Below are 250456 nucleotides of genomic sequence, written 5' to 3'. Positions count from 1 at the left end.
TGTCATAAGTGAAAGGAGCAGAATGAGGCCATTCGGCCTATCAAGTCTACTGCGCCATTCAATCATGGCTGATCTATCTCTCCCTCTTAACCCCTTTCTCCTGCCTTCTCCCCATAACCCCTGACACCCGTACTAATTAAGAATTTATCTATGCCTTAAAAATATCCACTGACTTGGCCTCCCCAGCCTTCTGTGGTAAATAATTCCACAGTTTCATCATCCTCTGACTAAAGAAATTCCTCCTTATCTCCTTCTTAAAGGAACGCCCATTAATTCTGAGGCCATGACCTCTGGTCCTGGACTCTCCCACTAGTGGAATTATCCTTTCCACATTCACTATCCAAGTCTTTCAATGGCTCTATCACCTAACCCCATTCTCCTTACTTCTCCCCAAAACCCTTGGCACCCATACTAATTAAGTATGTACCAATCTTTGCCTTGAAAATATCCATTGATTGGCCTCCGCAGCCGTCTGTGGCAATAAATTCCACTCTGTGGGGCTGAAGGGCCCGTTTCCACGTGTATCTTTAAACTAAAACTATGTCAACATCCTAGTATGGAAACGACTCCTATAAACACATCGCAATTGCAATTAAAGTCGCCTGCCAGCGAGGCATTGTGGTGGGTCTGCAAATAGAATGTATAGGTTAAGTATGATTATTGATTAGGTTTGAACAGTCTGAAGAAGGGTCCTGACACAATCACCTATCCATTCCCACCCACAGATGCTGCCTGACCTGCTGAGTTCCTCCAGCAGTTTGTGTTTGCTACAGATATTTATCCCTGAGAATCACCAAGTCTTTCACTAAGGAAGATACAAACAATCTCCCAGATGTACTGGAGGACAGAGGATCTAAGGGGGTAGAGGAACTGAAAGACATTTTCATTAGGCGAGAAATAGTATTGGGTAGGCTAATGGGGAGATGGCAGGCACGGGTTATTGATAGGGGACAATCAGCCATGATCACAATGAATGGTGGTGCTGGCTCGAAGGGCCGAATAGCCTTCTCCTGCACCTATTTTATATGTTTCTAGCCCATTATCATTGTGTTTTTTGGAGAGAACTTCCTGTATTTTATTTGATGCTAAGTTTTAGGAATTCCTGATAGGCAAGGATTGGAGGGTAATAGATGCAAGGAGAGGGGGGAGAATCGTGGATTGCTTTCCCTGAATACAGGCTGATAGAAGTATATAAAATTATGGGAGATAGGGGTAGTCTGTCAGAACCTTTTTCTTCGCTTGGAAATGTTGAAGACGAGAGAGCATAACTTTAAGATGAGAGGGACAACGTTTAAAAGAAGATGCAAAGTGCTGGAGTAATTCAGCAAGCTTAGTTTAGAGATAGTGCGTGGAAACAGGCCTTTGTCCCACTAACCGTAATCACCCATACACTAGTACTATCCTACACACTAGGGTCAATTTACAGATCCAAATTAACCTACAAATCCCTACGTCTTTGGAGTGTGGAAGGAAACCGGAACACCCGGAGAAAACCCACGCGGTCACAGCGAGAATGTACAAACTCCGTACAGATAACACCGATAGTCGGGATCAGACCCGCGTGTCTCTGGGGCTGTAAGGCTGCAACACTACCGCTGCGCTACTGTGCCATCCCAGAGATGCTACCTGACCCACTGAGATACCCCAGCTCTTTGTATCTGTTTTTGTAAAGCAGCATCTGCAGTTCCTTGTGTCTACAAATTTGAAAGATGTGGGTGCAAGTTTTTCATACAGAGGGTGGTGGGTGTCTGGAACATGTTGCCAGGGGTGGTGGTGGAGTCAGTTATGGTAGTGGTGTTTGTGAGGCTTTTAGATAGGAACATGGTTAAGGAGGAGTCGGAGGGCTTTGGATCACGTGAAGGCAGATGTGATTAGTTTATCGTGGCATCATGTTCGACACAGACATTGAGGGCCAAGGGGTCTGTTCCTGTGCTGCCTGTCCTGTGCTGCGTTCTAAGGTGTTTTTAACTTCTTTGGCCACACTGCGTGTTTGTGTGTGTGTGTGTGTTTGTTTGTGTGTGTGTTTGTGTGTGTGTGCGCGCGTGTGTGTGTGTGTGTGTGTGTGTGTGTGTATTTGTTCGTGTTTGTGTGTGTGTGTGTGTGTTAGTGTGCGCGTTTGTGTGTATATGTGTGTGCTCGTTTGGGAAGAGACAAACGTCGTATTTATTTCCTAATTTCATTCAGACTGGCATGTTTTTCCGATTGGAAGGCAATTCCAACAATTTAAGTGCGGTCACAAAAAGGCCAGCATTTGGTTACTTGAATTGAAATAGCTGAGCTGTCATTGTGGGATTTGATCTTGCCTTCGGGCTGAGTTATTGACAACAGAACCACAGTGATGCTGCAGCTCGAGTGGGTGGTTGGGAGGAGCACTGTTTACTAGGAGCACTAGTTCAGTTTAGTTTATTGTCACGTGTACCAAGGTACAGTGAAAAGCTTTGGTTGCGTGCTAAACAGTCAGCGGAAAGACAATACATACGTTGGTGAGGTGACATTGTCACAAATTCCGCCCCATCTGTGCCTTAGAGTCATACGGCATAGAAACAGACGCTTCGGTCCATCTCTGCTGCGGCTTATTAAAACAGCAGGGGCGAGCTCCAACAAGATTCAACTCCAGTCTCCCATCTGGTGACTTCTGCTGGGAAATGAATGTATGTGTCTTCTTGTGCTGGAGTAACGCAGCGTAACTCAACGGGTCGGGCAGCATCTCTGCAGCGAAGGGATGGGTGATGTTTTTGGTCTTCCTTTTTAGATTGCAGTAGGGGTGGTGGGGAGAAGAAAGCTACAACAAAGGGTGGGGGTGGGTGGGGGGAGGAACAAAGCCTTCCAAGTGATAGGTGGATGTAGGTGAAGGGTTTGAGTGGGAGATGGGTGGATCAAAGCCAGAGAGGAAAGGAAGACAAAAAGGTGTCAGATAAGGAGTGATGAGAGTTGAAATGTCGAGCCCCAGGGATGGATATAGGCGGAAGGGGACAGTTGTAAGGGGAAAGGGAGGCAGGATAGTGGGAGAAATGGATGTGCCCCAGAGTTGGAGCACAGGGAAGAGAAGGGGTTTTAAAAAAAAAAAGTGATGGTATCAAAAATTGGAGAATTCAAAGTTTATACTGTTGGGATGTAAGCTACCCAAGCGGGATATAAGGTGCTGTTACTCCAGTTAGCGTGTGGCCTCACTCTGGCAATGGAAGATGCCCTGGACAGAATGTATTTTCCCAGTAGGTCAGGCAGCTTCTGTGGAAGTATCCGAAAAACAGTCAATGCTTTGGTCTAACGCCCTTTCTTTAGTTTAGTTTAGAGATTTATTTAGAGATACTACACGGAAACAGGCCCGTTGGCCATCGAGTCCACACCGACCAGCCATCTCCAGACACTAACGCTATCCTACACACTAGGGACAATTTACAGAAGCCAATTAACCTACAAGCCTGTACGTCTTTAGAATGTGGGAGGAAACTGGAGCATCCGGAGAAAACCCACACAGTCACAGGGAGAATGTATGAGCTCCACAAAGACAGCACCCGTAGTCAGGATCAATAGAAGTTTGCAAATAATTAATAAGTAAACCCCCAAAGCACTGGTTAAAACATGTTGTTTCGGTTGAACCGAAGATCTGAAAGGGCAGACCGCAAAATAAATTCTTGAGTGTTTAGACGTTTAGACTCAGGGATACAGTGTGGAAGCAGGCCTTTCCGCCCACCAAGTCCACGCCGACCTGCGATCACCCCATACACTAACTTACACACACTAGGGGAACATTTTACAACTTACCGAAGGCAATTAAGGTACAAACCTGTAAGTCTTTAGGGTGTGGGAGGAAAATGCTGCACCCGGAGAAAACCCACGCCGTCACAGGGAGAATGTACAAACTGCGTACAGACAGCACCCGTAGTGAGAAATAGAACCCGGGTTTCTGGCGCTGTGAGGCAGCAAACTGTACTGTTGCTCCACTGTGCCGCTGTAAGATTTGTTCTACAGGCTTGTGGGTTAGAACATAGAGCATACAGTGCAGGAACAGGCCCTTTAGCCCACGATGTGCCTGCTGAACATGATGCCAAACTAAACTGATAAAGATAATGAGTCAGACACAAGGAAAATTATGCTATTTACAGCAAAAATATTATATTTTCTGATATAAAATACAATCACTTTCATGTACAGATATGTACATATCCATAATTTTCCATTCCCAGTGTCTACATTCAAAGATCTACATTATCAACAGTAATGTCTGTTTTATTAAGGTGTCTTCCTGTACACATTGACACAGTGCCAAGGGCAACTTGAGTCACAATAAACACAGACAAAAACCCACACACGACAGCGTGAGAGAGCAATGTTGAGCTGGAGAGACCAGCAGAAGTGTGCCGAGGCCATCAATGTGATTCAGATAGGAAGAGAACAAGGAAGCTAGCAATCACATTCCACGCAGCCCTACATTTAACACCAGCTGGTACTGACATGTCACTGAATCCCCAGTTTATTTTAGCCCAGGGTTCAATTTGATCTGCTATTTTGAATATTTCTGCAGGGACTCATTTAACCCTGCAAGTTTCAGGTCAACTGTTACAACTTGAGGAGGTTTCAGGCTTGGTAGCAGATAAAGACTGATAAAGATAAAGGCATTTTTTAGTGGCGTTTCCAGCAGTTTGCCTCTCCCTATTGCAGTCAACAGCATTCACCAGACCTGTGCACCTCCTGTGAGGGAGGGTCAACGTACATGTCGTTTCAAGGTGGCAATGCATGGGAATAGGGAGGGTGGAGAACTGGACTGAGTTGTTAATGTGACTCTCTTCCCCCATTTGCAGCTTCACTTTACACCCTGACGTGTATATATTTCCATTAAAATCACAATTACTGCAAAGTATCGCTGGAACTCTGCTTGTTAAACACGCACACTGAAACTACAACCTCCCACCAAGCACGGACAGGGTATAAATATTACCCCGGGCAACCTGAAGATCCAATTACAAATGGATACAGGAATTTAGAAGGGGGGGGGGTGGGGGCAGAAAACGATGGAAAATATAGGCATGGAAAAGGTTTTTTGTTTCCCAATATGAAGAGCAATAGCCTTTAATGTCTTCACAAGGTTTGTGCTCAGATTAGAAATTACTATTCATCTCCTGAAGTCCGTTTCACCTTTCTTGTCATGACTAACCTCTATATATATATATATATACATATAATATAACTTCTCCATCCACCTCTCATTTCTCCATCTTGGTCATTTTACTCAATGAAAATCCACATTTGGAAGATCTTTAGGGTTCCCCCATTCCCCAGGTTCCTTACGCGATGAATGAGTTACAGATTTCACTCAATGTTCAATCATTCTGTCATTTCAATGAATTCCATTCGTGTAACAAGTCTTTTGAAGAAACATCTTTGCAATTGCCAATATTGTATAAATAAAGATAGGATGCTCACTGCAGAATAATGGGGTCATCAGGTGAGAAGGGAATTTGGAAGAATTTAGAAGCTTTCTTCCCAAGGACATTCTTAAAGGTTTAGTGTATATAGATACATGATCAAAGAATAACTAAACGTTATCCCCTTATCATGTAACTACACTGTAAATGGCTCGATTGTAATCATGCATTGTCTTTCTGCTGACTGGATAGCACGCAACAAAAAGCTTTTCACTGTACCGAGGCACACGTGACAATAAACTAAACTGATGTAGGAGGAAACCTGAGAAGCACAGTAGCATATTGTTTCAACTATTCTTGCCCACCCCCCTACACAGACGTACACATCAGGAAGCCATGTCAATAATTCAGCCAAAATCATCCACAATGTTAACCGTGTCGCTCTGTCAGTTAATGGTTATAAATGTCTGATTGCATTGATCCCCTTCAGGGACAGGAATATAGTCATAGAATTGTAGAGCATGAAAACAGGCCCTTTGGCCTGCCTTGTTCACACTGACCAAGTTGGAATACTGGGCTAGTCCTATTTGCCGCCATTGACCTATATTGCTCTAAGTCCTGTTAATATATTTGACACAGTCAAGAAAATCTACTGATACCTGACACTGTCTATTTCTCACCATTACGGATACCAGACCGTTTATGTTTCCTTCAAGGACCGCTAGCTAGCTGACACTGGCCCCGTCTCTCTGACAAGGTCAACAATATACAGAAGGGACCACTGGGGGTTGAATGCATTCTTGTCAGATAGTTCTATAATAGTTTATCGTTTGTCGTGTATTATGGTGGTGGGTTCTGTTTTATTTTTTACTATACTGTATATATTATTTTAATATCTGAATAAATATTTTTGATTAAAAAAACAACATACAGAAAGCTGACCGTCTGTGGCTCTCCATCAAGGACTGCAACAGATAGCTGACACTATTCATGTCTCTCTGTCAGGGATCGCTATAGCTACCCGACATTGTGCAGGCCCCGCTGGGGTAACCCGACACCATCCATGTCCCACCACTATAGCTACCTGACATTGTGCATGTCCCACCACCAGCGCTCCCTGACAATGTGCATGTCCCACCACTGTGGAAACCTGACATTGTGCATGTCCCACCACTGTGGAAACCTGACACCATCCATGTCCCACCACTACAGAAACCTGACATTGTGCATGTCCCACCACTACAGCTACCTGACAATGTGCATGTCCCACCACTGTGGAAACCTGACAATGTGCATGTCCCACCACTGTGGAAACCTGACATTGTGCATGTCCCACCACCAGCGCTCCCCGACACTGTCCATGTCCCACCACTACAGATACCTGACATTGTGCATGTCCCACCACCAGCGCTCCCTGACACTGTCCATGTCCCACCACTACAGATACCTGACATTGTGCATGTCCCACCACTAAGGAAACCTGACACTGTCCATGTCTCACCATTATAGCTACCTGACATTGTGCATGTCCCACCACCAGCGCTCCCCGACACTGTCCATGTCCCACCACTACAGATACCTGACATTGTGCATGTCCCACCACCAGCGCTCCCTGCCATTGTGCATGTCCCACCACTGTGGAAATCTGACTCTGTCCATGTCCCACCACTACAGATGCCTGACATTGTCCATGTCTCACCACTATACCCAACATTGCCAATGTCTCTCAGTCACTGCCCGCGTCTCTGTTGGAATTGTCGGATGTGCCAAATGCCCTTCAGTCAGGGAAACAAATGGATATGTAATTGTGCCTAGCTAGTGGGGGATGATGGGTGGGATTGTGTACCGTTGCCCACACCCACTCGCAGTCAAACTTTCCACCTGGCATACACACCAGACAGCTGTTCTGGTATCCAGTTGCAGCATACAGATGCTCTCTCAATAGGTCCCCCTGGCTTTGTGCTGTCTTGGTCTGGAGGTAACCTCCCGCAAAGTTCTACTGACCAGAGAGATTATAATCCTGTAACTGTAAGTGAATTAGATTGTATCCATTTAATTCCGCAAAACCTGTCCAAGATTAGCAGCAGGAGAGAAATGATGCTACTCTGTAGAAATGTAATCTCCCCAAATACAAATTGCAGATATCTGATGTGCATCAGTTCATTGACATTTATCCATGCAGTATCCAGGTGTTTTCCTTGCCCTTTAATTCAATGGCGATCTGGCTCTTTTATCAATGACTGTCCATTGTGAGCTGTGACCGAAAGCTCAGTGGACCTGCCCAGAATGGGGCCAGCTGTAATAATGGTTGACCATGGTCTTATAGTCTCACAATGTTAGGCTTTTTCAGAATGTAGTGATAAACCTGCGGGTGCAAGTAACAGGAATGTTGAATTGGCAGCGTTGACCATATAGCATCTGCACACGTTCCATACTCTGCTACCGCTTCTATCATCAAACCCTTTCTATATCTGTTAAATCTGAAACGTGTTTATACTGAGCACACAAATTCCTTTTAGAGTTGTACAGCACAGAAACAGGCCCTTCAGCCCAACTTGTCCATACTGACCCCATCTAAGCTAGACACATTTGCCCACAATTGGCCCACATCCCACTGAACGTTTCCTACCCATATACTTGTCCAAATGTCTTTAGGAGTCTGAAGAAGGGTCTTGATCCAAAACGTCTTACTCTCCAGAGATGCTGCCCGTCCGGCTGAGTTACTCCAGCTTTATGTGTCTATCAAATGCCTTTAAACATTGTTATTGTTATGCCTCCCAACAGCTTATTCCATATACCCACCGGCCACTGAGTGAAAAGGTTGCTCCGCAGGTTCCTTTTACATCTTTCCCCTTGCACCTTAAACCGATGCACACTGATTATTGATTCCCCTATCCTGGGCAAAAGACTCTGTGCATTCACCTTATCTATTCCCCTTATGATTTTATAGACCTCTATAAGATCACCCCTTAGCCTCCTGCGCTCCAAGGAATGGTCCGACAGTCCTCTTTCTACCAATTCAATAAAGACGCAGATGGATTTTTCCACGGGTAAGCAAAACCAGAAAGAGAAACTTCATCCAGATGTGCCAGAGATTTTTGCACAATTTATTACTTTTAGGGATTTGTTAGATTGTAACCCCAGCCCTGTGTTGACACTGTCTGAACCATCCCAGCTCATCACACAAAGCTACAATATCAATAGGTCGAAAGCAGCAGGCATTTTTGGATGTAACTGGGCTTCCGATGAGGAATTAGATGGCGTTCAATGAGGACAAGGCCAAGTGGAGTCAGAGGATGAGGTTAAAAGGATCTGCAGGTACAATCTCTCTGACTGCAGCACTTTCATTATGTTAGTAACGTCTTAGTAAACCTGGGATAATGAGTATTAATGTGTGTTCATGTGTAAGCTCATAAGTCAGAGGAGCAGAATTAGGCTGTTCAGTTTAGTTTAGTTTTGTTTATTGTCACGTGTACCGAGGTACAGTGAAAAGCTTTTGTTGCGATTGGCCCATCGTGTCTACTCTGCCATGGCTGATCCATCTTTCCCTCTCAACCGCATTCTCCTGCCTTCTCCCTGTAACCTATGATGCCATTACTAACCAAGAAGCTGTCAGTCTCCACCCAATGACTTGACCGCCACAGCCACATCTGTGGCGATGAATTCCAAGGAATCTCCACTCTCTGGCTGAAGAAATTCTTCCTCATCTCCCTTCTGAAGGTACATTGTAAAAGCAACAACTTTCAGTTACATGACACAACTAACATCTGAAAACCTGCTAAGATGTTTACGCACAAACGTATATTGTGATCACCGCTTGAATGGGTAGGTTAATGTGTGATTGGGTGGAGTGGGGTGTGACACAATGTCAATTATATGGGGATTTATTAACATTTAGGATCAAGGGCATTGCTGCTGCATCTTGGTCCTTTTGGCAAGGAAAGGCTGAGCTGACCCCTTTCCTCAATCCCTGTGAACAGAGTACTGATTCAACACATTAGTGTTTGAACATGCAACAATGCAGTAGAGGAACATAATGTTTGTACCGAATACGATGCCAAGATAAACTAATCTCTTCTTCCTGTACATGATCCATATCCCTCCATTTCCTGCATATCCACGTGCCCATCTAAAAGCCTCTTAAATGTTACTATCGAATCTGCCTCCAATACCAACACCAACCCCGACAGCACATTCTAGGCACCCACAACCCTTGTGCACAAACCTAGCCCAAATATCTCCTTTCCTTTGCCCATCTTACCTTAAAGCTATGACCTCCAGTCTTTGACATTTCTGCCCTGGGGAAAAGATTTGGTTTCACTCACCTTCCTACAACTACCCTGTTAAACTTTATATTCTCAGGCTGGGGCTTCCTGGTATTCTCCTTGGTCTTTCCATCTGCCCAGGTTGGTTGCTAGTGTCCTGGGATGGAAGTCAATATCGTCTATTATCCTTGGCAAAAGCCAAAGTGACTAAGTGTGGCACTCTGCGCCTCCAATTCAGTGATCACGATCAAATCCCTACCTCCTCGTGTAGTGGATGTGACGTTACAAACACAGAATGTATACATTACAAAAAGCAGAATCACTGGAGACGATGGATACAGGTCACCTAAATGATACTGTTCACCAAGAACCATGCTCTCCTTCACTCTTCACCCTCGAAAAAGTAAATAGTCAGCTCTTGTTAGGCAATGTTATGCAACATTAGCTGCCCTCTTTGCAAAGCTGTGGTTACTGATAAGTGTGGAAGGTGGACAGCTTCCAGCGGTAACATAGGGAGGAGGCGAGGCACCTCGTGGTTAGAAAGGCTGATGTTCATGAGACATGGACATGTCTTTACCTATCCTTTGGAAGGATTAGTGTGTTAGTAAAATATCACCCAGAGCTGTGGCTATGGTCTCAAAAATTAGTTTTGCCCCAAACCAAGCATATTTAGACAGAAACTCCAATAATGCTGAGAAAAATGTTATACTTTCAGATGAATCAGCAATGAGGTGGATTTTCCACTGTGCAGGTAAAGGGTTATAAAGCTAGATCACACAATTATTCCTGCTTTCGCCAGCAAACTGCAGCTAAAAGGTGGGCTGATAACATAAAGCCCTCGACCTTCAAAATGTATCATTCTCTTGAAAATCTGCATCTCCTGTCTCCACCCAAACCCTGGCGTTTCGTTCTAATAATTCGACAAGTTTACAAGATCAGTCGGCATCTAAAGAGCACGCAACTCTGCTGCCGTTTTCTTCTAACAATAAAAAGTCGCACACACAAATCGAGACGCGGTCTACTATTCATTCCATCGATTGTCTTTTTGGTAAGTATTATTAAAACATCCCGCAGAGCAAGAAAAAAAAAGTCCCCGTTTAATGGAGATGTTTTTAAATGCTGCCGATAAATTCGGTACAATAATAATCTCTTGAGAGTCGTTCAGTTCCTGCAGTTGCATGTAATTCTTTCATGCTTTTAAAGTTGGGTTGTGACCCAGCCTCCTGGGTTCCTGTGTCAGGCTTCACCCAGGCCACGCCCAATCCGAGTGGCCAACCGGATGACCTTTCTTGACCTCCAAGCGCAGGCACAGTCCACAGTGATCAGGTGGAGGTCGGAATTCATTCTGGGATCACAGAGTTGCAATGGAGAAGGCAATCACTGGTTGGGGAGGGTGGGGGGGGAGGGATTGTCTTTTTTTCCTTCACCCCCCCCTCGCCATCTCTTCCCCACCATCACTCCAAGAGGGATGAAGTTGAGATGGGTTCCTTCAGAAAAAAAAGCCCTCCTTCGAAGCACAGGTGGTGGTTGTGTGGCAGTTCCTCCTGTGTGGCTATCTTGCCGTCTCTGGTCATCTGCCTCTGGAGAAACCCAGGGAGAATCCAGCACATCACCTCCTCATCCCGGTAGGACCTTCCGCTAAGTGATGACAGAGGCAATGAAGAATTGCCCTGGTGTCCTTGCACGTTCATATGACCTTTGAGGGGTCTTGCTTGCTGATGAGCACCTCCAGTAGCCTCAGTTTGGCCTTGACGTGCTTGTATTCACCATATTCCTCGGCCATGGGGGTTCGATCCTCCTTCTGCACACTTCTACCCAAAACAAAAGAGTATTGTCAGCGCACAGGTATTGAATTTTACATTTTGTAATTCTAGCTATCCCCATCTCTTCCATTTTCATGCTAAAGGCAAAAAAATATGTACATTTGTACATTGCCCTTCACACTCGCACTCACGGGGACTTTGTGGCCATTGTTCTGAAAGCAAATTAGTCATGGTATGTGTAACAGGCCATTCAGCCCGCCATGTCCACACTAACCCATCTGTATTAATCCTATCCTCCAGTCATTGTTTAGTAGCCTTCTATGGCTAATGTTTTAGACTTTAGTCTTTTTGTTAGACTCTAGAGATACAGTGAGCAAACATGCTCTTCGGCTCACTGAGTCGCACCAACTTGTGATCATCCCCTACACTATCCTATCCTATACACTAGGGACAGTTTTAAAATGTCATCCTATACACCAGGGACAGTTTTACAATTTTTACCGAAACCAATTAACCTACAAACTGGTGCGTCTTTGGAACGTGGGAGGAAACCGCAGCACCCGGAGAAAACCCACGCGGTCACAGGGAGAACGTACAAACTTTGTGCAGACAGCACCCGTGGTCAGGATCGTACCCAGGTTTCTGGCGCTGTAAGGCAGTAACTCTATCACTGCACCACCATGTGAATCGATTCAAATGTAGATCTAGACATTTCCTAAATGGCGTTGGTGTCTCCACTTCCACCATTCGCAGGCAGTGCATTCCACATACCATTCACCGCTAAAAAAAGCCCCCTTCACATCGTCCCTAAATCTCTTTATTCTGAATCTATATCCTCTCGTTTCAACTAGTTTTGATAGGGAAATGTTCCTGCAGTCTATCTTCCCGATGCCGCTCATAATTTTATATCACTCAATCATGTTCCTTCTCAACCTACTCCAGGAAAATCACACCCAACCTCTCCAGTCTCGACACAAAAAGTGTTTAAAAAAAAAAAGATACAGCGTGGAAACAGGTCCTACGGCCCACCAGGTCCCGCCAACCAGCAATCACCCGTACACTAATTCTATCCCACACTAGGCGTAATTTACAGAGGACAATTAACCGACAAATCTGCACGTTTTTGGAATGTGGGAGGAAACTGGAGCACCCGGAGCAAACCCACGCGGTCACAGGGAGAACGTACAAACTCTGTACAGACAGCACCCGTAGTCAAGATCAAACCCGGGTCTCTGGCGCTGTAAGGCAGCAGCTCTACCACTGCGTCACTGTACCGCCTGCAGCTAATTCAAACAAAACAAACTCACACCAGCAGCACTGAGGTGGGTTGGAGTTGATCAGGCAAGTGCAATACTGGGTGATCTCATACACCCCTGCCATTACATGCCACACTTGCATCTGACAACATCTAAGATGCCCCAGAGACCTAATACATTTATTGTTTCTGTTGCACCAAATCTGGAGAACTCCCACGTACTCATTAAGCATTCTGTTCAATGAACATAAATTCATCCACATTGTTTTGGTCTTAGTCTATTTCTGAAACACAGAAATGAATGGCGCCTAAAATTCATATCTGAACATTTAGTTGTGGTCTGATCCGAGAAAAAAAGATTTGAACCATCTTTAACCGGGCTCGTCTTGCAATAAACTTTGCACCGTTTAACCTTTATCTGTAATCTGTGGGTGGCTCGATTGCAATCATGTATTATCTTTTCTTTGACTGAACAAAAGCAACAAAAGCTTTTCACTGAACCTTGTGACAATAATAAACTAAACTAAACTGAAAGGTTAAAGGTAGATAAAAATGCTGGAAAGACAGTGCAGCAGCATCTATGGAGCGAAGGAATAGGTGACGTTTCGGGTCGAGACCCTTCTTCAGACTCAAGTTTACCAGAATGCTGACTGGATTAGATGGTTTCAGCTACAGGGAGAGAGTAGAAAGTCTCGGATTGTTTTCTCTGGAACGTCGGAGGCTCAGGGGAGACGAGAGAAGTGTATAAAATTAGGAGAGGCATAGAGAGGGTGGTCAGATCCTTTTTCCCCACCAAGGTGGAAATGTTCAAAACGAGAGGGCATATCTGTAAGGGGAAGGTGAGAGGGGAAAGTTTAATGGACATGTGCAAGGCAAGTATTTTGCACAGAGAGTGGTGGGGACCTGGAACACATTGCCAGGGATGGTGGTGAAGGCAGGTACAATAGTGGTGTTTAAGAGGCTTTTGGGCAGGCACGCAAAAGTGCAGGGAATTGAGGGATATGGATCATGAACAGGCAGATAAGATCAGTTTAACTTGGCATCATGTTCGGCACAAAAAACATTGTGGGCGGAAGGGGCCTTCCTGTGCTATGATGTATGTTTTAACAATCAACTGCTATCCAGTAAATTTCATTCGCCTAAAGGTTTCGAGTGAAAAGTTAGCCAACCTTCCGTTTTCCTGAAAGAAAGTGTCTTCGAAGTCCCTCAGGGTTTTGCGAAGCCGCTTTTTGTCAGCTCTCGCCTCTTGCAACTGCTCCAGGAGTTCAGGCCTGAAAAAAAAAAAACAGGTTGAAATGTCAGTCCAGAAACGCTGCGTTTGCGTTGAAAGGGCTGCAACTTTACCACAGGGAGACGCAATTGGAAAATCAGCTGAGAATTTTGTGCTCAAATCTCTGGAGGGCTCTCCGACTTGGGGTAAACAATGTCAAAGAGAGTTCAGAAAGTAGAGAACAGGTGCGGGAGCTTGAGTCGTGTGCTCGACTCAGAGTGCAACCAAAGCCCCGCAGTCAGTGCTATCTCAGCGGAAGATAAGGGTGGATTTGACAAGAAATGGCAGCTGGAATAATGATCGCAAAGCCACTGACTATCCATTGATGGCGTTTAGTTTGCCATCATTCAATGGCGTTTTAAAAATATCTCAGAGAATACCTCGGAAAGCTTTAGCAATTAAAGTTCTCCCGGAAAGAAGCTCCACGTTTTCTCTTTTTTGTTTAATTAGGGAATACTTCCAGCATGAACAGAACGGGTGGTGGGTGTATGGAACAAGCTGCCGGAGGAGGTAGTTGACGCAGGTACCATAATAACCATATAACAATTGCAGCACGGAAACAGGCCATCTCGGCCCTACAAGTCCGTGCCGAACAAATGTTTTTCCCCTTAGTCCCACCTGCCTGCACTCATACCATAACCCTCCATTCCCTTCTCATCCATATGCCTATCCAATTTATTTTTAAATGATACCAATGAACCTGCCTCCACCACTTCCACTGGGAGCTCATTCCACACCGCTACCACTCTCTGCGTAAAGAAGATCCCCCTCATATTACCCCTAAACTTCTGTCCCTTAATTCTGAAGTCATGTCCTCTTGTTTGAATCTTCCCTATTCTCAAAGTGAAAAGCTTGTCTATTCTCAAAGGGAAAAGGTACCATCATTACATTTAAAAAACATTTGGACAGGTCCATGGATAGGGTGGGGTTTGAGGGATATGTGCCGAATGTGTGCGTGTGGGGCTAGTGCAGATGGGGCACGTTGGTCAGCGTGGGCAGGTTGGGCCGAGAAGCCTGTTTCCATGCTGTCTGACTATGATTCCTCTGCAAGCACGTGGTCCGTACCCCCCCCACTATCTGCATGGTCATGTGTCTATCTAAAAGCCTCTTAAATGCCACTACCATATTTGCCTCCATCAGCCCCCCACTTGTGTAAAATCTTGTAGAGGGTACTGGTTGCCTGGAACGTGCTGCCAAGGGTAGTGGTAGAAGCAGAGACGAATGTGGCGATTAGGAGACTTTTAGATCGGAACATGGGTTGGCACATCTCCTCTAAACTCTGTCCCTCTCACATTAGAGTCATACAGTGTGGAAACAGGCCCTTTGGCCCACTTGCCCACACCGACCAGCATGCCACATCTACACTAGTCCTACCTGCCTGTATTTGGCCCATATCCCTCTAAACCTAGCCTATCCATGTACCTGTCTAAATATTTCTTAAACATTGTGATAGTATATGCCTCCACAACCTCCTCTGGCAGCTCGTTCCATACATCCAGCACCCGCTTTGTGCGAAAAGGTTACCCCTGAGGTTCCCATTACATCCCCCTCCCCTGCCCCCCGACCTTAAACCTATGTCCACTGGTTCTCAATTCCCCAGCTCTGGGTGAAAGACTCTCATGATTTTGTACACCTCTATAACATCACCCCACATCCTCCTGCGCTCGAAGGAATAAAGCCCTGGCCTGCTCAATCTCTCTCTTATAGCTCTGGACCGCGAATCCTGGCAACATCTTGGTACATCCTCCCCGAACCCTTTCCAGCTTGACAACATCTTTCCTATAACATGGTGCCGAACACTGAACACAATATTTTAAATGTAGCCTCACCAATGTCTTGTACAACTCCCAACTTCTATACACCCAACCTCTATACTTGCCTCAAAGCAATGCCCCCTAGTCTTTGACATTTCCACCATGGGGAAAAAGGTTCTGACTGTCTACCCTATCGATGCTGCGGAGGCCAGAACCAGGGGCCACAGTTTAAGAATAAGAGGTAAGCCATTTAGAACGGAGTTGAGGAAACACTTTTTCACACAGAGAGTTGTGAGTCTGTGGAATTCTCTGCCTCAGAGGGCGGTGGAGGCAGGTTCTCTGGATACTTTCAAGAGAGAGCTAGATAGGGCTTCAAGATTGCGTAGTCAGGCGATATGGGGAAAAGGCAGGAACGGGGTACTGATTGTGGATGATCAGCCATGATCACATTGAATGGCGGTGCTGGCTCGAAAGGCCCAAAGGCCTACTCCTGCACCCATTGTCTATTGTCTATAACTTTATGTACGTCTATCGGGTCTCCCCTCAGCCTCTGGCGTTCCAGAGAAAATGATCCAACACTCCGTGTAGGTCACCCACCCCCCCGATCCATGTTGTTGTACTCACATGGAGGCAGAGTGCAGGTTTGAGAGCCGTAGGTCGAGGCTGCATCGAGTCGGTGCCTTCTCGTCCACCGGTGACGTGAAGCCATCCGCGCTGTCGTCCAGCTGGTCCAGGAAGCTGCGGATGGTGAAGCCCGGCTTTGCCGTCACCGTGAAGTCCATTTTGGGGTTGCTGTCGCCTTCGGTGCCGTCTTCCTCCTCCTGAATGGCAGAAGCACATCGCCGCAAGGTTAGCACAGCAAGGAAGCGCGCCCCACCGGGGTCCGTGGGACATTGCGTCTTTAGCAAAACCGCGAGCTCCCCTACAGACCTTCACTGCTGTATGTCACCCACGCTCCTGGGCAGTGAGTGCCAGCTGGGCTCAAGGGACCGAGACCAAAGGCAGAAACTGGGCCCAAGTGAATGCAGAGAAGATGGCTGGATAATTGCACATACCTTACCATCCTATCTACCTGTGACATCCTGGGATATTAAGCTGCCAGTCCTATCCCTCTCTTAGCCAGGTTTCTGTAATGGCTAAAGCATCAATATCGCACATACCTATCCATGCTAGGGTGGTCAAAAACACTTTCAGTACATTGGCCTTTATCAGTCAGTGTATTGAGCATAGGAGTTGGGATGTCACGTTACAGTTGCACGAGACATTGGTCACAGTACAACAGTACCCTTGCTAGAGGTAGAAAAAAATGCTGGAGTAACTCAGCGGGTGAGGCAGCATCTATGGAGCGAAGGAAATAGGCAACGTTTCGGGTAAAGGAAAGGATGTCATAAAAAGTGCAGAGATTTATGAGGATCTTGCTGGGACTCGAGGGCTTAAGCTACAGGGAGAGTCGGGCAATCTGGGACTTTATTCCTTGGAGTGCAGGAGGCTAAGGAGTGATCTTATAGAGATGTATAATATCATGAGGGGAATTAATAAGATGAATGCACAGACTCATTTACCCAGGGTAGGGGAATCAAGAACCAGTCAACATAGGATTACGGTGAGAAGGGAAAGATTTAATAGGAACCAGAGGGGCAACTTTTTCACTCGGAGAGTGGTGGGTATTTGGAGCGCACTGTCAAAGGAGGTAGTAGAGGCAGGTACAATAACAATGTTTAAAAGACAGTTGAATAGGTAAATGGATAGGAAAGGTTTAGAGGATAAGGCCTATATGCGGGCAAATAGAACTACTCAGGTGGGGAATCTTGGAATAGGCGAGTTGGGCTAAAGGGCCTGGCACCATGACAAAGGTCTTCCATGACCCACGACAGTGACAGGGACAAGGCCAGTGAGGTGAAGAGTGCTCTGAAAGAGAAACCCCGTGAAGCAGAAGAATACAACACAAAAAAACCCCACCAGGGGAAGGGGGTTAATGCTATGTGGGATGACTGGCAGGATCGGTGAGGTTACAATGGTACTCTTGCCTGAGATGAGCAGAAGTCAATCAACCCCTCAAACCTCAACAACACGGCTATTCCCGTGCCGATCCACTTTCCCACTGGGTTCCCACATTCCCCCGATTTGTTCAGCGTTCAAAAATGTTCAATCCACCTGTCTCCAAACCTCCAATCCTCTTTGAGATATTCCAAACACTCACAATGTAAGGACAATTCTTTACGTCTTGGCTCCAACAGACTCAAAGCAACAAAGTACACATTGACAACCTTGCCATGGGACACGCCAAGAGTGTCGGCACCCACTGTAATGCTCACTCTATTTAACTTGGTTACATTTTGTTCAAGCATTGTCCAAGGGTAGACTCGGCGACCGGTTCACCGAACACGTGTGCTCGGCCTAACTTGCGAACACTAATGCCCCTGTCCCACTTAGGAAACCTGAACGGAAATCTCTGGCGACGTTGCGCCCCACCCAAGGTTTCCGTGCGGTTCCTGGAGGTTTTTGTCAATCTCCCTGCCTGCTTCCACCGACAACCTCCGACACCTGCAACCTCCGGCAACCACCTGCAACTTCCGGGAACCGCACGAAAACCTTGGGTGGGGTGCAAAGTCTCCAGAGGTTTCCGTTCAGGTTTCCTAAGTGGGACAGGGGCATAAGGCTTACAGGATCTCCCAGTCGTTAACCATTTTAATTCCCATTCCCATACGGGCCTGTCTCCTCCATTGCCAGAATGAGGCCACCGCAAATTGGAGGAAGAGCACCTCATAGTCCGCTTGGGTAGCTTACAACCCACTGGTGTGACCATTGAACTCTCCAATTTTAGGTAACTTCCCTCCTCAATCCCCGCCCCCTCCTTTCTCCCCTCTCCCCAGTGCCGCACATGGACTCACACCTAGTTGCCAGTTTTGGGTTGAGATCCGGAAAGAGACAGAGATCAGGACAGAGCGTGCCAGGTAATAGGTGAACACAGGTGATGGGTGGGGGGGGGGGGGGGGGGGGGAAATCGCTATTCTGTCCCGAAACACCACCTATGCATGTTCTCCAGAGAGATTAGTACGGGTATCAGGGTTTGTGGGGAAAAGGCAGGAGAATGGAGTTGAGAGGGAAAGATACATCAACCACGATTGAATTGAGGAGTAGATTTGATGGGCCAAATGGTCTAATTCTGTTCCTAGAACTTATGAACTAGATGCTGCCTGAGCCGCAGAGTTACTCCAGCACTTTGTGTCTTTTGACAGTGCTCCACGTGCGGCCTCGCCAACGTTAAGAACTAACATGGGGCTAGAGCAGTGATCTCCAGACAGTTGTTGTGATGCCCGCAGATCAGCTTTGTAGACTGTCGATAACCACGGCAAACGTTCCCTGGCCAATTGCACACCATGCAGGTGTTATCACTGCATGCACAGAGTCATGCAACCAACACTCGTGCACAGGTGACTCAAACATTAATGATATACCCCACCCCCCCCACCAAAAATTACTAATTGATTAGGCTCTTGGAATATGAACAATCTCCAATATCAAGGTTGGAATAATGCCGCAAAATCAAAAATTAACAATCAGTGCAGTTCTTACACAGCGACAAAAATCAGAAGCTAACAAGGCCACTTTACACCTACCTGTGTGCAAATTGGTTGAATTGTCAGATGCCACAGACTTCTCCACTGCATTTCATTTGTAACATCTATTAATGCATGGTAAAACCAGCCAGAAGTCGGGCGATAATCGCGCCCCAAGTTTCCACCAAAGCAAACATGGTTCAGATCCCTACTACAGTATATGGAGCCGGTGGTGGATTAAGGGGGATTTCTATGGGTCTGCATCACCTTGTGTGACATTGGGATTTGGGTCATGATCTTCTACGGCCCAACATCAGCTGAACATAGAACAGAGCATAGAACAGTTTAGCACAAGAACAGGCTCTTGGGCCTACAATGACGATGCCAAGACTGTTTCCTATCTACCTAACTGGAGTCCATGGCTCTCTGCACTGTCTGCTTAGAGTTCAAGGCTTAATAGTGATTATCCCATAAATATTTCCTTTGGTTAGATTAAAATGTTGATATATGTTATGGCTTTGAATGGGCTCTTATCACTCTGAACATCAGACACACCGAGACATCTTAGCACAGCCCGGATGGCGCCAAATCTGGCAACTCAGAAAATAATTTCACCGTGCTTTGCACACATGACAATAAAGCACCATGGAACCATGACTCGCGAGTGGAAGCATCTTCTGACTGGGAAGAAGGGTAAATACTGGCTGCACAAATATAGCAATAGATCGGGTGGATCATTCAGGACCTTTTTTCCTCAGGGTGCAAATGTCAAGGACTAGAGGGCATAGGTTAAGGTCAGAGGGGGTAAGTTTAAAGGAGATGTTTGGGGTGAGGTTTTTTTTTTTTTACAGAGAGTGGCGGGTTACTGGAATGCAATGCCTAGGTTTAATGACCCACGGTTTCTCCATTTGTTCTCCAAAGGCTCTGATGTTTAATCAATGTGTTGAATTATTCTTCTCCAAGTAAGAAAAATTTTGTGCTATGAAATAAAAAATCTTTTGAAATATGCTGTGGAGCGCTAGAGAATGGCGGCACAGTGGTGCAGTTGGTCCAGCTGCCCCTTCACAGCGCCAGAGACCCGGGTTCAATCCTGACCTCGGCTGCTGCCTGTGTGGAGTTTGCACATTGTCCCTGTGACTGTGTTGGGGGTTTCCTCCGGGTGCTCTGGCTTCCACCCGCATCGCAAGGGCATGCATTTTAGTAGGTTAATTGACTTCTGTAAAATTGTCACTAATGTGTAGCGAGTGGATGGGAAAGTGGGATAACCATAGAACTTGTGTGAAAAGGTGATCGATGGTCGGCGTGGACACTGGTGTGCCATGCTGTATGACTAAGGTAGTGATGTGTGGCCAAACATGAGAATCAACGATGCTCCATTTCATGAAATGTATGTCACTGGTGCATTGAAATGCCCTATTAGTCCTGTAGTGCCTGGATGATCTCACCTTAGGACTGGTCTCCTGTTTTGGCCAACAGCACTTGTAGCCAGGTCACTGTCCATGAGCAAGTATTGATATTAATTGAAAGAACCAAAGGTTTAGACATATGCCAGCAATACCAGCTTGACATCATTCAGGCTAGTATTATGAATCGTGCCAATTATTATGAAAACATAAATGCCTAGAAATTTATTGGCAGTCCTCGAGCCAAATATGCTTCAATGGAACCAATATCTCAAGCAGAATATACTGCTGTAATGACGTGCGTTTAGCATGACCACCAGAGATAAGTTTCTAGGCATAAGGATGGCGAGGGAATTGGCGCTTGTTGGAGCTAACAACCTTTTCCGTCTAATTTTAGTCGAAACCATCCTTTAACGAAACGCCAAATCAACATGATTTCATGCCTGCACTTTGATTAGGGTGTCATTAAGAAGCCATCACAAAATCAGATCAGGTTAGAGCCTGCTTGTTGCTATTAATGATTCTCGGGATTTACTGGCAGGCAGGACACACAATCATTCAGCGTGGTAACAATCAAGGAAATCAACAGGATTGCAACTGCACAAATCAGTGATTAGTCAGCAATCCGGGGCGGGTTGGGAGGGAGGGTTTCACCTTCAAATCCTCGAAGAAAGAAGCTGTTTCGCCCTCGATTATTGGCTGCAGCAAAGGGCTTCGCCGCTTGCTCGAAGGGGAACCCTGTGGTGGGTGTTAACAGGCAAGTTATATTTGTTCAGGCCAACAGCAGACCCCCTAGCGTCCCGTCCCCCACTGCAGCTTGCTTATCACAGGGTGACCGGCTGAATGCACGGTGTGTAGTGCGGACGGGGCAGTCTCGGGAGAGACGGGAAGCTTCTACCTCTGAGACCTCACCGGGACTGCCTCATGGTAGAGAGGAGGAAAGTGGCACAGACGGAGGATGAAGGAGTGAATAGTGATGCAGCTGCAGTCCCACAGCTCCGGTGACTGACCCTGGATTAATCCTGACCCCCGGTGCTGCATGTGGGGAGTTTGCACGTTCTCCATGCGATGGTGTGGTTCTCCCCCTGGGTGCTCCAGTCTCCTATCGCAACCCAAAGCTGTCTGGGGTTGGCAGATTAATTGACAACTAGTGTAATGGTGAGTGGCAAGATCAGGAGAGAGTTACACAAAGTTGATGAGAATGTGGGCAGAATAAACTATTCAGACAGAAAAGGTAGTAGGGCCATGGGATTGTGAGCCAGTATAAGCTCGATGGGCCGAGTGGTTCCCTTCTATATCATAAAGAAACAAGGCAATATGGAAATAACTAAAGCAAACATCAGGGACACCACGGAAGGGTAGGGAATAAATGTATCTTTAGCCACATGGTGGCTCAGCGGTAGAGTTGTTGCCTCACAGCATCAGAGACCTGGGTTCAATCCTGACTACGAGTGCTGTCTGTGCAGAGTTTGTACATTCTCCCCGTGACTGCATGGGATTTTTTCCGGGTGCTCCGGTTTCCTCCCACACTCCAAAGACATACAGGCTTGTAGGTTAATTGGTTTTGGTAATAATTGTAAATTGGTCCACGTGTGTAGGATGGTGTCGGTGTACGGGGATCACTGGTCGGCACGGACTCCTTGGGTCCAAGGGCCTATTTCTGTGCTGCATCTCTAACCTAAACACTACACATGTTTGAGAGTATTGTCTGCCTCTACACATTCAATTCACTTGGCATCTGAACGTTTAACGTTGGCAATAAAGGCCAATGTTGTCCCTTAAATGGCAGAAGAGACAATGGTATAGGGCACCAGGGAGAGTAACCGCAGAGTAAAGCAACAGACAGCAGATCTGGGGAAGAGTGCAGGGAGGCAGCAATACCACAATTGTGCGCAGGCTGTGTATTGGGTTTTAAACTATTCCGTCTCCAACATCATCCAGTTCTGCTGCAAGCTTATCAACCAGTTTTTCTCTCCACAGAAGCTGCCCGGCATCCTGTACATTTTGCCAGCATTTTATGTTTTGTTTCAGAGTTCCAGTGCTTGGCAGGGAGGTAGTACAGCAGTAGAGTTGCTGCCTTACAGCGACAGCGAGCCAAGTTCAATTCTGACTATGTGTGCTGTCTATGGAATGTGTACGCTCTCCCTGTGATCTAGTGGAATTTCTACGGGTGCTCCGGGATTTCTTCGGTGCTCCAAAGGCGTACAGGTTTGCAGGCTAATTGGCTTTGGTCAAAAAGAAAAAAGTGAATTATCCCTTGTGTGTAGGATAATACTAGCGTACAGGGTGGCCACTGGTCAGCGTGGACTTGGTGGGCCGAAGGGCCTGTTTCCGCGCTGTATCTCTGAAGTCTAAATCAAAACATCTGCCTCAGAATACGTTACACCCAAAACACAGTGACTGTGTCAAAACTAATTGGTAAAACCTGTTAGATCATCAAACTACAGTCTTGAGTTTATTTCGTAGTTGCAGTTTCAATTAAAATAAAAACACAAACAGGCTCCTAAACACATTGTGTAGGAAGGAACTGCTGATTTGTACCGAAGATGGACAAAATGCTGAAGTAACTCAGCGGGTCAGGCAGCATCTCTGGAGAAAAGGAATATGTGACATTTCAGATCGGAACCTTTCTTCAGACTGAAAGATAGAGGTGGAGGTGGGGTCAAAACTGGAGGCGAGAAAAGGCCAGAACAAATCAGGGCCAGCAACAAGGTGACCTCAGGATAACCTTTTCTTCAGAGTTGCTGCCTGACCCGCTGTGTTACTCCAGCATTTTCTGTCTACTCCTAGACTCATTGGCATGGACAAGGACTCCACTGTAGTCAACTCCTGAGGCCAGGCCCCACACCTGCTGTCCCTTCCCCTCGCCCAGCAAGATGCCGGGGGCTTTAGCCTCAAGGTTAGGCCCCCATCCACTGGTCCGGGACCAATCTCCGTACCCGCCACCCGTGCCAAGTCCCGCTACACTCACGCGCTTACTTACAATCACGGGGATGGTGCTTGCCCGCGACAGAATCTGCTTCACCAGTCGGTATCGGTCGTAAAGCGGCATCATTATCTGTCTCTCCGCCTTTGTCACCTGCAAATAAATTGGGATGTCAGCTTTCTGCTCCAAGAGCACCGCCACTCCTCAAGGCCCACATCTTAAATCTGGGCTCGACATCCGGGGCTTAACAACCTCCACGGATGCACCGTAGAAAGCTTCCCCTCGGGTTGCTTCGCAGCATGGTTTGCCAGCAGGTCTGCCCAAGGCAGCAAGGGTTTGCAGGGAGTTCTGCATGTTGCTTAGTCTATCACACAAACCAGCCTCCCCACCCCCATTAAACCACAACTCAGGAAAGCAGCCAGGATAGAGCAGACCATGCACACCCTGGTCATTCCCTCTCCTCCCCTCTCCTTCAAGGCAGACAATACAAAAGCCTGACAGCACGAACCACTAGATTCAGGAACAGCATCGTCCCAGCTGTAATCAGACCACTGAACGGTGCTCTCATAAGCTAAGGGTGTATTCCCGACTTCCCAACCTACTTCATTGTGATCCTTGCACTTTTTTTTAATCTGCACTTTTTCTGCAAATGTAACAGCATGGTGGTGCAGCGGTAGAGTTGCTACCTTACAGCGCCAGAGATCCGGGTTTGATCCTAACTACGGGTGCCATCTGTATGGAGTTTGTACCTTCTCCCAGTGACCGCATGTGCTTTCTCCGGGTGCTCCGGTTTTCTCCCACACTCCAAAGATCTACAAGTTTGTATGTTAATTGGCTTTGGTAAAAATTGTAAATGGTCCCTGGCGTGTAGGATAGTGCTAGTGTACAGGGATTGCTGGCCGGCCTGACTCGGTGGGCCGAAGGGCCAGTTTCCACATTGTATCTCTAAACTATAATGCTGTGACACTATATTCTGGCATTTTTCTCTTTGCACTACCAGTTGTACTTGTGTATGCCTTGATTGTATTCTTGTATGGGATGATTTGACTACATAGTACGCAAACAAGATTATTCACTATATTTTGGTACATGTTATAATAATAAATCAATACTATCTCGTGACCTTATCACCTAATTAACCACAGTTTGCCTGCAAAAGATTAAAATCAACATGCTTTTGCAACTTCCAGAATTCCAGCAAATCGGCACATCGCAATCAGAGGGGCAGCTTTTTCACACAGCAGGTGGTGGGCATATGGAATGAGCTCTGCCAGAGGAGGTAGTTGGGGCAGGAACTACAGCAACATTTAAAAGACATTTGGACAGGTACGTGGATAGAAAAGGTTTAGAGGGATATGGGTCAAACATGGGCAAGTGGGACTGGTGTTGACAGCGCACCTTGGTTGGCATAGACAAGCTGGGCCGAAGGGCCTGGTTCCATGCTATATGACTCGATTACTCTAACAATGTCAGGAAATAGTTCCAAGAAAAGACCTGGAAGGAAACGCTGAGGCCATAAGCATGGGAGTTGATTAATTGGGCCACATGGTCTATTTCCGTGCTATAAGTAACGCTTGGAAAACACTTACCGGCCTCCCGTGGATGCTCTCGTAGTACAGAAGCCCCTTCTGGAGAGCGACCTTCTCGTTACCTATCTCGTCTCGTGTCATGTCCTGTTCAGGGAGAGACGGACACCTTGGTAAATACACGGCAGCAATGCTTTACAACTACTGGTCAGCCGTTTCTATGGGAGAATGGCAGCGATGAAGACATAGGCAATTGCAGGAAGGATATGGAGGCTTTGGAGAAGGTGCAGAAGTGGTTTACCAGAATGCCGCCTGGTTTACAGGGTCTGGAGCATCGAGGCTGAGGGAAAATCCAAAAGAAGTTTACAAAGTGAAGACAGGCATGGGGGGGGGACAGTTGGGTGGGGGGGGGGGGGGGGGGGGGGGGGGGGGGGGGGGGGGGGGGGGGGGGTCAAAGACTGGAGGCATAGCTTTAAGGTGAGAGGAAGAAAGTTTAAAGGAAATTTGTGGGACAAGCTTTTTTCCCCCACGGAGACTGGTGGGTGCCTGGAAGATGTTGCCAGGTGCGGTGGTGGAGGCAGATGCGATCGTGGCATTTAAGAGGTTCTGGATAGGCACATGGATATGCAGGGAAAGGAGCGATATAAATCACCCGAAAGCAGAGATTAGTTTAACGTGGCATCATGTTTAGAATGGACATTGTTGGCTGACGGGATTGTTCCTGTGCTGTACCATTCTATGTTCTTGTATAGAAGTTGGGAGATAAGGTTACAGTTGTACAAGACATTAGTGAGGCCGCATTTGGAGTATTGTGTTCAGTTTTGGTCAACTTGTTAGAGGAAAGAGGTTCTTAATCTGGAAAGGGTGCAGAGAAGATTTACGAGGATGTTGTCAGGACTTGAGGGCTTGAGCTATAGGGAGAGGTTGAGCAGGCTAGGACTCTATTCATTAGGAGGATGTACCTTATGGTGGTGTACAAAATAGTGAGGGGAATAGATAGGGTAAATTAAGTATTTTACCCAGAGTAAGAGAATCAGTGCAGTCTTTGTGCTGTACGGTGCTACATTCTATTTAACTGGTAGACTGCCACATATTGGTGACGGGATAATGTGGGCAGCGCCAATCACGTCGCAGCGGCCTCTGCAGTCCGTCTGTCTTTTTATTATTTTTTTTGTCTCGTTTGAATGTAATTTTTATTATTATTTTTTTTTGTTTGTGTGTGGGTATGTGTGTGGGGGGGGGGGGGCGTGGGGGAAACTTTTAAAATCTATCCCCTGCACGGAGAACCCGAACCTTTTCTCAGTCGGGTCTCCGTTGTCGTTGGGGCCGAGCACCGTGGAGCGGCCTCCAGCAGGAACGACCTGGGGCTCCAGCCGCGGAGCCTGCGGACCTATTCACCATCGTAGAGCTGGCTGAGTTCGGAGCGGGTGGAACTGTGGTGGCGCGCTGCTGCGACCCGACCCCGGAGATTCAGAGGCTTACCGTGGGTCTGGTGGACAGTGACACCGGGAGCCCGCGGGTCCCTGCTGGGGCTTTCGGGGCTTCCGCAACGGCGACTTCACCCGCCCGAGTTGTGGGGTTGAAGAGTACCTGGAGCGGGGCCTTACATCACCGCCCGGCGCGGCTTGGAATGGCTGTGGGACTTTGCTAGCGCCCGCCGGGGGCTCCAACAACAAGACCCGAAGCGCGGCCTTGCATCACCCGGTGCGGCGTAAATGGCCGCGGGACAATTACCATCACCTGCCGGGAGCTTTGACTCTGACATCGGGAGGGGAATGGGGAGTGCAGGGGAGAGATAAGTCTTTGCCTTCCATCACAGCGAGGAGGAGATGCACTGTGATGGATGTTTGTGTAAATTGTGTTGTGTCTTGGTTCTTTCTTGTGTGTATGGCTGCAGAAACAACATCTTGTTTCAACCTCAATGGGGTTCAAATGACAAATAAATTGTATTGTATTGTATAAGTATTGGACAGGGTGAGGGGGATGAATTCTTAATTGATGCAGAGCTGTGGATGTTTTACGACCACCCAAGAGAGAAGTTTAATGTGTTATCTGAAGGAAAGCACCTTCCTTGGGCTGTTTTACAGGCAAGTCCGTGGAGGGAGACAGTGAACTGCAGCCTTACACTCGGAGACTGGGGCGGAGTGGAGCTGGTTACCACACAATGGTTACCTTAATATCTTCCGGCCGATTCACCTCGGCCCGCTTCTCCTGCAGCTTTTTCAGGATGGTGTCGAGCGTCGTCTCCATCGAGGGCTTCTGCACTTTCTCCGTCGCTTCCGGCTTCTTGTCCTGCTCCTTCTCGGGACCCCTCTCCAGCTGCGACCCAAAGCTCTTGGGCAAGGTGTTGCTGCGCTGTCTCGTCTGGGGGATGACGTCTTCCTCGGACACCTTCAGCTTCGTGTCTGCCACAGACGCACAATGCAAGAGAAAGAAGCAAATTGAGCAGCAAGCACAGTGGATGGCACGGTGGCACAGCTGGGAGAGCTGCAGCCTCAGTGGGTGGCACAGCTGGGAGAGCTGCTGCCTCACAGTGAGTGGCATTGCCTCGGTGGCGTGGCACAGCTGGTAGAGCTGCTGCCTCAGTGAGTGGCACAGCTGGTAGAGCTGTTGCCTCACAGTGAGTGGCATCGTTGCACAGCTGGTAGAGCTGCAGCCTCAGTGAGTGGCACAGCTGGTAGAGAGCTGCAGCTGCAGCCTCAGTGAGTGGCACAGCTGGGAGAGCTGCTGCCTCACATCGCCTCAGCCCTGGGGGGTTGATCTTGACCTCAGCTGCTGTTTATGTGGCGTTTGAACCTGTGATCAAGTGGGTTTCCTCTGGGCTCTCAGGTTTCCTTCCACATCCTAAAGACGTGCGGGTTAGTAGGTTGATTAGAACATAGAATTAATGTGAACGAGTGATTAATGGTTGACGTGGACTCGGTGACCCGAGCTGTATCTCTAAATTAACCTAAACCAATGACATGGAGAAATTAGGACAACTTTGGTCTTGGGAGAAATAATCAGCTGATTTATCTCTGTTGTAGCTCAGGGGGAGGGAAAAGGAGGGATCTCACTCAATCAAATAACACTACATGTTGGAGTCAGCATGGATTGGGAGGCCAATCATCCCATTGAGTCGATACTTGCTCAGGCAAGAGCGATCTCACCAGTCCCATTCCTTGCTATTTCCAGAGGGAAAGAGAGACGAGAGAAGTACAATCGCAATGTTTTTGCAGGTACTTCACAACGTTTAAGAAACATGTAGACAGGTACAGGTTTAGAGAGATAGGGGCCAATTGCAGGCAGGTGGAACGAGTGGAGATGGGGCATGTTGGTCGGCGTGGGCAAGTTGGGCTGAAGGGCGTTTCCATGCTGTGTGACTCCATGAGAGAGGTTGAGGGAGAGAGTTTTGGAAGTCCACATTACCTTTCAGTTGCTTGCGGAGTTTGGCGAGTTCGTTCATCCATTTCAGTACTTCGGGGTTTGAGGCTTTGTCACTGTGCGAAGGCTGTGGAGTTAATGGAGAAACAAAATCCTGCTTTAGAGATAGACTGGTGGGAACATCGGGATCAGAGAGATATCACCATACTGTTAGCTAGATCTCCATCAGTGCTGGGTTCGAATGGGAAACGGCAGCAAAACACAAAGCCAGGGGATTGGCTTGGTAAGAAAAGACCCACAAAGTGCTGGAGTAACCCAGCGGGCCAGGCATCATCTCGAGAGACCATGGAGAGGTGACGTTTTGGTTTGCGACTCATCTTCAGATTTCTGCTTCAGCTTATCAAGCCCTGTGTACTCACCAGGCCCGACATCTCACACTGAACCTGCTGATCTTGGATGAAGCACCAAGGACTGAAGAAAACAAAATATTGCAGGTGCTGGAAATGTTAAATAACAACAGAAGATGCTGGAAAATGCAGGGGGCCCCATCTACAAATTTGCACTTTATCAGTTTATTTATTCATGTGTGTATATATATTTATATTATGGTATATGGACACACTGATCTGTTTTGTAGTAAATGCCTACTATGTTCTGTGTGCTGAAGCAAAGCAAGAATGTCATTGTCCTATCAGGGACACATGACAATAAACTCACTTGAACTTGGGAAGGCAAAAGGAGTTTGTATTTTTTGTATTTTTCAGCCTTTCCTGTCTTTTATTTCCCTCCTGATCCCGAACATCTTTCTGCCAACTACAAGGTTAGTGTGGAGCATGATGTAATGCCCTTTACCTGGTAGATCTGATGCTACTCATTCAAAGGCTCAACACAGAAGCCAATTGTTGGTCAATCCTGTCTACCTCTTCTACTATTATTCCCTCTACACTGTGGCTGCAGGGTGAAGCATTTATGAAGTGCACTGCAGTAACTGACCAAGGATAATACCTCCAAACCTGTGAATCTTCATCACCTCAAACAGCAAGGGCAGCAGACAAAATGTAAAGTGAGGAACTGCATATGCTGGATTATCAAAGCAAGACACAAAATGCTGGAGTAACTCAGTGAGTCAGGCAGCATCTCTGGAGAACATGGATAGGTGTAATTTTTGGTTGGGATCGTTCTTCAGACACAAGAAACTGCAGATACCAAAGAAAGGCACAAAGTGCTGGAGTAACTCAGTGGGTTAGGGCAGCATTGCTGGAAAACATGGAGAGGTGACGTTTTTCCAGACGGGACCCTTATTCAGACTGATTGCAGTGGAGGTGGAAAGGAAGCTGGAAGAGAGAAGGGCAGGACAAGGTGCGGTGTTGGTAAGTGAACATCGGCAAGGGGTTTTCTACAGAGGCAGATTGTTGGACAAAGGCCAGAGATGGAAACAAAACAGGCGTGTGCCAAAAAGATAAAGAGTTGTGAATTGTGAAGTTCTAGGATAGAAAAGTTGCGAATAAGGGCGGCTGACATATGTGAACACCACCCCTGTGTGGGTTGACCTCCAAGTCGCACACCGTCCTGACTTGGAGATATGTTGTTCCTGTGTATCACTGAGTCTAAATCCTGAAACTCCCTGAGCAACAGCACCTTCACCAGCGGTTCAACCTCTTTCTCAAGGGACGGACAATAGATGCCGACTGCATTTTGTAAACGAATAAACAATCTCAGGTGTGGGTTATCACATTTGCTAAAATATAGGGCAAGAGGTGAAGCAATGTTATATTAGTGTCAACAGTGCATTGATTACATGTGTTGCACATCAACAGGATCTAAGGAGTGTAGGCCTTGGAAGGTGACAGACCAACAGCTGGAGAACAAGATTAGTATAGAGAACACTCTATGGTTGGCATGGACACGATGGGCTGAAGGGCCTGGTTCTGTGCTGCATGGCTCTAAAGTTAATGCTGGAGTAACTCAGTGAGTTACTCCAACATGGAAACGGGCCCTTTGGCCCACTGATCACCCGTCCACACTAGTTCTATGTGATCTCACTTTCACACTGGGGATAATTTCACAAAGGCCAATTAACCTACAAACTCACACATCTTTGGGATGTGGGAGGAAAATGGAGGAAACCCACGAGGTCACAGGTGCAAACTCCACACAGACCGCACCCGAGGTCAGGATCAAACTGGGTCGCTGGTGCTGAGAGGACGCAGCTCTAACAGCTGCACTACTCTGCCACCCTTTTGACATGACTTAGTTTAGAGATACAGCATGGAAACGGGCCCTTCGGCCCACCGGGTCCATACCGACCATCGATCTTCCGTTCACACTAGTTTTATATTCATCCACTCCCCTGCATACTTGGGGCAATTTTACAGAGGTCAATTAACCCACCGATCCACACATTGTTGCAATGTGAGAGGAAACCTGAGCACCCAGAGGAAACCCACACGGTCACGAGGACAACATACAAACTCCACACAATCATGAGCCGAGGTCAGGATCAAACCCGGGTCTCTGGCGCCGTGAGGCAGACTTACTCGATATCTCCTCTCTTCCTCGAATCTCTGCTCAAACCTCCTGATTTTCTTCTTCATATTCTGGATCCTCCGGGTCATCTGTGCTGGGGTCAGTTCCTCCCGCTCGTCGTCATAGGAACCGAGGGATGAGCTGCGAGGCCTGTCAATAATATAGCAAGAGATCCAGTTGCACGGCATTGGCTCTTTGCATTTAAACTATTCACCAAATAAAGGCTATTGCCACAAATTTAATTATTGGTATTGGCTTATCATTGTCCCGTGTACCAGCATACAGAGAAAATAGAGGAATCAAGTCGTCAAGTCACATTTATTTATATAGCACATTTAAAAAACAACCCTCGTTGGCCAAAGTGCTTCACATTTGTTATAAAAATAGTATAAATAAACATAAACTGCATACATATATACATATAGCCCTTGCTCAGTGGACGTCAGGAAAGGCTTGGGAGTGTAGATAAGTTTTTTCTCTTGACTTAAAGTAGTCGATGGAGGGGGCAGTTCAGATGGGAAGGGAGATGCTGTTCCACAGTCTAGGAGCTGCAACTGCAAAGGCGCGGTCGCCCCTAAGCTTATGCCTAGACCGTGGGATATTCAGCTGCCCCAAGTCGGCCGATCTGAGGGACCTGGAGGTGGAGTGGTGGGTGAGAAGACTTTTAATATAGGAGGGGGCAAGCCCATTTAGATCGGGTAGACGCCCAGAGTAGATCGGGTAGATGCCCAGAGTACGGGAATCAAGAACCAGAGGATATAGGTTTAAGGTGAGGGGGGAAAGATTCAATGGGAACCCGAGGGGTAACATTTTGTACACAAAGGATGGTGGGCGTATGGAAAAAGCTGCCGGAGGAGGTCGTTGAGAAAGGTAGTATCGCACTGTTTAAGAAACATTTGGACAGGTACGTGGATAGGATAGGTTTAGAGGGATATAAGCCTAAAGCTAGTGTAGATGGGACATCTTGGTCAGTGTGGGCACAGGGCATTTAAGATCATCAAAATTTGCCATGTTAATAACAGATATCTGCACATCTTGTCTTTGGTTTATTCACTGATCATCGTAAGATAGCTTGTTTGTTGCACTTTGGTAAAAATAGCTGCGCAGTGGAATGTCTATCTATGATCTATGATCTGGAACAGTTCCTAGGCAGCCCTGGGTCAGCACAATTGCTCCCTCTCCAAGCAAGGGTAAGGGGGTAGGTCTGTTTGAAATTATATAAGGGACATGGAGAGGCTAGGGCTCTCACTGAAGCAGAAAAGGTCACGAGGAAGAGATTCGAAAAACAGGACAAGGTTCCCCTTTGGCTGGAGGGTCAGTAATCAGAGAACCAAGTTTAGAGTGGCACAGCGGTAGAGTTGCTGCATTACAGCGCCAGTGACCCGGGTTCGATCCTCACTATGGGTACTGTTTGTACAGAGGTTGTGCGTTCTCCCTGCGATTGCATGGGTTTTACTCCGGGTGTTCTGGTTTCCTCCCACATTCCAAAAACATGCGGGTTTGTAGGTTAATTGGCTTCTGTAAATTGTCCCTAGTTTATAGGATAGAACTAGTGTATGTGTGGGTGGGCAGATGCATGGCAGATGAAGTTTAAAGCGGATAAATGTGAGGTTATCCACTTTGGTAGCAAAAACAGGAAGACAGATTACTATCTAAATAGCGTCAAGTTGGGAAAAGGGATCTGGGGATCCTTGTTCATCAGTCTATGAAAGTAAGCATGCAGGTACAGCAGGCAGAGAAGAAAGCGAATGGCACGTTGGCCTTTATAACAAGAGGAGTCGAGTATAGGAGCAAAAAGGTCCTTCTGCAGTTGTACAGCGCCCTAGTGAGACCACACCTGGTATTGTGTGCAGTTTTGGTCCCCTAATTTGAGGAAGGACATTCGTGCTATTGAGGGAGTGCAGCGTAGGTTTACAAGGCTAATTCCCGGGATGGTGGGACTGTCATATGCTGAGAGAATGGAGCGGCTGGGCTTGTACACTCTGGAGTTTAGAAGGATCAGAGGGGTTCTTATTGAAACATATAAGATTGTTAAGGGTTTGGACACGCTAGAGGCAGGAAACATGTTCCCGATGTTGGGGGAGTCCAGAACCAGGGGCCACAGTTTAAGAATAAGGGGTAAGCCATTCAGAACGGAGACGAGGAAACACTTTTTCTCACAGAGAGTTGTGAGTCTGTGGAATTCTCTGCCTCAGAGGGCAGTGGAGGCCAGTTCTCTGGATACTTTCAAGAGAGAGCTAGATAGGGCTCTTAAAGATAGCAGTCAGGGTATATGGGGAGAAGGCAGGAATGGGGTACTGATTGGGGATGATCAGCCATGATCACATTGAATGGCGGTGCTGGCTCGAAGGGCCGAATGGCCTGCTCCTGCACCTATTGTCTATTGTATGGGTGGGTGATCATTGGATGGCATGAACCCGGTGGGCCGAAGGGCCAGCTTCCATGCCAAATCTCTAAATTAACAGAGAGGTTAACTTGGAGTCCTGGACAATATCTATCAACAGGTAGTCAGCAGCACACAGTTATTTATTAAAGTTTGCTGTGCACAAACTCTTATCGTGACCACAGATCTAAAGCACCTCACCAGTTACCAAGTGATCTAAGATCTCTTGTATTAGATGCTATATAAAGCCAGTTCTTTACCAATTAATGTCCAGAAGCAAAAATGTCAATGATTTGGAGATGTTGACACTAGGGAAGTGCATCAGAGGTTAGTTTATTTTCTTGTCACATGTACTGAGGTACAGTGAAAAGCATTTCTGTTGCGTGCTAACCAGTCAGCAGAAGGACCATACATGGTTACAATTGAGCCATCCAGTGTACAGATACATAAGGGAATAACATTTAGTGCAAGGTAAAGCCAGTAAAGTCTGGTCAAAAATAGTCCAAGAGTCTTTCTACATCCCTCCCTCCCTCCGTCCACACTCACCTCATGAAGGAATGTGAATTTGGGGGTGAGGGGGGCACTTCTGTGTCATTGAGGAACTGCTGGCTCTGACTGTAGGCGTAGAAACGGGGAGACAACATGGGGTCAGAGTCTTCTTCCAGCAGCTGACGGATCAGTCTCCCGGCCTGCGGCGACAGGCGAGCTTCCTCAGACTCTGCTTCTGGGCTCTTCCACATCGGCGACGTTGAGACAGGCTCTGCAACAGTAACAACCCATCTTAGGACTAAAGGTTCTGCTGTTGTGGGAGAACGCACATGACCCACTGCTGGTCATCTTGTAAACCGTGGCCTACAGACATCTCTTTCATCCAGGGTCAACACAGTGGGGGGTGGAGGGGAGAGGGAGTGTGAGAGGGTTGGGGGAGGGGAAGAGAGAGACAGAGCAGGGGGGGGGGGAGAGAGAGAGAAAGGGAGTGGAGTGAAAGAGACAGAGAGAAGAAGGGAGAGAGGGAGAGGAAGAAATGGATGGGGTGAAAGAGAGTAGGGCAGAGGGGGAAAGAGAGAAAGGGGGAGGAGGGAGAATGTGAGTTTAGTGCGAGAGAGGGGAGAGAGCGAGGAGTGGGGAATGGGGGGAGGGAGGGGGGTGAGAAATAGTTAGAGAGTGGGCTGTGTCTACAAGAGAGGGAGTGGAGGGGGGGAGGGGAGAGAGGAGGGGGAGAGAATGAAAGAGGAGGCAAGAGAGATGTAGAGAGAGGAAAACGCGTGGATAGACAGATGGAGAAAAGCTAGATGAAGGGATATGAATGAGAGTGAGAGAAGGATGAGGGGAGTGGAGAGAGAACAGAGGGAGTAGTGAGAGTGAAGGGATTGGGAGAGAGAAGCAATAACAAAGGAAGAGAGAGTAGTGAAAGGAGCAGAAGAGTGAGAGGTTAATGAGAGAGAGAGGGGAGAGGATAGTGAGAGAGAGAGGGGGGGTGAAAGGGGTGGATAGTGAGATAGGGGGAGAGGGTGGTGAGAGAGGGGGTGCGGAGCAAGAGGGAGAGTGACAGGGGGAGAGGACAAGGAATAGTGAGAGGGGGAGAGGTTAGTGAGAGAGGAAGTGAGAGAGAGGGAGGGAAAGAGCAAGGTCAGAGGAGACAGGAAGAGGGCAGGAGAGAGCGCGGGATTGGCTTAGTTGTGTTTTTGTGTGTGTGTGGTTGTGTGCGTGGGTTTACCAGCGAGCTTGTATTGATTGTTTGTGTACGTGATCGATTGCATGTATCACATTGAGTGTATGCAGCTTCACCTCTGCATGCTCACTTCACGTTTATCTGTATGTGCATTCAGTGTATTAGTGTGTTTTGTGAATTTGATAATATGTGTCGATTTTAGTGTGATCATTCTGTAGGTCTGCCCGTGTATGTACAGTTCTCTGTCTGCCTCTATTGCCCGTGTTTCTGTACTGTGTTTTTCTGGTTGCCCTGCATCTAGTTATGTACAATCACTTAAATTTCACTCCATCAGAGCTTAGGGACTCATTGAAATAAAGCACATGTGCAGTGTACAGAATTCCTGAAGGCACACACTGCATTGATAACCCAATCCAACTCTACAGGCGAGTAAATCCGAAATATCCATCCATTTCACTCAAAAATGGTTTATAAAAACAGTAAGTTACTAAATTTGTCTGAAGAAGGGTCTCGACGCAAAACGTCACCTATTCCTTTTCTCCAGAGATGCTGCCCGACCCGCTGAGTTACTCCAGCATTTTGTGTCAATCTGCAGTTCTTCCCGACACAGTAAGTTACTGTACTCCCGGAATGCCATTCCATAATTCCAGCCAATTATTTTTAAGCAAACCTTTCAATTAGCTACACAATTATAAAAGCAAGCCCTCCGACAACTCACGAGATGCAGAGAAATGAACAGCAGCCCGAGGGTTCAGCTGGGTTTAAGACACAAGATAAATCGCGCCCCCCTGGATTATTACTGGAGTTTCTGCTACTTCCAGAAAGCAGTTGAGCGAGCGATTTTACAGACTCCCCTGTTGAGGAAGCATCTGCCTATGGCTTGCAGCCGCACTCTAAAAGGTTACCTCCCATCTCCTTCTCGTCCGACAAGCCGGTCAGATCCAGGCGTGGGATGTCCAGCGGGGCGCTCCCTTCTGCTGTGGCTGGCTCGGGGGTCCTGGGCAGTCTGGCCACATCGCTTTGACTCGGGGGCTCCTGGATCTTCATGGTTGAATTCTGCAATAGCCCCCGGCAGAAGGGAAGGAAAAAAAAAAAAATCAAATCATCTACAAAAACCGGATGAATCCGGCGATGAACGCTGCAGAGAGAGCAGAAACTCCTCTTGGCTGTCTCAAAACAAAACAAGCCGGAAAAAAATGTGCTTCCCCTAATCCACTGCTCTTTGACCCTCCCATTGTAATTAACTGGTGGGCTGCAATATTTGAAGGCGGACCATCTGCCTCGCTGATGATCGTACTGTCGGCGTGACAGGGAGTATTTCCCCGCCAACCCTCCGTCTTGTTTACCAATCCCAGCGCTGTGCACGGTTCTGGTCTGACTGTGCAGGGCGCGGTTTCTCTGGTGAGGCAGTTTTTTTTTACAGTTAGGCAACAGCTGGATGGGAAGCAGCAAAAATAAAAGGAGATCGCGAGAGCCTGCAAGGAAGCAGGCAGGATACACACTTACACAGGGCGATTAAAGCTTTGCACTCCGGGCAACTTCCTGCGCTAGTACTGGCAGAGTGAGAGCCGGAGGAGGGTTTTGACGGAGCGGAGGGGAGGGGTGTGGGGGAGGAGGGGGGCAGTTGGAGAGTGGGGGGGGGGGGGGGGGGGGGGGGGGTTTAAATGGTTGGGGGGAGGGCAGGCAACACTATTAATGGAGCAGTGGGAGGGCCTTCCTGCACAAGCTCACGTTCAGAGCACAGGCATTACGTGACTCGCAGGCATCTTCAAACAAAAGAACACTCTGCAACTCTGGGACTGTGTGTGCTGGCAGCCAGCCAGTTCAAGCCTGAAGCAGACGGCTGGTGTTGGCAGTAGGCGGCCTCCTCCAAATGCTGCTGATTATTTATTTATTTTTCAGGGCAGTGAGTCATGTTGCCTTGCTCTCTCTCAGCTGGCAGTATTTCACAGAGAGAATACGGCGACCCGATAAATTTGACGTACCACGGGCAATAAATAAATTAGTGGAAAACCATAGTTACATTTGTCGTTTGAGATATTCAACAACAGCATTAGGCCATTTGGCCCATCAACTCTACTCTGCCATTCAACCATGGGTGATCTATATTTACCTCCAAACCCCATTCTCCTGCCTTACCCCCCATAACCCCTGGCACCCGTACTAATCAAGAATCTATCAATCTCCACCTTTAAAGATATCCATTAACTTGGCCCCCACAAGTTTAATGAATTCCAGATTCACCTCTTTCTGACTAAATAAATTTCTCCTCATCTCCTTGAACTATTTTTTTTTTAACCAAGAGGCAATACTAGGGTAAAACTGTGAATTAGGAAGGCAAATCGTATGCTCACCTTTATTCAAAGTGGGACACAAAGTGCTGGAGTAACTCAGCGGGTCAGGCAGCATCCCTGGACAAAACCCTGGACAGGTGGTTTCAAGTCTGAACCCTCCTTTCGTCCCTTCTTCAGAAGGGTCCCGGCCCTAAACATCACCTATCCGTGTTCTCCAGGGGTGCAGCCTGCCCCACTGAATTACTTTAGAATTTTGTGTCTGTCTTTGGTTTAAAGCAACATCTGCTGTTCCTTGTTATCACATTTTATTCAAAGGGGTTTAGGAATATTGGAATCAGAAAATATAACTGTACTTAGGGCGACAACATGTCTGAAGATTTACGCTAACAAAAAGACACAAAGTGCTGGAGTAATTCAGGCAGGTAGCACCTCTGCAGAACACGGAAAGGACATTTTTCATCATGCTAGAAAAAAAGCCCGAACCTACTTGATGCCACAAGTACCTACGACTAGCATCACGGCCTGCTACGACCTACCTACGACCTCCTACGACCATGCTGCGAGTATGAGTCAAGGGCAAACTCGGCAGAGGCCGTGAATTAGGTCGTGAAAGTGGGACAGGCCCTTCAAGAAACCACTCATTTAACTCGTTGGTTAAATGTGACAGGGAATTTTTAATAAGGGCAACTTCTTCACGTGGAGGGTGTTGACTATATGGAACGAGCTGCCAGAGAAAGCTGTAGAGACAGGTACATTTAAAACAGTTGGATAAGTACATGGATAGGAAAGGTTTGGAGGGATCCGAGCCAACAGGCAAATGGGACTAGCGCAGAGAGTCGATATAACAGTTAAAAGTGCTTAAATGTCATGTGTATCAGCAACGGAACAATGAGATCCTTACTTGCTGCTGTTTTACAGTCTCATTAATGCAATAACATAATCAGCATGGATGAGTTGGGACAGAGGGCTCCATGACTATAAACAATTTGCAGATAGCAAGCTGCCAGGCTAATCTGATTTAGTGATGCTGATTTGAGTGATTAATAGGGGCCAGGGAGTTAGGGTGAACTTCTCCATTCTTCTTTGAAGTTGAGCAACACCTTCTTTTACGTCCAAAATGATAATAACCGCAAATTCTGGAAACCTGACCCCACAACATATCGTAAATGCACAGCAGCTCAGATAGCAAGTGTGGAAAGAGATAGAGAAATAACGTCTCATGTCAAGACCAGATACTACTCTCCGATCTGCGATCAGAATGACTCCAGTGTTTTCTGCCTATGCTTATTTTACATGAACTGAGCCAACTGGTTTAATTTCTGAAGAAGGTCTGAATAATGTTCTGAAGAAGGGTCTCGATGCGAAACGTCACCTATTCCTTCTCTCCAGAGATGCGGCCTATCCCGCTGAGTTATTCCAGCATTTTGTGTCTACCTTCGATTTAAACCAGCATCCGCATTTCTTTCCTACATAACTAGTTTAATGTTACATCCTGACGATGGCGTCTTAAACAGATTAGCAATCCCTCAGGACATCATTGCAGTCACGAGTTTGTGCTTCTGCTTGGGATGGTACTCGCACCCACCACACGTAGGAAGAATAAGGGGCGTCTTAAACAGCTTAGCAATATCTCAGGACTACATTGGCGTGTCTGCCCACAAGTTTGTGCTTGCGTCTGGGGTGGGACTCAAACCCACATGTACGAAGAATAAGGAGCGGCTATTTATAGCCTAAAGATACACAGAGACTCAGCAATGTGTACAGACAAACTTTTGAAGATGGCAGTACGGGTTGAAAAAAACGGGATCTTGGGCTTCACAGCGGAAGTATAAAGTACACAAACAAGGAAGATATAACGCATAAACCCGCACACTACAGCTGGGGTACGGTGTCCACTCCAGAACATAAAGGCTTGGACGTAGTGCAGAGTTTGTCATCAGGGAAGCTCCTGGATTTCATATTTCAAGTTTCCTTACGGCAAAATAGGTGACCATTCAGCCCATCGAGTCAATGTCAGCTCACAAGGCAATCCCAAATACTTGCAATCTCTTCTCCCACATCACTCAACCGCCCCCCCCCCCCATCTCCGAATATATTCTAACTTTGTCCTGCCCCCTCCCCTGACATCAGTCTAAAGAAGGATCTCAACCCAAAACGTCACCCAAACATCTCTCCATAGATGCTGCCTCACCCCTGCTGAGTTACTCCAGCATTTTGTGTCTACCAAAGCTTTTCCCAAGAAGCCAGGAGTTATGATCTGGTAAATACGGCTGTAAGAGGATAACTGATTCAATTGTGCGAGACACAAAATGCTGGAGTAACTCAGCGGGTCCGGCAGCATCTCTGGAGAAAAGGAACAGGTGACATTTCAAGTCGAGACCCTTCTTCAAACTGAGAGTCAGGGGAGACGGAAATTAGAGAAATGAAAAAGTACAAAGAGCAAATGAATGAAAGGTATGCAAAAGAACAAATCAAAGCCGGCAACGATGATTAAGGAAAGGTGGAGCCCACAATGGTCCATTGTTGGCTGTGGAAAAGGAGTAACGAGTGGATCCAAACATTGAAACTAAGCAGGACGACAGTGAAACTACTAGGATGACTAAGGTGGGGGGAGGGACAGAGAGAGAGAGGCAATACAACTTGAGTTAATTGAAGTTAGAGACGTCAATATTCACACCGCTGGGGTGTAAGCTGCCCAAGCAAAATATGACATGTTGTTCCTCCAATTTGCATGTGGCCTCACTCTGACAGTGGAGGAGGCCCAGGATAGAAAGGTCAGTGTGGGAATGGGACGATGATTCAATTGTGGCTTGGAGAATGGAGATGATGTTAAAAACATTGCAGTACCGAGGCCAAACAGTCCACAAATAGGGCAAGCTGGATTGTGGTTATAAAAAGCCACCGCAGTCAAATGAGCTGATGCCCTCCCACACTGTGCTGTAATGATCCTATTGTTATAATCTGACTCAGGGAGGCGAGTGTAAACAGACCATAATGGATGGATCCTGGAATGCACTACAAGACCCTGAGGGGTGTTGCTGAAAGCGAAGGGGGGGACACGGCGGGGAGTTGGCGGCTGCCACGTGTGGCGGCAGACCTGGTTCACCGTTGCAAACAGAAGATATGGCTGTTCAATGAGCTTTTCGTAATTGTGTCGGCAAAGGAAACGTGGAGACTCTTGTGCACTGCCTAGGTGAGGTCTGCTGTGTGACTTTGTCTGCTAAAAACAAAGCATTTCACTGTACATGTACACGGGCACATACGACAATAAAGTATCTTTGAATCGTTGCATCCGCGCTTAACTCTCAGAGTAAAATTGAAGGAACTGACAGACTAAGTGAGGGAGGAGCAGAAGTCAACAGCGCTGTTGCATAACTTGTGGTCAGCAACTGAATTAATGTTGCTAACTGAAATCCAATTATGACAACTTGGTCCAATAACAAACCAAGGGAGATTCAGCAGCTCGGGTACAGAAATCGGAATTCCTGCATGTGTTTTTCATCTTCTGAGAGAGGTTTTCTTTGTGCAACGATCCTTAATTGCGTCGTTCCATTTATTCTGTGGCAGATACTTTCAGTTTACAGCAAAGATTGGCATGGCCTGACCTGTAACATGATTCATAGTTTGGTGCTACTAACCTACAAGCCCTCGGTCAGAAGCTAGAGGTCATGGATAAGGCTACAAGGTGCCACCATGCAAACTCGTTCACAGTTACGTGATGAAATGGATGCTTAAAGGCCATGCATAACACTTCTGAAGAAGGGTCCAGACTCAAAATGTCACCTATCCATGTTCTCCAGAGATGTTGTCAGATCCGCTGAGTTACTCCAGCACTTTGTGCCTTTTTTTTAAAAGTTTAATTTGTCGGACGTGCTGTCACCATAAGTACATTTAGATTTTCTTATTCCAATATACCTAAATACGGGATGACAAAGAAATGCAGGATCTCGACCCGAGACGTCACCCACTCCTTCTCTCCAGATATGCTGCCTGTTACTCCAGCACTCTACGTCTATCTAAGGAGATGCAGATGCTGGTTTATATTAAAGATGCTGGAGTAACTCAGAAAAGTCATGCAGCATCCCTGGAGAATATAGATAGGTGATGTTTCAGGGTCAGGACCCTTCTTCAGACCGTCACGTCAGAAATTAATTGATTGATTGAAGGACACAGCATGGAAACAGGTCTATCAGCCCACTGAGTCCAGGCAGACCATTGATCACCCGCTCACACTCGTTCTATATTATCCCACTTTCGCATTCCCTCCATTCACACCGGGGGCAACTTATAGCGGCCAATTAACCTGCATGTCTTTAGGGTGTGTGAGGAAACCTCAGCACCCAGAGGAAACCCACGCTGTAACAGGGAGAACATGCAAACTCCGCACAGAAACCACCCGAGATCCAAATCGAACCTGTTCTTCTGGTGTTGTGGGGCAGCAGCTCTGTCAACTGCACCACTGTGCTGCCTCAAATGTCATGGCCATTTTAGATGCAACAGGATCCCATTATTATTGGTAGACTAATTAAGATTGCCCCTGGTGTGTCGGTGAATGGTCATATCTGGGAACGTGGATGAATGAGGATTAGTGTGGGATAGGTATAAAGGGAGGCTGCCGGTCGGTGCAGCCTCAGTGGGCTGAAAGGTCTACATCGATGTATCAATGACTATGAATCAATGACTCTATAACAAGAACAAATGCACGGTCAAGAATCTGCCTCAGTGATGTTGATTGGGTAAGTCCTGGCCAGGATATCAGGCAGTATCGTTCATCTTCAAATAGTGTTGTCATCAGGATTCTGAATGATCCTTCCACAAAGTAGAGTTCTGTCTAATTCATCTCTACCCAATTGAGGATATCAGAGTTTGTCTATGGAACTACAATGCTGAGAACTACATTCTTCACACATATCTTCCCCTTTGCTCTACCGATTGTACTTGAGTTTGACAATCGTATTCATGTATGGTATATCTGATCTGTTTGGAGGGCAAGCAAACCAAAACTTTTCACTATACCTCGTTTCACATGACACTAATAGACCCAAACCAGCACGTTCTTCTGGAGGGGTATTAAACCGAGGAGTTATTTCTGATCTGGGCGGATGAGTTGTGAAAGCTGTTATATAATTCAAGTCTTCTTTCCCATGCAACAATTATAAACAACAGACATTTACTGAAATATAAGAACATCTTGAATCTTAAATAGAATATTTACATTCCAGAGTCCACATTTCGTGACTGGGGATTACCGCAGTTGGCTTTCCTTTTAACAACCAACCTCTGGTTTGCTTCCAATCACAATCTAATGGCACAGATAGAAGTCATTCAGCCACTGACTAAGTGCTGCCCCATTGACAGAGCCATCCAATAAGCACCTCTCTCCTGGTCATTCCTTGTGTCTGTTGTTTACTTTCTCTTATTTTAAAGTTTAAGTCCAGTTCCCTTCTGAACATCTTTTTAAGCAGATTGTACTCAGAAGGTAACAATTCCTTTCACAGTTGAAAGCAGTTTATCTTGGGTACCTGAATAAGAATACTTCCAAATATTGGGGACATTGATTGCCAAGGGGTAACAACTGCATGTAACCCATCACTGGTAATCCATTCTATTAATCTACTGCGACCCATCCTCGTAACCCTCTGTATCCTTACCAACACATTACTGTCCTTCCTTCAGTGTAGTGCTCTGAATTAGTCAAAAACCTGAAGTGAGATGTAGCCACCAAATGATACTTTAGTTTAGTTTATTATTGTCACATGTATCGAGGTACAGTGAAAAGCGTTTGTTTGCGTGCTATCCAGTAAGTAAAAAGACTCTATATGAAAACAATCAGGCCGTCCACAATGCAATTAATGATAGTTCAAAGGTCTCCAATGAGGTAGACAGGGGAGGTCAGGACTGCACATTAGCTGATGAAAGGACTGGTAAGTTGCCTGGTAACACCTGGGAAGAAACTGTTCCTGAATATGGAGGTGTGTTCTTTCAAACTCCTGTACCTCTTGCCTGTTGGGAGAGGAGAGTGGCCGGGGTGAGACTGGTCCTTGATTATGCTGCTGGCCTTGCCGAGGCAGCGTGAGGTGTAGGTGGAGTCAATGCTGTTCATCGATTACAGCTCAGCATTCAACACCATTATACCATCAAAACTGATCACCAAACTCGGTAACCTGGGCATCGACCCCTCCCTCTGCAACTGGATACTGGACTTTCTAACCAACAGACCCCAGTCTGTGAGGTTAGACAAGCACACCTCTTCAACCCTCACCCTGAACACCGGCGTTCCACAGGGCTGTGTGCTGAGCCCCCTCCTCTACTCCCTCCTCACCTATGAATGCACACCTGTACATGGTACTAACACCATCATCAAGTATGCAGATGATACAACGGTGATTGGCCTCATCAGCAACAACGATGAGCTGGCCTACAGGGAGGAGGTCCAGCACTTAGCAGCATGGTGCGCTGACAACAACCTGGCCCTTAACTCCAAGAAGACCAAGGAGCTCATTGTAGACTTCAGGAAGTCCAGAGGCGGCACGCACACCCCCATCCACATTAACGGGACGGAGGTGGAACGTGTTTCTAGCTTCAGGTTCCTGGGAGTCAACATCTCCGATGACCTCTCTTGGACCCACAATACCTCTACTCTGATCAAGAAGGCTCATCAGCGTCTCTTCTTCCTGAGGAGACTGAAGAAGGTCCATCTGTCTCCTCAGATCCTGGTGAACTTCTACCGCTGCACCATCGAGAGCATCCTTACCAACTGCATCACAGTATGGTATGGCAACTGCTCTGTCTCCGACCGGAAGGCATTGCAGAGGGTGGTGAAAATTGCCCAACGCATCACCGGTTCCTCGCTCTCCTCCATTGAGTCCGTCCAAAGCAAGCGCTGTCTGCGGAGGGCGCTCAGCATCGCCAAGGACTGCTCTCACCCCAACCATGGACTGTTTACCCTCCTACCATCCGGGAGGCGCTACAGGTCTCTCCATTGCCGAACCAGCTGGTCGAGGAACAGCTTCTTTCCGGCGGCTGTCACTCTACTCAACAACGTACCTCGGTGACTGCCAATCACCACCCCCCCCCGGACACTTATTATTATTTATTCAAATCATTTGCTATGTCGCTCTTCCAGGGAGATGCTAAATGCATTTCGTTGTCTTTGTACTGTACACTGACAATGACAATTAAAATTGAATCTGAATCTGAATCTGAATCGGAAGGGAGTTTGGTTTGTGTGATGGTCTAGGCTAAGTTTACAATGCTCTGCAGCTTCTTGCAGTCCTAGATGGAGCTGTTCCCAAACCAGGCTGTGATGCATCCCGATTTCCTGATTAGTACTGGTGTTTCTTGATTAGTACAGATGTCAAGGTTATGGAGAGAAGGCAGGAGAGTGGGGTGAGGAGGGAGGGATATATCACCCATGCTTGAATGGCAGAGTAGACTTGATGAGCCTAATGGCCTAATTCTGCTCCTATCACTTATGAACTTATAAGATGCTTTCTATATTATAAATGTTTGCACAACTCATTTGCTATCATATCAAAGAGAAATACTAGTAAGAATCCAAAATAAAAACTAAAAATGCTTGCAAGTACTCAGGCCAAATTTGTGGAGCTGGAAGCAGAGCCTGTATTTTATCAGAATATTTGAGTTTTGTTCACGTCTCCACAGAGCAGAATTTCAGTGACACAATTAGCATAGTCTTGGGTTACTGCTGAATTATTCAATACTCTGTGTTCAGACTTACTGTAGTAATCATATTTATAGAACAACGCGATCAATACTCACCAAAGTCAGCTTAATATGATCACATGAATCGCCATCACAGAACGCGCTCTCCTTCCTGAAAGGGAATGGAAGTCACATTTAAGATCACACTGCGAATGAGGGCAGGAATAGGCCTTTCAGCCTCTCAAGCCTATTCTGCCGTTCAATAGGTTCACGGGCAATTTTCTACTTTTCCATTTCTCTTGCCTAATTCCCGTTCCCTTTCATTCTCGATGAGTTGAAAAAAATCCAGCGATCCTGGTCTTGAAAAGTTGCAATGTCTGGGCATGTGCAAGATATGCAGGGCAGAGAATTCCAAGGATTCCTCGGACATTTCCCTTCATCGCAAGTGACCAACCGATTATCTGAAGAAAGGTCATGACCCGAAACGTCACCCATTCCTTTACTCCAGAGGTGCTGTCTGACCCACTGAGTTACTCCAGCTTTTTGCATCTATCTTCAATTATCCTTGCGCCCCGTCCCCTCTAAAGTTGCGTGACTTGTAAAACACAAACAAAGGTAGTTGATGCTATTAATCCAACAATCCAGTTTAGAGTGTGGTTTATTATTGTCACGTGTACCGGGGTACAGTGAAAAGCTTTTTTGTTGCGTGCTAACCAGTCAGCGAAAAGACAATACATTATTACAATTAAGCTGCCCACAGTGTGCAGATACATGATAAAGGGAATAAAGTTTAGTGCAAGATAAAGTCCAGTAAAGACTGAGGGTCTAGTTGGCGGTAGAATGGTTAAGTTGCTTGATAACAGTTGGGAAGAATTCAAGAATCCAACACTGGAGAGATTTTGTATTGTATAGCACTGTTTTTAGGGGGGTGATGGTGGAATATTTTTTTAAGTTATGCTGGACAGATGATTAAATGGTTATAGTATAAAAGGGTCTCATAGGATTCCCAATGGCAGCACTGTGGGAATTCTTGGCCTGGCACTTCAACATCAAATTTTTGAAGGTCCTGGGAATCTTTACAAGAAAGACAGTGGGGAACAGGGGGGGACATGTTATACGGGGAGACTAGGGGCGGGATTGGGACAGTGTTCTGCTTGGAGCAAAGGAAGTGTTATGAAACTTAACAAAGGTACGGACAATTATACGAGGTTGGAGAGAGGATTTCGTGAGTGGTCAGGGAGGAGTTGGTTTCCTTGTCAGGGAGATCAGGAAACAGAGGATGCAGACTTAAGGACCTGGCCCACTTGGCGATATTGCCGGCGTCATATCAGTGCCGCCAGAAGATTTTGAATGTTGCAACACTTGAAAAAACACCGTGCATCAATACGTCATCACGCCGCGCCACACGTCATCACGCTGCGTATTTTTTAGTGACAAGATATGTCAGTCAATGATGCCAGCAGTCGCCGAAGAAAATCGCCAAATGAGACAGGCCCTTTAAGATCTATGGCCAAAGAAGCAGTAGGAAGAGAATTCCTTTGTTATGATCAGAGATAGGTTGCCTGGAAATGTCAGGACAAAGGTTCAATGGTAATGTTCAAAGGGGAAGTAGCCATATAGTTAATAGGGAAAAATTCCCATAGCTGTGGGCACTGGAACCTATTAGATGGCGGTTTCAGAGAGCATGGTGGTGGGACAATCTCCATTTGCATGATTCCATCAAACAGGTCACATCATTGTTCAAATCCCATCGGAAGAAATTATGACAAACACATTCAATTAGACTGGCAGGATAGCAACAGTAAAATAATTTGATGTTCTTCAAAGAAAGCCAGCCCTTAATCTCTCCTGATCTGAATATTATTTGTTTACAATCCTGCTCCCTTCCACCTACACCCCTCTCTCTGGCTTTACATTTCACTCCGCTTCTATCCTTTTCTGACAATCGTTGTCTCCTATTCACCTTTAGCCTTTGTCACTTATGTCACCCATCTGCCAATCAAAAGCCCCCTCATCTATATCCACCTATCACTTGTGTAAGAAGGAAGTGCAGATGCTGGTTTAAACCGAAGGTAGACACAAAAAACTGGAGTAACTCAGCGGGACAGGCAGCATCTTTGGAGAGAAGGAATGGGTGACGTTTCAGGTCGAGACCCTGGTCACACATTCCTTCTCTCCACAGATGCTGCCTGTCCCACTGAGTTACTCCAGCTTTTTGTGTCTATCTTCCACCTATAATTTGCCAGGTTTTGTCCCACTCCAGCTCCCTCTTCCAGCTTTCTCCCCCCTCCTCCTCCTCCTTATCAGTCTGAAGATGGGTCCTGTCCATGTTCTTCTGAGATGCTTCCTGCCCCCCTGCTCCTGCAGAAGATACAGAAGCTTGAAAGCATGCACCACCAGAGTCAGGAACACCTTCTTCCCAGTGTTATCAGGCTTCTGAGCAGTGACCGAGGATACAGTCCAGATTCTCCAATCTACTTCATTTCCAGATATTGGACTTTTTCTTTTGAATTTACAATACAATGCTGAGAACTATATTCTGCACTCTGCATCTCTCTCTTAGCTCTGCCTTTTGTATTCGAGTTGGTTTGATTACATTGATGTTCAGCTATACCCGACTGGGTTGGCCAGCAAATCAATTAGATGATACAGCTTTTCACCACACATAGGTACACGTGACAATAATAAACCCAAACATTATGCACCACAGGGTTTAAATATACACGCCGTTCAGGAAGTTGGCATGTTTGAACACGTAGTGCACGAACGCATTGTTATTGTTTGATGTGGCACTTGGCTCAGATGTATGAATAAATCCTCACTAGTGTGTCGTCATGTATGTGGGTTAAAACCCTGCTCTAGGGCCTGAATGTTTTACAGAAAGAAATGTGGCATTGTTACAGATAGCATGGTGGTGGGACAATCTCCATTTGTATTGCATGGTTCCATCAAACAGGCCATATCATTGTTCAAATCCCATCGGAAGAAATTATGACAAACAAATTCAATTAGACTGGCAATTTGCAGGATAGCAACAGTAAAATAATTAAAAATGTTCTTCAAAGAAAGCCAGCCCTTAATCTCTCCTGATCTGAATATTATGTGTTTACAATCCTGCTCCCTTCCACCTATACCTTGAGATATTAAGTCAAGACCAGATTTGTCTTCCATGACAATACACAAAGATAACAATCAACAACTAATCAAGAAGTAGAAACAAGGAACTGCAGATGCTGGTTTATACCAAAGATAGACACCAAGTACTGGAGTAACGCAGCAGGTCAGGCAGGTCTGAAGAAGGGTCCTGACCCGAAACATAACCCATCCTTTTTCTCCAGAGATGCTGCCTGACCCACTGAGTTACTCCAGCACGTTAACATCTAATCAACATTTACGATGAACCAAAGCATCTAAATCGAACAACCACTACCTCTATAGACGCTACCTGACCTGTGGAGTTCTTCCAGCACTTTGTGTTTTGAACCAATTCACTGCACGTGGGATTTTTATGTTCATAAATGGCTGCCACATTAGACAAAAAATATCAGCTTTCAATTTCAAAACTGAAATGTGAGTGGCAAAACTATGGGAAGTTCGGAGCAGGTGAAAGGCACCTCAGTTATTCTTTGCTGTCTCACAATGTGGCGTTACAGTGGTGCAGATGGTAGAGCTGCTGCCTCACAGCGTCGGAGACTCGGGTTCGATCCTGATCTCAGGTACCTTTTAAGTGGAGTGTGCATGTTCTCCTTGTGATCGAGTGGGTTTCCCCCAGGTGCTCCGGTTTCCTCCCACATCCCAAGCAGTTTGTAGGTTAATTGGCCTCTGTAAAATTGCCCCTAGTAGGGTTGCCAACTTTCTCACTCCCAAATAGCAGACAAAAGGTGGGCAAATAAGGGACAAAGGGTAGAGGGTCTGGTGCAGGCCCAGGATGAAGTGAACCATGTTAGCCTTTATCGTGGGAAGATGCGATGAGGGAGGGAAGCGAGGACTCTTGCAGATGGACATCAAACGGCAACAGATCTGATGAGCCGCCTTTATTAAAATCTCAGAGCTGCTACCTGCTGTGACAATTTGGCATGTGTTCACTGCTGCAGGGGCTGGCACTCGGGAGATTTAAGGAGCGTCGATGCTCAGGGAATTGGTGAGCGCTCCGACCGAACAGGGGCGGCTGTGGGAGTAGGGTGGGGTGGGTGGTTGGGAGACGCCAAAGAGATTTCATAATTAAAACGTGGAAATTAAAAACACTCCCAGAGGCAGAAGACAGATCTGGTGATGGTGGGTTTTGTGTATTAAATGCATTTTCGACTTACGATATTTTCGATTTACGATGGGTATATCAGAACGTAATATGATACATCAACGTAATCGTAAGTTGATGAGCACCTGGTAGTAGCAGTCAAATACGGGACAAGGGCAGTCTCAATTTAGCCCAATATAGGGAATGTCCCGGCTAATACGGGACAGTTGGCAACCCTAGCCCCCAGTGTGTAGCGAGGCGACGTGAAAGTAGGATTTTCCATGTTGTAACTACACTAAACTTTAAACTGACACAAAGTGCTGGAGTAACTCAGCGGGTCAGGCTGCATCCCTGGATAGGTGATATTTCAGGTCGGGAATCTTCTTCAGACTCTTTGGTTGCAGAATTCACTAGAGAAGCTGCGTGAATCTTTGAGACCCTGCAGCACTGTCTGGTTTTGTAATCTGCAGTTTCTTGTGCCTCCACTAACCTTTGTGCAATTGGATTTAGAAACTGCCGCAGTTGCACTGCAATAGTGGCTGCGTTTATCAGCTGCATCTGAGGTAACCTGATATCACTGTGGATCAATAGAAGGAACATTAAGTACTATTAAAGATAAAGGCATTCAGCAAGCTCTCCAGCAGAGCTTCCTCCTCTCCACACGACACACACAAATCCTAAACTGCAAGATGAATTCAGTGCTCAGTCTCCGCCCCGCCTCTTCCTGTTGCCCCGACCTCCCATCCTGTCACTGTAACATTGCTCTGTCATAAGGAGGAGTGCACAGTAGCTTATTTTGGCTGCTGTATTCAGAGTCATAGTCACACAGAGTGGTAAGAGGCCCTTCAGCCCAACTTGTCCATATGCCCCATCTACACTTGTCCCATCTGCCTGCATTTGACCCACAAACCTTTCTTATCCATATTATTTTTTCTAATTGTACTTTGCATAAACATATTATTTTTATCGTTTTTTTTTTTTTACTGTTTAGTGCCTTGACCAATTTATGTATAATTTATATTTAATGTGTTGCCTAAGTTTATGTGCCTGCCACGCTGCTGCAAGATTTCCATTGTACCTGTAGCTCACCATACTTGCCTAGATGACAATAAACATGACTAGAACTCTCCAAACTGGGACTTGACAACAACACCTTCCGACTCAAAAGCAAAAGTATTAGCAATATTATCTCAGTCACCACAAATGCTAAAATAATTAACGTTTAATGCACATTTAGCATGACGTCAATGTTTGTCATTGGACCCCTAATTTGAGGAAGGACATTCTTGCTATTGAGGGAGTGTAGGTTTACAAGGTTAATTCCCGGAATGGCGGGACTGTCATATGCTAAGAGAATGGAGCGGCTGGGCTTGTATCATTTGTTTAGAAGGATCAGGGAGGATCTTATTGAAACATATAAGATTATTAAGGGCTTGGACACGCTAGAGACAGGAAACATGTTCCCGATGTTGGGGGAGTCCAGAATCAGGGGCCACAGTTTAAGAATAAAGGGTAAGCCATTTAGAACGGAGACGAGGAAACACTTTTTCATACGGAGAGTTGTGAGTCTGCGGAATTCTCTGCCTCAGAGGGCGGTGTTCTCTGGATACTTTCAAGAGAGAGCTAGATACGGCTCTTAAAGATAGCGGAGTCAGGGGATATGCGGAGAAGGCAGGAACGGGGTACTGATTAGGGATGATCAGCCATGATCGCATTGAATGGGGGTGCTGGCTCGAAGGGCCGAATGGCCTACTCCTGCACCTATTGTCTATTGGAGAGACTTTACAGTGAACAAATGTGGAACAAAAGTAACAGAATAGTACCGAGGAAGGGATTGACTGCGATTTAATTGAATGTAAAAGCGGATGTGTTGCACTGGAATATCTCTTCTTGAGCCTCGCATCATTGGTGTCCCGATTAACACTGCAGTCTTTATCATAAAAGAAAATGCCACCGAACACCACTGCACTGCTCATTCATACGGACAAACCTACCTCTCGTGTTCTGTCACATCGTCAGAGTGAGTTGAGAAACTCAAGCCGCCCCTATGCCCTGGGTCTGAAGACCAGCTCGAAGAGACGCTGCTGCTTTCCATGGGCTGTCAAGGTACAAAATGACAAGTTACTCCCAACTAAGTTCTGGGAGGCTTCGATGGGGGAGATGCAGAGAGACTACTTCTGCTGGACGCCCACTCCTAGAATGAAGAGTGGAGACAAAATGCTGGAGGAGCTCAGCAGGACAGGCAGCATCTTTGGAGACAAGGAATGGGTGACGTTTTGGGTCGAGACCTTTCTCCAAACTGAAATTCAGGGGAGAGGGAAACAAGAGATATGGAAGGGTACATAGAACATGCAAGGTGTGAAACGTATAATGGTTCATTGTTGGATGAGGGGAAGGTGACAATGAGGCATACAAACAGTAAAATTAATCAGGAGCACAGTGAAACTAGTAGGGGAACTAGTGTGGGGGAGGGATGGAGAGACAGGGAAGGCAAGGGTTACTTAAAGTTGCAGACATAAATATTCATGTTGCTGGGTTGTAAGCTGCCCAGGCAAAATATGAGGCGTCATCCCTCCAATCTGCATTTCACTCAGGTCAGAAAGATCAGTATGGGGATGGGCAGGTATGTTACAGTATTTAGCAACCAGGAGATCGTATAGGCCCAGACGGACTGGACAAAGGTGTTCAGCGAAACAATTGCCCAGTCTGCTCAGTCCACCTGGGCCTATGTGATCTCCTTACAACCCAGTGGTATGAATATTAATTTCTTTAACTTCAAGTAGCCCTTGCTTTCCTTCTCTCTCTCTCTCCCTCCCCCACCCTCGGTCTTCGACCAGTTTCACTGTCCTCCTGATTAATTTTAACCTCTGATTTGTTCTGTACCTTTTCAAACCTCCAGTTTCCCTCTCCCCTGACTCTCAGTCTGAAAAGGGGTCTGGTCCCGAAACGTCGCCTATTCCTTTTCTCCTGACCTGCTGAGTTATTCCATCTTTTTATGTCTCTCTTCAAGTTACAGACTGTTGTCCCAGTGGGAGTTAATGCAGTGACCAATCCCTTCAACGTGTTCCGAATGTGGGCACAGCTACCAATGCTCCAAGGTTAAGTATTCAATGATTGCTCCACAAAGACGAGGTCTATGATTTAGCCGTTTTCACCGTGTGAAAATGTAATTGTTTATTGCTTTGCTTCTCAAAAATCTTCAGAAGATGGAGAATGTGATGGCACAATGCATCGGGTGATGACGATGATACTTTATTGTCACTTGTACCTGGCTAGGTGCAGTCAAATTTATTGTTTTGCCTACAAAGTACACAAAAGAGTTGCCATAAAGATGCTGGCAAAGTTGCAATTTAGATGGTGGGGAGAATGAGTTAATAACCAGGTCTCTATATTGGAATGTCTCTATGACACAGTAAAACAACTCATGTATTAAACATGAGGAAGCACTTATGCAAGCAACAGTCTACTCCTATGCCATATAGGACATTAATGATTCATTAAAAATCTTCAGAATGGATTTTCTCTATCTCATGAAGGTTCTTCCTTTCTCCTAGCTGACACTGTCCCAAACAAAGACGGAATTGCCTTTTGGTTTCAACCTGGTTGCTCATCTGCCTATCGTACCCTCACCCATCCTATCAAGTGAAACTGATCCTTGGAAAGGCAGTACAACGTGTATCCCATACAAGTGCTTACCGCTGGCCTCAACTAACCAGTTTCCACTCCTCTGGGTTAGTTTAGAGATATGGCATGGCAACAGGTCCTTTAGCCTACCCAGTCCACTACAACCATTGTTTAAGTCCACTGCTGCACCCGCTGAGTTTCTCCACCCCACTACAACCATTGATCACCTGTTCACTAATTATGTTATCCCATTTTCGCATCCACTCCCGACACAGGGGGTATGGAGAGAAGGCAGGTACAGGATATCAAGTTGGATGATCAGCCATGATCATATTGAATGGCGGTGCAGGCTCGAAGGGCCGAATGGCCTACTCCTGCACCTATTTTCTATGTTTCTATGACGCACTCGGGCAAATTAATCTGCCAACCCACCTGTCTTTGGTAAGTGGGGCGAAACCGGAGCGCCCGGTGGAAACCCACGCAGTCCCATGGAGAATGTACCACCTCCACAAGGACAGCATCTGAAGTCAGGATTGAACCTGGGTCTCTGGCGCTGTGAGGCAGCGGTTCCACCAGCTGCATTGCCATGCCGTCACGCGAGTTATCGCGATTATCCCCAAGGTGCTCCGGTTTACTCCACGTCCCAGAGATAGTGTGATCAATGAGGTTAATTAAGTTACCACAAGCGCAGTTGGGTCTCAGGGGAAATTGGGGGGGAAATGGGCGAGCATGTGCGAGTGAATAGGTCATAGGGAAATAATGGGCAGCACAGTGGTGGAGTTACATCGCTAGGGACCAGGTTTGATCCTGATTACGAACGCTATCTGTGGAGAGTTTGTATGACTACGTGGTTTTCTCCAGGTGTTCTGGTTTCTTTCCACATTCCAAAGATGTGCAGGTTTGTAGATTAATTGACTTCTGTAAATTGTCCCTAGTGTTGGGATACAACTAGTGTAGAGGTGATCATCAGGCGGCACAGACTCGGTGGGCTGAAGTTTCCATACTGCACCTCTAAATGAGTAAACTCAACTAAAGCGGGCAAATGGGATTGATAGGAACACTCTGAGCCAGCATAGATGGGCCAAATGGCCTCTTTCTCTGTAATCACAGCTAAATATGGGGAACACTGCAACTCATCAAGGAAATCTAGGACCACGCTGTTTCTGGGAAGGCGGGAGGGAAAGGATTGTGGGGACACGTACTATTGGAAGATCCTGATTTTTGTTGAGCTCGGAGAGTTTGCAGCTTGATTTCTGCCTCTTTGGTTTCATGCCTTCCTCGATGTAGCCACCGTTTGCTTCCTTAAGCTTTTTGTCACCGGGCTGTGCGGCTTCCACAAGCCCTGACCGGTTCTCCTCATTACAGCTGAACGCAGAAGGAATATTCTCTTTGTTGATGTCATCCCTGTGGAGAAAGACAGGTTTGAATAGACTACAGAGGGCATCGCGTGCAGGGAAACAGTGCAGTTAGAGGGGGATTGGAGCTATCTAAGTTCATAAGTCATAGGAGCAGAATTAGGGCATTCGGCCCATCAAGTCTACTCTACCATTCAATCAAGGCTGATCTATCTTTCACTCTCAACCCCATTCTCCTGCCTCCTCCCCATAACCCCCCACACCCATACTAATCAAGAATCTGTCAATCTCTGCCGTAAAAATATTCATTCACGCCCTCCACAGCCATTTGTGGCAATAAGTTCCACAGATTCACCACCTTCTGACTAAAGAGATTCCTCCTCCTTTCTAAAGGTACATCCTTTTATTCTGAGGCCATGGCCTCTGGTCTTAGACTCAACGACTAGTGGAAACATCCGGTGCAGGCTTGAAGGGCCAAATGGCCTCCTCCTCCTGCACCAACGTTCTATGTTTATCCTCTCCATCTACACAAGGGACTGCTGCTGTTGCCTGTCCACAATGTTTCCAGCAAAGCCATTTCGAACAACATTGGTCATTATTGGTGGCAGAGTGCGGCACAGCTGGTGGAGCTGCTACTTCACAGTGCCAGAGTCCCAGGTTCGATCCTGACTTCAGATGCTGTGTGTGTGTGTGTGTGTGTGTGTGTGTGTGTGTGTGTGTGTGTGTGTGTGTGTGTGTGTGTGTGTGTGTGTGTGTGTGTGTGTGTGTGTGTGTGTGTGTGTGTGTGTGTGTGTGTGTGGTGGTTTGCTGTGTGGAGTTTGCTGTGTGGAGTTTGCACATTCTCCGTGTGACTGTGGGAGATTGCTCTGGGTGCTCCGCTTACCTCCCACATCCCAAAGACCTGCAGGTTTGCGGGCGAATTGCCCTTCGTAAAATTGTCCCCCGTGTGTTGGGAGTGGATGAGAAAGTGGGAGTCCTTTTGTGTAAACCAGTATCTGCGATTCCTTGTTTCAACATAAGGACAGTCTTGGTTGCACTAAGGACTTCGGGTTTTGGCACTAATGTCGGTGTTTTTAATTTATTGATCTTTATTTTGTTTATCATGTTATCTATGGGTGCTGTGGTTACAGGCCTGCTGCAAATAAGAATTATTGTTCCATTATCGGTGCATAGGACAATTAAACATTCTTGATGTACAAGGTCCTGGTTAGTCAGTCTGTGCGGGGCATGAGAGGAGGCTGAAAGGGAGAGAAGAGGAATCAGGATAGATTCTTGTGGAGTTTCTTGCCCTGTGTTTAATAATTACCTAATTAAACAGCAAAAAAATGTGTTTTCTGGAGAATGTCAGTTCAACTGCAGCTTTTTCTTACTCTAAACACACAGAGAACAGCCCTGTTTAATAAATTCGCAGATTTATGCAGACAGCATGCCTAAACATCTCGATACAGACACATAATATATTACCTGGGTGCATTTAATATAATCCATAGTTTTATATATATACAAAGCTTAGAGCATGTAGAGTATTTAGTTTGAGGATTCGATAATAATGTATCATTATCTAAATTGCTTTGAGAATTGTCACCCATTCCTTCTTGCCTGCATTTTGTGTCTATCTTCTTACTAGCATATTGGTTTATGTGTCAATAGGAATTAAAACAGACGTACGTTTCTCTGCTTCTCCAGGGTTCATCTTGCTCCTTCAGATGTCTCCTCCTCAGTCTTGCACAGCCTGCTGCGCTCAGTAATGACGTCCCCGACTCGGACTCCTCCGAACTTTGACCTCCGCTGCCCTGAGTGTCGAAGAGATGCTGCTCCACTGCTGAACGGATGGTCCTCTCTATGAAGCTACAGAAACAACACATCACATAGCTGTCAGAATTCCCTCTCCTAAAATCTCATCACCGTCCTCATTCCCTTATCACCCAAAAAGATAACTTAAATGCACAAGTCTGTACTTTAATACAAATTAAATGTTTTAGAATGAGTGCCCACTGACAGATACGCAGGCCATTACACTTTATACAGATGATAGACACAAAAAGTTGGACACTCAGCGGGTCGGGCAACACCTCTGGAGAAAAGGAATAGGTAACATTTCGGGTCGAGATCTTTCTTCAGACTGATAGTCAGGGGAAAGGGAAACGAGAAATATACTGTAGACGATGATATAGAGATGTAGAACAAATTAATGAAAGATATGCAAAAAAGTAAGGATGATCAAGGAAAGGTACAGCCCACAATGGTCCATTGCTGGCTGTGTGCTCGGTGACAACAAGTTATACAGACAATGAAACTTAACAGAATGACAGGTTTGTAGATTCATTGGCTTCTGTAAATTGTCTTTAGTGTGCAGGATAGTGCTAGTGTACTGGGATCACTTGTCGGCATGGACCCGGTGGGCCGAAGGGCCTGTTTCCACGCTGTATCTCTAAGCTAAAATAATCTTACACGCACACGCCTGCAAAATTTACTGGTTATGAATAAATTGTGCTTGGGGGACCAGACCTCTCCCTCAGCAAAGGCAGGGTGAGTTGCTTTTGCTAAAGTTAAGATAAGCCCAGTGCAACTGTTGCTAGAGGAGCCGAGCTGCCCAGTGTCAGGACATTAGACAGGAGGGATGACACCGCGGAGGTTAGAAAGCAACTGCTCTTCCAGGGACAGCGGCAGCAGCTTTGTGATCTTTGACCTGCCATCTGTCTCAGTCTTGCTTCTGGCTTCCTGTTATGGAGCCACAGTGGGTGGGAGGTTTTGAGGAAGGGAGGAGTGGGTCAGCAAGGGGCAGTTGTAACTTTGCCCCTCTGGGCCATGGAGGTTGAAACAATGCCGTGACCTACTTGACTTCTCTCTGTTCTGCTCACAACCCTCTCCCCACGATGCACTTTAGCCTTCCAAGATTTAATCGGCAGTCGAGAGATAGCCTCGTGTCAGCAAAGAATGCTCACACGATAATCTCAGAGCACAAGACATTAACCATGCCCTCTTAGTGGGATGACTAGCCGAGTTCCTGTATCTGATAACGGATTCCTATCATCAGTATCACTGAAAAGTGCAGAGTTTGACGACAAAGCATATCAGTACAATTTACAAGGATGTTGCCAGAGTTCGAGGGTCTAAGCTACAGGGAGAGGTTGAGCAGGCTAGGACTCTATTCCTTGGAGCGTGGGAGGATGAGGGGTGATGTTATAGAGATGTACAAAATCCTGAGGAGAATAGATTAGGTAAACGCACGGAGTCTATTGCCCAGAGTACGGGAATTGAGAAATCCAGACAGTTTAAAGTGAGGAGTGGGGGAAGATTTAAAAGGAACCCGAGGGGCAACTTTTTCCATACAAAGCGCGGTGGGTGTATGGAACGAGCTATTGGAAGATGTAGTTGAGGCAGGTACTATTGCAACATTTCAGAAACATTTAGACAGGTACATGGATAGGACAGGTTTAGAGGGATACGAACTAAATGCAGACAGGCGGGATTTCTATAGACCTACTATTTCTATAGATGGGTCACATTGGTCGCTCTGTGCAGGTTGGGCCGAAGGGCCCGCTGCCACGCTGTATCACTCTATGAGTATGCATTATTGTGCCTTCAATTCACAAACAGGGCTTTTGTAGACTTGGATTGACCCCGAGGTTGGAGGAGAACAAATCCTGATAATTCTTTCCTGAAGCAGTCTGCCTATTGCTGACCCAGTTCGACTGACTGTGGATTACTGAACTTGACATTGACCTAAGATATTTTACTTTTGACCCAGGATTGGGTCAAACGCGAAACTTCACAGGACATTTGAGTCCAATCAAATTTAAATTCATAAGATTCATAAGTGACAGAAGCAAAATTAGGTCCAACAGTCTACTCTGCCATTCATCAGTTCCGAAATTATAGCAGGATGTTGGTCAGCTAGGGAAATGGGTCGTTCAATTCAGATACATTAGAGGTGTTCCAGTTTGGGAGGTCAAACCAGGTAGGACTTTCACAGTGAATGGGAGGGCCCCCGGGAGTTTATTTTAGAGATACAGCTTGGAAACAGGACCTTTGTCCCACCGATCACCCTGTATACTAGTTCTATCCTTCACACTAGGGACAATTTACAATTTTTTTTTAAACTGAAGCCAATTAACCTACACAACTGTACGTTTCTGGAGTGTGGGAGGAAACCGGAGCACCCGGAGAAAACCCACAGTCACATGGAGAACGTACAAGCTCCGTACAGACAACACCTGTAGTCAGGATCCAACCCGGGTCCCTGGCGCTGCAAGGCAGCAACTTTACCGCTGCACTGCTGTGCGGCACGGGGCGGCTTGGTGGTGCAGTGGTAGAGTTGCTGCCTTACAGCATCAGAGACTCGGGCTCGACCCTGACTACACCAGCTGTCTGTACCAAATACTGTAGAGCAGAGGAGTACAAGTACATACTTCCCTGAAAGTGGCACCACACGTGGACAGGATGCTGAAGAAGATGTTTGGTACTCTGACCATCAGCAGTATGGGAGTTAGGCTGCAATGTTGCAGTGGTACAAGATGCGAGTGAGGCTGCACCTGGGGATATTTGATCCACTGTGTTTGTGACGGCTCTTTACTCATGTCATTCTGCAGTACTGAACAGAAGAGTAATGCATGTGAATAAGCTTTCTGTAAAAGTCAGAGGGGAAGACTTTTGGATGCCTTGTCAAAGGAACCGAGAGCTGAAAAAGGTCCAGTTGTCCCATTGTGACAATGCCAGTTGTTTGAAAGAACTCTCCAAGTAATCCATCTGCCCAGGATCACTTGCCGAAGAGACAAGAGCACTTCAAGCTCCTATCCATTGGGAATACCAATTCCATCATGTTAAACAAACAGAGAAATGTCCACTTACTCTCATGTTAACGAAATAAAGAAATGTCCACTTACTCTCCAGCTGATGACGTGTTGTTGACTGGCGACACATGGGCGCTGTAACAACAAAGGCACAAAAATTAGATCATTGGAACACGAGGAGGCAGTGAGAGAGGGGAGGGTGTGATCCCCACCCGAAATGTCACCTGTTCCTTTTCTCCATAGATGCTGCCTGACCCGCCTGAGTTACTCCGGCACTTTGCATCTATCTTCGAGGATTGTGGCTTCAGGTCTCACCCACAGACCACGGCACAGAATCAGTCTGACGAAGGACAATCAGTCCCAACGTGAAACGTCAGCCATCCATGTTCTCCAGAGATGCAGCCTGACTTGCTGAATGACCCCAGCATCTTTTTTTTGTAAATCAGCGCCTGCAGTTCCTTGCGTCCTTCCCATTCCAATGCAATACATAGGGAATGCAGTATAGGTGACGTTTCGGGGCGGGACCCTTGTTCAGAAGAGTCTCAAGAAGGGTCCTGACCTGAAATGTCACCTATCCATGTCCTTCAGAGATGCTGCCTGACCCACTGGGTTACTCCAGCACTTTGTGGCTTTTTTGGCAGAGGTGCTGTCTTTTTGATGCGATTGCATGGAACGATTTAGAAACAAAACCAGTGTCATTCCCCCAATGACATGACCGATAGTTATCCCCTATCTAACAAGGTTTAAATAAATCATCCGGTCATGCTCACAAGGCTGGTTGAGATTATACTGTGACCACACTGGCCGCAATGTTTTCTCCATTAAAGCAGTGACCATACTTCAAAGGAGCATCCTAGACCGACAGGTGCCTGAAGTATTTCGGAGAGTTACTGAAACACGAGTCTTATGCCCCTGTCCCACTTAGGAAACCTGAACGGAAACCTCTGGAGACTTTGCACCCCACCCAAGGTTTCCGTGCGGTTCCCGGAGGTTTTTGTCAGTCTCCCTACCTGCTTCCACTACCTGCAACCTCCGGCAACCACCTGCAACCTCAGGGAACCGCATGGAAACCTTGGGTGGGGCGCAAAGTCTCCAGAGGTTTCTGTTCAGGTTTCCTAAGTGGGACAGGGGCATTACTAATCAAGAATAGGGCAGCACAGTGGCGCAGCGGTAGAGCTACTGCCTCACAGTGCCAGAGACCCGAGTTTGATCCTGACCTTGGGTGCTATCTGTGTGGAGTTTGTACGTTCTTCCAGTGGCCACGTGGGTTTCCTCCCACACTCCAAAGATGTGCAGGTTTGCAAATGCAGGGTGCAAAAGTAGGATAATGGAAAACCTGGTGTGAATGGTTGATGGATGGACAGCGGGTCAGAGGGCCCGTTTCCACCCTGTATATCTGTATCCCCAAACTGACCTAAAAAGCAGAAAGTAGCAGGTACTGAAAATCCAAAACAGAAACAGAAAATGCAAGAAATATTCAGCAGATGATGGGAAGAGAAAAAGAGCAAACTTTACAGATCCTCATCTCCATTCGAAAGGTACGTCCTTTTATTCTGAGGCTGTGCTCTCAGGTCCCAGACTCTCCTGGAGACACTGGTTAGAGTTCACTTGGTTCACTTCATATGAAGGATGTGATTGTGCTGGCGAGAGTGCAGAGGAGAATCACTGGGATGTTCGCTGGATTGGAGCACTTTGGTTATGAGGAGAGATTAGATAGACTGGGCTTATTTTACCTGGAGCAAAAGAGGCCGAAGGGTGACCTGATCGAAGTATATAAGATTATGAGCAGATAGGATAGATAGTAAAATGGGTTTTAAAAACAATTGGACATCGTTTGGTTGAGAGGTAGGAGATTTAAAGCAGACTATAGGGGTAGGTTTTGCCTTTGCATTATCTGAAGAAGGGTCCTGACCCAAAACGGTACGTAACCACGTTCTCCAGAGATGTTGCTGGGCCCGCTGAGTTACACCAGCAACCAGTGCCTCTTTTAATGTGCTTGCACTGTGTCTTGTTGCATTGATGAGGAGAATACATGGTAGATGGCAATATATGTGTGGAAACCAAGTGTGGGATGGGGTTCCAGCAGTGGGCGATTCTAATCTTCAATAACGGAATAATTTTCTTTTGATGTGTGAAAAACAAATAGGCATCATGTGGAATAAAACTGCAGCAGTGTTGTTGGTAACACGATTACTCGCAGTCACGAGAGGGAATAATGAAGGGTGAGGGGGATCAAGTGGCCTTAGCATTGTCAATACTGCAGAATGCATTCTTCAGAAACAATAAGCAATTTACAAGGAAATAATTACTGATTAAGGAGTCTTTTGGTCTATGGAATGCCAGTAATTCAAGTGATGCAGACTAGTGCAACGATGGCACCACCAGTCACAGCAGTAAACTCAGCAGCTCAAACATTTTATTCGGAGGATCCCATTACTTTAGCACAATTTCATCAGACAGAGAATGGTGAAAATGTGGAAGTCAGTGCCGCACAGCAACGAACAGGGACATTCAGGGCAGGTTTGGTAAATAAATGACGGATGAACAAGGGCGGCACAGTAGCCAGCAGGAGAGTTGCTGCCTCACAGTGTCAGAGACCCTGGTTCGATCCTGATGTCGGGTGGTGTCTGTACAGAGTTTATACGTTTTCCCAGTGACCCTGTGGGATTTTCTTTGGGTGCACCGGTTTCCTCCTACGTTCCAAAGACGTGCTGGTTTGTAGGTTAATTGGCTTCTGTAAATTGTCCCTAGTGTGTAAGATAGAACTGGTATATGGGTGATCGGTGGTCGAAGCGGACATGCTGGGCCAAAGGACCTGTTTCTAAGCTCTATCTCTAAAAATAAAATGAGTTAGAAAGGACTTGAATAGAGACATATAGTCATACAGCACAGAAACAGGCCCTTCGACTCAACTTGTCCATGCCGACCAACACAGCTCATCTAAGATACTGACATTTATCTTCAAGGAGAAAATTGATAGGAGACGTTTCGGGTCGGGACCCTTCATCAGACTGATGTTTGCAGTTCAGCATCTGCAGTTCCTTTTTATTACATTTATTCCATTTGCCCTTTATTTGGCCCATATCCCTCTAAAACTTTCTTATCCATGCATCTGTCCAAGTGTCTGAAGCCTGAAGAAGGCTCCCAATCCAAAATGTCACCAGTCCATTCCCTCCAGAGATGCTGCCTGATCTGCTGAGTTACTCCAGAGCTTCGTGTTTTGCTCACAATTCCAACATCTGCAGTTCGCCGCATCTCCAAGTCTCCTTTAAATGTTGTTGTAGTACTTTCCTCAACTACTTCCTCTGGAAGCTCGGTCCGTATACCCACCACTCTCTTAGTGAATAAAATGACCCTCAGTTTCCTCTTCAACCTTTCCCCTCTTGTGTTAAACCTACGTCCTCTGGTTCTTGATTGCCCCATCCTGCATGAGAGGAGGGAAAGCCTGTGCAGTTTAGTTTAGTTTAGTTTAGAGATACAGCGCAGGAACAGGCCCTTCGGTCCACCAAATCCACGCCGACCAGCGATCGCCGTGCACTATCCTACACACTAGGGACAGGTTACAATGTCACTGAAGCCAATTAACCTACAAACGTGCATTTCTTTGGCGTGTGGTAGGAAACCAGATCACCCGGAGAAAACCCATGCGATCACAGAGAGAACGTACAAACTCCGTGCAATCAGAATCAAACCCGGATCTCAGGCACTGTAAGGCAGCAAATGTACCGCTGCGCCACCGCGCCGTTCTGTGAGGAACATAAACATCACCAGGGACCAGCTGGCAATGAACCAGCTGGTCCCTGGCAAGTATACAATGAACCATTGCCAGATTTGCTCACTAATGGGTGATGTGCATTTATGTGGAGCTGGCTGTGTCCTCAAGATGACCCAAAGAACATCACAGTCTAGAAACTCTCACAGAAGTTCAAGCGTGTAGGGAACATATGACTTAAATATGACATCTGTAACAGGGACAGTTGGGCACATTTTAAACAGCCTGGTGAAATCAAGTGGAAAGCATATAAATGAGGAACAGAATAGGCCACAGGACCTGAGTTTTCCCCACCATAATCCATCTGATTTCAACCTCAGCTCTGTATTCCCACTCATCCCCAGTAGCCTTTCACTTACATAGAACATAAAACCATACAGTACAGAAACAGCCCCTTCGGCCCACCAAGTCCGCACCGACCAGCGATCCCCACACATTAACACTATCCTACACACATTAGGGACAATTTACACTTATACCAAGCCAATTAACCTACAAACCTGTACATCTTTGGAGTGTGGGAGGAAACCAAACATCTCGGAGAAAACCCACGCGGTCACGGGGAGAACGTACAAACTCCGTACAGACAGCACCCGTAGTCGGGATCAAACCCAGGCCTCTGGCGCTACAAGCAGTTTAAGAAGCCAGACAACTTTTAATAAGTCAGAGGTACACAGCTGTGAAGTTCGGGGACATTTAACATTATCGGTTATCCTTGATTATCGTCGGTTATCCTTGATACTGAAAACACGTGCTTACGTTTTTTCCCCCAATGAGCCAATGAAAATGACCGGTCAGCAAAGGCGATTGACTAAAACTACCTACGAGTACCTCGACTATGTATAACTACATGGCGACCTCACTGCAACTGCACCTACAACTACAGGATTATCGATTTTCTCCATGGCGACTAATTTTTGGTCGCAGAAAATTTATCAACATGTTGAAAAATATGCGGTGACCATACTGAGGCCGCGACTAGTTCCCAGAATGCGGGAACTCCTCGCGACCATGAAGGAGACTCACCAGAGACCACCAGCGAACATGTGACGATCATGCGGCTAGTGCAGAGTCTCCTGCATTCGCCTAAAAAGTCGCCTAACTGGGACAGGCCCATTACTTTGACTGCTAAATGAAAAGGGTTAATAATTAGATATTCCAGGAACTTTCAGGAGAGATGGGTAACATAGGAATGTAGGGTGGGTAGCCTGATAATAAAGAATGGGATAAAGGCAAGAGACAGAAACGATCACAGCTTAGAAAGTCATGTAGAAGGAATAGAATAGAATAGTTTCTTTATTGTCATTGTAACATGAACCATGTACAACAAAATTTAAAAATGTCAGCCAGTCAGTGCACCATTCAAACATTTCTAAAAGCTAACGATACATACAAGATAAAATATTAAAAGATAAACAACTAAAATAAATATCATGAAAATAGCACGCATAAACACCCAAACCTCCATCCTTCTGTCGATTTCACAGTGTACCACAGTCCCTTAGTCTGTATCACCCCTGCGTTCCTTGGCGGCTACATTTAGTGCTTTTATAGCAGTGGGGTAAAAACTGTTTTTTAGTCTGTTCGTCCTTGTCCTTGTAGATCTGTACCGTCTGCCTGACGGCAACAGTTCAAACAGGGAGTGTCCGGGGTGGGAAATGTCCTTTATGATACTCTGGGATTTTATGATGCAGCGGGAACTGTGTAAGTCCTCCAAGGTAAGGAGAGGGCAGCCGACAATCCTCTGGGCGTTGTCAATGGCCCTCTGGAGCGCTTTCCTCTGAGCTGCTGTGCAGCTGGTGTACCACACGCATACACAGTATGTTAGTATGCTCTCAATGGAGCACCGATAAAAGGACAGCAGCAGTCTCTGAGTGATGTTATTCTTCCTGAGCACCCTCAGGAAGGGCAGTCTCTGCTGGACCTTTTTCAGCAGCGCAGTGGTGTTCACGCTCCATGTCAGGTCCTCCTCAATATGGATTCCCAGGAAGCGGAAATCCGCCACCCTCTCTGCACAGTCCCCTCTGATAGTCAATGGTACCATGTCCGTTTTATTCTTCCTAAAGTCTATTATTAATTCTTTGTCTTTAAGGTGTTGAGGAGCAGGTTATTTTCTTCACACCACACTGTCAGCTGCTCCGCCTCATCCCGGTAGGCGTACTCGTCCCCCCGGAGATGAGTCCCACCACCGTAGTGTCATCCGCAAATTTGACAATGGTGTTGCTGTGGTGGGCGGGGGTGCAGTCATGTGTGTAGATGGTGTAGAGCAGGGGGCTCAGTACGCAGCCCTACGGAGAGCCGGTACTGAGGCTGAGGGCCGTGGATGTATGATGGCCCACTCTGACTCTCTGGCTGCGACCCGACAGGAAGCTATTTATCCACGTGCAGGTGGAGTGTGGAAGACCCAAGTCCCCCAGTTTGTGGGGAAGGATGGTATTAAAAGCAGAGCTGTAGTCCACAAAGAGCATCCGCACGTAGCTCCCCCGCTGCTCCAGGTGAGACAGTGCAGCATGGAGAGCTGCGGCTACAGCGTCCTCTGTAGATCTATTTGCTCTGTACGCAAACTGGTGGGGGTCAAAGCTTCGGGGCAGAAGTGATGTGATATGACCCCGGACCAGTTTTTCAAAACACTTCATCACCACTGGTGTGAGTGCGACTGGCCCGTAGTCGTTGAGGCTGTAGATGTTGTTTTTTTTGGGCAAGGGGTCTATGGTGGAGGACTTCAGACAGGGTGGAACAGTGGACTGGGCCAGAGACTGGTTAAAAATCCTCGTACAGGCTCCAGCCAGCTGGTCTGCGCAGTCCTTCAACACGCGTCCAGAGACGCCGTCAGGTCCAGTAGCCTTCCTTGGATTGATGGCCGGCAGCGTGCGCCTCACCTCATGCTCCTCTGTCTTGAGGGTTAGGCTGCTGTGGACCATGTGCTGTGATGTGGCTGTCTCGGGTGGCTCCACTTCAAAGCGAGCAAAGAAGTGGTTCAGCTCCTCTGCCAACGAGGCGTCACCTTCAACAGCTCCAAGGTTGGTCTTATAGTTGGTGAGATACTGGATCCCCTGCCACACTTGCCTGCTGTTGTTGCTGTCTAGGTGGTCCTCTATCTTCCTCCTGTAGTTTGATTTGGCCTCTCTGATGCCTCTCTTCAGGTTAGCTCGGGCCGTGTGGAGTTAAGTAGAGTTGTCTGGAAACTCCCAAATTGTTAACAGTGCTTTCTTTCCTTATCAACAAGTCTCAAGGATAATCAAATCTTGCAAGTCCTTGTGATTTGTCCCAGTTTTTAAACTTCTTCAACCAGCTGTAGCAAATGAATGCCTTGCTTCCTTGCCTTGATACAATGAAAAGATTTTGTTTGCGTCTATCCAGTCAAAAAAGGACATACCTTTAGAACGGAGATGAGGAGGAATTTTTTTATTCAGAGGGTGGTGAATCTGTGGAATTCATCACCACAGATGGGTGCGGAGACCAAGTTGTTGGGTATTTTTAAGGTGGAGATCTTGATTAGTAAGGGTGTCAGGGGTTGTGGGGAGAAGGCAGGAGAATGGGAGGGAAAGATAGATCAGCCATGATTGAATGGCGGAGTAGACTCGATGTTCCGAATGGCCTAATTCTGCTCCTATGACTTACAGACATGAAAAAAAAGACTATATTTGGATACAATCAAGCCGTTCACGGTGCAAAGATAAATGGTACAACATTTTGTGCAAATATATATTAGAGTCTAATTAAACTGTTATATTTGTGTGCGAGATTGAAACAGAGGCCCTCCAGGTGAAAACCAATGAACCCAGTTCACAAAACCATTCTGAATGCTCGATTTCTTAATCGGGTCTTATTTCATACTGTGTTCTGCGTTATGTAGCTCAAGAAACAATTCCACTTGCGTTGGTAGTACAAATCCCATGGACTTCCCCCAATGAACTTGTTGGCCTCATTTAATGAGGGAATTTCTGCTGAGTACAGTCTAATCTGATTACCCGTAATGAATAAGAAAATACGGCACTTGAAAATAATGGACCCTGTGCACTGAAATGTGAAAGGGCAAGACGATTGGAAAAGTACTGTAACTGGCGGAAAGAGGCCCTGTAAATCACTCCACACGATTTGTTGATCCATTGGCAGCCAAGACTCCACAGCAGGTTAATGAAAAATGTTTGTAATTTGCTGTGACAAGCATTATTTGAGTCAGGAAAAAAGCACAAACAGAAAATACAAAGTTTGCACAAAAAATATTTGCACATGTTTGTCTGTGAATCCAAGCTGTGAAGATCTACTGGCATATCAGCTCCAGTCCTTCAGCAAGATGGATGGACATTATTAAGCGTCTGAGATACAGGACACCAATCACTGCTATGGCTCTTTGGGCTTTTAATATTCAAAGTGGTTGAGCGCATCAACATTTAATCTACTTATCTTGTTATCAATATTAAATCTATTAAGCAGCAATGGGACTGAAATCATAAGGATTTATATGTGAGCCTATATTATAAGGCTCACATATGTTTTTTGCTCAAAAGGTGCTTTTTTTCCAATGCTTGTTTTTTTCCCCAGTGGAATGAACACCAGGAATAGATAAGTGAGTGTATAGACTGTTTTACTCAGGGTGGGAGAATCAAGAACTAGAAGTTATAGACTTAAGATAAGAGGAGAAAGATTTAATAGGAACTGAGGGGCAACATTTTGCCGCATAAAGGGTGATTGTAGAACAAAGTGGTTGAGGCGGTACTATAAAACATTTAAAGATATTTGGTCAGGTACATGGATAGGAAAGATTTAGAGTGAGATGGGCCAAATACAGGCAAATGGGAGGAGCTTGAAGGGCCTGTCCCACTTTCACAACCTTTTTTACTCGTGGACATTTTTCATCAGGCTAGAAAAACGCCCCGACCTACTTGATGCCACGAGTACCTACGACTAGCATCACGACCTACCTACGACCTCGTGACGACAATGCTGCGTATGAGTCAAGGGAAAACTCGGCAGAGGTCGTGAAAGTCGGAAAGTGGGACAGAGGCTTAAATGTGGCATCTTAGTTGGCATTGACGAGTTGGGCCAAAGTTTAGTTTAGTTTAGTTCAGAGATACAGCATGCAACAGGCCCATCGGCCCACTGACTCCGTATCGACCTGCGATCCCCGCACACTAACACTATGTTACACACACTAGGGACAATTTCCAACATACCAACCAATTACCCAACAAAACTGTACGTCTTTGGAGTGTGGGAGGAAACCGGAGCTCCCGGAGTAAACCCACGCAGGTAGGTTTTCCCCGGATGCTCCGGTTTCCTCCCTCACTACAAAGGCGTAGAGATTTGTAGGTTAATTGGCTTTGGTAAAGATTGTAAATTGTCCTGAGTGTGGGATAGTGGTAGTGTTACAGGGTTATCGCTGGTCGGAGCGGACTTGGAGGGCCTGCTTCAGCGCCGTATCTCTAAACTAAACAAAACTAAAAAAAAAAATAACCTTTCCGGTAGTGAACTGCAGTTCGGTACATAAAGTATTTTTGTTACAGATCTATTCAAGGGGTTTCAGGGTTCCTTGCTGCCTTGCTGCTTAATAATAGTTTAATGAAACATCAAAAATCCTTGCTTAACTCCTGTCAACTACTTGATCAATGTAATGAAATTCTCCACTTTAATTATCAATTCAGTAATACTGACAAATCTTTAGTAAAAGCAGTTTAAAGAAGGGTCTCGACCCGAAACGTCACCCATTCCTTCTCTCCAGAGATGCTGCCTGTCCCGTTGAGTTACTCCAGCATTTTGTGTCTATTTTCAGTAATTCTGTCTACATGTGGTGGCCAATTAAAAAATATATCTTGTAACATTTCAAAATGTGATCATGCATCAAAGAAAGTGTGACAAAATGACACAACAGAATTTACCTTAAATAGAAGGGGGACATTGGTCTATCATCATCTTGAGAGCTGCAAGATAAGAGAAACTTGTGTGAGTCCTTTATTTAAATAAGCAGAAGCTGTATATTATCCTTGAACAGTAATGGCCAGCATTCAACACATGGAGAAAACATGACTCATGAAGGACAGAATGGGGTTGAGAGGGAAAGATAGATCAGTCATGATTGAATGGCGGAGTAGATTTGATGAGCTAAATGGCCTAATTCTACTCCTATGACTTATGAACTTCCTACAAACAACTCAAGGCCTGTAGTGAATCAAGGAGGCAGCTCACTATCACCTTCTCAAGAGCAACGACACACGATGCACTCAGTGATGCGTTGGGCGACCAATTCTGTCACCATGGTGGATGACGACGGAAAGCAACAGCGAGTTCTGCATCGTCTGATACACGAGTGAACGAACGCAGAGCAACTATGGTCGGGCAATGAAATGCTGCCTCAGACTGTAAGTCCACAGCCCACAGGTGCCGCACAATGGTCAGTCTTTGTCTTTTTCATTCTTTGTGTTTTTAATTTGTTGTAAAATGTATGTTTTAGTTTATCTTTAGTTTTGTATTTATCTCTTTCCTTGACAGGGATGCAACTTTTTCCGTGATGTATCTCCGTCGGCACTGCAGCCTAACATCATAGAGTTGGCGGCCTCTTGTTTGAGGCTTCTGGAGCTCCAAAACCACGGAGCCTGCAGACTTAACATCACAGAGCAGGCGATCCCTTTGCCAGGGGTCGGCCTTTGGTGCTCCAACCTATGGGAGCTGCAGACTTTAACATCGTGAAGCTTGCTGTGCCTGGTTAGGGAACAATTTTGGGGACTCCAAGCTGCAGGAGTTTCGACCGCCCCGATGCGGGAGCTTAGACTCCGGCTGCGGATGGTTTGACTCCACCGATCGCGAGCGGAAAGGAGGAAAGAAGATAAGACTTTATTGCCTTCCATCACAATGGGGAATGTGGAGGAGCCGCTGTGGGGGATGCTTAAGTCAAATGTTTATGTAGTTGTATGTCTTGTCTCTTTTTTGGAATGACAGTATCGCAAACCAAATTCCTCAAATGTTGCAAAACATACTTGCCTAATTAATTACGATTATGATTATGATACATGAATAAAAAATTCCAAACATTTAAAAGGTCACAAACATTTCTATGGATCTGAAATACTGTATCCAGCAGATTGCTCTTCTCCCTACTGTGTTCATTCCAAATAATTCCCTGGAGTTAGGTTGTGAGAGAAAAATAGATCAGCCAAAACCGAATAGCGGAGTAGCAGCAATGGGCCGAATGGCCTAATCTGCCCCTTGGTCTTATGATCCTAATCGTTCCAGGAGACTGAGTTCCACAATTCAATTCCTCTCCAGGTAAAATTATTCCTCCTAATGTCCTATTTTGATTTATTGTAAGTTCAAAGATCTGCCAATGTTGTGAAGTTGCTGATAATCTTTAGATAAATATACCAAAAAAAAACATTTTAACAATCAGGATTCCATTCATAGATTGAAAGGTACAAATTGGAAACAGGCCCTTCGGCCCACTGAAACCATGCGGAGCATCGATCACCCTTTTGCACTAGCTCTATGTTAACCCACTTTTGAATCCGTTCCCTACAGACAATGGATAATTTATATAGGATAATCAATCTACAAACCCGCACGTCTTTAGGATGTAGGAGGAAACCGGAGCATCCGGAGGAAACCCACATGGTAACGGGAAGAACGTGCAAACTCTACACAGACAGCACCAGGGATCAGGATTGAAACTGGGTCCCTGATGCTGTGAGGCAGCAGCTCTACCAGCTGTGCCATTGTGGCCCTAAAATTGACTGAATTGATTGAAAGATACAGCATGGAGCAAGGCCCTTCAGCCCACTGTGTCCACACTGACCATCGGACCCAGTTCACATGACTCTATTGTGATCGATCCAAAACCTACTTGTTGCTCAGACAGGAGGACTTAAGTTATAAGGAGAGGTCGGATAAGTCGGGTCTTTTTTCTCTGCAGTGTAGGAGTGACCTTATGGGGTATGTAAATCATAATGGGCATAGTTAGGGGAATTGTCACATTCTTTTCCCCTGGGTAGAGGAGTCTAAAACTATAGGGCATAGATTCAAGGTGAGAAGGACATGATTTGAAGAGGGACCAGAGGGGCAAATCTTTCACACAGAGGATGTTGAGTATGGAATGAGCTGAGAGGAAGGGGTAGAGGAGATACAATTGAAAGGAAATTCCGTGGCTTATACTCAGCCCGAAGTAGGGTACTGACCCAAAACATTGCCAAATCATGCTCTCCAGAAATACTGACTGATGCCGAGTTCCTCCAACCAATGGCCAATGCAAAATTCCAGCATCTGCAGTTCCTTGTGCAACATTTAACGTCATAGATTCATACAGCATGGAAACAAGCCCTTTGATCCAACTTGCCCACACCGATCAACATGCCCCATTATACTAGTCCCCACGCCTTATTCGGAGGCCTTTCACAGACAAGCTACCCACCATATACTGTAACCTAGCTAAATAGATAAACATGAAATCACCAACTGAAGGGCGAGTTGAAGGGCGAGATAAATTAGAAGATGAGCCAAGTAATATGTAAGTGAGCTAAATTAAGTGTTTGCTGTATCTCAGTTGGCAGCATAACTGTCTCTAAGTCATGAGTTCACGATCCTCTCCAGAGACTGAAGGAGTGCTGTACTCTTTAGTATAGTTTAGGTTAAAGACACAGTGTGGGGACAAACACTTCAGTCCACCGAGTCTCTGCTACCAGCGATCACTCGTACAGTAGCTCTCGTTCTATCCCACGCACTAGGGACAATTTACAGAAGCCAATCACTACACGTCTTTGGAATGTGGGAAGAAATCGGAGCACCCGGAAAACACCCACGCAGTCACAGGGAGAACATGCAAACTCCGTAAAGATAGCACCCGTAGTCAGGATCTAAACTGGGTCTCTGCCGCCTGCCTTTTGTATGAGGCTGAGTGTGCACCTGTGAGGCAGGCCCACAGCAGCCCTTCAAGGAATTGTTTCAGCACAGACATAGATCATTTGGCCCATCAGATCATAGCTGCTCCCAGTAGAGCAATCCACTCCCTTTGCCTGTAATGCTCCAAACTACTTTCCTGCAAGTGCCCATTCATTGTTTTCTGGATCATGGATATTAGCCCTGGTTCCTGGTTTATTTCTCAATTACTTTCAGTGAGAAGATAAATGTACTTGTCATTATCTTAGGCTGCCTCCATGACCATATAACCATATAACAATTACAGCACGGAAACAGGCCATCTCGGCCCTACAAGTCCGTGCCGAACAATTATTTTCCCCTAGTCCCATCTACCTGCACTCAGACCATAACCCTCCATTCCCTTCCCATCCAAATACCTATCCAATTTATCTTTAAATGATAAAATCGAACCTGCCTCCACCACTTCCACTGGAAGCTCATTCCACACAGCCACCACTCTCTGAGTAAAGAAGTTCCCCCTCATGTTACCCCTAAACTTCTGTCCCTTAATTCTGAAGTCATGTCCTCTTGTTTGAATCTTCCCTATTCTCAATGGGAAAAGCTTGTCCACGTCAACTCTGTCTATCCCTCTCATCATTTTAAAGACCTCTATCAAGTCCCCCCTTAACCTTCTGCGCTCCAGAGAATAAAGACCTAACTTATTCAACCTTTCTCTGTAACTTAGTTGCTGAAACCCAGGCAACATTCTAGTAAATCTCCTCTGCACACTCTCTATTTTGTTGACATCCTTCCTATAATTGGGCGACCAAAATTGTACACCATACTCCAGAATTGGTCTCACCAATGCCTTGTACAATTTTAACATTACATCCCAACTTCTATACTCAATGCTCTGATTTATAAAAGCTAGCATACCAAAAGCTTTCTTTACCACCCTATCTACATGAGATTCCACCTTCAGGGAACTATGCACAGTTATTCCTAGATCCCTCTGTTCAACTGCATTCCTCAATTTGCTACCATTTACCATGTACGTCCTATTTTGATTTGTCCTGCCAAGATGTAGCCCCTCACACTTATCAGCATTAAACTCCATCTGCCATCTTTCAGCCCATTCTTCCAAATGGCCTAAATCTCTCTGTAGACTTTGGAAATCTACTTCATTATCCACAACACCACTTATCTTAGTATCATCTGCATACTTACTAATCCAATTTACCACACCTTCATCCAGATCATTGATGTACATGACAAACAACAGTGGACCCAACACAGATCCCTGAGGCACCCCACTAGTCACCTGCCTCCAACCTGACAAACAGCCATCCACCATTACTCTCTCTGGCGTCGCCCATTCAGCCACTGTTGAATCCATCTTGCTACTCTATCTATCCATGACAACTCTATATTTTAAAAGTACTTTATTAGTTTTGGGAAATTCCTTGAAAGAAACTTCAGAAAGATGACTATGAATCCTTCTTAGGCAATAAAGTTGTGGTTTCGCTGGATCATGACTTGCAAATATACAGTGAACTAATTATTAAGGCAATGTTAATTTAGATCTCCCAATCATCAAATATTCAGGAGAGGATGCTTTATAAATAGTTAACATTTAGGCAGCTGGTAGACCTGTTGCCTCGCAGCACCAGAGATCCGGGATCAATCCTGAGCTTGGATGCTATCTATGTGGAGTTTGCACCTTCGCTCTGTGACCGCGTGAGTTTACTCCGATGCTCCGGTTTCTTCCTACATCCCGCAGTGGTGCAGCGGTAGAGTTGCTGCCTTACAGTGCCAAAGACACGGGTTTGAACATGACTATGGGTGCTGTCTGTACAAAGTTTGTGCGTTCTCCCCGTGACCTGTGTGGGCTTTCTCCGGGAGCGCCCGTCTCCTCCCACACTCCAAAGACATACAGGTTTGCAGGTTAATTGGCTTGGTAAAATTGTAAATTGTCCCTGGTGCGTGCAGGGTGTTAGTGTGCGGGGATCACTGGTCAGCGTGGACTCGGTGGGCTGATGGGCCTATTTACGTGCTGTATCTCTAAACTAAACTAAATTAAACTAAAATCCCCAAAATTACAGAGGCCATTTTGTAGGTTAATTGGCCTCTGTAAAAATTGCCCTGAGTGAGCAGGGAGTGGATGAGGAAATGGGTATGTTCTATACTGCATCGCTAAACTAAACTACATAATCTTACGCCACCTCGACAGGGAAGTCTTCTGATCCACGTTCCATGCTCACCCGCCTGTATCTGTCCTCACTCGCTCCCATCTCTATCAAGGCCTGGATCCTCCGGCTGCACTGTGAGACCAGGCTTCAGGTGATGTAACAGGGGCTCACCTCCATATCACCATGACGATCTGTTGACACCTCAATGCTGCTCAAGCCTTTGAACTACTTTTGAACGCCCAGGGTAATCTTATTATAGAACTTAATTTAACATAAAGATAATCTAAAATTAAACAAAAACATGAGCACTTACTTTTTAGAATGTGGAACACAGAACAATAGAACGCAGGAACAGGCCCTTCGGCCCATTATGTCCCTGCCGAACACGATGACGTTAAACTAATCTCCTCGGACTGCCTGTGATCCATATACTTCTACTATCGTATCTGTCGCCACCATCACCTCTGGCAGCATGCTCCAGGCACACACCGCTCCCTGTATATCTCCTTTAAACTTTGCCCTTGAAGAAGGGTTCCGACTTGAAACGTCACCAATTCATTTTCTCCAGAAATGCTGCCTGACCCGCTGAGTTACTACACATTTTGTCTCTATCTCTCATTTGTCCCTCATGTGCACTTCCCGGTGCACAGATTTCACAGGAAGTAACAGTGAGTTAAGTAAAGTTGCTGTGGCTGAATGTGCTCCTGGTGGAGGCAGCATGTACATTCGCACTGCCCTCAGCTGAACCAGGCAGAATGTGCTTGTTGAGTCATCTCCATAATTTACAGCAAGGACAAGGACTAGCAAGGGAACAGATATCAGAAAGGAAGGGGTGTACAGACAGAGAACGTTCGATAGCAACAACAAAACGCTAAAAGGGAATAATAATCACATTATTGACATGATTTTTGAAGGACCCAAAACACTCCAAGGTCTTTAAAGGGAACTTTACCAGGGAATAAATTACAATGAACACACATTATTACAGACCTCTTAATAACAGATTTTGCTTATAGCGGACGGACCTACCAACCTTCATAACCAGTTGCTGAACTGACTTGCTGGGATACTCGAGCACTTTGTGTCCTTTTGTATATTAGCCAGCATCTGCAGTTCTTTGTTTCTACTACTTATACATCACGGAGCAGGCGTTCCCTTTGCCAGGGGTCGGCCTTTGGTGCCCCAACCTCCGGGAGCTGCGGACTTTAACATCGTGGAGCTCGCAGTCCCTGGTTAGGAACCGACTTCGGGTACTCCAAGCTTCGACCGCCCCAATGTGGGAGCTCGATCGCCGGCTGCGGATGGTTCAACTCCACCGATCACGAGCGGAAAGGAGGAAAGAAGGTAAGACTTTATTGACTTCCATCAGAGTGGGGAATGTGGAGGAGCCGCTGTGGTGGATGTTTATGTCAATCTTTCATGTAGTTGTGTGTCTTGTTGTGTTTTTGGTATGACTGTATGGCAAACTAAATTCCTCGTATGTTGCAAAATATACTTGACCAATTAATTACGATTATGGTTATACAATAAATCTCAATTACTCGGTAATTCCTTACTCAGTTATTGTGGACAATCACACCATTTCCCCCCCACTATGGTTGGTTAAAAGGAGGGTTCACTGTCATGCCAAATCATATAAGGGTATATTATGCTAAATAACCCAAGGATTTGGTACAAGAGAGCTAGGTTTCAAGGCGCAGCTTCGAGGATGAGTATGAGATAAGAATTCGAGTGGCAGTAATGGTCTGAAGAAAGATCTCAACCCGAAACGTCACCCGTTCCTTCTCTCCAGAGACACCGCCTGTCCCGCTGAGTTACTCCAGCTTCGGCACTAGTGGTAGAGGGGTATAGAATTGCAGAGCTTGACATAGGATGAAGCCGTGAGATGATTTGGATGTATGTTTCTCTGAGCAGGAACCACTGTTTGCCAAGGCAATGGGCAAATTAAGCGATAGATAGCAATGTTTTGTATTTACAGGGAATGGATTCGTCCGGGAATGTGTTAGAAAGACCAACCTGACAAGAAGAGGCTCAAAGTGAACTAGATAAGGATAAATGAGGTAATGACACAGGGCAACGACACAGGGGAAGAAAACAAATTTGCCCAGCAAGATTGGAAGGAAATTGTGCTAGGGTGGCTTTATTTGATTTGATGTGTCTCCTGGTGTGTGAAGCCAAGATTGTATGAGTGGGGTTGTTTTGCAGGACCTTCTAATTAGGAGTTGAATTTTTCAGATTTAATTGATAAAAGGTAATTAAAAAAAAACAAAAGATTCAATTGGGAATTTTTTATTTACTTTTTGCCAATCACACTCCACATCAATGATGAATGTCAACCACAATGAATGAACGAGTTCACTCATCGAATCATAGTCAAACAGCATGGAAACAGCCTCTTTGGCCCAACTTACCCACACCAACCAACATGTCCCATCTGCACTTGTCCCACTTGCCTGTGTTTGGCCCATACCCTTCAAAACCTGTCCTATCCATGAACCTGTCTAAATGTTTCTTAAACGTTGCAATAGAATCTGCCTCAACTCCCTCCTCCGGCAGCTTGTCCCACACGCCAACCACCCTTTGTGTGAAAAAGTTACCCCTCAGGTTCCTATTAAATCTTTCCCCCCTCACCTTAAACCTATATTCTATGATTCACGATTCCCCTACTCTGGGCAAGAGACTCTGCGTCTACCCAATCTATTCCTCTCATGATTTTATGCACCTGTATAATATCACCCCTCATTCTCATTAACTCCAAAGAATGGAGTCATCTTTAATCTTGCCAATGGATTTGATGATACTACTGGATAGCCTCATTTGCTCATGTGATGAGCTGGTCTAGAATCAAGTGTGCCTACTTGTCATGTGCATCGGATATGAACAGGAACAATCAAATTCTTACTTGCTGCGGCTGTACAGGCACATTAAACGCAACAACATAAAATATATACAATAAATTACAAGTTATTCTATGTGAACTAGAACGTGATAATGCAAAGACAATGACCCCAAACTATCCATTATGTCCATGCCGAATACAATGACAAGTTAAACTAATCTCCTCTGTCTGCACGTGATCCATATCCTTTCCATTCCCTGCATGTCCATGTGTCACCTACCCATTTTCTCCGGAGATGCGGCCTAACCTGCTGAGTTACCCCAGCACTTTGCATCTATCATTAGCACAGCACATGTTTCTTTAAGTTCACACAATAGTTAATAATTGATCACAATTACTTTATCCAGCACTTTACAATTTCACTGTACAGAAGTGTCAGCTAAGGAAGAATGCAAGAGACTGCAATTTCAGTATTTAAGGAAAACCAATATTATTAGGGATCTTTTATTTTAATTTGGGGGGGGGGGGGGGGGGGGGGGGGGGGGGGGGGGGGGGGGGGGGGGGGGGGGGGGGGGGGGTACACTGTATTAATGCATGTTCAGAGGGATATGTTCATAGTCAACTAAGTTAACAGACACAAAAAGCTGGAGTAACTCAGCGGGTCAGGCAGTATCTCTGGAGAATAGAAATAGGTGACGTTTTGGGTCAAGACACTTCTTCAGACCGAGAGTCAAAGGAAAGGGAAACAAGAGATATATAAGGTACATAGAACAAATGAATGAAAGATATGAGACCAAGAGGAATCACAGAGGGGGAGCAGTGAGAGAGGGCATTGCAGAACCTTCGTGAGAGAGGAACTTCTTCAAAGTAGACATACCTTGATTCCTCTTGCTCTCATATCACGGGAACAATTTGAAGAACAGAGATATATCTGCCTAATATGAAGAAGGGACACAACCCATAACATCTCCTGTCCATTTCTTCCACAGATGCTGCGTTACCCGCTGAGTTCCTCCAGCCCCTTGTGTTTAGCTCAAGATTTCAGAATCTGCAGCCCCTTGTGTCTCCATAACTCCCAGATCCTTTGGCCAATTCCTATCTCTCAATAAACATTGGTTAACAGTCTGCCTCAATAACTAGGTCAAAGCTGGTTGTGGAGGCAGGCTATGTATGATTTGATTGCAGCACTTTCCTTAAATACATGATTGAATATATTTCAAAAGTATTGCATTTATAGTAAAGCATTTTGAAATGACTCAAGGTTGCTAAAGGCACTATATAAATTAATTGTCCTCTTTTTGCAAATGTTAACTTCTGTTACTCAGCACTGAAGTAAGTCATTCAGCCCACCGAGTCCATGCCAACACATTCTCATTTATGCCATTTCATTTTCTCCTCATTCCCCTCCACTCTCCCCAGATTCCACCACTCATCGACCACTCAGGTCCAATTTACAGTGGCCAATTAACCAGCCAACTCTCACGCCTTTGTGATATGGAGGAAACATAGGAGAACGTGCAAACTCCACACGACAGCAAGTCAGGATTGAACTTCAGGTTTCCTCAGCTGCTCAGAGCAGAAGAGTTGCCAGAACTACTGGAATGCTATTTGAAGGTAAATGAGTCAAAAACTGTGCATAGATTGCTGCGTCATTCATGGGGAAGATAAAACAGTCTGTTCCAGCACAGGTGCAATCCATTCTCAGTTATGACTCTATTTTCCAACAGCTCTAAAGAATGTGCAACACAAGTCAGAAGGTCTAATTCTGGCACTGCTAAACAGTGGAAGGTCACCACACTCATCAGAGAAACAACCTGACCACTATTTGACACATTTTAGTTTCGAGATACAGCATGGAAACAGGCCCTTCAGTCCACCAAGTCCACACTTACCATTGATTCACACTAGTTCTATGTGATCCCACTTTCACATTCACTCCCAACACATTACAGAGGGTCAATTAACCTACAAACCTGCACGTCTTTGGGATGTGGGAGAAAACCGGCTTCTACTGTTGGAAATTCCTTCATCGTAACTTGTCAAGACAAGTCATGGGAAGTCTACCTTATTGTCAGGTACAATGTGGTACAGGTACAATGAAAATATTGCTTGCGGCAACATCACACATATCAAGTCTGACCACAAACCAAAACAAGAATTATACATAATTCTACAAGACAGTGCAAAAACAAAACAAATTTGGGCAAAAGTAAACTATTGGGAAACAAGTTAATGGCAATGCAAGAGGTAGTCCATAGTGTTCTATTGCTGAGGAAGGATAAGGGTTTTAACGGTTTCATGGTTCAAGACCCTGATGGCTGTAGGGAAGTAGCTGTTCCTGAACCCTGTGGTGTGGAACTTCAAGCTTCTGTGCCTCTTGCCCGATGGCAGAAGTGAGCTGAGGGCATAGGTAGGATGGGGAGGATCCTTGATGATAGATGCCGCCTTCTTGAGGCAGCGCCTGGTGTAAATGCATTTGATGGTGGGGAGGTCTGTGCCCGTGATGGTCTGGACTGAGTCCAGCACTTTCTGCAGCTTCTTGTGTTCTTGTGCATTGGAATTACTGTACCTGGCCGTGATGCAACCAGTCTCAGGATACTTTCTACAGTAGAAACAAGGAACTGCAGATGCTGGTTAATACCCCAAATGGCACAAATTGCTGGAATATGTCATCGGGTCAGGCAGCATCTCTGGAGAACATGGATAGGTGATGTTTCCAGTCGAGACTCTTCTTCAGTTTGCCCTTCATCTGCTGAAGTAGGGTCCCGACCTGATACATCACCAATTCATGTTCTCCAGAGATGCTGCCTGACCTGCTGAATTACTCCAGCACTTTGTATCTTTTTGTGTACTTTCTACAGTACATCTGTGGAAGTTCATTGGAGTATTAGCTGACTTGCCAAATCTCTTTAAACCTCTAAGAAAGTAAGAGGCACTGTTGCCTTCTTCATAATTACATCTTCATTCTGGTCCTAGGACTGGTAATTCGAGAGGTTAATGCCCAGGAATTTGAAGCTGTTCACTCTCTACACTGCATTAAAGATGTACATTGTGCCATCCTCACCCAAGTTAAAAGTGCAAATAGCTTTATTTTAATACTATTATTAATTATGCTGGTGAACTTCACTCTGACTCGGCAAGGCCACCAACATAATCAAGTAGTCTCACCCTGGACACTCCCTCTTCTCCCCTCTCCCATCAGGCAAGAGGTAGAGAAGTGTGAAAACGCACGCCTCCAGATTCAGGGTCAGTTTCTTCCCAGCTGTTATCAGGTAACTGAACCATCCGATCACCAACTAGAGAGCGGTCCTGAGCTACTATCTACCTTATTGGAAACCCGCGGACTATTTTCAGTCGGACGTTGCTGAACTTTTATCATGCTCTAAACGTTATTCCCTTTATCATGTATCTGTACATTGTGGACAGCCCGATTGTAATCATGTACAGTCTCCCCACTGACTCGTTAGCATGCAACAAAAAGCTTTTTGCCGCACCTCGGTACACGTGACAATAAACTGAACTATTACTCTAAACCCAACCATACCCTTAATCTGCTGTTATTACATATGGATATTGTAATTCCGACCTCACCTCTTGACTGGTTCTGGGTTTAAATCCGTCCTGTACTATTCTCAAGTCTTACAAACTCAAAGTCACTTTAACAAACTACCTAACCGTGTAATCTGTAAATATTTTACAAATTCAAGCTCAATTGCCCACCACAAGCTATAAAGCACATTTAGTATTAACTACTGATTGGGTTAGATCTTAAAGAGTTACACTTTATCAGAAGTTTGAAGGAATTTCACGTATTCCAGGGTGTGAAGTTTCCGCGGATCTGATGGGATGGTCGCTGAAATCATTGCGGAAATTCAAAACTATAAACATAGCCCAGCTTGGTCACATGCTACAGCTTCTGTAGAAACATAGAAAATATGTGCAGGAGTCAGCCATTCGGCCCTTCGAGCCAGCACCGCCATTCAATATGACCATGACTGATCATCCAATATCAGTACCCCGTTCCTGCTTCCCCCGTATCCTAACAGCTGATAAACATCGGTATAGAGACATTGCGAATTACCGTACAACACTAAATGGTAACTTCAGCGTCTGATCGGTCCACGGGAAACTTCCGCTTAAGTTACGCCAGGAGCTATCCCCAAACCTTTCCGCCAACTCCCTTCTCTATTCACCTTTCTCCGACACCCCCATCAAACTCCAGGGGGGGGGGGGGGGGGGGGGGGTTTGCTTTCACAGTAGTTTGGGCGTTGTTCGGGGATTATATAAACTCTCCAGGCCGCTGCATTAGAGCAGAGAGGAGAGAGAGAGAGAGAGAGAGACAGTAGCTGCCCATCAGTGGAATGTAACGCTGCTGTAACAGAGCAGGGAGTTGATTCATGCATAACAGGGAGATAGAGAGGGAGAGGGGGATACCTGCAGTAACTCCCCGCCACCACAACCAAAGATCCTATAGCGGATCTTTCACCACAACTACCCTCTCGCTCTATATTTCAAATAATAAACTCAATTAGAGTCATAGAGCAATTTGCCCACACCAACCAACATGTCCCATATGCCTGCGTTTGACCCACGTCTTATCCATCTATCAGTCTCAATGTTTCTTAAACGTTGCCAAAGTAGCGTGTAATTATGGATTCTTGCAAACAGGTTTCAGTGGCACAATCTATAAAACGTAAATGTTGCAGATCAATACTTTGCGGGTCAAAACTTTTTTTTTTTAACGCAGTGATTTCAGACTTGCGAAGGAGCGAGAGAGGAATTAAAACGTGTACCTTTGCAAGGGGGCGAATTGACATGCCATGGCTCTCGACGTCTTTGGGACCGGGATTTCCAATTCTACCCGTACTCCTGGCTGAACACAGGGGTACTGGCGCTGCGCGGCGGAGCTGCTACTTAAATACAGAGGTGTGCGGGGGTGGTGTCACAGCGAGAGGAGGGTTGGGTGGTGACTGCACACACACACAGAGAGATACAGTGGGTGGGGAAGGGCTTGCGCCCCTAGCGTGCAGACTGTCAGACAAGGAGGAATACCAGGCGCTCCGGACAGTCACGTCCCACTGCTGGGTTGGTCACCTTCTTGTTTACAGCCCAAGGGGGAAAAAAATGCGCTAGCAATCTTACTGCAAGTTTACGGCGGGGGCACTCCTAATCCAGCAGACTGCTAGAGTAACACAGCGGGACAGAAGGCATCCCTGCAGAGAAATATGTTTCGGGTAGAGACCCTTCATCGGACCTCCCGCTGAGTTACTCCAGCATTTTGGTGAAAACCAGCATTTGCAGTTCCATCCTAATCCAGAAACATACGCGTCCACAGAGCAACACGTTGATGCAAACTGAATCTACAGAAAAGCACTTATTCAGTTCGGTTTATTGTCACGTGTACCGAGGTACAGTGAAAAGCTTTTGTTGAGTGCTATTCAGTCAGCAGAAAGACAATACATGATTACAATCGAGCCTTTTCCAGTGTATAGATGCATGGTAAGGGAATAACGTTTGGTACAAGGTAAAGGCAGTAAAGTCTAACCAAAGATAGTCGAGGCTCACTAATGAGGTGGACAGTATCTCAGGACTGCTCTCTAGTTGTGGTAGGATGATTCAGATGCCTGATAATAGGTGGTAGGAAACTGTTTCTGAATCTGGAGACAGATCTGGAATCCAGAATCTGGAGTAGGGTGATTTCACCAAAGGTCAAATGAGCGTAGATCCCCCCTCACGTGACCGAAAAATTTAACTGGAGGACATATGTCACTTCGGTACATGTTAGTGAATGGGGAAACACGCACTTTCACACCCGTTAAAAACATGGAAAACTGCCGATTTTTGAGCTGAAATTTTCTGTGCTAGTCGGGGTGAACGTGAAGCACAGCGACCTAAATTTTCAAGCAAAAAAAAAGATAGAAAGTAAGGTAATTACAAGAGGGAACTGAAGGTGGAAAAACAGCGGAAGTGCTTAGCAGACATTTGCCGTGGAGATTTAAAGGTCCAAAATATCGGGAATTATCGCGTTTGCTCGCTGAATTTCATCAAAAGTAAGTCAATAATGCCTTACTTTTGATGAAATTCAGCGAGCAAACGCGATAATTCCCGACTTCTACTGAAGTCTGGATGGCTGTTGGCTCGCTAGGAGCTCATTCGCCCTTTGACAGGTCTTGTTTTTGGTCCTGCTGGGGGTTCACAGCCCCCTCCTCACTTGGCAAACCAGGTGGGGGAGATGGTTTAGTTGCCGACTATCTGACCATGGCGCAGGTAGCACGGGATTACATGGTACCCGTGGCGGGGGGGACTCCCCACGACCTCACCAGAGATAACAAGAAAACAAACCCTTTGGCCGATAGACACCTCACCAACTGCACACTGTGGGCGGCTTGATTGTAAATATGTACATTCTTTTTGCTGACTGGATAGCACGCAACAAGAAAGCTTTTCACTGTACCTTGGTGCACGTGACAATAATAAACTGAACTAAAGATAAACTAAACTACACGCTTACACATATCCTACATCAATCACTTTATAAAAATTCTCCCACACGCTCATCAATTCTTCCCAGATTCTACCACTCAGCTACTAGCAAACCCACGTGTCATTGAGATAGGGACTACCCAAAGGAAACCCGTGTGGTCACGGGGAGAACATGTAACTACTTTGCAGTGAGCACCCAAGGTTACGACTGAGCCACGTTTTTGGCACAATGAGTTGATGTGTCTACCAGCTGTGCCATTTTAGCCCAGCACCTGGCACTGTTTATAAAACTGTTTATAAAAACTCTACATCCAGGCACGAATAACAGTAGATGCAGCAAGATGGCACCCAGATCCAGTCCTGAGCGGTTTGATATTGGATGGAAACCCAACCCATGATTTTGAAGAAGGGTTTCGGCCCAAAACGTTGCCTATTTCCTTCGCTCCATAGATGCTGCTGCACCCGCTGAGTTTCTCCAGCACTTTTGTCTACCATGATTTTCCCTGCCATTTTGTATCGCAACATGATCCAATTTTAAAAGTCCCCTTTAAGCTAACAACAGTTTCCAAAGTTCTCCATAAGAGATTGTCCCCACAGTGGTATAGGCCTAAGGACTGATTAAACACTGACATGTTTTCTTGAGACATAGCTAGTCCAAGATACTTTTGTAGATTAAGTTTCACTTCTTCAGTTCTTCCAGGAACTGCTTGTCCTCCGGGATTCCTTGGGATACCTGATGCCCCTAGTGATTTGATTAGTGTCACGTACAGATCGCCAGACCTACTGGCAGTTCAGGGGCGGTCAGATACACTCAAGTGAACAGTGTGCCTCCACTCATATTACAGCTTCTATTTAAACTGTCTTCAGCTCCTAACAAGAAACAAACAGATCACTTGCTATCCAGTTTCAGATATGAAGGAGCACACATTTCATAACGTACGTGTCAGGATGAAGAATTATTCAGGTCAGACAAGGTAGTAAAATAAGTCCTATTATCATTCTTGGGTGTGAGCACACCCATCCCTGTCGGGAAGCTCAATATTTATTACCGCTCCTTCAACAAGCGGAGGGCGAATATACTTGTAACTCAACACTGCATGGTGTAGTCTGTTGTAACAGCACAGTCAGTTCTAGGAATGTAACTCAGCCACACTGCAAGGAAAGGTGATTTACTTCGAGGGGATGATGGTGACTTGAGGGAGTTGGATGTGCCAATATGTACCATCCACTCGTGTAAGTGGTCAGCTTCCTTGTGTTTTGGGAGACATGTCTGTCGAGTTCATGGCAGATTGCAGTAGTGCAGACTGCCCTTTGGAACTATTGCCATCTGGCTCTGCTGATGATAATGGGGGAGATATCTCCAGCAACACCACGTCACACCATGATACAAAGGGTTATGTCTGCAGGAGTGGACATCCTGTAAAGCCGCACCTCACAGTGCTGGAGGTACAGGTTTGATTCTGACTTCAAGTGCTGTTTGTGTGGAGCTTGCACGTTCTCCGTGTGCCACGAGGGTTTCCTCTGGGTGCTCCGGTTTCCTCCAACATTCCAAAGATGTGCATGTTTGTAGGTCAATTAGCCTTCTGTAAATTGGCCCTAGTGTGCAGGGAATGGATGGGAAAGTGGGATTACATAGAACTAGTGTGAACAGGTGATTGATGGTCAGTGTGGACTTGGCGGGCCAAAGGGCCTGTTTCCTAGCTGTATCTTTTAGTTTATTTTTAGTTTAGAAATAACTCGTATTTTTTAGTTTAGAAAAACATTGTGAAAACAGGCCCTTCAGCCCACCGAGTCCGCGCTGACCAGCGATCCCCGTACACTAGCACTATCCTACACACTAGGGACAATTTACAGTTTTTAACCAAAGTCAAATTAACCTACGAACCTGTATTTCTTTGGAAAATGAGAGGAAACCGGAGCACCCGGGCAAAGCCTACGTGGTCACAGGGAGAACGTACAAACTCCAGCATTTTGTGTCTGTCTTCCATAGATTATACATCTGGATCAATGGCCCCTCAGAGCCAAGCGAAAACAAGTCATCCCCGATTGTGAAGTCTTTTCGCCCAAGAAGAATGTTGAAGGTAACATCGTTGAATGTTAAGGATGGGCACAGCTGTATAGAGCTGCTGTCTCACAGTGCCAGAGACCCGGGATCAATCCTGATCTCGGGTGCTTCCAGCGTGAAGTGTGTACATTCTCCCTGTGACCGTATGGGCTTTCATCCAGGTGCTCCTGTTTCCTCCCACCTACCAAAGACGTAGGTAAATTAGCCTCTGTAAATTGGCCCTAGTGTGTAGGGAGTGGATGTGAAAGTGGGAAACCTTAGCAGAAATGTGAACGGGTGATCGATGGTTGGCGTGAGTGGGTCAAAGGGCCTGTTTCCCTGTTGTATTGTTAAATAAGAATACATTAAAAAAATATATACAGAGCGCCAATCAAGTAAACTAGTTTGTGTAAGAAAGAACTGCAGGTGCTGGTTTAAACCAAAGATAGACACAAAAAGCCGGTGTAACTCAGCAGGACAGGCAGCAGCTCTGGAGAGAAGGAATGGGTAACGTTTCAGGTCGAGGCCCTTCTTCAGACTGGTATGGGATAAGGGAAACGGGAGATATAGACGGTGATGTGGAGAGGTAAAGAACAATGAATGAAAGATGTGCAAAAAGGTAATGATGATAACGGAAACAGGTAATTGTTGGTGTGAAAATGAGAAGGGAGTAAAGTAATTTGCCTTGCCACCTCTGAAATGCCATTGCAACCGAGTCCTTCCAAGCAGGTGGAGGGTACCAGCCTGTACTCCACCATGAGTCATGCCGTTATGATTCTGATCTCCTTGACATTTCAACAAGGAAACATGAGACACCAAGGCAGAGAAATCTGAGTTAGCTGCCAGCGATGTGAGGAAATGTACATTTTAATCTGTGTGGACACAAGTCCAGTCCAGTCCACCAGATCTCCGCTCTTCTCCACCCCAAAATGCTCCAAGACATCTGTGCTCCTCTGAATCTACCCTCTGGCCAAATGTAATTGTCCCAACATTGACATGAGAGACAACGACAAAGGGTGGACAGTGAGAACCTTTTGCCCAGGGTGGAATCGTCAATGGCGTTGTGGTGAGAGGAGCAAAGTTTAAAGAGATGCACGGGGCAAGTTTTTAACACAAGGGCCGGTGGGTGCCTGGAACGAGCTGCCAAGGGCAGTGGTGGAAGCAGATACGAGAGTGGCGTTCATGAGGCTTTCAGATAGGCACATGGATATGCAGGGAATGGAGGAGTATGGATCATGTGCAGGCAGATGAGATTAGTTTATCTTGGCATCATTTTCGGCACAGACATGGTGGACTGAAGGGCCTGTTCTCTATTCTATGTTCTGTCACAGCCAGCATTTACACCTGCAGCGGCCTTGCACTCTGGAATTCATTTGTTAAAACCCGTTGCCTTCCTTCTTCTCTTTCTTAACATAGACCACAGGAGATTTTCCTTAATATCTCTGTTTTTGACCAGACTTTGGGTCATCTCCCCTCATATCGTGTGACGCAGTTCAAGAGCAATATGTATTGAGTAACACTTCTGAGGGAAACGTTTTGAAAATGTTTCCTGTCTTAAAGGTGCGATATAAATGGAAGTTGTTATTGTTGCTGAGAATGGTGAACAAATGGCTTGATTCTGCTCAAAACACAAAGTGCTGGTGTAGCTCAGTGGGTCAGGCAGCATCTCTGGAGGACATGGATAGGCGACGTTTCAGGTCGGGACCTTGATTCTGTCTGAAGAAGGGTCTCGACCCGAAATGTCACCTATTCCTTCTCTCCAGAGATGCTGCATGTCCCGCTGAGTTACTCCAGCTTTTTGTGTCTATCTTTGGTTTAAACCAGCATCTGCAGTTCCTTCCTACACCTTGATTCTGTTCTAGTTTTTAGATTTCATATGGACAGAAATTGCAAAAAGTTAGTCAGTTCCCAAAATCAACTGAAAACTGGAAATGTGTGTTGATAATAAATTGTCATTAATGAGGGACTGGAGTGCAGACTAGAGTTATGGGTGTGTCCCACTTAGGCTATTTTCTAGACGGCTATAGGCAGCTAGGCTGTCGCCACATGGTCGCCGGGGTGTCACCTGTATGGTCGTGAGTAGTTTCCTCAGTTGCCCAAAGAGTCGTGGTGTCTTTCTGGTCGCCGCTAGATTTTCAACAGCCGGTGCTGACTTTGGTGAATTCCATTTGCGACTACCCACGTCCACCTACGCCAACCGGCGTCAGGTACTGAATTGGCTTCAGTTGTCCCGACAGGGTGGTAGTTTGTCATAGCTTGTCCCGGGTGGACATAGGTTGTCTCCGGTTGCCGCCTGTGTGGTCGTAGGTTGTCGTAGGCGTGGTCGTAGGTGGATGTCCTAATGGGTCGCCGGTTGTCGGTAGCTTGCCGTACCTTGACGTCGACTAGGTGGTAGATTGTTGTAGCTTGTCGTAGACATTGATAGGTGGTAGGTTTTTCGGCGACCTTCTACGACTATGACAGTCGGCGGCAGTCGCCTAAAAAATCGTCTGTGGAACAGGCCCTTAACTCTCCTTCAGACGGAGAGAGATCTGCATAATCCATTTATTGAATCAAGTTCAAACATATCAGGACATGGGAAGGTCATCTAACAGAAACATTAACTCACTTTCTCTCTCTACAAATATTGCTTGATCTGCTGAGTATTTCCAATATTTTCTACTTTATTTCAAAATAATTCTGCTGCTAAAACAACCCCTCAGCAGTTTTAGTTTAAATAAACAAATGAAAATCGCTTCCTATGGGACAGTTAAAGAGTGGCGTCCCTTCAGAAGTTGGCTGCACAAGCCTCTCTCAAAATACCCACGGCAACAAACGCAAAACTATTGTCGTTATTCACTGTTACTGTTGAACTTACTGCTGCTTCTCCATGAGGTGTACCCATCTTCAAGAAAATCTGCTGCTCTTTCTGATGGGATCTCCATTTTTGCCCTTCTGCTTTGCTCACCCTCACTGGTTTCGCTTTCCCTCTTATGTTCTTATGTTTATCGAACCTCACTTCTGCAGTCATGCCTCCTTCGATGCACAAGCACGAAACAGCACAAAAACAGGGCCCTTGGCCCACCAAGTCTGCATGGGCATTTACACAAATCCCTTACCTCAATGTCCACCTTGCACCACAAAGTCATTGCTTAATGCCATGCACATGTATATAGAACATAGAGTAGCACATCACAGGAACAGTCCCTTTAGCCCACAATATCTGTGCTGAACATGATGTTGTTAAACTAATCTCCTCTGCCTGCAGGTGATCCATATGCCTCCACTCTCTGCAGATACAGGTGCCTATCTAAAAGCCTCCTATCTGCTTCCACCACCAGCCCTGGCAGGGTGTTACAGGCAACCACCTATCATGTGTAAAAAACTTACCCCACATATCCTCTTTAAACTTTCCTCCAATGTATTGAAAGCTATGCCCTCCAGTCTTCGACATTTCCACCCTGAGAGAAAGGTTCTGCTTGTCTACCTTATCAAGGCCTCTCATAATTTTATACACTTCTATCGGATGTCCACTCAACCTCCAAAGCTGCAGCGAAAACAGTTTCAGTTTGTCCACCTTCTCCTTCTTGCTAATACCCTCTAATTCAAGAGAGAGTTCTTAGGGCTAAAGGAATCAAGGGATATGGGGCAAAAGCAGGAACAGGGCACTGATTCTGGATGATCAGCCATGATCATATTGAATGGAGGTGCTGGCTCGAAGGGCCGAATGGCCTACTCCTGCACCTACTTTCTGTTTCTACGTTTAGTGCAGGTAGCATTTTGGTAACTTCCCAAATGCACCCTCTCCAAAGGCTGCACATCCTTCCTGTAATGGGGTGACCAGAACTGCAGACAATGCTTCAAATGCGGCCTAATGAAACTTTATACAGCTGTCTACATGTAGCTCTTGTCTTCCCCCCTCTGGCAGTGTTGATCTACCCTCTTGTGGCTGAACTGGTCAATGCTTCCACTTCATCCTTCACTACGTATGAAGTCACGTGTACCGAAGTACAGTGAAAAGCTTTTTTGTTGTGTGCTATCCAGTCAGTGGAAATACCACACATGATTACAATCAAGCTGTCCGCAATGTACAGGATAAAGGGAATAACGATTAGTGTAAGATAAAGTCCAGTAAAATTCAATTACAGATATTCTGAGGGCCTTCAATAAGGTAGATAGCAGCTCAGAACCGCTCTCTAGTTGGTGATAGGATGGTTCAGTTGCCTGCTAACAGCTTGGAAGAAACTGTCCCTGAATCTGGAGATGCGTGTTTTCTCACTTCTGTACCTCTTGCCTGATGGGAGAGGGGAGAAGAGGAAGTCCTCTACACCTTCTTACTCAACTCTCTCGTCACCACATCTTCCTCTCTGCCTTGTTACACTATCCCCCCTGATCTTATCCTCTGGTACAGAATGATCATTGTTCAGCTGAGGTTCGGCTTCATTCCCCTATATCCTCCATTGCAATGACTCCTGAGCCCACCACACCACACCACACCCGTCCGAACCTCCAAAGCCATTTCTTTAGCCTGGTGTTCTCACTCCATACTCTTTCTCCCAATCCGCTTGGACCCCTCCCTCTGGATACTTACCCTCTTTCAATCTATTCTTTGCTGAAATTTTACCTTTCCAACGTAATCAAAGATTCTTCCCACACTGGTCGTTCCTTCTTACCCCTGCTCAAGATTGAAAGCGCACACCATCAGACTCAGGAACATCTCCCCCTCTGGTATCTGGCTTCTGAACGGTCCTTCCATAAGCTAGGGTACTGTCGGATTCATCACCACCGCATTGCAGACATTGGATTTAGTCTCTGGATATGATGCTCTACAATGCTGAGAACTTTATTCTGCAGTTTGTATCTATCACTTTACTCTATCTAGTGTACTTGAGCTTGACTCGATTGTATTTTTGTATAGTATATCTGATTTAATTGGATAGCGTGCAAAACAAAGCTTTTCACTGCACCTCAGTACAAGTAACAACAATGTGTAATGAAGCAGGATTAATTAAAAATGTCATAGTTAGGGACTCGTTGGGAACAAGTGACCACAATATGGTCGAATTCCATATTCAAATAGAAGGGGAGCAGGTTGAAACTCAGGCTAGGGTGCTTAGTCTAAATAAGGGGGATTATGAAGGTATGAGGACTGAGCTGATCAAAGTTGACTGGGATAGCAGACTCAAGAATAAGACGGTACATGAGCAGTGGTGTACGTTTAAGGGTATACTGTATAACCTTCAAGAAAAATTTATTCCTATGAAGAAAAAAAGGGGTAAGGGTAAGAACAGTCAGCCATGGCTCAGTAAAACTATAAAGGATAGTATTCGGCTGAAGGCAAGGGCATATAAGGTAGCCAGAGATAGTGGGAGGGTAGAGGATTGGGAAGCATTTAAAGGTCAGCAAAAAATAACTAAGAGATTAATTAAGACGGGGAAAATAGACTATGAAAGGAATTTAGCGAACAACATAAAAACTAATAGTAAGAGTTTTTATAGCTATATAAAAAGAAAAAGGGTGGCTAAGGTAAACGTTGGTCCATTGGAGGGTGAGACTGGAGAGTTGTTGGTGGGGAACATGGAAATGGCAAAGGCATTAAACGAGTATTTTGTATCAGTCTTCACCATAGAAGACACAAAAAATATTCCAACGCTGGATAAACAGGGGGCGGTAGGAATGGAGGAGCTAAATACTATTAAGATCACCAAGGAGGTGGTATTAGGGAAATTAATGAGACTGAAGGAGGATAAATCCCCTGGGCCTGATGGATTACATCCAAGGGTCTTGAGGGAGATAGCGGTGGGGATTGTGGATGCATTGGTGATAATTTTCCAAAACTCCCTGGAGGCAGGAACGGTCCCAGTGGATTGGAAAATGGCCAATGTAACACCTATATTTAAAAAAGGAAGTAAACAGAAGGCGGGTAACTATAGACCGGTTAGTCTAACATCGGTGGTGGGTAAAATGTTAGAGACAATTATTAAAGAAACACTAACGGGGCACTTGGATAAACATGACTTCATCGGACAGAACCAGCATGGTTTTGTGAAGGGAAGTCCTGTTTTAACGAATCTGCTCGAATTCTTTGAGGAAGTAACAACCAGGGTGGTTAAAGGGGAACCGGTGGATGTGGTATACTTGGACTTCCAAAAGGCTTTTGACAAGGTGCCACATAAGAGACTATTGCTAAAAATAAAAAATTATGGGATTGGGGGTAATATATTAGCATGGGTAGAGGATTGGCTAACAAATAGGAAGCAGAGAGTGGGGATAAATGGTTCATACTCGGGATGGCAACCGGTAATTAGCGGGGTTCCGCAAGGGTCGGTGCTGGGACCCCAGTTGTTCACAATTTATATAAATGATTTGGAGGAGGGAACCAAGTGTAATATATCAAAATTTGCGGACGATACAAAAATGGGAGGAAAAGTAGGGGATGAGGAGGATAGGAAGAGTCTGCAAAAGGATATAGATAAGCTAGGTGAGTGGGCAACAACTTGGCAGATGAAATTTAACACTAATAAATGTGAAGTCATTCACTTTGGGAAAAAAAATGATAGGGCAAGTTATTTTCTAAATGAGGAGGAGCTGCGTTGTAATGCAACGCAAAGGGATCTAGGGGTACTAGTACATGAATCACTGAAAGTTAGTATGCAGGTGCAGCAAGCAATCAGGAAGGCCAATGGAGTTTTGGCCTTTATTGCTAGGGGGATTGAGTATAAAAACACGGAGGTCTTGCTGCAGCTGTACACAGTATTAGTGAGACCACATTTGGAATACTGTGTACAGTTCTGGGGTCCATACTTAAGAAAGGATGTACTAGCCCTGGAGGCAGTGCAGCGAAGGTTTACAAGATTAATTCCTGCAATGAGGGGATTGACATATGAGGAAAGGTTAAGTAGACTGGAACTCTACTCTTTGGAGTTTAGAAGAATGAGAGGCGATCTCATTGAAACATATAAGATCGTGAGGGGCCTTGATCGGGTGGATGCACCGAGGATGTTCCCAATGATCGGGGAAACTAGAACTAGGGGACATAGTTGCAGAATAAGGGGGGGCTCTTTTAAAACTGAGATGAGGAAGAACTTCTTCACCCAGAGGGTGGTTAATTTATGGAATTCACTGCCCCAGGGAGCAGTGGAAGCAGAAACTTTAAATATATTTAAGACTAAAATAGATGGTTTTTTAGCTGCCAAGGGGATAAGGGGCTACGGGGAGAGGGCAGGGATATGGACCTAGGTATGGTTAGTATAGTAAGACCTGAGTGATCTCCTGGACAAGTGTCGATCGCCTAGATTGGGGTCGGAGAGGAATTTCCCGGATTTTTTTTCCCGAATTGGACCTGGGTTTTTATCCGGTTTTTTGCCTCCCCCAGGAGATCACGAGATTCTTGGGGTGGAGAGGGGTGATAGCGGTATAAAGGGGAGGGTAGTGTCTTGTGTTCTGTGTCTTGTGTCTACTGTTTGTGGGTAAGTGTGTCTGTTTAGTGTTCAGCCATGAGCGAATGGCGGTGCGGGCTCGATGGACCTGGTGGTCTGCTCTCGCACCTACTTTCTATGTTTCTATGTTTCTAATAAACCTAAACCTTTGGTGCTATGATATCATTTAAAAGATATTTGGATAGGTCAGCACGATGCGGCACTGGTAGAGTTGCTGCCGTACAGCGCCAGAGACCCGGGTTTGATCCTGACAGCTGCAATTAACAAGTCTCCACCACCCTCTCCCAGCCAGCACCACCATCCAGTGTCATTCAGTCTCTCCCTGTCCCCATCCTTTCACAACATTCCCCACCGCTCTTTGCCTCAATCCCCTTTCTCAGTTGACACGAAACATTAAGTGTTCATCTCTCCACAGGTGGTGAACATTTAGAGCATTTTCTGTTTTTAAATCAAAGTCAAGTGGCTCGTTGGATCTGATTCAAGTAACTGGAAGCAGTTAGGATTTATTTTTAAGTTTGCAAGTTAAAAGCCTGAGATCCTTTTCTATTTAAAGAGGATTCTTGGATTCCATTTGAAGAATCGGACTGAGAATTCATGACTCAGCCATTTGTACAGAACACTTAATTCTACTTCTTGCCGTACCATCAAGATGCCTGGTAAACAAGTTATTCTTCCTTCTCTTTAAACTTGCTTTGCGCAAATTTAAGCTCAGCTGGTCATGAATTATACTCCTATTTACTTAGTTTAGTTTTAGTTTAGAGATACAGCATGGATCCAGGCCCTTCGGCCCACCGAGTCCTCTCCGACCAGCAATCACCCTGTACACGAGCACCATCCTACACACTAGGGACAGTTTACAATTTTACTGAAGCCAATTGATCGAAAAACCTTCAAATCTTTGGAGTATGGGAGGAAAATGAAGCACCCGGAGAAAACCCAAGGTCATGGGGAGAATGTACAAACTCCATCCAGCCAGCCTCTAGTCAGGATCGAACCCGCGTCTCTGGCGCTGTAAGGCAGCATCTCTACCACTGAGCCACCATGCCACCAAGTGATTCTGAGTGACTGTAGTACGTTGCTAACTCTTTTCCATCTCAGGCTCTGCACAAATTCCCGCCCCGTTCCCTGTTGACCATCTTACACCCTCCATAAATACCAGCTTGTTACTGATGCCCAACCACACAAACATCGAACTGCAGTAAAGGTTAATTGCAGAGAAATACAAGAAACATCAAAAAACAGGAACACAACTGTACCACTAGGTCTCTCAATCCTACTCTCGCTCTTAAAAAAAACATATAATCCAGCCTCCACAACACTCTGGTTCAGTGAATATGCGAGGTTCAACACCCTCTGAGAGAAAAAGATCCTACGCACCTTAGTTTTCAATGAACGCCCCCTCCTCCTGTAATTGTGTACCCTCGTTTGAGATTTTCCCACCCGTGGAAACTTGTCAACATCTACCTTTGGGCAACTTGCAACCCAATAGTATGAACATTGAATTATCTTATCGCTGGCCATTGGTCTGAAAGCACCACCAAACCAAATTGGCCCAGTCTTGCCCATTGCCCCCAGAAGTCAACGCAGCTGTTTTGTCATCCAGTCTTGAGTGGTCCCTTCGGTCCACAGGGCTTCGGATGAACATTTGATGCTGGATGGAAACCACAATTAAACCACAAATAGCCCTCTTCCCCCACCCCTTTCTCCCCTGAACTCACCCTCCCTTTTCTGCCCCCCCTCCTCATTTCTCTGAACCCTGGCTGATCTTACTTTGGTTCCTCCCCTCCCCCTTTCCCAGCAACGTTCCATCGGCTATCTCACACCTTTTCTACTCCCCAAGCTTAACAATTCGCAACTCTTTATCCTTTAAAGCTTACACCTGTCGTTTCATCTCTGGCCTTTGTCCAACAATTTGCCTGTCAAATAACCCCCTCATCTGTTCTCACCTATTGCTGGCCTTACTCTTGCCTGTCCCTCCTGTCTTCCAGCTTTCTTACTCGCCCCCTCGCCCCCCCCCCCCCCCCACTCCCATCTCCCCCCCCCCCCTCCCTCAATCAGTCTGAAGAAGGGTCTTGACCCGAAATGCCACCTATCCATGTTCTCCAGAGATGCTGCCTGACCTGCTGAGTTACTCCATATTTTGCTTGGGTAGTTTACACCCCAGCGGTATGAACATTGACGTGTCCAATTTCAGGGAGTCCTTGCTTTCTCCTTCCTTCCCCTCCCCTTCCCAGCTCTCCCACAGTCTACTGCCTCCACCTCTTCCTATCTTCTTCCTGCCCCCTCCTCACCCCCACATCAGTCTGAAGAAGGGTCTCGACCCGGAACGTCACCTATTCCTTTGCTCCATAGATGCTGCCTCAACATCTGAGTTTCTCCAGCATTTTTGTCTACCTCATATTTTTCCAGCATTTCCAGTTCTTTCTTAAACAAATACTCCATCAATCTGTGTCTTTCTACAGCATCGATCCCTTCATGAAGACACAAGAGTCTGCAGATGCTGGAATCTTGAGAAAAAGTACAAAGCACTGGAGTAGTTCAGTGGATCAGGCAGCAGTGATTGAAGGGTCCTGAGCTGAAGCAACATCTGTCCATTCCCTCCACAGATGCTGCCTGATCTGTTGAGGTCCTCCAGCACTATGTTTTAGTTTAGTTTAGTTTATTATTGTCACGTGTACCGAGATATAGTGAAGAGTTTTTTGTTGCGTGCTCTCCATTCAGTGAAAAGACTATACATGATTGCAATCAAGTCGTCCACCGAGTACAGATAACAGGATGAAGGTTATAACGTTTAGTGTAAGATAATGTCCAATAAAGTCCGATTAAAGATCTCCAATCAGGTAGATGAGAGGTCAGGACTTCTTTCTAGCTGGTGAGAGGATGGTTCAGTTGCCTGGTAACAACTGGGAAGAAACTATCCCTGAACCGAGAGTAAGTAAGTAAGTAAGTAAGTTTATTGGCCAAGTATTCACATACAAGGAATTTGCCTTGGTGCTCCGCCCACAAGTAACAACGTGACATACAGTGACAGTTATGAATGACTCAGAAAACACTAAACATTAATAATAATAAAACATTAATGATAAAACACCATTGATCAAGCATGTGAACCAACAAAATACCAGATCAAAGGGAGGCTACAGATTTTTGGCTGTTGAGTAGAGCAACTACTCGTGGATAAAAACTGTTTTTATGCCTGGTTGTGGCAGCTTTGACAATCCGGAGTCGCCTTCCTGAGGGAAGTTTGTGGCCAGAGGGGTCAGAGATGATCTTGCCCGCTCGCTTCCTGGCCCTTGCAGTGTACAGTTCATCAATGGAGGGAAGGTTGCAGCCAATAACCTTCTCTGCTGATCGGACAATTCGCTGCAGCCTCCAGGTGTCGTGCTTGGTGGCTGAGCCAAACCAGACCATGATGGAGAAGGTGAGAACAGACTCTATGATGGCCGTGTAGAATTGGACCATCATTGCCTGTGGCAGATTGTGCTTCCTCAGCTGCCGTAGGAAGTACATCCTCTGTTTTGTCTTTCTGACTGTGGAGTCGATGGTAGCCCCCCACTTAAGGTCCTTGGAGATGATGGTTCCCAGGAACTTAAAAGACTCCACAGGTGCGACTGTGGTGTTGTTGATGGTGAGTGGGGTGAGGGGAGGGGGAGCTCTCCTAAAGTCAGGTATACGAGAGGTAGACGTTTTCAAACTTCTGTACCTCTTGCCTGATGGGGGAGGGAAGAAGTGGGTGTGACTAGGGTGAGACTGTGCGGGTGGCTTTGCCGAGGCTGCGTGAATGGAAGGGAGGTTGGATTGCGTGATGGTCTGGGCTGCTTCCACAATTCTCTTGGATGGAACTGTTCCCAAAGCATGCTGTAATGCATGGCAATAAAATGGTTTCTCTGGCGCATCTGTTGGGGACATGCCAAACTTCCTAACCCTTCTAAGGAAGTAGAGGCATTAGTGTGCTTCCTTAATCATTGCTTCAATGTGGCTGGTCCAGGACAAATTGTTGGTGGTATTTATTGTAAAGAACTTGAAGCTTTCAAGCATCTATCTCCACTTCAGTATCATTGTATACTGGTGTGTGTGTGTGTGTGTGCCACATCACTTCCTGAAGTCTTTAGAGATACAGACTTTAGAGACACAGTGCGGAAACAGGCTCTTCGGCCCACAGAGTCCGTGCCAATCAGTGCTCATCCCGTACACTAACACTATCCTGCACACTAAAGAATTTTACCAAAGCCAATTAACCTACAAACCTGTACATAGATACATAGACAATAATGCAGGAGTAGGTAGGCCTTCGAGCCAGCACCGCCATTCAATGTGATCATGGCTGATCATCCACAATCAGTACCCCGTTCCTGCCTTCTCCCCATACACCTTGATTCCGCTCCCTACGAGCTCTATCTATCTCTATTGGAGTGTGGGAAGATATTGGAGCACCTGGGGAAAACCCACTTTGGTTGTCTTAACAATTTGGGGCTTTTTCCACTAATATTCGGGGTTATTAATTCCTTTAATTTTTTTAATTATAATATATCCGTGAGTACTGTGTTTACAGGCCTGTTTTGCTGCTGCGTCTGAATTTTATTGTTCCATTTGTCATGGAATCATACTGCGTGCAAACAGGCCCTTTGGCCCGACTTGCCCACACCGACCAAAATATGCCATCTACACTAGTTCCACCTGCCTGCGTTTGCCCCATATCCCTCTAAACTCATCGTATCCATGTACCTGTTTAACTGTTTCTTATACGTTGCAATAGTACCTGCTTCAACTTCCTCTGGCAGCTCGTTCCATACACAATCCACCTTTTGTGAAAAAAAAGTTACTCCTCAGCTTCCTATTGAATCGTTCCCCCCTCACCTTATACCTATGTGCTCAGGTTCTCGATTCCCCAACTCTGGGCAAGAGACTCTGCTTTTACTTAATCTATTCCTCATATGATTTTGTACACCTCTATATCGGCCCTCATCCTCCTACCCTCCAAGGAATAGAGTCCTCGCCTGCTCAACTTCTCCCTGTAGCTCAGGCCCTATTAAATTCCCCCCCCCCCTCACCTTAAACCTATGTCCTCTGGTTGTTGATTCCCCTACTCTTGGTAAAAGAACCTGTGCATTTACCTGATCTATTCCTCTCATGATCATATACACTTTCTCAGTACATATGACAATTATTAAGCAGTCTTGACTGGGAACAGTTTTAAAATTAATTTTAGTTCAACATATGTTATATATTTCTGTGGAATAATAGAAACATAGAAAATAGGTGCAGGAGTAGGCCATTCGGCCCTTCGAGCCTGCACCGCCATTCAATATGATCATGGTCTCAAATAAACCAGACTAAAGGGCCTGTCCCACGAGATTGCGACTCCATGCGGCAAGCGCGACCTAACGTGGTCGCTTGAGCCGTACGGCCTCACGGGGCCGGTCCCACTTCGATTGCCGGAGCCGTATAGAGTTGGGCGGAGCTGGTCCCGACATTGCGCGGGGCTCCGAAAAACTGACCGTGTTTAAAAATTCCGCGCGGCAACGGCCTGCCGGCCCGCAGCCGCCTCGACGCCGTACGTCACGCTCGAACTTCATGTCATTCACTCGACCTCCTCGCGGCTCCCGCTTCTGGTTAGGTCACGCTTGCCGCATGGAGTTGCTTAGGTCGCGCTTGCCGCATGGAGTCGCATGCTCGTGGGACAGACACTTTAATATTCAAGCTTTTATTCCTGAGATAGGGCAAGGTCGTGGCTGTCCTGCATGACTCACGCAGATCAGACAAGGTTAGTCCTTCCACAAATGACATTTCTGAACCAGTTGACCTCTGTGTCTGGAAATTGGATTTCACTCTTTTCTGGGGCATTAAACGTGTTCTGCACAAGGCAACAACACTTAATTAATTAAATCCCCAGCAATATTCCAACAATTGGGCAAAAGTACCACAGCACAATAGAGGTTGTATACCGAATGAACCCGAGTTCTTTTATGTGCAATTGGGCGTGGGAAATAGATGCAAATGAATCCAACTTGAAACCTTTGGTACCTCTAATTTACAATTTACTACATATTCTAAATCTCCATTTACTGTAGTGGGATTTGAACTCAATATTTCTGGACCATTAATCTGCTGCCAACATTACTAGACTGCCCAAACATTTTAACACTCTCAATAACATTTTTACTGAGCTAATGTTAAACCTGAAACACACAGATCATTGATAGAATATCCCCTTTTCAATAAAGTAAGCTTCCTGTTTGGGAAATAAAGTAAGCTTCCCTTAAAATGGAAATTTATAAAGAATTACTTGTTTGAGTTGTATGAATGTCACGTAACTTAGAACTATGTATATGAAAACATTCACATTCATGTCAAATGTTATTCAAAAGAAAATGCCCACAATGAAACGGTCGAACAATTTCATAGTGTGATGGAAATGAGCCAGAGAGTTGCTCATAAGTCCCAACTCTCTTGTAAATGCGATTTATAACACCAAATCACGAGACAAAATCAGATTACCAGCAAATTTTGCTGGCTGCTTTTTACATTATTTAACAAGGAACTTTGTACTGTTATCTCGTGTGAATGTTTAACAGGGCTTAAGGCTGCACACTGTGATAAGGCTTTAATAACACACACAGGGGTTGTGGTTGCACCATTGCCATTGTGTGGAACATGAACATGCTTGACCCTGGCTCAAACTGCATTCACAGAGTTGCCAAAGGGAATTGCAAATAATATAGCAAAGTACTCGTGGTTGTTACACTTGAATGATACAATTCATCTTTGAGGGGTGAAAACATCTTCACTAATAACATCTATTCATGTAAAAAAAAAAACACAAGCTTCTGGAGTATCTAAGCAGACCCAGGCAAGCATCTCTGGAGAACATGGATAGGTGTTGTTTCAGGTCGGGACTCTATAAACCTGCATCTGCAGTTCCTAGCTTCTCAAGATGTATTCTTGTAGTTTAGTTTGGTTTGAGATGCAGCATTGCAACAGGCCCTTCGGCCCACCGAGTCTACGCCGACCATTGACCCTGCCCACACTAGTTCGATGTTTCCTCATCCACTGTGTCGCCGTGGGGCAGAGAGGGAGAGGGTGGGGGGGGAGACAGGGGGGGGCACAGGGGGGAGGGGGGGGGAGGGGAGAGAAAGTGGGTGTTGGGGTAAAGGGGGAGGGGGAGGCATTGTTAGAGGTTACCTAAAATTGAAGAATTCAATGTTCATACTGTTGGGTTGTAAGCTACACAAGAGGATTATGAAGTTCTGTTCCTCCAGTTTGGATGTAGCCTCACTCTGGCAAAGAAGAATTATTATCCATTTCTAATCATTGTTACTAAAAAGCGCTGAAGGGTCCAGACTCAAAACGTTGTCCATACATTACCTCCACAGATGCTGTCTGACCCCTTGAGATACTCCAACACTTTGCTCAACAGATCCTCAGCAATTTGTTATTTGCTCCATATTCCAGAATCAAACACCTCTTGGCTCACCGACTCTAACGTACTTCTCCAGGGTCAACTTGAAGCCTGACCCCAGTCCTCAACTCTAAGTGCTGTGAAACCAGCTTCCCAAAGTAATATCATTTCCACCAGATGAGACCTAGAACTTAAGCCCTGTTGGGGAAGTCCAGAACAAGGGGTCACAGTTTAAGGATAAGGCGGAAGTCTTTTAGGACCAAGATGAGAAAAACATTTTTCACACAGAGAGTGGTGATTCTCTGGAATTCTGTGCCACAGAAGGTAGTTGAGGCCAGTTCATTGGCTATATTTAAGAGGTAGTTAGATATGGCCCTTGTGGCTAAAGGGATCTGGTGTAATGAGAGAAGGCAGGTACGGGATACTGAGTTGGATGATCAGCCATGATCATATTGAATGGCGGTGCAGGCTCGAAGGGCCGAATGGCCTACTCCTGCACCTATTTTCTATGTTTCTATGTTTCCATACACTGGTGATGGTGAAGAGGCCATTCACTTCAGCCCAAGCCTGCGGCAATTACTTTTTTTACCAAAGTGCAGATAATGGAAATCTGAAATAAAAACACTCAGCTGGTCAGGCAGCATCTGTGGAAAAAGAATTTGAGTTATGGTTTCAGGTGCGAGTTCCTTATTTGAACCCTTGATCCCTCTCAATCTGATGCCCATCCCAAGTTAAAATCCAGGCTTTTATCTAATGATAGACACAAAGTGGTGGAGTAACTCAGCAGGCCAGGCAGCATCTCTGGAGCAAATTATAGAGTCATAGACAGGCCCTTTTGCTTCACTTGCACACACCGATCAACATTCCATCGACACTAGTCCCACCTGCCTGCTTTTTGCCCATATCCTTCTAAACCTACCTTATCCATGCACCTGTCCAAATGTTTTTTAAACACTGTTGTAGTACCTGCCACAACTTCCTTCTCCGGCAGCTCATTCTATACACCTGCCACCGTTTGTGTAAAAAAGTTGCCCTCAGGTTCTTATCAAATCTTTCTCCCCTCCTCAACTTAAACCTATGTCCCCTGGTTCTTGATTCCCCTACTCTGGGCAAAAGACTGTACGTTTACCTGATCTGTTCTTCACATGATGTTGTACACCTCTATAAGATCACCCCTCATCCTCTTGCGCTCCAAGGAATAGTCCTATCCTGCTCATACCTCTCCCTTAAATGAATAGGTGACATTTCAGGCTTCTTTGTTCTAATGTGTTGCGGCCCTACCCTTTAATGATCCTCATTTTCGATCCACATCTCTCTTTTAAATAACCATATGAGAAATGGAGAAAGGAATTGAAGATGGTGGTTTACACCAAAGAAAGACACAAAATGCTGGAGTAACTCAGCGGATCAGGCAACATCTCTGGAGAAAAGGAATCGGTGACGTTTTGGGTCGAAATGCTTCTTCAGTCTGAAGAAGGGTTTCGAACCCGAAGCGTCACCTATTCCTTTTTCCCAGAGATGCTGCCCGACCCACTGAGTTACTCCAGCATCATGTTTATAACAGGCCTGTCCCACTGTACGAGTTAATTCAACAGCTCTCCCGAGTTTAATAAAAAATCAAACTCGTGGTAAGCACGTAAAATGTACGTAGCGGGTACGTCGGAGCTCGGGACGTCTCTTAGCGGCTCGTAAAGCTAACGGCAGGTACTCGGGAAACGCAATAAGCTCATGAAGACTCATGAAGATTTTTCAACGTTGAAAAATGTCCATGAGTGCCCCGAGTACCTACGAGCGGCTATTACTGTAATTCTCCGAGTTCGAATCAGGGGAAACTCAGGAGAACTCTTGAATTAGCTCGTACAATGGGACAGGCCCATTACTTGAGGTGGCTTCTAGCTGAGATTTCAGCAACTCACCTCCTTCTGAACAGGAAAGTTCTTTTAACAACCTTCCCTTCAACTCTTTATTATGATCGCATTTAAAGCACGGCTCCCAACCTGTGAATGCATTTATTACTATTCATAAAAACAAAATTCCACACTCCTACGAGAAGCCTGATTGGTTTGCCGGGTTGCTATGGCTTGACGGCAACATTCGTAATCAGAACTTGCAAGTGATAGGAAAATGCAGGAAACACACTTTCTAAACTCAACAGAGTTCAATGCTGATAGGGTGAAGGGAGAGGCTTATGTATTTTTGCTTGCTACATTGGAACCAACTTTCAATTATTAACCCATTTTAACCATTAACTTGTGAACCAGTCAGGGACGAAAAAAACAACATAATCGCACAATTTATTTGGCCAGCATGGCAGTGCAGATTTCTTGATATTTACAGTTATATAGCCCACAAATGTCAAAGTTAATCACACTGTACCCAAGGAACTATTGCACTTGGTCAATCTCTGAAACATAAAAATACCTCATGGGAACAGTTTCCAAATTCAACATCTCATTCAGCAAAATCTTTTTTTTTCCACCGATGTGTATAATAAGAACAAATGCTTCCTGGGTTAAGGTGGACATGGCTTTACGCAAACTCTCCCATACATTTCCAAATCATTCTTCAAGGTAGCAATAGGAATAATAAAATATGACTTTCATAAGAAAATTTGCAAAAGATGCAACAGGCAATGCCACGCAAATGACATTGAGCCAAAGGATATGTCAGCATATACGCAACCAATGCCCTGGCACCGAACGTCAATTTTAATGATGTATAGTAAAAATCAGTGAAATATCAGTGGGTCCATCACAGCCTGCTTCTGCATCTCAAACGCCCAGGAACAATGGAGGTTACAGAGTGTGGTAAACACTGCCCGGTCCATTACTGCTACTGCTACTGACCTCCCTACCATCGAAAGGATCTATTGGAGGTGTTGCCTTACAAAGGCAGCCAGCATCATCAGAGATACACATTATCCTCACCACCGTCTTCTCACTATAATATCTACAGCAGCCTAAAAACTGTGACCATCAGGTTCAAGAATAGCTTCGTGCCAGCAACCTTCAGGCTCTTGAACACTACATTACACTAACCTCAAATATGAACTTCCATGGGCTGTCTTTGGTTGCGGTAAGGACCTTGGGGTTTTTTTTTTTTGCACTAGTATTGTGGTTATTAATTTTTGAATTTTTGTTGATTATATATTATCTATGAGCATTGTGTTTACTGGTTGGCCTCTTATGTTGCTGCAAGTAAGATTTTCATTGTTCTGTTGTTGGTACACAAGACAATTAAACAGTCTGGACTCTTTCTCTCTCTGTAGTCATGTGAAATATTGTCCCTCAGTCATTTCCTATCCAAGTCCCTTTTGAAAGCCCAAATTGTCTTTCTTTCTACCCAATGTAGCAGTCATTTCCAGAACAAAACCTCTCTGCACATTGACCCCACATCATCCTTTTACCAAGCCCTCGATGGACTGTCTGTGGTTGCACTACAGACTTTCTTTTTTTTTTTTGCACTAGCATCGTAGTTATTAATTTATCGAACTTTTCTTTGCTTTATTATATATTATCTGCATGTATTGCGTTTACAGGCCTGTTAAGCTGCTGCAAGTAAGAGCTTCAGTGTTTGGTTGTTGGTACAGATGACAATTACTTTGGTTGTTGGTACAGATGACTCGGCTTGTACTCGCTAGAATTTAGAAGATTGAGGGGGGGTCTTATAGAAACTTACAAAATTCTTAAGGGGTTGGACAGGCTAGATGCAGGAAGATTGTTCCCGATGTTGGCTTGTACTCGCTAGAATTTAGAAGATTGAGGGGGGGTCTTATTGAAACTTACAAAATTCTTAAGGGGTTGGACAGGCTAGATGCAGGAAGATTGTTCCCGATGCTGGGGAAGTCCAGGACAAGAGGTCACAGTTTAAGGATAAAGGGGAAATCCTTTAGGACTGAGATGAGAAAAACATTTTTCACACAGACAGTGGTGAATCTCTCGAATTCTCTGCCACAGAGGGTAGTTGAGGCCAGTTCATTGGCTATATTTAAGAGGGAGTTAGATGTGGCCCTTGTAGCTAAAGGGATCAGGGGGTATGGAGAGAAGGCAGGTACAAGATACTGAGTTGGATGATCAGCCATGATCATATTGAATGGAGGCTCGAAGGGCCGAATGGCCTACTCCTGCACCAATTTCTATGTTTCTATGTAAATACTCTTGATTCTTCAGTTCTAGAGCACGAGGGAAGTAGAGAGATTTAGGGTGGGATGCAGACAGATCCAGGCCCAACGGTGAAGGCACAGCAGCATTGGTGAGGACAAGGGATTGACTTTGAAGACTTTAGGCTTTAGAGATGCAGCGTGGGAACAGGCCTGTCGGCCCACTGAGTCTGCACCGACCGGCGTTCACCCCCTACACTAGCACTATCCTACACACGAGGGACAATTTACAGAAGCCACTTAACTTACACACTTGTATGTCTTTGGAATGTGGGTGGAAACTGGAGCACCCGGATAAAACCCATGCGGTCACAGGGAGAAGGTACAAACTCTGGTACAGACGGGATCGAACCCCGGTCTCTGGCGCTGTAAGAGCAGCTCTACCGCTGTGCCATCATATTGCAGGAAAGCACAAGAGCGTGAAATTGGAAGGATTCTACTTCTGGATGTTAGTAGATCAGGAAGGAGTGAGGACTACAGAGAGAGGGAATTTTAAAATTCAGGCTCCGTAAGATTGGAAGCCAATATACGTCTGTGGGCAGACACAAAATGCTGGAGTAACTCAGCGGGACAGGCAGCATCTCTGGAGAGAAGGAATGGGTGTCTTATCAGGTCAACACCTTTCTTCAGACTACATCAGTGAACAGAGGGGTGAAGAGTGAAGGGGGTGGCAGGGACCTTGTGGGAAAGTATGTGGAGGGGTTTAAAGTTGAGAATCGGAAATGTAATACTTTGCATGGCTGAAAGCCAGAGTATGCTAGGGAGACCGTGGGTAATAGACACACAAGGCATTACAGGCTGATTTATTAATAGGGGCTGTTTGTGGCCATGAAAGTGTTTAAGAAATACTGAGTCAGTCATTTCTCGTATTAGTCAATGACTAGAATGGACTTCACAATCAGGAAAATATTGCTTTAGAAAACCAAGTTTAGAAATGAAGATAGATACAAAATGCTGGAGCAACTCAGCGGGTCAGTCGGCATCTCTGACGAAAGGAAATAGATGACGTTTCAGGTTGGAACTCTTCAGACTAGAAATAAAAGTAACTGACTGATAATATAGTTCTCCAGAATTATACAGCCCTACCGTCACCAAGCTAACAGAAAATTATTTCCTTAAGGGTCCCAACTCGAAATGTTGTCTATCTATTTTCTTCCCTAGATGTTGTCTGATCCAACAGATTGTTTTTTGACCGTTTGCGAAACACATTAACTCCCCCTCCCATTCCCACACTGACCTTTCTCTCCTGGCCTACTCCATTGTCAGAGTGAGGCCCAATGCAAATTGGAGGAGCAGCACCTCATATTTCGCTTGGGCAACTTACACCCCAGCGGTATGAATATTGATTTCTCTAACTTCACATAAGTCTTGCTTTTCCTCTCTCTCCATCCCTGCCCCATCCTAGTTCTCTGACCAGTCTGACTGTCCTCCAGATATATTTTATCTTTCTATGCCTCGTTGTCATCTACCCCTAGCTAACAATGATCTATTCTACATTTACCTTGGGCTTCGTCCTCTTTGATCTCTTGTTTTCACTCCCTACACATCCATATCTCTGTATCTCCGTATCTGACTCTCAGTCTAAAGATGGGTCTAGACCCAAAAACATCACTTATTCAGAGATGCTGCCTGTCCCGCTGTTACTCCAGCATTTTGTGTCTATCTTCAGTGTAAACAACATCTGCAGTTCCCTCCTATGCAGATTTTTTTTGCTGATGATTCCAGCACTTAGTAGTCCCTTGTGTCTCCAAACTATTTCATTTTGCTGTCTGTTTGCCTTAAATTATATTTTATTAGATACACAAGCAACTGCAGATGCTGGTTAATAAAAAAAGACACAAAGTGGTGGAGGGTCAGGCAACATCTCTAGCGAACATTGGTATGTGAGGTTTCGAGTTGTGACCCATCTTCAATCTGAAACATCAGCAATCCACGTTCTCCAGAGATGCTGCCTGACCCGCTGAGTTTCTCCAGCACTTTGTGTCTTTTTTTATAAACCAGCATCTGCAGAACCTTCTCTCTAATTTGCTTTGTGTTTTTGTTCAACTTGTCTATTCACTGGTTCAAGGGATAGAGGAATTCCGAGACGTATATTTGGAACGAGCGCAACATAAAAAAAAGGTTAATTGATATTTAATCCATTCACAAGCACGAGCATACAGATGCAAACATTTTCCCGGACAGCACTCTCTATATTTAGACGAACTATATTTGTCAATAAATCCAATCAACAGACTCAAATTGGTGCAGCTTTAAGTCAACAAGTATCATTAAACCGACATGATCATTGAATCAGCCATAAGCACCAACCAAGTGCTTCAAAATTAAATAATATAGACTTGTTTTTAATCTTTTTCAGTAAATAAAACAGTATATAAATTAGTGGGTGGTGTACATTTAAATTAAATTATAACTGGGCTATGTTGGTTACATCAGATGTCTTTAATTTTATAGTTTTACTAGACCAAGTGCAGACCCGTTGGGTCTGTTCCCGCAACGCGCGGTTGCGAGGGGAGGGGACGGCTTGAGGCGTCACACACACACTAACCAACCTCTCACACACACTAACCACCCCCATTGATATTATATTAAGAAGGGAGGGAGGAGAGGGGTAGAGCTGCCCAGCAGCCGTCGGCCTCAGAGTGAGCCTCAGCTCCATGGCCTCGCATCCTCGGCGCTTCAGACCCCGAGGACGGGGGGGTGTGGTGGAGTGGGCGGGCAGGCGGGCGTGATGCCGAGTGAGCCTGCGGGCCAGGTGTACGCCGTCAAGACGCTGCTTACAATGTCAAGACGCTGCGTATGACGTCACGACGCTGCTGCGTAGTCTGTCGAGACACTGCGTACGCCCTCAAGCGCCTGCGGGCCGACAGGCCGTTGACGTGTGGGATTTTCGGACAGTGCAAGCGTGTGGGCCGCCAGTGATGACGGCGAAAAGCAGCGGGGGAAGAGCCGATCTTTGGCTTCAGCCAGCGTGACAGAGCCGGGCCGGGGGAAGTGGAGGAGAGCCGGGCGGCAGCAGCCGTTATGGCCGCGTTGGGCACGTGACGAGAAGGTGACCAGCGTGAGGCGAAAAAATTGAGCGAGTGGGGGGAGGGGGGGAAGGATTTTATTAAAAATGTGTACAGAAATATGACTAAATTTAATGAGGAGTGGATGAGCGAATGTAAAAGTAAAATCGGTAGTGAAGTGGTAAAAATCTCGGCATTTTTGTGTCTGGTTTTGGCGGAGTAACGAATCAAAGGCCAAAAATATGATATACACCCACACACACAGAGCTTTAGCAGTATATAGATATTTGGAGTTGATTTGAGTGATCAAAATTTACTTTGTTAGGTGGATCTAGAGTCATAGGGTCGTACAGCACATGAAACAGACCCTTCAGCCCAACCTGTCCTTGCCAACCAAGATGCCCTATCTACGCTAGTCCCACCTGCCCACATTTGCCCCATATCCTTCTAAACCTTTCCTATCTAAACTAAACAAAACTATCCATGTACCTGGTCACATGTCTATTAAATGTTGTTATTGTACCTGCTTCAACTATTTCCTCCGACAGCTTGTTCCATATACCCACCATTGTGTGAAAAAAATTCCTATTAAATCTTTCTCCTCTCAACCTAAGGCTATGGCATCTAATTCTTGATTCCCCTACCCTGGATAAAAGACTCCGCGCATTCAACCTATCGATTCCAGGTTTTCATTCCATCAGGTCCGACAAAACCAAGTCATGGAAAAATGTACCACAGGCATAAGCTCATAAAATGCATGAGTGCAAAAATGCCCATCATTATGATTTCTGTCTTATTTCAGCTTAATATTCATATTTAATATTAATAACTAGATAAGCAGATTATTTTTTGATGAACTCAACCACCTTGAGTATTACTAGCCCAAAGAGTCATAGCATTGACTGGTCAAATTGACCAGAAGACAATGGTCAAGATGGGAAATGATCAGGTCAGACATGAGACGTGGAGTGAACACAGGCGGCAGACAAGGAGCGTTTGCAATGCTCCAAAGTCCACCTTTCATCAGAACCTCAGCACGTTATAGATGGTCAACATTTAAAGAGGAAGAAAGTGAAAAGAAAATACATGTTCATACACGCGCGCAGTGGCCCTAGTCCCTCCAAATCCCCAAATCCACTCCTTTGACCCCAATGTCACAGATCCACAGTGGATCAAACATCCATGGGTTCAAAGCCCACTATGTCAGAATACTACCATGAGCACAGTCTGTGTGAGTTATGTGTGTGCATGCATGTGTGTGGGCATGTGTGTGTATGTGTGTGTATGATTAGTGTGATTGGTGTGCATGTGTGTATTGGGGTGTGCGTATTGGAATGTGTGAGTGTGTGTGTGGACGTGTGTATTGGAAGTCTGCATGTACATATTTATGTATGTGGTGTATGTGCATGTATTGGGGTGTGTGTGTATGTGAGTGAGTGTGTATGTACAAGTGTGTGTTGTATATGCATGTGTTGAGATGTGTGTGTACGAGTATATATGTAGACGTGTATGTGGTGCATGTACATGTATTGGGGTGTGTGTGGGCATGTGAGTGTGTATGTAGACGTACGACTGGTGTATGTATATGTATTGGGATGTGTGTATGCATTGTGTGTCTGTACGAGTATGTATGTAGACATGTGCATGGTAAATGGTTCAATAAGTGTTGATATAAGTGCCTTGGGCCAGGTCATCTGGATAAACCAGTGCACTCCTATGGATTTCTCCAACTACAAGTAACCCTTGAATCCCCTCTCTCTCCATCCCTCCCCCAACCTGGTCATCATACTAGTTTTGCTGTCATCCTGTTAACTTTCATTGGCTGTATAACTCATTATCACATACCCCACAGCCAACAATGTACCATTGTGGGCTCCATTTGCCCTTGATCATCGTTACTTTTTGCATATCTTTCATTCATTTGTCCAATGTACCTTCTATATCTCTCGGTTCCCGCTCCCCTTACTCTCAGTCTGAAGACAAGGCTTGGCCTGAAACGTCACCTATGCCTTTTCTCCAGAAATGCTGCCTGACCCACTGAGCTACTCCAGTTTTTTGTGTCTATCTTCGGTTTAAACCAGCATCTGCAGTTATACTCCAGTGTTTTTGTTCCACTCAACCCTATATAACTTTCCTCATGCATATGTTTATGGTTAGGAAGTCAGCAATGGAATGCCATTGGATATCAAGGGTATGTAGTACTTCAAAGTGTGGCCTTACCAACATATGATACCAGTTTATAATAAATACACCAAAGTAAAAATATAACCTCCTGGGATAAATCGGGTAGCAGAACAGGAATGCTAATCTGTCACTGAGCTTTCTGTTGTGTTTATCTATGAATAGACCATACTCATAAATCAGGGACAGGCCATGGGTCAATAGGGGCATCTCAGAGTATGCTCGAGAGTCGCAAATTCAATGGGGGTGCACCCATGCTCAGCTCAGTACAAAAGGCATAACATGCCATTATAATGGGAGAGCTGTCTGCACTGTGACGGACTGCAGACTCTGGGGGCTCTCTGTTAAACCGTTGACCTTGCTCTGGATGGTTTGCTGAACAGGGTGGTCGGTGGGGAGGTGGGGGATGGGGAATTTTGAGACACCACCCATTTCAACGCTGCTATTGTCATTGCTAACAATAGGACTGCAAGTGGAACATAGCACATACAACAGTGCAGCACAGGAACAGGCCCTTCGGCCCACGATGATTGCTGAACAAGATGTTTAGGTAGTTTAGTTTATTGTCACATGCACTGAGGTACAGTGAAAAACTTCTGTTGCGTGCTAACCAGTCAGCGGAAAGACTATACATGATTACAATTGAGTCATCCACAGTGTACAGATGCAAGATAAAGGAAATGGTCTTATTTTATTATGAAGTCTATCATGATAAAGTGAATAACATTTAGTTAGTAAAGTCCGATTAAAGATAGTCCATGGGTCTCCAATGAGATAGATGGCAGTTTAGGATCACCATCTAGTTGGTTATAGGATGGTTCAGCTGCCTATTAACAGCCGGGAAGAAATTGTCCCTAAATCTGGAGGTGTGCGTTTTCACACCTGTACCTCTTACCTGATGGGAGATGGGAGAAGAGGGGGTAAAACTAATCTCAATTTAAACTAATCTCCTCTGCCTTCAAGTGATCCATATCTCTCCATTGCTTGCAGATCTGTCTCTCATAATTTTATATACTCCTGTCAACCTCCGATGTTCCAGAGTAAACAATTATGCAATTTGTCCTACCTCTCCTTATAGCCAATATCCTCTAATCCAAGCAGCATTCTGGTAAACCTTTTCTGCACCCTCTTCAAAGCCTCCACATGCTTCCTATAATGTTCCTTCCTGCACATTTTGTCTCCTCTCTCTTTCTGCTATTACATTATTCTGGTAATTAAAGCATCACAAATGATTTAAGCCGAACACCTCCACTCGGTTCGCAATAACCAACCTGATCTCCTGGTGGCTCAGCACTTCAACTCCCCCTCCCATTCCGAATCCGACCTTTGTGTCCTGGGCCTCCTCCATGGCCAGAGTGAGGACCACCATAAATTGGAGGAGCAGCTCCCCATATTTCGCTTGGGAAGTTTGCACCCCAGCGATATGAACATTGACTTCTCTAATTTCAGGTAGTCCTTACTTTTTCCTCCCCTTCTCAGCTCTCCCTCAGCTCACTGGCTCAAAACGTTGCCTATTTCCTTCGCTCCATAGATGCTGCCTCACCCGCTGAGTTTCTCCAGGATTTTTGTCTACCTTCGATTTTCTAGCATCTGCAGTTCCTTCTTAAACAAAACATCACAAATGATTGTCTACATTGCTAAGTCTCTCTAGTTTAGTTTAGTTTGGAGATACAATATGGAAACAGGCCCTTCGGCCCACTGAGTCCACAGCGTCCAGCAATCACCCATACATGACGGACAATTTACAGAAGGCAATTAACCTACAAACCTGCATAGCTTTGGAATGTAGGAGGAAACTGGAATAACCGGAGAAAACCCACACGTTCACAGGGAAAACGTTCAAACCCCGTACAAACAGCACCTGAGGTCAGGATCGAACCCGGGACCCTGACGTTGTAAGGCAGCAACTCTACCTCTGTGCCACTGTGCTACCCTTAGTTCATGCATTTGGTGGGCGACCAGTATCCCATTATGTGGAACATTCTTACCTATAAAGCAGCCAATGTACAGTGCCCTCCATAATGTTTGGGACAAAGACCCATCATTTATTTATTTGCATCTGTACTTCACAATACGAGATTTGTGATAGAAAAAAATCACATGTGGTTAAAGTGCACATTGTCAGATGTTATTAAAGGACATTTTTATACATTTTGGTTTCACCATGTAGAAATTACAGCTGTTTGGGACACATGGCTTCATAGGTGCTCCCAGGTGTGTTTAAATGCCCCCTTAATGCAGGTATAAGAGAGCTCTCAGCACCTAGTCTTTCCTCCAGTCTTTCCATCACCTTTGGAAACTTTTATTGCTGTGTATCAACATGAGGACCAAAGTTGTGCAAATGAAAGTCAAAGAAGCCATTATGAGACTGAGAAACAAGAATAAAATTGTTAGAGACATCAGCCAAACCTTAGGCTTACCAAAATCAACTGTTTAGAACATCATTAAGAAGAAAGAGCACTGGTGAGCTTACTAATCGCAAAGGAACTGGCAGGCCAAGGAAGCCCTCCGCCGCTGATGACAGAAGAATTCTCTATATAATAAAGAAAAATCCTCAACACCTGTCCAACAGATCAGAAACACTCTTCAGGAGTCAGGGGTGTGGATTTGTCAATGACCACTGTCCGCAGAAGAATTCATGAACAGAAATACAGAGGCTGCACTGCAAGATGCAAACCACTGGTTAGCTGCAAAAATAGGATGGCCAGGTTACAGTTTGCCAAGAAGTACTTAAAAGAGAAACCACAGTTCTGGAAAAAGGTCTTGTGGACAGATGAGACGAAGATTACATATCAGAGTGATGGAAAGAGCAAAATATTGAGGAGTGAAGGAACTGCCCAAGATCCAAAGCATACCACCTCATCTGTGAAACACAGTGGTGGGGGTGTTATGGCCTGGGCATGTATGGCTGCTGAAGGTACTGGCTCACTTATCTTCATTAATGAAACAACTGCTGATGGTAGTAGCATAACGAATTCTGAAGTGTATAGACACATCCTATCTGCTCAAGTTCAAACAAATGCCTTAAAAATCATTGGCCGGCGGTTCATTCTACAGCAAGACAATGATCCCAAACATACTGCTAAAGCAACAAAGGAGATTTTCATAGCTAAAAATTGTCAATTTGTGAGTGGCCAAGTCAATCACTCGATCTGAACCCAATTGAGCATGCCTTTTATATGCTGAAGAGAAAATGGAAGGGGACTAGCCCCCAAAACAAGCATAAGCTAAAGATGGCTGCAATACAGGCCTGGCAGAGCATCACCAGAGAAGACACCCAGCAACTGGTGATATCCATGAATTGCAGACTTCAAGCAGTCATTGAATGTAAAGGATATGCAACAAAATATTAAACATAATTACTTTCATTTACATTATATTGCTGTGTCCCAAACATTATGGTGCCCTGAAATGGGGGGACTATGTCTAAACACTGCTGTAATTCCTACATGGTGAAACCAAAATGTATAAAAATACCCTTTATTAAAATCGGACAATGTGTACTTTAACCACATGTGATTTTTTTTCTATTACAAATCTCAAATTGTGGAGTACAGAGGCAAATAAATAAATGATGGGTCTTTGTCCCAAACATTATGGAGGGCATTGTAAATGCAAGTTGCTTCCGGAGGAGGCGCTGTCCTGAACGGCTGCCTGTCCTGCAGCTGTCCGTTTTTTTCCCTTCTTTTTTATTATTTTTAGTACGTTGAGTGTGCAGTCAGGGGGCCGAATCTTTTTATGTGTGGAGGGTGGTGGGGGGGAAGGGGGAAACTGTTTTTCAAGTCCCTACCTGGTCGGAGGGGTTGCCTTCCTCCGAGCAGCGTCTTCGACCTGTCCTTGCGGCCTACCAGCGGGTCCTGGAGCGACGTTTCCCTGAGGGGACCTGGCCAGAACATCGGCTTTGGCGGCGGCGCAGCGCTGGAGCGCTGTCGTGGAGCGGGCGATGCCTTTCCTGGGTCGCCGCGCTGGAACTCCAGTATGCTGGGACCGCCGATAAGAACATTGTGGAGCCGCGGTTCTGCGGAGCGGCCAGCTGCGACGCTGCACTTTACATCCCGGAGCCTGGGATCTCTCGTCGAGATCGCCAGTGTGTGGAGCTCCGTCCGGCGCGGTCTGTTGGCTTGGAAGCCGCGGTCTCCGGTGGGAAGGCGGCCGTTCCTGGCACCCCAAGCCGCTGGGGGTTCTCCCGACGCCGGAGCACCATCACCCGGCGAGAACATCGGGCGCCGTGGCGGCGACTGTGGAGGCCTCAATAGGCCCGACTTTGGGTGGACAAGAGGATGGGGACTGGACTTTGTGCCTTCCCCCACAGTGGGAACCACTGTGGGGGGATGTTTTGGTGTTGAATTTCTTCTTGAATGCTATGTTGTATTTTTATTAGTGTGCTGCAAGGACATCTGAATTTCCCCTGAATAAGGGGATTAATAAAGTCTAATCTAATCCTTTGGCTCCGTTCCAGACTTGTTTTACAGCTGACTGCCACCTTCCCCTCTGTCCCCCTCCCTTCTACTCTCTCCTGAACATTCTTCATACAAACAATACCTGTTCAACAGAAACGCCCTGAACCTGACCCACCTAGCCAAGGACAAGTTGGAGCTTGCTGGTTGCTGCCTTATTTGAAATCAGGGTTGGAAGCACAATGTAGGCTTGTCACCGCAACGACACATACCTCTCCAACGCAAGCAACTGATCAATATTTATCCTTCAAAGTGCAAGGAACCTAATGTGAGTGTTTCAAGTCACCACGGCAAATTGAAGGTGGAACAATGTACTTTATTTTATAGACACAAGGAACTGCAGATGCTGGATTACAAAAAAAAAGAAACAAAGTGCTGGAGTAACTCAGTGGGTCAGCTTTCTGGCCAGGTCCCCTCAGGGAAACGTCGCTCCAGGACCCGCTGGTAGGCCGCAAGGACAGGTCGAAGACGCTGCTCGGAGGAAGGCAACCCCTCCGACCAGGTTTTTTCCGCCACCTTCCCTGTGCCCCATCTGGATGATCACCTATTTCTTCCATTCCCCCCTCCCACGGTCTCCTTTCACCTATATTCTTTTCTCTGGCTTCACGATTCGCACTTCTTAGAGTTATAGTCATACATTGCGGAAACAAGTCCTTCTGCTTAACTTGCCCATACCAAACAACATGTCCCATCTACACTAGTCCCAGCTGCCCGCGTTTGGCCCATATCCCTCTAAACCTGTCCTATCCATGTACTTGTCTAAAAGATTCTTTAAACATTGCGATAGTGCCTGCAATCGTCTGTCCTGTTCCTGCGCTGTATCTCTAAAGTCTAAATATATGGACTTGGTAAGGCTGACCACTTCTATTTCCTGAATATCACTGAACTGTGGGTTTACCAATCATGATCTGTAAGTATCAGAGTCACCATGCCAGACACAGCATTTTTCATTCCAGATTACTGAAGAAACAATTTAAATTCCCAAGCTGCCATGGTAGGATTTGAACTGCTGGAGAATTAGTCCAGGTCCTTGGATTGCTGTTTGAATGATTTGACCACTGTATTTTTAACAAGTGAAGGGCTAACCTGTTTATCTCCATGTCCTTGATGCTGGAGGCAAGCTCCTCAGAAGACTCCATCTCTACTCCGCTGACACACTTGATGGGTGGAGTTCGCGTTGCCTCTGGAACTCCGCTCGACTGCTCCGGCTGAGGCACCTGGAAGGTTCCCGGGATGACTTTGGGCCTTGTCTTTCTGTTCTGAAACAGAGAGACAGTGTTGCTTAACACACACAGCATTCTGAACCAACAGGTTGTATTGCATAAACATTGAAATGAAGATGAGGGTTAATACACAAAAGGACACAAAGTGTTGGTGTAACTCTGTGGGTCAGGCAGCACCTCTGGAGAAAATGGATAGGTGACGTTTCGAGTATGAAGAAGGGTCTCGACCTGAAACATCACCTATCCATGTTCTCCAAAGATGCTGATGATGGACACAAAGTGTTGGAGTAACTCAGTGGGGTCAGGCAGCATCTCTGGAGAAAATGGATGGGTGACGTTTCGGATCGGAAACCTTCTTCAGACTGCTCGCATCTCCAGAGTTATTGCCTGACCTGACCACTGCACTTTGAGTCCTTCTAGGCTACATTCCATAGAATATGGAAAAGTACAGCAGATGAACACGGCCTTTGGCCCACAATTTCTGTGTTGAACATAATGCCGAGATAACCTAAATTCCTCTGCCTGCACGTGATCCATATACTCCACTCCCTGCTAATCAATGTGCCTTTTGAAAAGCCTCTTAAACACTACTAATGTATCTGCCACCTCCACCCTTGGCAGTGCATTGCGGGCACCTGCCACTCTGTGTGAAGCCTTGCCCCACACACATCAATTAAACTTTGGCCCTTAAAGCTATGCCCTTTAGTCTTTGACTTTTCCATCCTGGGGAAAAAGACTCTCCGGCTCCCCTATCTATGCTTCTCATCATTTTATATATTTCTATCTTGCAACATAGCCATAGATTCATTACAGCACTCAAAATGGCCAATTGGTGTTTGGGTACTGGGCCTGCCCTCGCTGGAGTTTAGAAGGATGAGGGGGACACCTCATTGAAACTTACTGAAAAGTGAAAGGCCTGGATAGAGTGGATGTGGAGAAGATGTTTCCAATAGTGGGAGACGGTAGGACCAGAGGATGTAATAAAAGGAGATAAGGAGGAGTTTCTTTAGTCAGAAGATGTTGAATCTGTGGAATTCATTGCCACCGACAGCTATGGAGGCCGCCACAAGGGCCACATCAAATAGATATTTTTGCAGCAGAGATTGACAGATTCTTGATTGGTACGGGTGTCAGGAGTTATGGAGAGAAGGCAGGAGAATAAAGTTGAGAGGGAAAGATAGATCAGCCATAACTGAATGGCGGAGTAGACTCGATGGGTGGAATGGTCTAATTCTGCTCCTATAACTTATGAACATGACTCTCTCACTGAGGCTCCGTGAAATACTGTCTTTCATATCCTATCCTAGCCCTGATTGATTCAGGGGGCCAGTGATTCCCAGAAATAAAACCACTCTCAGCACATAGATCTCACATCATCCTTGTACCTTTTGTCTAGAATATAAGATCTGTACTTCTGAGAGTCAAAGAGAGATACAGCTATACAGCATGGAAACAGGCCCTTCAGCCAGGGCTGCCAACTCTCACGCTTTGAGCGTGAGACTCACGCCCTCAAGCAAACTCTCACGCCCTCACGCTGATCAGAAATTTCTCACGCTCAGTGGTGAGAAATTTTGTGATCAACGAAAATGTCAAAACCCGGATAAACTGCATGATCCGCGGGTGTTGGCGAGCAGGGGCTACGGGAGGGATGGGAGCAGAACCAGTGGCGGGAACAGATGCGGGGAGCCGGGACTTGCGATGTGTTTGCGGCGCTGTCGAGTGGTTGCGCTGCCGCTGCAGCTCCGGCCATGGAGCATTACGGACAGTACGAGTGTCCCGGGCCGCGGAGCCGTCGGAGGCGTTGTGCCGCTGCCGCTGCCACGAGAGTCTCTGTGCCGAAGGGACAGACTCTCAAAGGGAGGTGGAGAGAGAGAGAGGGGAAGGAGACAGGGAGACAGTGGGGGGAGGGAGAGGGGGTGAGAGGAGAGAGGGGGGGAGAGACAGAGGGGGCATGAATGGAGAGAGAGAGAGAGGGAGAGGGTGGGAGAGGGGTGGAAGAGAGAGAGAGGGAAGAGAGAGAGGGGTGAGAGGGAAGAATGAGGGAAGAGAGAGCGGGTGGAGGGGGAGGAGAGGGTAGGAGAGAATAGGAGGGAGGGAGGGGAGGGAGATGGGAGAGAGAGGGAAGGAGGAGAAAGAGAGAGAGAGAGGGGGGGCGACAGAGAGAGGGGAGAGAGATAGAGAGAAAGAGAAGAGAGAGAGAGAGAGAGAGAGGGAGAGGGAGAGGGGAGAGAGGGGGAGAGGGAGAGAGAGAGAGGAGGAGAGAGAGGGAGAGAGAGAGAGGGAAGAGAGAGAGAGGGGGAAGAGAGAGAGGGAGAGAGAGAGAGAGGAGGAGAGGAGAGAGGGGAGAGAGAGGGGAGAGAGAGAGGGAGAGAGAGTGGGAGAGAGAGGGAGAGAGAGAGAGGGAGAGAGAGAGAGGGAGAGAGAGAGGGGAGAGAGAAAGAAGGGAGAGAGAGAGAGAGGGAGAGAGGGAGAGAGAGAGAGAGAGAGAGAGAGAGAAGGAGAGAGAGAGAGAGAGGGGGAGAGAGAGAGAGAGAGAGAGAGAGGGATGAGAGTGAGGTGGGAGGGAGAGAGAGAGGGAGAGAAAGAGAGGTGGAGAGAGGGGAGAGAGAGAGGAGAGAGAGGGGGGGCAGAGAGAGGGGGGGAGAGGGAGAGGGGGATAGTGAGGCAGGGCTGCCAACTCCCATGCATTGAGCGTGAGAATCACGCATTTCACCAAATTCTCACGCTGATCACAAATTTCTCTCGCTCTGTTGTGAGAAATTCTGTGATCAACGAAAATTTCAAAACTCATATCAACTGCATGGGTGTTAGAAGCGGAAGCAGCGGCGGGGACAGATGCGGACGGGGAGCGGGGCTGGAGAGTGTTTGCCGGGCTGGCGAGTCGCTCACTGCAGCTCCGGCCATGGAGCAGCCTCAGTGCAAGAGTCCCGGGCCGTCGGAGGCGTCGAAGCATTGCGCCGCTGCCGTGAGAGTCTCTGTGCCGAATTCACCCAGGTGACCGGCATGGATCAGGCTGCAGCTCGGTGCATCCTGGATGACAACCAGTGGCTGCTGGAAGTAAGTACCAAGCACTGAATAGCTACGGTGGAAGATAGTGGACTTCAAATGGGGGTGGTTGGTGAAAGCATCCTGCCTGCCTGCTAGATTTTCACTTACTGTAACGGCAGGAAAAATGTTCCCGATGTTGGGGGCGCTCAGAACCATGGGTCACAGTTTAAGAATAAAGGGGGGGGGCAGTTAGGACTGAGATGAGAACAAACTTTCTTCACGCAGAGAGTTGTGAATCTGTGGAATTCTCTGCCACAGAAGGCAGTGCAGGCCAATTCACTGGATGTTTTCAAGAGAGAGTTACATTTAGTTCTTGGGGCTAACGACATCAAGGGATATGGGGAAAAAACAGGAAAGAGGTACTGATTTTAGATGAATAGCCATGATCATATTGAATGGCAGTGCTGGCTCGAAGGGCCGATGGCCTATTCCTGCACCTATTTTCTATGTTTCTATGCTTGAGTATATGGCAATAAAACTCGATCACTTGATTTTGAAGCATTCATGCATGGTGGAGGTATAATGTAGTCATAGAGTGATACAGTGTGAAAACAGGCCCTTCGGTGCAACTTGCCCACACCCGCCAACATGTCCCAGCTACGCCACCTGCTTTTGGTCCATACCTCCAAACCTGTCCTATCCATGTATCAGTCTAACTTTTTCTTAAATGTTGGGATGGTCCCTGCCTCAACTACCTCCTCTGGCAGCTTGTTCCATACACCCATCATCCTTTGTGTGGATAAAGTTACCCCTTAAAAAGTTACCTCTTAAAAATACTTCATACAAAAAACATTGAAATCATACTTCTACAGTGCACTAAAACATGATTTTAATACATCAAATTTCAAAAAGTTCCTACCCTGGGAGGGGGGACACCCTTCTTCCACACCCTCTCCCCACTCGGTTGCTCCACTCCCTCACCGGGTACCCCCAAGGCCAGTGATCAGTGATCGCACAGCCTCCCCCCTTTCAAAAACGCTCCAATCCAATTTAAAGCATATATATTGCATTCAAGTGTAAGTTAAAAGACTCGCTACAGTATGCACCATATTGCACAATTTCAAGCTGAAAAATGCAAATGTTCCGTACCAATGGGAGGGGGACACCCTCCTCCCTCCCCTCCTCCCTCCCCGGTCGCTATACTCCCTCGGGCTTGGTCTCTCGCAATTTCTCACTCCCAACTCTCACCCAATGTTGGCAGCCCTGCTTCAGCCCAACTTATCCATGCCAACCAAGGTAGTATTCTGGGCCAGTCCTATTTATTTGCATTTCGCCCATATCCTTCTAAACCCCTCCTATCCATATAGCTCCCCTTGATCCATCTGCTAAAGGTATGAATCCCTGCCCTTTCTTTACGCTATTTAAACCATCTTTTGGTTACAGTTGCCCTCTTTCCCCTTACCAAGACTGTGGTGGTCAATAATTCAACAGGCCATTAGGAGAATAATTTAAGTTCCGACTAAATTCTCCCAATGTGCTGCCAAGGGAAATTGTACAGCTGTTTAAAGCGTGCATGTTAGAAAGGCATTTATCCATGCAGGTATAACTGTGACACAACCAGGAAAATATTTTGTGTCTATTTATAAGCATTTTGATCCTATCCTTCAAATACATAGTTTGGAATAAGAGCAGGCCAATTAACCCCTCGAGTATACACTCTCCCTCAATCTGCTGCATGCTTCTGAATGCCAGAGCTCGTCGGAAGGTGGGACTGGGTGGGAGCCGCTGAAAAAGTCGGGCGCGAGGAGGATGGGCCGGTGGGGAGGGTGAACAGGGGTAATGCCTGCAGCACTCGCAGGTAGGCTGCAGGAGGCGCCCTCGGGACACAAAGATGGCCAGACAAGGAGAGGAAAGGGACATCAGTTCGCAGGATCTGCTCCGCGACATCGATCACACGGGCCGACCGGACTTTGAGTAATGGTGCCAAAATTGGCAGCGCCCACACGTGTAATATATGTAAAATGAATGTCACATATACAGTTGCATATGTGACAAATAGAGCACTTTATTAAGCACTAATCTATTAATCTATCAATAATTGTTCATGGTAACTCCAACCTCCAACTACCCTCTGGCATAGATAGGGTAGACAGTCAAAACCTTTTTCTCAGGGTGCAAGTGTCCAATACTGGAGAGCACAGCAATAAAGTGAGAGAGGGAAAGATTCATGTTCATGTGCGGGGCAAGTTGCAAAGGTCGAACAAAAACTGGACTTGTTCAAAGCAAGATGTACATTCCCACACATTGATGCATTTGCAAACTGATTACATTACTGCAGTGATCTGTACGCAATATGTTAAAAATATTTTTTTTACACAGACAGTGGTGAGTGCCTGGGACACATTGCCTGGCGTGGTGGTAGAGGCAGGTCTGATCGTGGCGTTTAAGAGGCTTTTAGATAGGCAGATGGAAGTGAGTCGAAGAGAGGGACCAGGGTATTGCCCCCAGCGCTATCAAGGTCGGCTGCAGGAGGCGCACCCTGGGACACAGAGGTGGTCGGACGAGGAGAGACACGACGGTTGGTGGGCCAGGCAGGTCGAGAGAGACGGAGGAGGCCATGCAGCTGCCTGGGCTTACGTGGATCCGGGGGAGGGGGCTCCAGTACATCCAGCACGTGAACTGGACATTGGACTTTTACTTTTGTAAATGGAGCAAAAATATGGTGACGGGTGCCAGAATTTCACTGTGCAGTGCATACGTAACAATAAAGAACCATTGAAGTGTAAGGAATAAAGAGATATGAATTATGTACTGGCAGATGAGGTCAGTTTAACAGCATCATATCAGGCATTGACATATCTGGCATGAACCAATTTTATACAACTTACTGCAGGTGATTTCAGCCTTTAATCCACAGAGCCCAGGAGACAGCATGGACAATGCAGTAAACCTGCACAGTCAAAGGGAGAACGTGCAAACTCCACGCAGGCAGCACCGGAGGTCAGTACTGGGCTGGGGCTGCGGGAGCTGTGAGGCAACAGCTCTGCCCACTGCGCTACTGCCATTGGGGTGGCTTCCATGATAATGTAGGGCTGGGAGAGTGTGGGAAGGATCTAAAGCTCATGAATCATCTGAGAAAGCTCGCGATTCAGCATTCCTTTCAAAGGTTCTCGTTGCCCCTGGTGTAACCCGGAATCATCTTTCTAACAACAAGATGTTTAGCAGAAAGGCTTTTCTGCAGTATTTTCCTGAGACTGCATCAGGTATGGAGGTGCATCCTAAGATCACTCAGAAAAGCCAGAACGGATGCTGGTGTCTTTCTACCGTTGTGCGTTAGGGTGTCCTGAAACATGGCATCCTGGTTTAGTATGGCAACTGTTCTGCAGCTGACAAGAAGTCTCTGCAGAGAGTCATCAATGCAGCCCAGAAGATCACCAACACACACCTGCCTGCCCTGGAAGAGATCTATAGCTCTCGTTGCCTGCGGAAGATTCATCAGCAAAAGGATTTCATCGCACATCGAGCAGGGAGGTTCTGCCCCAGAAAAGTTGTACAGGTCCATCAAGACCACACCACAAGTATTGCGTAACAGTTTTGGTCTCCAAAGGCCATGACTACTCTGACTCTGCACTGATTGCCACAGAGGGAGTAGCAATATTTTGTTCACACAACTGATTACTGGGAAATCAGGACATTATGACTTTACATAGAAAGATAGAAATTAGGATAGGAGTAGGTTTATACTCTTCGAGAATGCACCGATTCAGAGGGGATCTTATAGAAACTTACAACTCAGTATCCCGTACCTGATCATATTGAATGGCTGTGCAGGCTCAAAGGGCCAAATGGCCTACTCCTGCACCTAATTTCTATGTTTCCATGCAATGTAGGGCTTTAGACAAGGGAGAGTGTGGGAGGATGTAAAGCTCATGAATCATCTAAGAAAGCTCACGATTCAGATTCCTTTCAAAGGTTCACCACCCCTGGTGTAAAAGTTTTCATCTTTCTAACAACAAAATTTTAAAGGATTTTCCCCAGTATTTTCCTGAGACTGCATCCCTTGTAGAACCTCCCCAACATCGGATCACTCTTCCTGCTTGACAAGTTTTCTAGCCGTTTTTATTATTCGTTATACCATAGAGAGTTCCTGATACATTGGAGATCCTGCTCAGGCAGTGGCAAAATTGTTTGGTAGGTAGCTACAATGACAATAGAGTTTATGCATAGAGTCTTCAATTATTAGCTTCTTATTATCATTATGTACAAATCATGAAGGCCTGCCCGTGAATACTTCATCTTTAGCCCAATGTAGGGGAATCAAGAACCAGCGGACTTACATTTAAGGTTAGAGGGGAAAGATTTACTAGGAACCTGAGGGGCAACTTTTCACTCCGATGATAGTGGCTATCCGGAAAAGCGTTGCCAGGTCAGGTCCATCAAATCACACACACTAACTGCCGTGCCATTTATCTTAATTCAAACAGTTTTGATTTTAGAACACACTACTCTGTATATCACTGAACAACAGGCCCCATCGCTAATATTTTGTACTGTCACAAACTCTGTCATCTACCTGCACATTAGATCGACATAGAAGCATAGAAATATCCAGGTGCCTATCCAAAAGTCTCTTCGGCCCCCTAGCCTGCACCCACTACTCAAGCCACGCGCTGCATGGCCCTCATCCAACTCAGTATCCTGTACCTGCAACTCTTTTAAACTTTGCCCCTCTCGCCTTAAAGCTAGTTTAAAGTCTTCTAGTATTTGACATTTAAGGTCCTCGAGTATTTGGTATTTCCACCCACGGAAAAGGGTTTGACTGTCTATCTCGCATGGTCTCATATTTCCAGAGATACACCACACTCTGTGTGAAAAAAGTTCTTCTCATCTCGGTTTTAAAGGATTACTTCACGCTGCCTTAAGCTGGTCACCAGCCTTGAGACTTGGACTTTGTACAACAAATGGATCTCACCTTCCATCCCTCTTCTCAATCTTTTCTTGCAAGAGGTACAAATTCGTTTTTCATTATTATTTATCTCCAACATTCAGGAGCTTTCTTCTCAGGCAGTGCAGCAACTGAAATTCTGTGAGAGAGGGGTCCTGACAATGACAATAGAGTTTGGAGACCTTCGGACTGTCTTTAATTGGACTATATAGGTCTTTAACTTGCACTATATACCCTAATATTATACCCTTTATCCTAATATCTTTACATTGCTGACTGGATAACATACAACAAATATGTTTCTCATTGTACCTCGGTGCACGTGACAATAAACTAATCTATATGAATTGCATGGGTAGGAAGAAACTGCAGATGCTGGTTTACATCGAAGATAGACAGAAAATACTAGAGTAATTCGGCGAGTCAGGAAGGATCTCTGGAGACAAGGTACAGGTGACGTTTTGGGTCGAAACCCTCCTTCAGACTCACGTGCATCCTCTGTATGGCCAACCTCTCTGCAAACCATTTCTCTCCCAGTCTTTGAGGAATTAAGAGCCGTGATATTATCAAGAGACTACCTTTGTTTCCTGTAGCGAGGCTTTGTCCAAACCTTAGGCTTGAGGGCAGAGGAGGACCTGCAGCTGGGTGACTGATGCACTGTCTGGACAAACCAAGCCAGTTGTGTAGGCTGAGAGAGCGCAGGGCAAGCTCCTTCATCGTTCCACGCCACCACTCTACTGCACGCCCAACTGGACGCAGCAGAACCAAACCTTTGCCAGCTGGCCCATTCGCTCTATTTGTTCCACTCGCAGCCCATTGAATTTGAAAGGCAAAAACACTCTTGTTTACGTTCAAACTGCACTCAATCTACTCTGCACTTCCATTGTTAGCGTCCGGTAGCAGTGAGGGGGAGGAACTGCAAGGGATTAACAAATCAGTGCGGTTAAAGGAAAACAAGAAATCTCTGGCACTCGTTCAGTTTGCAAAATCTCTTCCTTAAACGGGCAATAACAATTGTATGGGTACAAGGAACTGCAGGTGCTGGTTTACACAAAAGAGCAAAAGGCGATGGAGTAACTCAGCAGGTCAGGCATCATCTCTAGAGAACACGGTTAGGTGACGTTTCGGGTCGGGACCCTTCTTCAGACTGAAGAACAATTGTATGTTAAAAGAGTCATACAGTCATACTGCGTGGAGATAGGCCCTTCGGACCAACTTGCCCACACCGACCAACATGCATCATCCACACTACGCCTACACTTGGCCCATATCCCTCCAAACCCATCCATTTGTTTATTAAACGTTGTAATGGTACCTGCCTCAACTACCTCCTCTGGCAGCTTGCTTCATACACCCACCTCCTCTTGTGTGAAAAAGTTACCCCTAAGATTCCTATCAAACCTTTCCCCCTTCACCCCAAACCTATGTTGTCTGGTTCTCGATCCCCCTATTCTGTTCAGGAGATAAAGAGGGGATTCTTCTTCTTGCTGAGACCTTATGCCCAATATATGTGTTGCCAGTGAAGACATAAGAGGCTGCAGATGCTGGAATCTTGAGCAAACGCACAAAGTGTTGGAGGAACTCAGCGGGTCAGGCAGCATCCATGAAAGGAATGGATAGAAGACGTTTTGGCCCAGGACCCTTCTTGAGACTGATCAGATTAAAAGGTCCCGACCTGAAACCTTGTCTGTCCATTCCCTCCTCAAATGCCGGCTGACCCGCTGAGCTCCTCCAACACTTGGTGCTTAGCTTAAGTGTAGTCAGTTACTTTTTTGTCCATAACAGTCAGTACACACACCCTGAAAAGTAGGACACAGGGGATAGGGTGGAATTGACTTGGCAAGGCAGTGGTGTTTCATGAAAAATCAAGACACTGCAGATGTTGGAAATCCGAAACAAAAACAGGAAATGCCAGACATACTCAGCTGGTCAGGCAGCAGCTGTGGAAGGAGAAACATTTCGGATCTGGGACCCTTTGTCAGATCTTAACACCCTACTTCTATCAGTCTGAAAAAGAGTCCTGACCAGACCTTGCACCAGAATATTATACATCTTTGTGCGAGGCCCAATGCACAATTATCCAGAGCATACGAATAGAACAGGGAAGACTGGGTCAACATGATAACAAATAAAACGGTCATTTCTGGTACAGACAGAGCGAGTGAGTATCCTAAAGATATATTCGATATTGAACATGGAAACATAGCACAGTGAGGCACAGGAACAGGCCGTGCGGCCCACAATATTTGTGCCAAACATGATGCGAGTTAAACATCTCATCTGAATGAATACGTTTATTGGCCAAGTATTCACATACCAGGAATTTGCCTTGGTGCTCCACCCGCAAGTGACAACATGACATACAGTGACAGTTAGGATGACACATAAAACATTAAACATTAATGATAAAACATTATTGATTAAACATGTGAATTAAATAAAATACCGCAGCAAAAGGAGACTACAGATTTTTGGTTATTGAATAGAGCTACAAGTCGTGGGGAAAAAAAAGCTGTTTTTATGTCTGGCTGTGGCAGCTTTGACAGTCCGGAGTCACCTTCCAGAGGGAAGTGATTCAAAGAGTTTGTGGCCAGGGTGAGAGGGGTCAGAGATGATCTTACCTGGCACAGGATTCATATCCGCCTATTCCTGCACTTCCATGTGCCTATCTAAAAGCCTCTTAAATGCCACTGTCGTATCTGCCTCCACCGCCACCCCTGGCATTGTGCTCCTGTTCCATCCCCCACTACTCTCTGTGTAAAAAACTTGCCTCCTCACGTTGCCATTAAACTTAGTGAAACATCACCCTTTTGACGCTGTGCTCCCACACCCATACCTCCTCTCACAGTTTGGAATTTGTAAAGAGATGTGTGAAATTATCTCTTTTGCGGGAAGAGTCAACGGTGAAAAATGGGGTGGAAAATGGAGCTGAGGCCAGGTCCAAAGCATCTGTGATCTCATTGAATAGGCTGGAGGGGTCACTGGCCAACTCCTGCACCCACAGCTCACGGTCACCAGGACGGGAGCAGCAGTGAGGCCTGCTCTCTGGAAATCCTAAGACACAACCCTTAATACACAAATAACCTCTGAGATGGAGAATCCAGAAGCTGTGATGCAAGTACAAACATTCAAAGACATTTGCAGTAGGTATACCTTCCTTTAAGGTGCAAAGGCACAAAAGGAAAAATGGGCTAACCATAGCTTATAGAAATAACTAAAGGTAATATTTACTCTAAGAAGATTGCTTATTATCAGCATTAGCAGGCAGAGACATATATGACTGCTGCATGATTCTATAAGTCTCTATGACTCTATAACAGACACACAGTGGCACCGCGGTAGAGTTGCTGCCTTACAGCGCCAGAGACCCGGGTTCAGTCCTGACTACGTGTGCTGCCTGTATGCAGTTTGCACATTCTGCCTGTGACCCCGTGGGTTTTCTCCGGATGCTCCAGTTTCCTCCTACACTCCAAAGACATGCAGGATTGCAGGATAATAAGTTATAGGAGCAGAATTTGGCCATTTGGCCCATCAAGTCTACTCCACTGAGCTGATCTATCTTGCTCTCTCAACACCATTCTCCTGCCTTCTCCCCATAACCTTTCATACCTCCACTAATCAAGAATCTGCCAATCTTCCCCTTAAAAATATCCATTGGCTTGGCCTCCACAGCCTTCTGTGGCTTCTGTAAATTGTCCCTAGGGTATAGGACAGAACTAATGTACTCGTGATTGTTGGTCAGCGCAACCTCAGTGGGCTGTTTCCACGCTGTATCTCTAATCTAAACTAAACAGTAGATCTAGGGTCTGGGAATGTTTGAGGCTTGAAGAAAGGTCAAGAAATTGATAAATAAAGGAAAAATAGGACGTGAAAGTAAACCAGTAAGAAACATAAAATCAAACTATAAGGGCTTCAGAAGAAAAGTAAAAAGGAAACTTGCCTTGAGAGGGCCAGTGTTGGACCCTTTGAGCCAGATACAGGAGCATTTATAATTAGAAATAAGGAACGTTAGAGTTAAACTAATAACTTATTTTTCTGTCAATGAAGACACAAAAAAACTCCCAGAATTGTTGAAAGAGTCTACTGTGAAGAAGAACATAGAAATTTGTTTAAGTAAATATGCCTCGTTGGCTGTGCAAAACTGTGTGGGAATATCAACATAAATTGCTGGAGTAACTCAGTGGGTTGGGCAGCATTTCTGGAGGACACAGATAGGAGACGTTTCTGATCAGGACCCTACTTCAGACTGATTGCCACCTATCCATGTCCTCCAAAGTTGCTGCTTGACCTGCTGAGTTACTCCAACACTTGGAGGGCTGTACGTTTGGAGTTTATGCCTTTTCCCGATAGCCCCATGGGATTTCTCCGGGGGTGCTCCGGTTTCCTCCCACACTCTAAAGACATACAGGTTTGTAGATTAATTTGGGCTTGGCAAAATAAAATGTAAATTGTCCCGAATATGTAGGGTAGTGTTAATGTATGGGGTTCGCTGCTCGGCGCGGACTCAGTGGGCCGTAGAGCCAGTTTCCGGGCTATGTCTCTAAACTAAATAAACAAATCACTTAATGTGTTTCATGCAAGATTCCAGCATCTGCAGTTCCTTGTGTCTCTCTTGGGAGGATCAACCATGACTTGACTTGACTTGACTTGACTAAATGAACTGGCGGTTACATTGCCCCTGAGTAGTTATGTGCAGTGCTAGTACAACCACTTGCTAATGCTTGCTAATGGATTTAGCAATAGTGACTGGGCGTTAATTTGTTTCCTCCTTTTCTTCCAAGGACTAAATGGCCATCACCTACTCCTACTTCATTCCTTCTTTACATTTGCTGCTGACTTGCTTGACACCCCCAACATTTGGCAACTTTCAATAATAAGATTTGATTCCTGCATTCTTATCTCTTTTATTTGTCCCTTGGGATCGAGGGTAACTTGGCTTTACTCCTGACCTCCAGATGCAGGGACAGTTTCATCCCAGCTGTTATCAGGCAATTGAACCATCCTACCAACAATGAGAGAGCAGTCCTGAGCTACTATCCACCTCATTGGAGACCTTCGGACTATCTTTGATCAGATTATACTGGACTTTACCTTGCACTAAATGTTATTCACTTTATTCCCTTTGTAATGTATCTGTACATTGTGGATGGCTCGATGGTAATAATGTATTGTCTTTCCTCTGACTGGTTAGCACGCAACAAAAGCTTTTCACTGTACCTTGGTACATGTGACAATAAACTAAACTCAACTCAAATTTCCGAGGAACAGTAGATGCTGGTTCATTGATGAGAAATGTTTTTGTGTAGAGTGATGTTAGATGCGGGCTTGCCTGAAAGAATGATACAGCCAACTATTCAAAATGCATTGGAAAAGGAGCTGGATAGGCACTTGAAAGCTAGTAGTTTACATCTGTCTGTGCATTCCCTTTACAGGGCGGTACAGTGGAACAGCGAGCAGTAGAGTTTCTGCCTTGCAGCACCATAGACCTGGGTTCGATCATGATTCCGGTCCTGTCTGTACGGAGTTTGTACGTTCTCCCTGTGATAACATGGGTTTTCTCCAGGTGCTCCAGTTTCTTCCCACATTCTAAAGACGTGCGGGTTTGTAGGTTAATTGGCTTCTGTAAATTGTCCCTAATGTGTAAGATAGAACTCGTGTACGGGGTGACTGCTGGTCGGCATGGATGGATGGGCCGAAATGGTCTGTTCCCACGCTGTATCTCTAAACTAAATAGGCTGCTTGATCTGCTGAGTTCCTCCATCACTTTGTGTTTTGCTTAAAGGGCCTGTCCCGCGGGCATGCGACTCCATGCGGCAAGCACAACCTAAAGGGCCGGTCCCACCAGCATGCGCCTGCATGCGGCAAGCGCGACCAAACCAGAAGCGGGGGCCACGTGGAGGTCGAGTGAGTGACATGAAGTGCAAGCGAAGTCCACGGGAAGTTCACGCGTGACGTACGGCGTCGAGGCGGCTGTGGGCCGGCAGGCCGTTGCCGCGCAGAATTTTTGAACGCGGTCACTTTTTCGGAGCCCCGCGCGATGTCGGGACCAGCTCCGCACAACTCCATACGGCTCTGGCGATCAAAGTGGGACCGGCCCCGCGAGGCCGTACGGCTCAAGCGACTACGTTAGGTCGCGCTTGCCGCATGGAGTCGCATGACCATGGGACAGGCCCTTAACTATAGTTGGTAACTTTTATTTTCTATATAGCATAGACATTCACTCTGCTACAGAGTTAGCGCACACACACACGTGTGGGCACACAGGCACTCTCTTACTCCAATCACTCTCATCACACACCTCACTACTCATTCCCTTACAATTCTAGTTCCCTCTCCCCTACTTCTCCTCTTCCTCGAAATTACTCCCTCAATTTATTCCCTTCCTCAACTCCCCTCTCCATGTTACATTACAAAATTGATTACAGTCCACTGAAATATAGGGACAAAATGCTGCACTATTTCAAAATGGATAGGTGACGTTTCAGGCCAAGGCCCTTCATCAGACTGATTGTGGTTCCATTGAAATATGTCTCTGCAGAGAGAACTTTGAAAGACTATAACTAAAACCCGAATACTTATTTTAGCATTTAGCAGTAGATCCACTAATTGGTCAGACTTCTCCTTCACCGAGTGACTAAACTGCACAGGGAAGAATAGTAACAATTTAAAAACTTCCTATGAATAGAAAGGTACCTAATTCACTTGCAACTGGTGAATTAATGCTTCTGCAGAGTTGCAAAACACAGCATTAAAGATGCCACCAGAGTCAATGCCACCAGTCTCAGGAGGATTCAGTAGAATGAAAGCTACCAATGCAGGTCCAATACTAAAGGGTATGTAAGAAATTGAGTACTGGCATTGCCAATCATGGAACCACAGCGAAATGCAGCCTCCACGTGCAGTGCCATCTTTTGTACAAGCTGACAAACTACATAGGTCTGCCCAGGCACTATTTTGAAGAATTGGAATCAGCAACTCAGTATGGCAAGAAAAATCCATCTGGAGAAGGGTCCCGACCTGATAAGTCACCTATCCATGTTCTTCAGAGATACTGCCTGACCAGCTGAGTTACTCCAATATCTTGTGTCTTTTTCAGAACGGAACAGTCTCAATCAAAACTAAACCACAAGACATTGGAGTATCTCATCTGTTCAGGCAGCCCTGGAGAACACGAGGGCCTAAGCTCTAGAGAAACTTAAACAGGCTACAGTTTTATTCATTGGAGCACCGGAGAATGAGAGGTGATCTTACAGAGGTGTGTAAGGCCATGAGGGGAATAGATAGGAAAATGAACAGGGTCTTTTATCCAGAGTAGGAATCAAGAACCAGAGGAAATAGGTTTAAAATGAGAGGGAAAATATTTAATAGGAACCATGAGGGGCAACGTTTTAACGTAAAGGATGGTGGATAAACGGAATGAGGAGGTAGCTAAGGCAGGTAATAGCACACTGTTTAAAATACATTTGGAAAGCGAGTTCGATAGGTTAGGTGTAGACCAGTGGTTCTTAACCTTTTTGGCACCAGTACGCGCATACGCGAACAAAATACTGTATGTGGTATGTACTTTTGTTAGGTTCCTAAACATGGGCTCAACAAATTGATGTTATTTGTGTCCCCTTCATGACCCCTGCAAAGCCCCAAATGACCCCCATAGGGGGGGGGGGGTCACGTCCCCCAGGTTAAGAACCACTGGTGTAGACGAATATGGGCCAAACACAAGCAGGTGGGACTAGTGTAGAGAGGGCATGTTGGTCAATGTGGGCAGGTTCGGCCAAAGGGCCCGTTTCCACGCTGTGTGACTCTAACATGGATGATAGACGATGTTTCAAGTCAGGGCCCTTCTTCAGAGCTGACCCGATTCATCACCTATCCATGTCCTCCAGAGATGCAGCCTGACTCGCTGTTACTCCAGCACTTTGTCAAGGTTCCAGCATCTGCAGTTCCTTAAGCCTGCAGTCTCTTGGAAACGACAGCTACCATTTACACAGAACCATGAAGGACATTCTGTGAGTTTGAAAGCCAGTGAAATACTTCTTGAAGCATTTCCCTTGTTCAGCACAACAGGCCATTTCCACAGTGGCCTGTTCATCTGTTTTACCAATGTCAACTAAGGGATAGACATTGGTAAATAGACAGTGGGCAGAACAACAACTTCATGCCTTGATCGCATGCTCAGAGAACTGTCTGTGATGACTCAGCAATGGGTTAAAAACATCAGCAGTCTTCCTGTGCTTAAAGATCCTTGCACTGACACATAACCCCTTGACCAGCAAAGGCAGGACAGAGAATAAACAGGAAGAAATAAAACTAAGAGCTAAAAACAAGATGCATGTTAGAAATCTCAGGCTGCTAATTCAGCACGTCAGGCAGCATCTTAGATTTGGTTTTGAAATGTAGCATAGAAAAAGGCCTTTCTGCCCACCGAGTCCAGGGCTGACTAGTTCACATCAACTCATTCACACACGTCCTATACTTCTATGTTATGCCACTTTAAAATCCGCTCCCTCACACTAGAGGCAGGTTACAGAGGCTAATTAACCTGCAAATCCGCACGTTTTTGGGATGTGGGAGGAAACCTACCCGGTCACTGAAAGAACATGCAAACTCCACCCAGACAGCAGCCAAGGTCGGGATCGAACCCGGGTCTCTGATGCTGTGAAGCAGCGGCTCTATCAGCTGCACCACTGTGCCGCACAATCCGTTGAGGAAACATAAGTCTGTTCTTTCAGGTATAAATCGCCCCAGAATATAGGAAAAACCTCCTTCGAGGAAATGTTTATGAAAGAACAGTACAGAGCATAAAGGGCCTGTCCCACTGTATGAGCTAATTCAAGAGTTCTCCCGAGTTTCCCCTGATTCGAACTCGGAGAATTACGGTAATAGCCGCTTGTAGGTACTCGGGGCTCTCGTGGACATTTTTCAGCATGTTGAAAAATCTTCACGAGTCTTCACAAGCTTACCGCGTTTACCGAGTACCTGCCGTTAGCGTTACGAGCCACTAAGAGACATCCTGAGCTCCAACGTACCCGCTACGTACATTCTACATGCTTACCATGAGTTTGATTTTTTTTTTTTAACTCGGAAGAGCTCTTGAATGACATCGTACAGTTGGACAGGCCCTTAAGGAAGGTGGTACAACACAGTTACATTCGAGAATGAAGAGGGACCAACATGACTATTTTCTGTCAATTTGCTGGCACCAGAAACCTGCCGACACCTTTGTGCTTTGTGCTTTTTGTGTAAAAACAAAGAATTTCACTGCACCCAGGGTCGACAAAGTGGCGCGGTGGTCGAGTTGATGCCTTACAGCACCAGAGAGCTGGGTTTGTTCCTGACTATGAGAGCTATCTGTTTGGAGTTTGTACGTTCTCCCCGTGACCGCGTGGGCTTTCCCGGGTTGCTCCGGTTTCCTCCCATATTCTAAAGACATATTACAAATTTGTAGGTTAATTGGCTTTGGTAGAGATTGTAAATTGGCCCCAGTTTGTAGGAGAATGCTAGTGTACCAGGTGGGTCGAAGGGCCTGGTTCTCATTATCTCTAAACTAAACTAAAAAAGGTATAAAAAGCTGGAGTAACTCAGCGGGACAGGCAGCATCTCTGGAGAGAGGGAATGGGTGACATATCGGGTCTAGACACTTCTTCAGACTAAAAGTCCCCGGGAAAGGGAAATGAGAGATATAGAGGGTGTTGCAGAACTCCCGTCGGAGAGAGGAGGAGAACTTATGCAAAGTGGACATACCTGTACCTTGAGGAGATTTTGCAGTGGAGCAGACAAAATGTGTCGGAAGGAACTGCAGATGCTGGTTTAAACCGAAAGTAGACATAAAAAGCTGGAGAGAGTCAGCAGGGATAGACAGCATCTCTGGAGAGAAGGAATGGGTGACGTTTCGGGTCAAGACCCTTCTTCAGACAAAAATAGATACGTGTGACAAAGTATCATTGAACTGAGGCCAGAATTGGATGAATGCAAAACTGGGGTGGCATGCAGTTCTGACAGAGGTAGTTGTGACAAATATGATATTTTCACCCAGTAACGTTTGCATTCTCTGCTGTTGCTTCGATTCACTTCCACTCAAAGCCCCGTGCACTACTTTGTTGCCTCGTTATTTAAACTTTCCAGTGCACTCCTTGTCAGCCCGTATTCTCCCTGATGTAAATTTGTGCTCACATTAGTTCACATTGATGTGGCCTTATCTTAACTCAGTTCAGGTCAGAGTCAATTGTGCCTGAAATTGGTGACCTCTAATAGTTCCCAACCCAAAAATATCTCAACACGTAGCAATCCACAATCAGATAAACCCAGACATATCTCAGGCTCTCACATTTGTATACATCATCCTTACTGAAAGCAAAATACTCTTTCATTTTACCACACCATTTTGGCAGAGTAGTTCAGTTTAGTTTAGTTTGGTTTATTGTCACATGTACAGAGGTACAGTGAAAAGCTTTTGTGGAGAGATACAACTTGGAAACAGGCCCTTCGGCCCATCAAGTCCATACTGCCCACTGATCACCCGCATGCTAGTTCCATGTTATTCCACTTTTGCATCTTACACACTAGGGACAATTTACACAAGCAAACCTGCAAGTCTTTGGAATGTGGGAGGAAACCGGAGCACCTGGAGAAAACCTATGCAGTCACAGGGAGAACGTACAAACTCCTCACAGACAGAGATGCCTGGCCTCACAGTGACTCTGGCACTGTGAAGCAGCAGCTCTACTGCTGCACCACTGTGCCGCCCATGTAAAATACATCAATTTGCATTATACCTTTCAAATCCATTTCATGGGTTTTTAAAATGCTCTGCAGCCACGTTTGAAGTGTGATCAGCTATAATATATAAAGCGCAGCAGTAAACTTGCACACAGCAGAAACTTGCCACAGAAGACTGTGGAGGACAAGTCAATGGATATTTTTAAGGCAGAGATAGATTCTTGATTAGTACGGGTGTCAGGGGTTATGGGGTGAAGGCAGGAGAATGGGGTTGAGAGGGAGAGATAGATCAGCCATGATTGAATGGCGGAGTGGACTGGATCAGCCGAATGGCTCCGGTCACTTATGAACCCCATAAACATAAAGGTGATGGAATAGAAGTAGCGACTCGCTATTTAGCAGAGTCACTCCAATTTGAACATCGTACCCGACAAGCAACCAAAAGGGTCCATGGCCATACCTTTGGCTTCCAGCCACCCATTCATTCCTTCGTGCCTCCTTACCTGTGGCTGGTTCCTACTGGTGAAGAGTGAGCCTTTCCCCTTCCATCCCCCCTCTTAAAAAACCGCGACCGCTGATGTGAGAAGACGATCTCTTCAGCGAATTTCAGGATCGCCAACAGGAGCAACTTTTTAATATCACAGATTCCACAGCCTGTACACACCCTGAATTCCAATGCAGAATCGGACTATATAGATCCAAAGTATAATGAGTGTAAAGATTAGGGACACAGAGTTATTCGCCTCTTATAAACAGTGACTATGATTTGCTTGTTGTTTAGTTTTATGGCATACACTGTGTACACAAAACAGATAACTTCACATTATCCTGACCTTGACAGAATAAAAGGCAAAACATTTCACCTGAGATTTCAGAATTGGTGTTCCTGCAGTTTTAATTTAACTCCTCGTGTACCAAACCGATGTCAGTGAGGATCAAGAGAAAACCAGGCAAACTCAAGAAAGCTTGTTTGAAGCTGCTTTTTCTCACTTCTCACCCCTCCATTGGGCAAGTGTTCTCTCCATAGTTTAGAGGTGCAGCGTGGAAGCAGGCCCTTCGGCCCACCGAATCTGTGCCGTCCAGCGATCACCCAGTACACTCGCACTATCCTAAGCACTGGGGACAATTTACAGTTTTCACCAAAACCAATTAACCTACAAACCCAAATTGAATCATCATTGCTTTTGCAAGGGTGATACCAAATGGGGGGGGGGGGTGATGCAGCGATAGAATTGCTTCCTTACAGCGCCAGAGACCTGGGTTCTGGGTTCGATCCTGACTATGGGTGCTGTCTGTACAGAGTTTATACGTTCTTCCTGAGACCGTGTGGGTTTATTCCGGGTGCTCCGGTTCCCTCCCATACTCCAAAGACGTGCTGGTTTGCAGGTCATTTGGCTTCTGTAAATTGTCCCAAGTCTGTAGGATATAACGATCATATGGGTGATCATTGGTCGGTGTGGACTCGGCAGGTCAAAGGGCATGTTTCCACACTGTATCTCTATAAACCAAACCAAACTAAATATACACAAAATATGTACAAATACTCAGGTCCTTCAGCACCCTGTAAACTGTTGGCAAGGTCTACTATTTATTTTACTCTATTCCCTTACAATAATAGTCTAATAATAATAACAGCTACTTTCCCACCATCATTGCTTCTCCAGACTCCAGACTTACACCAGCCAAGATCAATGACCGCACATATGATCGACCCATATCGTGGCAAAACAATCTTGTCCAGATGGACTCATTTCCTCCTTCTGTTTCCCTGATGTCATGATTTGAATCTGAGGAAAGTTTGAAAGCTGGAAGCAGCTATGCAACGCCACGTCACCCATTGTTCAACCAGTGCAAGGACAATCACTGCCAATGCAGGTGAACACAGACAATTAACACTGTCCCCCTGACTCATATTTAATAATATAAAAGCAAGGAGACAGAGTACAGAGAAGATATACGAAGATGCTGACAGGAGTCGTGGATCTGAGCTGCAGGGAAGGGATAGGCAGGCTAGGTCGTTATTCATTATAGTGCAGGAGACTGAGGGGTGATCTTATAGAGAGGTGTAAAATCATAAGGGGAATTGATAGGGTGAACACACAGAGCATCTTACCCTGGCTATGGAATCAAGAACCACGGGACATAGGTTGAAGGTGAGAGGGCAAAGATTTAATACGAACCTGCGGAGCAACTTTTTCACTCAGTGTGTGGTGAGTACATGGAACGAACTGCCAGAGGAGGTAGTTCAGGCAGTTGCATGTAGTTAATCTGCATTTGGTAGAAGCAATAGGTAGCAAGGTGAAAAGTAAAAGTGGCAGGCAGACAAAACCCGGGCAAAAATCAAAAAGGGCCACTTTTCAACATAATTGTAAAAGGGGTAAGAGTGTTGTAAAAACAAGCCTGAAGGCTTTGTGTCTCAATGCAAGGAGCATTCGTAATAAGGTGGATGAGTTGAATGTGCAGATAGCTATTAATGACTATGATATAGTTGAGATCACGGAGACATGGCTCCAGGGTGACCAAAGCTGGGAGCTGAACATCCAGGGTTATTCAATATTCAGGAGGGATAGAGAGAAAGGAAAAGGAGGTGCGGTAGCGTTACTGATTAGAGAGGAGATTAATGCAATGGAAAGGAAGGACATTAGTTTGGAGGATGTGGAATCGGTATGGGTAGAGCTGCGAAACACTAAGGGGCAGAAAACGCTGGTGGGTGTTGTGTACAGGCCACCTAACAGTAGTAGTGAAGTTGGAGATGGTATCAAACAGGAAATTAGAAATGCGTGCGACAAAGGCAAAACAGTTATAATGGGTGACTTCAATCTACATATAGATTGGGTGAATCAAATTGGCAGAGGTGCTGAGGAAGAGGATTTCTTGGAATGTATGCGGGATAGTTATCTAAATCAACATGTAGAGGAACCAACGAGAGAGCAGGCTATTTTAGACTGGGTATTGAGTAATGAGGAAGGGTTAGTTAGCAATCTTGTTGTACGTGCTCCCTTGGGCAAGGGTGACCATAATATGGTTAAGTTCTTCATTAGGATGGAGACTGACATTGTTAATTCAGAAACATTGGTTCTGAACTTAAAGAAAGGTAACTTTGAGGGTATGAGACGTGAATTGGCCAAGATTGACTGGCAATTAATTCTAAAAGGGTTGACGGTGGATATGCAATGGAAGACATTTAAAGACTGCATGGATGAACTACAAAAATTGTTCATCCCAGTTTGGCAAAAGAATAAATCAGGGAAGGTAGTACATCCGTGGATAACAAGGGAAATCAGGGATAGTATCAAAGCGAAGGATGATGCGTACAAATTAGCCAGAAAAAGCAGCATACCGGAGGACTGGGAGAAATTCAGAGACCAGCAGAGGAGGACAAAGGGCTTAATTAGGAAAGGAAAAAATAGATTATGAAAGAAAACTGGCAGGGAACATAAAAACTGACTGCAAATGTTTTTATAGATATGTGAAAAGAAAGAGATTAGTTAAAAAAAATGTAGGTCCCTTGTAGTCAGAAACAGGTGAGTTGATCATGGGGAACAAGGATATGGCGGACCAATTGAATAACTACTTTGGTTCCGTCTTCACTAAGGAAGGCATAAATAATTTGCCGGAAATAGCAGGGGACCGCGGGTCAAAGGAGCTGGAGGAATTGAGTGAAATCCAGGTTAGCCGGGAAGTGGTGTTGGGTAAATTAAATGGATTAAAGGCCGATAAATCCCCAGGGCCAGATAGGCTGCATCCCAGAGTACTTAATGAAGTAGCTCCAAAAATAGTGGATGCATTAGTAATAATCTTTCAAAACTCTTTAGATTCTGGAGTAGTTCCTGAGGATTGGCGGGTAGCAAACGTAACCCCACTTTTTAAGAAGGGAGGGAGAGAGAAAACAGGGAATTACAGACCAGTTAGTCCAACATCGGTAGTGGGGAAACTAGCAGTTTTTAAACGTCGGTTATTAAAGATGGGATGGCAGCACATTTGGAAAGTGGTGAAATCATTGGACAAAGTCAGCATGGATTTACGAAAGGTAAATCATGTCTGACGAATCTTATAGAATTTTTCGAGGATGTAACTAGTAGCGTGGATAGGGGAGAACCATTGGATGTGGTGTATCTGGACTTCCAGAAGGCTTTCGACAAGGTCCCACATAAGAGATTAGTATACAAACTTAAAGTACACGGCATTGGGGGCTCAGTATTGATATGGATAGAGAACTGGCTGGCAAACAGGAAGCAAAGAGTAGGAGTAAACGTGTCCTTTTCACAATGGCGGGCAGTGACTAGTGGGGTACCGCAAGGCTCAGTGCTGGGACCCCAGCTATTTACAATATATATTAATGATCTGGATGAGGGAATTCAAGGCAATATCTCCAAGTTTGCTGATGACACTAAGCTGGGCGGCAGTGTTAGGTGTGAGGAGGATGCTAGGAGACTGCAAGGTGACTTGGATAGGCTGGGTGAGAGGGCAAATGTTTGGCAGATGCAGTATAATGTGGATAAATGTGAGGTTATCCATTTTGGTGGCAAAAACAGGAAAGCAGACTATTATCTAAATGGTGGCCGACTAGGAAAAGGGGAGATGCAGCGAGACCTGGGTGTCATGGTACACCAGTCATTGAAAGTAGGTATGCAGGTGCAGCAGGCAGTGAAGAAAGCGAATGGTATGTTAGCTTTCATAGCAAAAGGATTTGAGTATAGGAGCAGGGAGGTTCTACTGCAGTTGTACCGGGTCTTGGTGAGACCACACCTGGTGTATTGCGTACAGTTTTGGTCTCCAAATCTGAGGAAGGACATTATTGCCATAGAGGGAGTGCAGAGAAGGTTCACCAGACTGATTCCTGGGATGTCAGGACTGTCTTATGAAGAAAGACTGGATAGACTTGGTTTATACTCTCTAGAATTTAGGAGATTGAGAGGGGATCTTATAGAAACTTACAAAATTCTTAAGGGGTTGGACAGGCTAGATGCAGGAAGATTGCTCCCGATGTTGGGGAAGTCCAGGACAAGGGGTCACAGCTTAAGGATAAGGGGGAAATCCTTTAAAACCGAGATGAGAAGAACTTTTTTCACACAGAGAGTGGTGAATCTCTGGAACTCTCTGCCACAGAGGGTAGTCAAGGCCAGTTCATTGGCTATATTTAAGAGGGAGTTAGATGTGGCCCTTGTGGCTAAGGGGATCAGAGGGTATGGAGAGAAGGCAGGTACGGGATACTGAGTTGGATGATCAGCCATGATCATATTGAATGGCGGTGCAGGCTCGAAGGGCCGAATGGCCTACTCCTGCACCTAATTTCTATGTTTCTATTTAAAAGACACTTGGACAGGAATATGGATGGGAAAAGTTTAGAGGGAATATGGACGAAATGCTGGCAAATGGGACCAGCTGAGATGGGGACATATTGGTTGGCATGTACAAGTTGGCCAAAGGGCCTGTTTCCGTGCTGTATGACTCTATAACTATGGCCGGTAAGTCAATTTCAATTTGATTGACTGGCAAACGACTCCCTCACTTCCAGGGGCTGACGATGCTGAACGGTGACTTTGAAATGTTTGGAGAGGTGGCTATCTGCGGTAATGAGGCTAGTGTTTATTCATTTTTGGGGATGTCCAAAAAAGGCAGAATGATTCAAATTGTTCTCTGGAAAGCTACCGTGATACCTCAATGTTCTTTTGGAATAACAGACGTCCGATCAAAAGCAACTGAATATCTTGAGAAAATAAGACACAAAGTGCTGGAGTAACTCGGCGGGTCAGGCAGCATCTCTGGAGAACATGGATAGGCGATGTTTCGGGTAGGGCTTTTCTTCAGGAGACCCTTCTTTCCCAACCTGAAACAGATCCCATCCCAACCCCCACTATCCTGGGATCTATTTCCACAGTTACTAATCTGGGATATGATCCCATTCCCATTCATCTCAACCTTGGGATCTGTTCCCATCCCAGCCACCACTATCCTGAGATCCGATCCCCTCCCTGAACCATCAATGCCCTGAACACAAATCCCACCCCAACCATCACTATCCAGGGATCTGATCCCATTCCCAACCATCACTACACTGGGATATGACCAAGAACAGGATGAAAAATATTTCAATCTTAGGCTCAGGAACTGCAGATGCTGGTTTGCAAAAAACAGACACAAAATGTTGGAGTAACTCAGTGGGTCAGGCAGTATCTCTGGAGAATCTTGAAGAAGGGTCCCAACTAGAAAAGTCACCTATCCATGTTAGGGATGCTGCTGACTCGCTGAGTTACTCCAACATTTTGTATATTCTTTGGAGAACATAGATAGGTGATATTTTGAGTCGAGACCCTTCTTCAGTCTTGATTCTAAAATATGCTCCAGAGATGCTGCTGCCTGACCCGCTGAATTACTCCAGCACTTTGTGTAATATTTTGGTCCTTTTAGTTCTGAGAATTGTCCCCTACCCAATGAACCTCAAGTGGTCATTAACCACAGGAGAAGCAGGAGTACCAGCTTTTTGAGCTTGAGGAGGGATTGGGGTGAGGTGAGATGGACAGAATGAAGAACAAGATCCCGGAAATTCTATAACATTAAAAATAAAGCTGTTGAGCTGGAAATCTAGGTCCCCGCTGATCACTTTTGAATGGGATCCAATTACGCAGATGCCAGGCAATTGCCCAGAGTAATGAAGGAGACTTATCGATGGGCCAATTCATTGCAAAAGGATTGGCTGATGCTTGTTAATGGCTCGATTAGCTGCCACTGGGTTTGGCTTGTATCTGACTAGTTGCACTGGCTCGGACGCATATCTGGCTTCGGGGACCTCTTACTGTCATAGAGTCATACAGTGTGGAAACAGGCAGGTCGGCCCAACTTGCCCACACTGACCAAGATGTTCCATCGACACAAGTTCCAACAGCCTGCCTTTGGCCCATTTCGCTCTTAACCAGGCCTATCCATGTACCTGTCTAAATGTTTCTTAAACGTTGCAATAGTCCCTGCCTCAACTACCTCCTACGGCAGTCTATTCCATACACCCACCACCCTTTGTGTAAAAAAGTTACCACTCAGGTTCCTATTAAATCCCCCCCCCCCCCCCACCTTAAACCTATGTCCTCTGGTTCTCGATTCCCCTACTCTGGGCAAGAGATTCTGTTAACCAGATCTATTTTCTCTTGATTTTGAACACCTCAAAAAGATCACCCCTCATCCTCCTGCAGACCAAGGAATAGAGGCGTAGCCTGCTCAACCTCTCCCTAGAGCTCAGGCCCTCAGGTCCTGGCAACATCTTCTCCGCACCCTTTCCAGCTTGACAACATCTCTCCTATAAGATGGTGATCAAAAACTGGTCTGGAACGCATCTAGAAGCAAAACATCTGTGGAGTCTTGGGAGGGCAATTAGCTTGGGCCGGGATCTTCTAACAATGGTGGGGGAGCACGTCTGGGTTCTGGGGACCTCTTCAACAGGCTTACGAGCATATAAGGCATGGGACAAGAGCAGTTTGTAAGATCGCCCACCAGTTTAACGATGGGGAAAGTCTAAGACACAAGGAACTGCAGATGCTGGAATCTTCGAACAGGAGCTGCTATCTCACAGCGCCAGTAACCCGGGTTCGATCTTGACCTCAGGTGCTGTTTGTGCGTAGTTTGCACGTTCTCCCTATAACCACATGGGTTTCCTCCAGTTTCTGCCCACATCCCAAAGACATGCAGGTTTGTAGGTCATAGAAACAAAGAACTGCACATGCTAGTTAATATACAAAAGGACACAAAGTGCTGGAATAGCAGCAGATCAGGCAGCATCTCTGGAAAACATGAATAGGTGAAGTTTTGGGTCGAGACACTTCAATTGGCCTCTGTAAATAGCCCCTAGCGTGCAGAGAGTGGATGCAAAAGTGGGATAACATAGATGTAGTGTGAACGGGTGATCGATGGTCAGCGTGGTCTCGGTGCGCTGAAGGGCCTGTTTCCATGCTGTATCTTTCAATCAATCAATTAACACTAAGTTACTCCACCACTTAATTATCAACACTATGCAGAAACCCCAACATCATGCTGAAGAAGGAAGATTATAAACAACAGGGCCGCAGAACGATTATAACCAAAGAGACAAACCTTTTTTCTCCTCTGTAGTGGTCTTGGTGTTTCAGTGGCTGAGGCAGCTGGTGGCACTGAACATGCACTGGCTGGGAAGGACACGTCACTGCTGGCTTCCTGCAGTCAGAAATTCAAAAGAGAGAAATGGAATGAGTTCAAAGCACCCCAATGTCACAGACTGAAACAAAATACACTGAAATGAATAATGAGATCATTTGCATTGAGCTTGGAGTTACCAACATTTAGGTTTAGTTTGAGCGTCAGGAGTTATGGGGAGAAGGCAGGAGAATAATGTTGAGAGGGAAAGATAGATCAGCCATGATTGAATGACAGAGTAAATTTGATGGGCCGAATGGCCTAAATCTGTCCCTATAACATGAACTATGAGTTCATGCCGACCAACGATCACCCGTACACTAGTTCTATCCTGGGACAATTTACAGAGGCCAATTAGCCCACAAACCTGTACGTCTTTGGAATGTGGGAGGGAACTGGAACACCCGGAGAAATCTAACGCAGTCATGGGGGAGAAGGTACAAAGTCCGTACATACAGCACCCATAGTCAGGATCAAACCCGGGTCCCTGGTGCTCGAAGGCAGCAACTCTACCACTGCGCCAATGTGCCACATAGGTGGGACCAATGAACAGGGTATCGTGCAATCAAAACCCTAGCGAGATCATATCAATAAGGATTGCAAAATTTGTGTTCATGGTAAAAATATTGAATGAATGCACTACTTTGTACTTACAGCATTTATAGAAGGGCCAGGGAGGACTTGGTCAAGGGGAAATACTTCAAATCTCAACCTTTTATCATTTACAATCTGCTAAACATTTGAACCCAACCACAAGCCAACAAACAGTTTAATTAAGGATCCAGTCCATAAATCTTCATGAGCCCAATGACTCAGCCTGCTCCAACGTTAAGCTACCGTGGTAAGTATTTTATTGGAGATCAAAGGGTGATGTTTTATTACAGAGAATTGCTGGCTTTTCGTTATCTGTTTACCACACACACACGTAGCCACAGGATCCCAGTGAAACTCTTTTCCATCCCATTGTTGTTTTGGTCACCTGCCAATTGGCCCTTTTCAACTTTGTTTTTTTAATGAAGGTGGCTATTGGAAGACTGACAGGTGGGTTTAACTTTTGAGCAGCATGGAATAGGTTAACATCTTAAAATCTAAAGTATCAATCTTTTTTATGTGATACACAGTTCAATAGTGACACCAGAGTCATACATTCGTACAGTGAAAACCGGCCCTTCGGCCCAACTTGCCCAAACTACTCGAGTCCCACCTGCCTACTTTTGGTCCATAATCCCTCAGAACCTCCCCTATCCCTGTACCTGTCCAAATGTTTCTTAAACGTTGCGATAGTACCTCCCTCAACTACCTCCTCCAGCAGCTTGTTCCAAACACCCACAACTTTGTGTAAAAAAGTTTCCACTCAGGGTCCCAACCATCTGGCGATTGACTACAACCCCCACGTAGACTCCGAACTATAGAGACTTGGGGGATTTAATTCTGACTTTGCATTATAATCGTTTGTTTATTTGTCTAATCTTTATTTATATGTGTGTGTGTGTGTCTGTGTGTGTGTGTGTGTGTGTGTGTGTGTGTGTGTGTGTGTGTGTGTGTGTGTGTGTGTGTGTGTGTGTGTGTGTGTGTGTGTGTGTGTGTGTGTGTGTGTGTGTGTGTGTGTGTGTGCGCGCGCGTGTGTGAATGTGTATATACTGGGCTTTTTGCTATTATGGGTTTTACAGGGTACTATAGTTACATATCTGTTGCGTTGCTGCGTGATAATTTCACTCTTCCGTTTCGGGACATATGACAATAAAACACTCTTGACTTGACTCTTTACCAGTGACCAGGCAACTTGTAAAGGACCCAGACAGGAAAGTAGCCTTCACTCGGATAACATGCTGTTGACCATTTTGGCAAAGCACTGTCATCGCCTCATTGAATGCCAGGATAACAATCACAGTGAATTTTACAGTGCGTAAATGAGGACATTGAATTATGGTGGAAAGACACAAGATGCTGTGTGACACAAGGAGCTGCTCCTGAACCTGGATGTTACAGCCTTCGGGCTCCCATACCTTCTTCCTGATGTTAGTAGTGACATGAGAGCGTGGCCAGGGTAGTGTGGGACTCTGATGATGCTGGCTGCCTTTTTGAGGCAGCGAATCTTGTCGATCCTTTTGATGGTGACCATAAGCTGGAATATTTTGTCAGCTAAATATTATGTAAGAAGACTAAGGAGAGGGGTAGTGGAGGGGGTTGAATGTGGTGGTAAACGTAGATGATTTGAGCTTTTTGCAACTAATCTAAAACTACTGGTATTAGATAGACTGGCAGATATTGTCCTTCCCGTAGATGTCAAGACAATAGCTTGGCAATAAAACCTGGAACAAGAAATGCTGACCAGCAAATCTGAAACACAATGAACATTCTTTGCAATATCTTTCTCAATACTGTGAGTAACGCTAAAAAAACAGCTGACAACGGCAATACTGTAGAACTTTATGACCCGCCTGAGTATTCAGCGGAGCACATTTCAGCAATAACAGGTTGGTGTAAACACTGACGACATCTTAAATATACTGTTTGATGATTGTTTGAGTAAAAGCCGGTTCAATGAACTTTTATCTCTTTATCGGCGCCAGAAACATGGAGACTCTTGCGCACTGCCTAGGTGAGGTCCGCTGTATGATTTTACCGGGTTGTATGCAAAACAAAGCATTTCATTGTACATAGATATATAGAGAAAATAGGTGCAGCAGTTGGAGCCAGCACCGCCATTCAATATGATCATGGCTGATCATCCAAAATCAGTACTACGTTCCTGCTTTATCTCCATCTCCCTTGATTCCGTTAGCCCTAAGAGCAAAATCTAACCAGTGACAAGATAAATCTAAATCTAACTCTATCTGATATGTGACAATAAATATAATTGAATCGTTGAAGCAATAAAATGCCGTGAAAAATTCTGAGGTTAGAAATACACCATAGAAATGCAATTCCTAATCATTTATACAAAAGGAAACATTCACACTGAAATAAAACATTCTATCATAGGTGTTTGTCCATTTATCAGCCAACCAATGCTGAACAATTAGTCACGACTTTGTGGTGTGCTTGACCCCTCTCGGAATTCCCACACCAGCTCCGGGAAGATTGAAGCTCTCTTCCCGTCAAAGCTTTGAATCCGCTTTAAATGGCTCTTGATTCACATCCCATAGATTGCGAGACCGTGGGCAACCCACACAGATTCCATTCCTTCACCAACAGCAGCAGCTGCACAGCAATGTACTGAATAATTCTAAATACATTAACATCACATGCTTTAGATCTGGGTTAATCCTGGGTCACTTCCAGCACTCACGGAAAACAATCCACTTCATCAGAGAAGGGTGAGACACCTCACGATGAAAGATGGTTCCTGCAAGCATGCAAACATAATGTTGTTGGATTATTCGCAGTTCGTTGTATGAAATGTCTTGACCTTTCCATTTAACAATCCATGATTCTGGTTTCTGATTTTCTGTTTGAGTAAAGGTCATTAATGTCAGGTGGAATTACCAAGCTAGAGGTTAGAGTCACGGTAAAACAAACAACACTGTTCCTTATGTATTTTCATGCATTTCTCAAGACAGAAGAAAGCCATTTGGCCCATCAAATCCATGCTGGCTCTCTGCTGGAGGAGCTCAGCAGGTTAGAGAACATCTTCGGAGGGAAATGGACAGATGATGTTTCGGGTCACGACCCTTCTTCAGTGTTGAAGCATCAGGGAGATAGCTGGCAGAAAGAGGTGAGGGGAAGGGAGGGACAAGAGCTGGCAAATGATAGGTGAAGATAGACACAAAACGCTGGAGTAACTCAGTGGGACACGCTGCAACTCTGGAGAGAAGGAATGGGTGACATTTCGGGTCAAAACCCTTCTTCAGACCCGAAACGTCACCCATTCCTTCTCTCCAGAGATGCTGCCTGTCACCCATGCCCCTCAGGTTATTGTTAAATCCTTCTCCCTTCACCTTAAACCTATAACCTCTGGTTCTTGATTTCCTGTTTCCTCGGATAGTTTGTGACCACATGTGTTTTCTCCGGGTGCTCCAGTTTCCACCCACGCTCCAAAGACGTACAGGTTTGTAGGTTAGTTGTCTTCTGTAAATTGTCCCTGGTGTGTCTGATAGAACCAGTGGACAGGGTGATTGCTGGTCCAGAGGAGAATGAACCCAGGAATGATTGGGTTAACATATGATGGCAAATGACCTGTAGTCACTGGAGTTTAGAAAGATGAGAGGGACCTCATTGAAACTTACCTAAGAGTGAAAGGCTTGGGTAGAGTGGATGTGGAGGATGTTTCCACTAGAGGGAGAGTCTAGGACCAGAGGGCACAGCCTCAGTGTAAAAGGACGTACCGTTAGAAAGGTGATAACGAGGAATTTATTTCGTCAGAGGGTGGTGAATCTGCGGAATTCATTGCCACAGATATTTTTAAGATGGAGATTGATAGATTCTTGATTAGTACAGGTGTCAGAGGTTATGGGGAGAAGGCAGGAGAATGTAGTTGAGAGGGAAAGATAGATCAGCCATGATTCAATGGCAGAGTAGTCTTGATGGGCCGAATAGTCTAATTCTGCTCCTACAGCTTATGAATATGGTCTGCACGGACTCGGTGGTCTGAAGGGCCTATTTCCATGCTGTATCTCTAAAACTAAAAACTAAAGCTATTGGGCCAAGCATAACTGACTGGTAAATTAGATAAGTGGTAATGGGTATTTGATGGTTGGCAGAGATCTGGTCGACCAAGGGCCTTGTTGTGCTGTTTGACTCGATAACTCAGAGCAATTCTATTCTCAGTAACCTGTTTTCTCTCAGATGCCCATCAACTCGACCCAGGTCACACCACTCACCTGGATTCTTGGGGTGACTTATAATGGCCAATTAACCTACCAACTAGCACATCCTCGGGATGCAGGTGGAAGTTGGAGCTCCAGGAGGAAACCGATGCAGTCACAGGGGGAACATGAAAACTCCACACAGACAACACCCGAGGTCGGGATCGAACCGGGATCTCTGGAGCCGTGAGGCAGCAGCTCTAATCACTATTACTATACTGTATTGTTCTTGGAATTTCCGATTGTGCCTATCGGTACAAATGTAGTAAAAGAATTGAAAGTAAAATGTGTACAGAACTAGAGAAGCAAAGTGCAGGAGTAACTCAGCAGGTCAGGTCAGGCAGCAGCCCTGGTGAACACGGATAGGTGACGTTTCCAGTCGCGAGTCTTCCTCAGACTGATTACAGAGGTGGGTGGGGGGGGGGAGAAAGCTGGAAGGGAGGAGCTGCAGAACAAAATGTAGCATGGAACAGGTGGTAATGGGTGAACACGGCTGAGGGGGAAGGGGGGTGGGGGGGATTTTACCAGGCAAATAGTTGGTCCTGACCAGAAATGTTGCCTATCTAAGTTCTTCAGGGATGCCGCCTAACTTGTTGTGTTACTACAGCAACTTCTCTGTAACCAGCATTTGTAGTTCCTTGTTTCTGCAGAGACTAAAGATGCAGGGAACTACAATCAGCTGTGAAGATCAAGTCATTGGACACATTTAAGGCAGACAGGCCTAATTCTGTTCCTACGATTCATGAAATCCAAGGGAATAATTAATAGAGGCATTCAAAAGTATAGAAGGTTTTGAAGTGATTTAAAAGAGGGAAATTTTCACTGGACCTCTGACAGTTGGGTTACTCGTAAAAGTGGTCAACTGTATTCATCATGATCCATAATCCATGATAAGTCTCCAGAATTTCACAAAGCATTCTGCACACTCAGCTGGTACCGATGCACATGTTCATGACCTCAAGACGTGACGAAGCACTTCATAAACAATGAGTTATTTTCTGTTGTCATGTTTGGAATGCACGGTAGGAAGTGCAGTAATCAAAGGCGGCACAGAGGCGCAGTGGTAGAGTTGCTGCCTTATAGTGCCAGAGACCAGGGTTCGAACCTGACTGCGGGTGCTGTCTGTATGGAATCTGTACGTTTCTCCCCGTGACTGCATGGGTTTTCCCCGGGTGCTCCAGTTTCCTCCCACACTCCAAAGACGTGCAGGTTTGTAGATTAATTGACCAGTAAAAATAGTAAATTGTCTCCAGTGTTGGTGTATGGGGGTCGCTCGGCGGTGCTGACTCGATGGCTTGAAGTCACATCAGCGGCTGTATTTCCTGAGGTCTCTGCGGAGAGCAAACTTTTAACACAGCCGCTGCTGTTGTCCTTCTACCGATGCGCCGTGGAAAGTATCCTCTCCTATGGAATCCTGGTGTGGTTTGCTAGCTGTACCGTGACTGAGAGGAGGGCGCTGCAGGGAATTATAAAAACTGCGCAGAGCATTACAAACACTCAACTGCCCTCCTTGGATGACATATATAGAGCCCGATGCTTGCGCCGGGCCACAAATATCAAGTAGGACACATCCCACCCTGCCAACCACCTTTTTACTCTGCTACCCTCTGGGAGGCGATTCAGGACTCTGAAGGCTCGCACCGGTAGACTAAAAAATAGTTTCTACCCATGTGCGATAAAAGAGCTAAATTCCAACAGAGAACACTGGGGAAGCAAAATGTAATTCCAAGAAATGCCGCCAAATTCTTTTTAATTCTTTTAAATTCTTTTAAAATACCTATTTATTATTTATTAATAAGTATACATATGTGTTAATGGTTGTCGTGTTTGTATTTTGTTTTAATCGGAGGAGATGTAATGGAATTTCGTTGGACAGTATTGTGCAATGACAATAAACGTATTCATTCATTCATTCATTGAAGGCCGGTTTCCGCGCTGTATCTCTAAAACTAAAAAACTAAAACTAAACTCAATCAACTTGTTCCCAACAAAACAAAACTATTATTTGTTTTGATGCTGTTGCTTGATGGAGAAATGTCCCGCTTGGCTTCTGATGAGAACTCCCTGCACTTGGTACCTGGGATTGCAGGATCTTTCACATCTACTGGAAAGGACAACTGAAGTTTCAGATTCAGATTTCATTAGAAAAATGGCATCTTTGGCACTGCAGCAGTCCCTTGCAGTGAAGGCACATGGATATGCCAGGAAATAAGGGATATGGATCACTTCCAGGGAAAGGAGATTAGTTTAATGTAGCGTCATGTTCAGCACGGATGTTATGTGCTGAAGGGCCTGCTCCTGTGCTGTACTGTTCTCTGTTGAAGATTCAAACTGCAGCCTTCTGATGGAAAGCCAAGTGCACCATCCCATGGGATTTAAGGACAGATAATTGAATGGAGAAAAAATTATCTTCATGGAAGGATGCAGAGGGTGATGGTGGAGGGTTGCTTTTCAGACTGGAGTCCTGTGACAAGTGGTGTGCCTCAGGGTTTGGTGCTGGGCCCACTACTGTTTGTCATCTATATCAATGATTTGGATGAGTACGTACATGGCATGTTTAGCAAGTTTGCAGATGACACAAAAGTGGGTGGTATTGTAGATGGTGAAGATGGTTGGCAAAAATTGCAACAGGATTGTGATTGGATTGTGATTTTTTTTTGTCTCCGAGGATCCTCCAGTGCTTCTACGCAGCGGCGGTGGAAAGCATCTTGTCCGGGAACATTACCATCTGGTTTGGGAATTGCTCTGCCAAGGACAAGAAGGCTCTGCAGAGAGTAGTGCGTTCGGCCGAACGCACTATGGGAACTTCACTCACCCCCCTGCAGGAACTATACAACAGGAGGTGCAACTCCAAAGCAAATAAAATCATGGGAGATCCCTTCCACCCCTGCAACGGACTGTTCCAGCTGCTACGGTCAGGCAAACGCCTCCGTTGCCATGCGGTGAGAACGGAGAGGTTGAGAAGGAGTTTCTTCCCAGAGGCAATTCGGACTGTAAACGCGTATCTCACCAGGGACTAACTCTACTGAACGTTTTTTTCCTTCCATTATTTATTATGTAAAAGAATATGTGTGTTATGATTGTGTTTATAATTTGTTTGGTTGTTTTGTTGTTTGTCTTTTGCACAAAAGTCCGCGAGCATTGCCACTTTCATTTCACTGCACATCTCGTATGTGTATGTGACAAATAAACTTGACTTGACTGGACTTGGATGGGCAGGTGGGCTGAGGAATCATCGATGGAATTTAATATGGAGAAATGGGAGGTGTTGCATTTTGGGACCACTAACAAGGGCAGGACCTACACAGTGAAAGGTAGGTTCTCTGGGGAGTGTTGTAGAGCAAAGGGGATCTAGGAGTACAGGTACATAGTTCGTTACTAGTAGATGGTACATGTTGGCCGGTGTGAGCAAGCTGGGCCGAAGGGCCTATTTTAATGCTGTAAGACTATGACTCTAAAACTGATCCACTACAGTAGAATGCAAACACATCTAAAGAAATGGATATAATGTCATAAAAAGGAAGTGCAGACGTACAAACTCCATACAGACAGAACCCGTAGTCAGAATCGAACCCGGGTCGTTGGCGAGAAAAGGCAGCAACTCTTTTGCGGTGTCACGCCAAATCAATCAATCAGGGATAGCATTAGTTACAATCAATACATCATGTAGAGTCATAGAATCATACAGCACAGGAACAGTCCCTTCAGTCCATCATGCTGGCCCATTTTACTTATCTAATACAATCCCATTCACTCGCATTAGGTCCACAGCCTTCTGTGCCTTGGCAATTCAAATACTGGTCCAGCTGTTTTATTAAGTGCTGTGAATCATTTAGAATTGAGAAAACAACGAGAAAAATCATCCTGAATATGGGCATAACATCATCAAATAAAATTTGACATCAAGGTACATCACGACAGCTTGAATGAAGAGATGGGTCTCAAAGGAGCGTTTTTAAGGGAAATTAAGATGCAAAGAGAATTAGAGACAAACGTTCAAAGCTGTGACTTGTGCAAGGGACAACCTGTAGATGGGGCACATAAGGGCACAGAACTGAGAAAGTACCGTCAGTCACTCTTCAGAATAGTTCTTGAGCAAAGTGTAAGGGATATGATGCTTATATCTTGTAAGTAACTGGGTAAGGTATCTTAAACTATGCTAATGTACATTAATGAAGTTATTTAAAGTCAAAGCAGGTGGCACCACAGGGAACTTAAGCTGTCTTTGAGAGTCTATTTTGGGACAGTCATTCCTTAAAGAACTGAGGCATTGCAGTTCTGTCTGAACAGAAGGTTGTTTATGTCTTCTTTCATGCTGCCCACATTGGTGTGACCTTCAACTGGGCTGTTTTCTTCCTTGAATTAATATGCAAGGTGCAAAACTAAACACCAAAGAGCTGTAACCTTCAGAATGCAAATCCCACCGTGTAAGAAAATGGGGTATCTGGATTAATTGTAATCGCACAATGTACTGGGACTGCAGCCAATAACTGTGCAGAGCTCCGAGAAGCTTAGAACAGAGAGGAGATTTAGTAGAGGTGTTCAAAATGCTGAAGGTTTCCGGAGAAGAAATGTTTATTGTTTACGGGAGCCCCAATAAGGGACCAAGGCAACGGCGTGATGGTGGGAGCAGATGAGGAGATTTTAAGCACATTGAATTTAGTTTGAGTTCAGAGATACAGCGTGAAAACAGGCCCTTTGGCCCACCGAGTCCACGCCGAGCAGCGATCCCCGCACACTCAAGGGGCTGTCCCACGAGCATGCGGCAAGCGCGACCTAACGCGGTCGCTTGAGCCGTACGGACTTGCGGGGCCGAACCACTTCGATCGCCGGAGCCGTATGGCTTTGTCCCAACATCGCGCGGGGCTCCGAAAAACTGACCGTGATCAAAAATTCCGCACGGCAACGGCCTGCCGGCCCGCAACCGCCTCGACCCCGTGCGCACCGCCTCAACGGGCGTGTGCAGCGTCTTGATGCCGTATGTCACACGCGAGCTTCCCGCGGACTTCACGTCACTCACTCGACCTCCGCGCGGCCCACGCTTCCGGTTTGGTCGTGCTTGCCGCATGCAGGCGCATGCTGGTGGGACCGGCCCTGTACGGGGATCACTCGCCCTCCGCGCGGCCCCCGCTTCTAGTTTGGTCGCGCTTGCCGCATGCAAGTTGCATGCTCATGGGACAGGCCCTTAACACTAGGGACAAATTCACAATTTTACCGAAGCCAATTAACCTACAAACCTGTACGTCTTTGAATGTGGGAGGAAACCTGAGCACCCAGAGAAAACCCACATGGTCACAGGGAGAAGGTACAAAATCCATTCAGACAGCACCCGTAGTCAGGATCGGACCAGAGGCAGCAACTATACCGCTGCGCCACTGTGCCACATGTTGTTATATTGGAATGCGACGTCTGAAAGCTCAGTAGAGGTAAGCTCAACGGCAACTTTCAAATGCGACTTCAAATGGAAATAAATTCATAGAGCTACAGGGAAAGAGCATGGGTGTGGCACTAATAGTTTAGTTTAGAGACACAGCATGGAAACAGACCTTTCAGCCCACCAAATCCCCACCGACCAGCAATCACTGTTCACTAGTTCTATCCTACATACTAGGGAAAATTTACAGAAGCCAATTAACCTACAAACCTGTGCGTCTTTAGAATGTGGGAGGAATCCGGAGCACCTAGGGAAAACCCACACAGTCCCAGGGAGAACATACAAACTCCGCACAGACAGCACCCGTAGTGTGAACTACAGTCTCTGCCGCTATAAGACATAAACTCTACTGTTGCGCCACCTTTGAGATCTCTTTCAAAGACCTGGCACAGAAATGAGGAGTTGAATGTTCTTCCGTGCTGACCTGATTTGAGGGTCACGTTACTGATAAAAGGTCTTTCATAGAACATAGAAATGTACAGCGCAGGAATAGGCCCTTTGGCCCACAATGTCTGTGCCGAACATTATGCCATTTGACCCTTCTCCAATCCCTGGGTCTAGGAGTAATGTGGTCCTTCAGCAGTTGTATAGGGCCCTGGTGAGACCACATCTGGAGTATTGTGTGCAGTTTTGGTCTCCTAATTTGATGAAGGACATCCTTGCTATTGAGGCAGTGCAGCGTAAGTTCATGAGGTTAATCCCCAGGATGGCGGGACTTTCATATAAGGAAAGATTGGAAAGACTGGGCTTGTATTCACTGGAATTTAGGATGAGAGGGGCTCTTATAGAAATGTTAAAATTATAAAAGGACTGGACAAACTAGATTCAGAAAAAATGGTCCCAATGTTGGGGGCGTCCAGAACCAGGGGCCACAGTCTAAGAATAAAGGGGAGGCCATTTAAAACTGAGATGAGAAAAAACATTTTCACCCAGCGAGTTGTCAATTTGTGGAATTCTCTGCCACAGAAGGCAGTGGAGGCCAATTCACTGGATGAATTTAAAAGAGAGTATGATAGAGTTCTAGTGGCTAGCGGAATCAAGGGATATGGGGACAAGCAGGCACGGGTTACTGATTGTGGATGATCAGACTTGATCACAATGAATGGCGGTGCAGGCTCGAAGGGCCAAATTGCCTCCTCCTGCACCTATTTTCTATGTTTCTATGTCTATCTAAGAGCTTCTTAAACACCACTGATATATCTGCCTCCACGACCATTCCTGGCAGCATGTTCCAGGTACTCACCACTCACTGTGTAAAAAAATATTTTTAACATATTCCACTGCCATTGCATACTGTAGAAATGTAATCTGTTTGCAAACAGCATTGCATCAAGTGTGTGGGAATGTACATCTTGTTTTGAACAAGTCCAGTTTTAATTCAACCCATGCAGCTCATAGGCCATGTTGCCAACTATGCGTCTCCGACTGCTCAGACGGATCTGTCCCCAGAGTACACTTCCTTGCAGCCTCAGTTAGCCCGGTGATAAACAAGTTCCACGCAGCTTTAATGCTTTTCACGTACGGGCCCACACATTTGGTTTCCAGCCAGCTGCTCTATTTATTCAAACCTCTGGGGCCACACTATTAATTGCATCTCAATGCGCAGCGTATAAAAACATCTGTGGCAGTCCATTTCTAGAAGCAGGTCAACAGTTCCGGCATGCATCAGCAATGCAAACCTGCCCAGCTGAGCCTTTGGTTTTGTGTCCCTGCTACGTCGCTTCAACAGGGGCCGTGCAACAGTCATGTGAGGTGGGCAATTAGAAGGCCCGCACCACTGCTAACCTTTAGTTTAGTTTTGTTTATTGTCGCGTGTACTGAGGGACAGTGAAAAGCTTTTCCGCTAACCAGTCATCGGAAAGACAATACATGATTACAATCGAGCCGTCCACAGTGAACAGATACATGATAAAGGGAATAGCAATAGACAATAGGTGCAGGCGTAGGCCATTCGGCCCTTCGAGCCGGCACTGCCATTCAATGTGATCACGGTTGATCATCCACAATCAGTAGCGACGTTACAATACCTACCTTCAGCGGCGTTGCCGTTCTGCCACTGGCCGTGTGCGCGACTTTGGCGCCTTTGAGGGGAGGGGGGACAGGATTAAAATACCGTGTTCTCCTGCCAGTCCGAGATATATTTTCTTGGGCTGCTAGCTGATGCAGAAAAATCGTTCCGACTTCCGTTCTCGGAAGTTTTTTTAAAATAAATCGCCGGACAATATAATCCCTCGAGTAAAATACAAAGCTACATCTAACGCCGTCAATGCCTACAACGGGACGGATCTCACGTAGGGGACAAAACAAAATGTAAGTCGTTTATTTTACATATAAACTTGATTCTTAGGATGGTTTAATCAAAATTTCCTTGGCGATAATGTGATTTTGGTCCCATACGAACCGGCAGTGTTTTTCCTGCCGATATGGAGATCAAATTCACTGCAACCACAATGTTCCAATCGATCGCGTTCCACAAAAACCCACTCGCAAGATGATTAAAATGCCCATTAATTTACGGGAATTAATCATTAAATTCCTTCCATTTGGCCTATAAATTCATGACAATGAGATTTTAAAAACATGTTATATTGTGAATTCTTGTGTGAATGTTATTTGGACACTTGGGCTATTTAAAAATGCATTTTCTTAAAAATTGGATAGATGTTTAGATCTAGTAATTGAATTTTGTAATTTTGTAAGCTACAATTAGGTAACTAACAAATTATATGCTTTAATTTCAGATCATCCAAGTGAGATTGTTTCATATTTGTTTCAGAATGCTTCAATCTATAATAACTGAAAATGTCTTTCAGTTCTCTTAATTTTTAAGAAAATTATGGGCTTTTGACTGTCCTCGATCACAGCTTTTATGTTAAGTCAATGGAGAAGCTATGGGGAACAAGATGTTAATTTCAGAGTATGAAAATGGCCATAACATTTTTAATACTGAAGATATGAAAGTGAATTAGGTGTCAAATGAAACTTCTTTTTATGCTTTATCTGATAGGATAAATTGCAGACTTAATTTTTTAAATCTCAACATTTTGTAACATTGCTACAATCAGTACCCCGTTCCTGTGTTCTCCCCATATCCCTTGACTCCGCTATCTTTAAGAGCTCTGTCTAGCTCTCTCTTGAAAGCATCCAGAGAATTCCACAGACTCACAACTCACTGTGTGAAAAAGTTTTTCCTCATCGCCGTTCTAAATGGCTTACAATATAACAAACAAAAAGAAGTTCAGTATATATATATATATATATATATTGAACTTATTTTTGAAACTTATTTTTGTTTATTATATTGTTTACAGAGTACTAAGTTTACATATATAGATATATATACACACATCTCATATTTCGCTTGGGCAGCTTACAACCCAGCGATATTGATTTCTCTAACTTTAAGTAACCCTTGTATCCCCTTTCTCTCCGTCCCTCCACCACTCTTGCCGTCGTACTAGTTTTACTGTCATCCTGTTGCGTTTCACTGTGTGTATAATTTGTTATCACCTTGCCCACAGCCAACAATGGACCATTGTGGGCTCCATGTTTCCTTGATCATCGTTATTTTTTGCATCTTTCATTAATTTGTTCTATATCTCTCTCTATCACCATCTTTATCTCTTGCTTCCCTTTCCCCCGACTCTCAGCCTGAGGAAGGGTCTCGACCCAAAACATCACCTATTCCTTTTCTCCAGAGATGCTGCCTGTCCCGCTGAGTTACTGCAGCTTTGTGTGTGTGTGTGTGTGTGTATATATATATATATATATATATATATATATATATCTATTCCTCCCGTTGGGTCTGTTCCTCCAATGGCTGGTTGTGGGGGGGGGGGGCCGCATGCGGCATCACACGCACTAACCGCCCCCACATAAAAACACTAACTACCCCGCCCCTCCGCAAACATGCTAACTACCCCCTTGATATTATATTAATATTATTAATTTGCTCCTTTTACTCCATTTGTGGTCCAGTGAATTACTCCAGGAAAAGCCTGCCGGTTCATTGGGACCATATGAGGGGGGGGGGAGGGGGGGGGGGGGGGGGGAGAGCTGTAGTGTTTAATACCCTGAGAGCTGTTCCTGAATGGGGGGGGGGGGGAGACAGTTTTCAGGCTCTGGGGGGAGAAAGAAGGGGGGGGGGACCACAAGCAAATGAGCCACAGATGGATCCAATTAATAGTTATTGGACCAATTAATCTGATCCTCGTCAGCCCTACCCTTATAAATTCAGGAGTTTATGATGACTGACATCACAGTACATGCATGCTTCACCTGAATCACCGAATCAGTATTCATTCATTCAAATGAAGGGGTGGGAGATTGCAACCTTCAGGTGGTCCACCCTGTTTCGACGAATGCAATCAACCCCGACGTGCACAAACAAATAGATCAAATAGAACAAGTTGACCTACAACTTTAGGCTGTGCCCACCATACGCAAGAAGAAGAAGAAGAAGATTCAAATGAATCCATTAATTACTTAACCCAAGTTAATTTAGAGGCAGCCCGGTGGTAGAGTTGCTGCCTTACAGCGCTAGAGACCCGGGTTTGATTCTCACTATGGGTACTGTCTGTACGGAGTTTGTACGTTCTCTCTGAGACTCTGTGGGTTTTCTCCGGGTGCTCCAGTTTTCTCTCACACTGCAAAGACATATTCTTGTATTCTTGTATTCAAATTTTATTGTCGTTGCCTCACTTTGAGACAACGAAATGAATTTCCCGTACAGCAGTATCGTTAAAAAAAATCACAAGAAAAATAATAAAAATAAATAATAAATAAATAATAAAACATATTAAAAAAATAAAATTGAAATTGAATTAAAAATTTAACAAAAGCACAAACACAAAAAGTCCACAACACAACATAACATAAATGGTACCCAGGTGAGGACGGCACCATAGTCCAGCCAGCCTCCCCACCGTGTCCATCCGTGGTCGGGGCCTTCCGAGCACCTGCAGTCGCCGCCCCGGGTGGCCCGATGTTCAGGCCCTCACGCCGGGCTGGTGGAACGCTGACGCCGAGCCCCGACGGTGAGCATCCTCCTCCTCAGCGGCCCGGACCTTCTGATCAGCCGCCTCCCACTGCCGGAGTCCGCAGGCCGAGCTGGGCAGAGTCACAGGACCCCGCGCTGTCCATCAGCGCCGCCCGCGTTGGGAGTTCTGCAAACCGCAGCTCCTTGATGTTGGTGCAGCAGGTCCAGCACTCCGGGCTCCAGACGGCGACCCCCGGTAAGGCATCGCCAGCCCCGCGATGTTCCAGCGCTGTCCTGCCGCTGCTGGAGCTCCGGTCGATCCCGGCAGGAAAGGCCGCGCCAATCCAGGTAGGTAGGCCGCTGCGGGGGGGGGGGGGGGGGGAGGACGCGACTCGAATAATAGTCGCGTCCTCACCAGGAAGCGGCTGAAGGACGGTATCCCCCGCACCGTGCCCTCTTCCCCCACATAAAAACACAAAAAAACACAAAAAAATACACTTTTAACATAACAAAATAAACAAAAAAACCAAAAAGATACCGGGCTGTAGGTGGAGGCTGCTGGCACCAGCGCCACCGGAAGTACAAGACATATAGGTTTGTAGGTGAATTGGCTTCGGTAAGTTGTAAAATTGGCCCTATGGTGTACGTTTGTGGACGGCATGATTGCCGGTCGGCGCGTACTCGTTGGGCCGAACGGCGTGTTTCCACACTGTATCTCTAAAGTAAGAAGTCAAAACCCGTGTTTCTGCCTCCACAGGCACTGGGCGACCCACTGAGTGCTTCAAGTACTTTATAAATGACTCCATCCAAGGACCCAAGCAGTCTTTCCAGGTGAGGCAGAGGTTCACCTGTACCCCCTCCAACCTCATCTACTGCATCCGTTGTTCCAGGAGCCAACTGCTCTACGTCGGTGAGGCCAAGCGTAGGCTTGCAGATCGCTTCGCCCGACACCGCCGCTCAGTTCACATTAACCAACCTGATCTCCCGGTGACTTAGCACTTCAACTCCCCCTCTCATTCCGAATCCGACCTTTCTGTCCTGGGCCTCTTCCATGGCCAGAGTGAGTCCCACTGCAAATTGGAGGAGCAGCACCTGACATTTTACTTGGGTAGTTTACACCCCAGCGGTATGAACATTAACATACAATTTCAGGTAGTCCTTGCTTTCTCCCTCCTTCCCCTCCCCCTCCCACAGCCCACTGTCTCCGCCTGTTCCTTTCTTCTTCCCGCCCCCCCCAACCACAACATAAGTCTGAAGAAGGGTCTCGACCCGAACCGTCACCCATTCCTTCGCCCCATAGATGCTGCCTCACCCACTGAGTTTGTCCAGCATTTTTATCTACCTTCTTATGAATGTTTTTGCCTCCACAATACTCCAGCATTCCCCCAGTGAAACCTCTCCTCTTCAAACCCCCATCTCATCCATCAATTACGTTAAATGTCACCAATGACCCTTCTGCTTAAAGAAACTGGCCTCCCCCTACCCCGCTGTGTTGTTCTTTTCTCTTCTTTTCCAAAGCCTTCCTTTGACGCAAAGCTTCATCAAACAGGGATGCACTCTGCATCATTGGTGAGGATCGTTGTACTCGCTTCCAAGCACTCACTTCCAGAGGCTCATGGAGGCAGAGACAGCATGGGTTGATTCGTGTTTCACTCAGTACAGCTGCTGCCTGACCTCATGAGCATCCTTACCAACCATCTGTCGTGGACCAACCACACTGACGCGGCAGCCAAGAAGGCTTTCTGAAAGCAATCTTGGAGAGCCTGCATAACACAATATCTCAGTTCAGCATCAAATTTGCCACCGACGTCCCTACTTCCTTAGGGGACCGAGGAAATTTGGCGTGTCTCCAATGTCTCTTGCAAACTTCTACACATACTTCTACAGAGAAATGGGGTCAGGAAAAACCCTGGCGAGTGATAGGTGGGTTGATAGGCAGATGGTTGGACAAAGGCCAGAGATGAAAAGGAAAAAAATGATAAGGATCGAAGAGATGCAAAACTATTATGAAATTATTACTATTATAGAACTAGTGAACAGGTGATCAATGGTCAGCATGGACTCGGTGTGTGGAAGGGCCTGTTTCCATGCTCTGTCTTTCAATCTAAAAACAAGGTCAACACATTGCAATGGCCGTTAATTAGACAGCTGTTGATTGAAGAAGTCCTCTATTGGTTGTGAACTTTTCCTGTGATTTACCTATGGTAGATGATCTTTATTGTTGAGCACAATTAATTTGCAAGTTTTGAAAGACTGACGTGAGTTTAGCTTTCTGAAACCAATCTTGGAGAGCCCGCATAACCTAGTATCTCAGTTTACCATCAATTTTGTCCTTGCAAGTGCATGAATGATTGCTGCCTGCTGAAAACAAACTTTGCATGGTTGAGCTGTGTGATAAGTTTCCTCACCGAATAATTTTACAAGTAATTTGCAAAGAATTTGTAGCAGAAATATGGAAGAAGATATTGCAATGGGTCACGGGACAGGTGATGGTCCTTCTGTCCTTGGAGTTAAGACACGATGTTGGACATCGACAACATCTGCAGGTCAAACCGACCACTGCAACACTGACCCAGTATCGCCGCCTTGAAATAAGACCTTTAATGCTGAGATAAGACTCTATTTTAAGAACTTAAAACTTGAAGGGCACACGATAGCATTGGAAACGTGGTGACTCTTTGTGCACTGCCTCTGTGAGTTCTACTACTCTTACCCAACAATCATTGCACTTTTAGTTTAGTTTAATTTAGAGACAGCGCGGAAACAGGCCCTTTGGCCCACCGAGTCCGCGCCAACCAGCGGTCCCTGCACCAAGACTATCCTACACACTAGGGACAATTTACAATTATGCCAAGCCAATTAACCTACAAACCTGTACGTCTTTAGAGTGCGGGAGGAAACCGAAGCACCCAGAGAAAACCCACGTGGGTCATGGGGAGAACGTACAACTCCTACAGACAAGCACCTGTACTCAGGATCGAACCCGGGCCTCTGGCGCTGTAAAGGGCCTGTCCCACTTGGCGATTTTTTCGGCGACCGCTGGCGTCATATCAGTGTCGCCAAAAGATTTTGAACATTTCAAAATCCAGCAGCGACAAAAAAAATGTTGCAACACTTGAAATAACATTGTGCGTCATACGTCATCACGCCGCGTCACTGCCGCATCACATCGTGTCACGCCGCAAACGTTTCGGTGACCTGATATGTCAGTCAATGATGCCGGCAGTCACCGAAAAAATCACCAAGTGGGACAGGCCCTTTAGGCAGTAACTCTGTGCCACAGTGCCGCCACACCCATGGCAGAACAGCGCCAGCTGCTGACAGCTGAGGGCGAGACGGGTCGGCGAGGAAGGTCGGGCAAGAATGCCGGAGCCACGGATACGTCGATGAGTCTCGGACCCCATGCTGGGCTAAACCGTGCACTGGTGTTGGGCTCTGTACCACACAAACACACATAGTCTGGTACAGTCCAGGGAGCTGGTGTCTGGAGCAACACAGAGGTGCTTCTTCTGTACCTGTTGTGCTTATGTATCATGATTTTACTGAATAGTTTGAAAAACAAAGAATCCACTGTATCTAAGTACACGTGACAATAAAGTACCATTGAGTAGCAATGTTACAACATTTTGAGATTTAAAAAATCAAGTCTGCAATTTATCCCATCAGATAAAGCATAAAAAGAAGTTTAATTTGACACCTAATTCACTTTCATATCTTCAGTACTAAAAAAGTTATGACCATTTTCATACATGGAAATCAGCATCTTGTTCCCTATTGCTTTTCCATTGACTTAACACAAAAGCTGTGATCGAGGACAGTTAAAAGCCCATAACTTACTTAAAAATCAAGAGAACTGAATGAAAATTTCAGTTATTATAGATTTAAGCATTCTGAAACAAATATAATACATCTTACTTGGATGTTTAAATTAAAGCATATAATTAGTTAATTACCTAATTGTAGTTAATTACAAAATTGGCCGTTGTGACGGAAATAGTAATAAACACCACACTGCCTTGAAAATTCAAAAATGTGATATTGTCAAGATCAGTACTTTAATATTATTGTATTATATGCTGTAAGTCTGTAACTGATACGTAAATAAATTACAATTTCTAGCAGTAGACCAGGTCTTTATGGAGAAGATCAGTTGCTAGCTGGTACATTGGCAAATCATAATCAGTAGCATCATCATACTCCTCAGATTGTAACCAATAAACAACTCTGTACACCTTGTTTTTCCTCAACTTCACAATTTTGGCATTGTAAACTACAAGTTTTTGCTCTTCAAACCACGCATGACATGCCTTTCAGCCCACTACTTTCCCATTAAGAATGTCCTGTAGATTCTATTTCTTAAGAAAAGGATATATTTTTTAAATAGCCTAAGTATCCAAATAACAAACCAATTCCATTCACACAAGAATTTACAATATAACATGATTTTTAAATCTCACTGTCATGAAATTATATGCCAGATGGAAGGAATTTAATGTTTAATTCCCATAAATTAATCTAGAAACATCCACTCAATATAATTTAAATTATTATTTTTTTGCACAAAACATGGGACTAAAATTTAGTATAAATATATTGACTACAGATAGACAATAACACAAAATATAGACGATTTAGATGCTCTTATGACATGATTGTCCAAAAAAAAGAGCATTTAAATTATCTTTCAAGTAGGTTTTTCTGGAACGTGATCGTTTGGAACGTTGCATTTGTGGTGAATTTGAATTCCATATCAGCAGGAAAAACACTGCCGGTTCATATGGGGCCCAAATCACATTTTCGCAACGTAAAATTAGATTAAAGCCATCCCGAAGCAAGATTATATGTAAAATAGACGACTTACCCTTTGTTTTGTCCCGTTCATGCGATCCGTCACGTTGTAGGCGTTAGAAGTCGCTTTTTGTTTTAATCTAATTATTAAATTGTCTCGCGATTAAAAAAAAATAATCGGGAACGGAAGTCAGATCGATTATTCTTCAGCAGCTAGCAGCCCGAGGAAATCCGCCTCGGACAGGCGGTAGAAAACTGGATTTTAATCCCGCCCCCGACCCCCCTCAAAGGCGCCAAAGTCGCGCACACGGCCAGTGGCAGAACTGCAGCGCCGCTGAAGGTAAGCTTTGTAACATTGCTACATTTGGTGTCAGAGTAGGATGTAGAACAGAAATGCACACCACAGGAACAGGCCGTCCGGCCCACAATATATGTACTGAACGTGATGCCAAGTTAAATTAACCTCCTCTGGCTGCACACTATCCACATCCCTCCTTCTCCCACATATCTGCCTGCCTATCCAAATGCCCCTTAAACACCACTATCATATCTGCCTCCACCACCTCCCCTGGCAGCAAGTGTAATTTTGTCTCCCTTGCTCTCCACCCTTTCACAGACATCTTCTTGTCTTTCCCCCCTCTCCCTTCTTTGCAACTTTAAAAGTGTCACATTTCCAACTCTTATTGCACAGAAGGTATTGACATTTGAAGTAAAAATGCTGTTCCCCCTCTGCAAATGCTGCCTGACCTGTGAGTATTCCCAGAATTGTGCAATGCTCAGAACTATATTCTGTATCTTTGCATCTTCCTCTTTGCTCTATCTCTTGTACTTGGGTTTGATTGTGTTTATGTGTAGTATTACCCGACTTGTTTTTCACAGTACCTCAGTACATCTAACAATAATAAACCTAAACCTAATTCTGCCCACATGGCCAATGCTGATGTCAATATTCCACAAGCCTCCTTTAATCATGCTTCAGCTCACCATGTGATAGTCATACAGCATTGAAATGGGCCCTTCGACCCAACTTATACATACTGAACAAGATGCCCATCAAAGCTAGTCCCATTTGCCCATATTTGCCGATATACAGGTGCACAACCTTTTATCCGGTGTTCCGGAAACCGAAAAACTCCGAAAACCGGCCATTTTTTCCAGGATGTCGTCTGCACACCAAAGCTCGTGTTTGGCGCCAAACTTGACCCGAAACGACCCACGGTCAACCCAGGTCTGTACTACTGTAGCGGCTGCCTCCTCCCCGGAGACCGGGGAGACACTTAAACATCTGTAAATCATTGCTTAAATGTTAGTCAGTTAGTTTGGAGGACTTTTATGTGAAGGGGGGGGGGGGGGGGGTTGAAGGGGTAAACTTTAATTCTTAGTCCCCTACCTGGTCGGAGAGGCGGGGAGCGGTCAATGCCTTACCGGGTCGCCGTGCAGTAAGCTCCGCAGCGCTGTGGCCGCCAACTCCCAGCTGGGGCTGCGGGCGGCGCCGGTTGTAGCTCCGACCCCGGCAACTCTACCCCTGGCTGCGAGGCGCTCCAAATCCAGCGCCGCCCGCGACCGGACGCCCGCACCCCCAGCTCCGCAAATGTTGGGAGTCGGCGGCATCGCAGCGCTGGGATACCAGCGGGAAGCGGGCAATGCCTTACCGTGTCGCTGTGCGGTAAGCTCCAGGGCGCTGAGGCCGCCTTCTCCCAACGTTCGCGGAGCTGGGGCTGCGGGCGGCGCTGGATTTGGAGCGCCTCGCAGCCAGGGGTCGAGTTGCCGGGGTCGGAGCTACAACCGGCGCCGCCCGCGGCCGGACGGAGCCCCCAGCTCCGTGATGTTGGGAGTCGCCGACCAGGTAGGGGACTAAGAATTAAAGTTTACCCCTTCACCCACCCACCCCACCACCACCACATAAAATCCCTCCAAACTAACTGACTAACATTTATGCAATGATTTACAATGATTCCCCGGTCTCCGGGGAGGAGGCAGTCGCTCCAGACTTTTCAAGCCGCCCGCGCTACCTACCTAATCTATGCTAAAAATCTTCCATTCGGAAATCCGAAAATGTCCGAAATCCGACAAGTGTCTGGTCCCAAGGCTTTCGGATAAAAGGTTGTGCACCTGTATCTCCAATTATTTCCTATCCATATCCCTGTCCAAGTTGTTTTTAAATGCTGTTATAGTACCTGCCTCAACTACCTCCTCCGGCAACTCGTTCCAAACACCCACCAATGGTGAAAAAGTTGTACTTCTGGTTCCTATTAAATCTTGCTCCGATCACCTTAACCTTATTACCTCGAGTTCTTGACTCCTCTACATTGGGTTAGAGATTCTGTGCGTTTACCCTATCTAATCCCCTCATAATTTTATACACATCTATAAGATCACCCCTCAGCCTCATGTGCTCCAAGGTATAAAGTCTTAGCTTGCCAAATCTCTCCGTATATCTAAACCTCTTTAGTATTGGCAACATCCTCGTAAATCTTCTCTGCATTCCTCTCCAGCTTAAAGACATCCTTCCTATAGCAAGGTGACCAAAACGGAACACAATACTACAAGTGTGGCCTCACCAACATATTGTACAACTGTAACATTATGTCCCAACTTCTATACTCGACACCCCAGCTGATGAAAACCAATGTTCCGAAAGCCTTCCTTACTCCAATCATCACCATCTGACAACCTGATGTCAGCAAAAAACCAACCTCCCTTCTATTGACTCCATCCACACTTCACGCTGCCTCGGCAAGGATAATTATTATTATTTATTCTCACCTCGGTCACTGTCACTCCCTTTTCTACCTTCTCCCATCAAGCAAGAGGCACCGATGTGTGAAACTGCACACCTCCAGATTCAGAAACAGTTTCTTTCCACTGTTATCAGGCAACTCAACCATCCTATCACCAACTAGAGAGAGGTCCTGAGCCAGCGAGCAGTCCTGAGCTATTTTCTACCTCATTGGAGATCCTCGGGCTACCTTTATTCAGACTTTACTTGACTTTATCTTGCTGGAAATATTATTCACTTTATCCTGTATCTGTGCACTGTGGATGCCTTGATCGTAATCATTCTGCTGACTTGATAGCACGCAACAAAAAATAGTTTTTCACTCGACCTCGGTCCATGTGACAATAATAAAGTAAATTAATAAAATAAACTAAAGCTGGATGATATCAGGGCACTTACCTTCACAGTTATTATTCTTGTGTGATGACCAATGCCGGATGGGACTTCGATTTTGTCTGTGTTGTCAAAGAAGCTGTCATAGTTCTCCAGAAGTGAGGCCATCAGTTTGTTGGAGATATTTTGCTCTTGTATCCCTTCAAAACCAGGGGAAACACTGCCAGGTTGGAAAAGAAAGTGTTACAATGCAGAGAACAACTTTGGTTAGCTAAACATTTCTGTTCCAATCTTGCTTAGGACACTCTCTGGCAACGATAATCACTCTGCACGTTCTGAATTGTTGATCGACCTGATACTGTTTATCGCAAAGTTTGAAGAGATGCACAAATATTTAGTGATCAGATAAGCTGGATTTTTTTTTTTGAAGAATGACAACTCCCTGTATCTAGGGTATTCCCCTCACTGAAGTCAGTCAGGAACCTAGTGGCCAGCTCTCCACCGTTCCACAGCACAATAACACTTCAGTCTAAACCATGTGATGTGATCACACGGTCCTGCCATCTCCATGACAACTGTTGCCAGCAAGAATAGACCAAAAAAAAGTAGAATAATCTGTCCCCACAGACTCAGTGGTGAGATATTTCTGCTTGTACACATGATGGATCTGGTACGACTTGTTTCGATATAAAGGGACAATTTCATAAGGATAAAACGATTATCAGTTCTGCGTCATCTTCCACAAGGCAAAATACTCCAAAGCACGTCGTGGGAGCAACTAGACATAATTAAGATCAGGAGAGGCACAAGGAATTGCAGATGCTGGAATCTTGAATAAAATACAAAGTGCTGGAGTAACACAGCAGGGCAGGCAGTGTATGCGCAAGGAATGCATAGGCGATGTTTCGGGTTGGGGCCCAAATTAGGATCAATCCCAAGAGGGAAGCCTTAATCAAGTGAATGACAGCTTGGTAAACAAAGGGTTATAATGGAGGGGTGAGGTGGAGGGTCAGCACTTTTTTGACAGTTTAGCTCACTTTATTTTTGTCATGGGTACCGAAGTACAGTCAGTAGCTTCTTTGTGTTGCATACTATCTAGTCAAAGAAAAGACTATACATGATTACAATCAAGCCATCCACAGTGTACAGATAAAGGATAAAGGGTGCAACATTTAGTGCAAGATGATGTCTGATAAAGTCCGATTAAAGATACTTTATTTTCCCAGCACTTGCAACTTTATGATTTTCATTAGACTGATGAATGTACCAGATTGAACGTAGAACACAGCACAGGACAGCACAGCCTTACAGTAACCAATATCCATGTCAAACATGGATGCCCAGTTAAACTAATCTCCTCTGCCTGCACGTGATCCATGTACCCCCATTCCCTGCATATCTATGTGCCTATCTAAAGGTCTCTTAAATGCCACTATCATATTTGCTTCCACCATACCCCCTGGTATCACATTCCAAGCACAAGCTACACTCTGTGTAAAAAAACCTGTCCCGCACGACTCCTTTAAACTTTCCCTCTATGACATTAAAGCTGAGCCCTGTATTCTTTGACATTTCCACCTGGGTAGAAGATTCTGACCATCTACCCTATCTATGCCTCTCATAATTTTATATATTTATTTCAGGTCACCTCTTAATCTATGATACGCTAGAGAAAACAATCCAAGTTTGTGCAACGTCTCCTTATCGTTAAAACCCTCTAACTCAATACACCATTCCAGTAAAAAAAAAGACAGCCATTTCCTTCGCTCCATAGATGCTGCCTCACCCGCTGAGTTTCTCCAGCATTTTTGTCTACCTTCGATTTTCCAGCATCTGCAGTTCCTTCTTAAACAAAAGACACAAAGTGTTGGAGTAACTCAGCGGGTCAGGCAGCATCTCTGGAGAACATGGATAGGTGACGTTTTGGGTCAGGGTCTTTCTTAAGACCTTTTCCGATAAACCTCTTCTGCACCCTGTCCAAAACCTCCTGTAATGGGGCGACCTGAACTGCACACGTTGGGTCTGTAGCAATCGCATCCGAAACGTTCGGTGGAACATAAGACCATAGGAGCAGGGTTGGGGCATTCTGCTCCTGGAACTTGCTCCACCATTCAACAAGATTGTGACCGGCCTGTTTCAATACCATTTTTCTACCTATCCCTTGGTTGCTCTGATATCCAGAGATCTACAAACCTCATTTTTTAATACAATTAATTACCGAGTCTCCTCAGTCCTCCAGGTGAGAGAAATCCACAAACTACAGTCCTTACTTCTAGACTCCGCACCTGCAGAAACCATCTTCCATCTACTCTGTTGAACCCTTTACCAATTCTGTAGTTTTCAAAGAAGTTGCCTCATTCTTCTGTAAAATGTAGAATATTTGCCTGCCATACATAACCTCCCCTCATAATGTCTAGAAATCACTGGATTTATTCTAGACTATCAGTCTAGAAATCACTGGAGTGAATCATTGTCCCACAACCATTAGGTTTATTATTGTCAAGTTTTCTGAGGTGCTCCCTCAATAACGAGTATAACTTTTTTTTATATATAAAGGGCCCACCATGCAGCAACACAACTATAATAGAAGTAAACACAAAGTGCTGGAGTCACTCAGCGGATCAGGCAGCATCTCTGGAGGAAAGGAATAGGTGAGATTTTGGGTTGGAACCCTTTTTCAGACTGAAAGAGGGGTGGGGGGTGGGGGGGGCGGGTAACTGGAGGTAAGAAAAGGCTAGAACACAACAGGGCCTGCTGACCCTAAATGTCACCTATTCTTTTTCTCCAGAGATGCTGCCTGGCCCACTGAGTTACTCCAGCACTTTGTGTCTATATTCGGTATAAACCAGCATCTGCGGTTCCTTCCTACAGAGCAATAATGGACTCACCGAGGCCTTGTATATCTGAAGGTTGTTGCAGTCATTATCAGTTAAATTACCAATTAGAGCAATGTTTACCACAATATTGCACACTCATTAATAACTACTTACTATGCCAATAAAATAATTAATCTTTTTTGATAGTAAATTGCGTGCTGTTTTAATAATAATAATAATATATTTTATTGTCATTGCACATAAGTGCAACGAGATTTGGTATGCAGCTTCCATCCGATGTCATAACTTAAATAACTAATAAAATTTCGATTTAAATACCCCGATAACATGGTTTGTAAGTAGAACATTACAACAGTAAAACAGTTCAACAGACTAAAGTGCAGATGTGTCTGTGCGACGAGACCATCCGGAAGAGACAGTCCATGGGGGTGGGGGGCACTCAGCAGGGCCGGTTCAGAGCCGCTATAGCGCTGGGAATGAAGCTGTTGTTGAGTCTGGAGGTGCGGACGTAGAAGGCCTTGTAACATCTTGATAGTTATTCGATCAGCCTTTATATGAGACAGTGCCATCTGTCTTCATGTGAAGTGTCGGGGGGGAGTGGGAGTAATCATGGCAGCATGTGCAGTCTTATTTTAAAGCTATATCTGCATCTTTATTTTATGTGGACATTCACTAATCTTTCTCAGCGAGTGATCGGTAGGTCTGCATGACAATTCACGTTCATAGATGTTCCCTTGGTTTAATAGATCGCAAGAAATAGCAGAGAGTTGCGGACACAGCGTGGTCCTTCATGCAAACCTGCCTCCCTTCCATCGACACCAACCCACACTTCACACTGCCTTGGGAAAGCAGTCAATGTAAACAATGAATGACCACGGTCATTCCCTCCTCTCCCCTGTCCCATCAGGCTGAAGATACTGCACAAAAACTTGATAACACGAGCCACCAGATTCAAGAACAGCGCATACCCCGTTGCTCTCAGAGTTTTGAACAGACTATGGTGCTTGGTAGGTACATAAAAAAGCCGGAGAAACTCAGCGGGTGCAGCAGCATCTATGGAGCGAAGGAAATAGGCAACGTTTCGGGCCAAAACCCTTCATCAGACTGATGGGGGGTGGGGGGGTGGTGAGAAAAGGAAAAGGTAGGAGGAGCCCGAAGGCTGGGGGATGGGATGTAGGAGGAGCCCGAAGGCCGGGGGATGGGAGTTCCTTCTGGGGGATTGCAGTTCCTTCTGGGGGATGGGGGATTGCAGTTCCTTCTTAAATTGTCCAGCATCTGCAGTTCCTTCTTAAAGATTATGGTGCTTTATTTGTCACATGTGTAACTATACAATTAAATTATTTTTGCATGTTTCCATGTTTCGGCACCATTGTCAAAGTCCCAAGGTCCACTCGGTCAACTGGAGCGGCTCCCGATCCAGGTATGGCCCAGGTTCCTGCAAGGAGTTCATCACTACAGTTTCCATCAGTAGTTCATAGGTTCCTCAACTTCATGTCCTCCACTATCTTTGGTGTTCGTTCCCAATCTACCAGTCACAGCCTGGGCAGTCTGCACCTGACACGCTCCGAACTGACCTCAAGGATAAGGATAGCTGTGACATTGACCAGCAGCATTGGTACACCCTTGGAAGTTTCAACGGACCACAGCCTATTGATGAAAAAGGTTCTTTCTTTCTTTCCACTACCCTTCTCGATGGATGGGAGCCTCCTCATTCTACCAACCAACAGTCTGCTTCTAGCCTTAAGACTGTGTTGCCTCTTTCTTCTTATTCCTCATCACAGGAAATTATTTATTTATTAGCCAATCCCATTGAATCCCCTTTCATTAACTAGTGGGAATCAGCTGACTGAGATACCACCAGCACAATCAAGGACAACACTCCCTCTTCCATCAGGCAAGAGGTACAGAAGTGTGAGGAGCACACCTCCAGATTCAGGGACAGTTTCTTCCCCGCTGTTATGAGGCAACTGAACTGTCCTCTCTCCAGCTAGACTGCGGCCCTGACCTATTATCTAACTCATTTGAGCCCCTCAGACTATCTTTAATTGGTTATTACTGGACTTTATCTCGCACTAAACATTATTATCTTCACCCTGTAGCTGTACACGGCTCGATTGTAATCATGTATAGCCTTTCCGCTGACTGGATAGCACGCAACAAAATACCTTTAAACTGTCCCTTGGTACACACGATAAAACTAAACTAAACTAGACTGAATTATGGCAGCAGCTGGCAGCACAGTGGTGCAGTGGTAGAGTTGCTGTCTTACAGCGCCAGAGACACAGGTTTGATCCTGACTGTGGGTGCTGTCTGTGCAGAGCTTGTACATTCTCACTGTGACTGCATGGGTTTTTTCCAGGAGATATGATTTCCTCCCACATTCCAAAGACATGCAGGTCTGTACGTTAATTGGCTTCTGTAAATCACCCCTAGTGTGTAGGATGCTAAAGTGGGATAATATAGAACTGGTGATCGTAGGTCGGAGTTCTAAACTAAACTCAACTAAATATTAATTACAGTCCTTTATCTCCAGATAGGTTCCATTGCTTTTCAACAAAGCAGCTAGGTATTGCTAGGTGATGACAGGATACATAATTATAGGGTATCATGATTCCTGTAAAGATGTATTTCTACTGCTGACAGTAATAACACGAGAGTCACAAGTTCATAAGTGATAGGAGCGGAACTAGGCCATTCCGCCCATCAAGTCTGGATAGACTCGGATTTGAGTATAGGTGCAAAGAGGTCCTTCTGCAGTTGTACAGGGCTCTGGTGAGACCACATCTGAAGTATTGTGTGCAGTTTTGGTCCCCTAATTTGAGGAAGGACATCCTTGCTATTGAGGGAGTGCAGCATAGGTTCACATGGTTAATCCCCGGGATGGCGGGACTGTCATAAGACGAAAGATTGTAAGGACTGGGCTTTGGAATTTAGAAGTATGAGAGTGGGTCTTATAGAAACAAACATTACAAAAGGACTAGACAAACTGAATACAGGAAATATGTTCCCATGTTGGAGGAATCGAAAACCAGGGACCACAGTCTAAGAATAAAGGGGAGGCCATTTAAAACTGAGTTGAGAAAAGTTGTTTTCATCCAGAGAGTTATGAATTTGTGGAATTCTCTGCCACAGAAGGCAGTGGAGGCCAATTCACTGGATGAACTTAAAAGAGAGTTAGATAGAGCTCTCGGGCTAGGGATATGGGGAGAAGGCAGGCACGGGTTACTGATTGTGGTTGATCAGCCACGATCACAATGAATGGCGGTGCTGGCTCGAAGGGCCGAATGGTCTCCTCCTGCACCTATTTTCTATGTTTCCAGCAGGGGTTGCTGAATTTCCTTCATTTCTATGTATTTGCAGTTGGTGATCATGGCTCAACAAATCTGTAAACTGTGATTTGAGCAAGGAGGAGGTGTTAACTGAGTGTGGTACATGAAGACTTGCTGTGGACACATGTGGTCACATTAAGAAAATGCAGATGCCCGAATCATGATCAGAAAACAAAGCGCTGGAGGAACTCAACAGGTCTGGCAGCATCTGGGGAAGGAATGGACAGGCGACGTTTTGTGGCGAGACCCTTCTTTAGATGTTATAGATGTAGGCACTGTGGCATTGGACATGCTAACTGGAGGATCTGCTCACTAGCAAACGGTATAGTTGTTTCAATACGGCGCCAGAGACCTGGGTTTGACCCTGACTCTGGGTGCTGTAGTGGGGTTACCAGCAGAGGACGGAGGAGGAGGAGTGAAACGAGCTTGGTGCATGAGGGACTGTGAACAGAAGTGGCCAGTTCAGTGGCACTTCCATCCAATCTCCTGAACATCCTTCTTTATCACATGGGCAACTATCAGCAGTTTATGGTCGTATTAGGTCAATCGCAGACAGCATGGACATGACGGGTCAAATGGCCTCCTTCTCTGCTGTTGGCTCCTGTGATGCATGGCACAGCGGTAGAGTTGCTGCCTCACAGCACCAGAGACCCGGGTTTGATCCCGACCATGGGTGCTGTTTTTAATCGGCGTGCTCCGGTTTCCTCCCACATTCCAAAGATGTGCAGGCTTGTTGTTAATGGCTTGTGTAAATTGTCCCTAGTGTGTTGGATAGAAGTACTGTGTGGGTGATCACTGGGCAGCGTGGACTCGGTGGGCCAAAGGGCCTGTTTCCACAAAGGGCTGTATCTCTAAACTAAAAATCACAGAAAAATCTCACAGAAAATTGTCTCTACAAGAGGTGATTACTATTGCAAACACAATTTTCCATTCATCTGAAATGGTAACAGAAGGTTGTGTTTCACTTGTAAACTGCATTGTTTATCCAACACTGATGAATTTTATTCTTACAATATCTTGATATCTGGGTGGCACGCAAGGGCACCCATATTGCCCATGTATGCGTTTCCCTGTTGAGAAGATGGGCATTGTCTGTGAATTGCTACTTCTCGGCAACCTTGTTCTGCATAGGGGCCAGGACGCATGTCTGTGAGCGGATTGCGGGCCACATCTACCATGTGTACACATGGATCCCGCCCCTTCGAGAACGCCACCTATACTCACTCGTCCCCGGCCTATTGACAACCCCGATCCCGACCAAAGATCATAGAGCGGATCTTTAATCCCGACAGTGAAGCCCAGACACAGTAGATGCGCGGCCGTGCCGGCGGCTTTGCGCAGGATGCGGTACAGCCAGAGCTCGGCGCTGCTGCCATTGCGGCTGCCAGCGCAGGCCTTGCGTCCTTGTGTCACTACGCCTGGTCGCCGCGGCGTCAGGCCGGGAGGTACCGGAGATGATGGAAGTCTGCGAGCCTGATAGTTACAGGAAAAAAATACACCTGCAGGACGGATGATCTCGCGTTACGGGCTACATTCGGCTCGGGGGCCGCATTCGGCCCATGGCCCGTAGGTGGAGGTCCCACAGAGATCGGATGAGTGCGCGGATCAGTAGTGGCCTTCAGCAACATGGAGCTGCGTAGTAACTGTGGAGGACACAGCCCTACATCACTAGGGTGGCACAGTGGCAGAGTTGCTGCCTTAGAGCCAGAGATCCGGGTTCCATCCTGACTCCAGGTGCTGTCTGTATGCAGTTTGTACATTCTCTCTGTGACCGCGTGGGTTTTCTCCAGGTGCTCGGGTTTCCTCCCACACTCCAAAGACGTGCAGGTTTGTAGGCTAATTGGCTTTTTTAAATCGTCCCTAGTGTGTAGGATATATCATTGGTCGTCATGAACTCGGTGAGCCGAATTGCCTGTGCCACCAGGACTACTTAATGTATTTTTAAGAGCTTGAAACTTGACATGTACAAGATGGTGTTAGAAACATGGCAACTCTTTGCATACTACCTCAAAATAAATCTATTATCCTTATACTACAATCATTGCACTATTGCACTTGTGTATAATTGTGCTTGTGTATCGTGTGATTTTACTCTACACTTTATTCTTTATCTATACAAAACAAAGAATTTCACTGTATCTTGGTTCATGTGACAATAAAGTACCACTGAACCACTGAACTCTACTGCTTGCGTTGAAATGTTGGTGTAGACTTGAGTGCTCACATCACAGTTTACAGACAATGGGTGGGACACTCTCTGAGCCACTATTTCCTACCCAGCCTCCCATCCACTGACTCCATCTGCACTTCACGTTGCCTCGGCAAGGCCACCAGCATAATCAAGAATGAGTCTCACCCCGGTCACTCCCTCTTCTTCCCTCAGGCAAGAGGTACAGAAGTGTGAAAACGCACACCTTCAGATACAGGGACTTTCTTTCCAGCTGTTATCAGGCAACTGAACCGTCCTCCAGTCAGCTGGAGTGCGATCCTGACCTCCCAACTACCTCATTGGATGCATTTGTGCTCTCTTTAATCAGACTTTATCTTAAGCAAAATGTTGTACACATTCCGTTCAAGGACCCAAGCAATCCAGTTTCGCCACCTCCAACGTGACCCCACCACTCGCCATATCTTCCCATCTCCCCCCATATCTGCCTTCCGCAAAGACCGCTCCCTCCATAACTCCCTTGTCAATTCTTCCCTTCCCTCTCGTACCACCCCCTCCCCGGGCACTTTCCCTTGCAACCGCAAGAGATGCAACACTTGTCCCTTTACCTCCCCCCTCAACTCCGTTCAAGGACCCAAGCAATCTCTTCAACACATGTTGTACACATTATCCTTTTTATATACACTGTGGACGGCTTGTTTGTAATCATGTCTTTTTTTTTAATAGATAGCACGCAACAAAAAGCTGTACCTCGGTCCACACGACAATAATAAACTGAAATGTCAAAACAGTGCTGACCCACCAACTCACCCCTCCATTGTAACCCATCTTCACAGCTGTTATCTGGCAACTGAACTATCCTCTCACCAATTAGTGTGCGGTCCTGACCTCCCATCAGTCTCTTTGGAGACCTTTGAACTAATCAGACTTTATTGGACTTCAACGTTATCTCTTACACTGAATGTTGTACACTTTATTCTTTATCTGTATACTGCAATGGCTTGATTGTAATCATATGCAGTCTTTTCACTGCCTGGAAAACAAAAGCTATTCACTTACCCCATGACAATAATAAACTAATTAAAAATATTGTGCAGGCAAACACACACAGGGCAAATCTCCCTTCTCTGGATAACACTTGTATCTCTCCAACCCAGAGTGAAGAGAACAAAGCAAAAAAACTGCTGAGGCTACAATTCTGACATGAAAACATTGCCAGGCAGCATCTCATCATTTGACTGGGTAGTGAGCAAGCAGTTTGTCACGTTACACTAATAAACCAACACAAGTACTAGAATGGAGCTTTAATGTCTCCATTGAAGGGCAACGGTGTGCAGGCATAGATAGAGCACACAGTCAGACTCTTTTTCATGAGTTCATAAGTTATAGGAACAGAATTAGGCCATTTGGCCATTCAATCATGGCTGATCTATCTTTCCCTCTCAACCCCAATCTCCCGCCACCTCCCCATAACCCTGACACTTGTACTAATCAAGAATCTATCAATCTCTGCATTAAAAATATCCATTGACTTGGCCCCCAAGGCCTTCTGTGGCAATGAATTCCACAGATTCACCACCCTCTGACTCAATAAATTTATAGAAACATAGAAAATAGGTGCAGGAGTAGACCATTCGGCCCTTCGAGCCAGCACCACCATTCAATATGATTATGGCTGATCATCCAGAATTGGAATTCCTCCCCATCTAAAGGTACGTCCTTTTATTCTGAGGCTGTGACCTCTGGTCCTAGACTCTCCCACAAGTGGAAACATCCTCTCCATACGTACTCTATCCAGGCCTTTCACTATTTGGCAAGCCTCAATGAGGCTTATCCATTCAAATTCCAGCGAGTACAGGGCCAGCTTTCAGGATGTTAAAGTCTTACACTAGAGGCATAGCTGTAAGGTAAAAGGGGGGAAAGTTGAATGGAGATGTGGGGGCAAGTTTTTTTACGCAGAGCATAGTGGGGGCCTGGAGCGCATTGTCATGGGTGCTGGTGGAGGAAGCTGGTGGTTAAGAGGATTTTAGATTGCCACAAGAAGTGGAATTGGCACAGGTTCAGGAATTATGCAACGAAAGCAGAGAGGGTTGGAGATGCCCAGTAGGTCAGGCAGCACCCATGGGCAGAGAAACAGAGTTAGACCTTCGGGTCAAGGCCCCTCCATCAGAGCCAGGCAAGTAAGAATGATAAATGAAAACAGAGAATGCTGGAAACATTCAGCAGGGCAGCACAGCCTGTAGAAGTGCTGGCTCAGCGTCAGAGACCTGGTGTAGCAAAACCAGGCAGGTAGAGCAAAATGTTCTTTAATAACGAAACAACACTCGAACTACACGTGCATTTGGTCACGAATAAACGATCTAAGCTCCTGTCGTCGTGAGGAGCACTAGCTACTGAACATACTGGACAGCCCACAAACGAACTCCCGGTTACGTGACAGGCCCGACCAATGACGAGTGTTCTGAATACCCAGCTTCACCACTAGGTGCCGCTACACCAAGTTCAATCTTGACCTTGGGTGCTGAATGTGTGGAGTTTGCATGTTCTCCCGGTGGTCAACTTTGCCCCTCTCACCTTAAAGCTATGCTCTCTAGTCTTGGACACTTCCACCCTGCAGAAATGATTCTGCCTACTGTATCTAGGCCTTGCATAATGTTATATACTTCCATCACATCTCCCCTTAACCTTTGGTGTTCCAGAGAAAACAATCCAAGTTTGTCCCGCCTGTTCTTACTGCGAATACCCTCTAATCCAAGCATCATTTTGATAAACCTCTTCTACACCATGTCCAAAGCCTCCACATTCTTCCTGTAATTGACTGACCATTAGGCTCCCTGAAATTATGGCTATAGTCATGATGCCTTAAGGGCCTGTCCCAGTTGGGCGTCATTTGCGCGTCATTTATGCGACATCATTTACACGTCACGACGCATGATGTGCGTATGGTGCGCATTACGCGCGCATGGTAGGTGGTGACGTAGGCAGTGACGAACGGTCGCGCGTGGCGCCCCAGGATTTTGGGATGTACAAAATCTTTGCGCGCCATCTGCATTACGCGCAAATGACGCCCAAGTGGGACAGGTCCTTTACAGTGTGGAAACAGGCCCTTCAGCCCACTGGCCCAGGCCAGCAAACAGGCCCCCATCTCCACTAATTCCACCTGCCCGTGCTTGACCCATAAACCACTAAACCTATCCTAGCCATGTATCTGTCCAAATGTCTCTTAAACGTAACAATAGTACCTGCCTCAACTACCTCATTTGGCAGTTCCTCTTAAATGTTTCTCTCCTCACCTTAAACCTGCATCCTCGTGTTCTTGATTCCCCTACTCTGGGCAAAAGACCCTGAGTGTCGACCCGATCTAGTCCTCTCATGATTTTGTACACTTATTGATTGACTGTGTTTACCCAATCTGTTCCTCTCATGATCATGTATACCTCTATAAGGTTTCCGGTCGAGACCCTTCCGGTGGGCGGCGCGACTCACGTTGCAGCGGCCTCTGCAGTCCGTCTGTCTTTTTATTATTTTTTGTCGTGTTTCAATGTAGTTTTTAATTTTTTTGACGGGGTATGTGTGTGGGGGGCGGGGGGTGGGTTGGGGGAAACTTTTAAAATCTTTCCCCTGCACGGAGAACCCGACCTTTTCCTTGTCGGGTCTCCGTTGTCGTTGAGGCTGAGCACCGTGGAGCGGCCTCCAGCAGGAACGACCTAGGACACTAGTCGCGGAGCCTGCGGACCTACTCACCATCGTAGAGCTGGCTGAGTTCGGAGCGGGAGGAGCGGTGGTGGCGCACTGCTGCGACCCGACCCCGAAGATTCGGAAGCTTACCGCAGGTCTGGTAGACAGTAACACCGGGAGCCCGCGGGTCCCTGCTGGGAGACCGCTTTTCAGAGCTTCCGCAACGGCGACTTCTCCCGCCCGAGTTGCGGGGTTGAAGATGACCTGGAGCGGGGCCTTACATCACCGCCCCGCGCGGCTTGTTATGGCTGCGGGACTTTGCTAGAGCCCGCCGGGGGCTCCAACAACAAGACCCGGAACATGGCCTTGCATCACCCGGCGCGGCTTTAATGGCTGCGGGACAATTGCCATCGTCCGCCGGGGGCTTTGACTGACATCGGGAGGGGAATGGGGAGTGCAGGGGAGGGATAAGATTTTGCCTTCCATCACAGCGAGGAGGAGATGCGCTGTGATGGATGTTTGTGTAAATTGTGTTGTGTCTTGGTTCTTTCTTGTGTGTATGACTGCAGAAACAACATTTCTCATTGAGGTTCAAATGACAAATAAAATTGTATTGTATTGTATTGTAAGATGCCAAGTTCATCAGTTCCCAAGTTCCCTTTTATTACATTGATAAAATTCCGCTGTACTTTTTTCCCTGTCTAGTCCAACACTCTTCCGTTTTGGTCCAAACTCTCCGTTCTGTTGCAGTTGATGAGAGATTCAATTAGCAGCTTAAAAATACACACCACATAGTGACATTATCACTAGTGACTGGTTTGCAAGGTAATACTTTGTCCTCTATTCTGATGTTGAAACTGGTTTTCCATCCCCACCCCAGCTAGCAATCAGTAAAAAGACAACAAGATAAAACTAAACAGGTTGATCCAATCTGCTCTATCAGTTTATTAGGTATCATTTTTTTTTCTCACGGAGGTTGGCATTTGCTGTCACAAAGAACATTTGAGCACAGATGGAACTTTCAAGAGGCAATTTCACATGACCTCACTAAAGTAATTAGGTAAAATCACCGGAGATTAATGTAATATTTGAAAAGCTCTCTCATCAATGTCAATTCCACAAACAGATCCTGAAATTATTCACACCAATGAGATTGTCATGGAATGCTGTCTGTGTCCCATTGTTTTTCTGCCTTGCAACTCCCTGTGTCTTGATGATTGTCCCTCTATTTAGCTCCTGTCTCTCCTTCTCGGTCTTGTGCTTTATCTGTGTTTTGTATTTTATCAATGCCTTATATCTGGTCTCTCTTGCAGTTTTTGTCTCTTCACCTGTTCTATGAAACGCCTGCCGTGCTCTTTGACTCGTCTTGCGTTTAGCCTCAATGGCAGAATTTTAACTCTGTTGCCATGTCCATTTTGACTCTCTCACCTTGCATTTTGATTCTTGCCTTGCATTGGCCTCTCTTGCTGTTTATTTATTGTGTATATATGGTCTATGGTCTATAGACACACTGACCTTTTATCTTCTGTTTTGTATTGTCTGTCTGTGGAATTCTCTATCTTCTCTGCCTCAGAGGGCGGTGGAGGCCGGTTCTCTGGATGCTTTCAAGAGAGCTAGATAGGGCTCTTAAAAATAGCGGAGTCAGGGTATATGGGGAGAAGGCAGGAACGGGGTACTGATTGGGGATGATCAGCCATGATCACATTGAATGGCGATGCTGGCTCGAAGGGCCAAATGGCCTACTCCTGCACCTATTGTCTATTGTCTATTGTATTATGTTTACATATTCTGTTGTGCTGCAGTAAATCAGAATTTCATTGTCCTATCTGGGACACATGACAATAAAACTCTCTTGACTTGCTGGGTGTTCTAACTCTATTGCCATCCATCTTGACTCCCATGCTTTGCATTTTGACTCCCTTCCTTTTCATTTTGACTCTCTTGACTTCCATCATAGGTTTCATGCGCTAGGATGTCTCTGCTGCTCGTCTCTCTTCGACATCCTGTTGAGCCATCACCCTACTGCTCACTGACTGTCACCGTTTACTGATTAAACATCACCTTGATTATAAAATTCTCAGTCGTTTTCACATCCCTCCATTGCCTCACCTTTCTCCCCACTGCTGTAATCTCTTCCATCCTTATAACCCTCCCAGATATTTGTGCACCCTGCTTTTGGCTTGTTGAGCATGTGTGGATTGAGTCCTTCCACCTGTGGAAGCTGAGCCACCAAATGTCAAGACCCTAAGCTCTAGTTCTTCCCCTAAACCTGCCCGTCTTTACCTCACTTTCTTCTTTGAACCGGTCTCCTTGGTTACTTGTTCCAATATTGGACCCATACCTGAGGAAGGATGTGCTGGTGTTGGAGAGGGTCCGGAGTAGATTTATGAGCTTGATACAGAGAATGATTAGGTTAATGTATGATGATCATTTGATGGCACTGGGCATGTACTCGCTGGAGTTTAGAAGGATGAGGGGGGCCTCATTTAAACTTTACTGAATAGTGAACGGCCTGAATAGAGTGGATGTGGAGAGGATGTTTCCACTAGGGGGAGAGTCTAGGACCGGAGGCCTTAGCCTCAGAATTAAAGGAAGTACCTTTAGAAAGGAGATGAGGAGGAATTTCTTTAGTCAGAGGGTGGTGAATTTGTGGAATTCATTGCCACAGATATCTGTGGAGGCCACGCTATTGGGTATTTTTAAGGTGGAGATTGACATATTCATGATTAATATGGGTGTCAGGGGCTATGGGGAGAAGGCAGAAGAATGAGCGTAGAGACAGAGGGGTGTAAAATGAGGGTAGAAGCAAAAGGTAGCAAGGTAAAAAGTAAAAGTGGCAGGCAGACAAATCCAGGGCAAAAATCAAAAAGGACCACTTTTCAACATAATTGTATAAGGGGTAAGAGTGTTGTAAAAACAAGCCTGAAGGCTTTGCGTCTCAATGCAAGGAGCATTCGTAATAAGGTGGATGAGTTGAATGTGCAGATAGCTATTAATGACTATGATATAGTTGGGATCACGGAGACATGGCTCCAGGGTGACCAAGGCTGGGAGCTGAACATTCAGGGATATTCAATATTCAGGAGGGATAGACAGAAAGGGAAAGGAGGTGGGGTAGCATTGCAGGTTAGAGAGCAGATTAACGCAATAGAAAGGAAGGACATTAGCTTGGAGGATGTGGAATCGATATGGGTAGAGCTGCGAAACACTAAGGGGCAGAAAACGCTAGTGGGAGTTGTGTAAAGGCCACCTAACAGTAGTAGTGGAGTTGGGGATGGCATCAAACAGGAAATTAGAAATGCGTGTAAAGGTAAAACAATTATAATGAGTGACTTCAATCTACATATAGATTGGGTGAATCAAATTGGCAAGGGTGCTGCGGAAGAGGATTTCTTGGAATGTTTGCGGGATAGTTTTCTAAACCAACATGTAGAGGAACCAACGAGAGAGCAGGCTATTCTAGATTGGTTATTGAGTAATGAGGAAGGGTTAGTTAGCAGTCTTGTGCGTGGCCCCTTGGGCAAGAGTGACCATAATATGGTTGAGTTCTTCATTAGAATGGAGAGTGAGATTGTTAATTCAGAAAGAAGGGTCCTGAACTTAAAGAAAGGTAACTTTGAAGGTATGAGACGTGAATTGGCCAAGATAGACTGGCAATTGATTCTTAATGGGTTGACGGTGGATATGCAATGGAAGGCATTTAAAGACTGCATGGATGAACTACAACAATTGTTCATCCCAGTTTGGCAAAAAAATAAATCAGGGAAGGTAGTGCATCCGTGGATAACAAGAGAAATCAGGGATAGTATCAAAACAAAAGATGATGCGTACAAATTAGCCAGAAAAAGCAGCCTACCAGAGGACTGGGAGAAATTCAGAGTCCAGCAGAGGAGGACAAAGGGCTTAATTAGGAAAGGGAAAATAGATTATGAAAGAAAACTGGCAGGGAACATAAAAACTGATTGCAAAAGCTTTTATAGATATGAGAAGAGAAAAAGATTAGTTAAAACAAATGTAATAATAATAAATTTTATTTATGGGCGCCTTTCAAGAGTCTCAAGGACACCTTACAAAAATTTAGCAGGTAGAGGAAAAACATGTAATAAATACAAACTTAAAGCACACGGTATTGGGGGTTCAGTATTGATGTGGATAGAGAACTGGCTGGCAGGCAGGAAGCAAAGAGTAGGAGTAAGCGGGTCCTTTTCACAATGGCAGACTGTGACTACTGGGGTACGAGGGAATTGAATGCAACATCTCCAAGTCTGCAGATGACATGAAGCTGGGGGGCATTGTTAGCTGTGAGGAGGATGCTCGGAGGCTGCAAGGTGACTTGGATAGGCTGGGTGAGTGGGCAAATGCATGGCAGATGCAGTATAATGTAGATAAATGTGAGGTTATCCACTTTAGTGGCAAAAACAGGAAAATAGACTATTATCTGAATGGTGGCCGATTAGGAAAGGGGGAGATGCAACGAAACCTGGGTGTCATGGTACACCAGTCATTAAAAGTAGGCATGCAGGTGCAGCAGGCAGTGAAGAAGGCGAATGGTATGTTAGCATTCATAGCAAAAGGATTTGAATATAGGAGCATGGAGGTTCTACTGCAGTTGTACAGGATCTTGGTGAGACCACACCTGGAGTATTGCGTACAGTTTTGGTCTCCTAATCTGAGGAAAGACATTCTTGCCATCGAGGGAGTACAGAGAAAGTTCACCAGACTGATTCCTGGGATGTCAGGACTTTCATATGAAGAAAGACTGGACAGACTTGGCTTGTACTCGCTAGAATTTAGAAGATTGAGGGGGGATCTTATAGAAACTTACAAAATTCTTAAGGGGTTGGACAGGCTAGATGCAGGAAGATTGTTCCCGGTGTTGGGGAAGTCCAGAACAAGGGGTCACAGTTTAAGGATAAGGGGGAAATCTTTTAGGACCGAGATGAGGAAAACATTTTTCACACAGAGAGTGGTGAATCTCTGGAATTCTCTGCCACAGAAGGTAGTTGAGGCCAGTTCATTGGCTATATTTAAGAGGGAGTTAGATGTGGCCCTTGTGGCTAAAGGGATCAGGGGGTATGGAGAGAAGGCGGGTACAGGATACTGAGTTGGATGATCAGCCATGATCATATTGAATGTCGGTGCAGGCTCGAAGGGCCGAATGGCCTACTCCTGCACCTAATTTCTATGTTTCTATGTTAATGGGGTTGAGAGGCAAAGATAGATCAGCCTAATTCAGCTCCTCTGACTTATGAACTTAGGGACTTATGTATATCTTCTTACGCTGTTTGGTGTCATATGTAGCCTGAAAAGGATAGATAGGGTAGACAGTCAGAACCTTTTTTTCCCAGAAAATGTCATAAACTAGAAGTATTTAACTTTAAGGTGTGAGGGACAATGATTAACGGAGATGTTCAGGCAAGCTTTTTACACAGAGGGTAGAGGGTGCCAGGAACGTGCTTCCAGGGGTGTGGTGGAGGCAGAAACAATGGTGCCATTCAATCGGCTTTTAGATAGTGCAGGAAAATGCAAGGAATGGAAGGATATGCATCATGTGCAGGCAGATGAAACGGTCTTAGCTTGGAATCATGTTCACCACAGACCTTGTGGGCCGAAGGGCCTGTTTCAGTGCTGTACTTATCTATGTTCTATGTACTCTTGTCGCAATTACTTGCAAAACTGAGTCAGCAACCAGAAACTTTGCGATAAGCTAAGAACTGTGTGAATGTCTGAAGGGTCCCGACCTGAAATGTCACCCATCCTTTTTCTCCAAAGATGTTGCCTGACCCGCTGAGTTACTCCAGCACATTTTGACCAACTGTATGATAAATATTGGCCTGTTCCTGTGCTATACTGTTCTATGGTGTAACACTCTTTAGTTTAGTTTAGAAATTCAGCACGGAAACAGGCCCTTCGGCCCACCGAGGCCGCGCCGACCAGCAATCACACCGTACACTGTACACTATCCTACACGCTGGGGACAATTTTATAATGTTACCGAAGCCAATTAACCAACAAACCTGTACGTCTTTGGAATGTGGGAGGAAACCAGAGCAGAGCGAGTAAACTCACGCAGTCACGGGGAGAATGTACAAAGTCTGTACAGACAGCATCCGTATAAAGGATCAAACCCGGGTCCCTAGCGCTATAAGGTAGCAACTCTACCGCTGTGCCACCATGCAGCCGAAAGACTCGGAAATATTTAACACAAGAGAACCTTGGGAAACTTTATAGCAGTATCTCACAGTCTCCTAACTATCAGCAGTAATCACCTACACACCCCAAAACACAGCAGGATGAAACGGAAAATGCAGTGAAACCCTCCCCCCATCTCCTCACTGAATTTCAGGGCTATGTCAATTCATGGTTTCAACATCCCAAAGACAACTGTGATATGTGCAGCACTCAATCAACCCTCCTGAACTTATCATTATAACCTCTAATTCCCCCTCTCGACAAAAGAGTTATCTAGTTTTTTCTGTAGATAAGGAGAGATTCTGTGGAGAGGAGAATCATTTAATCTCTATTGTTAATTCCGTACTATGTGCACTGGTTTTCCAGATAAGAGTTTTCCTTGAACGTACTGCTTTCATGAACACGCTGCATCTCATTGTGTTGCACAACTATCTACATTCCAAAGTTCATCTTTAGTTTAGTTTAGAAATGCAGAGCAAAAACAGGCCCACCTAGTCCCCGCCAAGCAGCGATCCCTGTACACTAACGATATCCCACACACATCAGGGACAATTTACAATTATACCAAGCCAATCAACCTGCAAACAACTACATGTTTGGAGTGTGGGAAGAAACCGGAGATCCCGGAGAAAACCAACAGAGGGCACGGTTATACCGTACAAACTCCGTATAGACAGCACTCGTAGTGTGGAATGACCCCGGGTCCCTGGCATTGGAAGGCAGCAACTCTACCACTGGACCACCTGGCCACTTCTAAGTCTTCCTCCTATAAACTCACATATTGTTCTTTGTATCCATATTCTAATGGGCCTGTCCCACTTAGGGCAATTTTTAGGCGAGTGCAGGAGACTCTGAGCTCGCCAAATGCTCGCCACATGGTCACCACGTGTTCGCTGGTGGTCTCTGGTGAGTCTCCTTCATGGGCGCGAGGAGTTCCCGCATTCTGGGAACTAGTCGTGGCCCCAGTATGGTCGCCGCAAATTTTCCAACACGTTGAAAAATTTTCTGCGACCAAAAATTGGTCGTCATGGAGAAAATCGATAATCCTCTAGTCGTAGGTGCCGTTGTAGTGGGGTCGCCATGTAGTTATGGGTAGTCGTACGTAGTCATAGGTAGTTTTACTTAATCGCCTTTACTGACCGGTCATTTTCATTGTCTCATTGGGGAAAAAAAAAGTAAGCAGGACTTTTCAGAACCAAGGATAACCGACCGGTAATGTTAAATGTCCGCCGAACTTCACAGCTGTGTATCTCTGGCTTATTAAAAGTTGTATGGCTTCTTAAAAGTTGTCTCCACTTCTTTTTCCCCCCTTCTCCCCCCCTCTCCCCCCCTTCTCAAGGACTTATCGTACACTGTGCTAACCGTCTTAATTACAGCGCCAAATCTCCTGTTCATCGCGGTGTGTGTCTGTATCACCTTGGCTTTGTACCGTGTGAATTTCAGACAGCACGCCCCCGCTTGCCCTGGCCCCTGCCTTTGCGATGTGTTTGTGTTTGTGTGTGGTCCACTCTGACAGTCGCCGTTCAAGTTCCCGGTTTTTCAGGCAACTGCCGGCAACTTGACAGTCGCCGACAGTCTGCTGAAAAATCGTCTAAGTGGGACAGGCCCATTAAGCTACTACAATATGACAAATGAGGTCATACCAATAGTTTTGTTCATGATTTCAACTTTAAATTAATACTATCAAGGGTATGCTTTCAGGAACCAGAGGACATGGGTTTAAGGTGAGGGGTGAAAGATTTAATAGGAAGCCGAGAGGCAACGTTTTAACGCTTAAGTTGGTAGGTATATGGAATGGACTGCTGGAGGAGATAGTTGAGACAGGTAATTTCACAGGAACAGGTTCTTCAGGCCACAGCGTCTTTGCCAAACATAATGCCAAGATAAACTAATCTCATCTGCAAGTAATCCATACCCCTCAATTTCCAGCATATCCATGTGCCTATGTAAAAGCCTCTTAAATGCCACTCTGTGTTCACCACTGCCTCTAACTGTGTGTTCCAGACACCCACCACCCTCTGTGTAAAAAACTTGCCCCACACATTTCCTTTAGACTTTGCCCCTCTCACCATAAAGTCATGCCCTCTAGTGTTTGTCACTTCCATCCTGGGAAAAAACTTTGGACTGTCTATCCTATCAGGTGACCATCAGGGGCGCCGGGGAGATTTTTTCACCTTTTTGTTATTTTTAGCGTCTGTTTAAAGTTTGTTTTTATGTTCTTCAGTTTGTTTTATGTGGGGGAAGGGGAGGGGGGGATCGGGGGAAACAAGTTCTTACCTTCCCGGAGAGGTGATCAAGTTTCAGATCACATTCTCCGACCTCTGCGGCCTACCATCACTGGAGCTGGGAGCCGGCTTGGACTGTCGTGAGCCCCACTGCGGGGCGCGGACTTAACATCGGAACGGATCCCTTGCCTGGGATCGCTCCCACCGCGGCCTGCGGACTTACCATCAAGGGCTCACAGTCTCGGGAGAGGCCGAGTCGGGAGCTCCAACGCCGCAGAAAGTTCGACCAGCCATGACACGAGGTTCGATCGCCCAGCACGGGGGATGCAGGAGCTGAACGCCTCGACGCGGAGGGCCCGAACGCCGCCGGCTACGGGAGTCAAGATCGTCCGGGGGTTCGAGGCCCACGACCGAGAAAGAACAAAAGGAAGGACTTGAACTCTATTTCGCCTTCCATCACAGTGAGGAATGTGTAGGAGTCACTGCGGTGGATATTCATGTTAAAATGTGTTTTTGAGTGATTTGTTGCTTTTAATTGTATAACTGACCTGCCCAGTCAAATTCCTCGTATGTTGCAAAACATACTTGGCGAATAAAATCTGATCCTTATTCTGATTCTGATCTACACCTCTCACACATTTATATACTTCCAGCAGATCTCCCCTCAGCCTCCAACGTTCTGGAGGACAAATCAAATTTTGTCCAATCTCACCTAATAGCTAGTACCCTCTAATCCAGATATGAATCATTTGAAAAAAAAAATCATCTTTTGCTAAATGTGTCCCCTCTCCAAGGTGCACAACGGCATGCCTTTGACTCGAGGTGTGTTTCCTTGAACATTTCTAAATTGGTATCAATTTTCCATTGACAAATCTACCATTGTGCTCTGCCCAGATACCTGGGGGCTTGTTAACCTCTCCTCCAGTAGTCACTTGGCTTCTTCCAAGATCTGATACTATCAGGCAAGCTAATGTGTGTGGTGGATGTTTAATTGGTGTTTATTGTATGTTTTGTTATTATTGATTCTGTGTATGACTGCAGGCAACATAGTTTCGTTCAGACCGTAAGGTCTGAATGACAATAAAGGATCTATCTATCTATCTAATGGGGTGTGAACCTACTCTGGGAACTACTGCAGATGCTGGAAATCTGAGATAAACACAAAGAATACTGAAAGGGGTCAGCAGGTTAGGGATCTGGGGGTGGGGTTCCAGAACCAGGGGCACAGTTTAAGAATAAGAGGTGGGCCATTTTGGACTATGATGAGGAAAAACCTTTTCACCCAGAGAGTTGTGAATCTTAGCAATTCACGATGTATTCAAGAAAGAGTTAGATTTAGCTCTTCGGGCTAACGGAATTAGGGGATATGGGGAAAAAGCAGGAACGGGGTATTGAATCTGGATGATCAGCCATGATCATACTGAATGGCGTTGCTGGCTCAAGGGCCGAATGGCCTCCTCCTGCACCTAATTTCTATGTTTCTATCTCATCCGTGAAAAAAGAAAGAGACTGAATGTTTCAGATTGAAGACACTTTGTTGGAAACTTTCATTTTTGTTCTGGCACATTGACTTTGTTGCTCTCTCGAAGATAGACTTAAAGTGCTGGAGTAACTCAGTGGGTCAGGCAGCAACTGTGGAGAAAAAGAATCAGCGACGTTTTGGGTCGGAACCCTTCTACAATCTTTCAACCCTTCATTAGCTCTCCATAGATGCTGCTTACAATAAATAATGATGACAGCAAATACCAGGGAAACTAGCCCTTGGCTAGTAATCCATGGATTCAGGTTGCTGCCCCCAATTTTGAAATTATACATCTTTAAAACCAGGGAAATAAGAATGAATGTTGCTGTCTAACAATTGCCATGCTGGCCGTCGAGACGCGAGGAAGTGAAGATGCTGGAATCTTGTGCAAGACACAGAATGCCGGAGGTACTCAGCGGGTCAGGCAGCATCTGTAGAGGGACAGGTGACGTTTTGGGTCAGGGCCCTCCTTCAGGCTGATTCAGTATAAAGAAAGCTTAAGAAAAGAGCCTGACCTGAAATGTTGTCTGTCTCCACAAATGCTACCTGGCCCACTGAGTGCCTTCAGCACAGTGCCAGCTCATAGAGCCAGAGACCCAGGTTCGATCCTGACCTCAGGTGCTGTCCGTGTGCAGTTTGCACGTCTTCCGGGTGCTCCGATTTCCTCCCACATTGTAAAGACGTGCGGGTTCGTAGATTAATTGGCCTTTGTAAAATCGTTCCTAGTGTGTAGGGAGTGGATGAGAAAGTGGGATGACATAGAACTAGTGTGAACAGGTGATCACTGGTCGCTGTGGACCCTGTGGGTCAACGGGCCTGTTTCCATGCTGTATGGGGGATCCATGTGGGGATCAGATGCTGCCTGGGGTCCCACAGAGGCTGAGCTTGTGGATTGGACACGGCCTGTAGCGGCACGGTGTGGCGGAGCAGCGGTGGAGGCCATCGACAAGCAAAACCGACCCAGCAAAACTGACCCAGTGCTGCCGCTGGGACAACAGACCTTTATGGCCATTAAGACTCTACATTTTTAAGAACTTGGAAACCTGAAGGGTGCAAGTTCATGTCATAGGAGCAGAATTAGGCAATTCGGCCCATCGAGTCTACTATGCCATTCAATCATGGCTGATCTATCTTTCCCTCTCAACCCCATTCTCCTGCCTTTTCCCAAGTTGGTGCCAGAAACGTGGCGACTCTTCTGTACGGTCTCAGTGTCATCTACGATCTAACACTCTTGTACTCAAGTATGATTGTGCCTATGCGTAGTAAGATTTTTACTGAACTGTATGCAAAAAATAAAATCACTATTTTACCTAGGTACATGTGACAATAAGTACCATGGAACCTAACGTGGTCGCTTGAGCCGTACGGCCTCGCGGGGCCGGTCCTTTGATCGCCGGAGCCGTATGGAGTTGTGCGGAGCTGGTATGCACATCACGCGGGGCTCCAAAAAACTGACACTGTCCAAATATCCCGTGCGGCAACGGCCTGTTGGCCCGCAGCCGCATTGAGGCCGTTCGCAGCGCCTCGACGGGCATATGCAGCGTCTCGACGGCATACACAGCGTCTGGACACCGTACGCAGCGTCTGGACGACGTACGCCTAGCACGTGGCGTTGCGTGATGACGTAAACCGCCCGACGCCATGCAACGTCTAAATTCAGTCGGCCCGCCTCCTGCCCAGTTGATTGGTGAGTATGATGTCGGGACCAGCTCCATACGGCTCCGCGGTTGGAGGTGGGACCGGCCCCGTGAGGCCGTACACCTCAAGCCACCACGTTTGGTCGCACTCGCAGCATGCAGTCACATGCTGGTGAGACAGGCCCCTTAAACTAAACATTTTTGTGCAGTTCAAAATGAACATCTATAATCTAGAGGCATTTAAATTGTGCAAGAAGGAACTGCAGATGCTGGTTGAAACCAGACATTACTCAATGGGTCAGACAGCATCTCTAGAGAAAAGGTAGAGGTGATGTTTCGGGTCGAGACCCTTCTTCAGACTAATTCTTCATTCTCCAGTCTGAAGAAGGGTCTCGACCTGAAACGTCACCAATTCCCTTTCCCCATAGATGCTGTCTGACCCGCCGAGTTACCCTAGCTTTTTGTGTCTACCTTCGGCATTTAAACTGTGTTACTTCTGTAATCAAAACAATTAACAGGAAGCTTTTGAATGTGATAGTTTACACTGGACTTACTGAAAGACATTGGGGCCAAAGACTGTGGCGAGGTTGTAGACAGTCATTCGATTACTCCTGTGGGCAGCAGCCACCCGAGTCAGGAAATGGCACAGAAACTTCAGCAGACCGTAATTCACTTCGGGAAGCTGCTTCAGAAGCGCTTGTAACTCTTCCCGACTCCCGCCGTGGTCTGGAATGTAAACAAGAAAGCACATTCTATGAGCTGGAGTAAAGATAATTATATATGTACATGTCTCTGATGAATTGATTGAATCCAGATTGAATCCTGGAATAGCAAAGGCAGATTAAATTTATTCCAGCTGCCAATGACACAATCCCATTAATCCCACTTCCTGCTCTCTCCCTATATCCCTACATTTAATTTCCCGTCAAATGCCCTATCCAGTGTCCCCCTGAATTTGCCCAAATTACTCTGCTTCCATGTTGTCCTGTATTTCCATTTTGAGTAAATGGAATATAGTTTGAATATAGTTCTCACCATTCTATTAGACGTTCCATAGACTAAATCTAATTCCGCAAAGGGGTAGACTTGAACCAGACAGCACTTTATCTTATTCACGGCCTGGTGATAGAGGGGGAAGAAGCTGTTCTACAGTCTGTTGCTGTGTGCTTTCAATCTTCTGTGCCTTCTGCTGGACGGGGAGAAGAAGGAATGATTGGGGTGGGACAATCTCTTTGATTAAGTAGGTTGCTTTTCCGAAGCAGGGTGAAGGGAGTAAATGGTGGGAAGTCTGGTCTGTGTGATGTATTTTGCAGTGGGAATACCAAAATTGTACAGATTCACAATCGATTTCCCAGTACACTTGGTTCCAGGGCCTTGCCGTATTATCCGTTTTGCTGGGACCAAGATACCTGGCCGCAAAGTCGGCCGCTGAAGTTGGCAACGGGAAGGAATTTGCCCGTCCGGCTGGGTCAGAGTTCCAGAGCCCCGTCACATCTGGCCTGGGCACCACATTTTCCGGGAGGGATTCTATGTGCGCTCGGTCTCATAATTTTGTTCAGATTAAAGGAGGCACCGGACCACCAGTTGCCGGCAAATCGTTGGTGGACCCATATAATGCTAAAGAAGATAGAACCATGCCAATAGACCACTCAGCCTTTAGTCATTATCACATATCTTTGTAAGTTGAAGACACAAGGAACTGTACATGCTGGGATCTTGAGCAAATCACACAGTGTTGGAGGAACTCAGCCAGCCAGGCAGCATCTGGGGACTGGATAGGTGACGTTTCGGGTCTATACGTGAGTTTGCTGCATTTCCTATAGTTCAACAATGGAACTTTAAAATCACTTCACCTGAAATTAAAGCACTTTGAGGACAGTCTCACAGGGATGTATAAAACGTGCAAAATAAATCTATCAAGCTTTTGCTTTGTGATTTTATTTTGCAATAACTGTTGCAATAGCTGGAATGCGCAATTTCATTGACAAAAATAACTGCGTGATAACAGAGCCTGATATAAATTTATTGTTGAATAACACACATTATGGACATACAATTCTGTGCTGTGCTGTAAAACTAAGATAGTCCCTTTATCTAAATTATACCTGCCTTGCTGTTAAATTAAGTCCAAATTCGACAGATACTAATCCCATGCTCTGAAATGTGCTGAGATATTCCAACCATGTGCATTTCAGAGTCAAGAGTATTTTATTTTTATGTCCCAAACAGAGCAATGAAATTCTTACTTGCAGCAGCCCCACAGTATATGTAAACATAGTACTCTGTAAAGAATGGGTGACGTTTCAGGTCGAGACCCTTCTTCAGACTGACCCAAAATGTCACCCATTCCTTCTCTCCAGACATGCTGCCTGTCCTGCTGAGTTACTCCAGTATTTTGTGTCCACCCTCAATTTAAACAAGCATCTGCAGTTCTTTCCTACATACATACATATATATACCTACACATACACACACATATATAAACATACTAATGTATGTGTTTATTTAAATATATATATAAATAAACAAATCCTTAAATTCCGACAGCTGAGTAACCTCAATTGGTCCCTTGATCGCGCTGTCGGAATTTAAGGATTTGCGGGAAGCGGCTGACATGAGTGAGGCCGGCGAGTGGCAGGAGAGAGGTTTTCAGACGGAGAGGTGAGTGGGGGCAGAAGGAACTGAGGTGGTGGCCAGTTCCGATGTCAGGTCCCGGCGGCTGCTCGCAGCCATTTGAGCTACTTCTCCCCCCGGCCACAATGCAATGGCTCCGCACCCGGAGCGTCCCGGCAAGTGAGTTGCTGGCATGATCCCCGACCCCCTCTTTCTCAACGCTCCTGCCCTCCACGCAACTTTACCCCGGGCCAGACTCCCCACACGCTGTGAAAGGAACTCTTCCCTCCTCAGCGGCGCTGTCCTGTTACAGCCGCTTCCCATCAGCTGCCAGCAATGAGGGATAGACTTGGCTATCCCTCAGTACAACAACATCGTTCTTGATGTTGTTGTACTGAGCGATAGCCAAGTCTATCTTTCTTGGCTAACAACCTCCCAACTTCGGCTTCCAAGATACATGTAAATTTTCGTGCCGTATTTTTGGGTAAAAAATAGCGCCTTCATTTCCGGGAAATACGGTATTTAAAAACATATAGCTCAAAGAAATTTACTTACCACATCATTTGCACACGAACTCCATTCTTCTCTTTGTTTCTTAAGATACTCTTAAGATAATGGCAATCCATGTTTGAAAAACCCACCAAGAAACTTGCGCTGCGCATGCGCAGTAGGCTGCTGCACCTGCACAGTACACAGTCCATGCTGCAAAGGCAGAATTTCAGCTGCCTTCATTACCCTGGAAATTGACGGCTTGAAGCAGCGTCGACGGCACGTCAGCTGCACAGACCTTCGCGTGTGACATGTACTGCGGATGAAAGGCACCGAGAATTATGCCTACCTAAGAGATCGATCTCTTAGGTAGGCATTATTCTCCCGTGCCTTTACTATTTATATTTAATAATTACCATTTTATTATTTTAGTCAGGGTAGGTAGTGCCTACCTTGACGGCACGTGCCTGACACACACACACACATACACATTTACGCACACATACATATATTTTATATATATATATATATATATATATATATATATATATATGTATATATATGTGTATATATGTATATATATGTATATGTATATATATATATATAATATAAATACCCATTAAACAAATACAGCATAAAAAACAGCCGTCCAACACAATTAATCTTTTCCCAATAAATCAGAGAGAAAATAGGATGATTTCCAATGGAAGGGGTTATTTTGCGAGCCTTGATACCAAAATACAGACAACCTTCCCCTCAGTTAATCCCAGAGTATCTAAGGACTTGCTGTTGAGGATTTCAAAGATCAGCTTTTCATTTTAATTTTGTCTGAAGACAGTTGTTGTGGACTGCAGGGTTAGTTAGTCACTTCTTTCTTGAACAAGGTCACTTAGCAACGTCCTGGCACCCAACAAGTCAATACAATTATGCTTTGGTTGAGATAACAGCGTGGAAAATAAAACAATATTATCACAAGACAGGAAATTATTGGATGTAAACAATTTAACTTTGAAAGCAAATTCTCCAGGCTACCACCGCATGAAGGAAAATTGGAATCAACCCATACAACCTTGTCTATTGTAAATGTTCTCGGTTGAAATATTGAACTTGTGACAAGTCCTCTAGAGTTCAAATATATACTTCAAATACCTAGAGATCAAAGTAGAACATAGAACAATACAGGTAGACACAAAATGCTGGAGTAACTCAGTGGGTGAGGCAGCATCCCTGGAGAGAAGCTGTCGCCCATTCATTCTCTCCAGAGATGTTACCTCACCCGCTGAGTTACTCCAGCGTTTTATGTCTACCTTCGATTTAAACCAGCATCTGCAGTTCTTTCTTACACATAGAATACAGCATGGGAACAAATTCTTTGGCCCACAATATCTGTGCAGAACATGACGCCAACGTAAACTAATCTCCTTTGCTTGCACATGATTCGTATCTCTCCAATCCCTGCATATCCACGTGCCTCTCTAAAAGCCTTTCAAACACCACTATCACACCTGCCTCCACCACCCTGCCTGGTAGCACGTTCGAAGCACCCACTACCCTCTGTGTAAAAAGTTGCCCCGCGTATCTCATTTAAACTTTGCCCCTCGCATCTTAACGCTGTGCACCCCGGTCCTTGACATCTACACACTGAGAAAAAGGTTCTGATTGTCTACCCTATCTATAAGCCTCGCACAATTTTATTTACTTCTATCACATCTCTCCTCTTAGTCAGGCATCTTCGAGAAAACAATCCAAGTTCTCATTGAAGCTAATACCCTCTAATCCAGGCAGCAATCCGGTAAACCTGCACCTTCTCCAAAGCCTCTTCGTCCTTCTTGTATTGGGGCAACCAGGACCGTACAAAGTACTCTCAATGTGGCCTAACCAAAGTCCTATATAGCTGCAACATGACTTCATGATTTTTATACAATGCACTGACCGTCGAAGGCGAGGATACCAAAGGTCTTCTTTACCACGCTACCTACTTGAGTTGCTAATGGTGCAGGATTCTTACTACTTTGAACAATGTATGGGATGTTCTATCTTTCCCTCTTAACCCTATTCTCCTGCCTTCTACCCATATCCCTTGACACCCTTACTAATCAAAAATCTGTCAATCTCTGCCTTAAAAATATCCATTGACTTGGCTTCCACAACCATCTGTAGCAATTACTTCCACAGATTCACCACCCTCGGACTAAAGATATTCCTCCCCATCTCCTTCCTAAAGGAACATCCTTTTATTCTCAAGCTGGGCCCTCTGGTGCTAGACCCTCCAACTAGTGGAAACATCCTCTCCACATCTACTCCGTCCAGGCCTTTCACTATTCGGTAAGTGTAAATAAGGAAGTCCCCTCATCCTTCTAAACTCCAGCGAGTACAGCCTCTAGCCTAGTGCCATCAAAAAATTACGGTTCTGTTCTCAAAATTCCCAGTAATTTCCCCTTTCCCTCTCACTCTTGGATTTCCACAGGAACCCTCTCCAAGATAAGTTTGGATCTGCCACAAGATTCCACCCATTGCTGTCAGTTTTGACCAGAATATAGAAAGAATTAGCCCAAACAAATGGGTGTGTCATACATTCCACAGCACAATATTCATGGCTTCAGCTGAGGTCTAGTTAGCAACGGATCAAAAAGTTGCCAGATGAGCAAATGTCCTGCATCCAACACCACCATTCCTATGACTTAAACAGAAGGAAGCCTGTAGTATGGATGTATACCACACTGATTGCGTTCCTAAGAAACCTTGTGTGTAGAAAATCACCTTACAAGAACCATGTTCATAAGATCATAAGGAATAGGTGTAGAATTAGGCCATTGGGCCCATCAAGTCTATTCCACCATTCAATCATGGCTGATCTATCTCTCCCTCCTAACACCATTCTCCTGCCTTCTCCCCATAACCTCTGATACCTGTACTGTCAAAGGGGGAAAAGGGATTAGAGGCCTAGAGAGTATAGTTTCTCTGCTGACTGGATAGCACACAATAAAAACTTTTCACTGTACAGTGACAATGTGACAATAAGCTAAGCTAAAAAAACAACAATTTTCCTCACAGGATTTAAAAACAAGTTTTTTTTGTTACTGCAAGCTAAAAATACTAATATATCATATTTTTTTAATAGAGTATTATGGTCTCAAAAGTAGCATTTGTTTGTCCACTACAATGGCCACATTTGGTGAATGTTATGTAACAATGACACTGATTGTAGGTAGGTTACAAGGGTACAGTTTTTTTTTACCTCTAGGCTGTTCTTTTTCAAAGACAGTTTTTTTTCTACTTGTCAATTTGCACTGTGACGTTTAAGTGATGCTCTAATTATGTTATAACCATCTCTGCCCACATAATACAAAGGGCATTCCCTAATTCATCAATTGTGTTATGTCTGAACAGTGTAATGGAAAAAGACGCACTATAGCAGTAAGTATGTTACTCAGTGGGACAGGCAGCATCTCTGGAGAAAAGGAATGGGTGATGTTTCGGGTCGACACCCTTCTTCAGACTGACAAGTTAGATAATTTAACAGATGCATTTAACTGATGAGTTTTTTTTTTACAAATTGTAAAGAAGTCAAGTCGGACACACTTGCAACTTTACTGAGTATTTAATAAAGGCACATGTAAGGCACGTCCCAGTACTGATTGCATCTAGTCTTCAGACGTACTGGATCCAGGGGAGGAGCAAGGGGAAGATATCACAATTATACTGAGGTTTAACTAAGGTGTGGTTAGTGGTATTGAGGTAGCTACATTATAGGTTGCATGCATAAACCATCTACACAAATGAAACAAGTTAGGATTTAAGTTATTTCAGAGATACAGCATGGAATCCTCTTCATACATTGATTACACTGGCTCTATGGTTATCCCACTTTCTCACTATTGGGCATCCAACTCAGTATCCCGTACCTGCCTTCTCTCCATTTGACAGAGGCCACATTAACTACAATATCGCCAATGAACTGGCCTTACCCTCTGGGCAGAGAGTTCCAGAGCACTCAGAGTGTGAAAAAAGTTCTTCTCATCTCGGTTTTAAAGGATTTCCCCCTTATCCTTAAGCTGGACCCCTTGTCCTGGAACTTGCCCAACATCGGGAGCAATCTTCCTACAGTCTGTCCAACCCCTTAAGAATTTTGTTTCATAAGATCACCTCTCAATCTCCTAAATTCCCCACTGAGCCTCTCTAGGCGCTTGTGAGGGAGCCGTTTACTCCTACTGTACCATCCAGTCAGTTCTCTACCACTGCAACCCCAAATGCCAGAGCAACCCAGAGGAAACCCCGCGGGCACATGGAGAACATGCAAACTCCGTACAGTCAGCACCCAAGGTCAGGATCGAACCCGGGTCTCTGTCGCTGTGAGGCAGCAACTGTACCATTACACCACTGCAACGCCCTTTCTTGGCCCAACAAAGGATACAGAAATAGTCAAGGCAAGTCTCAACTTGCCAAGATTGTTTAAGTTGGCCAAGCAACCAGCTAATCTTGTGCCATATGCCAGTTGTTAATGCCTTGGCCGGTCACATGCAAAGAACAGAAATAAAATGGGTCAGATAGACACAAAATGCTGGAGTAACAGCGGGTCAGGCAGCATCTCTGGATAGAAGGAATGGGTAATGTTTCGGGTCGAGACCTTTCTTCAGATGTTAACCATTCTTTCTATCCAGAGATGCTGCATGTCCCGCTGAGTTACTCCAGCATTTTGTGCCTATCTTTGGTTTAAACCAGCATCTGCAGTTCCTTCCTACAAAAAGAGAGAAGGAACACAGGTCTGGATGATACAGGGAGCTGAGGGTCAAGGTGATGACTGTGGAGAGCCATTCTCATGATCCTTGCACCATGGGCCTTTCTTGGTATTTATAGATGAGGAGGAGGAGGAGGACATCATCATTTGTTCCAGGAGGTGCATTTTTGCTGGCCAGGAATCAATGTTTCCACTGCTGTTATGTTGTCACAATACTAGAACTGCTTTGAAAACAAATGACACGGCTATCGCACTTAAAATTATTTCCTAGGTTATTGCCGTTATCCCTTATGCTTTCAGGAAATTATCGAATACTGAGAGGATCTGACGATGGATCTCAACCTGAAATATCGCCTATTCCTTTTCTCCAGAATGGAGGCTGCCTGACCCGCTGAGTTCCACCAACATTTTGTACTCTCATACCTAAGTCTCATATCAGAGTTTTGTTTTGAGACTGTTTTACTTCCCCTTGAAAATTTAACTTTAGACTTTACAGATATAGCGTGGAAACAGGTCCTTCGGCCCACTGAGTTCACGCCAACCAGCGATCACCCCGCACACTAAAGGGGCTGTCGCACCAGCATGCGACTGCATGTGGCTAGCACGACCTAACGTGGTCGCTTGAGCCGTACGGCCTCGCGGGGCCGGTCCCACTTCGATCGCCGGAGCCGTATGGAGTTGTGGCCGTACGCGCCGCATTGAGGCCGTACGCGCCGCCTCGAAGCCGTACACAGCGTCTTGACGGCGTACGCCTTCGCTCGAACTTCACGTCAACTTGTATGGGATCACTCGACCTCCACACGGCCCCCGCTTCCGGTTTGGTCGCGCTCGCCGCATGCAGGCGCCCTGTACAGGGATCACTCGCTCGTGGGACAGGCCCTTAACAACACTATTCTATACACTGGGGGCAATTTAGCCAAAGCCAATTAACCTACAAACCTGTACGTCTTTGGAATATGGGAGGAAACCGGAGAACCTGGAGAAAACCCATGTGGTCAAAGGGGAACGTACAAATTCCACAACGACAGCACCCGTGGTCAGGATCGAACCTGCGTCTCTCGCGCTGTAAGGCAGTAAGTCTACCGCCGTGCCTCCCCAACTTTCCACTCAAAAACTTAAAATTGTTGTTTGGTGCGATAAGGTTGCAGTTTTCTATGTGTACATGTGGTAACAAAGGGAAATTCTGCAAACACTCAGCAGGTCAGGCAGTAACTGCAGAGAGCCGAATGGAATCAGTGTTTCATCGTTAACCCGAAACATTAACTCTGTTCCTCTTTCCATCGATATTGCCTGACCCACTGAGTATTTCCAACATCTTTTTGTTCAGATCAGTATCAGCTTGCTGTTATCAGGCAATTGAACATTCCAACCAACAACTAGAGAGCCGTCCTGAGCAACTTTAGTTTAGTTAGTTTGGTGAGAATCTTTTGTTGCGTGCTAACCAGTCAGCGAAAAAATATGAATCACATTTAATGCAAGATAAAATCCAGTAAAGTCCGATCAAAGATAGCCCGGTCTCCAATGAGGTAGATAGTAGCTCAGGATTGCTCTCTAGTTGTTTATAGTCATAGAGTGATACAGTGTGGAAACAGGCCACTCTGGCCCAACTTGCCGACACAAGCCAACATGACCCAGCTACACTAGTCCCACCTTCCCGCGTTTGGTCCATATCTCTCCAAATCTGTCCTATCCATGTACCTGTTTAACTGTTTCTTAAATATTGTATTAGTCCCCGACTAAACTACCTTCTTTGGCAGCTTGTTCCATACACCCACCACCCTTTCTGTGAAAATGGTGCCTCGCAGATTCCTATTAATGTCGGATGTAGGAAGGTTCATTTGCCTGAAAACAGCTGGGAAGAAACTGTCCCTGAATCTGGTGGTGTGGAACTATCCACCTCATTGGAGACCCTTGGACTATCTTTAATCGGACTTTATCTTGCACTTAGTGTTATTCACGTTATTTCCTTTATCATGTATCTGTGGATGGCTCGATTGTAATCATATATTGTCTTTCCACTGACTGGCTAGCATGCAACAAAAGTTTTTCACTGGACCAAGGTACACGTGACAATAAACTAATCTAAACTAAATGCATAAATGTTGATCCTGGTTTTACTTTAAATGAACTGGCTTTCATTTCAAGATTATGCAACTCTTCCAAGCAGAGGATTTAGATTCCCTGCACCTGCCTGATCAAGTCAAGTCAAGTCAAGTTTATTCGTCACATACACATACGAGATGTGCAGTGTAAACAAGTGCAAACAACCAAACAAACTATAAACACAATCATAAACACACACATATTCTTTTACATATTAAATATTGGAAGGAAAAACGTTCAGTAAAGTTAGTCCCTGGTGAGATAGGAGTTTACAGTCTGAATGGCCTCTGGGAAGAAACTCCTTCTCAACCTCTCCGTTCTCACAGCATGGCAACGGAGGCGTTTGCCTGACCGTAGCAGCTGGAACAGTCCGTTGCAGGGGTGGAAGGGGTCTCCCATGATTTTATTGGCTCTGGAGTTGCACCTCCTGATGTACAGTTCCTGCAGGGGGGCGAGTGAAGTTCCCATAGTGCGTTTGGCCGAACGCACTACTCTCTGCAGAGCCTTCTTGTCCTGGGCAGAGCAATTCCCAAACCAGATGGTAATATTTCCGGACAATATGCTTTCCACCGCCGCTGCGTAGAAGCACTGGAGGATCCTCGGAGACACTCTGAATTTCCTCAATTGCCTGAGGTGGTAACGGCGCTGCCTTGCCTTACTCACCAGTGCTGAGGCGTGTGATGACCATGTCATATCCTCAGAGATGTGGACTCCCAGATATTTAAAACAGCTCACCCTATCCACAGGATCCCCATTTATCCTCAATGGAGTGTACGTCCTCGGATGATGTGCCCTCCTAAAGTCCACGATCAGCTCCTTAGTTTTTTTGATGTTCAAGAGGAGGCTGTTGTCCTGGCACCAGAGTGCTAGATCAGCCACCTCCTCCCGGTAGGCCTTCTCATCGTTGTCTGAGATCAGGCCCACCACCACAGTGTCATCAGCAAACTTAATTATTGAGTTGGAGCTGAACCTAGCCACACAGTCATGTGTGTACAGAGAGTACAATAGGGGGCTGAGGACGCAACCCTGGGGCGATCCTGTGCTCAGGGTGAGGGACTTTGATGTATTCCCTCCCATCTTGACTACCTGGGGCCTGGCGGTGAGAAAGTCCAGGATCCAGGCACACAGGGAGGTGTTGAGCCCCAATTCCAGTAGCTTCCCGGCCAGTCTGGTGGGGACTATCGTGTTGAAGGCTGAACTGAAGTCTATGAACAGCATCCTCACATAGCCCCCCTTCTGGCTATCAAGATGAGAGAGAGCGGTGTGCAAAACCTGGGAGACCGCATCGTCCGTGGATCTGTTCGGACGGTATGCGAACTGCAACGGGTCCATGTTCCGAGGGAGGAAGGCGCGGATGTGTTTCTTCACCAGCCTCTCAAAGCATTTCATGATCATGTCCTTGAGTCATTGTAATAATATCCACATGAATGGAATTACCGCTCTTAATATAACCCTAGATTTGCTGTTATAGGTTTGGTTAATCTGCCCTCTTCAAGGCTAGAGTACACTTGTGCAGACTGTACACTGGACTCCAGATTGTAGACACAACCAAATGCAGATGCTGGTTAATGGACAAACGGGTGCAAAGTGCTGGAGTAATTCAGCAGGTCAGGCAACATTCCTGGAGAACATGGATAGGTGACGTTTCGGGTTGAGACTCTTCTTCAGAATTGTTGGATTCAGAACTCACATCGATCCAAAATTCCACTGTATTATCAGCCTGAATGCCAAGTCTAGTTGACATTCCTAAAACCAATGAGTTCTTTATGGATTCAAACCGTGACTAGATTAGAAATCCCAATCCAATCAACACTGATCCCACGTACTATTAGCCATAGAGTCATACAGCATGGAAACAGTATCTTCAGCCCAACTCGTCCATGCCGGCCAAGATGCCCCATCTAAGCTGGTTCCAATTATACACATTGGCCATATCTCTCTAAACCTTTCATATCCATGTACTGGTCCAAATGATTTTGAAATGTTGCAATTGTACCCGTCTTAAATACTTCCTCCGGCAGCTCGTTCTGGATACAGCCACCCTCTGTGTGACAAAGGTGTCCCTTAAGTTCCCATGAAATCTACTGGTGATAATGTAGCAAAGCTGTAGAACTCTGCTTCAGAATCCACCACTGGGCCTAGAGGAGGATGCACTTTGCACCTGTCCCCTCATCCTTATATATGGGAATGGGTGACGTAAGATGCACAAACCCTTTCATTTGGATACAGGTACCAACCTTGAGTAAAGCAGTTCATTTATTTCACTTAATCTTAAAAAAATATATTAATTTCTAGTATACTGTGTTTTCAACTGCTTTACTCACTGTGTTTTCTTACTTTACCTTGCACTAAAAGTTATTCCCTTTATCCTATGCTGTGGACCGCTTGAGTGTGATCATGTATAGTCTTTCCTCCAATCAGATAGCATGCAACAAAAAAACCTCGGCACACGTGACAATAAACTAAATTAAACTAAACACTAAACTAAACTTGCGACCTCTAAACCTACTTCAGAATCCATATCCAGGTTTATAGCCTTTGTTGAATCTGTCAGTTGAAAAAAGTGGTAAATCTACCATAAAAGATATACCATTTATGCATGTCCTCAATGCATACCACCGCCTTGCAATAAAAACCACCCTCATATTATGAAAGTTAACAAACTCATCAAGCTTTTGTGAAATTTCACTGACGCCAATGGGATTTTTAGTGTTAATTCTGTCTGCGTTTCGTGGCATTGCCCAGTCATGTTTAAAGTTAGTTTCTTCATCAGTGTGACTCATGGAAGCTCCATTTAGTTGAAGGCACTGGACACATGATGGCACCACTGAGCAATGGAATATTGTTCCTAGGGCTCACACCGTTGAATTTTGTGACAAACTTCGGAGAACGATCCAACTGTGGTGTTTGGGATGTTGATAGGTTGTGAAGTTCTGGAGAAAGATCAATGAGCTGAAATGCTTGTATTTTCCTTGAACCAGCCAGCACAATCACAGAAGGCTGTAGAAGCCAAATCAATGGATATTCATAAGGTGGAGTCATAGTCATGGAGTGATACAGTGTGGAAACAGGCCGTTCGGCCTAACTTGCCCACACCGGCCAACAATGTCCCAGCTACACTTGTCCCACTTGCCTGCGCTTGGTACATAGTCCTCCAAACCTGTCCAATCCATGTACCTGTCTGTTTCTTAAACAATGGGATAGTCCCAGCCTAAACCTCCTCCTCTGGCAGCTTGTTCCATACATCCACCACCTTTTGTGTGAAAAAAGTACCCCTCGGATTCCTATTAAATCTTTTCCCGTTCACCTTGAACCTATGTCCTCTGGTCCTCAATTCCCCTACTATGGGCAAAAGACTCTGTGCATCTACCCTATCTATTCCTATCATGATTTTGTATCTCTAATAAGATCTCCCCTCATCCTCTTGCGCTCCATGGAATAGAGACCCAGCCAACTCAACCTCTCCCTGTAGCTCACACCCTCTAGTCCTGACAACATCCTTGTAATTCTTTTCTGAACCTTTTGAAGCTTGACAATATATTTCCCATAACATGGTGCCCAGAACTGAACACAATATTCTAAATGCGATCTCACCAACATCTTATACAACTGCAACATGACCTCCCAACTTCTATACTGACTGATGAAAGTCAAAATGCCAAAAACCTTTTTGACCACCTTATCTACCTGCGACTCGGTAGATAAGGAACTATGCACCTGTATTCCTAGATCCCTCTGCTCTACAACACTACCCAGAGGCCTACCATTCACTGTGTAGGTCTTGCCCTTGTTCAACGTCCCAAAATGCAATCCCTCACACTTTTCTGTATTAATTTCCATCAACCATTCCTCCGCCTACCTGGCCAATCGATCCATATCCTGCTGCAATCTTTCACAACCATCTTCACTATCTGCAAAACCATTAACTTTTGTATCATCAACAAACATGCGAATCTTACCCTGTATATCCTCATCCAAATCATTGATGTAGATGACAAACAGTAACGGACCCAACACCAAACCCTGAGGCACACCACTAGTCACAGGCCTCCAGTCCAAGAAGCAACCTTCCACCATCACCCTCTGCTTCCTTCCATGGAACCAATTTGCTATCCATTCAGCTATCTCTCCTTGGATCCCATACGATCTAACCTTTCAGAACAGCCTACCATGCGGAACCTTGTCGAACGCTTTACTGAACTCCATGTACACAACATCTACAGCTCTGCCCTCATCGACCGTTTTGGTCACGTCTTCAAAAAAATCCAATCAGATTTGTGAGACATGACCTCCCACGTACAAAACCATGCTGACTATCCCTAATCAGCCCTTGCCCATCCAAATGCCTGTATATCCTATCCCTCAGAATACTCTCCAGTAACTTACCAACTACAGATGTTAAGCTCACCAGCCTATAGTTCCCAGCATTTTCCCAGCAGCCCTTCTTGAAAAGGGGCACAACATTTGCCACCCTCCAGTCCCCTGCACCTCTCCTGTATTTAAGGACGACTCGTAAATTTCAACCAGGGCTCCCGCAATTTCCTCTCTAGTTTCCCGCAAGGTCCTCGGATATATTTGATCAGGCCCTGGAGATTTGTCTACCTTCAAACACGACAGTACCTTCAGTACTTCCTCGACGGTAACCCTGACTGCTCCAATTTCCTCTGCCTTACTGTCTTTCTCCTCGGTAAATACAGAGGATAAATACTCATTTAGTACCTTTCCCATCTCCTGTGGCTCCGCACAGAGGTGACCGCTTTTATTCCTGAGAGGTCCCACTCTCAATCCAGTTACCCTTTCTCCCTTATAAAATATTTTGGGATTGTCCTTAATGCTACCCGCCAGAGCTATCTCCTGGCCCCTTTTTGCCCTTTTGATTTCCTTTTTTAGTTTACTCCTTAGTTCGCAAAACCCCTCCAGGGATGCACTTGATCCCAGCTGCCTATACCTGTCCCATGCATCCTTCTTGTTTTTGACTAACGTCTCAATTTCCCTCGTTAGCCAAGATTGATAGATTTTTGATTAGTGAGGGTGTCAGAGGTTATGGCGAGAAGGCAGCAGAATGTGGTTGAGAGGAAAGATAAATTGAATGGCGGAGTACACTTGATGGGCTAAATGGCCTAAATCTGCTTCTATCACTTACGAACCTCAAACCAACGTATTCCAGTCCTTTATTCCCCTACCCTGGGATAAGGACTGTGCATTTATTATTATTTTCACATTACTTTGTATAACATGCATTTCTTTGAAGTGTTCCTCCCACAAATACTCACCCATGTGGTGAATTTCACAAGATGTTGCAATGTTACAAAATTTTGAGATTTAAAAAATCAAGTCTGTAATTGATCCCATCAGATAAAGCATAACAATAAGTTTAATTTGACACCTAATTCATTTTCATATCTCAAGTATTTAAAAAGTTATGGCCATTTTCATACTCGGAAATTAGCATCTTGTTCCCTATTGATTTTCTATGGACATAACAAAAAAGCTGTGATCATGGACAGTCAAAAGGCCATAACCTTCTTAAAAATTAAGAGAACTGAATGAAATTTTCAATTATCGTAGATTGAACCATTCTGAAACAAACATAAAATAATCTAACTTGGATGACCTGAAATTAAAGCATATAATTAGTTAGTTACCCAAGTGTAGCAAATTTCAAACTTCAATTACTAGATCTAAACATCTATCCATTTCTTAATAAATGATTAACGTTTTTAAATAGCTCAAGTGTCCAAATAATATTCATAAATAATTCACGATAAAACATGATTGTAAAATCTCATTTACATTAATTTATAGGCCAAATGGAAGGAATTTAGTGTTGAATTGCTGTAAATTAAAGTCAATTTAAATCGGTTTTCCAGTGGGTTCCTGTGAACGCGCTGGTTTAGAATGTTCACATTGCGCTGGATTTGTGCCCCCAAATGCCCAGAGAAATACTGCGGGATATAAAGAGCCCAAAATGAGCTACTCGCTATAGAAAACTTTATATACAGGGTTCTTAAGAAGCCCCTTTTAATGTAAAAATAAGGTACATACCTTTAATTGTTTGCTTTATAAAACCCTGGGGCTGCGAGAGGTCGCGGGTTTAGAGAGTGATTTTTAAACTACTATAACCATTATACAAGGCCATAAAAACTAATAATACCTTTTGCGACGGGGGTCTTTCAGCGATTTTTCGTTAATGATTTACTGGGCTGAACATTTTCGATTGCAACAGCCTAGTAAAAATCGCGTTTTAAACCCGCCCCCTCTAAACAGCGCCAAAATCGCGTACAAGGGGTGGGGCAGATTCTCAGACACGCTTCAGGTAGGTTTTGTAACATACCTACAAGATGAGTACGATTTACTGTTGGGGCCACATGGTGAGTTTTAAGCGATTATCTGGGGATGGATTTCAAGGCACATGTTCACACTCTCAGGTTCTCGTTCAACTCCACACTAGCTCCCCCCAGCACTAGATCTAGTCTCCCCGCCTTTCTCCTGTCATCGGCAACCCTGCTTTCTTGTCACTTCACCCTTTAACATAGAAACATAGAAAACAGGTGCACGAGGAGGCCATTTGGCCCTTCGAGCCTGCACTGCCATTCTTTGTGATCATGGCTGATCATCCACAATCAGTAACCTGTGCCTGCCTTCTCCCCATACCCCTTGATTCTGCCTCTAGAACTCTATCCAACTCTTCTAAATTCATTCAGTGAATTGGCCTCTACTGTCTTCTGCGGCAGAGAATTCCACAAATTCACAAGTTTCGTAAACATTTGCAGTCACAGAACTAGGTTTGGTTGTGTCCCAGCACTTGTGGTGTGAGAGGTCTGTGCTATGGTAGCACTCTATAGGTTAGCATCTGTGGAGAGAGAAACAGAAAGAGCCTACAAAAAGGCACAAAGTGCTGGAGTAACTCGGCGGGTAGGCAGCATCTCAGGAGTACATGGATAGGTGACGTTTTGGGTTAGAACCCTTCCCGAAATGTCACCTATCCACGTCCCCCGAAGATGCTGCCTGACCCGCTGAGGCACTCCGGCACTTTGTGGAGTTTTTAATGTAAACCAGCATCTGCAGTTCCTTGTTTTTTCAACAGAGTTAGCTTTCCAGCACAACTTTGAAGTTAGTGACCTGAAAGGTGAATGAGCCTGTCCCACTTAGGCTATTTCTTAGGCGACTGCCGGCGACTAGGCTGTCGCCACATGGTCGGCAGGTTGTCGCCTGTATGGTCAATAGTCTCCTCAGTCACCCAAAGAGTCGGAGCGTCTTTCTGGTCACCGCTGGATTTTCAACATGTTGAAAAATATTCGGAGACAGTCGACAACAGTGGGTTTGACGCCAATGAGCGTAGCTTGATTTCTCCTGACGTAGGCACTGTCGTAGTTGTCACCAGGTTAACGTAGGTTGTCACCGGTGCTGACTTCGGTTTTATTTGTTGTTAAAGTGATGATTCTTATATAGACAATTTCAAATTTTATGTCGTAGGGGGGGGTCCAGTCGCCGGTTATGACAGTCACCGGCAGTCGCCTAAAAAATAGTCTAAGTGGGACAGGCCCATGACTCTGTTTCTCTCTCTGCAGATGCTGCCCGACCTGCTGAGTGTTTCCGACATTCTTCGTTTTGTTTGCGATTTCCAGCATCTGCAGTCGTTTTGTTTTCCGAGCAAAATTAGATTTTGCCCAGTGTAGGTGAAAATTCCCAGTTGCAACAGAGTGACCTTATACGGGATTTACACCTTTATTTTAAGTGCGCCCACTGCCACACTGAAGTTACAGTCCATCCCCGGGTAGCAAACAGAATCTGTTTTCACAAGCGTCCACAAGTCAATTTTGTCCGCAATCTCTCGAATAGAAGGTAGACACAAAATGCTGGAGTAACTCAGTGGGACAGGCAGCATCTCAGGAGAGAAGGAATGGGTGACGTTTCGGGTCGAGACCCTTCTTCAGACTGATGTCAGGGGAGTGGGCGGGACAGAGATAGAATGTAGTCAGAGACAGTAAGACTGGTGGCAGAACTGGGAAGGGGGAGGGGATGGAGAGAGAGGGAAAGCAAGAGCTATTTGAAGTTAGAGAAGTCAATGTTCATACCGCTGGGGTGTGAGCTACCCAAGCAAAATATGGGGTGCTGTTCCTCCAATTTGCACTGGCAGTAGAGGAGGCCCAGGACAGAATAGATATCCATACCTCCATAGTTTTGTAATGAATCGCATCCAAAACATACAAGACTGATGAGAAAGAACAATTGACGATAGTGAAGAGAGAGGAAACGAGTTCTGCAATTCATAGGAACAAACTTACGTATATATGGCAACGTTTGAAGTTTGAAGGAGTTGTGTAGCACCAGCGACATATTGAGGGTGATGAGGGTCTGGAACACACTGTGGTTGAGGCAGATATGATAGTGGCATTTACAATACTTTTGGTTAGGTGCCGGGATAGGCAGGGAATGGAGGGCCTATGGAAAGCTGGCCCGGGAATGTCTGGGAGTTGTAACTGGATTGAGAACAAGTCCAATGGAGAAGAGATTATCCATTATCCCTGCCTGCAGAGCGGCAGCCGATTGTGCAAAGCCCAGCCAGTGCAAAGTGGGATCATGTGCGGGAAGATTAGAGTTGGTCTTGGCATGATGCACGGAACAGATCTGGTGAACCGAAGGGCCTGTTCTTGTGCTGAACCGTTCCATGTTCTACATTGGACTTTTCAATTGAATAATATGGTGGGAGCTCACTTGTTTGTAGTTCGTAATGCAAGGACGCAGCTGGCATCATACCTATGGCAGGGAGGGCCAAGGTTTGAAATGATCGACGGGAAGATGATGGGGCAATGGGGCAGATTTGGTATTAAATCAGTCATTTTGTTCAGTTCTGGGCACCATGTTATAGGAAAGATGTTGTCAAACTGGAAAGTGTATAGAGAAGATTTATAAGGATGTTGCCAGGGCTGGAAGGTCTGAGCTATAGGGAGAGGTTGAGTAGGCTGGGACTATTCCTTAGAGCGCAGGAGGATGAGGGGTGATCTTATAGAGTTGTGGATAAAATCACGAGAGGAATAGATTGGGAGGGTGCAGAGTCTCTTGCCCAGAGAAGGTGAATTGATGACCAGAGGACATAGGTTTGAGCTGAAGGGGAAAAGATTTAATAGGAATCTGAGGGGTAACTTTTTTACACAAAGGGTTGTGGGTGTATGGAATAAGCTGCCAGAGGAGGTAGTTGAAGCAGGGCAAGCTATCCCAACATTTAAGAAACAGTTAGACAGGTACATGAATAGGACAGGATGGATATGGAACAAACGCGGGCAGGTGGGATTAGTGTAGTTGGGACATGGTGGCCATTGTGGGCAAGTTTGGGCCTGTTTCCACACTGTATCACTCTGGACTCTAAGCAGTACAGAAACGTGCCCTTCAGCCCACCATGTTCGTACTGACTATCAAGCGTCCCACTATAACAATCCCATTTACCTGCAGCTGGTCAGTAGCCATCGATGCCTGGAATTGTACGATGTTTTTCACTCAGACAGATGGGTTTAGTTTAGAAAAACAGCATGGAGACAGGCCCTTTGGCCCACCGGGTCCATGCCGACCACGTGATCACCCGATCACACTAGTTCCATGTTATCTTACTTTGGCAGAGGCCAATTAATTTACAAACCTGCACATCTTTGGGATGTGGGAGGAAACTGGAGCACTTGGTGGAAACGCACGCGCTCACAGAGAGAACATACAAACTCCTACAGAGAGCACCCATAGTCAGAATCGAATCTCTGGCAGTGTAAGGCAGCAACTCTAACGCTGCACCACTGGGGCAAAATCCCTCACTATACCTCAAATACCCCTGAAATTAGAACTTTGTTATTAGTTTTTTAGTATATTCATTGTCACATGTACTGAGGTACTGTGAAAAGCTTTTTTTGTTGCCTGCTATCCAGTCAGTGGAAAGATAATATATGATTCTAATCGAGCTGTCTAGTGTCTGGAATCAAGGGAATCATGCACCGTGACCTATCACACTGCGGACTGAGAGCTGAGAAGTTTATGGTCATAATCGGTCAATGGATATGACGGGCCAAATGGCCTCTTTCTCTGCTATAGGCTCCTGTGATGGATGGCACAGTGGTAGAGTTGCTGCCTTACAGCGCCAGAGACCCAGGTTCCATCCTGATTACGGGTGCTGTCTGTACAGAGTTTGTACGTTCTCCCTGGGACCTGGGTGGGTTTTCTCCGGGTGCTCCGGTTTCCTCCCACATTCCAAAGACATTGTATTGTATTGTATTGTATTGTATTGTATTGTATTCAATTTATTGTCATTATCTCATATAAGAGACAACAAAATGAATTTTCCTTACAGTCAAGTAACATAAAAATAAATAATAAAACATTAAAATTTAAAAACATTTAAAAAAAGCACAAACACAGAAGTCCACGACACAACATAACCACAACACAGCACAGTGGCATCAAAGTTCCCCGCCGATCTTCCCAGATGTTCACCCGTGGTCGGGGGTGAACAGGTTTGTAGGTTAATTGGCCTTCAGTAACATTGTCCCTAGTGTGTAGGATAGTGCGGGGATCGCTGGTCGGCGTGGACTCGGTGGGCCAAAGGACCCGTTTCTTGTTCATGAAAGTCTTAGCCGGTAAAGCAGACCAATTCCAAAAGACGTGGTCTATGTTTCTGGACCTATTACAAGTATGAGGTGCAATAGTAATTTAAATAAATAAATAAATAAATAAATAAATAAATGGTATCAGGACCTGGTAACGGGAGGTAAAACAACAAAAACAGACTTGGTTGGTAGTCCCCTTTCTGCGGAGTTTAATGTTATAATAGAGCGATTGTTCCTATTTTCTTTTTCTTTCTTTTCTAGGGTCTACTTTCTCACTTTACTTCCTTCTCTAACTTCTTTTCTAAGGGGCTTTCTTTTCCCAACACTCTTGCACTTCGCGACTCTTGCGCACTTTCTTTACTTTCTTTACTTCTATCTTTTTCTTAAAGCTCAAAAAAAAATGAAGCGGTACAAAAAATGTATTAAGATATATGTGTTGTGTAGTATTGTAATTTACCGTACTTCTAATTTAAAAAATAAATAAATAAATAAATAATTTTAAAAGATGAAGTCTAAAGTCTAAATGAACAAAGTTGGATGAGGATGACTAGAGACGAAACTAAACTAAAATCTAGCCGGGCGTCCGTGAGGCACAGGCGAGGGACTCACCCTGGTATAGCCGCATGAACCGGGGGTGCAGTCGGGACACAATCAGCGCGTCCGGGAGCTCACGCAAGAACAGCTTGAGGAGACTGGCGACAGAGCACACGTCCGCTTCCTGGGCGAGGTCCGGCATGCTGCCCCGGTCATAACTCTGGCGCAGTCGATCCACCACCTTCACGTTTCCATTCACTCGGAAAATACCTTCCTGCTCCAGCCCTGCAGGGGAGAAGCCAGCACAGCCTGAGTTAATTGAAAGACACAGCATGGACATAGACCCTCAGCCCCCTCTGTGTGAAAATATAGTCATAGTCCCACAGTGTGGAAACAGGCCCTTCGGCCCAACGTGCCCACACCGTCCAACATGTCCCATCTACACTAGTCCCACTTGCCTGCATTTGGTCCATATCCATGTACCTGTCCAAATGTCCAATAAACGTTGCCATAGTCCCTGCTTCAATACCTCCTCTGGCAGCTCGTTCCTTACACCCACCACCGTTCGTATGATAAAGTCACCCCTCAGGTTCCTATTAAATCTTTCTCCCCTCATCTTAAACCGATGTCCTCTGCTTCATGATTCCGCTACTCTCCGCAAGCGACTCTGAGCGTCTACCCGATCTATTCTTCTCATGATTTTGTACTCCCTCTCATGATTTTGCACACTTATTGATTGATTGGAAGGCACAGCATGGAAACAGGCCCTTTAGCCAATGATTCCACTACAATCACCTGATCACACTAGTTCTATGTTATCCCACTTTTCCATTCACTTTCTGCACACCAGGGGCACAATTTACAGAAGCCAATTAACCTACAAACTCGCACGTCTTTGGAGTGTGGGAGGAAACCCACGTGGTCGCAGGGAGAACGTGCGCTGTGAGGCAGGCAGCGGCTCTACCAGCTGCGCTGTTGTGCCCACTGTGTTGTTTGTCGATCGTGCACAATTCCTGCATATCAAACTTATCTTTTAAACATTCGGGTTCGATCCTGACTACGGGTGCTGTCTGTACGGAGTTTGTACCTTCTCCCTGTGACCGTGTGGGTTTCTTCCGGATGCTCCGGTTTCCTCCCACACTCCAAAGAATTGTATGTTTTGTAGGTTAATTGGTGTAGCTGAAAATTGTAAAATTTCCCTAATGTGTAGGATAGGGCTAGTGTACGGTGTGATCGCTGGTCGGCGTGAACTCGCTGGGCCGAAGGGCCTGTTTCCACCCTCTCTCTCTAAACTAAATTAAACTGAAATGAGGAAAGGCTCGCATTGAAGTGCAAACGTCAGCTTCTAAAATCCAAGCAGCGAATTCACCCAGCGGCTAATTAACCTACCGACCATCACGTCTTGCCAGGACCTGTGGATCCCTCCCCTGCCATCTGTTGGGAGGTGCCAGTGCTCGATCTCATGCGAGGATCTTGAGCACAGCTGGGGTGGGCCAGGTTTACTGTGCAGATGGAGTATTGCCTTGCATCCCCCTCTGCTGGTGGGCTACAGAATGGCACCAAGAAACTGCAAAGACACTTCTGACCTCATCTATTGCATCTGCTGCTCTAGACTCATCTATTGCATCCGCTGCTCTAGATGTCAGCTGATCTGCATCGGTGAGACCAATCGTAGGCTTGATCTCCCACTCACTTTGCTGAACACACCATTCCGCTCGGGCCTCCTCCACAATAACCAAAAATGATCTCCCTCACTTCAGCTCCCCGTTTATACCCATTCCGAAACATTGACCATGTGGTGTGGCGGCTGGGCCTAATCCAGATGGCCAGAGTGAGAGACTGACCGGAAATTGGAGCAATCCACCTTGGATGCATACTGTCGTTGCTGTGCTTGGGCAAGTTTATACCCCCTAGCGGAATGTAATTACGGCACAGGCGCGGGCACACCGATTTCTCCAAGGGTGGTGCTAAAAATGCGGCGCCTATCTCTGCAGCGGCCACTGACTGCAGTTCATTTCATTTCTCTGGCAGCGGCCCAACTGCAGTTTTGTCTCATTAAACATTTTGTTTAAATGTATTTTATTTAGTTTATTTTTTTTAGCTGTGTACATGTGGGGGGTGGGGGGGGGTGGGGGAAACGGTACGGGGATCTGACTTTTACCCTATCGGGTCTCCGGTGTCGTTGGGCCTAACATCGTGGAGCCGGCTGCGGCCTCCGGCCAGAACCAACCTGAGGGCTCCACTCGCAGAGACCTGCCATCGCGGAGCTGGCTGACCGGAGCAGGAGGAGCTGTGGTGGCGCGCGGCTGCGACCCAACTTCGGAGCTTCGGAGGCTCCGGCTGCAGGCCCTGTGGATGGTAACATCGGGAGCTCGCAGGTCCCTGGTGGGAGACCGCTTTTTGGAGCTCCCGTAACGGCAACTTCTCCCGCCAGAATCATGGGGTTTAAATGACTCGGAGCGGGGCCTGACATCGCCCCGCGTGGTTAACAGCCGCGGGACTTACCCCACCTGACGGGGGCTTTAACATCGGGAGCCCCAGTCGCCTCGACGTTGCAGTTGGACTGCTGGACCGCGGGAGAAGAACAAGGGAAGAGATAAGACTGTTGCCTTCCATCACAGTGAGGAGGTGTTGGAGATTCACTGTGATGGATGCTTGTGTAAAGTGTGTTAAGTGTGTGTCTTGGGGTTTTTTGTAATGTTAAGACTCCAGAAAATGCAATTTCGTTCAAACCAAGCTGTTTGCATGACCATAAAAGGCATTCTATTCTATTCGATTTCAGTTTAGCCCTCATTGTCTCCTCCCCTTCTCAGCTCCCCCTCAGCCCTCTGGCTCCTCCGGCTCCTCCTCTTCCTTTCTTCTTCCCGCCCCCCCCCCCCCACCCTACATCAGCCTGAAAAAGGGTTTTGACCCGAAACGTTGCCTATTTCCTTCGCTCCATAGATGCTGCCGCACCCGCTAAGTTTCTCCAGCACTTTTGTTTACCTCTGATCAAGACATATTTAGCCCCTGGGCTCACTAGGGATGGACTACACAAACAGGAGGATGTCCTCACCATTACCAGTTGGCTCCTCTCAGATGACATGAGGAGCAAACTCTCAGTATTTCAATTAGGTTCAGTTTAGTTTAAAGATTCAAACGCGGAAACAGTCTCTTCGGCCCACCGAGTCCACGCTGATCAGTGATCCCAGTACGCTAACATTATCCTACATTCAAGGGACCATTTACAATTTTACCAAGCCAATTAGCCTACAAACCTGCATGTCTTTAGAGTGTGGGAGGAAACCAGGAAGCACCCGGAAAAAACCCGTGTGGGTCACGGGGAGAACGTACAAACTCCGTACTGACAGCACCAGTAGTCAGGATTGAATCTGAGTCTCTGGCGCTGTTAGGCAGCAGCTCTACTGCTGTGTCACTGTGCCGCATGTAAAATTCAACAGCAAGTGGTTGATTTGATTGGTCAGGGTTTAACCTGGTGTGAATTAGCTACAATTCGTTCTTACACCGACTCATCAATTATATTTAATGACCCCTTTTATTCTTCTAATCACCCGCTTGAGTTCTTTCTTACTTGCTTTATGTTCCTTGAACTGTCCTCCCTACGTGATTGTTAACGGTAGATTGCCATTGCACATAAGTTCCAGCAGAGGACAGAATATTCCTCATATCCCACATCTGCTGCCACCTCCTTCAACCTGACATGCTACTTCTATTTCCACCTGACCAAGTTTACAACATCCTTGGTCATCCATGGTTCCACTTGCTAATCCTGGCCAGATTGGAGAGGCTAGGACTCTAAAATCGAGTAAAGGCTTCAGGGCTGCTGAGCCATTTGGTCAATTTGAAAGTGCTCTCTGTAGAATTAGGGCAAGCTGCAGATTTGGAACAGACTTGAGGAATTTGGCTTTGGAATATTTGGAGTTTGATTATTAATTGATATTGTTATTATCTCATCCCCAGGTAGGCAGCCAAATATGGGAAGGATTATTCAGAGAACATCAGGAAGGATAGAACTTGGGAAGGTCTGGTAACATGGAAATTATTCAGGGAATATGAGAGTTGGAATTAAAAGTGTAGTTGAAATTAGAAATGGTCAAAAGAGCAACTGTGAGTAGCAGGACTTCCCTTTAAGAGACCGGACTAGAAATTACGCAGTAGCTAAGAATTAGTGTTAGCGTGAACCCCTAGACTGAGAACGGAGCCAACATAGTAAAGACTCAACATAGTAAGGAAGAGGTGCTGGAGGAGAAACCTAGTGAATTAGAGGGAGAACATTTGAATGTGTGTAGGAATAGTAGAGCCGATGCATATTTAACCGATGGATCTAAATTGTTTAACCCTTGATGGTAAAGCGGCTTCTATTATCAAGGTGAAAAGAAATTGTCCCTGGATTTGGCATTCTTAATTGGATTTGATGAAATTGACAGCATATGGAAATTGATTGTTTAAATTTGAACAGCTGGGAATTCCACAGGAATTGGAATGGAATGGTGTGATCGGCCACAATGCTGAGGAATGAGAAGGATGAGATGGACACTGAAATTTAAAATAGTAAATTGAAGGCTGAGACTGAATTTTTAAGCAAACCATGATAAATGTTCCAATTTAACCAAAATCACGCCTGTAGGGAAATCTGGATTGAACCCAGCTGAAATTTATATGAGAAACCATCATCAGATATACATATTATAACATCGTGTGAATACGGAGAGGGCTGATTAGTGTTGATCCTAGGGTAATAAAGAATATATTAGGGAACCGAATAGGATTAGGAATACAGTAATAGAGCAGAATAGTGAAATGCAACAAGGATAGTATTGCAGAATTACAGTGAATGTATTGGAAGGCAATGGTGCATGGATGGTAACTTGCTTTGTCCCAAGTTTTTCAGGAATTAGAGGTTATAGGTTCGACTATGGAAAGGGGTGGAAGAATGGGCAACAACACGGATGGAGGGAATTCGCGCCCACGAAAACTCAGGAGGTGAAGACTCAACAGATGGAAATTGTGAAGCTATGCCCACGAAAACACGGGAAGCTTGACAAGATTCTGGGAAGAAACATTATCATGTAGTGTTGCTGATAGATGGGAAATGTAATGGACACACTTATGTATATCTGGTTAGCTGATTATTGGACTGTTTGGTTATCATATATGATTAAAATCAAGGAAGGAATGTTAACCCTGGCCAGATTGGAGGGGCTAGGACTAAAATTGAGTAAAGGTTTCAGGGTTGCTGGGTCATTTGGTTAATTTGAAAGTGCTCTATTTAGAACTGAGACAAGCTGCAGTGGTGCCAGTTTGTCTGGAGCCTAGATCCAAGCTGCAGGAAGGGAATGGGAATATCTGCAGACCCTGACAATTCGGTGCAAAATGCATAGAATGGATTGGATGACCGTAAACCACACATACACCTTGTAAATAATTGTAAATAATGTTGCAAAGCTTTATGTTACTGAATGTTGATTGGATGAGGTATTGAGCCTTGCCTGCTTTTCTTGCATATCAGGGCAAATGTTGCGATGTTTGTTTCCTCTGAGAAACACTGTTTGAATACAATGTATTAGTCACTGTATTATTGGGTTAGGGAAATGTCTGTCATGTACGGGGTTAATCGATATCTGTAATTGGATTGTAAAGAGACCACACCATGTGGTTTGACCTTTCTAGGACCGGCGACCTATAAAGGTCCGCTGCCACGAGGTCCTGCGTCGATCTTCTGGGAAAGCGCTTGGTCACTGCGTGACCTTCTGGAGTGTCTCTGTTTGAGCGACGCCTAGAGGGCTTGATCGGGCAGATACAAGGATCGAACCCGCGGTGGTTAGGTACAGTAGCTGAACTGTAATTGTGTTTTGTCAAAATAAAGATTAGTTGCGCAAGTGCTTGATTCAGTGGTTTTTGACGGAAACTAGACTGGGGGGAAACTTAGAACGAGCTATCCACACTCAGCAAAATCAATAACCCCACTCTCACCATCGACGGCACCACTGTCTCCCCATCTCCCCAGGCCCGCAACCTTGGCGTGATCTTTGATTCCACCCTCTCCCTTGAGCCTCACATCCGCCATGTCATTAAAACCTCTTTCTTTCACCGCCGCAACATCGCCAAACTCAGACCCTCTCTCACACCGCCCGCTGCTGAAAGACTCAACCACGCCTTCATCTCCTCCCGACTGCACTACTGCAACTCACTTCTCCTTGGCATCAGCTCCACCTAAATCAACCGACTCCAATTGGTCCAGAACGCAGCCGCCCGACATCACCCACACCAAATCCTGGCATCACATCACTCCAGTCCTCAAACAACTTCACTGGCTTCCCATCTCCCACCGGATCACCTACAAAATCCTGATCCTCACCTACAAAGCCCTCCACCATCTGGCCCCCCCATATCTCACTGACCTCCTCTCCCCCTACCAACCCTCACGGTTCCTCAGGTCCACATCAGCCAGTCTCCTCTCCATCCACAAGTCCAACCTCCGCAGTTTTGGGGACAGAGCCTTCTCCAGGGCAGCTCCCAGGCTCTGGAACTCCCTCCCCCAACTGATCCGCAATTCCGTGTCCCTCACCATCTTCCAGCCCCGCCTCAAGACCCATCTCTTCACCTCTGCCTATCCTTAGCCCCACATCCCCCTCCCTTTTCATCTGTGCTTGAATTGCCTCGTATTGTGTTTTGTATTGAATTCTGTCTTTACTTTGTGTACTAGTCATGTCTCTACTATTTATTTCATTCCGCTTACATGTTTTTCCTCTACCTGCTAAATTTTTGTAAGGTGTCCTTGAGACTCTTGAAAGGCACCCATAAATAAAATTTATTATTATTATTATTAATTTACACACTTACCTTGCAGTCCTTATCCCTCTTCCTTACCGGACATGCTGATCCTGCACTTTGATCAACTGGCCTTTACACAACTCCCACATCTCATCTGTGGACTTAGCCAATAACAGGTACTTCCAATCTATCCACCATAGATCCCGCCGAATGACATTAAAATCTGCCTTGCCCCGATTAAGTACCTCACCCCAACATCTGGACCTGTCTCAATTCAAAACATGCTGAAAATTTATGGAGCTGTGATCACTATCTCAAAATGCTTTTCCACCGTAGCACCAGTCACCTGGCCAGGCTCGCTTCCCAACGCAAGGTCCAGTATGGTCCCCACACGACTCGGACTATCAACATACTATTTAAGGAAACTTTCTTGAATACACATTAAGGGAAGTTCCAAGGCTTTTTGTATGGTGTTAAAACAAAGAGGGTGACCAGGGAGAAGGTAGGATCGCTCAAGGGTAAAGGAGGGAATCTATGCTTAGAGTCAGAAGATGGACGAGGTACTAAACGAGTACTTTGCATCTGTATTCACCAAAGAGAAGGACTTGGAGTTGGTACAGCAGGCAGTGAAGAAAGCCAATGGCATGTTGGCCTTCATTGCAAGAGGATTTGAGTTTAGAGGCAAGGAGGTCCAACTGCAGTTGTACAGGGCTCTGGTGAGACCGCACCTGGAGTATTGTGTGCAGTTTTGGTCTCCTCATTTGAGAAAGGACATTATAGCTATTAAGGGAGTGCAGCGTAGGTTCACCAGGTTAATTCCCGGGATGGCGGGACTGACGTATGATGAAAGAATGGGTCGACTGGGCTTGTATTCGCTGGAATTTAGAAGGATGAGAGGGATTCTTATAGAAACATATAAAATTCTTAGAGGATTGGACAAGTTAGACGCAGGAAAAATATTCCCGATGTTGGGGAGCCCAGATCCAGGGGTCACAGTTCAAGAATAAGGGGTAGACCATTTAGGACTGAGATGAGGAAAAACTTTTTCACCCAGAGAGTTGTGAATCTGTGGAATTCTCTGCCACAGAAGGTGGTGGATTCACTGGATATTTTCAAGGGAGAGTTAAGGGCCTGTCCCACGAGCATGCGAATGCATGCGGCAAGCGCGACCTAACGTGGTCGCTTGAGCCGTACGGCCTCGTGGGGCCGGTCCCACTTCGATCGCTGGAGCCGTATGGAGTTGTGCGGAGCTGGTTCCGTCATCGCGCGGGGCTCCGGAAAACTGACCGTGTTCAAAAATTCCGCGCGGCAACGGCCTGCCGGCCCGCAGCCGCATTGAGGCCGTACGCACCGCCTCAATGGGCGTGCGCAGCGTCTCGATGCCGTATGCAGCGTCTTGACGCCGTACGTCACGCGCGAACTTCCCGCGGACTTCGCTCGAACTTCACGTCACTCATTCGACCTCCGCGCTGCCTCCGCTTCCGGTTTGGTCGCGCTCGCTGCATGCAGACGCATGCTCGTGGGACGGGCCCTTTAGATTTAGCTCTTAGGGCTAAGAGAATCAAGGGAAATGGGGAAAAAGCCGGAACGCGGTATTGATTTTGGATGATCAGCCATGATCATATTGAATGGTGGTGCTGGCTCAAAGGGCTGAATGGCCTACACCTGCACCTACAGTATTTTCTATGTTTCTATGGAGGACAGTGAGATCAGTGGGGAGAACACAAATCTGCTAGGGCAGGTTGAGATTGAGAGGGAGGTGATGCTGAGGTTCTTGAAGAGCATTAAGGTTGATGAGTCCCCAGGACCTGATGGGATCTATCCCAGGTTATCGAGGGAAGCAAGAGAGGGGATTGCAGATTCTATGATGAGAATATTTCTTTTTTCTTTACCCACAGCCCCCGTCCCAGAGAACTGGAGACCGGCCAATGTTGTTCCTTTGTCTATGACGGGAATATTTCGTACAACCCCAGCGGTATGAATGCTGATTTCTCTCTTTTGAAATAGCTCTTGCATTCTCCTCTCCCTTTCTCTCTCCCCCCACCACAAGCCCTAGTTGTTCTATTAGTTCCTGTGTTCTCATCCTTGTATCCCTGTCCCAGCCAACAATGGGCTATTCCTGAAGTCGTCGGCCCTGATTTGTTCTGGCCCTCTTTATCTTTCAGTCTGAAGAAACATTCCAACTGCTGAGTTACTCCTGTACTTTGTGTTTTTTCTTGTAAACCAGGATCTGCAATTACTTATGTCCATGGCCTTTACTGTCTATCCGGGGGCCTTACTACCTGACGTGGGCCCCATTCTCTTCACTCTCCTCACTCTCACATTCCGCACACCCTCGAATCTCAAGCTTGTTGAGATCCGTGAACTCCCACACATGGCCAAACCCTTGACTGACGATACAAACCTGCCTTTCAAGGGAACATCCATACCCTTCACAATTGGCACACTGATACAGGCTGGAGGAGCGGAATAACTCACTCTGTACCCAACAAGTCCCAAGCCTCTTGAACCGATCCCCCAACCTACCTCGTAAGGGCCCTTGCACTTTTTTATTTTATGTTACTTGACCTCATTGTTTGCTCCTAATCACTTCTAGATCATATCATAATGCTGAATTTTACAACTTTGGGTTGCTTGATTTTTGTGCCTGTATCTGCAAGATTACCTCAGCTTTTGATTTTGTCCTTATTTTATTTTTTCCACCAGGAGTGGACCTCTTCCCACTCTGCAATTTGCAACTCCTGCTCTCTTTTTGCCTACAGGTATGTTCTCACTCTCTTGACTGTTCCCATAGAAGAGATAACCTATGGTACAAACAAAGTGCTGGAGTAACCCAATGGGTCAGGCAGCATCTCTGAAAAAAAGGAACAGGTGGCGCTTTGGTTCGACACCCTTCAACAGACTGATGAAACCGTGTTTAAGAAGGAACTGCAGATGCTGGAAAATCGAAGGTAGACAAAAGTGCTGGAGAAACTCAGCGGGTGCAGCAGCATCTATGGAGCAAAGGAAATAGGCAACGTTTCAGGCCAAAACCCTTCTTCAGACCATGTTAATGTGAAACCGTGTTAATGTGAACCTGAGATCCTGTTGCGGTTCTACTGACAATAACTTTAGACTTTGGAGATACAGCACGGAAACAGGCCCTTCAGCCCACTGAGTCCGCGCCGGCCAGTGACACTATCCTACACACACGAGGGACAATTTACAATTTTACCAAGCCCATTAGCCTACAACCCTGCAGGTGTTTGGAGTGTGGGAGAAAACCAGAGCACCCAGGGAACGTACAAACCGTACAGACAAACCCCCGTAGTCAGGTTCGAACCTGGGTCTCTGGAGCGATAAGAAATCAACTTTAGAAACATAGAAAATAGGTGCAGGAGTAGGTCGTTCGGCCCTTCGAGCCTGCACCGCCATTCAATATGATCATGGCTGATCATCCAACTCAGTATCCTGTACCTGCCTTCTCTCCATACCCCCTGATCCCTTTAGCCACAAGGGCCACATCTACCTCACTCTTAAATATAGCCAATGAACTGGCCTCAACTACCTTCTGTGGCAGAGAATTCCAGTGATTCACCACTCTCTGAGTGAAAAATGTTTTCCTCGTCTCGGTCCTAAAAGATTTCCCCCTTATCCTTAAACTGTGACCCCTTGTTCTGGCACCATGCCCTCTTGAGGCAATTTGACCCATGGTCTTGTGAGTGTCCCCCAAGCCAAGCAAAGGTGCTCAATTGTTGAGAAGTCTACCAGAGGTTAGCGATGTTTGCCCAGCTTTTGAACTGAAATGTCCTCCTGGATACTGAGGGAAAGACCCACTGCAGAATTTTCAACCAAGAATCGATAACGAGGTGACAATGATCCTTCTGTTAGTTCCAGTATAAGGCAGGCAAACTGCAGATCAATAATGTTGCTGCCAAGATCATGTGCAATAGAAAATCAATTTCTTTGTGCTTTCATGCTATCATGAGAATTGTCAGTGAGCATGTATAAATATTGACAGAGGCTGGCAGATTTGATAAATTATTAACAGGGAGACAGTCAGGGGTTTATTGCAGATGAGATACAACAAAAACAGCAGTAAAAACCTTTTGCTGCCTCACACCTTTAGCTATGATGAGTTTGATCTCACTACGTGCTTCTCGTAGACAGATACAGCATGGAAACAGGCCCTTTGGCCCATTGTGTCCGTGCCAACCAGCCGGCATAATTTCTACTCTAAGTCACTTCACTCTCCCAAGTTCCCATCAACATCCGCCCATTGCCAGAATCCACTACTCATCTTCACACTGCAATGGCCAAGTAACAACTGTGTCGTGCTCAGGACCGCTCCGATCTCCATCACCCCCAGCACCAGCAGCTTTGGCCAGAGGAGGGAAGAGGGAAAGGCATCTCCAGAGAACAAGGATGGGTGACGTCTTGGGTCAGGACCCTATTTCAAACTCTCTTCAAATTGATCCCGTCTGTCTGCACATGATAAATCTCCCTCTATTCCCTTCACTTCCACGTGCCTATCCTAAAGCCTATCCTAACACCACTATCGTATTTGCCTCCACCACCAACACTGGCAATGCGTTCCAGTTCCCCATCACTCTCTGTATAAAGAACTTTCCCCGCACATCCCCATGAAATGTGTCCCCTCGTAGCTATGCCCTCTAGTGGTGGACATTTCCACCTTGGGGAAACAGGTCCATGTCCATCCATGCCTGTCCATCCATGCCTGTCATCATTTTATATTCTTCTCTCAAGTCTTCCCAAATCCTCCGACATTCCAGAGAAAGTCAGTGGAACACCTCTTCCGCAATGGGGCGGGAGTGGCAGCACTCCCCGGATAATATCCTGGTCTAAGTGTCCACATCTGAGTCTGGGGCTTGGAACTGTGCAATGGCAAGTGGATTCAGAAAGGAGAAAGAAACAAACTGAATGACCAAGAGAGTGCAGAATAAAGAGAAGGAAACGTATTTAAAGTCATAGAGTCATGCAGCACAGAAACAGGCCTTTCGGCCCAATCTGTCTATCCCGACCAAGATGCCCCATCTATGCTGGTCAAAATTTGCCTGCATTTGGACCATTTCCCTCTAAACCCTTTCTGTCCATGTACCTGTCCAAGTGTCTTGTAAATGTTGTTATTATACCTGCCTCAACTACCTCCTCTAGCAGCTCGTTCCTTATACCCACCAACCACTGAGTGAAAAAAGTTGCCCCTCAAGTTCCTACTAAATCTTCTCCTCTCATTTCAAACCTGTGTCCTCTGATTCTTGCTTCCCCTACCTTGCAGTAAAAACTCTATGCATTCATCCCGTCAATTCCCCTCTTTGTTATATAGACTTATATCGGATCACTCCTTAGCCTCCTGTGCTCCAGATCTCACCTTAAACCTATGTCCTCTGGTTGTTGATTCTCTTACCCTGGGTAAAAGACTCTTTGCAATTACCTTCTCAATTCCCCTCATGATTTATATACACATCAATTTGTATCACCAAACGTGGGCGGCGCAGAGGTGCAGTGATAGGGCTGCTGCCTTCGAGCGGGTTCGATCCTGACTATAGGTCCTGCCAAGTACGGAGTTTGTACATTCTCCCTGTGACTGTGTGGGTTTACTCCAGGTGCCCCAGTTTCCCAAAGAAGTGTGGATTTGTAGGTTAATTAGCTTCTGTAAATTGCCCGTAGTGTGTAGGATGCGAAAGTGGGATAATATCGAACAAGTGTACGGGTGATTGCTGGTCAGTGTGGACTCGGTGGGCCAAAGGGCCGATTTCTATGCTGTATTTCTAAACTAAACTAAACTAAATGCACCGTCAGCATCATTGGAGAAAAAGGATAGGTGAAGTTTCAGGTCAGGACACTCTTCAGGCAAATTAGTACTGGTGTCAGGGCTTATGGGTAGAAGACAGGATAATTGAGATTGAGAGGGAAAGGTAGATCGCCCATGATGGAATGGCGGAGCAGACTTGATGTGCCAAATGACCAAATTCTGTTCCTACAACAAGCAGGAGTTGGGGAACGGTGAAACGCTGGAGGTGAGAAAAGACCTGGATGGTCAGGCTGCATAACTGACCCATTGAGTCACTCCAGTACTTTGTGCCTAAACTAAATGGTTCTTCAACCAATGAAGTACTAATTTTGCAGTACAGACCTGCTATAACATTGGGAAGCAATAGTGTGGTCTTCTTGACGCTATTGGGCCACCGTACTGCTTACCATGCTGTTGCAGGTATTCCACCATATGCCGCACAGCCAGGGGAATCCCATCGTCCATCTGCCCTCTCTGCTGCAGGTCGGAGAGAGGAACGGCAAACATCTTGCCCACGCTGCGGCTCCTCTGCGCGCCAAGGGGCTGGGCCATCATCCTCTTCACGTCTTCCTTCAACTTGACAGCTGCCTTGTTTTGCTGGAAGGAACAGAGGAACGGGGAGCAGTCAACCACGGGCACCTCCATGGATCAGAGGCCTACAGTCAGCAGGTATCCCCCCCCTAACACCCCCCCCCCCAACCCCCAACCCCCACAGCGATCACAAGGATTAGCGGCAGAGCAGAGAAAATAACATAATCCCCTGTGGCTGCTCGAAAGACGGTAGAGACCTTCTCAATCCCATTAATGAAAGGCAGAGAGAGAGGCTGTTCCTGTTGCCATTGGGAACACAAGTTAAACATTCACACCCCTTTATTGGAACAGGTGGGAAGCGCTTTGGCAGTCACACAATCAGACCTACGTCAGGCTTCAAGCATGCAAGTTAAAAGCCTCCAAACTAATTGGCTTGACGACCAGGGCTAGTGGGCAGAATGGGGTGGTCATGACATTAGGCATGGAAACAATATAGATTAGAAGTGACCACATTGCAACTTATAGAGAGTTATAGAGCCACAGAGTCACTCAGCGTGGAAACAGGCTCTTCAGCCCAACTTGCCCACACCAACCAAAATATCCCATCTACATTAGTCCCGCCTGCCTGCATTTGGCCCTTATCCCTCAAAACCAGTCCTATCCATGTACCTGGCCAATTGTTTCTTAAACGTTGCAATGGTCCTTGTCTCACGTACCTCCTCCGGCAGCTCATTCCATATACCCACTACCCTTTGTGCAACTGAGATATTTCTCAGGTTACTATTTAATCTTTCCCCCCCTCACCTTAAAACTATAATTAACGTCATTGTATTTGTGTCTAGTAATATCTGATTTGTGGATAGCATTCAAAATAAAGCTTTTCACTGTACTTTGGCATGTGACAATAATAAACCTATTCTTAAAACAATGGTATTCCAAATGGGAGGTCTTGCCTGATAGATTTGTTGGAATTCATTGAAAAAGTAAATAGCAGGACAGACAGTCAGTAGATGTTGTTTGCCTAGAAGGTCAGAAACCCTTTGATAAGGTGCCACACGTGAGACTACTAAGAAGATGCGAGCCCATGGGATAATCTAGCATGGATAGCACGGATAGCACGTTGGCTGGATGGCAGAAGGCAAAGAGCGGCAATAAAGGTGGCATATTCTGATTTGCTGCCAGTGACTAGCGGAATTCTGCAGGCTCGGTGCTAGGGCCGCTACTCTTTATGGTGTATATTAATTATTTGGATTTTGTTGGCTTTGTAGCCAGGTTTGCGGATGATATGAAAATAGGTGGAAGGGCCGGTATGAAAATAGGTGGAAATGGCATCATTTTCACACAGAGGGTGATAAGTATATGAAACAAGCTGCCTGAGGAGGTAGTTGATGCAGGCACTATGTAAAACAACATGTAAATAACACTTGGACAGGTACATGGATAGGAAGGTTTTAAAGGATATGGGCAAATGGGACTAGCTTAGATGGGGCAATTTGGTCTGCATGGATGAGTTGGGCAGAAGGATTGGAGGATAGCTAATGTTATCCCACTTTCAAGAGCAAGAGAGAAAACGGGAAATTACAGACCAGTTAGCCTGACTTTGGTGGTGGGAATGATGCTGTAGTTAATTATTAAAGAGGTAATAATGGGGCATTTGGATAGCAGTAAAAGGATTAGTTCATGTCAACATGGATTTATGAAAAGGAAATCATGCTTGACTAATCTTCTGGAATTTTTCGAGGATGTGACAAGTAAAATTGATGGAGGGGAGCCAGTGGATGTAATGTATCTAGACTTCCAGAAAGCATTTGATAAGGTCCCACACAGGAGACTGGTGACTAAAATTAGAGCACATGGTATTGGGTGGGGTAGGGTGTTGACCTAGATAGAAAATTGGTTGGCAGCAAAGAGTAGGAGTGAACGGGTCCTTTTCAGAATGGCAGGCAGTGGCGAGTGGAGTGCCACAAGGCTCGGTGTTGGGGCAGAAACTGTTTACCATATATATTAATGATTTGGAAGAGGGTATTAGGAGCAACACTAGCAAGTTTGCGGATGACACAAAGCTGGGTGGCAGTGTGAACTGTGAAGAGGATGTTAGGAGGTTGCAGGGTGACCTGGACAGGTTGAGTGACTGGGCAGGTGCGTGGCAGATGCAGTATAATATAGATAAATGTGAGGTTATCCACTTTGGCGGCAGGGGAAGATTAATATCTCAATGGGGTTAGATTAGGTAAGGGGGAGGTGCAGCGAGACCTGGGCGTCCTTGTACACCAGTCACTGAAAGTTGGCATGCAGATACAGCAGGCAGTGAAGAAAGCTAATGGAAAATTGGCCTTCATAACAAGAAGATTTCAGTATAGGAGTAAAGAGGTTCTTCTGCAGTTGTATAGGGCTCTGGTAAGACCACATCTGGAGTATTGTGTACAGTTTTGGTCTCCTGATTTGAGGAAGGACATCCTTGTGATTGAGGCAGTGCAGCATAGGTTCACGAGATTGATCCCTGGGATGGCGGGACTGTCATATAAGGAAAGATTGAAAAGACTAGGCTTGTATTCACTGGAGTTTAGAAGGATGAGGGGGAAATCTTAGAGAAACATATAAAATTATAAAATGACTGGACAGGCTAGATGCAGGAAAAATGTTCCCAATGTTGGGCGAGTCCAGAACTAGGGGCACAGTCTTAGAATAAAGGGGAGGCTGTTTAAGACTGAGATGAGAAAAAACGTTTTCACCCAGAGTTGTGAATTTGTGGAATTCCCTGCCACAGAGGGCAGTGGAGGCCAAATCACTGGATGGATTTAAGAGCGAGTTAGATAGAGCTCTAGAGGCTAGTGGAATCAATGGATATGGGGAGAAGGCAGGAACGGGTTATTGATTGGGGACGATCAGCCATGATCACAATGAATGGCGGTGCGGACTCGAAGGGCCGAATGGCATCCTCCTGCACCTATCTTCTATGTTTCTTAAGGGCCTATTTCCATGTTGTATGACTATAACTGCAGATGCATAGAACACAAAGTGCTAGAGTAACTCAGCAAATCAGGCAGCATCTGTGAAGGGCTTGGATAGATGACATATCGGGTTGGGACCGGTCTTCAGATTCTGAAGAATGATCCCGACCCAAAACGTCGCCAATCCATGTCCTCCACAGATGCTGCCTGACCTGCTGAGTTGCTCCAGCACTTGATGTTCTAAAACACATGGGATCAAGTTGTTACTTCATTCCACTCTGGTAGCCACCAATATTGTTTCCACATTGGTCATCTCTTGGGCTTTGCAATTTGAGTCTTCCCACACTAAATGCTGTTTTGTGTTGCAGTATTTCCTTTATAGATTGGATACGTTACCACAATAGTAATTAGTCAAGTTTAGGTTTTGTTTTGTTTTGGAGATACAGCACAGGAACAGGCCCTTCAGCCCACCGAGTCTGCACCAACCAACGATCCCCACACACATTAACACTATGCTATACACACCAGGGACAATTTACACTTATACCAAGCCAATTAACCTAAAAACCTGTAGGTGTTTAGAGTGTGGGTACAGACGGAAGATCTCGGAGAAAACCCACTCGTACAGACAGCGCCCATAGTCAGGATCGAACCCGGGTCTCTGGCGTTGCAAGTGCTGTAAAGCAGCAACTCTACCGGTGCGCCACCGTGCCGCCTTGATTCCTGAGTCTCCTAATGATCCCTATCAATGATTAGCAACACACAGCACTAATCAGAACAACAACATGCTGTTTAGCACCTTTCATGGAACAAGCCCCAAAGGTGCTGCACTGGAATATTAACAGACTGGCTTTGACGCCAGGAGAGAGGCTTGAGTAGATTAGTAGTTTTTATGGAGTTGGGCAAAGGAATGAGAGGTATTTTTAGGGAACAACTTGCTGGGGGGGGATAATCGAGACAGGAACTATAACAGCATTTAACTGAGACGGAAACAGAGACAGATGCATGGATTGGGGAAGGTTTAAAGGGATACAGACCAAACACAGGCCAATGGGGGCTACTTTAAATGAAACATCCTAGTCAGCATGGATGAGTTGGGCTGAAGGAGTTGTTTCCGTGTTGTATGACTACAAGTATTACATGGATAGGACAGGTTTGGAGGGATTTGGGCTAAATGCAAGCAGGTGGGACTAGGGTAGCTGGGAAATGCTGGCCAGTGTGGGCAGGTTGGGCTGGAGGGTCTGTTTCCATACTGTATGCCTCTATGACAACAAGTTTCAGAACACAGATCTTCGGGAGCTGAAAGCCCAGCTTCTGACGGGTTAGTGATTCACGTCGAATGTGCACAGGTGAAGGAAATGGAGTAGAGCAGAGACTTTTAGACAGCAAGGATACAGGCCCTTCAGCCCATCAAGTCCACGCTAAACAGTTATCACCCCATACACCAGCACGACTCTATACACTAGGAATTATTTACAATTTTTTTTTACCGAAGCCAATTAACGGACAAAATTGTACGTCTTAAATCTTTCGCTGCGCCACCGTGCTGACCATGAAAGACTGTGGGGCTGAAGTGGTCCAAGAGAGACTCGCTACCACTGACTCCATCTACACACCCGACGGCCCCAGAAAAGCAGCCAAAATAATCAATGACTTGTTCCACACGTCCTTCCTTCTTCTCCGCCCCTCACAGAAAGGACAGCAGCTTTGCGCACCACCAGACTCTGCGCTAGCTTCTACCCGTCTGTTATCTGGTTTCTGAATGGTCCTTCCCCAAGTTAGGGTACTGTCCGATTCACCGCTACCCCCATTGTGGACATTAGACTGTCCATGGAATTGATGCACTACAATGCTGAGAACTATATTCTGCATTCTGTACCCATTGCTCTACCTATTGTACTTGAGTTTGACTTGATTGTATTTATGTACAGCATGCAAAACAAACCTTGATACACGTGACAATAATAAAACCTAAACCTCTACCCCCAAACCCAAAGACTTGAAGGAAGTACATGAAGGATTTTAATTTTAATAAACCTCCTAAATACAGTCAGGCTCCAAAGTGAGAGGGATATGGGCCAAACACAGGCAGGTGGGACTAGTGTAGATATTGAGATGGACATTGCCCAGACCAACCAACCAATCTCCCTTCCATTGACTTCATCTACACCTCACGCTGCCTCGGCAAGGCCACCAGTATAATCAAGGACCAGTCTCACCCCGGACACTCCCTCTTCTCCCCTCTCCCCTCAGACAAAAGGTACAGAAGTCTGAAAACACACACCTCCAGAGTCAGGGACAGTTTCTTCCCAGCTGTTATCAGGCAACTGAATCCTCCCTTCACCAACTAGAGAGCTGTCCTGGCCTCCCATCTACCTCATTGGAGACCCTCGGACTATCTTTAATCGAACTTTGCTGGACATTATCTTACACTAAACATTATTCACTTTATCTTGCATCTGTGGACAGTTTGATGTATAAGTCTTTCCGCTGACTGGTTAGCACACAAAAATATTTTTCACTGTATCTCGGTACATGTGATAATAAACTAAACTAATGTTGGTTGGCGTGGACAGGTTGGGTCGAAGGACCTGTTTCCAAGCTCTATGCCTCTATGAGAGCCTTGCTTTTACAAGTTGCAACAAACAGGCATGCAAATGCAGTCTCAGCTTCAAGGCAGGGCCAGGTTTAGTTCCTCCACTGGTATGAAAGCCGGAGGCAGATTAGGAGGGGTTCAGGACTTCTAAGGTGTTACCTGGACACCAGCCAAGTTTCCCATTCTTGGTGGGAGGTCGATTCATTCATGGCTGAAGAAAGGCAGAGGAGGAAGGGGAGGAGCTCGGGGCTGTTAAGCTCTTTCATGGACACCAGCCAGTTTCCCAGTCTCAATGGGAGGTCGACTCTCAAAGTGGCCGGGTTCCTCACTAAATGAGACTGAGGCCCTGCCCTCAACACTCAAGTTTCTGTGTAGGCTATATCTTGGCTGTTTAGAGACCATGTGATACAAAGCTTTTCATTGTACCTAGCGACACGTGACAATAATAAACCTTATCCTGAACGTAAACCAAAGCTAAACCATGAGGACAAACCTTCTATGATCTGCTCACAACTAGAGACCAGGCCTGAACTACTATCTACCTCACTGGAAACTCTCGGACTATCTTTGATCAGACTTCATTGGCTTTATCTTGCAATATTATTCACGTTATTCCCTCTATCTGTACACTGTGGATGGCTCGATCGTAATCATGTGTAGTCTTTCCGCTGACTGGTTAGCACACGACAAAAAGCTTTTCACTGTACCTCAGTACACGTGACTATAAACTAAACTATACTCAAACTCAACCTTTGTTTATAATCAAAAATATTTATTCAAATATTAAAACATTATATACAATACAATAAAACAAACAGAACCCACCACCATAATACAAGACCAACAAATATACTAAATAAATTATTATACAACTATGTTACAATCCTTGTCAAGGATCCCCGCGGTCCCGGAAATCCCTTAGGGTGCGTGTGCGTGGACAGGGCGTAGTTCCTCTCCAGTACCACCCGGGCGGGGACGTAACCCCAGAAAAGGGGCAGGCAGCCGGCTAGGGCAGAGCCCTCTTCCGCCTGACGCCATTTCTCGGGGATGGCCAGCTTGGCCAGGCCCAGGAGCAACCCAACCAGGACATCTTTGGCCCTACCCTCTCCCCTACGCACATGGTGACCAAAGATGAAGGTGGTGGGTGAGAAATGCAGCCAGAAGGCAAGGAGCAGCCCTTTAGACAAAGGAACAGGTGATGCAACCTCACACACTCCATATACACGTGGAACACAGACTCTTCCAGCCCGCAAACGTGGCAGAGAGTGAAGAAAGCCTGACCCTCCCAGGTATCATCCAGCTGGGGCTGGCATTGGTGCCTATGCTGAACTCAGGCTTCTCTATTGAAGGGGGCGCTGTTCTGGCGGCAGCCATGGCAGCAGCGCGTCAGCCTCAATTTTATTTTTTATTTTTAGTATGTTTTAAAGTGTGTATTTAGTGGGGTTTTGTGTGGGGGGTGGTGTAAGGGGGAAACCGCTTCGGTCGCCTCCTCCATGGAGAGGCGACTTTTTCCAGGTCGCCTCCCCCGTGGCCTGCCATCAAGGATCGGCGAGGTCTTTCCCGGAGACGTGCCCGGGGCTTCAGCGGCAGGCGCAGCGTGGACTCGGCGTGGAGCGGGTGAGCCCTCGCTGGGGCTCGCCGGAGGGGAGTGCTCCGTTTCACTGGCCCGGGGCAGCCGGTAGCCTGAAGTCGCAGCCTGAAGCCGCGGTCTGCAGAGTTCCAGCTGCTGCGGCATCTACAGCCCGGGATCCCTCGTGGGGGAAGACCGCAGGGGCAAGAAGAAGCCGCCATTGCCGGCCCCGCGGATAACTTCTACCGCGGGCCCGGCATGGACTTACCATCACCCCTGGAGGGGGAGCTTCGACAATGCTTCTGGCTGCGGCGGGGACTTTAAATCTCAACCACCAGCCTGCGGCCTACACAATCTTGAAGCCGCGGTCTCCGGTGAGGAAAGACCGATCCTGGACTGGACTCTGGACTCTGGTCTTGTCCAGGGGGGGGGGGGGAATGGAGGAGGACGACCAAAAATTTTTGTGCCTTCCACCACAGTAATGAATGCTGTGGTGGATGTTTATGTTACATGTTGTGTCCTGTTTATGCATTTTATTATTTTGTTAACCCGTCTTTATGCTTTGTATAGAACTGATTTTTAAATTATGTAAAGTGCTTTGGGGTCAATGAAAATTGACTATAAATGTGCTATATAAATAAACTTATTATTATTATTATTATTATTCTCTAGCCTGCTGGAAAGCCCATGATACAACCAGATGATCATGCACAGGTGGAGGAGATCAGCTTAACTTGACATCATGTTCGGCATGGGAATTGTGGGCCGAAGGGCCTGTTCTCATGCTGTACTCTAGACTTTGGACTTTAAACTTTAGAGATACAGTGCGGAAACAGGCCCGTCGGGCCACCGAGTCCACGCCGAGCAACAATCATTCCGGACACAAGCATTATCCTACACACTAGGGACAATTTACAGAAGCCAGAAGATGTGCATGTATTTGTAGTGTGCGAGGAAACTGGAGAACACCCACGGAGAAGGTACAAACTCCATACAGGCAGCACCCGTAGTCAGGATCGAACCTGGGTCCCTGGTGCTGTAAGGCAGCAACTCTACCGCTGTGCCACTGCGCCACCATTGGTCAGGGACTGTACTGTTCTATGGTCTATATTAACCAAACATGGGACAAGGCAGAGAAATCTTGGTCTATGATCCTTATCATGAACAAGACAACCAGCGGGAGCACATAAGTTTTGTTGTCATGGTTTAGGTTTAGTTTAGGTTCAGGATAAGGTGTATTATTGTCACGTGTACCTAGATACAATGAAAAGCTTTGTTTTACATGCTCTCATAACAGATCAGATATACCATACGCAAATACAATCAGTTCAAACTCGCACAATGGATGGAGTTAATGGGATAATAGAGAAAGCAGAATATAATTCTCAGCATTGGAGTACATCAGTTCCTTAGACAAAATCCAATGTCGAAGTGATGAGGTAGCAGTGAATTGGGCAGTACCCCAGCTTATGGAAGGACTGGTCAAAGTCTGATGACAGAGGGGAAGTAGTTATTCCTGAGCGGGTGGTGTGCGCTTCTGCACCTTCAGCCGGACGGGAGCAGGCAGGAGAAGGAATGACAATCTTTGATTATGTTGGCTCCTTTCCTGGGGCAGCGGGAAGTGTAGATGGAGTTAATGGTGGCAAGTCTGGTCTGTGTGATGGACTGGGCTACATCTCCATCTCTCGGCAACTTCTTGTGATCTTGGGCAGAGCTGATCCCAAACCAAGCGATGACACAACCCAACTGTGCACTTTCTGTGGTGTATCTGTAGTGGCCAGTGGCTTCACAGCTCACAGCCTGATCTATCCAGACAAATTGAATTCAATCAGCCTGATAGGCTCGTAAAGTTGAAAAGAGGCCATTTGGCCCATCACTCCTGTGCCCGTTCTTTAAAACTGTGGTTTTGTTACTTCCCCTATTCTGCTCTTTCCCTGTAGAAACGTTTGCCAATCCAAACATTTATCAAATTCCCTCTTGGAAGTTTTTAGTTAAATCTGCTCCCACTCTGCTGGCAAACTGTGCATTCTGGGTTATAATTTGCTGTTTAGAAAAAAAAAAATTCCTCTTCTCCCAATCATTCTGCCAACGGAAACAATTCCTAGCCATCTGCTTCATCGGAATGTTACGTCACGTTAACCTTCTCTGCTCCAAAGAGAACCGCCCCAGCCTCTCTCATCCATCCACAACACTGAAGAACCACATCAAAAAAATATGTTCTTTGCAACATTCTGAAATAATTAACTGTATCACTGAAAATAATAAGCAGTGGCAGACCTAAACTATCCACAATATTTTTCTTCCCTCTCCCGTCTCACCACAGTCACTCCCTCTTCTCCCCTCTCTCATCAGACAGGAGGTACAGAAATGTGAAAACTAACACCTCCAGATTCAGGGACAGCTTCTTCCCAGCTGTTATCAGACAACCGAACCATCCTATCACCAACTAGAGAGTGGTCTTGAGCTACCATCTATCTCATAGACCTTAGAAATCTTTAATCGGACTTTTCTGGACTTTATCTTGCACTCTACGCTATTCTCTTTATCCGGTATCTGTACACTGTGGGAGGCCAGATTGTAATCATGTATAGATTTGCCGCTGACTGGTTAGCATGCAACAACAATGCTTTTCACTGTACCTCGGTACATGCGACAATAAAGTAAAATTAATATTAAATCTGTTTACATTCCTCCAGGGAGTTCAGGCATGGTTAACTACACAGAAGCCCAGTATTCCTCTCAGAGATTCTATCTGATTTCCAAGACTCATTTTCATTTTGGATTTTCAGCATTTTCCGTGTGCTCAAACTTCCAGAATTTATATTTTTTTCCCTTTCCAAATACTCAGTGACCTCGCCCCAGTTAATTCCCGCAGGCCGTATATCAACACCAAAAGCAATTTTCGTAGGGATAATCCTACCCCACACATCCCCGCCTCCTCTTTGACTAAAACACACATTTATCTCCTGACTTTTCCAATCCTGAAGAACCAAAGGAATGATAACTGTTTCTCTCTCCACAGAAGTTGCCAGACCTTCTGAATATCTACAGGAATCCTGATACCCCTCACCCCCTCTTTCCAAAGCCCTTCCTGGACTCGCCCACATTTCTCCCCTCTCCTTCCCGTCCCACCTACATTACTTCCTCGAGCTTCATACTCACAACTCTTCTATCCGTATCTTAATTTTTTTGTCTTTTCATCTCTGTCCATCCATCGGCCCACCCAACACCCCCCCTCCCCTCACTTGTATCCACCTACACTTCAGTCTGAAGAAGGGTCCCGACCCAAAACATCACCTACCCATGCACTCCAGATATGCTGCCTGACCTGCTGAGTTACTCCAGCACTTTGTGTCCCTTCTTTGCAAAACATCATCTGCAGTTCCTTCTTTCGCCAGCTATCACTCGTCGGGATTGGTCCTATCTCTCCTCACTTCCAGCTTTCTTCCCCACTCCCGGCACCACAATCAGTCTGAAAAAGGGTCCAAACCTGAAACGTCACCCATCCATGTCCTCCAGAGATGCTTGCCTGGCCTGCTGAGTCACTCCAGCACATCGTGTTTTTTTTGTAAACTAGCACCTACAGTTCCTTGTGTACCAGATTTTCTGTTTTTATTTCCGATTTGGAACACAGGCTGTTTTACACCTTTCAATAATGAATGCACAGCTTGTGCCACTTTACTGCAACCTCTCGATGTTGTGGCACACTGGAAAGTATACCTTTACTCAGCAAAGCATTCCAAGACATGTCACTGGAGCACTAGCAAGCAAAACTGGACATTGAGTTCGCTGGGGAGATAACTGGACAGATGACGGGGCAGTACAATGGTGCAACGGTAGTTGTTGCCTTGTGCCCCTGTCCCACTTAGGAAATCTGAACGGAAACCTCTGGAGACTTTGTGCCCCACCCAAGGTTTCCGTGCGATTCCCGGAGGTTTTTGTCAGTGTCCCTACCGGCTTTCACTACCTGCAACCTCCGGCAACCATCTGCAACCTCCGGGAACCGCACGGAAACCTTGGGTGGGGCGCAAAGTCTTCAGAGGTTTCCGTTCAGGTTTCCTAAGTGGGACAGGGGCATAACAGTGACGGAGACCAGGCTCAATCCTGACCTCAGATGCTGTCTCCACAGAGTTTGTATGTTCTCCCTGTGATCGCGTGGGTTTTCTCCTGGTGCTCCGGTTTCCTCCAACATTGCAAAGCCGCGCAGGTTTTATACGTTAACTGCCTTCTGTAAATTACGGATATGGAACTTGTCACGGGCTATCTTAAAACCTGGAGACTAAAACTGAGTGTGGCAAAAACCACCACAACGGCCTTTCACCTGAACAACAAGGAAGCTCAACGCCAGCAACCGTCGCCCTCAATGGCTCACCCTTACCCTATAACCCATTTCCTACATACCTTGGGGTGAAACTAGATCGGCAGCTGACCTACAAGCAACACCTTGAAGCTCTTCTAAAGTCTCGGCGCGGAACAACCTCCTGCGTTGCTTGGCTGGATCGTCATGGGGCTCCAGGACTTCTCTCCGAACCAGTGCTCTTGCACTCGTGTACAACCCCGCTGAGTACGCCGCCCCAGCATGGTGCCGCAGTGCTCATACTAGCAAGCTAGACGCTATCCTCAACGACACCATGCGGATCATCACCGGCTGTCTACGCCCTACCCTGACGGGTCTTCTACCGGTACTCGCAGGTATCGCACCCGCCAAGCTTCTCAGGGAGTACTTCACCCACAGGCTGGTGTGCAAGGCCACATCGGATGCCAAACATTCTCTGCACCACCTAGACCAGGACTCACAGCAACTGGGACCTCAACGCCTGTCATCTTGTCTCCCCCTCTCCCGTCACGCAGCGACCCTCTGTGGCTCCGGTTTCAACACACTAGGAGCATGGAGAACCAGCTGGGAACAGACTTTACGACCTCCGCAATTCACTGTTGCACCGAACACCACAGTCCCACCCAGCTCAGACCTGCCCCGCCAAGAGTGGGTCGCCCTGAACCGGCTCCGTACAGGGGGCGGCCGGTTCAACGCCAACATGCATCGCTGGGGGCTGCGTTCATCAGCAGCCTGCGTGTGTGGAGTAGACCAGGAATCAGCACAGCACGTCATTTTCGACTGCGCTGTCCTCCGCCCCCCTGGTGGAGGGGTAGACCTCACGGCCCTTGACAACAGCACATTGAACTGGCTACAGCGCCTGGAGTGCGTTACATAACCTCTGCTGCCTCAAACGCAAGAGGAAGGTGTAAATTGTCCCTAGTGTGTAGGATAATGTTAGTGTACGGGAAATTGATGGTCGGCACGGACTCGGTGGGACGAACGGCCTGTATCTTTCCACTCTGTATCTCTAAACTAAACTAAATTTCAAGGGGCCATTGCGTGGCTGTAGATAGTCCAACTGCCAGGTCACAATCCCTACGCTCCCATTTGTACCGATCTAACTTCACACAAAGAGGAAAAATTATGTTTTCTTCAACTCCATTCGCCACAACCCACCCACCCACCTTAACGTACTTTTGCAACACCGGGCAATCTCTCCGTTTCCACAGCTTCAACTGTCCCCCCGAGCTCGTGTCTTTCAGAGGGGAAACACAGAGCTGATTCTCCTGCCTGTTCCCAGGGTTCACTGGCCTCTCTTCACCTCTCCTCCAGCCCTACAGTGCCAGCCTGACACTGAGATACAGGTTCAGTTGAGTATCGAGAAACCTCCGCCTGATTGCCTTGGTTGCCAGCATTCAGCTGCCAGGGTATTGCGCGCATGCCAGCTATTCAACCTTATCATGTATCTGTACACTGTACTTGGCACGATTTTAATCGTATTGTCTTTCCACTGACTGGTTAGCACACAACAAAAGCTTTTCACAGTACCTCCGTACGCGTGACAATAAACTAAACACAATTATTTTCTCAATAGACATCCAGGAACTATCAATGCGTTTGGTCACTCGAGGAGTTGGGTGGTGGCACTCATGGAGAATGTCAGGGACAGTATTCTAAAACGTGGACTACTTCTCTTGTGTGCTTATCCTAACCATTATCAGATCCCTTATTCTCTTGTTCCTTCCAACTTATAGTTCAGTTTAGTTTAGACATACAGTGCAGAAACATACCCTTCGGCCCACCGAATCTGCGCTGACCTGCGATCCCTGTACACCAGCACTATCCGACACACACTAGGGACAATTTATAAATTTACCAAAGCCAATTCGCCTACAAACCCATGCGTCTTTGGAGTGTGGGAGGAAATTGGACATCCCGTTGAAAACCCATGCAGGTCATGGTGAGAGCGTACAAACTCCGTACAGATAAGCACCCGTAGTCAGGATCGAACCTGGGTCCAATCCTGATTTTTTTTTACATCCCTGATATTCACCGCTTCACCACCATTATCAAGTTATATGGAAACAGGTTCTTCAGCCCAACTCATCCATTTCGACCAAGGTGCCGCATCTAAGAAAGACCCACGTTCACTTTTGGCCCATATCCCTTTAAACCTTTCCTATCCTATCCATGTACCATGCACAAGAACTTCACTGTGGTTAGTCATACCAAGACCCACACTCTGGAATTTTCTCCATAAACTTTTCCACCAGTCCCTTGCTCAAAAACTCACCTCTTTGAGTGAGCTTTTGAACACGTCTGCCAAGGAAGCATGTAAAGACATAGATAGGGTAGACTGTTAGAAACTTTATCCCCAGGGCTGAAATGTTCAACATTACCCTCAGGTGAGAGGGGGAAAGTTTAATGGAGTTGCGCAGGGCAAGGTTTTTTTTACATAGAAAGTGGGGGAGTTTAAGAGGCTTTTAGATCGGCACATGGAAGCACAGGGAGTAGAGGGATATGGATCATGTACATGCAGATGAGATCAGATTAAATTGGTCAAAAGTTAAGTATAGGCATTAAGGGCCAAAGGAGCTGTTGTGTGTTAGAAAATAGACAATGGGTGCAGGAGTAGGCCATTCAGCCCTTTGAGCCAGCACCGCCATTCACTGTGATCATGGCTGATCATCCACAATCAGTACCTCGTTCCTGCCTTCTCCACATATCGCCTGACTCCGCTATCTTTAAGAGCCCTATCTAGCTCTCTCTTGAGTTCTGTGTTCTATAACTTGCTTGGCATCCTGCTCTTGCTCCACACATTCTTTGACGTCTCCTCAACGAGAAACTACGTTTACTGCACTGAGATTTGAAATGAAAACGTTTAACCACAGCTACTACTCAGCGCTGGGGTGTGAAAGGCTGGGACTCCTTGCAGTGTAAGGAGATGCCGGGGATAAACAGCAGCTGCAGTCAAAACTCTGCAGCAGAGTTTACAAAGTTGTTAAACACAATGTGGAGCCTGTACTCACACAGACAGTGATCGCTCCTGCTCCCATTTTCCAGGAAATGCTTCCGAGGAGAACTCGATCAACTGGAGATGGACAAATCCATGCAGCGGAGCTGGAAGGAGGCAAGGAAGTTGGCGATCAGGGTCAGTTGAGCTGTAACGATGGCGATCCCCAGACATACACAGAGAAAAGAAGGCCTCTGGGCTTCTGAAAACTTGCTGAACTTTTTAAGCGCGTCAAATCCTTCCCATTAACAGTCCCCGGCAGCCAGTATCCAAACAACACAGGCACACTCAGAGATTTGCTGCTCCCGGGATGGAAATATGATCCACAGTTAGTCACTGCCAGCCTGACATCAGGTCACGTGATCCGGCAGGGATTGTTTCTTCCTTCATACCCCTCACCCGCAAAGCAAAAATTCCTCAAACAGTTCAGCAGGCGGGACAGTTTGTGACTGAGAAAGTTCCCCCATCAACATATCCTCCCTCTCACCCCCCAAACCTTGCTAGTTTTAGATGTAGGAAGCTATAGTTTAATACTAAGGGATACTGTATTAGGGCTATACGAAGGATACTGAGCTATAGGGAGAGGCTGACTGAGCGGTTGATAGGTTTACTTTACCTTTTCATAGCTCTAGTTTCCCTTTCCCTTGACTCTCAGACTGTAGAATGGTCTCAACCCGAAACATCACCTATTCCTATTCTCCACAGATGCTGCCTGGCCCGCTGAGTTACTCCAGCAGTTTGAGTCTATCTTCAGTATAAACCAATTCCTTCCGACACATTTTGACCTATAGTTTAGTTTGATTTAGTTTAGTTTATTGTCACTTGTACCAAGGTACGGTAAAAAGCTTTTGTTGCGTGCTAACCAGTGAATGCACAGAGACCTTTACCCAGTGTAGGGGAATCAAGAGCCAGAGGGCATGGGTTTAAGTTGAGGGGAGGAAAGTTTAATAGGAACCTGAGGGGCACCTTTTTTTTACACAAAAGGTGGTGGGTGTATGGAATGAGATGCTGGAGGAGGTAGTTGAGGCAGGTACCATCACAATGCTTAGGAACCATTTGGATACATGGATAGGACAGGATAAGAGGGATATGGGCAAATGCAGGCAGGCAGGACTAGTGTAGATGCGGCATTGTTGTCAGCATGGGCAAGTTGGGTTCGATCCTGACCAAGGGTGCTGTCTGCATGGAATTTGTACATTCTCCCTTTGACCACGTGGGTTTTCTCCGGGTGCTTCGGTTCCCTCCTACATTCCAAATAGGTGTAGGTTTGTATGTTAATTGGTTGAGGTAAAATTGTAAATGGCCTCATTAGACTTTTAGACTTTCGAGATACAGCCGGGAAATAGGTCCATGGAGTCTGTGCTGACCAGGGATCACCGCACACGAACACTACATACAAGGGACTGTTTTACAATTTTCCTGGAACCAATTAACCTACAAACCTGTACATCTTTGGAGTGTGGGAGGAAACTGCAGCACCCAGGGGAATGCACAGGGAGAATGTACAAACACCCGACAGTCAGCAGCTGCAGTCAGGGTCAAACCCGGGTCTCTGACGCTGTAAAGCTGCAACTCTATTGCTGCACCACTGTACTGCCTACATGTGTAGGATGGAAAACTGGGATAACATAGAACTAGTGGATGGGTGATCATTGATCAGGGTGGACACAGTGGGCCAAAAGGCTTGTTTCGATGCTGTGTCTCTAAACTAAGCTAAAATGAATCTAAACTAAAGACATCTTCAAGCACACACCGATCAACAACTCCTCCTTGGATCCAAAGGACTATTTCTTTCCCATACAAACAGAATGGAAATTACAAGTTACAAAGTATTTCCAGAGCTCTGCAAATGCAAGTGGTGCCTCGTCAGGATTTGTTCAAGACCTTGCACTGTGGCCAAATTGTTGGGTACTCGCTCTCCTTCTGTACATAGGCCAGACAGGGCATCATAATCTGTTTGGCAAGTTCTCATGCCTCAGGATACCCCAGCCCTGCAAACATAGAACAGTACAGCACAGGACCAGGCCCTTCGGCCCACAATGTCCCTGTCGAACACGATGCCAAGTTAAACTAATCTGGCCTGCCTGGACATGATTAATATCTCTCCATTTCCAGCATATTCATGTGCCTTATTCTAAAGCAAGGGTTCCCAACCTGGGGTAAATTTGTTGATTCTGGATTTGTACATATTTTTTCTCATTGACTGACTGTGTTTGCTTCTGGATACCAGTATCTGTTCATCATCAGTTGTTCATAAATAAGTGAAATAACATTGTAATGTGCTATTAAAGTTGCCAGGGGTAAACAGGACGAAAAAGGTTGGGAACCCCTGTTTTAAAGCCTCTTAAAAAGGAGGTTGACAGGTACTTGATTAGTAAGAGTGTCAAAGGTTACAGAGAGAAGGCAGGAGAACGGAGTTGAGAGGGAAAAATAAATCAGCCATGAACAAATGGCGCAGCAAACTCAGCGACAACGATGAGTCGGCCTACAGGGATGAGATCCAGCACCTGACCACCTGGTGTGCCGACAATAACCTCATCCTCAACTCCAAAAAGACGAAGGAGATTATTGTCGACTTCAGGCAGACCAGAGGAGGCAGTCATACCCCCATCCACATCAACGGGACTGAGGTGGAGCGCGTCTCCAGCTATAAATTCCTCGGAGTGCATATCTCGGAGGACTTGTCCTGGTCCCTCAACACCTCCAAGCTGATCAAAAAGGCACAGCAGCGCCTTTACTTCCTTAGGAGGCTCAAGAAAGCCCACCTGTCCCCCCAGATCCTGACCAACTTTTACCGCTGTACCATAGAGAGTATCCTGACCACCTGCTTCACGGTATGGTACAGCAGCTGCACTGCTGCGGACAGGAAAGCACTACAACGGGTGGTGAAAACCGCGCAGCACATCATCGGTGCCCCGCTCCCTGCCATGGATGCCCTCCACCGAAAACGGTGTCTGAGACGGGCTGGGAAGATCATCAAAGACCCCTCACACCCCAACCATGGACTGTTTGCCCTCCTCCCATCAGGGAGGCGGTACAGGAGCCTCAGGTCACGTACCAGCAGGATGAGGAAAAGCTTCTATAACAACACAATCACACTGCTGAACTCGGAGTCCCGACGATAGACTCTCTGGTCCCTCCGTCCCCCTTTGTTTAATCATTCTGTATTTCCTGATTATTCAGTATCTTCTCCCTTTCTATTTTTTTCTTGTCTTTTCTCTTTATGTACAACTACTACGGACTGACGCAAAACTGCATTTCGTTGTACTGATACTTGTATTTGTGCGATGACATTAAAGTTGAATTGAATTGAATTGAATTGAATTGGTGGGCCGAATGGCTCAATTCTGCTCCTATGTCTTATGGTCTAAATGGCGTTCATAATGTTGGGCAGAGAACTTACACGTTCCTCAAAAAATTCTGAGATCTTGAACATTTGCCCGAGTCGGAAGATGAGCCTTTCATTTCACATCTCATTCAAATGCAAAATGCAGCAGGCAACTGTGTAGCCCACCCTTAACATTACAATGGTGAACACACTGGACAATTCAACTCATTTGTGTTGAAAGGAAATCCACTTGATTAAGGCGAGGGAAATGTGCCCACTGAACTGAAGGCAATGTTTGCATTGGAGATACACAGGAAATGCTGGAGTAACTCAGTGGGACAGGCAGCATCTCTGCAGAAGGAATGGGTGATGTTTTGGATTGAGACCCTTCTTCAGACTGAGAGTCAGGGGAGAGGGAGACTAGAGATATGGAAGGGTAAGGTGTAAAAACGACAGATCAAAGCAGATGATGTTCAAGGAAATGTAGAATAGTTCACTGTTAGCTGAGAGGAAGGTGATAAACAGGCATACAATCAGTACAATTAATCAGGAGGACAGTGAAACTAATCAGAGAACTATGGTGGGGGAGGGACTGAGAGAGAGGGAATAGCAAGGGTTAATTGAAGTTAGAGAAATCAATATTCATACTGCTGGGTTGTAAGCTGTCCAAGTGAAATATCTGCATCTCTGTCTCAAGCCCTATTGTAATTGTAATTGTAAATGAGTTCATCCATCAACATTGTGCTTCCCCTCATGGCAAAGACCTGCCAGTGACTTCAGATGACTCAGTCATCTTGGAAATACAAAAATGATACACAGTGTCAGAGTATCTCAATGGGTCAGTCAGTATCTGTGGAGGACATGGATAGGTGACAGTTCTTCCGATGTCCTTTAGGGCTACACAGTGGCGCAGCAGTAGAGTTGCTATCTTACAGCACCAGAGACCAGCTTTGATCCTGTCTACGGGTGCTGTCTGTATGGTGTTTGCACGTTCTCCCTGTGATCGCGTGGGTTTTCTCGGGGTGCTCCATTTCCTCCCACATTCCAATGACATACAGGTTTGTAGATTAATTGGCTTTGGTAAAATTGTAAATTTTCCCTAGTGTGTTGGATAGTGCTAGTGTAGAGGTGATTGCTGGTTTGCGCAGACTCGGTGGGCCTGTTTCCATGCCGTATCTCTAAAGTCTAAAGTCCTGGCCCAAAACATCACCTACCCATGTTCTCCAGAGACGCTACCTGACCTGCTGAGTTACTCCAGTACTTTATGTCTTTCTTTGTTAAGCAAGAGTCAAGAGAGAGTCAAGAGTGTTTTATTATCATGTGCCCCAAAACAAAACAATGCAATTGTTCCTTGCATCTGTCGTTCCTCATATGTACAAACACAAGCACAACATTGCCTGTGCAAATGTTATCAAGTATAGTCATCAAGCATGGAAATGAGAGTCCATGTTACCCATCAAACATCCTGTCCCACTTGCCGATTTTTTTCAGCATCATTGACTGACGGATCAGGTCGTGGCGTGATGTGGTGTGACGACGTATTGACGCGCAGGTGTTTCCTCACGTGTCGCAACATTTTTATCACCGCTGGATTTCGAAATGTTCAAAATCTTTTGGCGACCCTGATACGTCATATTAATGACGCCGGCAGTCACCGAAAAAAATCGCCAAGTGGGACAGGCCTGTTACTTACAAATCCTATGCTAATCCAATCTTGTTCACCCCATATCCTATCAAGTAATCAACTACCCCTCCACATTCTACTACTCACCTACATATTCAGGGCAAAGTACAGTGGCCAATTTACCCATCAACCAGTGCATGTTTGGGAGTTGCAAGGGAAAGTTACAAACTCCACACAAGCAATACCCAAGATCAGAATTGAACCTGGACTACTGAGATGTAAGGCAGTAGTTGCATGTGCTGGGCCACTGTGCTTTCTGTGGTAATAAGAGTCAACAACGTTGTAACGATGAATGTTCCCAACCTGAAACGCTGCCTGTCCAGTCCCTCTACAGATGCTGCCTGACCAGCTGAGATCCTCCAGCACTTTGTGATTTGCTCAAGACTCAAAGGGATACGAGCCAAACATGGTTGAGAAGTGAGACTAGTGCAGATGGGACATCTTGGTCGCATGGGCAAGTTGGGCCGATAGGCCTATTTCTATGCTGTGTGATTTTATGCCTCTTTTGATTTTAGAGATACAGTGTGGAAACAGTCTCTTTGGCCAACCGAGCCCGCGCCAACCAATGATCACCCCGTACTCAAGCACTATCCTACACACAATGGACAATTTTCCTTTTTTTTTTTAACCAAAGCCAATTAACCTACAAACCTGTACGTTTTTGGAGTGTGGGGGGGAAACCGGAACACCTGGAGAAAACCCACACGGTCACATGGAGAATATACAAACTCCATACAGACAGCACCCATAGTCAGGATCGAACCCAGGTCTCTGGCGCTATACGGCAGGAACTCTACCACTGCACCACTGTTCCACCCCCAACTCCAGTAGCTGTAGTTCCTTGCTCCGTTCAATGTAATAAAGCTGTTTCAACTGTTTTGGCAAGATTTCCACACTTGGCTCTCCACCCAGTTTGCCGGCCCTTCTGAATGAAAGCTCTACTTGTTTAGTGATTGGCAACATACCTGCCCCCTACTGGCCCCATAAATACCTCATGACGTCAGGAGCACTTCCTCTTGAAAAGACAGGAGGGTAGCAGGGATTACTCAGCGCCTACACCTGCGGCAGCCAGTGTGCTTTTTTCCAACTAGTTGAGTTTAATTTTGTTTAGAGATACAGCGTGGAAACTGGTCCTTCAGCCCACCCAGTCCGCGCCGACCATCGATCATCCATGCACTGGTTCTGTGTTATCCCATTTTCTAATCCACTCCCTGCAAACAAGCGGCAATTTTACAGAAGCCAATTAATTGACCAACCTGCACGTCTCTTTGGGATGCGTGGTAAAGATGACAGGCGGTCTGTGAGGCTTTAATAGCGAGAACATGAATTAGCTTGGGGGCGGCACAGTGGTAGAGCTGCTGCCTCACAGCGCCAGAGACGGGTTCGATTCTGGCCTCAGGTGCTGTCTGTGTGGAGTTTGCACGTTTGCCCTGCGACCACATGGGTTTCCTTCGGTTGCTCCAGTCTCCTCCCACATCTCAAAGATGTGCGGGTTTGTAGGTTACTTGCCCGCTATAAATGACCCCAAGTGCGTTGGCAGTGGATGCAAAAGTGGGATAACAGAACTGGGGAGAATGGGTGATCGATGGTCGCCATGGACCTGGTGGGCCAAATGGCCTGTTTCCATGCTGTACCTCTAAACTAAACTAAACAATAAACTAGCTACTATGGAATTTGTTTAAGGGTTGCAATCTGTACCTGCACTTTTATGGTATAGTAACCTAGAATAAGCTAACATTTATTGTATTATTGATTACTGTATAAATATATTTGTTGGAACTATTGCATTAACCGATCTGTAAAAGACACAGCAAGTAAAGGTGCCTTCCAGGTGCAGATGACAATTAAACACTCTTGACTTGTTGCATTTGCTGTGGTAAAGTGGAGTTTATTTATAAGCCCAGCCACTGGAAAAGGCTGAAGACTGTGACTACGGAATTACAAATAAGCCAAACAGAAAGAAGATTGCTCCACTCATCACAATGGTACTAAAGAGTAGTCCAATTAGTTATATTCACACACCTCTACCTGCAGGCTTTGCAGAAATCTCCTCAAAGAGTGCCTTCATTGAAGAAGTTCTCCTTCTCTCTCCGATCCTAGCGCCTCTCTCACTCTGTGTTTCCTGTTGCTCCCCTGCTCGTAGACCGTGTTATCCACCGTGTTATCACTTGCCAGACTTTGTTCCATCCCTACCTCTCTCTTCCAGCTTTCTTCCCACTACTACCATAAGGCTTTTGAACACGAAGATAGCCACAAAAAGCTGGAGTAACTCAGCGGGACAGGCAGCATCTCTGGAGAGAAGGAATGGGTGACATTTCGGGTCGAGTCCCTTCTTCAGTCTGAAGAAGGGTCTCGACCTGAAACCTCACCCATTTCTTCTCTATCTTCGGTTTAAACCAGTATCTGCAGTTCATTTTTACACAGGCTTTAGTACACTACAGACACCAACTAAACTGCAAGCTATAAACTAACTATGTTGGTTGCACTAGGCTTTTGTTTTGCATTATATATTTTAATGTATTAAACTTTTTGAGTGAACTATGTTATTTATTGACTACAGACCTGTTGTGTTGCTGCAAGTAGTGTAGATGCGGCATTTTGTTCGGCATGCACAATTTGGGCAGAAGGGCCCGTTTCCATGCTAAATGACTCGATAACTCTTTAAGTAAGAATTTCATCATTCTGTAGATTGACACAAAGTGCTGGAGTAACGGGGAGGGTCAGGCACCATCTCTGGAGAAAAAGGATGGGCGACGTTTTGGGTTGGAACCTTTCTTCAGTAAAGAAGGGTCCCGACACGAAATGCCACCCATTTATTGTCTCCAGAGATGCTACCTGACCTGTTGAGTTTTTGCTCCAGCACTTTGTGTCGATCTTCGGTATACCTACACATTTCATGGTTCTGTTTTTGGTGTATATGACAATTCTTGACCCTTGACACACATTGACAACCCAACACCACTCCCTTCACTAGGCACTGTGTGATCTGGATCGAACATGGGAAGTTATTTTATGAGGTAAATGGAAAAATGATACGTCCAAACCACAAAAGAACTACGTTGCGTTGATCACTGGAATCCTTCCCCTCCTTTCATCTAATCCCTTGGCTGTTGCCACCCTAAGTGAATTCTTCCCCCTCCCCTCCCCCCCACCCCCCCCCCCCCCCCCCCCCCCCCCCCCCCTCCCCCCCCGAAGCACTGCAACCAGCAATTGATACTGAGATGTGGTTTACAATTACGAAACATTATCCTTTCTGTGTTTTCGTCGCAGTAAAGCATTGCGTTAATATAGTTTTACAAATCTACTTCTTATTGCATAATCCGCTCCATGGGGGAATTGAACGGAAACATAAGAACAATAGAAATACAAAAAGCACAAACTGTTTGGTCCAAAATCCTCTCGCAATTCATATTCCCCCTCTGTCCCCTTACCTCTTGTTCCCTAAAGTGCAAATGTCTATTGAAGGACGCAAAGTGCTGGAGTAACTCAGCAGGTCAGGCGGCATCTCTGGCAAACATGGTCGAGACCCTTCTTAAGTCTACTGATGTCAGTCCTGAAAACATTCAACAAACAGTTCAGTTTGAAGAAGGATCTTAACCCAAAATTACTTTAGTTTAAGTTTCGTTTTGAGATGCTGTGTGGAAACAGGCCCTTCGGCCCACTAAGTCCACGCTGACCAGTGATCATTCGTACACTAGTTCTGTCATACAATTTACAGAAGCCAATTGACCTATAAACCTGCTCGTCTTTGGAATGTGGGAGGAAACTGGAGCACCCGGAGAAAACCCACGCAGTCACATGGGAGAACGCACAAACTATACATTCAGCACCCGTGGTCAGGATTGAACACGGGTCCCTGGCGCTGTAAGACAGTAACCCTACTGCTGTGCCACCGTGCCGTAAGCACTGAGGCAGCAACTCTAACGCTGGGACATCGTGCTGTCTTGTCAGCTGTTGATTCCCTCTGCAGATAAGACACAAAATGCTGGAGTTACTCAGCGGGGCAGACAGCATCTGTGGAGAAAAGGAGTAGGTGACGTTTCGAGTCGAGACTCTTCTTCAGACTGAGAGTCTGAAGGGAGATAGGGAAACCAGAGAAACTGAAGACTCAGAACCCCACAGAACTGTACAGCACAAGGACAGGCCCAGTCACCAGTGTCTCCGCTGAGCATGATGTTAACACCCATCCTCATCTACCTGCACAAATTCCATATCCCTCCATTCCCTGCAAATCCACATGACTATCCACACGCCTCTTAAATGCCACCATCGTATCTGTCTCAAGCATCACCCCCACCAGACGCTCACCACCCTCTAGGTAATAATATTGCCCCACACATCTCCTTTAAGCTTTGCCCCGCTCATCTTAAAGCCGTGGCTTCTAATATTTGATTTTTGCATCGTGGTTCAGAGTGTCTACTCTATCTATGCCACTACGTGTTCACTGATTCCAAAATAAATTATGAATGGCACGACACAAATCTATGTGTAGGAAGGAACTGCAGATGCTGGTTTAAATCGAGGATAGATACAAAATGCTGGAGTAACGCAGCAGGGCAGGCAGCATCTCTGGAGAGAAGGAATGGGTGACATTTTGGGTCGAGACCCTTCCTCAGACTGAAGCAATAGACAATAGACAATAGGTGCAGGAGGGGCCATTCGGCCCTTCGAGCCAGCACCGCCATTCAATGTGATCATTGCTGATCATTCCCAATCAGTACCCTGTTCCTGCCTTCTCCCCATATCCCCTGACTCTGCTATTTTTAAAGAGCCCTATCTAGCTCTCTCTTGAAAGCATCCAGAGAACCTGCCTCCACCGCCCTCTGAGGCAGAGAATTCCACAGCTGGAGCAGCTTCATCTAAATGCACAATTCCAGGAGCTAAACTCAGGCCATTCTGAAACAGTCTCAAGTACTAGTTCAGTTTAGTTTAGGGATTTTAGACCAGACTTTAATTTGGACTTTAGAGATACGGCTTGGAAACAGGCCCTTTGGCCCACAGAATCCACACCCACCACCACCGTACACTGACATTATCCTACACACTAGGTAGAATTTACAAATTTACTGGAGCCAATTAGCCAACGAACCTGTATGTCTTTGGAATGTGGGAAGAAACTGGAGCACCCAGAGAAAATCTACACGGTCACAGAGGGAAGGTACAGACTCCATTCAGACCACACCCATAGTCAGGATCGAACCCGGGTCTCTGGCGCTGTAAGGCAGCAACTCTACCACTGCGCCAATGTGCCGTGCAGTATGGAAGCAGGCCTTTCGACCCACAGTTCATGCCGACTAACGATCACCCATGCACGTCACTTCTGTGTTATCCCACTTTCTCATCCACTCCCTTACAACACTGAGGACAACTTATAGAGGCCATTTCACCTACTCTACCAGCTGCACCAGTGAGGCAGCAGCACTGAGCTGCAGCAGCCAGCCTACAAACAGCTGCACTATAGAAACAAATTAGGTGCAGGAGTGCCAGCCTGCACCCCATTCAATAGATCATGGCTGCATCCAACTCATATCCCGTGCCTTGCCCTTAGCCACACCATCCTTCTTAAATATAGCCACGAAAACTAAGAGAGTTCCTGCAAAAAAGTTCTTCTCATCTCGGTTTTAAAGGATTTCCCCTTTATCCTTAAGCTGGTGTCCTGGACTTCCTAACATCGTGAACAATCTGTTTACCATCCTTCCCATGCCCCAATTTGTCAACACTGCAATGAGTGCAGTCAAACACTGCAATGTCAAGAGATGTCAAACTGATACTAATTTCAGCATAACCAGGCTGGAATGGATGAATCAGCACCTTTCTCGTTACTGCAATCCAATGCTTCTACTGTACAGCAAACAGCAGCAAGAACGGCTCTCCAAGGAAGTCCTAAAAAGAATCAGAGATACATTCAGAACTAAATCAAAACTCCATATATCACCTCCTGAATAATCAAGGACTTTTTTTCTCTATTGTCTTATTTTATTACGGTCCTTTTTTCTTTTTCCTGTCTTACCGATTTTTTTGTGCAATTAATCTATAGTTTATATATATTGAAGTCTGACTAGAAGCGCCTATTCCAGTCTATGGCTGGCGATTGTAATCACGTATGGTCTTTTCGCTGGCTGGATAGCACGCAACAAAAACGCTTTTCACTGGTCATGTGTCAATAATAAGCTAAACTAAGATATATAACCATCAAAGTTACTGACCTACCCACCATCAAAGGAATCTATAAGAGGCACTGTCTCAAATAGGCAGCCAGTATCATCAAAGACACACACCATCCTGGCCACTCTCTCCTTTCACTCCTGCCATCAGGCAGAAGACAGAGTAGTCGGAAAACCATGACCACCAGGTTCAAGAATAGTTTCTTCCCAACAATCATCGAGTCCTTGAACACTTCACACCAGTAACATCAACAGTGAAGGATGGACTATCTTTGGTTGCACTAAGGACTTTGGGGTTTATATTTTGCACTCGCATTGGGGTTATTACTTTGCTAGATTTTTGTTGATGACATATCAACTACGCAACGCTGTGTTTACAAGCCTGCATGGGGCTGCACGCAAGGATGTCATTGTTCTGTCATCAGTACACATGACAATGAAACATTCTTGACTCTTGACTCTTCTTGTGGTTGATGGACTGAACATACGTCACGTAACTGCAGAAGAAAGGACCAGTTGTGATGCACCAGCTCTGACCATGATGATGCTCCTTCAAATTTCAGCAGGAATAGATATTTACGTCCACGTGTGTAGGAGGGAACTGCAGATGCTGGTTTACACCGCAGTCAGACACAAAATGCTGGAGTAACTCAGCGGGACAGGCAGCGTATCTGGGGAGAAGGAATGGCTGATGTTCCAGGTCGGGACTCTCTGTCAGACTGAATCAGGAGTTGTATGATGTTCATTGCCACACCTGCATTAGAATTATTTTAATCCAATTTTGTCTACACTTTCAATATTGAAACAACTGTACTTCCAACTTCCAAAAACACACAGAAACAAAACATATTGTAGATTCCCCCCCCCCCCCCCCCGGGGTAGAAAGAGGGGGGAGAGAGGGGGAGAAAGGGGGGGAGAGAGAGAGGATGGAGAGTGAGGGGGGGGAGGGGAGGGGGGGGAGAGAGAGAGAGAGAGAGAGAGAGAGAGAGAGAGAGAGGTGGAGAGAGAGGGAGGGGAAAGAGGGAGTGGAAAGAGGGTGGGGAGTGGGAGATAATGATCTAACAACTCAACTGGGTTACCTTGCAGATTGTTCTAGAATAGGGAGGTTTCACGGCAGTCGGGTCACGACCCATGACCCATACTGTTGCTACGCTACACCAAGTGGAGTACACGTGATGAACTGCAGGTTAGCACTGACCATTGTTTCCAGCGTAGCGGGCCCATTAAAACCCCTCAAAATTGTCAATTTTTGCGCTGTAAATAATTATGGAAATCGGGATAAGTGTGAGAGACATTTATCCTACTTCAGAATTCCAAAAGTGAGGAGAAATGGCGGTAGATAGAAGCGAGAGCTGAAGGGATAACAACAGCCAAAGTGCTTGGCGAACATTGGTCGTTTGCTCACTGCATTTCATCAACTAAGGCATTATTTGTGTTTTTTCTCGATTCCTTTGGGATCTAAAAAGTTTCAGAAGTGATAAATCTGGCTGTAAATTTTTTAAATCGCCCATGGTTCCCAAATGGATTTTTACATACAAAATTAAACGCCTGAAGCAAAACTTACAGTCAGATATATAACTTCTGAGACTTTATAGATACCAAAGGAATCAAGAAAAACCACAAATAATGCCTTACTATTGATGAAATGCAGTGAGCAAACGCGATAATTCCCAATATTTTCAATTCCGATATCTGCACAGCCAATGTTTACCAAGCACTTTAGCTGCTGTTGTCCCTTCAGCTCTCACTTCTATTTACCTTCATTTCGCTTCACTTTTGGAAATCTGAAGTTGGGTACATGTTTCTCACGCTTACCCCGACTCCACAATTTTTTACAGCGCAAAATTTCAACATTTTGACAGTTTTTAACAGGTAGGAAAGTACGCTTTTCTTGCATTAATAACATATACCGGCAGTTTCGGATGTCCAGATGGATTGAGCAGCTCCGTGCGTCAAACCCTATGACCCAGTGACCTTACGTGCACACCTCCTATAGAATGGTGATTACAGGAGCAACTCTTTTCTGTAAAAGTTCACATTGTAGCCCCGCATAATCCTTGTGACAATGTTGCAAAATAAGTAGTTTTTGTTCATCTTTTAATTTAGTTTAGTTTAGAGATACATCATGTAAACAGGCC

General features: G+C 45.8%; 1 protein-coding gene across 2 annotated transcripts; it reads right to left on the bottom strand.

Annotated features, from left to right (window-relative positions):
* Positions 1–8810: 8810 nt before the first annotated feature.
* Positions 8811–238555, bottom strand: fam13a (family with sequence similarity 13 member A). 2 transcript variants are annotated; one of them, XM_055641629.1, is made up of 24 exons: positions 237159–238555; positions 222571–222760; positions 209674–209883; positions 189087–189258; positions 165012–165165; positions 141748–141846; positions 114880–115052; positions 68652–68693; positions 59094–59135; positions 55876–56055; positions 54055–54256; positions 51223–51326; positions 45109–45163; positions 35938–36088; positions 33907–34120; positions 30989–31127; positions 28497–28578; positions 27261–27493; positions 25152–25235; positions 23620–23715; positions 21291–21374; positions 16298–16494; positions 13819–13920; positions 8811–11442 (listed from the first exon to the last, which is right to left on the bottom strand). In XM_055641629.1, exons 1-24 carry the CDS (start codon positions 237183–237185, stop codon positions 11319–11321), a joined length of 3156 nt encoding a protein of 1051 aa, XP_055497604.1. In that variant the 5' UTR covers positions 237186–238555; the 3' UTR covers positions 8811–11318. The 2 variants fall into 2 exon arrangements, with proteins under 2 accessions (XP_055497604.1, XP_055497611.1); XM_055641636.1 differs by lacking the exon at positions 21291–21374 and having other exon boundaries at positions 237159–238533.
* Between the last annotated feature and the right edge of the window lie 11901 nt (positions 238556–250456).

This window comes from Leucoraja erinacea, chromosome 1 (genome assembly GCF_028641065.1).
Source record: "Leucoraja erinacea ecotype New England chromosome 1, Leri_hhj_1, whole genome shotgun sequence".
Lineage (NCBI taxonomy): Eukaryota > Metazoa > Chordata > Chondrichthyes > Rajiformes > Rajidae > Leucoraja > Leucoraja erinaceus.
This window is presented reverse-complemented; position numbering and strand designations above follow the sequence as displayed.

Bases quoted from the DNA above. Each gene is read 5' to 3' on its own strand.
- fam13a (XM_055641629.1), bottom strand. From the start codon at position 237,185: ATGGGAGCAGGAGCGATCACTGTCTGT. The intron at 209,884-222,570 runs GTAAGCAGTACG...TCTCCCCTGCAG, and splicing joins GGAATACCTGCAACAGCATG to GGCTGGAGCAGGAAGGTATT. The intron at 21,375-23,619 runs GTAAGTAAGCGC...CACCCACCACAG, and splicing joins CAAGCACCATCCCCGTGATT to GGTTCCCCTTCGAGCAAGCG.